The sequence below is a fragment of the Cervus canadensis genome, chromosome 3 (assembly GCF_019320065.1).
Source record: "Cervus canadensis isolate Bull #8, Minnesota chromosome 3, ASM1932006v1, whole genome shotgun sequence".
NCBI lineage: Eukaryota > Metazoa > Chordata > Mammalia > Artiodactyla > Cervidae > Cervus > Cervus canadensis.
The window spans coordinates 45018864-45307221 of NC_057388.1; the positions used below are offsets into that span (position 1 = coordinate 45018864).

At 39.9% G+C, this 288358-nt stretch overlaps 2 protein-coding genes, 1 long non-coding RNA gene, 1 other non-coding gene and 1 pseudogene across 9 annotated transcripts; 3 read left to right on the top strand and 2 right to left on the bottom strand.

The window, feature by feature from the left end:
* Nucleotides 1–28213: 28213 nt before the first annotated feature.
* Nucleotides 28214–28579, top strand: LOC122437767 (annotated as a pseudogene).
* Nucleotides 28580–41755: 13176 nt separating this feature from the next.
* Nucleotides 41756–43623, bottom strand: CCDC71L (coiled-coil domain containing 71 like). Its single transcript, XM_043463030.1, has one exon. The coding sequence runs from the start codon at nucleotides 43353–43355 to the stop codon at nucleotides 42654–42656; it is 702 nt and encodes a 233-aa protein (XP_043318965.1). The 5' UTR covers nucleotides 43356–43623; the 3' UTR covers nucleotides 41756–42653.
* Nucleotides 43624–69069: 25446 nt separating this feature from the next.
* Nucleotides 69070–182825, bottom strand: LOC122437768. The gene is made up of 3 exons (XR_006268398.1): nucleotides 182702–182825; nucleotides 180172–180302; nucleotides 69070–69340 (listed from the first exon to the last, which is right to left on the bottom strand). It is a non-coding gene; the product is annotated as an uncharacterized LOC122437768 (long non-coding RNA).
* On the top strand, nucleotides 133157–133259 carry LOC122438988. Its single transcript, XR_006268731.1, has one exon. It is a non-coding gene; the product is annotated as a U6 spliceosomal RNA (small nuclear RNA).
* A 12235-nt stretch (nucleotides 182826–195060) lies between the features above and the next one.
* Nucleotides 195061–230781, top strand: PIK3CG (phosphatidylinositol-4,5-bisphosphate 3-kinase catalytic subunit gamma). Of its 6 annotated transcripts, none has more exons than XM_043463035.1 (12): nucleotides 195117–195427; nucleotides 195557–195635; nucleotides 197323–199329; nucleotides 202704–202769; nucleotides 202882–203107; nucleotides 204492–204595; nucleotides 207051–207197; nucleotides 208731–208821; nucleotides 209725–209855; nucleotides 210836–210947; nucleotides 212297–212454; nucleotides 227192–230781. In XM_043463035.1, the coding sequence occupies exons 3-12, from the start codon at nucleotides 197335–197337 to the stop codon at nucleotides 227468–227470; spliced, it is 3309 nt and encodes a 1102-aa protein (XP_043318970.1). In that variant the 5' UTR covers nucleotides 195117–195427; nucleotides 195557–195635; nucleotides 197323–197334; the 3' UTR covers nucleotides 227471–230781. The 6 variants fall into 6 exon arrangements, with proteins under 6 accessions (XP_043318968.1, XP_043318971.1, XP_043318970.1 ...); XM_043463034.1 differs by having other exon boundaries at nucleotides 195557–195592; XM_043463033.1 differs by lacking the exon at nucleotides 195557–195635 and having other exon boundaries at nucleotides 195061–195160.
* The last annotated feature ends 57577 nt before the right edge of the window (nucleotides 230782–288358 follow it).

Here is a 288358-nt window from a genome sequence, read left to right on the forward strand (position 1 = left end):
GGAAAATTAAGGATATATTTGCTGTTGTTTAGTCATTAAGTCATGTCTGACTCTTTGTGGCCCATGGACTGTAGCCCACCAGGCTCTTCTGTCCATGGAATTGTCCAGGCAAGAATACTCAGGTAGGTTGCCACTTCCTTCTCCAGGGGATCTTTCCGACACAGGGATTGAACCCGCATCTCCTGCACTGACAGGCAGATTCTTTACCACTTAACCACCAGGGAAGCCCAAGGGTATTATATAGTCCCTCATAAAATAAGAAACATTTTATTTTATAAGAAAACAATAAGAAACATTCCCAGTTTTCACACATTTTTTAATTGACAAAATTCAAAATATAAGTTAGTACCACTATTTTATATTACAGGTCTAATAACAAGAAGAATAAAACTCTTTGGGGAATAATAGCATTTCACTTACTTGGGGTTCAAATGTAATTAGCCTACCACCAACATAGAATGCTAATGCTCATCTATTAATGCTGATCTGTAATGATAATTTTATCTCAATAAGTATTTTAATTCAAGGATGAAAACTGCATCTTTGAAAATGTCTTTTCACACAGAAAAGTACTACAAAAACTGCTATCCATTTATGAGCATTTTAATTGAGTGTATTGATTGCTTGCAAGACATTTATAGAGTTCTAGTAAATTTTTCTATCAATGCTTATCTTTTAGCACATCATTACATTGCAGATTAATCACTTTCAATTGAAAGTTTCGTGGAAGCCCCTCCAAGGCTCAGTTAAATGGATTTTGAAATTTGGAAATTTTCTTTGCACTTGCATTGAGGTCCAAAAACTGCTGCTAGAACTGAAGTTTGAACTCAGAGAATTTATCCACTGCAAATATTCATGGAAGGGAGATTGCACTTTTCTTTGTATCTTTCAACACCCCTAGAGGTGTATAAGGCAGCTTGACATTTAAATAATGTTAGTTGTTGAAATGACTTTACTGCAGTGTTAGTTTCTCATATGGGTGCTGTTTGGCCTTGAGATTTTAGGTTGAATTCATTAAGAAACATCAAGTCTGCAACAAAAACTAATTTTCAAAGCCATTCAGTGTTAACAGCAGTGGTTAAATGCAGTTCTTCTCACTTAAAAGTTTTCAATCTCAATCCTGAGCTCAAACACAGTGATAGAATTTTAGCACTGCCTTTGAACTGCTGTGTTGGCACAAGTCAGGATATTCAGCTTCTCTTTCGACAAAAATTCACAGAACCCACCATGGTCACATCAATGAGAGCAAATGAGTTTTTCAGTGGAACTACTGGCTGAATGGGCTAAGACTCAAATATTTCAGAAAAATACCTGCTGAAGAATAACTCAAGCTTTTAACACTGTACATTTTCTCAACCTTGTAAATTTGTCCAACTAAGCCTCTACTGCTCTATACATATTTTTATGCTATCAACTGCAACATATTTTAGCAAATTCCAGCTCAGGTTGTACAGAATTTGTGTTCTCAAATTCTTTGAATATGTTCTTATCTGTAGGTGTTCCAAGCAATCTATTTATAGGAGGGAATTGTTTAGTTACTTCAAACTGTGCACTGACTCCTTAAATAAATAACAACCTAGCAGTATCAGTAATATCTGTGGGTTCAACAAGAATCAAGGAAACCACTCTAAATTATTTGTCTTGGGTTTTAATCGACTAATGATTTTGCCCCCAATGTCCTCCACTTCAAGCAACTTTACTCATTGAAAGGCTAAACATGTCAAACAAGTTGTTTCCTTGGTCCCATTTCAATGGCTGCTTCAATCAATCACAATTTAGTTAATTCAGTTAATTCATCCTTGGTAAATCGTATCCCTTGGTAAGCTAACAAATGAGCCACTCAAGACACTTTCTCTGGTTGAAGGCTCACTTTTATTTTTATGAAGAAATTCTGCTGTGATGAGAAACTGTTTTAAATTTTTCTAACCATTGCTTCTCTGTGAGCTGGGAATATTGTGATGGTTGTTTAGTTTGGTTTGTTGACATATATTGTATTCTTTTAATACAATGATAGTGTCATTGCATAGTAGGTGAAATGCTTTGACAGCTAATTCTGTAACAAGATAATTGCACTCCACTGTGCCTTAAATAGGGCTTCCCTGGTGGCTCAGACGGTAAAGCGTCTGTCTGCAATACAGGAGACCCGGCTTCGATCCCTGGGTTGGGAAGATCCTCTGGAGAAGGAAATGGCAGCCCACTCCAGTATTCTTGCCTGGAAAATCCCATGGAAGGCAGAGCTTGGTAGGCTACCTTCCACAGGGTTGCAAAGAGTCAGACACAACTGAGCAAGACCTCCAGTGCCTTAAAAACATGATATTCAAAGTTCACTTTTTATTTCTTGTTTGACTTGAGAGAGCTCTACTTTAAATTGAAATAAATAACTGGGGAGTGGGGAGAGAAGGGAAGGGAATGAGGGAGAAAGGAAGGGAGAGAAAGGAAGGGAAGGTAGGAGGGAAGGAAGGGGAGGGAGGGATGGAGAGAGGGAGGGAGAAAGAGGGATGAATGAAATCATATGACATTTTAAATGCTGTTGAATTCTAACTTCAATTGCAGTATGCAAAGTATCAGTTCAAAGTGATGAGAATGCCGTATATAGTCTCCATCGCAACTACTCAATTCTGCCTCTATAGCTTAAAACTATACAAATAAGAAAGTCCAGAGATAAACCCCCGCACCTATGGTCACCTAATCTATGAAAAAGGAGGCAAGAATATACAATAGAGAAAAGACAGTTTCCTCAATAAGTGGCGCAGGGAAAACTGGACAGCTACATATAAAAGAATGAAAATAAAATACTCCCAAACACCGTACACAAAAATAAACACAAAATGAATTAAAGATCTAAACGTAACACAAACACTATAAAACTTTTAGAGGAAAACATGGGCAGAATGCTTTTTGACATAAATCACAGCAAAATCTTTTTTTACCCACCTGGTAGAGTAATGAAAATAAGAACAAAAATCAACAACTGGACTCTAATTAAACTAAAAAGCTTTTGCATAGCAAAAGAAACCATAAGCAAACAAAACAAAAAGACAACCCTCAGAATGGGACAAAATATTTGCAAATGAAGCAACCAACAAGGCATTAATCTCCAAAATTAGCAGACAGTTCATGCAGCTTAATATTAAAAAGAAAGCAAACAACCCAATCAAAAAAATGGGTGGAAAACCTAAGTAGACATTTCTTCAAAGAAGACATATAGATGGCTAAAAAGTACTTGAAAAGAAGCTCAACATCACCGATTATTCAAGAAATACAAATCGTACTACAATGAAGTAGTACAATGAAGTATAACCGTTTCAGTGGTTACACTGACCATCGTTAAAAAGTGTACAAACAATAAATGCTGGGGAGGATGTGGAGCAAAGGGAACCCTTCTACGCTATTGATGGGAATGTAAATTGGTATTGTGGAGAACAGTATGGAGGTTCCTTAGAATCCTAAAGACAGAGGTACCACTTAATCTGGCAATCCTGCTCTGAAGCATATTATCTGCAGAAAACTATAATTGGAAAAGACACGTGCATCCCAACATTCATTGCAGCACTATTTACAACAGCCAAGACATGGAAGCAACCTAAATGTCCATCAACAGAGGAATGGATAAAGAAGATGTGGGACATAAATACAATGGAATATTACTCAGTCATAAAATGAATTGAATAATGCCATTTGCAGCAACATGGATGGACCTAGAGATTGCCATACTGAGTGATTAAGTCAGACAGAGAAAGACAAATATGGTATCACTTATATGTGGAATCAAAAAAAAAAAAAAAAAGGTACAAATGAACTTATTTAACTTATTTTCAAAACAGAAGTGAGAGTCATGATGTAGAAAATGAATAAATTGGGAAATTGGGATTGACATATACACACTATCATACATAAAATAGATAATGAAAACCTACTGTATAGCACAGGGAACTTTACTCAATTTTCTGTAATCGCCTATATGGGAGAAGAATTTATAAAAAAAAAAAAGAATGGATATATGCATATGTACATCTGATCACTTTGTTGTACACCTGAAACTAACACAACTTGTTGAATCCTCCTTCGTCATTAGGCCATCTCTAATGATTCACCCAACTCAATATCATAAGGTGCTGTGAGGGTATAGTCATTGTAGTCACTTCCTGTATATCACTGTTCAAATATTTCAAATGAAAGGTTATGAATTTTTAATACTAAACTTTTAAAAACCATTTCGTCTTTTTTTTAACTTTACCAAATTCGTCTTCTTTTTCTTTGTTTGCTAATTGTTTGCTTTTTTCCTGAAATCTACACAAAGGCAGTCTTTTTAGGCCTATATATCCTATGACCACCTCAGAGGTTTCCAAATCCCACAGGTGACTTCAGAAAAATAGTGCTAAGGGACTTTCCTGATGGTCCAGTGGTTAAAACTCCATGAGTCCACTGAAGGTGGCATGGGTTCAATCCCTGGTCGGGGGTCTATCTTGCATGCTGACCAGCATGGCTAATAAATAAATAATAAATTTAAATTAGGGAAAAAAAAACAATTCTAAGACATTACTAGTTGTCAGGGTTTTGGAGTAGGAGAGAACTGACCACAATGGGGCAACCATAAGGGAATTTTGGAGATATGGGAACAACTCAGTATCTTGATCAAAGTGATGGCTCCATGATGCTGTGAATTTGTCAAAACACAGAACCTTATATCAAAAGAGTAAATTTTACTGTTTGTAAATTTTTTAAATGAGTCATAAAAAAAATACAATATGGCCTTTTAGTTTCAGATCCAACATGTAAGGAACTTAGAAGTCATCACTGCTATCCTCACAATAAGATAAAAACTGAACAAACTAAAAAATCAATGACTTCTTAAGATACAGTAGAAAACTGAGATCACATGGCAAATGGTCACCAAAATTGGAGAGACAGAAATTCAGATCTACATGAAGAAAGGAAGAGCATTACAGAGCATTTTTTTTAGCTTTAATAGATATAATAGATAATCATTTGTTCAAAGTAGTGATACAGAAACATATTGGATGATTATAACATGTGGAAAAGTGGAATAGATGACAAACAGTATTATAACATCCCTTAGGAGAGGAGGGAGGAATTGGGAACACTCTATTATAAAGTACCTGCACTACCTGTGAAGTGTTACAGTGATATTTGAAAGTGGACTTAGATTAGTTATAAATGTATAATGCAAACAATGGGTAAACCATTAAACCTTTTTTACGAAGAAGTATAGTTAATATGCTGAGAGGAAATAAAATGGAATCATATAAACTACTTAATCAAAATCAGAGAAGGAAGAAAAAAGGGAAAATTTTAAAGGAAGCAAAGTAAAAGGGCAATGAATAGAAAATAGTTATAAACATGGTAAATATTATTCCAACCATATCAATAATCACACCAAATGTGAATGACCTATATATAACAATTGAGAGTGAGAGACTGTCAGAGGGCATTAAAAGAAAAAAGACCCAACTACATGTTGTCTACAAGAAACTCACTTTAAATAAAAGACACATCTGGATTACAAGTAAAGGGATGAAGGAAGAAATCCCATGCAAACACTAATCTGAAGAAAGCTGGAGTGATCACGTTAATTTCAGACAAAGCAGGTTTCAGAACAAGGAAAATTCTTCCAGTTTTACAGAGATACTATGACATGCAGCATTGTACAAGTTCAAGGTGTACAACATAACGACTGACTTAAAAATCATGAAATGATTACCAAAAGTTTAGTGAATATCTATCATCGTATAGAGATACAAAAGTAAAGAATTAGAAAAAATATTTTCCTTGCAATGAGAACTCTTAGGATTTACTCAAACTTTCAGTATAACATAAAGTAGTGCTATTTATATTTATCATGCTGTACATCACACCCCTAGTATTTATTTATAACTGAAAATTTGTGCCTTTTGATTGTCTTCATCCAATAACCCCTTTCCCCACCCCGACCTCTGATAACCTTAAATCTGACCTTCTTTTCTCAAAGTTTGGTTTTTTGGTTGGTTAGTTTGTTTTTGAAGTATAAGTGACCGACAACACTATGTTAGTTCCTGTTATACAACATAGTGATTCAATATTTCTATACATTTCAAAACTGATCACTATGATAAGTCTAGCTACAACATGTCATCATACAAAGATATTACATAGTTATAGACTATACTCCTCACACTGTAAATTTCATACTCATGTCATTTATTTTGCAAATGGAAGCTTGTACCCCTTATTCTCCTTCACCTATTTCTTTCCTCCCTGACCCTCTGTCCTCTGCTAACCATCTGTTTGTCCTCTGTATCTATAACTCTTTGTTTTATGTTTGTCTATTTGTTTTTTATTTTTAGATTACATATGTAAGTGAAACCATACAGTATTTGTCTTGCTCTGACTTACTTCACTTAGCATAATACTCCATAGGTCCATCCATGTTGGAACAAAGGGCAAGGTTTCATTCTTTTTATGACCAAGTAATATTCCATTTTATATAATTTTTGTGTGTGTGTGTGTGTGTGAAGTTGCTCACTCATGTTCAACTCTTTGTGATCCCATGGACTGTAGCCTACCAGGCTCCTCCCTCCATGGAATTTTCCAGGCAAGAGTACTGGAGTGGGTTGCCATTTACTTCTCCAGGGGATCTTCCTGATCCAGGGATCGAACTCAGGTCTCCTGCATTGCAGGCAGATGCTTTACCATCTGAGTCATCAGGGAAGCCACAAATAAATATATATACAAATATACACATACCACATCTTCTTTATACATTCATCTTCTAATGGGTATTTAGGTTGCTTCTATATATTAGCTATTGTAAAAAATATAACATCGAACACAAAGGTGCAGGTATCTTTTCTAGTGTTTTTATTTTCTTTGAGAAATATGCAGAGGTGGAGTTGGTAAATCTATTTTTAGTTTTTTGAGGAATCTCAGTAATGTTTTCTATAGTGGCTGCTGCAATTTACATTCCCACCAACAGTGCACAAGGGCTCCCTTTTGTCCACATTACCAGCACTTGTTACTTGTTGTTTTTTTGATAATAACCATTCTGACAGGTGTGAGGTGAAATCTCATTGTGGTTTTGCTTTGCATTTCCCTAAGGATCAGTCATGCTGAGCATCTTTTCACATGCTGGTTGGCCATTCAGGTGTCTTCCTTGGGAAAGTGTCTGTTTAAGTTCTCTGCCCATTTTTTTTTTTAATCAGGTCATTTTTTTTGATGTTGAATTGTATGCATATTTTGGATATTCACCCTTTATTGGATATATTGTTGGCAAATATCTTCTTCCAGTCATTAGGCAGCCTTTTTGTTTTACTGATAATTTCCTTTGCTGTGAAAAAACTTTTTTAGCTTGATGTAATTCCATTTGTTTATTTTTGCTTTTGTTTCCCTTGCTTGAGGACACATATCCAAAAAAATATTACTAAGGACAAGGAAAATTCTGAAGGATAAAGAGGGGCATTATATAATGATAAAGGTGTAAATTCTCCGAGAAGACATAACAATCCATAACTTATATATGCCCCCAAAAAGGAGCATCAAAATGATTGAGGAAAAAACAGAAATGCAAGGAGAAGGGAAAATTCACTATTATAGTTGGAGACTTCAACATCCCTCTTTCGGTAACTGACAAAAGGCAGAAAAGTCAGTAAGGATACAGTTAAACAAACAGCAGCACCAATCAACTGGATCCAACTGATATTTATAGAATAATTTAGCCAAAAACAGTTGAATAAGCCATGCTTCAAGTTCACACAGAACATTCACCAAGACAGACAACATTCTGAGCCATAAAACACATCTTTACACATTTAAAAGAATAGTAATCATACTATGCTCTTAGGCCACATAAGAATTAAACTAGAAATCAGGAAGATAGCTAGAAAAATCTCAAAATATTTGAAGATTAAACATCATACTTCCAAATAACACATGAGTCAAAGAAGAAGTCTTGAGAGAAATTTTAGAAGTATTTAACTAAATGAAAATACAACCTATCAAAATGTGTGAGATGCAGTGAAACCTTTACTTGGAGTAAAATTTATGGCATTGAATGCATATACTAGAAAAGAAAATATAAAATTAGTAGCCTAAATTTCCACCTTAGGAAACTAGAGGAAAATGTACAAATGAAGGCCAATCAAGCAGAGAAAAAGAAATAAAAATCAGAGTAGAAATCAATGAAATTTTTTAAAAACCAGGAAACTAATAGAGAAAAATCAATGGAGAAACTGGTTCTTTGAAAAGATCAATAAAATTGATAAGCTTCTAGCCAGGCTACCTGGGGTGGGGAGGGGCAGGAGGAAGGCACAAATTGCTAATATCACAAATGAAAGGATTGCTACTGAGTCCATGAACATCAACAGGAGAATAGAAGAAGGTTATGAACAACTCTACATGCAAAACTTTGATAGATAAATGAAATGGACCAATCCTTAAAAGACATTTCCTACTAAAACTTACATAAGGGAAAATAGACTACCTGGATAGGCCTGTTCTTATTACATAAATTTAATCAAGAATTAATAACCTTCCAAAAAAGAAAGTAACAGGCCTAGATGATTTCACTGATGAATTTTATGAAATATTTAAAGGGGTTCCTAACTCATTCTATGAAGTTAGCATTAATAAAACCAGCTAATAATAAAATAAGATGCAGACATTATGAAAAAGGAAAGCTACAGAATTATAAGAAAGCTACAGACTAGTATCTTTCATTTACATAGAAACAAAAATTATTAATAAAATGTTAGCAAATCAATCCAACAGCATATAAAAAAATTATACACCATGACAAAGTGCAGTTTATTATAGGTATGTAAGACTGCTTTAAAAGTTGAAAATCAATTAATGTAATCCATCACACCTAAGGGCTAAAGAAGAAAAATCATATGATCTTAACAATAGGTGTAAAAAAAAAAAGCATTTGGCAAAATCCAACACCTATTTATAAAGAAATAAAAAACTACCAGTCAACTAGATATAGAGGCAGACTTAATCAACTTAAAAAAGAATATCTATAAAACAAACCCAAAACCCTACAGTATTGTATGTAATGGTGGAAAACTGGATGTTTTTAAAAATCATTTTGTAGATAACTATGAAGAAGCCAGGTACGTGGAAAACATACAAAGAAGATCACCTTCCCCATAATATTAATATTTTCATGGAAAGTGAAAGGGTTAGTCACTCAGTTGTGTCTGACTCTTTGTGACTCCATGGACTGTAGCCCACCAGATTCTTCTGTCCATGGGATTTCCCAGGCAAGAATACTGGAGTAAGTAGCCATTCCGTACTCCACAGGCTTACTTACAAAAGAACACCTGTTGGTTCTACCTTTAAAATTTTTTTTTTTTAATTCCATCACTTCTTAGAGGAGGATCAAGTGTCCCTCAAATAAATTATTCCCTTCCCTTATTCTCCCTTATTCTTAGTCATTTCTTTGGACCCTCCAAACAGTGATACCTTCTTACATGACCTTTTACCTATCTGCAGTATTATACATTGTTGGGTGGCACCCTGCAGTCTTGCAAGCCTTGAAACTGCCCAGACACAGATGGAAGAGAGAGCCTGGAGACAGCAACAGAGACAGACACCAGTGGTTTAATGGACGGGGAATCGTAGAAGTCTGAAGCAAAGCGCTGGAGCAACATGCCACCATGTACAGCAGACAGTGGGCAAGACTCAGCAGCCATCTTTGCTATTCAGGGGAGAAGGAGGCTACCATTGATAGGGGGGATTGATGTCCAGTTGGCTCACCAGTTACCAGGGAAACCAGAGGCTGGGGGAGGAAGCAAGCTTGTAGGTAGTTATTGACTAAGCCCTAAGAGGATTGGATAGCATGTGAGTACAGTGTAACTGAAGCAGGGACTGGTTGAGCAGAGGATGTACAGAGAGCAAGAGACAGCCATCCTGAGGGACCTGATCATACACACGCCCACTCCTCCCAAATGTTCAGCCTTCAAAGTCCACACCTTCCACACACTTCTTAACAAAATTACCCCATTTAACTTACATTTATTCCCAAGATACAATCAGATTCTGCACTTTCCCTAGATGAAAACATAATCAGCCTGATTTTGAATAAAAAGAACTCATAAATAGGATGTCTGTTTCTCCTTCCCTATCCCTGGCTCACAGTGCAGCATTTTAAAGCCTGTATTAGCTGATGAAACTGATGACAAAACACACTGAGAACAACTCTGTTCTGTTGAAATTTTCCTGGTTCTGCTCTGACGTTCACTGTTGACCAGTTTATAGCTTGTAATCCCACCTTTAACTGGGAGCAAGAAAGTATAACCAGTCAAGTATTCAGAATATAAAAATCTCAACCACTGAATGGTTGTTCACATGATCAAACGTGCCCCCTCGCAGTTTAGTCAGAGCCACTTGGAGTTAGTAATGTATTACTCACAGCCAAAACACTACCTGCAAATTGTGTTTGTTTTTATAGTCTATTGCTTTATATATATATAAAGGCAGGTCCATAGTTGTGTCATAGATGTTGCTACCAATCTTAGGTTTAGGTTTTTAGTCATTTGTTTAGATGTGAGTTTCAAAATCATGGCTGTCTAGACTATGAAAACTGGTTAAGTGCAAGAAGTTTCCAATTTCCATGTGAATTGATGGAGTCAGCTGAGGAAACCATCCTGAAAGGATGATGTTGCCGAAACCCCAAGAACAGGAAGAGTTGGTGTGAACAAGTTAGCTTTAGATGGTTCATATAGAGGAGCTTTTTAAATACAGCTCCAATATGCATTCCACATAACAACAAATACATGATGGAACCACAGCAATGACTATAATCTGTGCAGTAGACAACACGCCAGAGAGATAAATGTATGGCTGTGGAATCTGCTCACTTCACAGCTCTTGGGGTTGCTATGCATTGTGGTCCATAAAAATCATACCCTCTAGAGTTGTGCAGTACACAACCTTTGCAACAATAAACAAGCCTGAAACCACTCTGATGCTAGTATATAATAGCAAATGCATGCCAACAAAGAACACCGATTTTAGGTCTGAAATTATAAGCTTTATCAAAATTGGATTTAGTTGAATAATAATACTGGACTTCAATAAATTGGACTTCACCAAAATTAATACTTTTGTTGCGTCAAGGACACAGAGGGAATAAAAAGACAAGCTACAGACTAGGAGAAAATATTTGCAAATCATATATTCAACAGAGGTCTCATATCCTGAATATCATATATTTAAGTACATAAAGAGATGCTCAACATCATTAGGCTTTAGAGAAATGCAGGTTAACACCACAATGAAGTACCGCACACCTGCTAAAATGATCTTTTTAAAGACAGTGCCAAATACTTGAAAGGAGGCAGAGCAACCACAAAGCTCATGGATTGCTAGTGGAAATGCAAAGATACATCTACTTTGGAGAACAGTTTGGCAGTTTCTCATAAAGCTAGACATACATTTGTCGTATGACCCAATAATCCTACACTGAGATGTTTATTCTAGAGACATGAAAACGTATATTCACATAAAAACCTGTACATAACTGTCTCTAGTAATTCTATTCATTATTGACAAAAACTTGTAATAACACAAATATTCTTCAGAAGATGAATGATTCAACAAACTCTGATGTATCTACACAATGAAATTCTACTTGGAAAAGACAGAAAGAACTGCTGCTGCTGCTGCTAAGTCACTTCAGTCGTGTCTGACTCTGTGCGACCCCATAGACGGCAGCCCACCAGGCTCTGCCGTCCCTGGGATTCTCCAGGCAAGAACACTGGAGTGGGTTGCCATTTCCTCCTCCAATGCATGAAAGTGAAAAGTGAAAGTGAAGTCACTCAGTTGTGTCCGACTCTTTGTGACCCCATGGACTGCAGCCTACCAGGCTCCTCTGCCCATGGGATTTTCCAGGCAAGAGTACTGGAGTGGGTTGCCATTGCTTTCTCTGACAGAAAGAACTACTGATATACAAATAACATGGATATCTCTCACAGGTGTTATGCTGAATGAAAGAAACCAGCCTCAAAAAGTTAAATACACTAAGGTTCCACTTATCTGATACTGTAGAAAAGGCAAAGCTAGTGGGTATGAAGATGAATGATTGTTAGGGCTTAGAGGTGGATGAAGAGTGACTACAATATGAGGGATATCTGGGGGCGAAGGGGTGATAGAACTATTTTACGTTATGATGGGGGGTGTTTACTTGACTCTAGATGTTTGTTTAAACTCAAGTTGTTTAATCGCTCTTGTGTTTGACTCATTTGTGACTACATAGACTATAGTCACCAAGCTCTTCTGTCCAAGGGATTTGCCAGGCAAGAATACTTGAGCAGGTTGCCATTTCCTTTTCCAGGGGAATCTTTCTGATCCAGGGATCAAACCCACGTCCCCTGCATTGCAGGTGAATTCTTTACTACTGAGCCACCTGGAAAGCCCAAAACTCATAGCACTATACACCAAAAGTGTTTATGTTTATAGTCTATGAATTAAAACAACAAAGAGCATTTTTAAAAACACCAAGTCTGTCCTCATCTTTCCATTTCCTGCCTCCACTCTAATCCCTGTACTTTCTCTTCTCCTGGATTACTCTAATGAGTCTTGACTATATCTCCTCCCAATTGCAATCTTTAAATATATTTTCAGATTAATTAACTATGAGATATTTCTATGATGCAAAATAGTATAAAGAAAAAAATCAGATCTAAATAGCTCTCCTCTCTTTACACTGGGTGTGTATACCATCCCCTACGGTATTCCCAACACTGTGATCCAATGTGAAAATTAAAATAAGCCTCCAAAAGAATATGTGTTTGTAGCATGTTACACACTTACACCATGGTTGAGCAAAAATAAGGAAAGTTTGATCATAGGGCTGGAAACAGATTTTTTTTTCTCATATGCAGTTCATTTTCTTGTTTGTGGTTCATTTTCAGGTCTCCTGCTCTAACCACTATGCATACTGCCTCTACCAGGTGCTAATCTAACCTGAGTTGAATTGAATTTCTAGCTGTTGCAACTCAGTAGCTTCTTTGGCCTGCTGCCTCTGTCCTGTGAACCTGGAGGGAAAGTCAGCGAACGAATTCACATGCAAGGCCTGGCATGACAATAATAACGCCTGCCAAAGAGCAACAACCTCCCAGAGATAGCATCTATTAGACAATTAACTGGCCATTTAGGAAACGTGAGCCAGAAAATAGAAGAAATAGAACTTCCCAATGGGATGCTAAAAAAATGCAGTGGAGTTAAAAATTGAAAAAAAAAAAAAAGAACAAAATAATTTTATCCCCAGCGTCACTGCAGTTGTTCCTGGATCAACTAGATAAACCTGAGAAGAATGACCTCAAAACAAAAAACTGCAAAATTGTAAATATGCACTGGGTAAAATTTAGCATTATTTTAGGTATAATCAGAACTGCAGAAAACTACCTTTATGTGGAAATAGTTTATATGCCATAGCTACTCATAGGAGGCACATTTATTGCTAATAACTGATGCTCAGGTGGTGCTGATCATTCTATCACCCATATCTAATAATTAAGCATCTTAAAAATGAGGAGGGAGCCCACACAGGGAGACAGAGATGGTTAAGCAGAAGGGGTGGTTAAGGAGCTCAGGGAAATGGGAAGCTTTCATTGTAAAGTGAACAATTAGCCTGAAAATTCAGTCATGCGCATAAGGCCTCTGGGCGCCTGGCATAGTGCTGGGGATGATTAGGGAGCAAGGAACTGAGTGACACTTCCTCTGTGCCAGGCACACTACCTGATAGATGCCTCCCGATTGCCCCTGTATGCACAAGGAGGAACTGAGGCTTTAGGAAGCTTTGGAACCTGCTCTCAAGGTCACACAGCTAAGAAAGCCGCAGAGATGGCTCTCTGACTAGCCCATGATCTTAACCATGACATGCTATGTCTCAGGTATGCAGACCCTTTTACTGTCTCTTATAACCAATGTCACAAGTACAAGCCTTGGCCAATGTTCAGAAATGTTCTATTAACATTTGCAACTCTCTGTCTTCATCCCCAAGCAGAATTCACTTGTTTCCAGAATTCTGGTCTCTGAGTAGGAACAATATGAAAAATAAATTCTAAAAAATAAGTGGTTAATATAATAACATGTTATCCCTTGATCTCAGGACCATATTGAAAAAGATATATAATGTTATAATAAAAGACAAAGCTCTAATTTCACAATGGAGGCCACACTCCTTCTGTTTGTTTGTTTCTTTCTTTGGGGGGAACACCTGTTTTTCTTTAGTCATTCATCCTCACCCCAGAAAGAGGCGCTGATTTTCTATGTGACTGTGTTGGCTGCTAAGTTTCCTTTAGACTGCCAAAAACAGAGAGCCACTCAAGTTAACTCAGTTCAGTTCAGTTCAATCGATCAGCTGTGTCCGACTCTTTGCGACCCCATAAACAGCAGCACGCCAGGCCTCCCTGTCCATCACCAACTCCTGGAGTCCACCCAAACCCATGTCCATCGAGTTGGTGATGCCATCCAACCATCTCATCCTCTGTCGTCCCCTTCTCCTCCTGCCCCCAATCCCTCCCAGCATCAGGGTCTTTTCCAATGAGTCAGCTAGTCACATGAGCTGGCCAAAGTACTGGAGTTTCAGCTTCAACATCAGTCCTTCCAAAGAACACCCAGGACTGATCTCCTTTAGGATGGACTGGTTGGATCTCCTTACAGTCCAAGGGGACTCCCAACAGTCTTCTCCAACAGCACAGTTAAAAAGCATCAATTCTTCAGTGCTCAGCTTTCTTTATAGTCCAACTCTCACATCCATACATGACTACTGGAAAAACCATAGCCTTGACTAGATGGACCTTTGTTGGCAAAGTAATGTCTCTGCTTTTTAATATGCTATCTAGGTTGGTCATAACTTTCCTTCCAAGGAGTAAGTGTCTTTTAATTTCATGGCTGCAGTCACCATCTGCAGTGATTTTGGAGCCCAGAAAAACAAAGTCAGCCACTGTTTCCACTGTTTCCCCATCTATTTGCTGTGAAGTGATGGGAATGGATGCCATGATCTTAGTTTTCTGAATGTTGAGCTTTAAGGGTATTTATAATAGTGATAATAACTATTATTGTTTACTATTATTATAAATAATAATATTTATAATAATGGTGGCAGTGGAAGTCAAAACTACAGGATTTTCAGCCACTGGACTGACTAGACCACAGAACAAAAGAGGAACCATGGCAGAGGCAGGCCTTGCAGGCTCTGCAGGGTAGTTAAGAAATCAACAAATGGGTGACTGAGTATTCATCACCTTCTCCATGACATGACCTGCTTCCTTCCTTCAGAGGCCAGCTTCTCTCAGTCTCTGCTTCTACTGCTTTTACCTCAACTATCACCCTTCCCCATACTGCGTCTGCTCACTCAAAACTTCTGCTTATCCATGCTAATTGTAGAGACATATAGAAAATAACTGAGGTAAAAAATGAAATGAAACCTATTCTATTCAAGCATATCCTTCAACGATATATATATTACTATGTACATACATATGTATACATATATTTTTATATGCATGTTATATGTTTATTTTTAAGATAAAAATTATATTAAGCAAATAGTTCTTTGACAACTGAATTCCTAATAGAAAAAAAATGAACCTCAATATTACTTCAGGTCATACACAAAAATTAACTCAAAACATATCATAGACCTAAACCAAAACACTAAAACTATAAAATATCCAAATAAAAACCATAGAAAATCATTGTGACTTTGAGACAGGCAAAGACTTCCCAGATGGGTCACAAAAAAACATAAGCCATATTCGTTGGTTGTGACAAATAAGTCATATAAATATTGATAAGAAGGAAAGTTGGGTGTGGGTTTATGGGAGCTCTCTGTGCTATTTTTGCAATTTTTTATGTAAATCTAAAACTATTCTCAACTAAAATTTTACTCTAGCAAAAGATGGAACATAAAGTTGAAAATAGCCAAGTTGATACATTCTAAACTTTGGTTCTTTAAAACACACAATTTTGAAAATGAAAAGATACGCTATAAACTGGTGAAAATATTTTCAAATCACATACCTGACAAAGGAATTAAATACAAATTATATAAAGAACTCTCAAAACTCAATAATAAGCAAACACTAATTTTAAAAGATTTAAATAGATTTCAAAGATTTAAATTTCACTAATGCTGTGAAAGTGCTGCACTCAATATGCCAGCAAATTTGGAAAACTCGGCAGTGGCCACAGGACTGGAAAAGGTACGTTTTCATTCCAATCCCTAAGAAAGGCAATCCCAAAGAATGCTCAAACTACCACACAATTGCACTCATCTCACACGCTAGTAAAGTGATGCTCAAAATTCTCCAAGCCAGGCTTCAGCAATACATGAACCGAGAACTGCCAGATGTTCAAGTTGGTTTTAGAAGAGGCAGAGGAACCAGAGATCAAATTGCCAACATCCACTGGATCATCGAAAAAGCAAGGGAGTTCCAGAAAAACATCTATTTCTGCTTTATTGACTATGCCAAAGCCTTCGACTGTGTGGATCACAATAAACTGTGGAAAATTTTTAAAGAGATGGAAATACCAGACCACCTGACCTGCCTCTTGAGAAACCTGTATGCAGGTCAGGAAGCAACAGTTAGAACTGGACATGGAACAACAGACTGGTTCCAAATAGGAAAAGGAGTACGTCAAGGATGTATATTGTCACCCTGCCTATTTAACTCATGTGCAGAGTACATCATGAGAATATGCTGGGCTGGAGGAAGCACAAGCTGGAATCAAGATTGCCGGGAGAAATATCAATAACCTCAGATATGCAGATGACACCACCCTTATGGCAGAAAGTGAAGAGGAACTAAAAAGCCTCTTGATGAAAGTGAAAGAGGAGAGTGAAAAAGTTGGCTTAAAGCTCAACATTCAGAAAACTAAGATCATGGCATCTGGTCACATCACCTCATGGGAAATAGATGGGGAGACAGTGGAAACAGTGTTAGACCTTATTTTTGGGGGCTCCAAAATCACTGCGGATGGTGACTGCAGCCATGAAATTAAAAGACACTTACTTCTTGGAAGGAAAGTTATGACCAACCTAGATAGCATATTAAAAAGCAGAGACATTACTTTGCCAACAAAGGTCTGTCTGGTCAAGGCTATGGCTTTACCAGTGGTCATGTATGGATGTGAGAGTTGGACTGTGAAGAAAGCTGAGCACTGAAGAATTGATGCTTTTGAACTGTGGTGTTGGAGAAGACTGTTGAGAGTCCCTTGGACTGCAAGGAGATCCAACCAGTCCATCCTAAAGGAGATCAGTCCTGGGTGTTCACTGGAAAGACTCCAGTACTTTGGCCACCTCATGTGAAGAGTTGACTCAATGGAAAAGACCCTGATGCTGGGAGGGATTGGGGGCAGGAGGAGAAGGGGACGACAGAGGATGAGATGGCTGGATGGCATCACTGACTTGATGGGCATGAGTTTGGGTAGACTCCAGGAGTTGGTGATAGACAGGGAGGCCTGGCGTGCTGTGATTCATGGGGTTGCAAAGAGTCAGACACTACTGAGCGACTGAACTGACTGACTGAGCGAAGGTATATGGATGGCTTTATAAGCACATGAAAAGAAATTTGGCATCTGTCACCAAGAAAATGAGTGACCACTGCACACCCATAACAATGGCTGGATTTTTTTAGGAGGGTTTGAAGATGCAAAGCAATCGGAATTCTCATTGCTTGTAGGAATGCAAGATGGTACACTTCGTAAAAGAGATTGGCCATTTCTTAAGCATACACTCATCATATACCTCAGTAATCCTTCTCTGAAAGTGTTTACCCAAGAGAAGTAAAAACATTATGTCCTATAAACAAATGATGCATAATGGAAACTGGAAACAATCCCAATGTCTATGGACTGGTAAATGAAGAAACTGTGAATGAACTGGTAAATGAACCAACTGTCTACACATTGTAATGATGCCCCACAATAAAAAGTGAAAACACTGATGCACAGCACACAATATGAATGAATCTCAGAGGTGAAAGAAGCAGATGCCAAAGGCAACATCCTGTGTGATTCCATTTAGATGTTTCTAGAAAATGCAACGGAGAAGGCAATGGCCCCCCACTCCAGTGCTCTTGCCTGGAAAATCCCATGGCCAGAGCAGCCTGGTAGGCTGCAGTCCATGGGGTCGCTAAGAGTCAGGCAGGACTGAGCAACTTCACTTTCACTTTTCACTTTCATGCATTGGAGAAGGAAATGGCAACCCACTCCAGTGTTCTTGCCTGGAGAATCCCAGGGATGGGGCAGCCTGGTGGGCTGCTGTCTATGGGGTCACACAGAGTCGGACATGACTGAAGCGACTTAGCAGCAGCAGCAGCAGAAAATGCAAAACTGTAGTTTGCAGGGCGGGGAGTAGAGGGAAAGGCTTGACTACAACGTGGCAAGAGACACTTTCATGGGTGGTGGTATATATCTTGATTGTGGTAGTTATCACATGATATGTATATTTGTCAAAATGAATCAAGATATGTACCTGTAAAGGGAAAACCCTCTGTATGTAAATTATACTTCAAAATACTTTGAGGTATTTGATTGATTGAAAAAATTAAATTTCGGAATATGTCTTCCATGTAACTTCACATACTGCTGCTCCTTTTTGGTTAATATCAGAGCACTAAAAATGATATGACAATATGACTTAAATGACTACAAAAAAATTCATTGTGTGTATATATCATAACTCAATTACCATCCCATCATTGAGCATTGCTTATTTCCAATTTTCTTACATATAGTTTTATAAAAGCATCTCTGTATAACAATTTCACCTTTCATTTCTAATTATGGCATTAAGACAAAACTCTAGATATGAAATTACTGAGCCAAAGGGCATAAGCAGCAGCTTAAGGTTCTGGATATTTATTGCCAATTTACTCTTCAGAAAAGGTAAACACAGCTTAACATATCAATCATCGTAACAGTGGGTTTATAATAAAAATCTTAAAAATATCTGTTTTTTGAACATGAAACAATCATACAAGAAAAGACTTTCTCAGAGTATTTTAAGGAGGCAGCAACCTAACTCTCAGATCTAGAACATCAAACTAAAACACGAGAAAAATGTCTACAAGGTAGTGAGAAAATGAACAAATCTACAGAACAGAGGATTTTCTGTGAAATTTCCAGGGACTCTTTATAATCAAAGAGCTCTTGAATAAATTTTTTTCTCAACAAAGAGGATTCATTTTTCCATCTATAATACTTTGCATAATGAAAGACAACTAGCAGAATAATTTGTTAGAATCTGATTTACACTTAAACTTTGAAGAGCAATAATTCATTTCAATTAAGTTATGTCTCCTTTTAACCATCAGGAGTAAGAATGTTGGAATTTTCATAATAATCTTTCAATGTAACAAACCCTGTATTCCAAAACAGAATCCTAGGCTCGATATTCTTTCATGTGTTGGTCACTATAATCAAGGCATATTTTGTATGAATCAATGATTATACTTTACAATGGAAACAGAAAAGCCTTACTAATTTTCTAATGATGTCTTTCTATTCAGACATTAGCTCTACTATAACTAAGATAAACATAACATCACTAAGATAACTAACATTTTAGCTAAAAAAGGACAAAAATAAAAGAACTAAACCTCAGTTCAGTTCAGTCACTCAGTCATGTCTGACTTTTTGCGACCCCATGGACTGCAGCACACCGGGCCTCCCTGTCCATCACCAGCTCCCAGAGTTCACTCAAATTCATGTCCATTGAATTGGTGATGCCATCCAACCATCTCATCATCTATCATCCCCTTCTCCTGCCTACGATCTTTCCCAGCATCAGGGTCTTTTCCAATGAGTCAGTTCTTCGCATCAGGTGGCCAAAGTATTATTAGAATTTCAGCTTCAGCATCAGTCCTTCCAAAGAATATTCAGGACTGATTTCCTTTAGGATGGACTGGTTGGATCTCCTAGCTGTCCAAGGACTTAAACTTGTCCAAGGAACTAAACCTGGACCACATTAAATCCAGTATCAAAATGTCCTCATGAAGAATGAATAAAATTTCTGAACCTCAGCCATATGATTCTGGAGTTCTGATCATTTCCCATCACTGACTTGAAAGATGAACAATGTCTGTCTGAATGGCTCCATCTGAAACCCTCTTTTCTGAATTATTCATGCAGGCATGAATTTTGATTGTACAGAATTCATGTAGAACTTGTATCATGAAACTTCAGAATAGAAAGAACCCTGATTTGCCCAAATCCTCACAGTGGGTTGATAGTTGTGCTGACTGTGAATTTAGCTTCTAAACCTTACACACTCTGTACTCACCCCATCCTGCCTTGCTCTCTGTTCCACATTGGCTGGGATAATTCACTTGACTGTACATTGCAAATGTCTCCTGCCAGAATGTTCGACCTGTGAAATGAATCCCAAGTCATGTCAATAAAGGTTTCATTCCAAAGCATTTTTTTAAACTTACAGGTGAATTTATTAACCTAATAATTATATACAGTTTATATAATATTTTATGAAAATATATATTGTTATTACTTATTCAACATAACCACAGATATTCTATATTTTCAAATATAGTTAGATAATTTTTTTTTTCCGGGTAAACTGAATAAATTAAACTTTCACTATTTCTGATGGATTCCTTTTTTGCCTTTTTTTTTTTTTTAGTTTTTATTGGAGTAGAGTTACTTCACAGTGTTAGTTTCTGCTGTCCAGCTAAGTGAATCATAAATATAAGAATAAATAAATCCCTTCTTTTTGAATCTCCCTGCGATTTAGGTCACCATAGAGCACTGAGTCGGGTGCTCAGTGCTATACTGTGCTACACAATAGGTTCTTGTTAGTTCTCTGTTTTATATATAGCAGTGTATATATGTCAATCCCAATCTCCCATTCCCAACCATCTTTAATATTTCATTATATCATCTAGGATTCAGAGTACACCAAATTCAACTTCTAAAATTAAAAAAATATATATATTTAGAAGAAATTTTTAGTAGAAACGACCATCAATTTCTACAGTTACTTACTATTGTTATTATTTAAAACTTATTTAAAGAAAAATGCTTAAAATTTGAAACATTTGAAAATGACTTGAACAGGCAACCAGAATAAATATTATATCCTTGCACTGTGATTCTCTTCTCTCAGAAACACACACACACACACACACACACACACACACACACACCCTTATTTCCCACACACTGCCAGGAACCTACCCCAGGCCATCACCAATGCATGAAACACCTGCACTCAGGACCAGACTGCCCAGACAGCCTCACTGAGATCAACCTGGCGCAAAATGGAAAGAGGCAGAGGACAGGCCCCCATCCACGCTCCTGATCTTTCAGCATCTTCTCCTTCCAGGTCTCCCTGCCTCTCACCCAACCCGCTGACACAGCTCCTTCCCCCAGCTCCAGCTACCTGAGAAACCTACCTAGTATTTGCTTCCTATAGCAAAACACAATAAAAGTCCAAGAAGGGCTAAGCCAGGCAAATGGACTGGCAGAAAAAGACCCTGGACTGCGAACAGATTATGATGATTCTTATCCCAGCTGTACCCTACTCATTAGCTGAGCAACGCTGGGCAGGCACTATGGCTCTCTGGGCTGAAACAGGAAAATGGATGGGCTAGGCAAGGCTGTTTTCAGAACTTGCTCTGAGTCGCAAGTTTCAAGGTCCAGGGTTCCTGCCCTTTAAGCAGAATAAAGAGCCCTCCAGCACGAGGACTCATCCAACAACTGTGTCCCTTGACCAAATGCTTCCACAAAAAAAGCCACAGAATGTTTGTCATTCCCTTAGGACTTTTGATGAGCTCCTTCTGGTTTGTTTCGCCTTGTTTAAAATATCTAGCCCAACACCAGGGAGTGTGGGGGCGGAGTTAAGTGGGCCCCCGCTCTGACTCCAGCTATCCCCCAGACATTGGCCTGAGTCAGAATGAGTTAATGGGATTGAAAAAAAAAAAAACTTGCTTAAAAGTAAAATAGCTTCTGAAAAAAAAAAATGCTTGCAATTCACCACATTAACAGACACATCCTGGAGTCCCTTCACTCTAATAGTCATATCCCCAAAATGCTAAATTCCACCCTATACATAATGAGAGGAAAAGCAGCAGGCAGACGCCTGCCAGATAACAATGAAAAAGAAAGCTACAGAGGGACCTCACCTATGTAGTAGCTGCAAGCACAGATCAGGAGAATTGCCCACCAGCCTATCAGTGCCTGGGGGGGCAGGGTTTACCTCTAGGACAGATTCTGGCACAAAGAGGTCCTCAATAAATTTTTGTTGAATGTCTGAATAAACCCATGGGTGGATCAATGAACAGAGAAGAAGCAAGCAAGCACAGTTCAGCAGAGGTCCACCCACCTGTTCTAGTATGAGAAAAACAGGTCCTTTTAGCAATAACAGCCAGAGGGTAAGCATTATTTCCAGAGGGCAAGAGAATGAGCTTGTTTTCTTGGGGGTGTTTTCCCGCATGATGCAGGAGCAGCTGATCCATCTTTCAGCTGGGAAGTAGAGAGTGCGTGACTACCAGGAGTCCTGGTATAAAAGAAGCAAGGACCAACTCTCCATCTTTGCTAGAATTTGAACTTCCATTTGAAGACTCTCTAGGTGCCTCCTGGGCCTTTCTTATCTCCTCTCCTTACTCCCATATACCTTGTCCTTATTTCTGTGTATCCAATTCTGTGTCCATTATTCCATTTTGTCTTGTTTTGTCAGCTCTGCAGTGTAAGTAAAACCTCAGGTTTAAACCTCATGAAGGTTTTTAGGAGATAAAAGGGAATTTGAATATACTTGCAATCCCACCCACATTGTCATGTTGTAATAGTCCAACAGAGCTGCTTCCACCATAAATTGGAAGAGGTGTCTGCAATGGGCCTGCAGGATTCCAATACAGAGAGGTGCTAGGATCACAACAACCTGGGGAGGGGTGGAGGAGGAAGGGTTTAAAACTCTATATGATTCCATGTGGTTACATTCATGAAGTCTGTGTTTTTTTGTTTGTTTGTTTGTTTTTTGTTTGTTTTTTCCACTTTGAGATTTCACAGTCCTATAGTTGATTCCTCTAGGGGTGACTAATTTATTTAACTTCTTCCAAATATGTTTATAAAGATGAGTGGAGAAAGCTAAATGCAACAGGTGTAGGTTCAAATCTTGGCTCTGTCACAGTGATGTGTGATATTTAGCAAATTTCTTAACCTTTCTAAACTTTAGTTTATTCGTCTATAATGACAATACCTATCTCATAGGATTGTTACGTTTGCTTGGAAAAAAAAACCAAGCATAAAATGCATAGAACAGTCTTTGCAACAGTTTTTGCAACAGTAAATATTGCAAATTAGTCATTCAATTTGCAAATAATTCCTGGGAGGAATTCAATCAATTTGTTCCTTCTAGTATCCTCTCTTCCTCTGAGCATTTTTCCTAGCTTTGTACTTTTAGTACTGTTAGTGAATCTGACCTCCTTCTCCCAAATAAGTTTGACTCTCATATCCTGTTTTATGTACTGCAGCTGTTCTTTGCTTTCGACACACGCCAATATGAACATTTCAAATGAGCTAACTCAGACTTTGTTTTTTACATTAGTACTAATAAAAGCTAACATTTATTAACTCAAATCTAGCCAAGTTGCAGGCATAATTCACCTCACTTTTACCTGTGTCACCTCACTTAATTCTTTTAAGAGCTCTATGAAGTAGGTACTATATTGCATCTGCTTTTACAGCTGAGGAACAGAGAGATTAAAGAGTTTGCCCAAAGGTATACCCCTGGTCAGAAGGGAAGGTAGGACTCTGGAACCGGCAGCCTGGTTCCAGAGGCCACCCTCTTAACCACTACACTATCTGCCTTCAGCTAAAGGACTGTAACATGGTGATTACTAGGTAGTACTGGGCTGCAAGTAAGATCATAAGAGAAATCAAAGTTTTCAGCCAATTCATTTGATCACAAAATGCTAGGAATTCATCCAAAGTTTATTACATAGATTTCTGTAAAGAAAATACATACACACACATATATATACTTATGCATTTTGTATGTCTACATATATCGTCTCTCTCTATATATGGTATAAACATGTACATATATATTTCCATCACAGATGGCTTCTGTTAAGCATGAACTGAATCAATGCAGCGAGTTTTTCTGTAAAATTTGGTAGCCTGTGATCTCAGTTCATTAAAACTCCATAATCACAATGCATTCGTTCAGTATCTACTGAATACATAACTGGAGCTACTGTAATGATAAAAAGATGAGCCCTGCCAATGAGTAATTCATGGTCCAGAAGTGGAGAGAGAGACCTAGCAAGGAGGTCATTACAACATTATTGGTGTAAACAAGGACTGCGACACACAAAGGTGAAGTAAATATCCCCCAAGACTGTTTACTTAATAATAATAATAATAAAAGAACAAGTCCCTTTTAGACTTCTGGAGACACCCTTCACATGGGTTTTCATGAGTATATTTTTCATTAATTTCACAACCACTGCGGGCCAAGTCCTGCTGATCCAAGCCCTTCCAAGATATTAATAGAACTTCCCTCAGCTCAGCTGGCTTCAAGTAAACCAGGAGAGAGTATTCTGCAAAGACTCAATCTCCTTCCACCAATCCTCCCACCCTCTAAACTCCTAGGTTTCTAGAAAAAGCAATATCTGAGGTCAAATCAGACAGTTCCTTACAGAGACAGGGTCTCCAGTATGTATGGATGGTTTCAATGGAATTTTGCCTAAGGGCTACAAATGGAACTCTAAGAGATGAACTCAAAGTCTCGTCCTTCTATGATGATTTAAGTTCACTGGGCTTAGGTTAACAGTAGTAAACATTATTTCCAATCTTTTTGGTTTTGTACATAGGATGAAAAGAAAAGAATGAATACACAAAAGACTATTTTTTTAAAGCTCAGCTTTAAGATGGCAAGAAGGAAATATAGGGGGGAAATGTCTTTTAATTTCATGTTAAAATCAGAAAAAAGAAATGTCTTCAGCTTTGAAGAACAAAGGAATAACAGTATTACACAAAGCAAAATTTTTAAAGATAACTCATATAATCTTACTAGCAGCAACGTTTTTAGTACAAAATTTACAGATTATGGTATATCTCATAACTCCTGCTGCCCTAGGGGGGAAAATATTTTATTGTTTAACTTTTATTTGATCTTATGTCTGTCTTCCCTTTTATTCTTAAAGCACATCTTATCCTCACTAATCAAGTAAAAATAGTTTATCTTTTTTTTTTGATGACACAGATGGAATATAATTTATATACCTAACCTTCTTGTTCCTCCCTGTAGTATCTAGCATGTTGCATTGCACATTTATTTGCTGATCAATAAAGAAGATATTTTCACTTGGGACCAAAAAAACACATTAGTTTATCTATTCATCTTCCACAGAGAGAACCAACTCCTACCAGAGATCGTAAAATATTTGGATACTGAACGTGTCAGTGCTCTTCCAAATGTTCATATTCAATTTGAGGAAAAGTTTATTTGACAAGTTTGGTCAAATGCCTAATGGAATAATGCAAAAGAAGTAAAGATCTGAAGGGAAAAAACATTGAAAGGTAATGAAAAAGTGGAGACTAAGATTCAGATCTCAAAAAAAGCACTAAATTTATACTTATAAACACTTTCCAGAGCTTTGCTAACCAGGTTGCACACAGTGCTTTGAAAATCTAAAGGGATAAAACTTTCTAAGGCAGAGTTTCTCAGAGTATGATCTGACCCTCCCACTCCCACCCCCATCAGAACCACAAAGTGCTGAGATTCTAAGGTCCAGCTCCTATATTTTTAGGAAGTCCACAAATTATTGGTAAAATACTCAAAACTAGGACAAGAATTCCAATCTGCAAAGGACATCCAAACCCCACTTTCTTTACCATAAAGTTTATGTTAGTTTGGTAAACAGATGAAGATGACCAAAAACACATCAGCCTTCAAGGAGCAGTAAAGCCCCTAAGTGCTTGAAATTTATCCTGCCCCTTTCAAAAGAGGTGCACAGACACTGCTCTATGGCCCCACACACCAGATGCTTCTGTCAGAACTAACCCTCTTATCCTAGCCACGGCACAGCACAAAGGTTATCCAGTGAGATAGTCTATATTCATAGCTGCTAGAGACTTACAGACTAATCAGAGTCTCACTGTTGATGGGGCTGGGAGGTGAGAAAAATGGAGAGAAGCAGACAAAGCCAAGTGTGCCAAGAACATCTCTCTCTCTGTTTAAGTCACTGGTGGCAGGCTTTCTGTTACTTTGTAGCTGAATGCACTTCTGAATGACACTACTTTCATTTTAGTGAATACCACTGAAATATAGTTTCATATTTTATTAGTACAGATAACACTAATGATACAGACCTTATCAAAGACAAAATTATTAAGAACAGAACTGAACAGATGACATTTGAGAAAAGATGCCAGAGAAATCTCCTAAAGGAATTAGAGTCTTAGAGAATCCAAATATTCTGCAATATAAGCATACTTTCATAAAGCAAAGTAAACTGTATGTCACTATATAACTGGTAGTCGAGAAGAATGTTGTTACTCTTGAGTCTTAGCAGAAGCTCAGCATAGAGAAGAGCTTGCTTAAAAGCATGGAGACAGCACAGTGAAAGAGTGCTTTGCAGCCACAAATTACTACAATTAGTAGACTGAGACAACTGTGCAGCTGCAGATATAGGCTATCCTCCATAAAAAAAGGAAAAATGACTCAAAGGATGAAATCAACAGCCCAGAGGGTAGAGCTGGAGCTATGGAAAATGATTCTCAGGCTTTGCATCCCAATGAAGGATGAGTCAACCTGTGTCCAGCTGAATTTCAGATTTGCTATGGATCAGTGACCTTTGAGTACCTCTTCACTTCCTTCTTTTTGAAAAGCAGTGTCTATTCTGATTAGTCTATGCCTGTGTTGGTTGTACCTTTAAGTTACAGTATTTGGATTGAGAGGAAGTGTACTCAAGGACCTATGCTTAAGAAACTGCACCTGAGGGAACGTCTCTGGTGGTCCAGTGGTTAAGACTTGGCCTTTCTAGTGCAGGGAGTGTGGGTTTGATCCCTGGTCTGGGAACTAAGATCCCACATGCACTGCAGCAGGGTAAAAAAAAATTTTTTTTAAGTTAAAAAAAAAATTGCCCCTGATTTCAAGTTAAAAAAATTGCAGCCTCATTCGTACCTGGACCTAATTTAGATGAAACATCCTGGACACTGAGCTGATGTTATAAAGGTCTGGGACTCTGAGGATGCTCATTATGAGCTGAGGATATTTTGCATGTCAGATGAATGTAAATAATTTGGTTCCAGAGGGCAGACCATGTTGGCTTAAAATATGTTCACACATTCTCTTAGGTTCTCCAAGAGTGGGGCCTAGTTCCCCTTGCCTTGAGTGTGAGTTAAACTTAGTGAATCATTTCAAAAGAAAAAAATAAGGTAAAAGTGACAATATGAGTCAGAAATGCTATAGAAAGTAGATATGATAGTTCCAACAGTGTTAAAATCTGGGGTTATGTAGGCAATGAGTCATCACAACCTAGAATTCTAAACTTGTCAAAACTGTCGATTAAGTGTGAGAGCAGAATAAAGATATTTCAGATTCACAAAACCTCAGAATATTTGTATTCACTCATGATTAGGAAGTCAACTGAGTATGTACTCTAGCAAATGATGGAGAAGAGAAAGAAATAAAGCAGATAATTAATAATAGCTAACATTTACTAAGTGCTTATTTTATGCCAGGTACTGTGCTAAGCCTTGTTCATGTATTATTCTGTTTAACCACACGACAATCCTATGAAGAATATACTATTACTACCTTACAGAATAGGAAATTGAGTTATAAAGGAGCCAAATAAGTTACCTATGTTATTGGTAAGTTGTAGAACTAAGATCTAAGCCTGGGCAGTCTCTCTGACTCTAGAGCCCATAATCTTAAACACTCCCTATCTTTCCAGGTAGTCATGTTACCACGAAACATGGGATCAAATCAGGACAGCAGGGAAGGAAAATTTCAGGATGAAAGCTAAGAAGCAGGACTATCATTATCAGTGTAATAAACTGGGGCAGGAGAAGAGAAGAAATGAGACAACTCTAAGAGGAAAAGAAGATGACTTCATAGATAACATGATTTGAGAACATTAAAAGAGTGCAAGGAAACAAACAGCAGTTAGAAAATCAAAGAAAATTTTAAAAAAATATCCATAAGATGGAAAATTGCTGGCCCCAACCAGGGCCCAGCAAGATGGCTCCTGCAAAGGAGAGTGGTGAAAAGAAGCTGGTTCTCCATCAACAAGGTGGTGACCAGAGAATATACAACCAAAATTCACAAGTGCATCCATGAAGTGGGGTTCAAGGCCCCTTGGGCACATAAAGAAACCCAGAAATTTGCCATGAAGGAGATAGGAACTCCAGATGTGCACATTGATACCAAGCTCTACTGGGCCAAAGGAATAAGGAATGTCCCATACTGTAACCATATGTGGTTGTCCAGAAAAAGAAATGAGAATGAGGACTGACTGGCCAGACAAGCTTTATATGTTGGTTACCTACATACCTGTCTGTCACCACTTTTAAAAATCCACAGACAGTTAATGTGGAAAAGAATTAACTGTTGATTGTTGAATAAAGTTATACTTCACGTTCACATGTTGATTTTCCTTTTCAAGTTCCAACATAAAGGCTTGCATATCTTTAAGCGGTTTCCAGTTATAGGATCATCTGGAGAGTGTTTCCTAAGTACTGTACTTGGGCCTCTTCTCCCCAGTCCCTGGAGTTTCTGAATATTTGGACAGGAACCAGGCAGGTGTTCTAAGGTGGTCTTGAAGTGCAACCTGGCTTGAGAATGACTATCCCAACTATAGCTGGGACACTGGGGGGTATTAATGTTAATGCTTTTACATGCATGTCTTGTTGGTTTTAAGATAAACAGTTTTCCAGAAACTGGCATGTAGAAGTTAACTGCTATTTTCTACATTTTAACAAACTAAAATGAAACATTTCATAGTCTTAGATTTAATTAAACATACACAGTTCCTTTTTAGTTCGCTTACTTGTAGTGGCCCCATGAGGTGTTTTTAGTCCTGGTTTACATGAAGCTAAAGCTCAACAATGACTTTTCTTAAAGGTTACTAACAAAATCTGCTAAATTCAACCTGAAAGCAAGGTGTTTATACGACTGACATGAATTAAACGCCATAAAGAGATCCCCTTTTGAAGCCCTATCGATGACAGTAGTGAGGCTGGGGGCCACTTGGAGTGTAATGTACTATTCTTCTATGAAAATAGGGGTTGGGGACATCTCCAGATTATCCATTCACTGGCACAATCCAGACCTTACACACTGAAACAGACCAAGATAATAGAAAAATTTCTTATTAAAAAAGCTTGGAGGCCAAAAAAAGAAAAATATCCACAAGATGGTCTTAGTCTGCCATGAGGTGATGGGACTGGATGCCATGATCTTCAGTTTTTAAATGCTGAGTTTTAAGCCAGATTTTTCACTCTTCTCTTTCACCTTCAAGAGGCTCTTTAGTTCCTCTTTGCTTTCTGCCTTTGGGTGGTATTGCCTGCCAATCTGAGGTTATTGATATTTCTCCTGGCAATCTTGATTCCAGCTTGGGATTCATCCAGCCTGGCATTTCACATGATGTACTCTGCATATAAGTTAAATAACCAGGGTGACAATATACAGCCTTGATGTACTCCTTTCCCAGTTTTGAATCAGCCAATGGTTCCATGTCTGGTCCTAATTATTGCTTCTTGACCTGCATACAGGTTTCTCAGGAGGCAGGTAAGGTGGTCTGATATTCCCATCTCTTTAAGGATTTTGCACAGTTTGTTGTGATCCACACAGTCAAAGGCTTTAGCATAGCTGATAAAACAGAAATAGATGTTTTTCTGGAGTTCCCTTGTTTTTTCTATGATCCAACAGATGTTGGCAAATTGATCTCTGGTTCCTCTGCCCTTTCTAAATCCAGCTTGTATATCTGGAAGTTCTCAATCCTTGGACTGTTGGAGCCTAATTTGAAAGATTTTGAGCATTACCTTGCTAGCATGTGAAATGAGTGCAATTGTGAGGTAGTTTGAACATTCTTTGGCATTTCCCTCCTTTGGGATTGGAATGAAAACTGACCTTTTCCAATCCTCTGGCTACTGCTGAGTATTCCAAATTTGCTTTTATATTGAGTGCAGCACTTTAAGAGCATCATCTTTGAGGATTTAAAATAGCTCAGTGGGCCTCATCTAATCTGTTAAAGAATTCAGTAGAGTAAAAGACTGAGTAAGAAAGAATTCACTGTCTCTGCCTGACTTTCTTCAAAATATTGGTCTTCTCCTACCTTCAGACTTAGATTTGAAATGGAAGTTACACTATCAGTCTCCTGCTTTGGGGGCCTTCAGATTTAGACTAGAACTATACCATTGGCTTCCTGAGTCTCGACTTCTCAGCCTCCATAATTGTGTGAGCTAATTCATATTTATACTGTTTCTTTGTAGAACCCTGACTAATACACATTTGAACTTCATCCATTATGCCTTTTTGCCCTCAGATCCAGTTTCTGCATTTCTCCTACGAACTATATTTCCTAGGTTCTTTGCCAACTGGCTTCCAGTGTAGCTTGTCAAACAGTGGTTTGACTGCAGAAAGGAAGGGAGGAATAAGCCCAGAATCTAGCTCCTTTCTGGGCAGCCCCTTCTCCTGTGATCCCAGTTCCTACTAGGCATAATTCTTTATTTCTCTAGCCCTGGGGTAGGAACACTTTCTGGTGATACTAATTCCTGGTCATCATCATTTTTTGCTCTGGGATCTCCCATCACTTAGTAACTGTTTAAATACCTATAATGAATCATTGTCTGGTTGGACTCTGACTAAAACAGATATAAAGATAGGAATTCAGTAATATAAGTATACCTGGAGAAGAGGAGAGGAGAGAGAAGAAAGATGGTATAAGTGAACTATATCTCATCTTCATCTAGGAAGTCAGTAGATGGTGCACAATTTGATAAATCAACCAACAGCACTACAGTACATTATCTAGAATCATGAAGATAACAAACAAAAGAATAAAAACCTGAAATGGTTCTAAGTGTAGCCTCAAACTATGGAGTCAGTAAAAGGCCCCTATTGCCAAGGACTCAGGGGAGAGAGATTAATAAATGGAACATAGGGGGATGCACTACACTAATGCAAGATGTCAATAATAGGGGAAACTGTGTGAGTGTGTGTGGGGGGTGAGGGGTGGCAGGGATAGAGAGGTACATGGAAACTCTTTGTACTTTTCAGTCAAGTTTTCTGAACCTAATCTGTTTTTTAAAATAAACTCCATCAGTAAAAAAAATACAAGGGAGGGATGATAGGATGAGAGGAGGAAGCTATCTAAAAGACATGAAGGAAACTTAAACGTTAATAGATATTTCTAAGTGAAAGAAGACAATATGACAACTACATACTTTATGATTCTAATTACTTGACATTTTGAAAAAGGCAAAACTATATAAACAGAAAAAAAGCAGTGGTTACCAAGGTTCGGGGGAGAGAGGAAATGATGAATAGCTAGAGCACAGACTTTTTAGGGCAGTGAAACTATTCTATATGATACTATAATGGTGGATACTGACATTATGCATTTGTCAAAACTTATAAACTGTACAACAGAAAAGTGAACCCTAGTGTTAGTTAATAATAATGTGTCAGTAATGGGCCATCTTGTCCTAGCCCCAGCAATCAGATAAGAAAAAGAAATAGAAGGAATCCAAATTGGAAAGAAGTAAAACTGTCACTGTTTGCAGATGACATAATATTAAACATAGAAAATCCTAAAGACACCACCAAGAAACTAATAGAGCTTATCAGTGGATTTGGCAAAGTTGCAGGATAAAATTAATATACATAAATGTGTTGTATTTCTATATACTAAAAACAAACTATCAGAAAAAGAAATTAAGAAAATAATTCCATTTATAATCACATCAAAAAGAATAAATACCTAGGAATAAATCTAATTATGGAGGTAAAACACCTGTACTCAGAAAACTATAAGACATTGGTTAAAGAAACTGAAGATGTACAGATAGAAGGATCTACTGTATTCATGAATTGGAAAAATAATATTGTTAAAATGACCATACTACCCAAAGCAATCTAAAGAGTCAATAAAATCCCTATCAAAATATTAATACCAATGGCATATTTCACAGAGTTTGTATGGAAGCACAAAAGACTCTGAATGATAAAAACAACCTCAAGAAAGAAGAACAAAGCTGAAGGTATCATGCTCCCTGATTGTGAACTATACTACAGAGCTACAGTAATCAAACAATATGGTACTGGCAAAAAAAAAAAAAAACCAAGCAGACACACAGCTCTATGGAACAAAACAAAGAGTGCAGAAATGAACCCACACTTAAATGGGCAATTAATCTATGACAAAGGAGGCAAAAAAATACAATGAGGGAAAGGCAGCTGCTTTAATAAATGCTGTTGGAAAAACTAGACACTTACATGAAAAAGAGTCAAACTAGCCTATTTCGGAGAAGGCAATGGGAACCCACTCCAGTACTCTTGCCTGGAAAATCCCATGGATGGAGGAGCCTGGTAGGCTGCAGTCCATGGAGTCATGAAGAGTTGGACACAACTGAGCGACTTCCCTTTCACTTTTCACTTTCATGCATTGGAGAAGGAAATGGCAACCCACTCCAGTGTTCTTGCCTGGAGAATCCCAGGGACGGGGGAGCCTGGTGGGCTGCAGTCTATGGGGTTGTACAGAGTCGGACACGACTGAAGTGACTTAGCAGCAGCAGCAGCAGCAGCAGCCTATTTCTCACACCATAACAAAAATTAATTCAAATGGTTTAAAGACTTAAATGCAAGACCTGAAGCCATAAAATTTATGGAAAACACAGGTAGTATGCTCTTTGATATCAGTCTTAGTAATATTTTTTGAAAACGTCTCCTAAAGCAAAGGCGATGAAAGCAAAATAACAAATGGGACTACATCAAACTAAAAAGATTTTGCACTGGGAATCAGTCAGTTCAGTTCAGTTGCTCAGTCATGTCTGACTCTTTGTGACCCCATGAACTGCAGCACACCAGGCCTCCCTGTCCACCACCAACTCCTGGAGTTCACCCAAACCCATGTCCATTGAGTCGGTGATGCCATCCAACCATCTCATCCTCTGTCGTCCCCTTCTCCTCCTGCCCTCAATCTTTCCCAGCATCAGGATCTTTTCAAATGAGTCAGCTCTTCGCATCAGGTGGCCAAATTATTGGAGTTTCAGCTTCAGCATCAGTCCTTCCAATGAATATTCAGGACTGATTTCCTTTAGGATGGACTGGTTGGATCTCCTTGCAGTCCAAGGGACTCTCAAAAGTCTTCCCCAACAGCACAGTTCAAAAGCATCAATTCTTCGGCGCTCAGCTTTCTTCACAGTCCAACTCTCACATCCATACATGCCCACTGGAAAAACCATAGCCTTGACTAGATGGACCTTTGTTGATAAAGTAATGTCTCTGCTTTTCAATATGCTGTCTAGGTTGGTCATAACTTTCCTTCCAAGGAGTAAGCATCTTTTAATTTCATGGCTACAATCACCATCTGCAGTGATTTTGGAGCCCAGAAAAATAAAGTCAGCCACTGTTTCCACTGTTTCCCCATCTACTTACCATGAGGTGATCGGACAGGATGCCATGATCTATCAACACAAGGAGAAGGCTGCTTACTGAATGGGAGAAGATATTTGCAAACTATATATAATGAGGAATCAATATACCAAATATATAAATAGTTCATGCAACTCAACATTAAAAAATAATTAAAAATAGGCAGAGAAACTACACATTTTTCCAAAAACACACAGATGGCCAACAGGCACATGAAATGATGCTCAGTATGACTCATCCTCAAAGAAAAGTAAACCAAAACCACAATGAGCTATCACCTTACAGTTGCCAGAATGACTATTATCAAAAAAGATAACAAAGAACAAGTGTTGGTGATGATATGGAGAAAAAGGAATCCTGCTGTACTGTTGCTGGCAATATAATGGTGCAGCTGCTATGGAAAACAATATAGATACTCCTCAAAAAATTAAAACCAGAATTACATGATCCAGCAATTCTACTCTTGAGTATTAATCCAAAGAAAACAAAAACACTAACTGGAAAAGATATATGCATCCCTATGTTCATTGTTGCATTATTTACAATAGTCAAGATATGGCAGTAGCCTAAGTGTCCCTCAATAGATGATCGCATAAAGTAGGTTGTGGTGTATATATGATCAAATATTAGTCAGCTATAAAAAAAGAATCTTTCCTTTTGTGACAACATACCCTAGAGGATATTATGCTAAGTGAAGTGAGTTAAAAAGGACGACAAAAACAATTTTCCTTATCTGTGAAATCTAAAAAGTAAAACAAATAAACCAACATAACAAAGCAGAAAGAGATTTATAGATACAGAGAACAAGCGGCTGCCAGAGGGTGGGAGGTGAAGGAAGGGGAGAAAAAGGTAAGGAAGATTAAGATATACAAATTTCCAGTTGTAAAACAAATGAGTCACAGGTATGAAGTGTACAGTGTGGCAAATAGAGTCAGTAATTATATCATATGTTTGTATGGTGAAAGATGGCAATTAGATTTATCATGGTGAACATTTTGAAGTGTATAGAAATATTAAATCACTGTTGTGTAACAGGAACTAACATAGTATAGGTCAACTATATTGCAAAAATAAACAAAATGATAGAAAAAAAAAAAATCAGGCTTGTGGTTACAGGAGGTAGGCTGGGGCAAGCCAGAATTGGATAAAGGCAGTCAAAAGCTACAAACTTCTAATTATAAGTTATTTGGGATGTAATGTACACTGTGATAAGTATAATTAACACTGCTGTATATTATATATCAAAGTTATTGAGAGAGTAAATTCTAAGAGTTATCATCACAAGGAAAAATAGCTTTTTATAGTCTTAATTTTCTCTATAAGATGATGCATAAACTTATGAAGTTCACTAAGCTTACTGTGATAATCATTTCATGATGTATGTAAGTCAAATAATTCTGCTGTACACTTAAGTCAAATAATTCTTCTGTACACTTTAAGCTTATACAGTGTGAAAGTGAAAGTCACTCAGTCATGTCTGACTCTTTGCGACCCCATGGACTATACGGTCCATGGAATTCTCCAGGCCAGAATACTGGAGTAGGTAGCCTTTCCCTTCTCCAGGGGAATCTTCCCAACCCAGGGATTGAACCCAGGTCTTTTCTGCATTGCGGGCAGATTCTTTACCAGCTGAGCCACAAGGGAAGCCCAAGAATACTTGAGTGGGTAGCCTATCCCTTCTCCAGCGAATCTTCCCGAACCAGGAATTGAACTGGGGTCTCCTGTATTACAGGCAGATTCTTTATCAACTGAGCTATCGGAGAAACCCCCTAAACTTATACAGTGCTGTAGGTCAATTACATCTCAATGAAACTAGAAGAAAATTTTTCATTTAAAAAATGGGTCCTCCATCAATTATAATAAATGTATTCCTATTAATGCAAGATATTAATAACTGGAGAAACTGAGAGTGGCACAAAATTCTGTACTTTCTATGGAATTTGCCTGTAAACCTAAAACTGGCCTAAAAAACAGCCAATTCTACAAAACCTTGACTTAAAAAAAAGTCTAGGAAAGGAGTGTTTGTGGGTAAGGTGGGGCTTTATAATTGTTAGTCCTCATGTGCTTTTTAAGGTTTTTTTCTTTAATTATGTACACATCACTTGGATTAAAATGGTTTTAATTTTTTAAAACATGTGTTTACACACCAGGATGGCTACAATGAAAAAGACTAAAGATACCAAGTGTTGGCAAGGATGTGACGTATCTAGGACACTCACATACTGCTATGAAAGCTTGTGTAAATTGGTATAACCACTTTAGAATACTTTGGCCACCTGATGTGAAGAGGTGACTCATTGGAAAAGGCCCTGATACCGTGAAAGATCGAAGGCGGGAGGAGAAAGGGACGACAGAGAATGAGATGCTTGGATGGCATCACCAACTCAATGGACATGAGTTTGAGCAAGCTCCAGGAGATGGTGAAGGACAGGGAGGCCTGGCGTGCTGCAGTCCATGGGGTCCCAAAGAGCTGGACACAACTGAGTGATGAACAACAACTTTAGAAAACTGGTGGCCTCTAGCAAAGCTGATTATTTGCACAGCATGGGTCACAGCAAATTCACTCCTAGGGCATCCATGTATACTCAGTCGCTGAGTTGTATCCAACTCTTTGCAACCCCAAGGACTGTAGCCCACCAGACTCCTCTGTCCATGGGATTTCCCAGGCAAGAATACTGGAGTGGGTTGCTATTTCCTCCTCCAGGGGATCTTCCCAATGCAGGGTGTGTCTCCTGCATCTCCTGTATTGGCAGGCAGATTCTTTTCCACTGAGCCACCTGGGAAGCCTCACTCCAAGACAAATATTGAAAAAAAAAAAAAAAAATTTCACCAAAGGACATGTTTTCTTACATGCACTGAAGTTTTATTCATAATTGCCCTAAATTGAAATCCACCTAAATGCCCATCAAGAGTTGTAAAATATTCACAGTGTAATTCTATACACCAACGAGAATAAATAATTAATAACTACATGCAATAATATGAAGGAATCTCACAAATAATTTTCAGTGGATGAAGCTTGGCATATGACACATAATTCCATGTATATAAAGTCCAAAAACAGATAAAGTTATCTATGCTGTAAGAAGTCAAAATAAAGATTCTCTTGGAGGGGAGATGGTGAGTGATTAAAAGGGACATAGGAGAATCCTCTGAGGGTACTGGCTAGATTTTGTTTTTTTAATCTGAGTGCTGGTTCCCCCGAGTATACTGAATTTATGAAACTGTATCAAGCTGAGCTCATACTTTTCATACATCCACCTTTTAGTATGTGTATTATGCTTCAATAATTTATTTTAATCTGAGAGTTTTGAACTCTAAGCTGCACTTTTTTTTCTAAATTCTTGCCACTAAACATTTAAACAAATAATATGTACTTTAAAAATCCTGTCAGATATATATATATATATACACATATATATATATATAAGTTACTTTCTGTACTTGTAAGAATCTCAGTGTAACATTTCTAAGACTTTCAGAAGCAGAAGTCCATTTTTGAGTCCAACAAAATATTTATTCAAATTTGCTGGGTCAGCCATAGTGTTTGCTGTTGTTATTATCATTACCTTCCAGTTGTTTCTGGATATGTTTATCATGTTTCAGATCATGGTTTAGCATGACATTTACCAAGACAAGTGAGTATGGACACTGAGAATTCATTGCTCTTTATACCAAATCAGCAATCAGACTCTGTTTTGAGCTTCTCACTACTAGATAACTTCCACCTAACACAATTCTTTGTGTCAGCTTCAGAGACCTCAGCTTTTTCACCAAGTTAAAATATGCTCTGTTATTCTTTGTGCTACGAGGAATTAGGTCTACCCTTGTGGCTCAGTCAGTAAAGAATCCACCCACAGTGCGAGACCTGGGTTTGATTCCTGGGTTGGGACGATCCCTGGGACAAGGAAATGGCAACCCAGTCCAGTATTCTTGCCTGGGAAACCCCTTGAATATAGGAGCCTGGTGGGCTACAGTCCATGGGGTCACAAAAGGTCAGATTGCACTTAGTGACTAAACAACAACAAGAAAAAGAATTACAACTAAACTACAGGCTGTAGACCCCAAATGTGCAAATGAGTGAGTGTTTCAAACATGAAGATTTTTTTTACTTTCAGTAATAATTTTTTGCTGTTCAAACATATCATACTCATTTATTTCCTTGAACAACCGAACTATAAACTTCACAGGAGTTTATTCTAATTTAGTTCTGTACATGCAAAGTAACATGGTTCTTAAGCAACCCTTCCTGAACTTATGCCAAGGGAAAACTTAGAGCGGAAATCTGGCAAGTTCTAAGATCAACAACATTAATCTATTACTTTTATAAATTCTCAGATAGTTTAAAACATGTAACAGTGCCTCTGAATTATCTTTCAGAGATATCATGATGATTAAAGAAGACGCCCCAAATTTTGAGAGAGCCTAGGAAAACTCCAACAGTAAAAACTGTTTTGTATTGGGTTGGCCAAAAATCTCGTTCAGGGTTTTCCACATCTTACAGAAAAAATCCTGAACCAATTTTTTGGTCAACCCAGTAAATCAACTTAATCCATACTCTTGCTTCAGAGTTTGTCAGCAGGCTAAAGATATTTTGAGATTCTTCTGTCTTCAATTTAATTCACCCACAAATTACCATCTCAATCTGTCTTTTAGCTTTCCCAGACCACACTCTACTCTTGGGGTGCTAAATTTCCAGGGGATCAATCACTCTCAGCATTTATATTCTCAGCACAGGTATCTCCAATTAATAGCATTTATTAAGAACTGCCTATGTGCCCACCACTAATATCCCCTATCTTTTTTTTTAACTAACCACATATGATACTTAAGGAAGATAAAGCATGGATAGTTTACATAACTTGAGATCTCAAGTTCTAATTATGAGTGGTGAAACCGTAATTCCACTCCAGGCACTGGGATTCACAGTTTACTACACTGTGCTGCTTCTAATTATTGACAGGAACTTCAGGCCACACGGTAGTACTGTGAATCCTGCCCTTGGTAATACTCTACTCCTACCTTCTAGACTAATGAAAATTCTGGCTTTACTCATTCTGTGGAACAGCATTTACTGCTGCTACTCACAAGGAAGCACTTGGACATTCTTTCCTATCATGAAACAATGTGAGCTTTAGACTTTTTATCATCACCACAGGAGGATTTGGGGCCAGGGTTCAAAACTAAATTTTGATGCATCTTTAAAGTCTTTTTATTTATTTATTTTTTTGCTGGCAAATTTTGGTAATGACGAGATTGGCCATGAAATACTATTCCGGAGATTCACTAGATCATCTAAGATGTCCTTTAAAAGAGCCTCAAGACAGCACAAAACACAGATCTCAAAACTGGTAGGAGTCTCAAGTTCATCAAAAAAAGTCAAAATTGATCCCAAGATGCTTTCCAACTCACATACAAACATAAAATCCCATTTCAAAAACTTTCAACATCATTAGAAAAATCAGTCACTGTGTATTCTCTAAAATTTATTTACAATTAATAAGTTAAAAAGCAGAGTACAACCAGATTGCAAATCTTAATCATATGCACATCAAACTGTCCAAGGAAACAATTTAGTTCCATTAACAAACAATTGTCTTCTAAAGTACTTAAGACATAACAGGCTATCAAAAAATGTTTGAAACACACCAATAAAGTAAATATTATGTATATACGTCCACTAAAAACCACCAATTTAAAGAACGCTGTGGCAACCCTTAAAACAACAAAAGGCTTTGAGTTCAGAATTGCTCAGGTTTTTTGTATTCAAATAATTTTAATGTTTCTTTATTGAAGAATTATATAGTACTATCATTTGCATGGAGCTAATAAATAGGTGTCAGCCTATTGTTTCTTTATTGAAGAATTATATAGTACTATCATTTGCATGGAGCAAATCAATAGGTGTCAGCCACCAGCTTAGTTATACAAGTCCAACAGGGTACTCAAACTTCGACAAAATAAATACACACCACAACAGCGACACTTTGCACTATCAACAACGGAGCTTGCCCTCAACAATCATGACATTACTGGTTTCAGGAAGGAAAATTAAGTTGTTGGTTGACAAGAGAGGATAAAAATGACATCAGAAAGATTCAAAGGTTAGCTGAGGTGACAGTCACCACATTTAGGCACTCAAGAGTTAAAAAGGAAATAAAAGCATAGTGAGGTGATCAACTTCCTCCTAGCTTCTCCCTCTACTTGTGCCATATGAGATATAAGATAATCTTATAAGAGAAAGAATCAAGTCATGAGATTTCTTTAAAAAACTATATACAAGCTAAACTACAGACTCAGAAGACAGAAAATGGATGCCTCACCGTAAAGGCCACCTTGCCAAGTTTCTTTTCACATTCTGCCCAGTGTACCCACAAAATACTTTCACTTTCCTATTAATATACTAGCCAACTATATTAGTTGCTTCTTCACATTTTAGGAGTTGTAACGTAGGCTTTGCTAAAGACCACTTGGCAAAAATAAAGACTTTTTTGACCCCTATTTCACAAACTAGAAATGGTACGATTTTTAAACAGACCAGATAAAGAACAGATTGAATTCAAGATGGGCAATCGATCCAAACTGAAATCAGACAGCCCAGATAATCCGAAGATGCATTCATGCTAGTTCAAGTGCACTGAAGTAACAAGGCATGAGGGGAAAATGTTAAGAACCTCAGTTAAAATAAAACACATGGTGTCAATGGTCGTTTCAGTTTTGTGCTGAGCAGTTATCCTCCCAGCTAAGTTTAATTTCAAAACCCTCCGGGAAACTATCTGGATAAGCTGTATGTTGAAATTACATTCTAATATGGCCATTGAATTTGTTTTTTAATTATTATAAAACTATATACAATAGTAAGTGGTACGTACCAATACATAGTTTTTTCTTAGGGAGGGGCTAGTTAACTGAAAAGAAAAAAAAAAAAATGAACAATTTGGGAGTGGGGGAAGGGAGAAAAACCTATGTATCTGAAATACAACTGCCATTGGAAGCTAATAACCAAAAGAATATATATAAGCTTCCTATCACAGAGATCAAATGTAACACTCTCCATCATCTAAGTAATGATTCATTTTTATTTACTCATGTGACAGTGTTTGTTACAACGCATTATTGAGTAGTGAATAAAAGAATATGAGGCATACTGGGAAACTGGCATCAAGTCATGTATTTATAATATATATATATAATTTTTTTTTTACAAAACAAGAACACTGAAATTAAAGTCACAAAACTCCTACTTATGTACTATTAAACTTGAAAAATTCAATTCAGAAAGCTATGCCATTTGAAATCTAAGAACACAAGAGTCAAAATTGCAACTCTTACTATTCTCCTAAGAAGCTGCCAAGCAGAGACAAATCTTAATATTGAGGACTTCCTATGTTAAGTTCCAGCCAGTGTAAGTAGTTTCATGGCAGAATACTTAAATTTGAAAAACTGTGGTACAAAAACACCACTTGACCCTTTAGATATTGCAGTAAAATCTGGCTGTGGCACCACTGGCTAAAAACCATTATTAAGTCTTGCTGCCACCAATGACCAAAGGCACTTGGATAATCAAGAATTCCACTCTGGGCCATATGGTATAAATGCTATTACAAAAGTGTATAAGAAGGGTCAATACTCAGTGTGAATCGCCCGTTGGCTTCCTGTGGTCTTCAGCTGTCAACAAAGACAGGTAAATGCAAACATAATTATGAATGGAATTAAGATAAAAAAGGATACTCGTGGAAGAAAAAAGACAAATGTCACGATGTCTATAAAGGTGATGGGTATTAGTCGGGGCACTTTCTGCTATTCAACACAAAGTAGAGAAAGATCTATTTTGCCCAGAGTAACTGCAACAAGTTATTTGATAGCAAGAAATGCCCCCACCCCTCTAAAGAGCTACTAGTTCTGAGAACTCTAATGGGTATTCTGTTTACCATTTTAATCACCAGGTTTACACACATTCATTTCTCCTACGTGGCTCCCAATTTAAAATAGGTTACCTTTGAACTTCTCCTGGATTTGTATGTTAGACCAGTACAAAGAGGCCAAACCATTTCCAATAGGATTCCATCCATCTCTTTAACCAACACCAGTTCTTTGTAACTCATTTTTTCTTTATCACAAGCCATGTGGTTTCAACGTACTTTTTTATTTAATCAAAAAGAATTTAACAAATCAACTTTTCCTAAACAGAACTTTATATGAGTTTCTACCATTTTCTTTAGGAGCTCAGTAAATATAAACATTAAATCTCAATATAAAATCTTTAGAAACACCTCAAAAATGTTGAAATAGTTGTACTTTGCATCTCTTTGTTTGTAATCACTGAGCCCATGGCATTCAAATCATACAAATCCTTGCACTCTTAACATTAAGTCATAAGCTTGAAAAATATCCTTGGTCAAAGCTTTGGAATCCGGTTAAAATTAGGAAACGAGTGGGATTCAGAATACCCTGAGCACAAACGGGTGCAACAGCACAAAACAGGTTCGATCTATCGTCCAGACAGGTTCGATCTTTCGTCCAGAAAGAGGGGTGGCAGTTGAAAAGAAAAAAAATGGGGGTAGGGGGTGGGAAGGAGTTCGGGATAGAAGAGCGGGGTGAAAAGCAAGTAGATTCTGGCTTTATTACACAAGCACGAAACCAAATTCCTTTGGAAAAAATAACGACTTCTTCGGAGGACTTCCAGACCAGTGAGGTAGAGTCCAAAGGGAGGAAACGGATCTGCCCCTTCAGTCCTGGAGACGTCTCAGTCCGGGGTACGGAAGCAAAGGGCCCTCCCCCCTCCCCCCGCGGGTCCCGCGGTCTCCTCTGCTGCCCGGCACTGGGAGGGGGTGGAGGGCGCACCTGCCCCGGAGTTCCAGACGGCGGTGCCGCGGGCCCGGGAACACCATCCGGTGACTTCTTCGCCCGTAAAGTGCATGAGGGGACGGGGTCCTGGCCGGATCTGTAAACACTCGACTGACACTTGTCCATCCCTCCGGGCGGGAGCTCCGTCCCCGGCTGGGAGGGTGACGCGGGCTGCGCGTCACGCCCGGGGCACCGGGAAGCGGCGGAGCCTCACCACGGGTTCCAGGTTCACTCGCAGGACTTGGCGCGCTCTACGCCGTGCCGCCGCCAGGCTGCGCTCGCCCCACACGTCGCCGCCGACGCGGATGGTGGGGAAGGTGGTCAGCGTCGGGGTGGCCGCCCTCCAGATCTCCTCCAGGGTGCGGCCCCCGAAGCAGGGCTCCGGGGCCGCGGGCTTGACGGGGCAGCTCTCCTCGGGGACCGGCGGCGGGGGCGGCGGCAGCTTCCTCCGGCGGGCGGCTGGCGCCCGGGCTCCGCGGCGCCTCCTCCTGGCCGCCGCGCTCGGGGCCGGCCTGCGCGTCGGGCCGCGGGCGGCGGGGCCCCTCGGGGGGTCGGGGACGAGGGCCCGGCAAGAGGAGTAGCCGTAGACGTCCTTGCTGCGCAGGATGTGCGGGGAGAACTGGTGCTTGAGGCTGCAGAGGAAGCTCCAGAGCTCCGCGTCCGAGCTCATGAACTCCGTGCTGCGGGGCATGAACAGCTTGAAGGCGTCGCCCAGTGCCTTGGTGCTGTCGGCCAGCGACAGTTGCGACCGCGAGTACACCACCTTCTCCTCCCGCGCCTCCAGACCGGCCCCTCCTCCCGCCCTAAAGCCGCCGCCCCGGGCGGCCGCGGCCGGGGCCGCCGGGGGCCGGCGCCGCCGCCTCTTCACGCTGCGCCGCATCGGAGGCCGCTCGGGGCCGCCCGCGCTCGCCGGGTCCCGCCGCCGCCGTCCCCGCCCGTGTTTGGCTCCGCGGCGGCGGCCGCTGCTGGCACCTCCCGCCCGGCGCGTCTCTCGCTACTTTTCTCGCCTCCGCCGCCCCTCCCCCTCCGAGGGCGGAGGACGCGGGTGAAGATCCTGCTGCCCGGTACAAGATGGCGGCCGGCGCCCACCCCTGGGCTTTGTCATTGGACGGCGCCTCGCCCCCCTGGTTTCTCTTTCTTCTCCTCTCTTGCCTCCTTTCGCCCTCTGCCTTTCTTTAAATGTGCCCGCCTTTGGCCCCTCCTACTGCAGCCCCGACTCCACCCATTGGGTGCTCTCAGAAGAGGGCGGGGACTAATGGGGGAGAGGCCAGTTCCTGGAAGATGGTGCTGGGGTGGGTGATGGTGGCTCTTGAACACGCGTCAACAGTTGGGTGGGTATATGGGGAGGGTGCCTTGTCTAGAGTAAGGGGTGGACATCAGTTCCACTTTGGGGGGAGTCACTCTACTCTCGGAATGAGTGGATGTGCATTTATGGATTGAGCTGGGAGGTCTACCAGCCTGAATAACAAAGGGAGACCTACCCAAAGGCTGTAGTTTGTATCACAGAAAGGGAAATTGGGTGTAAGTCTAGAGGGAATGGGCCTTCCTCAATTCTCTTCTGAACCTCCAGAGGCCTCTTTTGCATCTTCATCCAACTCTTCCCCACTTTGACCCCAATCCATGTCAAGCAACATGGTAGTAATCCAGAATCATTCAGATAATACGGATGCTGTCAGTAGCATGGTCTCCTTCTAGACAATGGAACCATGTTCACATTAGGAGATGCTCTGTTTATCAGGAAAGTAAAGCCTGTTATACCCATAGAACTTTGCTCAAGTTGATCAAAGATCAATTACAACAAAGCCATTCTCCTTACAGAAAATATAATTTTTAAATATACAGTTGATTTTAAATGAGTGCACTTCACCTTTCATTTAGTTTTAGTATGTCCCTTTGCAGTACTATCTCTAGCGCAGAGAAAGGATGCAGTTTCACAATCAAAAGGTTTCTGTTGAAAAGAACAGGTTGTTAAAACCCCATCACCTTTTGTACTTGAGAGGAGGGGATTGAATGTTTATAGAGTAATGCACAATCTTCTGTCATTTTCTATCCTCAGTACTTAGTTCAGCACCTGTCAGACAGTGGGCACTCTATTTCTGTTGAGTGAACCAATGAAAAACATAATGATGTGAGAAGCATATATTCAAATTGCTAAGAACAGGACAATTTCCCATTTTACGTTTCAGGTTTATCTTAACTCCATTAAAGTTTTAAGGTTAAAAAAAAAATCTCCTAATACTTAGAACTGTGAGGTAGACGCAAATTTTACCCCTGAGTGAGCACTTCATCTTGCAGTAGAAAACTGATAGAGCAGAGTTTTGTGATTCACACATAGCTGCTATTGGTTCCCTCAAATATTTGAGCTAAAAGACACCTAGTTCAATATCCTTATTTCATGGATGAGGAAATTTGGATCCACAGAGGTTGGGTAATAAGGCTTCTTGATTGTAGGACTAGGACTATAGTTTAGGTCTTTGGATTCCTAATCTTAGTGTTCTTTATATTTCACTGGAGATTTTACAAATTGTGCTGCTCAGACTCAAAGAGGTTCAGTAGAAAATGCCTTCTGTAAGAGTGGAGTGACCAAGGAAAAGAGCTGTTCACCTGATTCCACTTCCGGCTGCTCCCAGAATTGAGCGTTTTTAACCTGTCCAGTATACTGGACTTATAGATTATATTTTCTTAGAACCAGATTTTGTTTAACTTCAATAAAAAATAAAACAAAAATATTTTGAAAGTTGCTTCTCTGTACCAGAGCATCCTGTCCATGCACTGGGTTTATGTGAAAACCAAGCTTCCTACCAGAGGACCAGTTCTCAGCCTACCTAAATCATGGTAAGTTTCTGAAGAGAAAATCAGTTTCCTAGAAAAGCATATCCTGATCTCAGAACAAGATTATGGAGCCAGTTATCAGCTTCCTAAGTCCTTATAAAGAAATGATATTACAACTCTTTGCATCACAATTAGTTCTGTTGGTAATTTTGGGAACACATACTAATGTGAAATTTGTATAACTTCCAATGGAATGCCCCTGCAAGACAGACATAGAAAATCTCATAGAGTAAGCCAGCAGAATGGTAAAGGGGCTTCATACTGAAAGAAAAATAAGGATTTATATACTCCTAGCTTCTCGTCTTGATATTTCTTCCCTTTCATGTTAATCCTGTTTTAAGTACTTAGGGTTCTTAAGTATGGAAAGGCTTAGGGTCGTTTGCTACATAAATATACCAGACATCTATACAAACTTACAGAATTGATTTCGATTGAAAGGATAAATCTTATGAGACTATTCTCATACTAAGGAAACATAGGTCTCAACAAATTGCAGAGCATTCAAAAGTTCATTTTATAATACATACTCATTTAATTTACTTAAACCAAACAATATCTTTGTGAAATATTTTTAGGAATTAACATCATGTCAAGTGCTTAAATTATTGTATAATTTTAAATTTGGCATTGTTTGATTTCTCTGTTTCTTATTTTTACATTTCTTCCTGCTTCCACCTTTTGATTAGCTTAAATAGTCCTACAAATGGTACTTACCATTCTCCAGAAGTGAGTAACATTTACACATAATTTTTTCTTTTAGTTCCTGAGACTCTCCTAAGACACTACAAAGTTTTTGGAAAGTTAAAATTAAATTTATTTAATCTTATTGCAAATTAAAATCTTGTTCTTGAGGAAACACTGTTTAAAATGCTGAGTTTATTTCTTTACCTCTCAAGGAGAATGATGCGTCCTTCCTATATCTGATAGTGGTGAATAATAAGAACAAACTGAACAAAAAATTAGCTATGTGTGTATATTTCTGAATTTATGCAGTTTAAAATGTAGTTTATAATTTATGTAGTTTAAAAATGAAACTGAAAAGAATAAAGTGATTAGAGAAATTAAAAATAACATATATCTCTTTGCTATCCAGAACTTGTGCTATAAGATTCTACTTCTATAAAATAATTTGCTTCTTACAAAGTGGCCAAAAAATTTAAAAGTATCTGTAAATGGCTGGGAGCATCCACTCTGGAATCAAATAGACTTGGAACCAAACAGATCTTTATAACATAATATCCTTAGATATTTAAAAAATCTTTCTGAGCCTATTTCTTCATTTATAAAATGGGTGTAATCTCTGCTTCAATAGATTATGTTGAGGATTGAAGGAGCAAATATGAGTAAAACTTGTACTAGAGTGTCTGGATCATAGTAGGCATCCGATAAATAATAGTTATCATTATTTGTCTTATCTAATTATGAGGATTTTGTTTGGTTTAGCCTACATATTCCAAATCCTACATTACAGTGGGAGTCTATAGATTTCTTAAGTAATAGATGAGGGGAAAAGAAAAATGTTACAGCAAGAAGGAAATTTAGAGATCATCTAATGGGTCCAACACTCTTAATTCAGATGAGAATATTAAGATGCCAAGAGAGCTGCCAAAGTTTACACAGCCGAATGGTGGAATACTCTGAACTAGAACCTAGGTCTCTAACTGTTAATCCAAAGTTGTTTCTAACAACTCTGGTATTTAATCCAAGGAGATAGCATTAATTTGTAGTCCAAATGAAATTACATAGAACATGATTCATCAATTTCAGCCTTTTCATTAAAATAATTATGAAGTACTGTAGATTTTTCTATAAAAGTTACCTCAAACCTCTGATATGCTCCTGTGTGTGTGTGTGTTAGTCACTCAGTCGTGTCCAACTCCCTGTGACCCCATGGACTGTATTTAGCCTGCCAGGCTCCTCTGTCCATAGGATTCTCCAGGCAAGAATACTGGAGTAGATTGCCATTCCCTTCTCCAGAGGATCTTCCTAATCCAGGGATCGAACCCTGGTCTCCATTGCAGGCAGATTCTTTACCATTTGCTACAGGGAAGTCAAACTGTCTAATTTAAAATACACAAAATACACATATAAACTGAGAGGCCAGGACTTCCACTTCCAAGAAAATAAATTACATGTACTTTCCCTATTCCTCCTGCTACTTTCAGTTTAAAACCCTGGGCATTATATATAAAAGGAACATAAGAAGACTGAAGAATGGAGAGGAGAAAGCCAGTCTAAGGATTTCAGAACCCAAAGAACAACACATTAGTGAGTTCCCTGGGTTTTCTTTTTTCTCTTTTCTGCACATACCTTAGACTGGGTGCTGGAGAAGTCAGCAACCAAGAAACACCAACAGACATAAAAGTGCTGACAAGATCATGTTCTCTCTAACTTTACAACCAAGAAAGGCATAACCTACCAAGACAAAAACTTTCAGAAAATTATCAATCTACCACAGCAAAATAGCACCAAAAAACAAACAAACAACTATGGCTTCTACCCTCTCCAGGCTATAAGTTGGCACTCCACCACCCTCACTGGAGTAGTGTCAGAGAAGGTCAAGTAGAGACTCATCAATCTCATCCCTGCTGGGCAAGAGAGAAGCTATTCTCTTCTAAAATGTCAGTGCAGACCATGTGGGGAGCAATAATAAGACACTCCTAGTCCTCTCAGTAGAGGTCTAGTAACCAGCTAGCATTCCCACCCCCACCAAATAACAATGAGGCAGAGTGGGAAACTTGGACTTATACTCGGCAATAGTGAGGCAGCATCCCTTCCTTTCCTTTCTGTAAAAATGTCAAAGGAAACCGGCTAAAAACAGATGGTTTAAATAATATCCAGAGTCTCATAACATAATAGCCAAAATGTCTAGATTGCAACTGAAAGTCACCTAATGCTGAGAACCAAGAAGATCTCAAATTGAATAAAAAGGGATCATCAATAAATGTCAACACTAAGATGAGAAAGATGTCAGTATTTTATAGCAAATATTTTAAAATAGCCATTATAAAGACATTTTAACAAGTAGTTATGAACACACTTGAAACAAATGAAAAAGAGTTGCTGTGAAGAAATAAAACATCTCAGCAAAGAAACAGGAGATATAAAGAGGAACCAACATGGAAATTTTAGAACTAAAAAATACAATGATTGAAATATAAAAAATTTAGAGAATGGTCTCAACAGCAGAATGGAGAAAAAAATCAGTAAACTTAAAGATAAAACAATAGATTTAATCCCATCTGAAAAAAAGAGAGGAAATATACTAAGAAATCAGAACAGAGCCACAAGGACCTATGGGACTATAAGATCTATTATTAGTGTCATCAGAGGACTGGAAGGAGAGGAGAAAGAAGGCTGAGCTGAAAAAGTACTTGAAATAATGGCTGAAAAATGTTCCAAATTTGGCAACAGACATAAATCTATAGATTTAAGAAGCTGAACACGCCTAAGCAAGATACACCCAAAGAAATCCACATCAAAACAAATCATTGTCAAACATCTGAAAACTAAAACCAAAAAGAAGTCTTGAAAGTAGCAAGATAAAAAGTACACCTTACAGATGAAGGAAAACTATTTGAATAGCAATAGATATTCTCACTAGAAACCATAGGTATCAGAAGTAGCTCAACATTTTTCAAGCCCTAAAAGAAAAGAGCTGTCAGCCCAGATTTCTATATCCAGTGAAAATATCCTTCAATAATGAAGAAGAAATCAAGACATTCACAAATAAAGGAAAACTAAGAGACTCTGTCGCCAGCAGATCTACCTAAAAGAATGGCTAATGGAAGTTCTCTGAACAAAAAGAAAACAATAAAATGAGGAAAGCTGGGACATTGGGAAGGAAGGAAGAACAGAGTAAGCAAAAAATGAGTAAGTATAACTTCCCTTTTCAAAATTATGTTTGATGATTAATATGAACTGAATGTTTGTGTCCTCCTGCCAAATTCATTTGTTGAAGCCCTAAGCCTCATTGTGGAGTTGCTGAAGATTAAATAAAGGTCATAAAGGTGGAGTCCTATTTTGATAGGGCTGGTATCCTTATGAGAAGAGAAAGAGACTCCAGGGTGCTGTCTCTCTCTCTAACATGTGAGAATATAGAGAGAAGGATACTATCTGCAAGCCAGGAAGTGGGCTGTCACCAGGACTAAACCAGCTGGCACCTTGATCTGGGACTTCTCAGCCTCCAGAACCATGAGAAAGTAAATTTCTGTTGTTGAAGCCACACTGTTTGTGGTATTTTGCTATGGCAGCCCAAGCGGACTAACACAATGGTTGAAATAAATATTATAACACTAATGCATGCATTAAGTATATATGTAAAGGAAATATTTAAGACACATATATTAGAAATGGAGAATAAAGGGACATAAGGGAGATAAAATGGAACTCGTACTTCACTGTAACTCATAAAATGACATGAGTTGCCTGGGATAAGTTATGTTTATATAGGATAATACCTAGAGCATTCACTAAAAAATATAAAAAGAGACATACTTAAAAATAATATAGGTAAATAAAAATAGAATTCTAAAAAAATGTTTAAGTGACCCACAGGAAGGCAGGAAAAGAAAATAAATGAAAAATAGAAAACAGAAAATGAAATAAAATGAAAGGCTAAGTCTACAACATAAAATTAATATAATAGTAGTTACTTATAAATGATTAATCAAATCAGCAATTGACCAGATGGGAAACAGACTAAGAAATAGATCAGACTTGAAATTAGCTCAGTTCAGTTCATTTCAGTTCAGTCAGTTGTGTCCGACTCTTTGCAACCCTATGGACTGCAGCACGCCAGGCCTCCCTGTCCATCACCAGCTCCCAGAGCTTACTCAAACTCATGTCCATTGAGTCGGTGATGCCATCCAACAATTTCATCCTCTGTTGTCCCCTTCTCCTCCTGTCTTCAATCTTTCCCAGCATCAGGGTCTTTTCCAGGGAGTCAGTTCTTCACATCAAGTGGCCAAAGTAATGGAGTTTCAGCTTCAGCATCAGTCCTTCCAATGAATATTCAGGACTGATTTCCTTTAGGATGGACTGATTGGATCTCCTTGCAGTCCAAGGGACTCTCTCAAGAGTCTTCTCCAACACCACAGTTCAAAAGCATCAATTCTTCAGCGCTCAGCTTTCTTTATAGTCCAATTCTCACATCCATACATGATACTGGAAAAAACATAGCTTTGACAAGACGGACCTTTGTTAGCAAAGTAATGCCTCTGTTTTTTAATATGCTGCCTAGGTTGGTCATAACTTTTCTTCCAAGGAGCAAGCATCTTTTAATTTCAGGGCTGTGGTCACCATCTGCAGTGATTTTGGAACCCAAAAAATCAATTCTGTCACTGTTTCCATTGCTTCTCCATCTATTTGCCATGAGGTGGTGGGACCAGATGCCATGATTTTAGTTTTCTGAATGTTGAGTTTTAAGCCAATTTTTTCACTCTCGTCTTTCACTTTCATCAAGAGGCTCTTTAGTTCTTCTTTGCTTTCTGCCATAAGGGTGGTGTCACCTGCATATCTGAGGTTATTGATATTTCTCCTGGTTCTTTGTTCCTCAGGTCCAGTTAAAAGATTTTTCTTATATTTAATTAAAATCTCTTCTATCATTTACCCATTGTCTGTATTCATAGAACCCATCTGGAAAACTAAGTTTTTGATGGTCAAAACTGCAAGGTAAGCAACTTCTTCATACTGTTAATTCATATTAAATTTAAAGTCAAATAAAAACCTTAATATTTTCCCCATATGAACTTTTCCAAAATCATGTATGCCTCTACCGTACAGTACTGTACATGGAAGACTTTATATTTATCTTTGTTCAGTTTCCTTTTGTTAATGTCAGTCCAACATTCTTACTTACCTACTGTGATACTTTTGAATCTGGATTCCGTCACGTCTGATTTTGATGAATCCTTTCAGTAAACTAAACAAGCACGCTTCCACGTTAAACCAAGTCATCAATGACATAATCAACTAGCACAGATTTGATGAAAGACCTATGTCACTCTACTGGAAACTTGTTCATGCTGGTACATGTTCACTCTTTGGACATGATTGGTTCATTAGCCTCAAGCCTGCCTTATATTATCATTACCCAGCTCATGCTCTCTTAATGTTATAAAAATATTGTCATGTTTTTGTTGAAATCAAAATATGCTATGTTGAAATCAAAATATACTGTAGGCCTTTCCAAAATCTACTAAAACTGATATCCCTATCAAAAGTGAAATAAAGTCATCACATTTTTTATAATCTCTGTTTGATGTCAACTGAAGATACCCACTTGCCCTATTCATTTTCTTGATAATTTTGGAGCTCAGCTGTAATTATAAGGAAAGATAAGTAGCCAGTTTGAGACTATTAGCATCAGATTGGAAAAATATTAACATATTGAACCAAAAATGGGAAAAAGACAACTAAATAAAATAAATAACTAAATGAGTAAGAGTCAACAAACTAGTACCATAACTTTAAAAACAATATTGCCATTTGGACACAAAAGTAGGATGCATACATAGACATGTAAAATTCTAGAATCACAAAGTAATTTTTATAATCTTCTTAATATCGCTTAGATTAATCTCAACACACAGTTCCAATCCCACTCCTTTAACACTGAGAAATCTTCAGTGAATCTCCATTGCCTACCAAATTAAGAATAAATTCTGTAGCCTGATATTCAAAAAGTTTCAAATTATGACCCTAACCTACATTGAAGCCTTATTTTGCCTAGACAAAAACAAAACGTCCTGCCAAACTTCACCATAATGTATTTCTAGAATGTCTGTTCATTCAACCATTCAAATAATTTCTCTAGAGCCTACTATACACCAAGCCAAGTGCTGGCAATAAACCATAAGCAGTATCCGGAACCTGTCTCTTGATGCTTATAGGTTAGGGTTATTAGTTTCCTATTGCTGCTGTAACAAATTACCACAAACTTGGTGACTTAAGACAACACAAATGTATTATATTACAGTTTTAGAGGTCTGCAGTTTGACACTGGATTAACTAGGCTAAAACCAAGTTGTAAGCAGGACTTCATTCCTTCCTGGAGGTTCTAAGGGCAAATCCATTTCCTTTTCTTTTCCAGCTTCTTGAAGCCATCCATATTCTTTGGTCTTTTCTCTGGTCTTTTCTCCATCTTCAAAGGCAGCAATATTAAACACATGTGACCATTCTTCAAAAGTTATATTTCCTACTGACTCTTGATGCTTCTGCTTACTTTTTGAACTAAGATCCCTTACAATTACACTGGGTTTCCAGGGGTAATCCAGGATAATCTCTATTTTAAAGTCAGCTGATTAACAAACTTAATACCATCTACCGTACAGTTGTGTTTATTTCACCTACTAGTAAGGCTGTGCTCACGAACCTTCAAGTTAAGCTTCAGCAGTATGTGAACTAAGAACTTCCAGATGTACAAGTTGGGTTTAGAAAAGGCAGAGGAACCAGAGATCAAATTGCTGACATTCTTTGGATCATAGAGAAAGCAAGGGAATTTCAGGAAAACATTTACTTCTGCTTCATTGACTATGCTAAAGACGTTAACTGTGTGGATCACAACAAACTGTGGAAAATTCTTAAAGAGATGGGAATACCAGACCACCTTACCTGTCTCCTGAGAAACCTATATGCAAGTCAAGAAGCAATAGCTAGAACCTTACGTGGAACAACTGACCAGTTCAAAATTGGGAAAGGAGTATGACAAGGCTGTATATTGTCATACTGTTTTTTTAATTTACATGCAGAGTACATCATGCAAAATGCTGAGCTGGATGAATCACAGGCTGGAATCAAGATTGCTGGGAAAAATATCAACAACCTCAGATATTCAATTGATACCACTCTAATGATGGAAGGCGAAGATGAACTAAAGAGACTCTTGATATCAGAAGGTGAAAGAGGAGAGTGAAAAAGCTGGCTTAAAACTCACCATTCAAAAATGAAGGTCATAGCATCTGGTCCCATTACTTCATGACAAATAGAAGGGGAAAAAATGGAATCCAGTTACAAATTTTATTTTCCTCAGCTCCAAAATCACTATGGATGATGACTGCAGCCATGACATTAAAAGATGCTTGTTCCTCGGAAAGAAAGCTGTGACAAACCTAAACAGCACATTAAAAAGAAGAAACATCACTTTACTGACAAAAGTCCATGTAGTCAAAGCTATGGTTTTTCCAGTAGTCATGCATGGATGTGAAAATTGGACCATGAAGAAGACTGAGCACCAAAGAATTGATGCTTTTGAACTGTGGTGCTGTGGAAGGCTCTTCAGAGTCCCTTGGACTGCAAGGAGATCAAATTGGTCAATCCTAACGGAAATCAACCCTGAATATTTACTGGAAGGACTGATAATGAAGCTGAAGCTCCAATACTTTGGCTACCAGGTGGGAAGAGCCGACTCACTGGAAAAGACCCTGATGCTGGGAAAGACTGAAGGCAAACGGAGAAGAGGGTAACAGAGAATGGGATGCATAGATAGCATCACTTACTCAATGGACATGAATTTGAGCAAACTCTGGGAGATAATGAAGTACAGGGGAGCCTGGCAGGCTGCAGTCTTTGAGGTTGAAAAGAGTCAGATACAACCTAGTGACTGAACAACAATTCCATCTGCAACCTTAATTCCCCTTTTTCATGTAAACTAACACACCTTCACATTCCAAAGACTAAATGTGAACATCTTTGGGGAACCATTATTTTGCCTGCAGAATTATAGGTTTAACTAGTAATAGCACAATTTTAACATAAACTGGATATTCATATTCTATGCCAGACCCCATGTTAACCATGTCACAGGAATCACTTCATTTAATATTTATAACAGTCCCATGAGGTAAATACTGTTCTATCTGCCCCACTTTACAAATGAGCAAACTGGGACTATTCTTTCCCATCTACTTTTCCACTCATTTCTCCCATCTTCCTCTTTGCAAATCTTATCCATCCTTTGAGGTTCCTAGCAAATGCCATATTATCCCCTATGTTCTCTCTTCCTTCTCTGAAGTCTGTGTCATTTTGCTTTCATCTTCCACACTTTGCCATCCATATCTATATTCCACTTTAAACTTGCCTCCAGGAGAATCATTGTTACTAAGCAGAATGTATTGTCTCTCTCAGTTGTGATGGGACAGAAGAAAAGTTGCAAACCATCTAGATTATAAACTCCTTCACAGCAAGACACATGGAAAGGGAAAAATATTGAAGATGCATCTTACTCATCTTTCTATTTGTCATATTTGTCACATATATAGCAATAACTCCTTAATATTTTGCTCTGCACATAGTACTTTATAGTTTAAAAAAATACTTTATCTGATTGGATCCTCAAAGAGCCAAGTCAGTGAAACAAGAAAAGAATGTTATTATACTCATTTTATGGAGGAGGAAATGAAGCCCAGTAAGGGTCACTGATGTGCTCAAGGTGAAAATGATAAAGCTGGATCCTGAAACAAAGGTTTCTGATTCAAAGACCAGTATTCTTTTCAATACTGTTTCTCCTTACTCATGGTTTTTAAAAAAACACTCAACGATTATTTTTAAACAAATCTTTTTAAATATTATAGAATGATTTATGGCTATCTTTACAACTTCACCCTTTATGTTCTCATTTTGTTCTAATTTTATCATTTGGTGACATGAACCAACTAGATAATCCATTAAGATGACATTAAGTTCTAAAATTCATTGAACAAAAGGGATAGAAAATAAAGGCCTTTTAAAAAATGATTAGACACAGAAAGTTCAACAAGTGGTTCTCAGTCAGTTAGGAAGCCAAGCCCAGGCAGCTGAGGCAGTGACCCAGGTCCTATGTTAAGTGCATCCTGTGTAGGAAGAGCCCCAGCCCAAGTGAACACTGGACAACCCCAAGGCAAGGGTTCCCACAGCAATGATCTCCTTCCGGTAGTTTCCACCACATCCCAGCCTGGGCACACAGTTGGTGGAGAATTCTCAGGGGATAAAATTTGTTATGATTATGAAAAAGAAAGGGAGAAGTTAGCTTAGATCCCAGTTTGTGACCCTTTGTAAGAGCTACCAAGAACCTTAAGGTGGAAGCTGCCTTAGACACTGCATATTTGCCTGCCACTCAATGGTGAATTCCTGCTACCAAAAAAGAAAAAGCACTGACCCCTCTGTTAGTCTCTTCACCATACAAGAACCTGTGCTTCTCAGCCAAATTCGCTTCCTCTGACAGAGGAACTTTTATTGGCCGTTCACCAAGAGGGAGGTCCACAGAAGCCTTCACTAAGAGACTTGTTTTTACTACTTTACCATCATAATAAACACTTTATCCAATCTAACCAACATCTGAGGAATATGACACATTACTTGTCCTTTCTGCTTTGTGCTCTAGAGTGGGAAGCCATGATGCTTCAACTTTTTGTAACCCTCTTGCAACTGGGAGGCAAAAATCCTGGGGATGAAATTTAAGCTGAGAATGGGGGTGAGGGGTGGGGGCTGGGAACAAGAGCCTATATTCTCAACCATATTGTTGAACCATCAAATCAACCCCAACATTGCTCATTTCCAGACATCTAGTTAAGGAATCAGTAAATGTCTGTATAACTTAAGCTATTATTACTTGAAGTCAAACACATCCTAAATGATACAGACACCAGGTGATTGTGAAATGCACTGCACACCCCTTTCACAGATGCTCCCTAATCCCCCTGCCCCCACTGACTACCAATGTTAGGGACTGTGCCAAAGCTCTTTGAGATTTCAAAATATATGGAAATTACCCTCCTGAGACATTCCCCCCACATTCAAGTAGAAATTCATAATAAATAATCACTGTCTCAAGCTAAACACAATTAATTTACAAAAATATGTTGAAGAAGAAAAGACCAAAGACCACAGCATTATGTCATTTGTAAAATATTTCCACTTAAATTATTGAACTCTTAGTTTAAAAGATCTGCAGCTAGATTTGCTGAAACTGCTTTCTCCAAATTGTGGTGAGCAAAACATTTCTACTATCTTGTCAACCCGCCCCCACCCTCTGTCCAGAACCTAGATTATATCTCAATGACTCTTCCCTTCCATACAGACAGAGGATTAAGGATCCTCTCCCAGACGGTTTTTCCAGCTTCTATTGCACTGTTGCACTGTCCTCACCAAGGATTTTTCAAACTAATCAGACTGCAGTATATATTTTTATATGGTATTAGTAGGAAGCTTTAACATAAGATACATTTATTATGGAAACAATATTACATTAACATTGATTTTTAAGATGTAAATTAAAAACTCACTTCATTCTATCCACAATCAAATATCTATTTTCATGTTTCATTAGTCTAATTTTATGTGTCATATGGTTTTTCACTTAACATATAAATATTTCTCTGTAAATAAATAAATATTTCTTTTACCAGGATGTTTGTATATAATATCTGTATAATATTTAGGCCATAAGGACATTGTTTTCACTTTTTTTAGGGTTATAAACAATGTTCTAAAGCACCTCTTCCAGTATTTTTTCTTCTTTTCATTACTTCCGTAGCATAAATTTCCTGGGTCAAGAAGTAAAAAATCTGAGACTTCTTAATACATATTGTTATACTGATTTCTAACAAGATCACAACCATGTTACAATACTTCCAGCAGTATATGACTATGTATTTTATCTTCCCAGAACTAGGTGTTTTACATATTTTAAGCATTTTTGCCTGCCATAATTATTATTTTAACTTGTATTTCTTCTATTACTAGTGAGAGTGAACTTTTTCTCTTATATTTCTTACCTTGCATTTATTGTTATTTTAATTATCCCTTCATGATCTCTCACAACTATTTATTGTGAGCTCTTGGTGGTAAACACTTAAAAGAAAACATATTGGCCTAGTATGTTATTAAAATATTAACTCTTTTATGACATATCTATGTATATATTCACTGAAATTTGGAATTAAGATTTACAGAGGCGGTATTCTCTTTAAAATGTAGCTTCTTTATAATTGCGCTTATGTAGGTATATACCTTGCTTTAAATTATTAGTTTCTGTTTAGGATGTGAAAGAGCAATTTCCTATGCTCTGTCTTTTACCATTTTCAACATTTTGATCAGTGCTTTAGATAAGAGGATGGGTGGTGAACTTATCGAACTTAGAGATTCCATGGAGTCATTTAAGATAGCTAATACCTCCGTCTAAGCCATCTAAAACAATGAACCAATTCTTTTAAAAATGTAATTTCATAGAAACAAGTATAAAGTCTAAACCTGGAGTCTAACAACTCAACTGTAGAAGTATTGATATAACACAAAAGAACTATGCTTAATAGCAACACACACTTATTACTCACCCATTAAAAAGAATGAAATAATGTCATTTGCAGCAACATGGATGGACCTGGAGATGATTATACTGAGTAAAGTAAGTTAGACACAGAAAGAGAAGTATCATATGTTATGGTTTATATGCATAATCTAAAAAAAAAATACAAATGAATTTATTTGCAAAACAGAAACAGATTCACAGTCTTAGAGAATGAATTTATGGTTACTAAGGGGAAAGGGGTCAGGGAGAGGGATAGATTGGGAATTTGAGATTGACATGTACACACTGCAATATTTAAAACAGATAACCAGCAAGGACCTACTGTAAAAAAAAATAAAATAATAAAATATCAAGAAGGGTCAGTTGGTAGCAAGCTTAATACGGTTGAAAATTTGCCCAAGACCTTATGTGATCCTACAACTTTATTAATCATAATCACTATGGCTCTGCACCCTTCAGACCATTCCTGGAGTACTGTATCTAGTCTTGGGACATGGGCACACAGGAGCTTACTCTCTAGAAGAATGAGGTGGAAGACAAAATGACTCAACACTAGGTCATGGAAAGAATGGACAGATAGTTTGGAGTATTTTGTTTGGAGAACAGAAGTCTCAATAGGATATTATTAATGACTCTCAAACATTTTAATATTTGCATATTCTCTCTAAACAGGAAGCAACTTGATTAGAAAAAAGCACCCACCTCTAGGCAAATGAATTAGAGAAAAGTACCCCCGCCTCTGGGCAAGTAGAATGTCATACTTTGGCACAGGATATGGCAAAGGAAATATGGGTACATTTCAGTCCACACTTGTCCCCTTTGTCACTCATTTTTGTGCAAAGATCAGTCAACTTTATGCAGTGGCCCTAGCTCTATGATAGGGTCAGCAATCTATGGTCATGGACCAAATCAAGCCTATGGGTTGTTTTTTTAAATAAAATGTTGTGGATGAGAGCTACATTCATCTATATTGCCTGTGTCTGCTTTCCCACTACAATGGCAGAGATGAGCAATGTAAATAGGGCTGTATGTCCTGCAAAGCCTCAAATATTTACTCCTTGGCTTTTTACAGAAAAAGTTTACTAACTCCTGCAATATAATGCTTTTTTAAAAATTATTAAGTTATGCTTGACATATACTATTAGTTTCAGATGTAAAACATAGTGATTCAATATTTTTATACATCATCACCACAGTAAGTCTAGTTAATTTTCTTCTACTCACAAATACAAGGATTTGGAGAGGTGGGCAATTAGGGATTTAAAGGTAGGTGTTCATTTTTAAGAAACAGATTTGGGGGGAAATTTTCACTCCTTGATTTTCCCAGAAGCAACCATTTTCAATACTAGCATTTTCTCTCCATGTTTTGAAATAACATGTTTATACTGATATTCCTTGCTTCCTTGGTTTTAGATATTATTCATGTAGTTCTTACTATATAAGATGGGGATTCTCCTTTGCTCTACCTCTTAACATATTTCTATCACATATTTTTGCTAAACCTGTATCTGGCATTTACACTGCCATGACTATGTAAATAAAGCAAACTTTCTAACCATTGAAGCCTTCAAAAAATGGAAAAATATCTTGCAAGATTAGCAAGTTCCTGTAAATATCTGGAAGGCAGATATTTCCTTATTTCTCTTTATATCCCCAGTACCTGCTACAGCTGCAGTATATGTGAGGTAATCTTTAAATGGGAATGTTTATTGTGAAAGAGTCTAGCATTTCCTATTTCCCGAGAAAGCATCAGAGTAGCCTCATGGGGGAAGTAAAATCAGAAGTGTGTTAGATTTCCTGACTCTTAGTTGTGATTGGAGATCATAGAGAATGATAGATAAGAAGAAGAGTGCTACAAACTCTCCAGGGCTTCAGGTTTCCAATGGCATCTGGAGGTTGTGAAAGTGTGGATGGATATGGCACCCACATGTCACAACGTGTGGCTGCGGTGGCTTGGATACAAGTGAAGAGAGGATGTCTAGGAATGGAGAGTCCTTTAAAAACTAGGAATAAAACCACCACATGACCCCGCAATCCCACTGTTAGACATATACCCTGAGGAAATCAAACCTGAAAAAGATACGTGTACCACAATGTTCATTGCAGCACTATTTACAATAGCTAGAACATGGAAGCAACCTAGATGTCCATTAACAGATGAATGGATACAGAAGCTGTGGTACACACACACACACACACACACACACACACACACAATGGAATACTACTCAGCCATAAAAAGAAACTCATTTGAGTCAGTTCTAATAAGGTGGACGAATCTAGAGCCTATTATACAGAGTGAAGTAAGTCAGAAAGAGAAACATAAATATCATATACTAATGCATATATATGTAATCTAGAAAGATGGTACTGATGAATTTATTTTCAGGGGGACAATGGAAAATCAGACATAGAAAGCAGACTTAAGGACACTGTGGGAGGGGGAGAGAGAGAGGGTGAGATGTATGGAGAGAGTAACAAGGAAATTTATGACATCATATGTAAAATAGATAGCCAATAGGAATTTTCTGTATGACTCGGGGAACTCAAACATGGACTCTGTGACAGGCTGGAAGGGTAGGATGGGGAGGGAGATGGAAGGGAGTTGTAGTAACGATGAATCCTTCATTCACTCGACTGTACATTTATTGAATCTATCAATTTGTCTCTCAGTATAAAATAGGGGAGGAGAAGAGGGTGTTATTTTTTATTCAACAGTGCCAGCCTGAGTTAGATGCTTTACCACATTTATTTAAGTAATATACCATGAAAACCAAGAAGAAACCAATCTGAAATTTTCTTAACTTTGAGCATTGGTTATAACATTGGTTTTCAGTGACAGGACATAGACTCTCCCAAGATCTTCTATAAGATGAATTCCAATTTTTATATAGGACTATAGCCTTGGCGCGGGGTTGCGACTCTACAAAAATGCTTCATTTGAACCTGCACAGAATTATAGTAACCATGAAACTTTAAAAGAATTACAGTTCTCTGGCTGTTCTTGAAAAACGTTACTCCTGTCACTACTGGGTCCTCTTTCAATATGGTCACAAGGCTGGAGCTGAGGCTTTGTAACCTATATGCCCTCAATAATGTGTGAGTCTACAATCCTTGGACTGTATGAGATTTCAAGATTGTTAGATCAAAGTTTATTGTCTTAATACTGGTGGTACTGCTTGTCCCCACTTCAGTACTGACCAAGTTTTGGCTAGCTTCAGGAACTGAAGTCACATTCTGGTGACTTGAAAAGTAGGGCTTATATTGGGAATAATACTAATAGAGAAGACTTTTAACACATGTGATGGACACAGCTTTGTCGTGGTGATGTCTAGCACTTCACTTTTTTTTGACTCTGCCTTCTTGAAACCAGTCTTCTGTTTTTATTTGCTTATTTGCAAAATGTTTGGACAGTATTTATGAGGCAAAAGCCCTGATAGGCATCAATCCTATTGAAAAGGTAGGGCAGAAAGTCAATGGAAAACATATTCTTTTAACAGGATACCAATGAGGATTACATTAAGTAAATGATTAATTAATGTTAGAAAAACTATTACATAGTACAGTACTAAAACCACTGGACAACATTTCCCTGAATTCTGTAAGGATCTTTGTAAATCACTAAAAATACGCCTCGATGAGAAAACCAGAAACTCCAGTGCAGAATCATGTGGATAACAGTGTGCTGATACCTGGGAACTTGTTTTGTTACAACTATCAGCATTACTCCTTATGTAATATTTTATCCATATCTGCCTTTTAGCACTTAACACAGTATTTTGTAGTTTGTTTCCGTGTTTCTTTCCTAAAAGTCTTTAAGACATGAATCAAGTTCAATTTCCTTTAAATCCTCAGCTCTTAACGGAGTACTTGGTATTTAGGTGTTCAGTAAATATTTGTTGAATGAATGAATATATCAATTCATTAATCATACAACAGGCAACTTTTGAAGTAATTAACTATTACTACTCAAATGTTCACATTTTAAAACTTGTGTCCTAAAATAATCTGAATAATTGGTCTCTTCCTTAGTTTCAAGCCCACGCTCCCGCATGCTTGTGTGCATCTCTGTATGCACGCACATGTGCATGCGCATGCTTTCCCTACCATCTCCTCTCACTTGGCATCCTCTAAAGATGTTTATGCAGCTGACGTCAACCCACAGAAGACTTGACAAAATGCCCAGCCTGGACCATGAAGCTTACAGTAGTTACAGTTCACTGCAGTAAGTATGAAGGGATGATTCTCAGCCAAGAACACGAGGATTTCAGTGTGGTTTCTTGAGTCTTAAAGTGAGAGACTTCAGTTGATGGCAGTAATAATCTGCTTGTCCAAGGTAAGGTCCTACCAGGGGCAGGAAACCCTTGCGCCTAATCAAACCTGTAGTGCCCTCCAACCAGGTCACTCTTAAACTCCAGCATAATTTCCTTAACTGGCCTGTAGAAATAAAAAGCTGCTTCTCACAAGCTAGGTTCCCTGGATCTCCCATTGAGATGGCAGATACTATTACCTACTGTGCCACCAGGACCTTCCTGCTACATCATCTACCTGTTACATAATAGTGACTGGGTGTGAAATATACTAGCTGCATTTGTAACACTGACCTGACTGTGGGCCCTCTGTGGGCACACCCCCATCATCAGAGTGGTTTGTTGACTTAGTGTACATCAGAATCACCCAAGGAACTTGATAAACATACATTCTTGGACGCCTACCCCTAGATATTCTAACTTAATAAGTCCAGGATGGCGCCAGTTCACCATCCAATTTTAGCAAGCACCTCAAGTGATTCTGATCAAAGTAGCCCACAGATAATGCTTTGAGAAACTCTTCATTAGAGACTAAATTACGCTTTATCATTTACCTTTTCTACAGCAGCTATCCACTAGCAATCTTTCACTCCCCTTTCCCTGATCTCCACAAGTTCTTTAGAAAACTTCTTTGGTTGTAACTTAGTTTTCTCTATAATCTAGGCACAGACATAGAGCTATTACCCTTCTGTTTTTAAATAAGTCCCCCATATGCTTTCCTGTAGACCAGCAGTTTTTGTGCTATGCTCCACAGATATTCAGGATTGTATGAAGACCTTCTAAGGGATTTTAAATTTTTCATATGTGAAGAAATGTTTTCCTTTGATGTGTTGCTTTATTTGAGACACACAAAATATGTACAATTTCCACAACCTAAAACAGAAAAGGAAAAACAGCCAATAGAATGGTTGACAACTTCATAATACAATACATATTTATGAATGTTTGCTTAATTTCAAATAAATACTTAAAAACTTGTGTTTCCCTCTACAAAACTTCCAGGAAAATTCACAGTTGACAAAAAGAGTTAAGTCAGATAAGAATATATCCTAGGTTCACTGCACAGCAGACAGGCTTCCCATAAGTCTGATTGCTTTGCAGCTGTATGCTCTCCAATCAAAGACAGGCTTTAATCTTTATAGCATCAGGGGTTCAGCCTTCATCTGTAATATTTGAAGCATAAGAATTAAAGGCAGAGTAGAGTTTCCAGGACCTACATTTTGATTAAACCAAATTCTTCTACGCTCCTATGCTTCCTGTTTTCAAATACTTTTCATTCTTTTGTGAGGATTTGGTCCATTAAGATGTCTGAAATGTTCATCCTTTGGGCGTGCTTAACAAAAAGCCCGGCGTGGTTGGTCTGCCAGAGTCCATCCCCTGTGAATGAAGCTGAATGCACTTGAATAAGCAGTGATGTATGAATACCCTTAAAAAGAAAGGCACTGGTGATGGAGCTTCAGCTCCATTCTAAGTACTGAACCCTTCAAGATGCAATGGAGCAGTCTCTGCCAAGTCAGATGACCACACAAACACAAACCATCAGCTCTATTTACATAGCCAGAGGAAAATGGAGGAGAATGAATGCATGCTCATGATGAGGTTTTAGTGTATCTTTCAGAACAAGTCAAGCTAGCTCAGCAAATATTTATTGAGCACCTTCTATGTGCAAGAGTATCAGTGAAAATATTCGTATTACTGAAGGACCAAGAAATCTTTTCCATTCACTGAGGCACAACCAAAACTCCAAGCTTGTCTCCAGAGAACCTGATGGAGAATTGTCTGGTTCAATGTGAGATGGTCCTATTGGACCCTCCCCAACCCCACACCATGAGAGTGTGATTGAAACAACTGGCCCAGGGATCATATTAGGTGGGAATTTCCTGTGAGGGATGGAGTCCAAAACAGCAAATGGTGGTGTTTTTTAAATTGCTGGTTACAAATCAATTAATGCCACAACCCAACATGTGTTTAAAAAACAGAATAGAACAGAGAAAAGGAGAAAGTGTCAGCATATTACAAATAGTAAAGCTAAGCACTGCTTCATGAAATATGACTTAGTTGTGTGGGAGGAGAGACAGGATGAGTATGCCTGTGTGCATGTGTGTCTGTGTGCCCTGTGTCTCTGTGTGTGTCCTAGGTTATTACATGAATATATTCAGATGGTGAGTAGAGGTCAAGAAAAATTGAAAGCCGTTGAACAAATGATTCACTAAAATCTTTTCCAACACCAAGATTCCACAGTCCCCAAATTTTCTAACTTCCACGTGATTTTTAAATTACCTTGTATCAGTTATACTTGTAAACAGTTTTAAAACTCAAATAATTCTACAATTTAAAAAACAATCAAAATTCTAAATGTTACCTCTTCCCTCCCCAATTTCCATGCCCTAAGGAAAGTAGTAAAAGCTTACATTAATTTAGAGGTGAGACTGTAAATTCTGTTTATAGCTGTTATTCATAGTTAGCTCCATATTTCAAAATATGGATAGTACGCTTATACTATTCTTGACTTGATTTGTTGAATCTTAGAAATTATATATTTTTTTCTATGAAAGATGAATACTGAGCTCTCTTACATCACACACACACACACACACACACACACACACCCTACTCCAACAGCTAATCCCATTTCTATTAAAATTATCTAAATCAATTATCACTATGATTAAACGACTCTATGACTTATTTCCAGCTGAACAAGTAGGATAATATGATTATATATTTTTGCTTATTTTCTGTTATCCTGGAGTTATATATAGCTTTTTTTTTTTCATTTCTTTAGCTTCCACGTATATCTCTTACTCATACATAGACTTTCATAAGAGCTATAAATACTCTCTTAAGACTGTTAAACACATCTGGCAAAACATCAGTTTCATTACTTCTTAGACACCTCCTCTTGACCTCCTCAGCCTTCTTGTGCCAAACTGAATTAGTGTTTCTCTTGACCTGATTCTCTGCTATCATCCTGGGTTCTCTCTCTTCCACCATTGTGAATTCCCTTTATCTTTTTCCTAGGATGGATTTCCTCAGATATCTGGATCTTATGTCATCATCTTCTTTCTTGGTTTACTCCTTTGTTTAGTGGAATACCTCTTCCTATAGTTTCTTTAAAAAGAAGGTGCATGTGAGTTAAATCTTTGGAGAGCTTTGTACCTAACTCTCACAACTGATTAAAAGTTTGACTGGAAATGGAATTCTGAGTTGGCTATCACTTTCCCTCAGCATTTTAAGAAGACTGTTCTATTTTCTTCCAGTTTCCAATTTTTCTGTTGAGAAATATAATGCCATTTTGATTCCTGAACCTTTGTATATGACTTGTTCTTTATTTCTGTAACTGTTAGCATCTTCATTTTGTTCTCGAGAGGCATGAAAATTAATGATTACAATAGTTTGCAGTTTGTTCCCCATGCATCATGCTGGGTGCTTAATGTGAAAAGTCAAACCTTTCCATTCTGGGAATTTTTCATATTATTTCTTCATTTTCTCCCTTCTACTTTCCTATCTTTCTATTTCTAGAACTTATTCCTTCGGATATTTTTCTTACTATTTTCTTCTTTCTTCCTAACTCTATTTCTTTCCTGCCTACTGAAATATTTCCTACCTTTATCTTCTAACCTTCCATTTTTCATTTCTGCTATCATAAACTTAATGTTAAGACACTGTTGTCATTTTCTGAATGTTTCTTTTCATGCAAGTATTATCTTCTCTTACCTTTCAAATTTTCATTGTAATTTTCTAGTGTTTTCTGCTTCCTGCCTTGTCTATGTAGCCTCCAAATTTCTTTTTTTTTTTAAAATTTCCCTTCAGTTCTGTATACTGTTTTTCTTATTGCTATGTAGACGCTAGGTCATGTCACACTCTTTCGACCCCATGGACTGCAGCATGCCAGGCTTCCCTGTCCTTCACCATCTCCTGGAGTTTGCTCAGATTCATGTCCATTGAGTCACTGATGCTATATAACCGTCTCATCCTCTGCCACATGCTTCTCCTTTTGCCTTCAATCTTCCCAGCATCAGCAACTTTTCCAATGAGTCAGCTCTTCTCATAAGGTGGCCAAAGTATTAGAGCTTCAGCATCAGTCCTTCCAGTGATTTCCTTTAGGATTGACTGGTTTGATCTCCTTGCTGTCCAAGGGACTTTCAAGAGACTTCTCCAGCACCACAATTCGAAAGCATCAATTCTTTGGTGCTCACTTTTCTTTATGATCTAACTCTCACATCCAAACATGATTACTGGAAAACCATAGCTTTGACTATATGGACCTTCATTGGCAAAGTGATGTCTCTGTTTTTTAATATGTTGTCTAGGTTTGCCGTGTTTTCCTTCCAAGGAGCAAGCATCTTTTAATTCCATGGCTGCAATTACCATCCACATTGATTTTGGAGCCCAAAAAAATAAAATATGCCACCATTTCCACTTTTTCCCCATCTATTTGCCATGAAATCACAAGTCTGGATGCCATGACCTTAGTTTTCTGAATGCTGAGTTTTGAGCCAGCTTTTTTACTCTCCTCTTTCATCCTCATCAAGAGACTCTTTAGTCCCTCTTCACTTTCTGCCTAGGGTGGTGTCATCTGCATATCTGAGACTGTAGATGTTTCTCCTGGCAATCTTGATTCCAGCTTGTGAGTCAACCAGCCGAGAATTTCATATGATGTACTCTGAACATAGTTAAATAAGCAGGGTGATAATATATAGTCTTGACATACTTCTTTCCCAATTTCAAACTGCTGTTCCATGTTTGGTTCTAACTGTTGTTTCTTGACTGGCATACAGGTTTCTCAGGAGACAGGTAAGATGGTCTGGTATTCCCACCTCTTTAAGTTCTTTAAGAATTTTCTACAATTTGTTGTGATCCATACAATCAAAGGCTTTAACATAGTCAATGAAGCAGAATTAGATGTTTTTCTGGAATTCCCTTGCTTTCTCTGTGATTCAACAAATGTTGGCAATTTGATTTCTGGTTCCACTGCTTCTTCAAAACCCAGCTTATACATTTAGAAGTTCTTTGGTTCAAGTGCTGCTGAAGACTAGCTTGAAGGATTTTGAGCATAATCTTCCTAACATGCAAAATGAACACAATTGTATAGTAGTCTGAACATTCTTTGGCATTGCCCTTCTTTGGGATTGGAATGAAAACTGATCTATTCCAGTCCTGTGGCCACTGCTAACTTTTCCAAATTTGCTGGCATATTGAGTGCAGCACTTTAATAGCATCATCTTTTAGGATCTGAAATAGCTTAGCTGGAATTCCATCACCTCCATTAACTTTGTTTGTGGTAATGCGTCTTAAGGCCCACTTGACTTCACACTCCAGGATGCCTGGCTCTAGATGAGTGACCACACCATCATTGTTCTTTGGATCATTAAGACCTTTTTTTTGGATCGTTCTATGTATTCTTGCCACCTCTTCTTAATTTCTTCTGCTTCTCTTAGGTCCTTACCATTTTTGTCTTTTATCGTGCCCATCCTTGCATGAAATGTTCCCTTGATATCTCCAATTTTCTTGAGGAGATCTCTAATCTTTCCCATTCTATTGTTTTCCTCTACTTCTTTACATTGTTCATTTAAGAAGGTCTTCTTATCTCTCTTTGCTATTCTCTGGAACTCTGTATTAGTTAGATATATCTTTCTCTTTCTCCCTTGCTTTTCACTTTTTTTCCCTCAGCTATTTGTAAAACCTCCTCAGACAACCATGTAGCCTTCTTGCACTTCTTTTCCTTTAGGATGGTTTTGGTCACTGCCTCCTATACAGTGTTACAAATCTCTGTCCATAGTTCTTCAGGCACTTTGTCTACCAGATCAAATCCCTTGAATCTATTCGTCACTTCCACTATATAATTGTAAGTGATTTGTTTAAGGTCATACATGAATAGTCTAGTGGTTTTGCCTACTTTCTTCAATTTAAGCCAGAATTTTGAAATAAGGAACTCATGATCTGAGTCACAGTTAGCTTCAGGTCTTGTTTTTGCTGACTGTATAGAGCTTCTCCATCTTCGGCTGCAAAGAATATAATCAATCTGATTTCAGTAGCACCCATTTGGCAATGTTCACACTCTATCTCATGTTAAATGGGTTTTACCCTCAATTTTCTGGTGACCCTTGATCTTTGATCATATTTAAAGATGGAGCACTGAAACCTGGGTAGTGGGTGGTAAGGATTTTACCTTCACTGATTGGACAGGGATGCAGCTATTTTTTGGGAATTCTAAACCATCAGGATCTGTTGGTTTTTCTCTTGGGTTGACCGTCCCCCAGAGAAGAATTCTGCAAACTCCTGCCTAGGGTGTGTAAGCCTCTTGATCAACATTTTTTAGAGCTGTGTAGGCTATAGGAAGGAATCATTTTACCCATCTAATACATAGATTTACCTTGTTTTCAGGGCAGCCCTCTACCCACAGGTGAGTCTGCTGTCCGTGATGCCAGAGTCCATCTAATTCAAAGACTTCACTTCCATCTCTGGGAGAGTAGTTGCTGCTTGGTATGGAGTATGGGTTGACAAGATCAAATGGAAACCCACTCCAGTATTCCTGCCTGAAAAATCCCATGGGCAGAAGAGCCTGTTGGGCTACAGTCCATGGAGTTGCAAAGAGTTGGATGCAACTGAGCAACTGAACACACACACACTAAATACACATTGAGTATGATAAGAGGACCTGACTAATTCTCATTTGGAGTTTCAATCCAATTCGCATTCAGATTCAATTTCTGGGTGTTTTGGACGTTCACAAGCAAAAGTTTACCTCCTCCTAAGCACTCTTCTGGAGAAGGAAATGGCAACCCACTCCAGTGTTCTTGCCTGGAGAATCCCAGGGACAGAGGAGCCTGGTGGGCTGCCGTCAATGGGGTATCACAGAGTTGGATACGACTGAAGCGACTTAGCAGCAGCAGCAAGCACTTTTCACTGTTGAATTAGCCTCTAGCTTTCTGTGATCTCACTATTTGCATTTTCTCTCCCACAGTGTTGTTGCCATCACTTTCTTTTCCATTCTTCTTGTCTTTTGGGGATATGTGCCTTTATTTTACTTTGGTGGATTTGCCGACGTTAATAGATGCCATGTTTTTTAAGCTTTTAAAAGACTATATTTAATGTCACATTTTATGTATGATTTTCACAAATGAATTTTAAGTCCTGCATTCCAATACTATGCAATAAATTTAGGGTGGGTAGCAGCTTAAATTGGTATGATGTTTTATACAGGTGGTATTTTTAAATGCAGTTTGGTACTGAATTATCAATATGGCATTTTTATCTGATGCATTAGAGAACTGGTTTTAATTCAGTTAAATTATGCTTGATTCTCCACAGTGACAAAGCAGGATTACATCAAAGGGTATATTCCTCCTTTCCTCCCTGCTTTCTCCCCATTGCATTGTATCCCAAATATCTTTACGTCACACGAACATGTTGTTCCCAGGCATAGTTCAGGATCTGAAAGAGAACACAGATGACAGCAAAGTAGAAAACAAGTGATCTAATGCATTGGTTGATCAGTGCCTGCCTTGCAATTAATCTCTATGTCCTTCTTATATCAGGAGTGAACTTGTGGTTGCTTCACTGGCTTCCTTTCCTCGCTGTATTCAGATTAGCTGCCATCAGGTGCCGGATGCTGTGCAAGAAAATGAGGAAGCAGGATGGAAAAGAGGTTTTCTTGACTCAATGCCTGCACTGTCTTACTAGTTGCAACCTTCTGGGGGCAGAGGAAAGATCAAGGCAAAACACTGGTGACAAGTAGAAAAGAGTTTTCCATAAGATGAATGAGATGAGACACATCTCTTTCAAATACTTCCTTCTCTTTTCTTTCCTCTTTTTAGATACAGGTGCACTGATTAGGGATAAAAAAGTTCCTCCTCAGTGCAGTCATGAAACAAGGTCTCCTACCAAGATCTTTAATTCACACTCAGAATCAGCACAGAGCACCAAGGGACCACGAATTTTATGATTCCACTCTTTTTATCAAAACTAATGAAATAATTTGGTCTTCATTTATGAGAGTCCTTTAAGTTTTTCATCATACATCCTTGTTGATGACAAAGTCTGAAACTGACATAACCAGCCTCACTGTCCTGGGAGCAGCCTTGCTCCCCGCATTAGATGCACTGTGACCCGTGCAGACACATCTCCCGCTGTGGGCAGAGGAGGCAGCCTGGAGTGCTGGACGGGACACTGCTCTGGCAGCAGATAAGCTCAAACTCTGGCTCTGCCAGTTATGAGCTGGTTGATTTTCTTTGAGTATGAATTTACACATCCTTTCAACAGAAACTGAAAGTTATTCAACTTCATTTCTTCCTTTTTTCTCCTTAGTTTCCAGAAAATTTAGAGCTAAACCATTACTCTGTTGTACCAGATGACTTACTTCAAGGAGCTGGTAGGGTCTTTTCCCTTTGCTTCTTTAGATGATCTTTACTGTGTTTGATCATTCGTGCCTCATGTTATATTTCAGTCTATTTTAAAACAAATAAAGTCATCAGGTAAGAATCAAAAATACTTTTTAAATATTGATGCTTCTATTGATGTCTCTAATCCAGGCTAACGTTTCTCTACATGGCTCTTGATGCCACTCTACTCTCCCTTTGGCAATTTTGATTGGGTAAGTAGTGTGACATGCTGATTTCAGTTCATTTTATTTACTCCTTTAACAGAAAGGTGAGTTGGTGTTGATATTTTAAAGTCTGATTTTTAAAATTGTAGAGTTTTCTGAAAATTTAATGCAAAAGGTAACATGTTTGGAGCTACAGTTTTCACTTCCTATCAGAAGAAATCAGATAAGTTCATAAAGTAAGGAATTCTCCTTAGAACTGCCAGCAAGCATTAACTTCTATTTCCTTTAAGTATACATGTAACCCATTAAGCAAGCATTTACTGCCAGAACTGTCCCCATCTCTCAGAATACAGACACAAAGAGGCAGAATTTGTTTTTGAAACATCTGGCAGCCCAGTGGGAAAAAAAAACTAATAAAAAATAAACAAGTACAATAGTGTGATAAATGCCATAGTAAAATGCTATGGGATCAAGGAGCTGAAGCCAACTCTTTCTAACAGGAACTGATCCTTGAATGCTTTTGAATATGCTTACCTTTCATAGATATCAGCTTCCCAAAGTGGCTGGGCCAACTTATTCTTTACTAGCCATGTACTTGTCTTTCAGTGGATTCCAAATCTTCACCCACTCTTGCTATTGGAAGTGTCCTCCTTTAGCCATTCTGGTAGATATGTCATATGTTGTGGTATCCATTCTGTTTTTAATTTGCATTTTCTTATGAGTAGATGTTGGTGGAGACAACAGGTAGAGAAGGGTGAGAGGAGGAAAGTGCATTACAGACAGTGAAACGCAAAGAGGACTTGAAGACTAGAGATATGATGGGTATGGGTATGCAGAGTATGGCAAGAGATGAGGCAATAGAGAAGACAAGGAGGAGTGTGAAAGGCTTAGGATAGCACACTAAACTTCCCATAGAATCACTGGAAGGTGAAACCACTAAGATATTTAAGTAGGAGAGAAATATAACCCGATCTGTAGTGAAATGATCCCTCTGACAACAGTGTGGAGGACAGATTGGAAGAAGCACTACCAGAGTAAACAGCTAGGGACGGAGACAAATTGGGCCTGGATACAGGTGATGACACCAAGAACTGTACTAAGAAGGTGGTTTTCAGAGACATTTAGCCAACAGAATTAGCAGATTGCCTGGACAAAGCAGGGGAGGAGGAGTATGGAGCCCAAGATGACACATAGGATTCTGGCCTGGTAACTAAATGCTGCTGTTGCTGCTGCTAAGTCGCTTCAGTCGTGTCGGACTCTGTGCGACCCCATAGACGGCAGCCTACCAGGCTCCCCCGTCCTGGGGATTCTCCAGGCAAGAATGCTGGAGTGGGTTGCCATTTCCTTCTCCAATGCAGGAAGGTGAGAAGTGAAAGTGAAGTCTCTCAGTTGTGTCCGACTCTTAGCGACCCCATGGACTGCAGCCTACCAGGCTCCGCCGTCCATGGGATTTTCCAGGCACGAGGACTGGAGTGGATTGCCATTGCCTTCTCTGGTAGCTAAATAGATGCTGGTAATATTTACCAGTCCAGTGGATAAAGAAAAAGAAGCAGATACAGCGCAAGATAGGATGGGAGAGAGAAGCAAAGTTCATTTTAGTTATGTTATATTTAAAGTGGGGCTTCCCTGGCAGCTCAGTTGATAAAGAATCCACCTGCAAGGCAGGAGACCCCAGTTCAATTCCTGGGTTGGGAAGATCACCCTGAGAAAGGGTAGGCTACCCACTCCAGTATTCTTGGGCTTCTCTGGTGGCTCAGACAGTAAAGGATCCACCTGCAATGTGAGAGACCTGGGATCTATCCCTGGGTTGGGAAGATCCCTTGGTGGAGGGTATGGCAACCAGCTACAGTATTCTTGCCTGGAAAATCCCCATGGACAGAGGATCCTGGTGAGCTGCAGTCTGTGGAGTCACAAAGAGTTGGACATGACTGAGCGACTAAGCAGAGAACATAGTTGAAGTGATGGCAGAACAACCAATTAGGTAGACATTTTCCCAGTACAACCCAGAAATCCTACTACTGGGCATATACCCTGGGGAAAAAGACACATGTGCCCCCATATTCATTGCAGCACTATTTATAATAGCCAGAACATGGAAGCCACCAAAATGTCCATCAACTGATGAATGAATAAAGAAGATATATGTATATATATATATATACAACATCTTCCACACACAATGGAATATTACTCAGCCATAAAAGGGAACAAAATTGGGTCATTTGTAGAGATATGGATGGACCTAGAGTTTGTCATACAGAGTGAAGTAAGTCAGAAAGAGAAAAACAAATATAATATCTTAATGCATATGACTAATCTAGAAAAATGATATAGATGAACCAATTTGTGGGGCAGGAACAGAGATTTGGACATAGAAAACAGACACAGGAGGCAAAAGTGGGGTGGAATGAATTGAGAGATTAGGACTGGCATATATACACCGCCATGTATAAGACAAATAACAGCACAGGGAGCCGACTCAGTGCTCCATGGTGACCTAGACGGGTGGACTTGGGGGCTGCGTGCAGGTGGCTGAAGGGAGGTCCAAGAGGAAAGGGATATATATACATATAGTTGATTCACTTTGTTATACGGCAGAAGCACACTGGGCTAACACATTGTAAAGCAACTATATCACAATAAAAATTAAAAGAAAAGAAAAACCCTATCCCAGAAGCCAAGCAGAGTATCCTTGGGTCTGATATTTCATCGCCTTAGAAAAGAATTAAGAGGATATTGTTTTCAAACCTTAATCCATAGGAATATCACAGCTATATTTCTAAAGGGCCAAAGGGGCCCTGAGGATTGAAAGAGGAAATAAACAAAAAGTGCCATGGCCTTTGAGAGTAGGGAAAGAGCTCCCCGAGGAAAAAACACCCTGCAGAATGAAGAGGGATGCTAGGAGGGGGATTGCTGTATGTCGCTTAGAGCAGCTGGCAGAGTCAAAAGCGAGACTGCATAGCAGAAAACAAAAGTATAAATTGCTGAGTTCTCCAGATTACATGCTGGTCACCATCATGTGTAGGGTGGTTAAAGCCACAGAGAAGGGTGAACTTACTCTAGGGTTGCTTGTAAGGTAAGAGGAGAAAAAGTCCAAGATGATGGGAAACATCAGTGTTCAGAGGTTAACAAGGGAACAAAAGGAGTCTGAAAAAAAAATTGCCCAGAGTGGCAAGAGAACCAGCAAAGTACCATGACTGGAAGCCAAGGAAGAGAGAGCTTCTAGAAGGAAGTCATCAATATGGTCAAGTGCTGGAAAGGAAAAACAAATAAGTTGAGGATTTTCTTTTTGTTTGTTTGTTTTTTAAATTTTATTTATTTATTTATTTTATTAGTTGGAGGCTAATTACTTCACAACATTTCAGTGGGTTTTGTCATACATTGATATGAATCAGCCATAGATTTACACGTATTCCCCATCCCGATCCCCCCTCCCACCTCCCTCTCCACCCGACTCCTCTGGGTCTTCCCAGTGCACCAGGCCCGAGCACTTGTCTCATGCATCCCACCTGGGCTGGTGATCTGTTTCACCATAGATAATATACATGCTATTCTTTTGAAATATCCCACCCTCACCTTCTCCCACAGAGTTCAAAAGTCTGTTCTGTATTTCAGTGTCTCTTTTCCTGTTTTGCATATAGGGTTATCATTATGAGGTACCATTACACGCCAGTCAGGATGGCTGCTATGCAAAAGTCTACAAGCAATAAATGCTGGAGAGGGTGTGGAGAAAAGGGAACCCTCTTACACTGTTGGTGGGAATGCAAACTAGTACAGCCGCGATGGAAAACAGTGTGGAGATTTCTTAAAAAACTGGAAATAGAACTGCCATATGACCCAGCAATCCCACTTCTGGGCATACACACTGAGGAAACCAGATCTGAAAGAGACACGTGCACCCCAATGTTCATCGCAGCACTGTTTATAATAGCCAGGACATGGAAGCAACCTAGATGCCCATCAGCAGATGAATGGATAAGGAAGCTGTGGTACATATACACCATGGAATATTACTCAGCCATTAAAAAGAATTCATTTGAATCAGTCCTAATGAGATGGATGAAACTGGAGCCCATTATACAGAGTGAAGTAAGCCAGAAAGATAAAGAACATTACAGCATACTAAGTTGAGGATTTTCAAGAGTCAGAAAGTCATTAAAGACTTTGCCAGACATTGAAACAAGTATACTATCAAGGGTGAAACAGACCACCAGCCCAGGTTGGATGCATGAGACAAGTGCTTGGGGCTGGTGCACTGGGGAGACCCAGAGGGATGGGATGGGGAGGGAAGTGGGAGGGGTGATCGGGATGGGGAACACATATAAATCCATGGCTGATTCATGTCAATGTATGGCAAAAACCACTACAATATTGTAAAATAATTAGCCTCCCACTAATAAAAATAAATGAAAAAAGAAAAAAAAAAGACGTTGCCAGAGCCATTTCACTAGATTGATGGGTTATAGGCTTGATTATGGGGAGCTGTAAATGAATGAGCAATGAAGAAATGAGGGAATGTTTTATATTCTTTTATGGGGTTAAATAATGAAGTGGATAAAATATAAAGTGATCTCTAAGAGGGATTACAACTTTGGGGGAGAAAATTCTCGTTTAATATGGTAGAAATTTTAGCATAGTAAAAGCCTATGGAGAAAACAGTGACAGAGAAATTGAAAAAAAGGGAAAGAGAAAAGGTTAAGGAGTGACTGAGGCATCAGAAGGAAAACCAACAAAGAGGTCAAAGGGAAGGGAAGGCTATCAACTATACCAACTGCTTTTAAAAACTCATGAAACATAAGGAGAGAAAATAGTCTGCTGTGTTTGACAACTAGGACATCAGGAATGGCTTTTTGGCGAGCGGTACAACTGAGTGTTGAAGGCAGAAGCAAAGGTGCAAGGAGCCAAGATCTGAAGAGAATTTGGGAAACTGAAAACAGAAAGTTTAAAGTTATGCTGTCAAGACGCTAGCCTGTGGTGGAAGAAAACAGGTCAATTCACTAAACCTATCACCTCCACCAGGTCCAAGGTCCCTGGCCATTGTACAGGGACCCTGCCTTGCTTACTGGATAGGGGTGGGCACTAGAAAGGTGAAGTGAACTTTATGGGCACAGGTGTCAATCGAGGTGGGACACCTAAAGTAACAACACTGACTTATTCTTGGTGGAACCTCTTCTTGAGGGAAATAAAAATTTATTCATGGTTCAATGATAGAAGCACAATACATGACTGGAAGAGATTCTTCTGTTTCTGGATAAAGGAAATATTCCCTTTTTCTTGGAGATTAATTGATCTCCCTAACAATTAGCTGTTGAAATAATGTTCAGAGATACACTCTCTGTCAGACTGCTTTCCAGAGACACATTCTCTACTAGATTGCCTTTCAGAAATCACATTTTTCCTTTTCTATATTCCTCAATATTTTGAGCCATGAATAGGAAAGCATAGTGCCAGTATGCAACCTGTGAATCAAATACTTTTGTTTACATACTCATGATCTCAGAATAGCTAAGAAATCAGTCAATACCAAAAAATAATTAGCTAAATAAGTTAATAAGCCAAATGAGTTAATAATCATTGATGAAGTCTGGCTTTTTTTGTATCAACTTACTCATTCTGTAAGTATGGACATTTATAATTATGCCCTTGAAGCTAACCAGGATTTTCAAAAGTCAAGTGTAACCATGGGTTGTGGCTTTTATTAGTCACAGCCTCCAGGAGTGTTGATTCAGCTGAGCAGGAAGCAACAGGAGGACTCACTCTGACTTAGTTGTATTCATGTGTGGGGGAAGGGCGTGGGACTGGGTAGAAGATGAATAAAAAAGAAGCAAGTAATTTTAAAAACACCTTTTACTGTGATTAAGAAAGTAGCATTTATTTTTCATTCCAGACGTGTTCAGTTTCACAATAGCTTATTAAGTTTTCTACATTCCTTTAATGATATCTGAACAGAGTAACAACAGAGAGGAAATTACTAAGCATGACTGGTAATTGGTGATAAATACTTTTGCACTGTTTAAAAATATTTAACATCCTCTGCTTTTGTTGTGCAAAAGGCTACACTGCCATCTTATTATCATTTTTTGAATGTTACAACTCAAGTTGTTGAGTGCCATGTCTAGTCTATCTAAGGTGAATGAAACAAAATCATCACTATTGAAAAAAGTCTCAAACACAAGGATAGGTTCATCAGTTTGTAGGTAACCTGCTTTTCTGAATACTTGACACCATTCTTTAAAACTATGAAGAATATAAAATTAAATTAATTTAAGAATTAAAGAAAAAGTTAAGAATTTAAATTGTAAAAATACAAACAAAAGGCAAAGCTAACTTGAGATAAAACTTTTGATCTTAAGAATCCTTTAAGATCTATCCTTCATGGATAGACAACTTTTCTTAGAGTAAGGGCTTTTGGTCCACTTTTTAAATTCTGCTTCCACCCATCTCACCCACTCTACAATTTCATACAGCACCTGATGCATATTTATTCAAGAAATATTTCTTGAGGTCAAATGTGTGCTAGGCATTTGCTAGAGGATAAGGACACAGAAATGGGTAATAAGGTACCTACTTTCTGTTGGAGGGTATAACGACCAACACCAAAAATATATAAATAAACAATTTAATGACATGTTCTATACATTAAGAGCTAGGGTTTATAGATGTTACATCAGAAATTGGTAAAAGATAGAGTACCAACTATGCAGAAACATCCAATGGGCCCAATGGGTCAGAAAAGACTTTACAAGAAGTGTCATGAGCCATATTTGATTCAAATATTCCTCACTGGGGAAAGGGATCAAACCAAGAGATGAGATGTCTAGACAATGAGATAGTTGAGAGTTCCACAATATAACTGTCTGGGCCCTGCCTTATGGCCTTCCAGCAAAGCCTGCAAACAGAAAGCCCAGCCTCCCCATACAGAGCTTGGCATCAGTATTTAGTGCCTGCTCATAAGCATGGGCACACAATCAAGAATCACCAAATATTTGAGGAAAGCCTCCAGCATGAAAGACACAATCCAAAACAAACAACCAAAAAAGCAATCTGGGGGAAAATCCAATTGAAAGAGAAATAATTTCTAAATATCAAAAGTGACATTCTTAGGAAAAATAAGAAAGGTAGAACACAAATAGGGATGGAATGCTATGAAGAAGGACAGAGACTAAAAGAAATTTAATGATATTAGAAATACAAAACTCAGTAGAAGAGTCAAATGAGAAAAGTGAGGAAGTATCCTAGGATGTAAAACTCAAGATGTTAGACTCTAGATGAGTCTCAAATCACAAGTTGTACAAAAAGAGAACAGAATAAACAAAGAAAGGAAACAATCAGTGGAAAACCTTCCAGAATTTAAAGACAAAAGTTTCAAACTATGATAATCCATGGAGGGGCCTAGCACAGCGTGGCAAAATTTCAGAATCCAGAAGAAAAGAGAAGCTTTAAAGTTTCTGGGGTAGGGGTGGGGGGTGGATTACATTCAAATAATCTAGAATCAAGATGGCATCAGACTTCCATTGCAATGCTGGTAGCAAAAAGACAATGAATGAACACTGCTCCCAAAATCTGGAGGAAAATTTACTTCAACCTAGAATTCTATACTCAGAAAAACTAATCAATCAAGTGGTAGACGGGACTAGAGTCATTTTAAGACAGACAAGGAGTCAAAACATTTACTTTTTCATCATCTTTTTGAGTTTGCTACTAGAACATACACTCCACCAAAACTAAAGAGTAAGGCAAGAAAAAGGAAAGCATGCAATACAAGAATTCTGAGATCTAACAGAAGAGGGATGTGAAGGAAACCACAAAGTGAAAGCTAATGGAAATGTCAGGACGGCAGTTAATACAAGCCTAGAGAGTACCCCGTCCAGAAGGGAGCAAAGCAAATCACACTCAAAGAAATAGTACCCTAGAAATAAAATGAGTGGGATATCTGAGCATTTAAATGTATTTATAAAAGATACAGGTTTTCCCAACAGTTTGGACAAGAAACAGAGAAATGGAAAACTAACCCAACAGATAAGGGAAATTATTAATTAAAGCAAATCAAAAAATTATACAAGAAAGAGAATTAATAGTTCATTACATGGTTCAGGTGGGAATACTGTTAACACAACCACAATAATGTGAACAATGAACACTAATCTAAGAATTATAATTGTATTGGGAAGAGAAAGAAAGGGGAGAATATGTACAATGTCTTGAGGGGTGAGAGGTGGTAAAAGAGCATGAAATATTTATTAAATACTTGTTTGCTATAATGAGAATTCAATAGAGAGGTCTAACTGGAAAAGAAAATCAGAAGAAAGCAGTATAAGGATGATACTTAGAGAAAAAGAAGCAAATACCAGAAGAAACATCTAAAAGACTAGATAGAAAGTAGTTGCCTCCAAGAAGGAGAAACGAAGATATGTGCCTACAAAAAAAAAAAAACCTGAGTTTTATTTAAAATAGAAAACTTGGAGAATTGCTATACTTCACTGAATTTCAAAGTACTAAAATGTAGTAAAATGCTCTTCTACAGTTTAGAAGTTTTTACATTGATTGAAAGAGCTATTTTGGCTTAGATATTTTTCTCATATCTCACTGTTACACATTCATAAAAAAGAAACTGTAAATTAAATAAATGTAGCCATATTATTTGTAAAATGTCCTTACAGAGAACTCTACTGAGTTCTCTCAGACTCAAACTTGTTGATCTCCATATTTTTCCAGACAGTATTTATCTCAGTGCTATTAGAGTATTAGCAATATACCGTATCTATTAAAAGAGTGCTTACTTAGACTTCCTAAGTAAACCACTTAATAATCTAATATTGTGTTTGGGTTTTCTTCCAAGCTGCTGACATCCATTCTGCAGGTTTTCATACTGTCATAACTTAATTTTACCAGGAGTTATCAATAAAAGTTTATTATAAAACAATTAAGACTCACATTCCTTCCTCAGATGGTCCTTCAATGATTACTGAATAAAACATCAGGGAGTTGCAGTTGTCCAATCATATCACCTTAAATAATAATCAAGTTTGTGCAAGAAGATAATAATCACTATGTTAGAATGACTTCTTGGCTGACAGCAAGTGGAAGACCTCATTAATTATAAGTGTATCCCAATTTCAGACATGTTAAAACATTAAAACAAAAAAAGCCTCAAAATTATCTTCAATACAGACTTTAAACTCAAGAAGAAGAGGAGGAGGATGAAGAAAAAGAGAAAGACTATTCTAACAATCCTGACAACTAAGGCAAAAGCAGTAAGAATGTAGAGAAGAATGGACACAGGTATATTTAGAAATTACAACCAACAGGTCTTGTGTGGATAGAAAGTTGAGAATGAGGGCAAAAAGGGAGTAGAGGATAACTTTCAAGACTCTTAGGTTATATATCTGGTTAGGGAGCAAAGAAAGTATTGGGCGAAATTAGTTCAGTTTTTGGATACAACAAATTTGAGGTTTCATTTGATATTCAGATAGAAATGTCCAATAGGCAATTGGACATATAAATCTGGAGCTTAATGGAGTTGCTTAGTCTGCAGATATAAAATTAGGAAACATCAATCTATAGTTTTGTTGTTATTGTTTAGTCACTAAGGCTTGTCTGACTCTTTTGCAACCCCATGGACAGAGGAGCCTGGCAGGCTATAGCTGTCCATGGGATTTCCCAAGAACACTAGAGTAGGTTGCCATTTCCTTCTCCAGGGGATCTTCCCGAACTAGTGATTGAGCCTGCATCTCCCACAATGGCAGGCAGATTCTTTACCATTGAGTAACCACAGAAGCCCTCAATCTGTGGTACTGGATGGCCCATGGACAGCCAGCCTATTAAAACAGAAATAAAATCAAAACAAACCAAAAACACAAAAATCCCCCAACAATCAGTGCTGCATTGGTTAGTATTTATAAAGTATATACAAAGAAGAGAATCTACTGTGATTAGTTTTAAAGGAAAGAGATTTATTACAGAATAATTATAGAATAATTAAGTGGCTTCCTTAGGAAAACTAATGAAAAAGACTCTCCTAAGCTTTCAATATTTGGGAATAACAATTTCCAAAGCTACATTGCTGCCATTAAAATAATCAGACATGTGTAATCAGGAAACTGTCTGCCACACCAGAAGCTATTGTTACAGCCACCTTCTCCGTAACTACCACATCATGCCCCAGAACTTTTCTAAAGGCCCTTTGCCCTGAGTCCCTCCTCTCAAACTAGCCTGAAATCTAAGTCTTATACAAATACATCTACCTGATTGGCAGAATTTAAATTATATCTAGAATTCTAGGATATTTAGAATTAGAAAATGTTTTGCTTTTTTTTTTTTTTTTTGCTGGGCAGTGGGGACTTGGAGGTTTTATTTGACTTTCTAGCTTCCATAATTAGAAGGAAGCTGGCTTGAAATGCATGATGAATGAGCCAAACCATGTTACTTACCAGGAGAATAAAAACAGAACACTGGGGAAAATGAACAATGCAAGTGTGAGAAATGAGTAAGAAAAAAGAGACAGCATGGTCAGAATGGTAAGCACAATGGTGAGCACAATACAAGCAAAGCCAGTAGAAAAAGGAATTTTTAGAAGAAAAAATGATTTAAACAAAACCCTGTCTGGTAGGAAAACATGAAGAAAAGCCAAGAAAAGGATGGAGAGAACAATGGATGTTTCCTATCGGGTCCTTCCTCAAGGACCATAGATACAGGGGAAGTCTCCCTATCTGAGGGTCTTGGGCATCTCTCACTGCCCACAAACAAGATGACATCCACATCATAATCCATGCATGGTAGAAGTGGAGTATGGCCAGGGTGACTATGTCTCTCCTCTAATCTATTTTTCATTTGTTACAAAAGTTCACAAGTAAATGAATTGTTTGGGGCAGGGTCAGCAGGACCCAATAGCCTTCACTATACTGATCATTTAGACCAATAAGTAGGTAGCTTCTGTTCTTCAAATAGGACACAGTTATGATAAAGAGATACGCAGATGCTCAAATTCTCCTTTAAGAAATTATTTGCTGCCCAGCAGCCAGGAGTATAAACAGCAAATGGCCTCCAGCTGACATCCTCTTCAGAGTCTGCGTCAATGTCAGAGCTTCCTCATCTGACCCCACACCACTGCCAAGCAGCCTGCATGCAGTGACTAACTAAAGCAGGGGTATAAAATTCTGGCCATTTTGCTCAGATGCAAGATGTATCTGATGTGCAATATTTGGTCCAGAGCTTACTTGCAAGTTCCCTGAAACTTTCTTGAGCCTGCACTGCAGTTCACTTTTCACTTCCTCTTGCTTAACCTCCTTTCCTTTCGTAGATGTTGATCTCTAATAAATACTCTGCATCCCAAACTCAGATGGGATGTAGGGAATAACAATTCCCAAAGCTACATTGCTGCCATTAAAATAATCAGACATCTGTAAAATCAGGAAACTGTCTGCCACATCAGAAGCAATTGTTACAGCCACCTTCTCCATAACCACCACATCATGCCCCCAAAACTTTTTAAAGCCCCCTTGCCTTTAAAAAGGCACTTACCATCCACATCAGCAGGTAGGGAAAATAAAGATTAAATTAATAGCAAACATGGCTATTTCCTTTAACCTTCTGAAAGAGGAAGACTTCCAGACCAGCTTTCATAAGGATGCCACCTCCCCTCTGCTTGTTAACCTGTACCCCCACCTTTCTGCCTCACTCAATTTCCCATCACCCAACACGCAGTCTCCCTTTCATGATTTCAGTTTGATGACTCAACTCACCTCCCTGAAAAAAATCCATCTCACTCCCTAGGAGACTATGCCCTCCCTAGCCTCCTCCCATATTTGCTAACATGTGTAAAGCCTCGTGACTTCAGCCAGATGCTTATTGCAAGGCTCTCCTCTGTTGGTTACCACAGGCTCCTGAAGGTGCAGATAAGAACGGCTTGGGCTCAAGCTCTGAGTCTGAGTGCATGTGAGTTCTTTAAACCTGGTTTGGAGTTTCTGCTAGGGAGAGCTGTACTTACATACATCTGACAAAGGACTTGTATCTACAATACATAGTGAACTCTTACAACTCAAAAATAAAAAAAAGTAAATAACCCAATTTTTAAAGGGTACAGGATCTTATCAGACATTTCTAAAAAGAAGATATACAAATGGCTAATATATACATGAAAAAAATGCTAGACATCATTAGCCATCAGAGAAAAATCATAATGAGATGCTATTTCATACCCATGATGATGCAATAACCAAAAGGGCAGATAAGTGTTGACCAGGATGTGAAGAAATTGGAACCATCATACACTACTGGTAGAAATGTAAAATGGTACAGCCACTTTGGAAAACATTCTGGTAAGTCCTCAAATGGTGAAACAGAGTTACCATATGACCCTGCAATTTCACATCTAGGCATATACTCAAGAAAAAAGAAAATATATATTTACAGAAAATCTTGTACATGAATGCTCACACTAGCATTATTCAAAAGAGGATTTGTCCAATCCAAATGGCTTGCATCAAGTGATGAATGGATGAAAATATGAGTTATAATCATATATTGGAATACTATTCAATCAGAAAAAGGAATAAAATACTGATACATGCTAAAATATGGATGAACCATGAAGCATTAAGTTAAAGAAACCAGTCATAAAGGGTCACATACTGTATGATTCCAATTATATGAAATTCCTCAAATAGGCAAATCTATAGAAAAAGAAATAGATTAGTGGTTTCCTAGAAATTGGGTTTTGGGAGAACTGATGGAGTGGTGGCCAAGGGGTTTCTTTGTGTGGTGATAAAAATTTTTTCAAAACTGATTGTGGTGATGGCTATGCAACTCTGAATATACTAAAACCCACAAAACCATACTTTAAATGACATGTAAATTATATTTCAATAAGGATTTTTTTAACAGTGAATTTCCAAAACTGAATATAATAAGTGAGAGAGGTTGCCAGTCTAAATAAGTTCACTGGTTGGGGTAAAAAAAGAAAATTGACAAAATTCCCAACTGAAAATCTTTGCTTTCTCACTGAAAGAGAAGGCAAACGCATCTACTAAGGAGTTTTAATACATCCAAGGTAAAGACTACCAAGGTGGTCCAGTTCCTTGAAATCAACTTCCAAGGTCTATCATGAAAGAGGGTAGCTGAGGTGAAGTGGGGAAAGAACTGGTGGAGACTCAGGAAGTCCCTTACTACACATCTACTTATTGGACTGAATCAAAGAATTACTTCCTTGCTAGCACTTTATGAGTCAGCATTAAGGTATCAATATAATCTTTAAAATCTTAGAAATTATCACAGCATTTATTCTAGGCAATTTTCATTTTTATTCTACTCAATTCAGGGATAGTTGTATGAGCTCAAATGGAGACCATACTCAAGTTACCTTTCATCTATGGAAGAGGAAAAAAAAAAAAAGATTTTTCAAGTACATTGTAATTGCATTAATCACATTAAAAGCTACTGAGAAGAAAATGTAACAGAAAACCTGACTCCATATTTGATCTATTCCTTTAGTTCCAACCTTTGTGCTCTGCAACTGTGCTTAGTCATGCTGGCTCTGCATTTTTGAACAGGAATGTTGCCTAGAGCCTGACATATACATAATAGCCCTTTGTCAAGACTCTGTCTCCCAGGCATGATCTTTTAAGGTATAACACTTTTCATTCATATAGAGATTAAAAGTTACAGACTGGTAAGTAACATTTGTCTTATTGGAGGTTTACAAAAACACTGTGACCTGACCCACTTGGACCCCTGTAAGAATAAAGGATTATCACACTCCCTTTGGGGTCTGGCTAGTACTAAGAAGTCTGCAACAACCTGCCATACCTCCTCCCCTTTTAGTATAAAAGAAGCCTGAATTCTAACTCAGGTAAGATGGTTCTTTGGGATGATACTCTGCCATCTTCTTGGTATGCTGACTTTCCAAATAGAGTCACTATTCTTTGCCCCAACACCTCATTTCTCCATTTATAGACCTGTCATGCAATGAGCAGTACAAGCTTGGACTCTGTAACATGAACTTTCAGAAATTTAGAAGAAAACAATGAACATTCAGAATAATTAATAAAATACTAAACGCCTTTATCTACTGATTGAAGAAATTTCCCTAAAGCCCTTTTTCTTTGCAGTTCCAAGGTCAACAGAATCTGGGAACTCTGAAGGCACTCCCTCCTCACCCCACTCTGATGCAGACCTTCTCAGGTCCCAGTCGATCTCCCTATGATCAGACAATTTTCTTTCTATAAAGGTCACCAGTCTCACCTGCGGGGGTCCCTATATATCCCTATCTCTAAATAAAGTTTGGAGTTGATATAATCTCCACACCTACCTTGCCCCGCAAATCAGCCTCCCCTTACTAACACAAACACACAATGACAATCAGCAGTCAAGGCCAGAAATGGAAACCAATCTTGTTGTATTAAGCACTAAGGAATTTAATAAAGGAATTAGGTGTCTGCAAGGTAACTAGAATGGCTGGAGGAGCAGGCTGTAGGGTGGGCCTTCAGAAATAACCCCCAGAACAATGCAAAACTGACAAACCAGGCAACTGGTAGCTTGCAACAATCAGGATGGTGAGCAATCTGTAGGCGGACACTGGATGGAACTACTGAGTTCATAAATCATATGGTTCACAAGCAAAGCTGTGATGCAGGGATCAGACAAGGAGGATGAGGAAGCTATGGCTGCCACACAATTGCCTCTCCACACCCATGAAACTAGTGGCTGGGTACTAGAACCACTTCAGAAAATGCCCCCGAGATCTTGTTCACCAGCAGAAAATCAGCCAAATAGTAGAAGGAAGATGGCTTCTACTTCACTTCTGCTTTCGACATGTAAAGCAATATGTACATAATAAAATCCATCCAGAAGAGTCAAGCAAATGTAGTTTCCTGCTTTCCAGTCTCGGCAGTACAGGAAACCACCTAAACATGATGGAAATAGATACTGAATACCAGTCAGCTATATCCAACACACACACACACACACACAATCCATGATAACAATATTACAACCCCTTTCATTATGTGAATTTTTCAATAACACTTGCAGAAAACAAAACAGGAATAATAAGAAACAAGGAGAATTTCACATAAGCTTCAGTTCTGGCCTCTACAGTTCCTGGTTACTGATTTTCCCTAAGAGATTATATAGATGTCTGATGGGGCAGCTCTGTGCTTTTAATCCTCTTGAGGTCCAGGCTCACCAAGGCTCTCTGATACTCTGTAATAAAGAGTCTTGACTTAATTTTTGATGATTTGAGGTTGACAGCTTTCAAGCCCTGCCATGCCTCCTTCCCCTTATACCTCCCCAATCTGGGCAAGGTGATAAAAACAGACTAGGTGCTCCCACCTTTGGCAGTGTTAGGAAGTTCGAACCTGGTAAATCTTGGCTAGCGTGAGGGAACTCTCACCCCAGGCCCACCTTCTAACAATTATAAAACCCCAAGCCAGCCTCCTTCCCTGTTCTCTCAAACTATTTTCAGACCTATTTGGGAGTATGTTCTACTCTCCCAAGAAAGCCTTACTGTGGGAGTGATAAATCTTTCATATCTCTTGACCCACATGGCATCATCATTCTTGATGTAAGAACCACAAAGCGGAACATCCATCTTGCCCCTGAGGAATGTTCACAAGATACTCCACTCCACAACCTTCCCACAGCATACATTTCTGACTCCCAGCTTTATTCCTGTTAGTCCCTGTTCCCTGTCAACAGAGACAATCAAGGAAAAATGATTATTTCTTTGTCTTGAGTGGGCACTTGGCTTCTCTGGAGAATAAGACTGGGTGAGGTTCAATTAACTAGGGCTCTGCTATGCCCAGGAATGTTCTTCTCAGATCACTTCCTCCCAGGGACCACATTCACCTTTCTCGCCCATTGGCAAATCCAGATTAATGTCTCATACCCACATGAAACCCTTCTACTAGACAATTTCATTCACAGTCACTTGTTGCTGTCATCTGTGTCTATTTTTAACTCTGCTATGTTCTTTGGGAACTTGATGCCTACTTTAGTACCTTGACCTCACCTCAAGACTCTTTTAACCTGGGAGCACAAGTGATGCTATCTTCAAAGTTCAGAGACCTTTAGTTCCAATGATATCTACTGGCAAACAACTAATACCACTACCCTACCTTTCATCATGGTTATCCTTCACTGCCAACTCAAATTCACACCTCTCCAGCCACTTGTCTTCTCCCGTACTTTCTTCTTAAAACTGCTCATTTTGCCTGGAATAAACTACCTTTAACATCTTCATCAGGCTTCCCTGATGGCTCAGTGGTAGAGAATCCTGCTGCAGAAGACATGGGTTCGATCCCTGGGTTGGGAAGATCCCCTGAGAAGGAAATGGCAACCTACTCCAGTATTCTTTCCTGGGAAAACCCATGGACAGAGGAGCCCGATGGGCTATAGTTCATGGGATCACAAAAGAGTTGAACATGACTTAGTGACTAAACAACAGCAAGACCTTCATCTGGAAAATTCCTTCTCATCTAACTAGTTTCTTTTCAGAGCTTTCTGTTCTCCACCGATGCTAAGACTGCCCTTTCATTATCCCCACTATAAAGGTAAATAAATATTAATAAAAGATAATAGGGATTGCAAATTGGCAGCTTGTAGTCTGATTCTGGCTAGAAGCTCTATTTCATTTGGCCTTAAGAGAGATTTTTTTTTTTTATTAAAAAAATTTTTTTTCCCAAAAGAATTTATATTGCAGCATTATTCACAATAGCCAAGAAGTGGAAGCAACCCAAATGTCCATCAACAGATGAACAAGTGAAAAAAAAAAATGTGGTGTACAATAGAATAGGAGCATACAATAGAATGTATTGTACAATAGAATGTATTGTGCAAGAGAATATTCATTCTTTAAAAAAGAAAAAAATCCTGTTACACAGCACAACATGGAGGAGGCTTGAGGATATTTTGCTATACTGAACCATCTCCAAAACATTAGAATAAGACTTATTTGCTTAGGGTGTATGATCTTTTAATATCTTGCTATTATTCTCTTCTCCAATTTTTAAGTTACATATAGAGTTGGCCAAAAGTTCATTTGTGTTTTTCTATTACATCGTATGAAAAAAACCCAAAGTGTACATTTTCAAAGTCCTAATTTGTTAGTGATATATTATGAAGTATTTATAGGTGAAAGGCTATGGTGTATGGATTTTCTTAAAGTACTCCAAGAGAAAAAGAAGTGGGGAATGGAGAGAATACAAAAGAGAGGAATAAATAACAAAAGTGGCAAAATGTTGATAATTGTTGAAGCTGACTGATAGTACTTAGCAAAGTATTGTATTATTGGAAATGTCTAAAATTTTTTCCTTCATCTGTATTAGTTATCCCTTTCATCATTCTGAATGTTATTTATATTTTCTCCCTTTCTTCTAAATTAGTCTTCTGGAGATTCTTTTTGTTTCAGAAAAGAAATGTTTAAATTTATTTACTAATTATTTTGCTTTAAAAGTGAGTAATTTAAGTTTTTATTTTTAAAATAATTCATTCATATGTATTTTTTAGGTCAATTTTGTTGTGCTTCATACAGCTTCTAGAGATGAATAGTTAGTTCATCTATTTTCTTTTCCTGGTTAGCAATTACAGCATGTAAGGCTATGAATTTCCCTTTAGTACAGTGCTGGTGGAACCCTTAAGTTTGCCAAGCTCAATTTTGTTTGCATGAGAGGCTACAGTGTACATGGTAGATCGGCACTCAATATTCATTGCATTGTGCTTCTGTTGTGCCTTCCTGAACATCAGAGCCCAGAAAGCTAAACACTGCATTTCCCAGATTCCCTAGCTGATAGGGTTTTGAAAGATACTTAGATCTGGCCAATCAGATGCAGCCGTGCAGATTTTGGAAAGTAGAAGAAAGGCAGAGGTAGAGACAGAAACAGATCCTCTACTGTTGGGTGTACCTGGAAGTGATTAATTTCTCTGCAGCTGAATTCGCTTTGGTCCAGGTGCCAGTCACTAATTTTAGAGATGCCGTAAGGCAGGCACAGGGCATCATTTCACTGGTGCAGACCACAGCTGAGGCTGTGTGGTTCTGGAGCCTGCGGTAGTAACGATCATTTCCTGTTTGTGGTGGCATCCTCCCTAAGACAGTCTGTTTGGTAGCAGCAGCTTTTATAGGATGGAAGACACAGCAGCTGCTTTGGTGACACCATTTTCAGTGTGGTTTTTCAGAGTCATTTCTGAAAGCTCAGCCTAGCATCTGGTCTTCAGCTCACTCTTAGCATTACTAAAAGTCATTTAATTCCCTATACTAATCTCCCTAAACTTGCCAGAATGAATTCTATTATCTGTAATTGAACCATAACTAATATAATAAATTAAATCAGCAGTGCGGTTCCATACTACTTATGATACAGGCTGGTTGCCCTTGACAGACGCAAATAAGCGGTGGCTTTTAAAAGAGAACTGTGTTTCTAACATAAATTTCTGAGCTAGTATTGCTGTTTCACTCTGCAAAGTTGAGGCCCTTTCTATCTTTTTGTTCTGATATTCCTCAGCTATTGCCCTTACCCACACAGTCAAAAATAGCTCTCCACTATGTCTGCATTCCAGCCAGAGAGAAGAGAAAGAAGGGGATGGAACATCTTCCATTCAAAGGCATAACCCAAAAGTTGCTCACGTGACTGAGGCTCACATCCCATCGGCCAGAACTTGGTTGCTAGGAACGGTGACCTCTTTTTGACTGGTCTCTGCCCCTTGATGTCTTGAATATCTTATTAGGATTATAAAATTCAAAGAGTGGCCTGACCTAGAAAAGGGAAACATCCCTAATTGTTCCATATCCTTACTGCTTATGATGTTCTAAATATGTGGAGGTAGTAGTTTTCTTCACCCAAGAGTTATTTGCTACCCTGGTATTCAAAGTGTGCCCTATGGGAACCAACAGGACAAGCATCACCTGGGAACTTACCGAAATGCAGGATCTCAGGCCCAACCTTAGACACCCACTGAATCAGAATACACATTTTAACAGGAAATACTGGTTCAGAAGTCAGAATTCTACCTCCAGACCTTGAATTATTAATAAATGAAAATGCAGCTCTCTTTTCCTCTTCCCCATTTCAATCCAACCCACTCTCTAAGAGGGATTCAAGGAAGTAGTTTCTCTACAGAGTCAATTTACAGGAAGCCCCATTTGTGATAAAAATAGCAACATACGATAATGAGGTGTCACTGGAATTTGCTAGGGTTCAATTTCAGTCCCCGCTTTCTCTCTTGCTTTCTCCCCCTTTTCTCCTCTCCATTTTTTTTAAAATTTTAGGGGTTGCAACAAGTTGTCCAGGACCTAGGTTTGTATGTTTTGATTGGCTGTCATAGTTAAGAAAATCTGAATTTGAATGGCTTTAGATAAGTGTGTACTCTTGAGACCACCACATTCCCTACTAATTCTTACCCATTTTGCAGCAGCCCAGCCTGACTCACTTGTTTACCCTACTTCCCATTTGAATTAGTGGATCAAGCAATGCTCCTTTTTCTTCTGCCTGCTGGAAGAATACAGAGTTGAAGAGTCCACCAGCCCCCTAGGGATTTAAAGTACTGCTATTGATTGACCAAGACCTTTTTATTCATTTCCCTCATTTTATATTATCGGATTCCTGACATAATTATTTCCTTTCACTCAATCAAACTTTCATATTACATCATCTCCAGCCTAGTCTCTTTACAGTGTGAACCTGAAAAACTGGTACTACTGGATATGAATTTTAAAAGAGTTTGTAACTAATCATTCCTGGCACCTGACTTAAGTTCAGTCATCATTGATACTATGACACCCACAGTTGTATTATTTTCCTCACCATAATTTATCAGGAGATTGTTTTTCATTTTCCTGGAAACCAGTTTTCCTCTCATACTAAAAGTTCACACAAGGAGGAGATCAAGAAGGCAGAAGAGGAAGACTCTGAGCCCACCTCCCTCCATGAACACATCAAAAATACATCTACATATGGTGCAAGTCTCATTGAAAACAAACTGGAGACTGGCAGAAAGATTCTTACACGACCACAATCGTAAGGAAACTTCCACACCAGAGTCATTAGGAAAGAAAAAGAAGTGATCAGGTCAGGACACGGGCAGCTAGAAGACACAGATGAGGAGGGAGAATGCACAGGCTCAGAGATCCTACCTGGGGTATGAGTAATTCAACACATATTGGGCAGAACAGTACTGGGCTCTGACACTAGGAAGATGAGTCCCCTTAGGTGGTTTGAAAACCAGTGGGACCAACGGGAGGGCTGTAGGAAACCTAGACTTTGCTCATGAATAGTATGCACATGCTGCTTAGTCCCAGAAACAAGTCAGAAGAAGCAGATTGAAACAGCCTGGGACTGTGGCTAGTTTTCCACGACTGTCCCAGCCTGTGTCCCAGACCACAGCAAGCACCTGCTCCAGACCACTCCAGATGGGCACAGCTTCCCACCAGGGCAAAGACTGCTGTTGCTGAGGAAAGCGCATGGTTGTGGGGGACAGAGCTGGCTCAGACACGGCTCTGCGCCTAATGAGGCAGTGCAGCCATTGCTGGCCCTCGTGGAGGCGACAGAGAGGGAGCAGTCTGGAGCTAGGACCGTGGGTTTGGACTGCCCCAGCATGCTCCACAGCCCACACCAGGCACCTGCTCTGGTCCCGCTTGCTCCAGCACTGTTCCACTCGGGGGCAAAGGTGCTGATGCTGGGAGGGGTGAGAGAGAACATTGGAAGGATACAGAATCAATCCGGATCTAACCCTCAGAGCTTCTGCTCCAGCACCCTGGACCAACCTTGTCCCTGACAGGGTGCTGTCAGTCGCTGAGCATAGGAGAGACCCCAGCTCACACCTAGCTCTGACTCTAGCCCCTCCATCTCAGGCCCCACCTCCCACCAAAGTATAGCTGCCAGCACAAACTGAGGGAAGACAGGACTGTGCTCACTCTGGATCCAGCCTTCCCACCAAAGCCACTGGTCACACAGAGTGCAGAGGGACACGGCGACACAGAGATACCCCCTCAAGAGTAGGACAGGTAACAGTTTCACCTAATTTTATAGAGATAGAGAAAGTTATGCAAGATGAGAAGGCAGAGGAATTTGATTCAAATGAAAGAGCAAGAAAAAAATAGTTAAAAACAACTAAAGGACAAGAGATAAATAATTGAAAGATAAAGAGGTCAAAGCATTAGTAGTAAGAATGTTAGCTGAAGTAGGGAGAAGAAGAGATGACTACAGGGAGAAGTTTAAGAAGGAACTAAAAAACATAAAAAAGAACCAGTCAGAACTGAAGAATACAATAACTGAAATGAAAAGCACATTAGATGGAATGCACATCAGATTAGGTAGTATAGAGGAATGTATAAGCGATCTGGAAAACAGGATAATGGAAATAAACCAATCAGAAGAGCAAAAAGAAAAACAAATTAAAATGAGAAAGTTGAAGGAATCTCTGAAACAACATCAAGTATACTCACATTCACCTTAAAGGGGTTCCAGGATGAGAAAATAGAGAGAAAGGGGTTGAAAATGTAATTGATGAAATTATGGCTGAAAACTTCCTAAACCTGAAAAATGAAACAGACATCCAGACACAGGGAGCACAGAGTCCCAAACAGGATAAGCCCAAAGAAACCCACACCAAGACTTACCATAATTAAAAAGGCAAAAATTAAAGAGAGAATTCTAAAGGTAGCAAGAGAAAAACAAAAAGTAAGTGTTTGTGTGTGTTAGTCACTTAGTCATGTCCAACTCTTTGTGACCCCATGGACTGTAGCTCACCAGGCTTGTCTGTCCCTGGAATTCTTCAGGCAAAAATACTGGAGTGGGCAGCCATTCCCTTCTCCAGGGGATCATCCCGACCTAGGGTTTGAACCTGGGTCTCCCACATTCCAGGCATATTCTTTACCATCTGAGCCACGAGGGAAGCCCAGTCAGGGAAGCATCCAAATTGAAAGTGAAGAGGTAAAACAGTCATTATTTGCAGATGACATGATACTATATAGAGAAAAACACTAATGTTTCCCCCAAAAGAATTTTAGAACTAGCAGATGAAGTCAGCAAAGTATAAAATTAATAAACAGAAATCTGTTACATTTCTTTACACTAATAATACCACAAAGAAAGCAAGAAAATTATCCCACTTAAACATCACATCAAAAAGAATAAAATAACTAGGAATACAGTTAACCAAGGAGTGAAAGACCTATACTCTGAAAGCTATAAAACACTGATGAAGCAAAATGAAGATGATACCAAAAAAATGGAAGATACACCATCTTGGATTGGAAGATTAATATTGTTAAAATGTCCATTGTGCCCAAAGAAATCTATAGATCTAATGCAATCCTCATCAAAATACTCATAATAATTTTTACAGAACTAGAACAAATAATATAAAAATGTATATAAAACCACAAAAGGCCCCAAATAGCTAAGCAATCTTGAGGTAAAAAACAAAGTTCCCTGACTTCAGACTATACTACAAAGCTACAAAAATCTGACAGTATGGTACTGACACAAAAACAACTGGATGTAGAAAAACTGGACGGCTATATGTAAAAGAATGAAATTAGAACATTTCCTCATGCCACATAAAAAATAAACTCAGAATGGACTAAAGACCTACATGTAAGAGCTGGAAACCAGAAAACACTTAGAAGAAAACATGGGCAGAACATTTTTTGACAAAAATCATAGCAATATTTGTTTGGATCTGTCTCAGGCAAAGATAACAACAACAAAAAAGAACCAAACGGGACCTAACTAAACTTAAAACTTTTTGCACAACAAAGGAAACCATCAACAAAACAAAAAGATAGCCTACTGAATTGGAGAAAATGTTTGCTAATCACATGACCAGTAAGGGTCATATTTATTTAAAATATATTTATTAAAAAATAATTCATATAACTCAATATGAAGAAAAAACAAACTTCACTTAGAAATGGGCAGAAGACCAAAATAGACATTTTTCCAAAGAAAACATACAGATGGCTAACAGGTACATGGCCTATATGTATAGACACACATAAGCATATGCTATAAGAAAGAATTAAATTTTGCCATTTACAACAACATGATTGGATCTGGAGAGTATTATGCTTAGTGAAGTAAATCAGACAAAGACAAACTATATGTTATCACTTATATGTGGAATCTAAAAAATAAAACAAATGAATAAAAATAACAAATCAAAAACAGACTCACAAATATAGAGAATAAAGTAGTGGTTACCAGTGAGGAGAAGTAAGGGGAGAGGGGCAAGATAGGAATAAGGGATGAAGATGTACAGATTACTATGTATAAAATAAATAAGCTATAAGGGTATATTGTACAGCCCAGGGAATAGAGCCAATTTTAATAATAAGTTCAAATGGTGTTGAATCTACAAAAATATTGAATCACTACGCTGAACACTTGAAACTAACATTATAAATCAACTATACTTCAAAACAAAACAATACCTAGCAAATTAACAAGAAAAAAGAAAGAAAAAAAAATGCACACAAGAAACATAGAGTTACCATGAACCAGCAATTCTACTCCTAGGTATATACCCAACATGAATGAAAATATGTCCATGTAAAAACTTGTATACAAATGCTTATAGCAACATTGATTACAATAGCCAAAAGGTGGAAACAACTCAAATGTTCATCAACAGATGAATGGATAAATAGACGTGACATATCCATGCAAAGAAAGGAAAGTGAAGTTGCTCAGCTGTATCTGACTCCTTTGTGACCCCACAGACTGTAGCCTACCAGGTTCCTCTGTCCATGGGATTTTCCAGGCAAGAGTACTGGAGTGGGTTGCCATTTCAGCCATAAAAAGAAATTAAATACTATTATGTATTACAATATGGATGAAAACTGAAAACATTATGCTAAGTTATAGAAGGGAGTTACGAAGGGATACATACTATATGATTTCATTTATAGGAAATGTCCGTAACAGATAAATCTATTAAATTTGTATATTAGTACTTGCCTAGGACTAAAGTGAGGGTCCCTTATGACTATACAGTGGAAGTGAGAAATAGATTTAAGGGACTAGATCTGATAGAGTGCCTGATGAACTATGGGTGGAGGCTCGTGACATTGTACAGGAGACAGGTACATGTACATCTCCATGGAAAAGAAATGCAAAAAGGCAAAATGGTTGTCTGAGGAGGCGTTACAAATAGCTGTGAAAAGAAGAGAAGTGAAAAGCAAAGGAGAAAAGGAAAGATATTCCCATTTGAATGCAGAGTTCCAAAGAATAGCAAGAAGAGATAAGAAAGCCTTCCTCAGCGATCAATGCAAAGAAATAGAGGAAAACAACAAAATGGAAAAGACTAGAGATCTCTTCAAGAAAATTAGAGATACCAAGGGAACATTTCATGCAAAGATGGGTTCAATAAAGGACAGAAATGGTATGAACCTAACAGAAGCAAAAGATATTAAGAAGAGGCGGCAAGAATACACACAACTGTACAAAAAAGATCTTCACGATCCAGATATCACGATGGTATGATCACTCACCTAGAGCCAGACATCCTGGAATGTGAAGTCAAGTGGGCCTTAGAAAGCATGACTGTGAACAAAGCTAGTGGAGGTGATGGAATTCCAGTTGAGCTACTTCAAATCCTAAAGGATGATGCTGTGAAAGTGTTGCATGAAATATGCCAGCAAATTTGGAAAACTCAGCAGTGGCCACAGGACTGGAAAAGGTCCGTTTTCATTCCAATCCCAAAGAAAGGCAATGCCAAAGAATGCTCAAACTACCGCACAATTGCACTCATCTCACATGCTAGTAGAGTAATGCTCAAAATTCTCCAAGCAAGGCTTCAGCAATACGTGAACCGTGAACTTCCAGATGTTCAAGCTGGTTTTAGAAAAGGCAGAGAAACCAGAGATCAAATTGCCAACATCTGCTGGATCATCGAAAAAGCAAGAGAGTTCCAGAAAAATGTATATTTCTGCTTTATTGACTATGCCAAAACCTTTGACTGTGTGGATCACAATAAACTGTGGAAAATTCTGAAAGAGATGGGAATACCAGACCATCTGACCTGCCTCTTGAGAAACCTATATGCAGGTCAGGAAGCAACAGTTAGAACTGGACATGGAACAACAGACTGCTTCCAAATAGGAAAAGGAGTATGTCAAGGCTGTATATTTTCACCCTGCTTATTTAACTTATATGCAGAGTACTTCATGAGAAACACTGGGCTAGATGAAGCACAAGCTGGAATCAAGATTGCCAGGAGAAATATCAATAACCTCAGATATGCAAATGACATCACCCTTATGGCAGAAAGTGAAGAGGAACTAAAAAGCCTCTTGATGAAAGTGAAAGAGGAGAGTGAAAAAGTTGGGTTAAAGCTCAACCTTCAGAAAACTAAGATCATGGCATCTGGTCCCGTCACTTCATGGGAAATAAATGGGGAAACAGTGGAAACAGTGTCAGACTTTACTTTTCTGGGCCCCAAAATCACTGCAGATGGTGATTGCCACCATGAAATTAAAAGACATTTACTCCTTGGAAGGAAAGTTATGACCAACCTAGATAGCATATTAAAAAGCAGAGACATTACTTTGCCAACAAAGGTCCGTCTAGTCAAGGCTATGGTTTTTCCAGTGGTCATGTATGGATGTGAGAGTTGGACTGTGAAGAAAGCTGAGCGCTGAAAAATTGATGCTTTTGAACTGTGGTGTTGGAGAAGACTCTTGAGAGTCCCTTGGACTGCAAGGAGATCCAACCAGTCCATCCTAAAGGAGATCAGTCCTGGGTGTTCATTGGAAGGACTGATGCTGAAGCTGAAACTCCAATACTTTGGCCACCTCATGTGAAGAGTTGACTCATTGGAAAAGACCCTGATGCTGGGAGGGATTGCGGGCAGGAGGAGAAGGGGACAACAGAGGATGAGATGGCTGGATGGCATCACCGACTCGATGGACATGAGTTTGAGTAAACTCCGGGAGTTGGTGATGGACAGAGAGGCTTGGCATGCTGCGATTCATGGGGTCGCAAAGCGTCGGACATGACTGAGCGACTGAACTGAACAGAACTGAACTGAAAGTGAGGGTCATTTGCACGTAGAAGGTAAGAACTAAGGGATCCTGGGTCTTTTTTGGGGTTGATGAGCATATTCTAAAACTCATTGGGATGATGGATACACAACTCCACCCAGTATTTAATTAATATACTAAAAAGTATATTCAAAATAAAATGTACATTGAATTGTACATTTTAAATGGGTGAATTATATCTCAATAAAGCTGTTTTTAAAACCTGTATATGAGCCATTACATATAAAGTCAAATAATTTTCAACAAGAGTGTCAAGCCCATTTAATGAGGGAAAAGAGCATCTTGCTAATAAATTTTGTCAGGGAAGCTATATATGCATATATTAAACAATTAATATGGACCCTTATCTTACACAATATATAAAATTAAATCAAAATATATCAAAGATCTGAAACCTTAAAACTTCTAGAAGAAAACACAGGGATAAGCCTTCAATGCATTGGATTTGGCAATGATTTCTTGGATATGTCACTGAAAAAACAGGCAACAAAAGTGAATATATTAAGATAAATTTTACTACATCTAAATTTAAAAGTCATTTACACCAAAGGACACAAGCAACGTAGTGAAAAAGAAACCTTCAGAACAGGAGAAAAAGATATGTAAATCATATACCTGCTAAGAGGTTAATATCCAGAATATATAAAGAACCCCTAAAACTTAAAAAATAACCCAATTTAAAAGTGGACAAAGGATTTGAATAATCATCTCTCCAAAGAAGATAGGAAAGGACCCACAAACATGTGAAAAGATGCTCAATATCACTAACATTAGGGAAATGCAAATCAAGACCACAATGAGGGACTTCCCTGGTGGTCCAGTGGCTAAGACTCCATACTCCCAATCAATGAAGGAGGCCCGAGTTCAATTCCTAGTCAGGGAACTAGATCCTGCATGGCCACAGTGAAAACTGGACATCCCATGTGCCAAGAATTTAAAGCAAAGTCTCAAAAGAATATTTGTACACCCATGTTCATAGCAGCATTATTCACAACAGCCAAAAGTGGAAGCAACCCAAATCTCCATTAGTAGATGAATGGATAAACAACATGTGGTATCTACATGCAATGGAATATCATTCAGCCTTAAAAAGGAGTGAAATTCTGATATATGCTATAGCATCAGTGAACTTTGAGGACATTACACTAAGTAAAATAAGCCAGTCACAGAATGAAATATACTGCCTTATTCTACTTGATTAAGGTATCTTGAGTCACCAAATTCATAGAGACAGAAAGTAAACCCCTTGCAAGGGGTTGGAAGGAGAAAGAAAAACAGTGTTATTCAGGAAAGGGGGCCATAGAGTTTCAATTTTGCAAGATGAAAAATTCTGGATATTTGCTATACAACAATGTGGACATACCTAACATTACTGAATCATAGACTTAAAAATGGTAAGATGGCAAAGTTTATGTTTATTTTACTACAATTAAAAATAAAATAATTAACAAATCCATATTATTGGGCAGAATGTGGTGATTGATCCCTCGTTCACTGGCATAACTGTTACTTGAAAAAAAAAACAGATGTTAATTGCAGACCCTTGCTTCCCAGGTGGCGCTAGTGGTAAAGATCCACCGGACAATGCAGGAGACACAAGAGACTGGGGTTCGATCCCTGGGTCGAGAAAACTGCCTGGAAAAAGGAATGGCAGCCCACCCCAGTATTCTTGCCCAGAGGATCCCATGGACAGAGGAGCCTGGTGGGATAAAGTCTGTGGGGTCGCAGATTTGGACACGACTGAAGTGACCTCAGAGCAGCATGCACTACTAGTTCAAGGTAGCTTTGTGTTTATTTTTAATCAGAATGGTATGCAGCATATGCTATCTGCTGGACTTAGTGTTTTCTAAGAAGGTTTCTTTTTTAATTCATTTATAATATGACTAGTGTCCAGCAGATATTAACAAAGTTACTCAAAATCAGTGTTTTTTTCTGTTTATGGGGCATGGGCGGAAAGTAGGACATGTCATACATGATTCCCTCATACAGGCATATGGTTTTGTTTTTTTTGTCTTTATTAAATGAAAAATTATTTAAATTCTATAGTGCTTTACAGTTTTCAGAAGGTTTGCATACATGATTTCATATAATTTTATAATAACACTTTTTCCCCTACCCCATCTTGCCCCTCCTCCCTCCCTCCTCCCATTGGTAACTAGTTTGTTCTCTGTATCTGTGAGTCTGCTTCTTCTTTGTTCTATTCATTAGTTTGTTGTATCTTTTATATTCCACATAAAAGTGATCACATATGGTAATTGTCTTTCTCTGTCTGACTTATTTCACTTAGCAGAAGAAGCAACTCCAGAATCCCTACAACCCAAAATGGCTCTTTCCACCTGACAACCTACCCAAATCGAGCTTAGCTTCCCCTCAGTCTACTTCCTTGTCACAAGGGCTCTTTCTCCCTTTTGTCTTGGACTGCACAGCCAGGTATGGGCTAGTATTGTGTTTCAGCAGCCTTATGCCAATGCCCATCAAGAAGTGGGGAGTTGTTGACCTTCTAACATTTTTATTTTGAATTAGCAGAAGAAACATTAGAATCTTCCTCATTGAGGGCAGAAGGTTCAAGAAAACCAGGGTCTCCTTCTTCCAGATTCCTCATCTGCATTCTTTTGCTTGCCGACTTCTCTGCACACTCTCAGTTCTCCTGAGCTTGCTGGCACCTGCTCCCTGCTCTGGCTCATTCCCTGCTTGGTTCCCCTTTGTCTCCTGATCCTCTGCTTGGGCTTACCTGCACACTCGGCCATGAGTGGTGTCAATAGGTGGATCTCCACTCCAGATTACACACAAGATTCTAGACACATCTAGCTCCTCCCCTCTTCGTGATTGGCCTCAAAGCTACAGCTGTTCCCTGGCCTATCGCTTCCAGAGATAGGTATGCATTAGAATCACCAGTGTGAATATCTGGAAGTTTTAAAAATAAATAGATGGCTTCTGAATTAGCAGTTCTAGGAGTGGGTCTCAGCACTGTGTCTTGTTAAAAGGACCCCAGGGATGGGGAGGGGACATATATAAACCTATGGCTGACTCACGTTGTTCGGCAGAAACTAACACAATTCTGTAAATCAACTGTCCTTCAATTGAAAAATAAATTTTAAAAAAAAGGACCCCAGAGAAATCTGATGATGTGAATGGAACACATGTTCCAGCCTTTGCTGATTAGCCTTCAGAATCACTCTGCTCTCTTATCCCCTTGCTGTTGTTATTGTCTAGTCACTAAGTCACATCTAACTCTTTGTGACCCCATGGACTATAGCCTGCCAAGCCCCTCTGTTTATGGGATTTTTCAGGCAAGAATACTGGAGTGGGTTGCCATTTTCTCCTCCAGAGGATCTTCCTGACTCAGGGATTGAACCCAAGTCTCCTACATTGCAGGCAGATTCTTTACTACTGAGCCACTGGGGAAGCCCCTCTCATCCTCTTGGAGTCCCTGAAGTCACAGTTTTTGTTTATAGAGGGGCAAATGTAATAAAATATTTCATTTAAATTGGGAGTAAGTTCTTTCTACCCCATGGCCCTTCTATCATTAAGACTAGACTATGGGACTAAGGACTAGTGACCCTAAGACAGACAGATCATGGCAGACAAAAGACAGATTTGGGGCTCATGTATTTCCAAAAAAAAGATCCTTGAAATTAATACCAAAGAGAATATATTGCAAAACCAAGGAATTCAACAGCAAGAACAAGAGTACATTCTTTGGGTGTCTGTTCATATCCAAAAAGTTAAGAACTTCGTGCATCAACTTTATGCCATAAGCAGAAAAGCTGAGAAGATTCCTTGATTAAGGACTTAAAGTAAGTCCAGCAACAAGAGACAGAGGAGATTTAGTCTCTGACCTTGTGCTTCACCTCCACTCAGCATAGCCACAGGAGAGGACCCAAGTCACATCCCAGGGAAGCCTGGGGAGGCAGGAGACTTTCCAGAGAAGCCTTCAGGGTCAACAACATGCAGCAGCAGCTAAGCAACAGAAATGGCATCATGTTGTGTCGTCCAAGAGGGCACATGCTGGTCTTCTAAGTCCCCTTTAGATCCAGAGGGACAAGTAGACTTCCCAAGGTTTCCCATGCTGCCAGGAGAGTTGCAGCAAGGCAGAAAGAGGGATGATGGATGAGAAGGGGCTCTGTGGCCACAAGGAGAGGATACCATCAGAAGGAGAAGCCTGTATGACACAGGCTGGCGTCTACAGCCAGACCCCTGGTTTCCATAGCACAATGGAGCTGCTGACCAAAGACCAGACCATTACATCTCAGAAGAGGCTGGAGAGGACACAGAACCATCAGGATCTGATGCCCCTTCCTGCAAATGCCTTAAGCTCTTCTCCCCATCTCACCTGTCCATTCCCTTTCCCAACCCCCACCCCACCCCCATAAATAAAACTCCAGGAGATGGGAGAGACAGTTCTCTGAAAGAAATGAGAAATCACTGAAGTGACTGAATCTGATGGGAAATAACTAGGTCACATTTTTGCCATCAGCAGAAATGGGAGCTTGAGGTAAGATTAATAACGGAGGGAGAATGTTGTATGCCTGAGATCAGCAGGGAATAGTCATTCCGAGCTGATACACAAGAAACTAATAACAGTCTGAATCTCATACATTCAGTATAAATATGATGATTCTTAATAGTACATTAGTTGGACACTTTGAAATACTCGGCGTAAATATGCTGACAGAGGTTCTCTGGGCAAGTCTTGATTCCAAAGGGAGGTAAGAGCTGCTGGGAATTTATAAAAGCTGGCTTAGCAGAAGGCTGGTTTAGCAACAGACAGCAGTGTGTTCAGGAATCCTGTGAATCATTTTCATCAGAAGCCCAAATTTGTACAGAGATGTCATTAGTGCTAATAACTTTTGAACTATTATTCTGGGCCATGGTTTATCAGATAGAGTGGCAGCTATTGTCAGATTTTTAAAAATTAGATTTTCAAGTATAGATTTTAAAGCTAATTTGGAAGATCTTACATGGTCTAGAGCTGTGTTCTTCAGACTTCCTTATCAATCCATCAATCTGAGCAAATAGACCCAACAATTGTGTGCATGCAGCCCCAATACTGCTAACTTGGGGAGGGGAGGGGCTTGAGTAAACCCCTGGCAAACTGACTACAGATCCTTGGTTCTTTCACTTTTACCCTCCTATGGATTATTTCATTCCCTCTTCACTCTTCTCAAACCTCTACTTCTCCCCAGGCTTGCTCAGCTAATAATCTTGCCCTTAAATCTCTGATAAAACAGTCATCAAAACAGAAAGTCCACTTCTTCTATCCCCACATCTACTGAGCCACCTACTCTGTGGCCTACACTCCGCTTTCTGTCCAGGTATTAGGGATACTGTCTCTGTCTGAGACCCCAACTTCTTTCCTCTCAACTACCCCATGACATGTCTCAGGTGAGGGCTTTCTTAATTTTTGCACCCCAGATGCCTTGCTGGCCTCATCGAGTCCTGGTTCTGCCTCAAAAGTGTCCACAGCATCCCCAGCATCTCACCATCTCTACCTCTGCTGGTCTCAGCTCCTCCAGAGACATAAACTCACTGGTCTTTTTTGCCATATCACCTGCGCCATCTACTCTCAACACAGCAGTCCTAGTTCTTTCCCAGTGCCAATCAGCTGAGGTCTTTATTCACACAAAATTCTCCAATGACTTCCCCTCTACTCAGAGCAAAATCCAAAGTCCTGGTGGTGGCTGGAAGACATGACATGATCTGGAGGCCAGCAGCCCCTCTGACCGCAGCTCCTGCAACAAGGCCTCCCCACCCCACTGCCGGCCTCCCCTCTGGTCCTTGAACTCATGGAGTCAGGCCCACAGACAGATGCCGCTTTCGCTACCTCCTCTGCCTGAGATGTTCTTCCTCCAGGAATCTGCATGATTCAGCCTCTTTCTTTATATCTCTGCTCAAATTCAATCTTTCATCAAAGAGGCCCTCCCTGACCACTCTGCCAAAAAGAATGGTCCCCTTTATCCTGATATGTTGGTCTTCCACAAGCATGTCATCACCTGGAAGGCTTCATTCTCTCTCTCTTTCCTCCCATCTCCACCCAACTAGAATGTAACATTATGGCACCTCATTTGATTTTTTGCCTGTTAATGTAAAAATGCATCCCCACCACCGGCTACACAGCAGGCCCTCCATAAACGTGTCTTAAATTATTATATGCACACTTATTTATGAGTTATTTTTATGCATGCCAATTGATCCACACATATGGTATTAATAATCTTTATTCCTTAATAAAATTAAGTTCTAATAGTCCTCTTTCTCCTCACCCCTACCTCTGCCTTATTCTATTAAGCTTCCTTAAGCTGGACCATTGTGCCCACCTCACGGACCACCCTTTGTTCCTTGTCACGGTGACCCGCTAGAGGGCCAGTATCATACTGTTCCTTCATGCTCAGGAGGAAAACTGGATGAGAACTATTGGCTCAGAACTTCCTCTGTTATTTTCACCGTAACATTTCAGAAATGGTCTAATGTTCCATCAAAGAAATACAACTATTCTCTAGAATTCTACTTTTAAACCACAAAAATATCTTCCCTCCCCCCCCCAAAACCCCCAATTCCATCACCATTATTCACTAATAATAAATTTATTCAAATCTGAATTAAAAATTAGGGGAAAAATCACTTTTATATATAAGCATGTTCATACTGGTATACAGTATATGTGCAGATAAAAATGTTTCTACTTATATAAATGCATATACATGTCCATCAACCTAGCAACTTTGCATATAGGCTTCCTTTAAAAAAAAAAAAAAGCTGTAAAAATTAACACCAACTGTTAACACAAAAAAAGCACTTTAAAATGTAGCCTGGATGTTTCAGAATACAAAGCTTTAAGGGTGGTGCTCATCTAATGCAACAATTCTCTGAAAGTTAAGCAAAGATACTTTTCTCCCCTGTGGTTTCTTTTTGTGAATATAATGAGTCCTGGCTACCCCTCACCCACTCGTGCTTTGCGACCAGAGGCTTGATCATCTCCCATCTTTAGGCTTCATGCAAAAACAATGGGAGCCATGAGAATGGTGGCCACAGAAGCAAATGCCTGGCATTTTATCAGGGAGTGTATAGAGGTAAATGGCCTGGGGGTAGCGGTGGGGAGAGAGGGTGGGGATCGGAGAAGGCCTGATTTGTCCAGAAGAAAAAGAGATGATGCCTATTTCCTCCACGGAGAGGATGTTATATGAGGTGAGAGTCAGTGCAAATCAAGATTTCCACTGGCGGTGGGAGGTAGTATATAGACGAGCATTCAGGGTGTGGGAAAAGGGAAATCGCACCTAATTTCTTTCCTGCTTTTACAGTTTTGAAGGCACAGTCAACCTAACTTTGTGCCAGCCTCTTTTCCTTTTCTTTCTAATTAAAGGGCAGCACCAAGGGATAAGTGTGGCCAGAACAAAACCATGAGCACTGGGATGCTTATAGGAATGAGGGGGCGACTGAGACATTCTGAACAGCCAGCCTTCACCAGAATTGAACACAGGTGGTCCTCGAATTGGCTTTTATTTGCTTCATCTGTCTGGTCCTCAGGTCCTCACTTCTGCTTTCTAAGTGCGTTTACCCAGCCTGTATCTTCAACAGGCCCTCAAGGTGCCAAAGCTTAGAAGGCCCATGGAGTGGGATGGGGGGTATTATTCTAACTATTCTGTTGAAAAAACAAGATGTAGACTCAAATTTGCACTAGGCCTGTGAACAACACATACCCACACCCACCCCACCCACCCACACACACTACTTACACCACCACCACCCCTCCCTGCCCCATCTCCACCCCCACCTTTCCCACTGCCTAGCCAGACAGTAAGACTAGACTTGACTAAACTAGACTCCTCCACACTTATCTAGCAGCTACCCCCTCCAACTTCCCCTCTTCTTTGGGCCTCTCTCCATGTGCCCAAGGACAGGGGACAAGAAAAGAAAATCAAGCCAAGTCAAGAACCTCCCCACCCCCCACCCACCCCAGACTGTCTCCATCGCTGGTGCTTTGGAGCCGGCTTGTACGGCTGGCTGGAGCATCCCGTCCAAATCCACCAGCATGGTGGTGATCACCAGGGTAGTCAGCAGGCAGCCTGAAGGCAGCTGGAAGGGTGGGCATGTTTACAGAGAAATCAAAACGTTACAAATCAGAGTGCAGGTTCTTTGGGGCAGCCAGTTGTGAAACTTACCAGGACACCATTGCTCTCAACCCAAATATTTGCCTGGGTACTTTAAATGTCTAGGTGTCCTCATAGCTATTTCTGAAAGCACAGGCCCAAATTTAAGTCTGGTGCTCCTGGCAACATGAATGTTTAGTATTTCTGGGTAATGCTGGAAAATCAGTAGCAAGAGGGAAACTCCACTCTAAAAAGTTTTTTTTTTTTTTCATTGAAATGGTTTTTCTGGTTTGATGATAATAGGCTGGGAAAATACAGAAAAGAATAAAGAATGTAAAAATCTGTACTGTAAGTTTACTGTCTTAGAACGGAACAGTGCTGTTGTTTTTATACAGATCTTTCCAGGTGTGTGTATCTGTGTCATGTAACCTCTTTTTTATAGGTTATTATTTTTACAAAATAATACTTATCTGTAAAAAAATTTTTTTGCTTATTTGTAAATATTCATTTTCAAAAACAATGCTTGTTCCTTGACACAAATTTCAAGCAATATCATTGAAATAAAAAGTTAAAGACCCATACTCAACCCTTCTCACTTACGTCAAACTCCTACTACCCCATGTGAACATTGTTCATGGTTTGTGGAATATTCTAGACCCTTCCCAGATGATCAGACCTTTAAAAAAAACAAAGGCTATATCCTATATAAATACTGTCTCACAATCTGATTTTCCCTCAATAAAATAGTACCATATCAATACATATAGATTTGTCTGAGTCTTTTAATTATTGTAGAGTTTTGTAACAGGAGCATACTACATCTTATCTAAGGGTAACTGAGCAGGGCTCTATGGGACTTCCCCAGAACAGGACTCTCCCCAGTGTCCTCTGCCTGCTTTCTGAAAAATTTTGGTCAAAGAATAAATTTAATCAGAGAAATGAGAAAATGCAGAAGGGAAAACAGTCAAGGAAGACAAAATAATAATAGTTATAATTAAACAAACTCAAGGACCTTTGGTTCCTCCTCAAGGGCTATAAATAATATTCTGAGCCATGTCCTTTGAGCTCTTTTGCGGATACTGAGACCACCACCAGGCAGAGAAATTGTATGCTGCCCACAAGCACATGGACCCCCAGATGGATCAGAACTAGATGGTTGATGATGTTAATTCCCATGTGTCTCACCATCAGCCATTCAGGAGAATGTCCACAAGCTGATCATGCACCCCACAACCTCCCTCCCTCACTCTTCTTTAAAAATCTTTCCCTGGAAGCCATCGGGGAGCTCAGACTTTTTGAGCACTAGCTGTCCCCAATTCTTTGTACAGCACATTACAAGAAATGCTGCACTTTCCTTCCCCACAACCCCATGTCAGTAGCTAGACTTTACTGTGCACAGACAAGGGGACTCGAGTTTGGTTCAGCGACAGAAGTATTCCTCTATTGGTGCAGACATTTGTCATCTTCTCCCATTCTTCCTTCATCTATTTATTCCTTTTTGCTATCAAAAATAATGCTGCAGTGAGCATCCACACTTCAAACACCAGTTTGAGAGCTCCCCTTCATCTATTGCTGTTTATAAGTGAAGAGAGGTGAATTTACACAAATGGGTGATCAGGCTCTCCCCGGAGCCGGGGAGTCTTGCTTCTCATGAAGGAGGGTTCATTGCAGGTTCTCTGTTAATGGACAGCGGGCTTCATTAGGCTGCTTCCTCTGAGGTTCATGGTCGGGGAACAGCCAATATTGGAAGAACACTGGGCAAAATTTTCTTGCATGAGTTGTTCTTTCTCTTAGTGCTTGGTGTGGACATCTGGTAGCAGTTCAAGCCCAGTTCTGTTTATTCATCAGAACCAACACCCATCCTAAGAGCCCTCTCCTCTCCGGACAAATCCTTTATTTCCTATTAACCAGATGCAGTCACTTGAGCCACAGAGGGCATGAAAATAAAAATATTAGCATTATTTCTATGTCACTGTTAACCATGATTATGATAGAAATAATCCACATCAGCATGCTATAATATTGGTTTTATTCTTAAATGTTGTAATCTCTGAGAGGAAAATTATCTTTATTTGAAAAAGGTCAAAAATGAAAATACAAGTTACAAGTCTTTGCTAGAAAATCATGGGAAATGGATTAGATAAAACTATATGGAGAAGGTATCAATTAAAAATAGAAATCTAAAAACAGAGAAGGAAAGATAGAAAGAGCCACGGTATAGTAAACTTTACTATAAAAATGAGCTTCAGGGATCTGTATAATAACTGTTCCCTAAAATTCAAGATGCTGTTAAGTCATCAGTTAATTCTGCTTTTAAGCAATGACACATGGTTCTGACCAATTACCTTTAATTTTTCACAGTTTGAATTATTAGTTGCCTTCATGGTATAGCAGTCATAATAATCAAACTGGGGCATTATTGTATATCTTCTCAGTGTGACTTTGAGCCTTAGTTTCCTCATCATTAAAATGAGGAGACACACACAATTTCCAGCTCTCAAATGCTATATATACCCTTCAGAGAGAGGCATTTCATTTATTTCCTTATTATCCCCATTATTTCTGAATACTCATATGCCAAAATGGCCTGTGCATGCCAGAAAAATTACCATGAAGAAAATCACAACCTAAATTGGTAAAACTCAGGTAATGTAAACAAATTCACATGAATTCTTAGGTATTATCTAATTCAACGCTGTATGTATATTCCCTTTTGTCAATATAACTTTAGAAAATTCTCCAACTTTCCCCCAGAAAAGTCCCTTTTGAATCCAGTGACTGAGAAAACACATTATATAAAACCACTAGGATGCATTCTATAATGTTTTTAAATTGAAAATCTATTTCATTTATCATATATAACTGAAAAAATAATAATAATTCACATCACTAATATGAAGACAATGCTTGAGGTGTATATGATCTCACAGACCCAGTAACCAGTGTCTTTGTCCTCTCGCTAACCCCACCTCAGTGGTCTTCAGCCCACATGTCAAGAACTACTCCTCTACAACCTGCCACCACAAGATAACTTTAGAGGTAAAGGGACTTTCAGTTCAGTTCAGTTGCTCAGTCGTGTCCGACTCTTTGTGACCCCATGAATCACAGCACGCCAGGCCTCCCTGTCCATCACCAATTCCCGGAGTTTACTCAAACTCATGCCCATCGAGTCAGTGATGCCATCCAGCCATCTCATCCTCTGTCGTCCCCTTCTCCTCCTGCCCCCAATCCCTCCCAGCATCAGGGTCTTTTCCAATGAGTCAACTCTTCACATGAGGTGGCCAAAGTATTGGAGTTTCAGCTTCAGCATCAGTCCTTCCAATGAACACCCAGGACTGATCTCCTATAGGAAGGACTGGTTGGATCTCCTTGCTGTCCAAGGGACTCTCAAGGGTCTTCTCCAACACCACAGTTCAGAAGCATCAATTATTTGACCCTCAGCTTTCTTTGTAGTCCAACTCTCACATCCATACCTGACCACTGGAAAAACCATAGCCTTGACTAGACGGATTTTTGTTGGCAAAGTAATGTCTCTGCTTTTTAATATGCTATCTAGGTTGGTCACAACTTTCCTTCCAAGGAGGAAGCATCTTTTAATTTCATGGCTGCGATCACCATCTGCAGTGATTTTGGAGCCCCAAAAAATAAAGTCTGACACTGTTTCCAATGTTTCCCCATCTATTTCCCATGAAGTGATGGGATCTGATGCCATGATTTTAGTTTTCTGAATTTGAGCTTTAAGCCAACTTTTTCACTCTCCTCCTTCACTTTCATCACGGGGCTTTTTAGTTCCTCTTCACTTTCTGCCATAAGGGTGTGTCATCTGCGTATCTGAGGTTACTGATATTTCTCCCGGCAATCTTGATTCCAGCTTGTGCTTCTTCCAGCCCAGTGTTTCTCATGATGTACTCTGAATATAAGTTACTTTACTGAATACAATTTCCAGTACTCTCATTTTACCAGATATTAGCTATGGACTATCCAAAAATTATCAATAGCAGAACTAAAGCTAGAACTCACATGTCTGGATTCCTTGTTCCCTTACTATTCTGGAATATGGCCAATCATCCCCTTTGTAGTAGGTTCTATGGGTGCCCTATCCAGACTCCATTTACCTGGCCAACGCCTCCATCCTCCAAAACTGTCGAGTGTTGCTGCTGACAGCTCACAGTTATACCCTTTACCCGGGAATTGCCTTCAGCAGAGCTGAGTTTCCTGGAGATGCTCATGAGGGCAATGCCTCTCCCGTCTCCCCCATGGGCAGTCCACAGGCAATGATGTAATGGCTTCAGAACTTCCTGTGGGGTCAGGTTGAGATTAGACTTTAGTTGAACTTCAAATTTAGTTGAAGCTCAGCTTCTTCTCTGGCCGTATCTTGCTTCCCTATTCTTCTGTAGTTTCCTCCTGAGAGGACATTCTCAATAAATCACTTGCACAAGAATCTCCATTTCAGGCTTTGCTTCTAAAGAACATGACCTAAGACCCTCATTTCCAAAAACAGAGCTGACACCCGTACGAGGCTTGCTATTCTGTCTTGATATAGCTCGAATCTTTAGAAAGGTTTTTTTATTATTATTTTACTAAGGTTACACCTGCCTCTATAATTTCCACCCATGGTTCTATGTAGAATAAATCTCATCCCTGTCCAAATGACAGTCCCTCAGATATTTGAAAGGGGAAGAACACCATGTCTTCCTTAAATCTTTTTTCTGGGATGTGAGGGAAAAAACAAATTTTTAAAAAAATCACAGAATGACATTTTAACTTAAGGTAATGTCTGAAAACAGACATTTCATGAAGCAAAATGATGGAACATCAACCAGAAGAGAATTTTAAGAAGGTTATGTTCAAATCCTCTGGGGAAGTGAAGCTATAATGCAGTATAGAATTGAGGAGGAGACCAACCCTCAGGGGGAAAAAAAAGACAGAAATTACTTAAAAACACACACAATGAATAACCAAAAGAATTCCATGGAAGAGAAATCTCATAATTCTCAGGATAAAATATCATAGAAATAGGTCACAGAGAAACTCTGGAACTCAAATGTCAATGCACAAACATATATATATATGTGTGTGTGTGTGTTTCTATATATATATATATAGAATATATCTTATGTTTCTATATATAAGATACACATATCTTACATATATAAGAAGTATATATATATATATATATAAGATACATATATCTTATATATATATATAAGATTTTTAGATAAGTAATAGTAAACAGTGTCTCAGAAACATCAAGACATTGATAAGATGCATACAATACAATATAGGAATATAACTTGTGCAAAGGGAAAATGTTTCAACGAAGGGATAAGATAGGAAAACTGTGTCAGAATGTCTACATGGGGATACACTGTTCTATTCTAGGCATGCATTTCATAAAAAAAAAAAAAATGTATATGTTCCCATGGAAGTTCAAAATATGAGGGCAGAAGCATTTAAAAGAAAACAAACCCTGAAATAAAACTACTATCTTCATGAGAAAATAATAGAGATACCCAGCCAGATGAAAGTTTTAAAAATGCTGAACAGTATTTTGTGGGGACTTTATAATTTTAAACATGCTTTCTCAAATTTTTATAACTTTTACACCCTCACAGTAACCCTAGCAGATGAGTAATGTGTTATCACCATTTTATGGAAGTTATGTGAGGTTAATTATAATTTGCAAATCACCCAACTCTTAAACGGTAGATCTAAGGCTTGAGCACTAGTCTTCTCACTCTAAAGTCAATGTTCTTGCCACCTCACCACTCTGGCTTCTAACACACAAAGCAAAACTACTGAAGCATTGGCCATCTGGACCCTGGTGGTGGTTTTATGCTATTAACAACATCCTACGGTTGCCATGTATATTACCACAAACTAGGTGGCTTAAAACAACAGAAATGTATTGTCTCACAGTTTGGCAACTAGAAGTCGAAATTTAAGGTGTTGGCAGGGTCATGCCGCCTCTGAAGGCTCTAGGGAAGAATCCTTCTTGTCTCTTTCTAGCTTCTGGCATTGACTTGCAATTCTTGCCATTCTTTGACTTGTAGACACATCACCCCAATCTTGGCCTGCAAGGCCTTCACATGGTGTTCTCCCTGGGTCCAAATTTCCCTCTTCTTATAGGAACACTAATGACACTGAATTTATTCCCCCACCCCCACCCCAGTCCAGTAGGATTTAACTTGATTATATCTGCAAAGACCCTGTTTTTCCATAAGGTCACATCCACAGGTTCCAGGTAGACATAAATTTGAGGGGACATATTCAACCCAGGTAGCACTAGTGCTAAAGAACTCACCTGCCAGTACGAGAGACATAAGAGTCAGGGGTTCGATTCCTGGATTGGAAAGATCCCCTGGGGGAGGGCATGGCAACCCACTCCAGTATTCTTCCCTGGAGAATCCCATGGACAGAGGAGTCTGGCGGGCTGCAGCACATGGGGTTGCAAAGAGTCAGACATGACTGAGCGACTTAGCACACAGCTCAGCTTTCAAGTCCGCACACGGCAGGATGAGTGACCTGTTCTTGGCCTGTGTTGCTGAAAATTTTCCCTCCGAAGGGAAAGAAAGAAATTATTTTTAAACTTTTATTCTGGATTCCAGTTTGACTGACGAGAAGAAAGAGGTTTCAAATGTCAAAACAAGGAAGCCTTGGAAGAAAGTGGCCTTGATATTGCACAACAGTGAAAAAGGTAATGGTCAGGCCTTCAGAAATGGGGCTTCAAAAAAAAATAAATAAATAAAATAACAAGGAGATATATTCAAAAGAGGGATGTGGACTTTAAAAATAGAATTCATTCATTCTATTATTATAAAAAAATAGATAACTGTGGAGGAAGAAAACATGTTGCCTGGAAAGCAAATCTAATAAGTATCAATAGTCTCTCATAATTGACCAAAACTGAAGTCCTGGGGTTGAAACGAAAAAATCAACAGTGTAAATAGAGAGGTGGCCTTAGAATAGATGGCTCTCTGAGAGGAATTGGATGAAACACTGGATCTGGAATCATAAGACGTCAAATTCCTATGGCCCAGAGGGGTCTCTGATGAGTTCAGAAAGATGGGTGGAAGTGGACAGAGTCATGAGTGAGAAGAAAAAGAAGAAAACATAAAAACTAGAGTAAATAATATGAGAAAATAAAGGGCCAAAATAAGTTGGGACTAAGATAAACACTGAAGAAAACAAGAGAGCTGTTGTTCTTTTTAATCTCTGTAGTCAGGAAAAGATCAGAGAAGGAATAGGCATGCTATCTCTCAGGTAGTATAAACTTAACAAATAACAGCACAACAAAAGAACTATTCAATTTTCTGCTTTATCAATTTTCTACTCATGAAGCATCAATCTCTCTCGTGGAGAATGAACATCAGTTACAGAACAAACATTATTAAGAGATAATTAAAATGTACATTAGGAAAAGAGATAGATAGTAAGAGAGCCCTCACCCATTCTAAATGAGTTCAACTTCTATCTCAAAGTATGGAGAAAATTTGCATATGAAATCAGACAATTGCTGCTGAGAATGAAGAATAAGAGAGGTATTGAGTGGCTGGAAAATCTCTCTACTCCCAAAAGGGTGAAAGTGTGAGATTTGTATATAAATTAGTGAGCCTCATGCAGATTCCAAGCAAAATTCTAGAATGTATGATTTGTAAACGATACATGATAAGGAATACTGAACACTGGCAATGAGAATGGATTCACTAAAGGCAAGTTATGTCAACCTCATCTCATTTCCTTTCTTAGATTTGGTTGCCCGTGTTTCAAAGAAACACACATGTGCACAGAAAGTGCTCGTTTTAACATAGCATTTACCAATTCTCACAGTGTGTTACTCTTATTGTTAAAATGGAAACATGTAGGTCAGGGGCTAGGAAGATGGTTGGGTAGTTTGCTTCATAGTTAGGAAACCAACCTCACTCAAAGAGTGTTGGTCAAAGGCTTGGCTTCAACATTGATAGAGAATTCAGGGAACTCCAAGAATTTATGATTTGCTCATTCCCATTCAATATAATAGTCAAAAACATGGAGACCAAACAATGTGTGTATGAGTACTTGGAAGACAAAAAAATTTGTTAGGGAGATCTAAAGCACAAGCTCTTCATGTAGAAATCCCCAAACAAAGAAAATGTAAGTTATTTAGAATAAATGTAGGTCCCTGTGCTTAAGCCAAAAAATAAAGAGAATAATAACAATAGCTAACATGTTGAACACTTGCTATGCATTATATCTTCACATGCATTGTACCTGTTTAACCTTACAATAGCCACATTATAATTAGAATAATAACTACTGTTGTTGTTCAATCACTCAGTCATGTCTGACTCTTTGTGACCCCATGGGCTGCAGCACGCCAGTCTTCCCTGTCCTTCGCCATCTCCCAGAGCTTGCTCAAACTCATGTTCATTGAGTTAGTGATGCCATCCAACCATCTCGTCCTCTGTCATCCCCTTCTCCTCCTGCCTACTTTCCCAGCATCAGGGTCTTTTCTAATGAGTCAGCTCTTCACATCAGGTGGCCAAAGTATTGGAGATTCAGCTTCAGCATCAGTCCTTCTAATGAATATTCAGGATTGATTTCCTGTAGGACTGACTGGTTTGATTTCCTGCTGTCCAAGGGACTCTTAAGAGTCTTCTCCAGCAATGCAGTTCAAAAGCATCAATTCTTCAGCATTTAGCCTTCTTTATGGTCCAACTCTCACATCCATACATGACTACTGGGAAAACCATAGCTTTGACCATACAGACCTTTGTCGGCAAAGTAATATCTCTGTTTTTTAATATGCTGTGTAGGTTTGTCATAATTATTATCCTTCACACAGAGGTCAAGGCTCAGAGAGACTAAATAACTTTTGCAAGTTACATAGCTAGTAAGTGGTGGGTCTCAAATCCAGCTCTGCCTAATTTCCAGAGTCTGTGACCCACTCTGTTATTCTCATCAATGCAGGAATGGAGACATGTGGTATAGCCTTTTTTTGAGTTTTAAGTGAAAACACCTAGACAAAAAGCAGCTAATATTGCATAGTAGCCACTCAATAACATCATCTTCTTTCCTTCCATAATATTGAAAATTTATGAGGAACATGATAGTTGAGTTCAAATATTTTAAGAATTGGTAAAACCCATGTAGCTCAAAATGAAAAACTTGGCCTATTTTTAAAAATTACACAGAGACAGATTTTTGTTCAGTAAGGTGAACTTACTTCTCTTTTGGGTCTACTAAGTCATGGAACAAACACCTTGCCCTGGAGTGAGGCCCTTATCAGCCTTTCTCAGGACTGTCTGAGAAGGGGTGCCTGAGCCATGAGGAGAAATCACTAGATTGACTTCTAGGAGTCTTCTGAAGCTAAGATTCAGTAAATAAACTCCAAGTTAAAGAAGTTGTAGTCTAAAGCCTAATTCTTCTGTTCTAACTCTACTTGGGAAGCATGAAACAGTTGGAGCACTTCACTTAATGTGTCATTCATCCTTAGAGTGTCTCTTGGAGGTAGAGCAGTCATTAGTATCTCTGCTTTATTTGATCAGAAAATGGGAGTAACTCCACAGCTCATGTGTGGTGGGCAGGGTGGAAAGGCAGTTCCTTTAGGCATCTGGTAATCTTTCTATGACCTCATTGCTTTCCCAGCACTAATTATCTCAACAGATCTTGCCAAGATTTTTAAAAACCAAATTTAAAAAAGTTAACTTTGAGTCCTTTCTTTAAAGTATATATGTGATATTTATAAGATAACATTCAAGAAAAAAACCTTGTCATTACAATTTCAAATAGACTGAAAGTCATGTTTATTTAAGGCTTTGGGTCATTTACTACCCCTTTGTCAAACATGTACTCATGTGATTCAGACCTCCATCCAAATGGTTTTGTGCAAATCCATCCACAGCCAGTAAATAAGAGCCACGTTTAAACAGAATTTTGCAAAGGCAGTCCTGGAATGTTGGCATGGGCACGGCATGGCATGCTAAGGAAGCTTAGTACTAGAAATCCAGGGTTGTACCCTAGCCCTTGGCCCTGATGCTGGGCCATGTGACCTTGGGCAAGTCTAGTAACTACTCTTGGTTCAATTTCTTGGTTTCTAAAATTTATAAAGTGCTTGAACTACATTGATCTCTAAAGTAGAGATTCCTCTAACTTGTAACATCTCTCTAAGTCTTGGTCTATTAGGAACACTAGCTTACTTGTGACAGCATTTCGTCTTTCACAGAGGAAATGGTTTAGTTTATAATCCCATTGACTTTTTAAAAATTTTATTGGAGTATAGTTGATTTACAGTGTTATTTTAGTTCCAGGTGTACACAAAGTGAATCAGTTATACATATACATATATCCACACTTTTTTAGATTCTTTCCCCATATAGGTTATTATAGAGTATTGAGTTCCTTGTGCTGTATAGTAGGCCCTTACTAGTTCTCTGTTTTATATATAGTAGTGTATACATGTCAATCCTAATCTCCCAAATTATCCCTTTTGCTCTTTCCCTGCTGGTAACCATAAGTTTGTCTTCTGCATCTGTGACTCTCTGTTTTGTAAATAAGTTCATTTGTACAATTTTTTAGATTTCACATATACGTGATACCATATGATATTTGTCTATCAATTTTTAATATTTCATACCTAGGTCCTATCAACCAAAATTCTGCATGATTATTGAGTCTGATTTCAGCAATATTTTTCTCTAATAATCTTAACCAAGTAATTTTTTGGTTGGAATAAATTTAAAAATAGGAAAATAATTTTGTAACTTTTTAACTGTATTCATGTATGTTGATTTAGCAATATGCCTTTTTCCCCCAATGAATTCAACAATGTTAAAATACACTATTACACAAAAGACTCATGAAGGCAGAGAACTTTCTGACATAAATCGCAGCAAGATCTTCTTTGATCTACCTAGTAGAGTAATGGAAATAAAAACAAACAAATAGGACCTAGTTAAACTTAAAAGCTTTTGCACAGCAACAGAAACCACCAACAAAACAAAACAAAAAATCCCCACAGAATGGGAGAAAGTATTTGCAAATGAAGCAACTGACAAGGGATTAATCTCCAAAGTGTACAAACAGCTCATGCAAATCTAAATCAAAAAACAAACAACCCAATCAAAAAATGGGCAGATCTAAATAGACACTTCTCCAGAGAAGACATACAGATGGCCAAAAAGCATATGAAAAGATGCTCAACATCACTAATTATTAGAGAAATGCAAATTGAAACAATAGTTTTCAGTGGTTTCACTACAGATACAGTGGTATCACCTCGCACCAATCAGAATGGTAATCATCAAAAAGTCTACAAACAAATTCTGGACAAGGTGTGGAAAAAAGGGAGCTCTTCTGAACAGTTGGTGGGAATGTAAATAGGTACAACCACTATAGAGAAGAGTATGGGGTTCCTTAAAAAACTAAAAAGATAATTACCATATGACCCAGCAATCCTACTCCTGGACATATATCCAGAGAAAGCCATAATTTGAAAAGATATTTGCAATCCATTGTTCATTGCAGCATTATTTATAATAGGCAAGACATGGAATGAAACTAAATGTCCATCTAGAGAGAAATGGATAAAGAAAATTGTGGTACGTATGTACAATGGAATATTACTCAGCCATTAAAAAGAATGAAATAATGTTATTTGCAGCAATGATGAACCTGGAGATTATCATACTAAGTGAAGTAAGTCAGACAAAAATGACAAATATCATGATATCACTAATATTTAGAATCTCATTTTTTTTAAAAAGTATATAAATGAACTTATTTATAAAATAGAAACAGACTTACAGATACTGAAAACAAATTTATGGTAACCAAAGGGGAAATGTGGGGGGATGGATAAATCAAGAGCTTTGGGATTAACATACACATACTACTATATATAAAATAGATAACCAACAAGCACAGGTAATTTTATAAAAAAACACCACAAATTCTGTGATAACTTATATAAGAAAAGAATCTGAAAAAGAATCAGTGTATGTTTATGTATAACTGAATGATGTGGATGTACACCTGAAACTAATACAACATTGTTACTCAACTATACACCAATAAATATTTTTAATGAAAAAAAAAAAAGACTCATGGAGGATTAATACCAAGTCTCATATTTTGGCACCCATAAGCAGTCACCCACTGTTCCCATCTGAGAACTATCTACACGGACCTCAAGTCTATATATTTGGTTGGTAGATGTTCGAGTATCTCCATTGTCTTCAGCCCCTTTGCACTCACTACCAGGCACAAGGGTACACTTTGAGTGAGGTTAACTCCTAGGAAATGATTGGATAGTGTATTGCTGAAACAAAATAACCTCCCTCCCTATCACATCTCCCAAGTCCGCCCCACCACAGCCCCCCTGCCTGGCTCAGTAGGCCTGAGCTGATGGCCCTCGCTGGTCTCCCACAGATGAGCCAGGGGAGCTGAGACCCCTGGCTTGGTCTCCTGGGGGCTCCCAAGTTCCTGCTGCCCACCCAGACCCTTCCCCTAACCACCTAGGTCCCAAGAATGGCCAGAGCTGTCCTCACAACTCTGAGCTATCTCTTCAGACCCCCAATGTCCAGACACCCACCTCTAGACAGGTTCTGTTGACAAAAAAATGTGTTGCTTTGCAAAAACAAATAAAAAGAAATTAAGGATATGCTAACATCTTTGAACTTCTAGTTTCTTAAAAACAAACTTTAAAAAATGGCAATTTCATCTCACCTAGTATATTTAATTCTACACTAAAAAGAATTTCACATTTATTATCAGACTGGGGGCTCAAATTAGGACTTTTTTCTAAGGAAAATCTCCAGAATGTCATGACCTAGTAAAGTTCAATTTTTTGCACATCATGATCTGTTACCATAAATACAGATGGAAATGAAGTAGTCAGAAATTTTTGTCACTTTAAAACAAAGAGACCAATTAGTAAATAACTTGCTTAATATACTTGTATTTTCAATATAAAATTTTCTAAATAAATAGTATAAAATATTAGTGTTTCTTTGAATGAATTTTAATAAGTGTCAATGACAAGGGTATTTTGGAGGGATTTTGTTCTCCATGAGGAGTCTAAGAATGTTGATTTTGCTGCCATTCTGTATTCACTGCAAATATTTCAGTTCAAAGAATAGTCATATGAGAGTAAGTGGCTGGATCTTCCTGGGCTTAAAAACAAAAAGAAGTTTTGCTTTCTCCATCATGTACCCTATCAGCAGTGACCTAACCTAGCTTTCTGATGTTATGCAGGAAATGAATGCTTTTAGATAACAAACTCTCACATGCTCACTTTTTTCCTTCTTTGAACCCTGCCTCTCTGCTGCTTTGTGATGTCAAACACCACAAAGCTTTCACTCGAATGGTGTCAAAACATAAAGACACACAGGACTGAATCAGCTCATGAATCCTCAAAATCAAAAGTCATTCTATCTTAGCCACACATCCAACATTTGTGACTTAGCTCAGTGAATCACAGGGCAGCAAAGTGAGAGCCACCCAAAAGTTCTTTTTTTTTATTCTATCACCTGTTTCTGTTTTCTGCAATGAAGAACTAGAATTCTCAATTCAAAGCATATCTACAATGTACTGAAATGGACCTTTTCCTCCCCACAACACATTAGAAATTATAATATCAACCACTTTCACAGCAGTTGTTCATTAAAAAATTAAAGCAAGCATGTTTTGAAAATGTAGTTCCAACAAACAGCCACAGAAAGCACTTTATTAATTTTACCATTATTTTATTAGGGCTTCCCTGGTGGCTCAGATGGTAAAGAATCTGCCCTGCAATGCAGGAGAACTGGTTTTGATCCCTGGGTCAGGAAGATCCCCTGGAGAAGGGAATGGATACACACTCTAACACTCTTGCCTGGAGAACTCCATGGAATTGCATAGATTAACTATATTGTTAATCCAGTACATGTTACCTCAATAACATGAAAAGGTTTTTTCTTCTTCTCTCATCCATTTGTCCCACTAAGTGGACCCCTGCATCCCTTATATAGCTCCCTTATACAACTCCCTCCTCCTCATCACCACTCCTCCTTCTTCCCGTGCCCCCCCACCCACCACCACCCTGCCTCCATCTACCACAAGTCCTTAAGGAGGATTGCCCCAGGGCTGTAATAATCAGAAAAAGTTCCTGGGGTTCCAAATTTAGGGGTGTCAGGAAAGCCTTACACAAAGAACCTGGGAAGACAGAGTGACTCATGTAAATTTACCCATGGATTCCAAGTGGGTAAGGAATTGACTAACAAATATAAATGTAAAGTACTAAAATTTACATCTTTTCCAAGCAACCAATTTTGTAAAAGAATTACTTTATTTTCAACAATTTGTTCACTCCATATTTGTCCCTTCAGTCTTTCCATTGTTCATGATTTCATCTTTGTATTCTTTTCCTGAGCTTTGGGCAAACGACATCACTCAACACGTCCAAAAATTGGAGGAAGTTCAATTGTTCATCTTTGTGTTAGTATTTGCTGAGGATCACCAACATAAAAGAAGATATTCACTAGCACTAGAAGACCAACTTTTGGGACTTCCCTGATGGTCTAGTGGCTAAGACTCCTCAGTCCCAATGCAGGGGGCCTGGGTTCCATCCCTGGTCAAGAAACTAGATCCCACATGCTGCAACCAAGAGTTTGCGTGCTGCAACTAAAGATCTCACCTGCCACAAAGAAGATTCGCCACAGTCAAATAAATAAACCAATAAATAACAGATGTCTTTTTAAAAAAGAAGAAAGAAAAAACTTTCAAAAGATCTACTACTAATCAGAAAACCCATGCAAACTGCCAGAGGGAGATCCCACAATCGGACAATGTGATACAGCTTCACAGTCTTAGGGCCTCGTACTTCTTTGCTGCTGATGAATGTGTCCATATCTTAGATGCCACCTGTTATCAGTATGGACTTTTTTGGAACTTCAAGCAATATGCATAGACCTAATTCATGATTTATAATTGTAAAAAGCATTGAGCAGGCAGAGAGCTTGGCCTCCCCAAGGTGTGGCTTAACCAAGAAAGTTCAACAAAGTAAGAGTTGCCATGGGTGGGCAAGGGAGTGATTCTAATGAGATACTGTAGTGTTGCAGCTGGGTTTGGAGGGAACACACAGGATAAGATTATAGGTCCCAGTAGAGGTGAGGGATTGCTGGAAATGGGGTGTATTATGGGTTACATCTGTATCCTCTCAGATTCTATATGGTAAAGTCCTAGTACCTCAGAATGTGACCTTATTTGGAAATAGAGTCCCTGCCAATGTCATTCATTGCATTAAGGGGAGGTCATATTGGAATAAAGTGAGCCTCTAAATCTGATATGACTGGTGCCTTTTTAGAAATGAAGATTTCCACACACACACACACACACACACAGGGAGAATGCCATTTGAAGACAAAGGCAGAGACTGGAAGCCAATATGTCATGTGTCTGCAAGCCAAGGAAGCCCAAGGACTGCCAGAGAACCACCAGAAGCCAAGGGAGAAGTGTGGAGCAGATGCTCCCCCAACAGCCCTCAGAAGGAATCCACCTGCTGACACCTTGACCCTGGACTTCCAGCCTCTGACCTGTGTGAGAACTGTCTGTTGTTTAACCCACCCTGTCTGTGGTGCCTTGTTATGCAGAAAGGAGGGTGCTGGAGGATGTGTACTGGGAAGAGAAGAGGTGGGGGTCAGAGAAGAAGTGCATATATGGAGATTATGGAGGGCATATAGGGATGGGTAATGACGAGGTCTGGTTTGACCATGGGAGGGACAAAAGGTGAAGGGCTAGGGGGATGGAGAGACGGTCTACGTGTGTATTGAAGTTGCCAAGAGTCAAAACTGGAATAGGACTGTGGCCATAAGGCAGAAGCATAAAGGAATGACCTAGAGACGATGGATATCAGCAAAATGGGAGGAATGGATTACATTATCTGACGACCTGACATGCAATTCAAGATGTATTTAGGGAGGAAAGAGAATGATGATCCAGAAGTAACAATGAGGCTGTTGCTGCTACCAAGTCGCTTCAGTCATGTCCGACTCTGTGCGACCCCATAGACAGCAACCCACCAGGCTCCCCCATCCCTGGGATTCTCTGGGCAAGAACACTGGAGTGGGTTGCCAGCAATAAAGAGTGAAAAGTAAATGCGTCCTACCTCCAGGCCCCATAACATAAGACTGGGGGAGGAAACCATGGTCACCACGCACCAGGGATGCAAGAGAATAGGAAGGGAAAGTTTTCAATAAACAGTCATGTCTCTGTAACGATGACCCTATATGTGAGACAGAAAAAGAGACACAGATGTAAAGAACAGACTTTTGGATTCTGTGGGAGAAGGCGAGGGTGGGATGATTTGAGAGAATAGCATTGAAACATGTATATTAGCATATGTGAACTAGATTGCCAGTCCAGATTCGATGCATGAGACAGGGCACTCAGGGTTGGTGCAGTGGGATGACCCTGAGGGATGGGATGGGAAGGGAGGTGTGAGGGGGGTTCAGGATGAGGGACACATGTACACCCATGGCTTATTCATGTCAGTGTATGGCAAAAAACACTACAACATTGTAAAGTAATTAGCCTCCAATTAAAATAAATAAATTAATTTACCAAAAAAAACAAAGAGTCATGTCTCCATCAGAGCAGGGTGATGGCGGGAACATCCAGGGATGAGAGGTTGAGGATATTGGGATTTGTAAGAACAGACTCTGCGCTCCAGCAGGCCCAAAGAGAGCCGGGTTGAGGAAGAGTAGGAGATGTCCTCCTCTATGTTCATAACCAATGCTGATTCAGCTGGACTAATTTAATGCCTTTGTTCAAAGCCTGTATACTAGCCAATATACTATATATAATAAAAAGTCAATATAATATTCAGTTTCCAACTGTAATTACTCAGACACTTTCTCTTCCAGAATCCTCATCAACTCCATTTTCTGGCTGTTGCTAATTCTGTTCCAGTACCTGATCATTCCATAGTTAAAAGCAGTAGTGAAGCTTGGTTTTCTTCTGGGACTTATAGAAATTATGGCTGCTGTGGATGCCTATTCTTGCCCTGAAAAGCAATCTGTCTCTTTGCTATAATGGAGAAGGGGATCAAAGGGAAAAGAAACCAAATATCCAGCTGAGCATCTCCTAAGACACTCCTATCATTCTCTAACATAAGCATCATCCTGGCACTTTTAATCTGTAGTGACTTTGGGGTCTCCCAGCAGATATATCCTTTTTCACTACAGCCCAGGGTTTATTGATTTCATGATCACTTAGGATGGACCATGAAAGGGAAGTCTTCATTCCTAATTTACAAAACCTCACAGCAACTTTTCCAAAGCTGAGGGTTGTATCTTTGTTGGTCATTCATTTCTTCATTCAACAAGTATTTACTGAGTGCTTCTAAATGTGGCAGGAACTCAGTAAGCAGTGAGTCAAGAAACTAACTGATATATAAGACTCAGCAGTGATAAGGAAGATGAAGAAAAATATAGCAGAGTAAGAGGGTAGAAAATGCATGCAGAGAGTGATAGTTTAGTATCAGTTTTCCTTTCTTCACATCTACAAGGTAAACCCCTATCACACTGCAACGGATTTCAAGTGATTTCAAAAATTTTGTGCCACAGGCTTGTTGTTCTGCCTGGGCCATCTGAGGCTGCAAAAAGTCCTCTCCACAAGTGTACCATCTTTACTTTGTTGAACTAGAAATCCAATTCTATCCATCTACCCAAGGGGGATCAGACTCTGAGGAGCTGTTTTCAGCTAATCATACTAAAGGAGATAATTTTATAAGCCACAGTGTTAACTGCTTGATCTATAATAGGAGCCATATCTGACCAGGGAGCCATATTTCTGCTTTTTGCTCAGGTATGTTTTTCGGACAGGGAAGTCCTCTTAGAGAAACACATTATTTCATATTTAAATATTTGACTATCATGACAACTGATAGGGATCCTCCTGCATGGACCTAGGCCTGGAGGTATGTGATTAGAAGAGTTCAGTTCAGTCACTCAGTTGTGTCCAACTCTTTGTGACCCCATGGACTGCAGCACGCCAGACTTCCCTGTCCATTACCAACTCCCGGAGCTTGCTCATACTCATGTCCTTTGAGTTGGTGATGGCATACAACCATCACATCCTCTGTCATCCCCTTCTCCTCCTGCCTTCAATCTTTCCCAGCATCAGGGTCTTTTCCAATGAGTCAGTTCTTCGCATCAGGTGGCCAAAGTATTGCAGCTTCAGCTCCAGCATCAGTCCTTCCAATGAATATTCAGGGTTGATTTCCTTTAGAATGGACTGGTTGGATCTCCTTGCTGTCCAAGGGACTCTCAAAAGTCTTCTCCAACACCACAGATCAAAAGCATCAATTCTTCAGTGCTCAACTTTCTTTATAGTCCAACTCTCACATCCATACATGACTATTGGAAAAACCATAGCTTTTACTAGATGGACCTTTGTCAGTAACGTAACGTCTCTGCTTTTTAATATGCTGTCTAGGTTTGTCATAACTTCTCTTCCAAGGAGCAAGCATCTTTTAATTTCATGGCTGCAGTCACCATTAGAAGAATAATCAGTGATTTTGTGTGATTAGAAAAGGGCACCCTTTCTTCTGGTGGATGTAGGCTCATGTTAGGGCACTCAACTTGATGAAGAGAAGGTGGACTAGATTTCAACTCCCACTCATTTTTTAGGGTAGGTACTGTTATGCTGTGTACAACCTAGAAAACTGTATATAGAAGACCAAATTGAAGCAGTAAATTAAAAAAAATAGTAATTGGATATTTAAAGGGATATTTCCATTAAAGTATGTGGTATATAGCATCAAGAAGACTGAACATCATGAAATGATGCCTCTTATACCATCCAGTGTGTGTAAAACATGAAAAATCAGAGTTTTTTTTCATTTATCCGCTTATAAAATAATTGATTTAACTCTGAATAGGCCTTTTTTTTTTTTTTTAAACATGCAACTATGGTTGAAGATATTTTAAAGTCATTCTGGAAAGTGTTCACATTTACACACTCTATCTCACTCCAAGAAGTTAGGGACAAATTCACTGCTGGGGGAGAAGCTGAAATCCTGGAATGAAAGAGATTAGATAACCTGGCTTTGCCCCTCCCCAAATCAGATAGAATTACACTGAACCCCTTTCCCCACTTGTTAGAGGACAGGAGAGCAGGCAGGCTTGGAAGGGCTGCACCAAGCTTCATCCTTCCACCTAGTTCTGACCTACTTCCTCACTGGGACCCACAGGGTGGTCAAGCCCCGAGGTAACATTTTCTTTCCTTCCCCTCCATTTGTCCTTCCCTGGCGCTTGGCTTGAAGGACAATTTTTTGAACAGACGAAATCAATTCTAAGATGTTAATCATTTGAAAACATTGATCAGGTCTGCCCTTAGTGTTTGTGGGACCTAAGGCAAGAATCCAATAAAGGCCCACAAACCTAAAACTTCTGCTTATTTAGAAGTTATAATGCATACTAACAAGTTGCTGAATGATACATGTTATGTTCTTCATGATAAATGTACCTTCAAAAGGACCCAGAACACCAGGCACGGGAATGCAGCAGTAAGGGAGAGCCAGATGCAGGCCCACAGCCACACTCCTGTGGACCACAGCCAGCCGTTCATGAGGTGCTTCTTCCCGCCACCGGTGGGTACATCAGCTGACACAGCCGTGCTCCACATCCTCACAAACAGCTGCCCCTTGCCAACACTGAGGCTGAAGGCCGCCTGCAGCAGGATGTGCCCTCTGGAGCTCAGACCAGGGAAGAACTTCATGCAGAACCTGGGAGGCAGCTCAGTGCCAGTTGGGCAGAAAATTTCAGGGGCCCAGTACCCAGATCACGGTCTAGAAAGTTTGCCCTAGACGCTTGGTGGTATATCCCCTTAAGTCGACTGATCCCTCATCACAGGGGCAGAGCAGGATCCTCTAAACCTAAGACCCCAAAGCAGAAGCCCTTTGGTCTGCACCTAAGGGTGATACTGTCACTGATTATTTAATTTTTATTCTAGCCACTTCAATTATGCATCTCATCTTATCAAAATGTAGTCCAGAAGAAGCCTGTTAAAATGTAAATTCCTGAGTCTTGTAAGACCTATGAATTTACATTATCTGGATGTTGTTTCTAGTAATCCACATTTTAAAATGTTTTTTCTAAATGATTCTTAAAAATTGAGAACTGCTATCAAACAGCTAGGGCCCTGTCTTTCACATGGAATTCATCAACTCTACCAAAAGCTGGGCCCCTGAATGATCTAATGAACTGCTCTCCATTCTAGAGACATTACCATCCAGATAATCCTGCTGGTCCTCAGAAGCTAAGGTCAGACTCTTCAGCACAGCATTAGATAAACACTGCCCACACTGTACTCTCCAATTCCAAGAACACCATTACTTAATTCCTGGCAAGTTGCAGTGTAATTGAGTAGGTTGCAATTTCCTTCTAGCCAGTTCCCTGGGAACACCATGATCTCTTAATGAGAATTCTGGAAACACGCATGGTTTCCCAGTAGTAGTGGGGCAATTTTTAAATTATCATTAAACTCTGTGCCTTTTAATTCCTGTCACCCTTTCCTTTCACCCACCATTCAGCAGACAGTGAACACTTTCTGTATATATCACCTTCAAGGTAGGATCAACCAGGCAGAACTAAAATTATGGCTTAAGAGCTACCAGGAAGACTTGGTTAATCTGTAGCAGAGACTGAGGTCTGCGAGGCATAGCTTTCTATTGTAAGTGGCATGAGTTTAAGAGAAGAAAGGAGGCTTTCTCTTTTTTAAAACAATTTAAACACTAAAGGCTTAACTCTAAATATCAAGATCCAGAGCCCATGGATTCAAGAATCTTATACCATAAACCATAGATGAGAAAAGAATGTAATTGCTGACTGAAAGTAGGTTAAAACATAATGAATGGGGCAAGAATCATAGCAGATATGACTAGGATTCAGACACGGGTAAGTCCCTGAGAAAGTACCCAGTTCTCCGTCCCCAACACCAAGTTCTGAAGGGGGTGTGGGAAACAGCAAGTTAGAAATCCAGATGGAAACCCTAAATGAGTCTGTGGAGGGCCGAAAAGGAGCAGGGCCAGAGCCTGGCCTCCGAGTGAGAGGCACAATTCCTGAGAGTCTGCAAACTTCATAGAGAAATCCCATGTCCAACATGGCACCTAAGTGAGAGATGAGCAGTGGCTGAGGCAAATAGCCAAGCAGATGGGCCTCAGAGAGGCCCGCATACCCCAACAGGGCACTAAGAGCTACTATAATCTGGTAAAGGGCACTCAGACCAGAAGAGGTCCCTGACTGGCAGAGAACTCAGAATATATGAATTTGACAACGGAAGGCCATGATGGGGCTAGAGATATCATCATTCATGCAGCAGGAAGAGACAAGAGGCCGAAGACTGGGTGGGACAAACCACACCTCAGCAGAGGCCAGCAGGGACAGAAACTAGCTTAGCCCAAATGTACCTCATCCCACCCCACCCCTTAGATGTATCTGGGAGAAATAAAGAATAAAGATGGAGGGAATCTGAGTTTTAAACTTGAAACAACTGAATCACTTTATTAAGCTGCTATTACTATCATTAGAATTAGAAACATGTTAGTTGCTCAGTCGTGTCTGACTCTTTGAGACCCCACGGACTGTAGCCCACCAGGCTCCTCTGTCCATGGGATTTTCTAGGCTAGAATACTGGAGTGAGTTCTCCAGGGGATCTTCCCGAATCAGGGATCGAACCCCACATCTCTTGCGTTTCCTGCATTGGCAGGCATTCCTTACAATTTGAGCCACCAGGGAAGCCCATAGGCAAAGTTAAATTTCATTACAGAAAAACAGATTTTTCACACCTGGGTTACACAGCCTGATACTGGAAAATAGATAAAATATCCAACCTGCCACATAAGCAAGAAATTCCTAGAACCTAATCTGTTCTATTTCCAGATAAGGGTGTATCAATTTTTACCAGCTTCTTTTCCAGAAGAACTATTTCTGGACTCTCGGGTTCCTGAATTTAGATTCTGGGGCTATACCCCATTTAAAGCCCCGTTTGAGGCTTGTCATACTTTACACATCCTTACACATCATCCTCAAACATCTAACAAGTATGTGTCCTTGCTATGTCATCAGTTCAGTTCAGTTCATTTCAGTCGCTCAGTCGGGTCCGACTCTTTCTGACACCATGAATCGCAGCACACCAGGCCTCCCTGTCCATCACCAACTCCCAGAGTTTACTCAAACTCATGCCCATCGAGTCGGTGATGCCATCCAGCCATCTCATCCTCTGTCGTCCCCTTCTCCTCCTGCCCCCAATCCCTCCCAGCATCAGGGTCTTTTCCAATGAATCAACTCTTCACATGAGGTGGCCAAAGTATTGGAGTTTCAGCTTCAGCATCAGTCCTTCCAATGAACACCCAGGACTGATCTGCTTTAGGATGGACTGGTTGGACCTCCTTGCAGTCCAAGGGACTCTCAAGAGTCTTCTCCAACACCACAGTTCAAAAGCATCAATTTTGGCACTCAGCTTTCTTCACAGTTCAACTCTCACATCCATACATGACTACTGGAAAAACCATAGCCTTGACTAGACGGACCTTTGTTGGCAAAGTAATGTCTCTGCTTTTTAATATGCTATCTAGGTTGGTCATATCTTTCCTTCCAAGGAGTAAGCATCTTTTAATTTCATGGCTGCAGTCACCATCTGCAGTGATTTTGGGGCCCCCAAAAATAAAGTCTGACACTGTTTCCACTGTCTCCCCATCTATTTTCCATGAGATGATGGGACCAGATGCCATGATCTTAGTTTTCTGAATGCTAAGCTTTAAGGAACTTTTTCACTCTCCTCTTCCACTTTCATCAAGAGGCTTTTCAGTTCCTCTTCACTCTCTGCCATAAGGGTGGTGTCATCTGCATATCTGAGGTTATTAATATTTTTCCCAGCAATCTTGATTTCAGCTTGTGCTTCTTCCAGCCCAGCGTTTCTCATGATGTACTCTGCATATAAGTTGAATAAGCAGTGTGACAATATACATCCTTGACATACTCCTTTTCCTATTTGGAACCAGTCTGTTGTTCCATGTCCAGTTCTAACTGTTACTTCCTGACCTACATATAGGTTTCTCAAGGGGCAGGTCAGGTGGTCTGGTATTCCCATCTCTTTCAGAATTTTCCACAGTTTATTGTGATCCACACAGTCAAAGGCTTTGGCATAGTCAATAAAGCAGAAATAGATGTTTTTCTGAAACTCTCTTGCTTTTCGATCATCCAACAGATATTGGCAATTTGATCTCTGGTTCCTCTGCCTTTTCTAAAACCAGCTTGAACATCTGGAAGTTCTCAGTTCATGTATTGCTGAAGCCTGGCTTAGAGAATTTTGAGCATTACTTTACCTGCGTGTGAGATGAGTGCAATTGTGCGGTAGTTTGAGCATTCTTTGGTATTGACTTTCCTAGGGATTGGAATGAAAACTGACCTTTTCCAGTCCTGTGGCCACTGCTGAGTTTTCCAAATTTGCTGGCATATTGCGTGCAGCACTTTCACAACATCATATTTCAGGATTTGAAATAGCTCAACTGGAATTCCATCACATCCACTAGCTTTGTTCATAGTGATGCTTTCTAAGGCCCACTTGACTTCTCATTCCAGGATGTCTGGCTCTAGGTGAGTGATCACACCATTGTGATTATCTGACTTGTGAAGATCTTTTTTGTACAGTTCTTCTGTGTATTCTTGCCTCCTCTTCTTAATATCTTCTGCTTCTGTTAGGTCCATACCATTTCTGTCCTTTATCGAACCCATCTTTGCCTGAAATGTTCCCTCGATATCTCTAATTTTCTTGAAGAGATCTCTAGTCTTTCCCATTCTGTTGTTTTCCTCTATTTCTCTGCATTGATCACTGAGGAAGGCTTTCTTATCTCTCCTGGCTATTCTTTGGAACTCTGCATTCAAATGGGAATATCTTTCATTTTCTCTTTTGCTTTTCGCTTCTCTTCTTTTTTCAGCTATTTGTAAGGCCTCCTAAGACAACCATCTTGCCTTTTTGCATTTTTTTCCATGGGGATGGTCTTGATCCCTGTCTCCTGTACAATGTCACGAACCTCCGTCCATAGTTCATAAGGCTCTCTATCAGATCTAGTTCCTTAAATCTATTTCTCACTTGCACTGTATAGTCATAAGGGATTTGATTTAGGTCATACCTGAATGGTCTAGTGGTTTTCCCTACTATCTTCAGTTTGAGTCTGAATTTGACAATAAGGAGTTCATGATCTAAGCCACAGTCAGCTCCTGGTCTTGTTTTTGCTGACCATATAGAGCTTCTCCATCTTTGGCTGCAAAGAATATAATCAATCTGATTTCGGTGTTGATCATCTGGTGATGTCCATGTGCAGAGTCTTCTCTTGTGTTGTTGGAAGAGGGTGTTTGCTATGACCAGTGCGTTCTCTTGGCAAAACTCTATTAGCCTTTGCCCTTCTTCATTCCATACTCCAAGGCCAAATATGCCTGTTACTCCAGGTGTTTCTTGACTTCCTACTTTTGCATTCCAGTCCCCTATAATGAAAAGGACATCTTTTTTGGGTGTTAGTTCTAAAAGGTCTTGTAGGTCTTCATAGAACCATTCAACTTCAGCTTCTCAGCATTACCAGTTGGGGCATAGGCTTGGATTACCGTGATATTGAATGGTTTGCCTTGGAAACGAACAGAGATCATGCTGTCATTTTTGAGATTGCATCCAAGTACTGCATTTCGGACTCTTTTGTTGACTATGATGGCTACTCCATTTCTTCTAAGGGATTCCTGCCCACAGTAGTAGATATAATGGTCATCTGAGTTAAATTCACCCATTCCAGTCCATTTTAGTTCGCTGATTCCTAGAATGTCAACATTCACTCTTGCCATCTCCTGTTTGACCATAGCTGAGATTTAATTTTACCCTGCCTATGAGGTGAGTTGACCTGTTACTATTTTGTGGATGCTAGAAGAAAACAAGAGGCGTCTGGCCCAAAGACAAAGGTCTTTATTACCCATGACACAATAAAAAGCATGATTATCAGTATACTTGCCTTGGTTTCCGTTGTCCTCAAGATATACAGGAGCAACACGATGGGCCCCAATGGATAATATGCAGTGGGTTTGTGTCACAACTGAGTTTGAATAATGTATATTTTTATAGCAAATAGTAAGCAAGACTTTCTGCTTGGGGCAATTTTTAACTGACCTCTCAAAGTTACTTTCTGCATTAACAACCCTGAGAAATGGTCCAGGTAAGAGTGGTCAGGGTCTTGCAGATTTGGCACACCCAGAATGATGTGGAGGAACAGAAGAGGTCAAGAGAGAGCTGTCTTTCTCAACATACAGGATAGGAGGCAGTGATTCAGGCTACAACATGGGCAAAGTTCCCAACCAGGAGCCTGAGGGACCAGGGTTCCCTGCTGTTCTGCCTTTCAGTGGTCACGTGATGTGCTTCAACCCTAGTCCTTCTAGACCACAGTGTTCTCATCTCTAAGTCAAGAGTAATCACATGTGTCTTGTCTACTACAAATGGCTGTTACTAAGACCAAAAGATCCACTTCATATGAAATCATCTTCAGTCAGTCAGTTCAGTCAGTCATGTCCAGCACTCTGCGACCCTGTGGACTGCAGCATGCCAGGCCTCCCTGTCCATCACCTAACCCAGAGTTTACTCAAACTTATGTCCATTGAATCAGTGATGTCATCCAACCACCTCATCCTCTGTCATCCCCTTCTCCTCCTGCCTTCAATCTTTCCCAGCATCAGAGTCTTTTCAAAAGAGTCAGTTCTTCACATCAGGTGGCCAAAGTATTGGAGTTCCAGCTTCAGCATCAGTCCTTCCAATGAATATTCAGGGTTGATTTCCTTTAGAATGGACTGGTTGGATCTCCTTGCTGTCCAAGGGACTCTCAAAAATCTTCTCCAACACCACAGTTCAAAAGCATCAATTCATTATCCTCAGTGGTGAAAAATTGAAAGCATTTCCCCTAAAGTCAGGAACAAGGCAAGGGTGCCCAGTCTCACCACTACTATTCAACATAGTTTTTGAAGTTTTGGCCACAGCAATCAGAGCAGAAAAAGACATAGAAGGAATCCAGATAGGAAAAGAAGAAGTGAAACTCTCACTGTTTGCATATGACATGATCATCCACATAGAAAACCCTAAAGACTCTACCATAAAATTACTAGACCTAACAATGAATATAGTGAAGTTGCAGGATATAAAATTAACACACAGAAATCCCTTGCATTCCTATACACTAACAATGAGAAAACAGAAAGAGAAATTAATACCATTCACCATTGCTACAAAAAGAATAAAATACTTAGGAGTATACCTACCTAAAGAAACAAAAGACCTATACACATAAAACTATAAAATCCTGATGAAAGAAATCAAAGAGGACACAAATAGATGGAGAAATATACCGTGTTCATGGATTGGAAGAATCAGTATTGTGAAAATGACTATACTACCCAAAGCAATCTATAGATTCAATGCAATCCCTATCAAGCTACCAACGGTATTCTTCACAGAACTAGAACAAATAATTTCACAATTTGTATGGAAATACAAAAAACCTCGAATAGCCAAAGTAATCTTGAGAAAGAAGAATGGAATTGGAGGAATCAACCTGCCTGACTTCAGGCTCTACTACAAAGCCACAGTCATCAAGACAGTATGGTACTGGCACAAAGACAGAAATATAGATCAGTGGAACAGAACAGAAAGCCCAGAGATAAATCCACGTACCTACAGACACCTTATCTTCAACAAAGGAGGCAAGAATATACAATGGAAAAAAGACAACCTCTTTAACAAGTGGTGCTGGGGAAACTGGTCAATGACTTGTAAAAGAATGAAATTAGAACACTCTAACACCATACACTAAAATAAACTCAAAATGGATTAAAGATCTAAATGTAAGACCGGAAACTATAAAACTCCTAGAGGAGAACATAGGCAAAGCAATCTCCGACATAAATCACAGCAGGATCCTCTATAACCCACCTCCCAGAATATTGGAAATAAAAGCAAGAATAAACAAATGGGACCTAATGAAACTTAAAAGCTTTTGCACTACAAAGGAAACTATAAGCAAGGTGAAAAGACAGCCCTCAGATTGGGAGAAAATAATAGCAAATGAAGAAACAGACAAAGGAGTAATCTCAAAAATATACAGGCAGCTCCTGCAGCTCAATTCCAGGAAAATAAATGACCCAATCAAAAAATGGGCCAAAGAACTAAACAGACATTTCTCCAAAGAAGACATACAGATGGCTAACAAACACATGAAAAGATGCTCAACATCACTCATTATCACAGAAATGCAAATCAAAACCTCAATGAGGTACCATTACACGCCAGTCAGAATGGCTGCTATGCAAAAGTATACAAGCAATAAATGCTGGAGAGGGTGTGGAGAAAAGGGAGCCCTCTTACACTGTTGGTGGGAATGCAAACTAGTACAGCCACTATGGAGAACAGTGTGGAGATTCCTTAAAAAACTGGAAATAGAACTGCCATATGACCCAGCAATCCCACTTCTGGGCATACACACCGAGGAAACCAGAACTGAAAGAGACACGTGTACCCCAATGTTCATCACAGTACTGTTTATAATAGCCAGGACATGGAAGCAACCTAGATGCCCATCAGCAGACAAATGGATAAGAAAGCTGTGGTACATATACACAATGGAATATTATTCAGCCATTAAAAAGAATTCATCGGAATTAGTTCTAATGAGATGGATGAAACTGGAGTCCATTATACAGAGTGAAGTAAGCCAGAAAGATAAAGACCAATACAGGATACTAACACATATATATGGAGTTTAAAAAGATGGTAACAATAACCCTATATGCAAAACAGAAAAAGAGACACAGATGTACAGAACAGACTTTTAGACTCTGTGGGAGAAGGCGAGGGTGGGATGTTCTGAGAGAATAGCATTGAAACAAGTATACTATCAAGGGTGAAACAGATCACCAGCCCAGGTTGGATGCATGAGACAAGTGCTCAGGGCTGGTGCACTGGGAAGACCCAGAGGGATGGGATGGAGAGGGAGGCAGGAGGGGGCATCGGGAAGGGGAACACATGTAAAGCCATGGCTGATTCATGTCAATATATGGCAAAAACCACAATCTGTTAAAAAAAAAAGAAAAGAAAAAATGAAAGTTAGGTATTCTATAAAGAATAAATAAACTAAATATTGACCAGATGAAAAATATAGTATGATTTGTTTCAGAGAAAAGAAAAAAACACAAAAGCATCAATTCTTCAGCGCTCAGCTTTCTTTATAGTCCAACTCTCACATCCATACACGACTACTGGAAAAACCATAGCTTTGAGTAGACGGACTTTGTCAACAAAGCAATGTCTCTGCTTTTTAATATGCTGTCTATGTTGGTCATAACTTTTCTTCCAAGGAGCAAGTGTCTTTTAATTTCATGGCTGCAGTCACCATCTGCAGTGATTTTGGAGCCTGAAAAAATAAAGTCTGTCACTGTTTCCACTGTTTCCCCATCTATTTGCCATGAAGTTATGGGACAAGATGCCATGATCTTAGTTTTCTGATGAAATCATCTTATAAACTATAAAATACTACACACATTAAGGAATTGTTAGAATTATCACAAATCCATCACCACCTTTCAGAGAAGATTAGCATGGCACCTGCGCAAGGATGACACGCAAATTCGTGAAGCATTCCATGTTTTTTTCTTTTATTTTCTTTTAAAATCCTCTATTACTCTTCTATTACTCCTTAATTTTCATTTTCATTTCACTATAACCTTGCAAAAAAAAAAAAATAAGACCCTATTTTTAAAGCGAACTTCAAATATATTTCTTAAATTTTTTGTGTTTTTGTTTTTGTTTTTAATATTGTATTTTTAAGAGTCTAACCTCCACTCTAGAATTTTAATCTTTGTTTTTCAGTATTTGATATCAAGTTTGGACATTTAAGAATCCAATATTCAGTACCCATTTTTACTCAGGAGTGTGCTGATTACTCTCTCCCCCTTTTGACTCTCCTTTTTCTCCCCCAGATCACCTCTATTTCCTCCCTCCCCCTTCTCTTCTCAATCCAATTCTGTGAATCTCTGTGGGTGCTCTGGGCTACGGAGAACACTTAGGGAACAGAGTACTGTTTAGATCTGTCTCTCTCCTCTTGAGTCCCCCTTTTTCTCCTCCCGCTCATCTATATCTCCTTCCTCCCTCTCCTCTTCATGTAACTCTGTGAACCTCTCTGGGTGTCCCTCACGGTGGAGAATCTTTTCACCATTAACCTAGTTTTATTATCAGTGCTGTATAGTTGGAGAAGCCTAGAGGCTACTGGAAGAATAAGACTGAAATCCAGGGGCAGGAGACTTAGGCCCAAAACCTGAGAACAACAGAGAACTCCTGACTACAGGGAACATTAAGTAATAAGAGATCACCCAAAAGCCTCCATACCTACACTGAAACCAACCACCACCCAAGAGCCAATAAGTTCCAGAGCAAGACATACCAGGCAAATTCTCCAGCTACGCAGGAACATAGCCCTGAGCATCAACATACAGGCTGTTCAAAGTCACACCAAACACATAGACCCATCTCAAAACTCACTACTGGACACTCCATTGCACTCCAGAGAGAAGAAATCCAGTTCCACGCACCAGAACACCGAAGCAAGCTTCTCTAACCGAGAAACCTTGACAAGCCAATCGTCCAACCCCACCCACTGGGTGAAACCTCCACAATAAAAAGGAACCACAGGCCACCAGAATACAGAAAGGCCACTCCAAACACATCAATCTAAACAAGATGAAAAGGCAGAGAAATACCCAACAGGTAAAGGAACTTTTAAAATAATGCAAATGACATATACTTCTAATTTTTTCACAGAGAATCATGGAATTTGGATGAAAAATACTCAAAAGCACATGATCATTGACTTACAACTTAAGAATATATATACCAATGTCTAGCTTTCTTCTGCAGTGTAAACTCTTTAAGGGACTTTTCTGTGTGTTCATCTTTGCTTCTCATGCACCCAGCCCAGTTTCAGATACCTATTAATCACAGGTATGATAATGGAGTCATTAATCCCTTCAGAGGCGAGAACTGACTTCATAAATCTGCTTGCAAAGTTCATAAATAATGGATGAGGCCATGTCTCAAGGTGCTGGCCAAAAATTGAGAATTTTGAAAACTACAATTCTTTTTGTTACTATTTCTCCAGCTCTATTTTATGATCAGAAGAGCTCAAATAAACAGCATTACTATGTCTGCCCTTTTCTCTGTGCTCTAAAGTTTTCTGTCTACTTTTCCCCCATGAAGTTCATTATCATCAGTGGTTAAAACTGTAAAGATTTGACCCATTAAATTATTCATCTTCAAACTTTTTTCTCTCATACCCTCTAAAAGAATTTTGAAAAACTACATATCCCTTCATTTTTCAAGTAGATACCTAAAATTTTTATGGCAAGTTTGAATAGCTTCAAAATGTATACTTTCTAGCATATTGTAAATATTCACTTAAATAAAATTTGTGTCATAATTTGTGTGCAACAAACCCTAAATGCCAAAGCAATTTGACATCTATTCCCACTCACTAAAAATTTCCCAGACGATCTCTTTTTTAACAACTGGAAAATTTTTCTCTGTGATCTCATATTTTCCCACAGAGAATGTTATTAATGTGATACATTTTTATAATTGAAAGATTTTATCTGATCACCCTTTTAACTTCTCTACAATAGCAAAAATAATTGTTTATGGGTTGAAGTTTAAACTGTGATTTTTTATAACCATAAAGTTCTAAGTAATTTTAAAGTTTTCTAGGTTGAGCTGCCTTTACAATGATTTTAGTACACAATTGGCCAAAGCAATATAAATTTGCAACATATTTTGAGATGCAATTATAAAACATAGCATGTAAAGTCTTATTGGAAAATTAATCTAAGTGAATAGATAGATCTTTTTAATAAGTTCCTCTTATAGCTTTGGCTTTGACTTACTATTTGAATGACCCAGGATTCAGCAAGCGTTCTATTCCTGCTTTTCATTTTTATACACATAAGCCCTTAGAAAACTTAATTAATAAGTAATGAGAATGTTAGGCATTTTCTTATGGAAATATCATTCTGTTACTTGAATGCTTTCTTAAATATAAGCCAAAAAGAGCATAGTGGTCTATTATCAAAGAAATATTTTAATTTTCTGCTTAATGACAACTTGGATAAGTCCTCTTCTTATTTTACTGAAAGCAAAGAATTGGGGAAAAAAAAAAAAAACCCAAGCATTAGAGTTTATAATTTTCTCAATTTCTAGGAAATTTGACCAAAAAAATTTAACCAAGTCTTATCATGTGCTATTGATTATACAACTCAATTTTTTCTAGAGGCATCTTGCTTATGGAGCTAAAATAGATGAAACTGGGGTTAAAAACAAAATTGTAAATTGTGTATTTTAGGACTTTTCCCTTTGTAAAAAAAAGGACATATATGAATATCGCGTTTCGTTTGTAAGGACATCTCAAAATGCATAGCAAAGATATGACAGAAAAACAGACACAGAGAGTAGAGGATATTTATTGGTATATAAGTGATTTCTTCCCAAAGTAGGTTAAAGTCAAATATGTTGATGTAATTACACACTTCACAGAATTGGAATCAGCATATTAACATTTGAAAAGGAGAGATTAATACTAATTAAATCAAGCTGGTTTTCTAAATATGTAACATATTTTGCTTAGGTCATTTTATATGTTTTTAGACAGATTTGCATTTGGGGAAAATTTTGATTTACTTTTGAAGCTAAATAGATGTTCTGCTATTAAGAATATAGTTTAAATATTTTATGTAAATTGGCTACAAGAAAAAGAACTCAGTCATGAATAAGCACAGGCTTAAAAACTGTGCATTAAGGATTGTTGAGCACATTATTTAAAGTATAGTCTGCAACATATTCCTGTTGAGTTACTTAAGCCTAATGCTTTAGACTGAGTTTCATCCCCCTAACACTCCTCAGTTGAGGCCCTAATGCCACCCCACAATGTGGTTTTATTTGGAGAAAAGCACCTGTGAGAAGGTCATTAAGTTTTGCCAGGAAGAGGGACCTCACTAGAACTGGACCATGCTGGCATCCTGATCTCAGACTTTCACCTCTAGAACTACAAGAAAATACATTTCTGTTGTTGAAGCCCCCTAATCTCTGATATTCTGTTACTGTAGTCCAAGCTAAGACATGTAAGACATGTCGTAAGATTTAATAAATGAGCATAAAGGAGACTGATGAGTGACAGAGAGCAGAAAACTTTCACCTTCTTAAAAAATGAGCATTGTGGGTCTTTTCACCTTGAAATCATGCAAATTATACCAGTGAGGCTAGACTAAAATGCAGGTAAATGAGCATATTCACTGAGCTCATCCTCATTACTGAGATGGTGAAATTGCAGAGAAAGGGTGTTTCATAGCAGAGTGGCATTTCCCAGCATGCTTCTTACAAATCTTGAATATTTCAAGAAAGCTAACTAGCTAAGTACAGAAATCCATCATAAGTTTGTCACCTGGGCAAATAAGGTGCTGCCATCTTCAATATTTCCAAGAAATGCTCTTTTTACTCTGTTCTCAAGAGTTTCTTTTCTCAGGAACAATACCTTCTTTGCCAGTTAAGACAAAAAAAAAAAAAAATCAACCCCCCACACTGCATAATTCCATTGTATACTTGAAATAAAAAACACCCAAATATATAATCAGCATATCTGTTTAAGGTATTGTCTCAATCCATGCAGGCTGCTATAACAAATGACCATAGACTATGTCATTTAAACAAGAAACACTTATTTCTCACAGTTCTGGAGCCCATGAAGTCTAAGAACAAGGGCCCAGAAGAGCTGGTATGTGATGAGGGCCGTCTTCTTACTGTAATCCCATATAACAGAGAGAGAAAGTGCAGGCTCCCTTGTGTCTTCTTATAAAGGCATTAATTCTATTCATGAGGGCTCTACCCTCAGGACCTAATTATCTTGCAAAGGCTTTGCCTCCAAATACCATTAGATTGGGAGTGAAGATTTCAACATATGAATTTTGTGGGGATACATTCATTCCATAATAGTTATGCATTGCTCTTAACAGAGATAAGCACAGGACATGATACCCTATTACTTTCGGTTCATGGCGCCATTTCGATTAAAGGGAGCTCTCAAATGCTTGTAGTTTCAGTTGCCTCTGCTTGGTGTCCCAGAGGCTTCCACACCAAAGAGAACATATGGTTTGGGTTGGATGAGACCTCTCCTGTAAAGCAGAAGACGGGTGATTGTGAAACAAAGAAAAGGAGAAGCAGCCTGATATAGGTGCATTTGTAAAGAGGCAGATAAATAGAGAAAAGGAAAGGAAAAATAATATATATAAGGGCTTCCCTGGTGGCTCAGATGGTAAGGAATCCACCTGCAATGCAGGAGACCCAGGTTCAATCCTTGGGTTGGGAAAGTCCCCTGGAGAAGGAAATAGCAACTCACTCCAGTATTCTTGCCTGGAGAATTCCACAGACAGAAGAGCCTGGCGGGCTACAGTCCGTAGAATCAGAGAGTCATTTATGTATGTGTATGTGTGTGTGTGTGTGTGTATAAAATCTGGAAATGGACTCCTTTGAAATTATCTGAATCTGTATACCTCATGAAATTTCTTCATGTACTGCCAAAGCTATGCAGACCCCAATTCAAATGAAACATTCCTACTATTGCTAATGATTTTCATTGCAATGTACTAAGAGCCTACTTTAAGTGTTATACTAGGTTCTTCAAATATATCAGCTCATTTAAATTGTGTCTTTCATGTGGTAGTCATTATTAACCCCATTTGACAGATAAAGAAATTGGGACTCAGAAAAGGTAAGTAATTTGCCCAGAATCTCACAGTTAGTAAGTCCCAAAGCCAAATTCAATCCTTGTTCCCTCTGACTCCAGAGCCTGTGCTTTGTGATAATCTTGTGTGGCCTTGTATACATGTTCTTGATTGACAGCAGCTTAATAGGTATCCCTCCTAGATAATTGGTATTCCAAAAGAAGGATTCTCTAATGGTGGATTTTCAGAATTATGTGGCAGAGCTCTGAGAAATATTTTCATCAAAGTGACCTTCCCAGTCCTTCCTCAAATCATTAAATAAATATATTTCTCTTCTCTTGATACACATATTACCCTATTTTAATGAGGTTGCAGTGGGGAAATCAAATATGAATAGCAAATAAATGTTCAAATTAAGAAAACTTGAAATAATTCCAGAGTCTTTATTTTGCCCACTGTTAACATTTCTCTCCTCATGTTTTCATACTTGATTAAGGGACTTTGTGGTCACTGGATTTTTTTCCCTCAAAATACTCTCCCCAAGAGATTAATTCTTTAACTCTCCATTAAATAGCTAAAAATTGAAGGTAATAATGATCATAACAGCAAACCTGAAAGAATACGGCTTTCTGCAAAAAATAGACAAATTTATGGTACTTTAAAAATAAATAGTGTCTTCTTCAACCTATTCCACACATGTACACACACAAGTTTCACTGTAACTAAGTAAAGTGAATCTACATTTGTACTTCATGATGGAACCTGAGCTAATATTCAGCCACTTATTCTCTTTTCTACTGAAGTGTAATCAACTCACAATCTTGTGTTAAATTTCTACTGTACAACAAAGTGATTCAGTTATACATAAGATACACTCTCATATTCTTTTCCATTATGGTTTATCATAGGCTACTGAACACAGTTCTCTGTGCTGTATAGTTGTTGCTGTTGTTATTCAGTCACTAAGTTGAGCCTGACTCTTTGTGATCCCATGGACTGCAGCACCCCAGACTCCTCTGTCCTCCACTACCTCCCGCAGATTGCTCAAATTCATGTCCATTGAATCGGCCATCTCATTCTTCGTTGCCTCCTTCTTTTGTCTTCAGTCTTTCCCAGCATCAGGGTCTTTTCCAATGAGTCAACTCCTCGCATCAGGTGGTCAAAGTATTGGAGCTTCAGCATCAGTCCTTCCAATGTATATTCAGAGTTGAGTTCCTTTCGGATGACTATTTTGTTCTCCTTGCTGTCCAAGGGACTCTCAAGAGTCTTCTCCAGCACCACAGTTCAAAAGCATCTAATTCTTCGGCACTCAGGCTTCTTTTTGGTCCAACTTTCATATCTGTAAATGACTAGTGGAAAAACCACGGCTTTGACTAGATGGACCTTTGTCAGCAAAGTGATATCTCTGCCTTTTTATACTCTATCTGGTTTGTCATAGTTCTCCTTCCAAGGAGCAAGTATATTTTAATTACATGGCTGTAATCACAATCTGCAGTGATTTTGGAACCCAAAAAAATAAAATCTGTCACTGTTTCCACTTTTTCCCCTTCTATTTGGCATGAAGTGATGGGACCAGATGCCATGATCTTAGTTTTTTTAATGTTGAGTTTTAAGCCAGCTTTTTCAGTCTCCTCTTTCACCCTCATCAAGATGCTCTTTAGTTCCTTTCCACTTCCTGCCATTAGAATGGTATCATCTGCATATCTCAGGTTGTTGATATTTCTCCTGGAAATCTTGATTCCACCTTGTGATTTATCTAGCCTGGCATTTCACATAATGCACTCTGCATAGAAGTTAAATAAATAGGGTGACAATATATAGCCTTGCTGTACTCCTTTCCCAACTTTGAAACAGTCAGCTATTCCATGTATGGTTCTAACTGTTGCTTCTTGACCTGCACACAGGTTTCTCAGGAAGCAGGTAAGGTGGTCTGGTATTCCCATCTTTTTAAGATTCTTCCAATTTGTTGTGATCCTCATAGTCAAAGTCTTCCTAATAGTCAATGAAGCAGAAGTAGACATTTTTCTGAAACTCCTTTGCTTTCTTCATGATCCAACAAATGTTGGCAATTTGATCTCGGTTCCTCTGCCTCTTTGAAACCCAGCTTGTACATCTGGAAGTTCTGGGTTCATATACTGCTGAAGCCTAGCTTAAAGGATTTTAAGCATAACCTGCCAGCATGTGAAATGAGTGCAATTGTGTGGTAGTTTGAACATTCTTTGGCACTGCCCTTCTTTGGGATTGGAATGAAAACTGACCTTTTCCACTCCTATGGCCACTGCTGAGTTTTCCAAATTTGTTCACATATTCAGTGCAACACTTTAACAGCATCATCTTTTAGGATTTTAAACAGCTTAGCTGGAATTCCATCACCTCCACTAGCTCTGTTTGTAGTAATGCTTCCTAAGACCCACTTGACTTCACACTCCAGAATGTCTGGCTCTAAGTGAGTGACCACACCATCATGGTTATCCAGGTCATTAAGATCTTTCTTGTATAGTTCTTCTGTGTATTCTTGCAACCTCTTCTTAATCTCTTCTGCTTCTGTTAGGTCCTTACCATTTCTGTATTTTATTATGCCCAACCTAGATGTCCATTGACAGATGAATGGATAAAGAAGGTGTGGTACATATACACAATGGAATATTATTCAACCATAAAAAGGAATGCATTTGAGTCAGTTCTAATGAGGTGGGTGAACCTAGAACCTATTATATAGAGTGAAGTGAGTCAGAAAGAGAAAGATAAATACCGTACTCTAACACATACATACAGAATCTAGAAAAATGGTACTGAAGAATTTATTTACAGGGCAACAAGGGAGAAATAGACATAGAGAATAGACTTATGGACATGGGGAGAGGGGAGGAGAGGCTGAGAGGTATGGAAAGAGTAACATGGAAACTTACATTACCATATGTAAAATAGATAGCCAACAGGAATTTTCTGTATGGCTCAGGAAACTCAAACAGGGGCTCTGTATCAACCCAGAGGCGTGGGATGAGGAGGGAGATGGGAGGGAGTTTCAAAAGGGAGGGGACATATGCAATTATCCTTCAATAAAAAATAAATTAATTTTTTTAAATGTTCAAATTTCTAATTTTCTTGAAGAGATCTCTAGTCTTTCTCATTCTATTGTTTTCCTCTATTTCTGCAGTAGGGTCTTGTTTATCCATTCTGTTTGTAATAGTTTACTTCTGCTAACCTTGGGTACTTACACTTTTATTAAATGAGTACACTTTATAAATATATTATAAAATATTAAAACAAATTAAAGTCTGTTTTCTGGGGTAGAGTTGCAATCCATATTTTTTCAGGCCTATAAACATTTGAGATGTGGCAAGGCATAGTGTGAAGAAGCCAGTTCAGTTCCAAACATTAGAGATTTAGGAGAGTCAGCATAATTACCCAGACTAGGAACACCAAACAGCAGTTGCTGAGACAAAAGAGTATATCTGGCAAACGCAGTTATACTACACTGCTGAGACATTGCTAAATGAGGTAGAGTAGGGAACCCTCCCTCCCCCAAATCTAAGGAATTTAGTAAGGCACAGAGTGGGAGAAAGAGATTGTGCTAGTTCTTAAGAGCATCTTCCATCTTTAAAAAAAAGTACAAGTGCACTTAACTATAAAACAGAAATAGAGTTACAGATGTAGAAAACAAATGAATAGCTACCAGGGGGTAAGTGGGGTAGGGGGGATAAACTGGGAGACTGGGATCAACATATACACACTGCTGTATATAAACTAGAATACTAACAAGGACTCACTGTATAGCACGAGGAACTCCACTCAATACTCTGTAATGACCTATATTGGAAAAGAAGCTAAAAAAAGATTATGTATGTGTATATCTGATTCACTTCGTTGTATAGCAAAAACTAGCACGATATTATAAATCAACTATATTCCAATAAAAATGTTTGAAAAGAATATATTCCATAAAAAAAAATTACCAAAGATCCATCATGAAACAATAACAAGGTCATATATTCACGTTTTATTTAAGGAAATTTCATGTAAATGTATTCTTCACAACAACCCATGGAGTTTGTGGAGCAGACACTATTTTTATTATGTGGCAGAAAAGGAAACCCAGGCACTGAGAGATTGTGTGGATTGCCCAGTGACCCTCTGCTGCTTCTTGTAATGACCACACATCCAAAGGGGTCCCACTTCTTTCTAGTAATCTGAAGCACTGTCAGTTTGCTCTTCCACACTCTTCTAATATCAAATATTTGTAATAGATTCTTCTTGTCACTTCTGGTAACCCCTTCTCCATCTACTCAATCATCTTATGTCTTCATCTCCCTTATTCCTCATTTTCAGCAAAGGTAGACACCATAATTATGATCCATGCCCCAACATTCTGTTAGTGGTACTGAGGGCTGGGGACCCGGAAGTCCCCACCATGAGAAGTTGAGAATTTCAACTATGTAGTTTGACTTCACATCAGACTATGATAATGAACTCTGCCAATGTCCTTTTAGCCTAAGCTGGATTACTACACTTGCACAGAAATACTGATTGACTGTTTTCTTGTAACTGATAGCCTAAAACAATGACTTTGCTGTGTATTAATATAATCTCAACAAGAATACGGGAAAAAATTGCATTTTGAGTACATGCACAGTCCTAAATGGACTCGGATTTCCACTGAATGGATTTAAATGCCTTGTCATTTTGATCCTGCATACATCTTGCCATTTCTGGATGAAGACATATATTTATAAACATATACAACTGAACAAAAATTAAGCAGACATTCAAGTTAAAATTTTCAATTAAGTCTATCTCTCTACTTCTCTAAATATACTGGATTTTTTCACATAATTCCCTATTTTGTCACATCTCCCCTATAACTGTCCAACATTTAAACCAGTGTCTGGTTTCAATAATAATAATAGGTGTCATTTCTTGGAGTTTGGATCTAAGTGTTCTTCGTTTTCTTGCTAAGCTCTCACAATAACCATATAAGGCAACTACTCTTCACTACTCCCATTTTGCAGATGCAGAAACTAAGACAGAAGAGAGATTATGGAGCTTCCCCCGAAGCCTTCTAGGCAGCTCAGGCATTTGAATCTAAGCAGTGTGGCTCCAGAGCCCACGTTCTTACACCACACTAAACTCTCTCTGATATTGCACGCTTATATACTGTATCTTACTAGTTTCATCACTGTATTCCAACTGCTTGTGTCACCTACATTCCTACCATATATTCAAACTCTTTGACTTTAAAAGTTAAACAAATTAAGTTATAATGAATTGCAGATTTAAAGGTAAAATATTGGGTTGACCAAAAAGTTAATTCAGGTTTTTCCATACATACTTGTGGACATACTCGAATGAACTTTTTGACCAATACACTATAAAAGAATAAAATTTTTAGAAAATAAGCAGAAGAGTACCTTTAGGAGTAGGAGAAGAGTTTTTAGACTTGACAACAAAAACATGATCCCTTAAAGAAAAATTTGATAAACTGGACTTCACCAAAGTGTAAAACTTTTGCTCGGCCAAAGACCCTGTCAATTATCCTCCAATTAAAAATAAATAATTTTTATTAAATTGCATCAAAAAAAGAACCAAAGACTCTGTTAAGAGTATATAAAGATAAATGACAGATCAGGAGAAAGTATTTACAAATCATATATTCAATAAGAGACATGTATCTAGAATATATGAAGAGCTCTCAAAACTCAACAGTAAGAACTAATCCAATTCAATCTGATTAGAAATGCACAAAAGACACAAACATACACGTAATTGAAGAGGATATACAGAGAGCAAATACTCATATGAAAGATGTTCAACACCTTAGCCAATAGAGAAATGCAAATTAAAACCTCAGTGAGGTATTTCTACACACATATGAGAGTGACTGAAATTAGAAATACTGAAAACATCAAATGCTGGCATGGATATAGAGAAACTGAATCACTCACATTGCTAATAGGAATGTAAAATAATACAGCTACTTTGGGTAATAATTTGCCAAAGTGTTGTGAAATTAAACATTTAATTACCATGTAATCCAGCAAATGCACTCTTGGGCATTTATCCTAATGAAATGAAAACTTGTGTTCTAACAAAACCTATATAACAATGCTCATAACAGCTTTATTCATAATAGTCATAAATGAGAAACAACCTAAATATCCTCCAGCAAAAAAACAGTTAAAAAAACTGTACTATTTCCATACAATGGAATAATACTCAGCAACAAAAAGCAACAAGGTATTAATATTCAAGACAACTTGGATGGATCTCAAGGGAATTATGCTGAGTGGGAAAAGCCAATCTCAGAAGATTGCATGCTGTATGATTCCATTTATACAACATTCTTGAAATAACAAAATTTCAGAGATGGAGAACAGATTAGCAGTTTTCAAGTGGTATGTTGATTATGATAGTGTTACATGAATTCACACATTAATAAAGTCACACAGAACTATACAGACAGAGATATAAATACAGATACACACACACATACACACACACACATACACACACAAAACTTGAGGAAATGCAACAATGGTGAAATCTGCTCACTTTTATAAACTCAGTGGATTGTCCCAATACCAATTTTCTGGTTGTGACATCATACTATAGTTACACAAAGTGTTGCCATTGGGTGAAATGGAGTAAAGCATACATACAACCTCCCTATATGTTCTTTGTTACAATTTCCTGTGAATCTATACTTATTTCAAAATGATTTTTTTTTTTAAGTTGGACAGTTAAGACCAAGACCTTAACCTTGAGGCACTCCTTTAGATACCTCATTCCAGGCAGAAAAATGCCATAATCAACACTAATTGGGGCTTCCCTGGTGGCTCAGATGGTAAAGACTCTGCCTGCCACATGAGAGACTTGGGTTCAATCCCTGGGTCAGGAAGATCCCCTGGAGAATTCTTGCCTGGAGAATTCCATGGAGAGAGGAACCTGGCAAGCTACAGTCCACTGGGTCACAAAGAGCTGGACACGACTGAGAGACTAACACACGTACACACAACACTAATTGAATAAAGTTGTTTCTATCAGCTGTAAATTAATCTAACAGTATGATCATCAGGACTTCATTTCACCATCTTAAACAAAAAAAGATCAAGGGGGACTTTAGTTGCTTTTCTGAAATTAAGATAGACTTATGTCCACTGGTTGCCCCCAACCTACAAGTCTAGAGACTAAAAGTGAGATAGCTAGCAAGACCAGTCTTGTTGAGGCCAGGCTGGGTCCCGATGATGATTTCTTTTCTATGTTCTCATAAACCACGTTTAGTAATTCTTAAATTTGATCCAGGATTAATGAAAACCTAGTCATGTGTCCTGATTTCTCCAATTCCCTTTACCTATTAGTTGGTCTACCTTCCTGACATTTTTCCATCTATTCATTCATTCATCACACACTTAAGTAGTGTTCATCTTATATGCAACACTGCTCCTGCATGGGGCCATTTGTCTTTCTCTATCCCATGGTTCTAGCTTGCTCTTTACCTCTCTGTGGAAACAGAGAAGGCAGCACCTAATTTAGCCCAGAGGAAAAAGGCATCTGCACAATGGGGGCATCTAAGTTGGTTTACCAGAATTCATTTCTTCCTCCTCCAGAAGACTGAGACTAAAAAACCCCTCTTGAATGAATCAGCAATTTTCCTGCCAAACAAATTCTTCACAGTCTTTGAAAGATATACTCTGATATGTTAGGCTATTATCCAAGAAATCTAATCTACTTCTCTAAACCAACAACAAAAGCCAACTCTTCTTTCCCTACATCTTTTTCTTCCAAAATCAACTGAAAAGGAAAAATGAAATGAAAACTCAGCCTATGCTCTCAAGTCCTCTATCTTCTGTTCAAAACTCCAACAGAGATAAAATTCTAACTTCTTAAAGTCATGGATTTTATATCAGAAATGGATGTTAGAGATCAGCCTCATCATCAAAGTGAAAAAGAAAGACTTGGAAGGGTGAGTGCAGCAAGCCAAGAGTTGGCCAAATGGAAAAAGCAGACTTTCCTCTCCCAGCCAATGTCCCTTCTGCTCTGTCTCATTTGCTCAACCCTGTCTTAGGGATATTTCCCGGTATCACATCTTACAGTAGCCACTGAAGGAAGAGGGCTGTCCCCTGATGGGCTTTCTCAGGGGATGATTCATGTTCCAAAGGATGTGATGTGCTCCTTGAAGAAGATAACATCTGATTTCCTTCTTCTTTTTCTATGCTTATCAGGGTCTGAGTTTCAAGAAGTCAACATTTATGAAGTCCCCACTTCATAAACCAGGACTTTGTAAATCAAAGAGAAGCCTACTGACTCCTCTTGCAGTTCAAATCAGGGAAGCCCTCCCCACATTGTTCCCTTCCACATCACTTTTCACACGAATGAAGAGGGGATCCATTCATGCTTCTCACAGTCCACGCCGTTATCTTCCCTGAGACCATCAGGATCAACCTCAGCATACTTTTAACCCTATTTATGTCACCACAAGAAGCCTAGGGCTCCCGGGGCAGCACTGTCCCCCCAACAGCCCTAAGAGCAGCAAGGGAACCACCACCCCAGTTACACACACATGTACACACACAGTCCCCATCACCCGTCTTGCCTATTTTTTTTACTTAGCATTTATGATCTATTTTAGCAGATCTGACAAACCATCTACTTTACTTGCTTCTCTATCCTCTTCTCCTGGAATAAAAGCTCTGTGAGGACAGGAATTTTTGTATGTTTTCTTCATTGACCTACCAATGCTGCTACCACTTTACAGGAGCTCAAAAAATACTGGTTAAATAAATAAGCCCCCAGAACCATTTTTAGAAGTCTGAAAGTTCAAGGACAAAGTGATGACTGAGAAGTCTGAGAGGAAAGCAGAGATCCTGGTTTCCTGTGTATGGCAACCAGAAAGCGTGAAGAGAAGGTGGCTTCAGCCCCAAGGATCTCCAGAACTGGCATCGATCACATGAAAGAACTGGTAACAAGGGGGTAATTTAGACAGCACACAGGGCCAGACATAGGTAAACAGCATGGCTTGTGAAACAGGGACCAGAAATACCTTGCACAGAAATAGCTACAATGTGTCAAGCACTATGTCGTTAACTTATCACAAGCACCATTCAGAGTGGTCTTGTTCTCACCCACAGATGAAGAATCTGAGACAAAGAGGAGTCTGAGATCCACAACAGGGAAGCGGCAGAGCACGTTTTCAAACCTAAGTCTTGTGGAGTTCCAAATCCATGCCCTTCCTTCTCCCTGGGCCTACCTGACCTCTTCACTCCAGGTATCAAGGCACCTTCCAAGATTACCTGGTCCCACTACGTCAGAGGCTCCACCTCCAAGCCCCAGATAACCAATAGGATCTATCAGTTCTCCACTTGTGGTAATGAAGATCAGGCTGAGACCATGGGTGCTGTCTTCCTTTCTCTCTTTTCTATTATCAGCTTTATTGAGATGCAATTGATAGATAAAATTACATATACTTAAAGTGTACAACACAATTTATGGTATATGTGTACATTATAAAATGTTTACACAATCAAGCTAACACAACCACCAACTCACATAGTTAACTACATGTGCATATTTGCGTGTGTGTTGTGTGTGTGTATGTGTGTGTGGTGAGAAAGCTTAAGATTTACTCTCAGTAAATTTCAAGTATATAACACAGCATCTTTAAGTACAGTCAGTATGCTGTACATCAGATCCTCAGAACTTATCTCACAACTGCAAGTTTGTACCCTTTGGTCAATATCTACTTCCATTTCCCCCACCCTTAGCTCCTTGCAAACACCATTTTACGCTCTGTTTCTATGAGTTTGACTTTTGTTTTTTTAGATCCCATAGATTCCATATAGCATTTATGTCTCTGTCTGGCATATTTCACTTAGCATCTTGCCCTCCAAGTTAATCCGTGTTGTCATTGTAAACAGTAGGATTTCTTTTTTATGCCTGAATAATATTCAGTAGTATATATCTACCACATGGGGAAAACTATAGAACTCACTAGAAAGTATTATACTTTAAAAGATTAAATTATCAACTAAAGAAAAGTACAGTGAAAAGGAGTGGGAAAGGAGGTGATTAGAATATAATCTACTGGTATATTTTGTGAGTAAGGTCTGATTAATCGTTGCCAGACCTCAGGAGAGCAAACAAAGGAAACTTCAAAAGCAGAAGAGAGGTTCATTAGGACAGTGAAACACTTGAATGAATTTTCTCTGGGGTGGTGATCCCTGGAGAAACCTTCAAGGAAAGAATGTACATCCTTCATCCTGGATGGTTCTTACTACCATTGGAGAGAGGTTTTGATCCAGATCAGATGGCCTCTTGCTGTTCCTTGGCATGCCAGCTTTTCAGAGCTGCAGTGCTTGCAGAATTAAAGTCACAGGTAATGACTATGATTATTGCTCATCATTAAACTTGAAGTAAACCTACAGAAGGACATTGTTTAAAGTTAGTATAGGTTTTTAGCATCTTAACTGGATAGAATCTTCACATCCAAGAAATCTAAAATCTAATATGGGACATTAGGTTTAATTGGAGAAGAGAGAAATAAAAATGTGAAACTAGTATAGTTGTAAGAAAGATGGTCATTAAAAATGAATGAAATGAGGAAGACATAATTTTCTCTGCCTCTGTTCCTAACAAATGGTAGTGTTCTGGCAACCGGTTATTTTTCAAACTGTCCAGTAGGTGTCAGCATAAGACAGTGTTCCTAGAACTGACCAAGCTTTAATCAGATACAAAAAAATAGACTAATAGACTATCAAGTTATAAAATAGAGAAAACATAATAAAGATGGGACTAGAAAAATTCCACAGGAGCTATTTAAAAACAGAGCTGACATAAACAAACTTTCCTTATGGGTAAGATGACAGTTGGATGAGGTGGCTCAGAAGACCCCATCTGGCTCTTATATTCTTTGCCAAGTCAGCATCTTCCAGAGCTCGAGCAATGCTCAGCATTTCTGGAAGAGTGGGTCATTATTAACTAGTACAGGAACCAATAAACATTCCCAGGAAACACAGATAACAATGCTCAGGTAGAGGGACCCTCTTTAAAAAGCAGGTACCCATTTCACGCCAGTCAGGATGGCTGCTATGCAAAAGTCTACAAGCAATAAATGCTGGAGAGGGTGTGGAGAAAAGGGAACCCTCTTACACTGTTGGTGGGAATGCAAACTAGTACAGCCGCTATGGAGAACAGTGTGGAGATTCCTTAAAAAACTGGAAATAGAACTGCCATATGACCCAGCAATCCCACTCCTGGACATACACACCAAGGAAACCAGAACTGAAAGAGACACGTGCACCCCAATGTTCATCACAGCACTGTTTATAATAGCCAGGACATGGAAGCAACCTAGATGCCCATCAGCAGACAAATGGATAAGAAAGCTGTGGTACATATACACAATGGAATATTACTCAGACATTAAAAAAAGAATTCATTTGAATCAGTCCTAATGAGATGGATGAAACTGGAGTGAAGTAAGCCAGAGTGAAGTAAGCCAGAAAGATAAAGACCAATACAGTATACTAATGCATATATATGGAATTTAAAAAGATGGTAACGATAACCCTATATACAAGACAGAAAAAGAGACACAGCTGCATAGAACAGACTTTTGAACTCTGTGAGAGAAGGCGAGGATGGGATGTTCTGAGAGAATAGCATTGAAACAAGTATATTATCAAGGGTGAAACAGACCACCAGCCCAGGTTGGATGCATGAGACAAGTGCTCAGGGCTGGTGCACTGGGAAGACCCAGAGGGATGGGATGGGGAGGGAGGTGGGAGGGGGGTTCAGGATGGGGAACACATGTAAATCCATGGCTGATTCATATCAATGTATGGCAAAAACCACTATAATATTGTAAAGTAATTAGCCTCCAACTAATAAAAAAAAAAAAAAAAAAAGAAGAAGAAAGCTGTGGTACATAAACACAATGGAATATTACTCAGCCATTAAAAAGAATACATTTGAATCAGTTCTAATGAGATGGATGAAACTGGAGCCCATTAGACAGAGTGAAGTAAGCCATAAAGAAAAACACCAATACAGTATACTAACACATATATATGGAATTTAGAAAGATGGTAACGATAACCCTATATGCAAGACAGAAAAAGAGACACAGATGTATACAACAGACCTTTGGACTCTGTGGGAGAAGGCAAGGGTGGGATGATCTGAGAAAATAGCATTGAAACATGTATATTATCAATTGTGAAACAAATCACCAGTCCAGGTTGGATGCATGAGACAAGTGCTCAGGGCTGGTGCACTAGGATGACCCAGAGGGATGGGATGGGGAGGGAGGTGGGAGGGGGGTTCAAGATGGGGAACACATGTAAATCCATGGCTGATTCATATCAATGTATGGCAAAAACCACTATAATATTGTAAAGTAATTAGCCTACAACTAATTATATTAGTTAGTATTATTATTATTTATAATAAATGAAAAAAAAGAAAATTCAGATTTGAAAACCAAGCTTTACTATATGACTCAGAATGTGTACAAAATTTTAAGTTTATTAAAATAGATGGAATATAAATTTCCAAAGACTAGAAAAAATAAAAATAAAAAGCAGATACCTTCCCAGCTTCTCAGAGATTTACAATGTAAAAATAAAAATCCTCTAATTCCCAGAGGATTACAAAAATGAACCAAGGAAAAAGGAGGAAATCAAAGTTCGTATGAGCAGTTTGCTGAATGTGTTGAATCAGTCAAGGTGAGCTTCCTGATGGAGTTCGCCTTTGGCCTATGATTGAAGAGAAGAGAGCCACAAAACCAGGTCTCCAACCTAGCTCCACTCTTCTGCTCTTTAGTCAGTTTTCTTCCTCCAAATTTGAATGTATTCTACTCTGAATGTATTCAGAATAAAGAAAAAGGGCAAAAAATAAAGAACATAAACAGGAATTATGTTTCCAATTCACTACATAAAGGTGGCTTTCCTCCTAGCTCAGTCAGTAAAGAATCTGCCTGCAATGCAGGAGACCCAGGTTTGATGCATGGGTCAGGAAGATCCCCTGGAGAAGGAAATAGCAACCTACTCCAGTATTCTTGCCTGGAGAATCCCATGCACAGAGGAGCCTGGCAGGCTACAGTCCATGGGGTCACAAGAGTCGGACATGACTTAGTGACTAAGCCACCACCACCACATAAAGGTACTATTGATACTTTAAAGGAAAAATAGGGGGAGAGGGTTTATCTATCAACTACCTAACAAACACAGTATGTCTATCATACAATACTTACCGAAATCCTGAGATATACTGAATCACTACACTGTATACTTGAAACTAACACAATATTGTAAATCTATTATATTACTTCAGTTTAAAAAGAAGTCCTAAGATGCAAGAGATACTGTTCTTATTTGTAGATAAAGCATCCAAGGCTCACTGAAGTTACATAACTTGCTCAATATTATGAGATCTAGAGTTTACAAGTTATTACACTGCACCAGCAGTGTGAATGCACTTACAACCACCTTATGAAGAAGTTTCTAGGATTCCCATTTTGTAGATATGGAAGTGAAGTCTTAGAGAAAATAAGGTCTAGCTTCCCCAAGGTCACAGAACTCCTCATTAGTCAATCTCAAACTCAGATTCATGTGCTACAAGCTGCATTCTCTTGAAACTGACTCTGAAACATAATTAAGACTCTGAGTGTTTTGGGGGGAATGTCTGTAGGATTGGCACCTGTGGAAGGAAATGAACGAAAACAGGATTAGGAGGCCCATCTGAGTTGGGCCAAATAGCCAGGCTTTTCTACACCTGCCTTCAGTCATTGGATGTGCACGTGGCCTTGGGGGAGGCAGCCCTCTGAGGCTGAGGCAGACCCCGAAGGGCTGATGGCCTGCACTCCTTCCAGGAGGGGACATCTCCACGTCCCTCACAGGGTGCCTGCATTTAGCAGCTCATCGTGTTCTTCTGCTCCACCATGATAATGGCAGGCAGTCGACTTTGGTGGAGTTGTCATGGTGGGTACAGAGTGGTAAGCCCAGGGCCCAGGCCCCCGGGGGAAATGAGCACCAGACTCTCACCTCTGGTATACCTCAAATAGCATCAGCTAGAAACTGAGAAAGGGGTGGAAGCAGACAGTGCTGACTCAACAGTAGTGTTGGTCATCAAATGCTGGTTGTTGATTGACAACATCCAGGTGGCCTAGGAAGGGAGGTACCAACCCACTTGCAGACCCAACAGTTGTTCTGGGCCCTTGTGCTCTGTGGTAACATCTGATCTCCCTGCTGCTCATCACTCAGTCTCTGCAGGCACCACCAGAGATGGCAAACCTGCCTGGTGTCCCCGGTGCTGGCCTGGCCCCCCGCCGGCCTGCCTGCCCTAGTGAGGCAGGCACTGAGAGGCAACTTTCTATTTGGAAATGCAGCTCAGGGACACAACAGCACAATTCCAGCCCGAGTGGCAAGACATTCTCAAACTTCTACTTGAATTCAGAAAACAGCTGACTTAACAGAAGGCAAAAAGCGAGTGAGCTGAGCTCACTCGGGGACAAGTGGGCACCAAGCCAAGCCAGCTCTCCGAGGTGACATTCTTCTTCATCGTCATGCTAGGTGGGCATGGAAGAGGAGCCCGTGAAATTGCAGAATGGGAAACATGTTGCCTGGCAGGCTTGCAGCCCGTGTCTGCCAGAAACCCCAGCACCGTCATCTCCACCCTGAGCTGCAGTCACTGGTTCCCCATGAGTTTCACTGCCTTGGACCAGCCATTCCTCACCCTGGAACAGCACATCCCCTTGGCCACAGGCAGCAAAACTCAGCCAAAGCCTTGGCTCAAATTCTCCTCTGTGAAACCATCCATCCTCAACCTCCAGTCAAAAGTAATTTCTCTTTGAATTCATTTAGCAGCTACCACAAAGCAGCAGGAGTTCGAACATTTTAAATTGTGCCTAAGAATCACCCCCAAGCGCTTGATTAAAAGCCAAATCCCAAGGAGAGGGTAGGATGTATGGAGATAGTAACACAGAAACATATACATTACTCTGTGTAAAACAGATAGCCAGTGGGAATTTACTGTGCCACTCAGGGCACTCAAACTGGGGCTCCGTGACAATCTAGAGGGGTGGGATGGGGAGGGAGATGTGAGGGAGGGGACATATGGATACCTATGGCTGGTTTGTGTCGACAGAAACCAACACAGTATTATACAGCAATATCCCTTCAATTAAAAATAAATAAATTTAATTATTTTTAAAAAGCCAAATCCCTTGGCTCTAGGCTTCAGACATGCTGATTCATCAAGGATGGAGAGGCCTGGGAATCTGCATTTTCACTATCAGTCCTGATACTCCTGATGTATTTGGTCTGAAAAGGATACTTTGAGAAGAATTAGCATCATAATTTTAAAAGATTTCTCTCCTGCAGAAGAAGAGGAAGATGCACTTGCTATAGAGTTTATTTCCTCCTCTAAAATACAAGTTTATATGGTGATAGAAACCCTGTCGTATTCATTGGAATCTCTCCCATAGTTATCTAGCATAGCAGTTTGCATACAGTAGGTGCTCAGACATTGTTGATTGGTCAGCTAAGAGTCTTTTCCATCTCTTGGTTTTCTTTTTACTCTTCCAAATGATTTGAGGTTTGGAGGAAAGCCTGCATCTAATTCCTGCTTCACCCATATTTCCCTCCTGGGCTCCCTTCTGTTCTGAGATCTACATAAGCCACTAAGCTTGCCCATCACCCCTTCAATCTGCTCCTCTTTTACTCGAACTTTTAGTTGTTTAATGAGAGATTTGGGCAGAATTTTAAAAAATTCACTATTTTATAAAAGATGATATTTTATTCTAAATTTTAAATATATATATATATATTCACTGGGTGTATTTTAGAAAATAAAAGCATTAGAACTGCCATATGACCCAGCAATCCCACTTCTGGGCATACACACTGAGGAAACCAGATCTGAAAGAGACACGTGCACCCCAATGTTCATCGCAGCACTGTTTATAATAGCCAGGACATGGAAGCAACCTAGATGCCCATCAGCAGATGAATGGATAAGGAAGCTGTGGCACATATACACCATGGAATATTACTCAGCTGTTAAAAAGAATTCATTTGAACCAGTCCTAATGAGATGGATGAAACTGGAGCCCATTAGACAGAGTGAAGTAAGCCAGAAAGATAAAGAACATTACAGCATACTAACACATATATATGGAATTTAGAAAGATGGTAACGATAACCCTATATGCAAAACAGAAAAAGAGACACAGAAGTACAGAACAGACTTTTGAACTCTGTGGGAGAAGGTGAGGGTGGGATGTTTCGAAAGAACAGCATGTATATTATCTATGGTGAAACAGATCACCAGCCCAGGTGGGATGCATGAGACAAGTGCTCGGGCCTGGTGCACTGGGAAGACCCAGAGGAATCGGGTGGAGAGGGAGGTGGGAGGGGGGATCGGGATGGGGAATACGTGTAAATCTATGGCTGATTCATATCAATGTATGACAAAACCCACTGAAATGTTGTGAAGTAATTAGCCTCCAACTAATAAAAAAAAAATAAAATAAAATAAATTTTTTAAAAAAAAGCATTAAGAAAACTTAGCTGTAATCCCCATTTCCTGTTTAATGCACTTTTTCACATATCCTGAAAGATCTCACTTTCTGGGGGCTATATCAACAGACTTCATTTTCCTTTGAACCTCCCCTTTTTTTCTGAGAAGTCTGGCATATTATTACAGATTGAGAAGGGGGACTGAAGGGAAGAGGAATCTAAAAGCTGTTTTAAATGAACAAAACTTGTTCTGCAGGTTAGCCTCACCTATCAAAAAGTAAACAAATATGAAATTTATGGCACAAGACTTTCCGGACTTGATTGTTCTCCTGAATTCCTTTAGTCAACAAATTCATTGAGCAATACTATGTGCCAGGCATTATTCTAGGTTCTTGGCCCAAAAGGTCAGTGGTCTGTGTTGTTTACCCACATGGGAAGACTGAGCCTCATGGATTCATGGCCACGGATGGATGGGCGAAGTGGGGATGGGCTGCATATTCATACATGGGAAACTGTTATATAATAAGTGAGCTTGGCTCTAAAACCAGCATACTATGTAACCAAATATGGGATACCTGAAGTATAAGAAACCCAAGTCCTATGTGGGCGGTGAAGCAAGCATTCTTTGTTTCGCTCCTAACAAGAAGAGCCATAAATCTTACCATTGCCAGAGCCAGTTATCCACCCAGCACCCATGTCTGCTGGCGCTTTGAGCTATGCTGGGCCCTAGTCTCACGGTGCTGATTTGCATAACCATCTCCTCCTTCTAGCTTCACTGCCTTCTACAGTGAATAGTTTCTGTAATTTGCCTAAGAGTTCAATACTTTCATGTGTTATCCCTGAAATAGCCAAGTGCAGTAAGTCCCCTACATATGAACTTTCAAGTTGTGAACTTTCAAAGATGCAAACATGAATTCGATCAATGTCATATGTGAGTGAAACTGCAGCTTGCACTCCATCTACTATTGCTCACGATACTTCAGCTCTATGATCTGAAGGTGGGAACCTCCTCTCCCTCCTTCAGTCAGTAACTCTTCTTGACTTTTCTTTCAATCCCAGCTCCTGTATGCCAGCTACTGTACTGTACTACCGTACTTTTCAAGGTACTGTACTGTAAGATCAAAACATATTTTCCTTACTTTTTGTGTTTTTTTATGTATTACTTGTGTGAAATGTATCATAAATCTATTACAATACAGTACTATTATAGTCAATTGTGTTAGTTGGGTACCTAGGTTAACTTTATTGGATGTAGGAAAAAATTGGACTTAACAACACACTCTTGGAAGGGAACTCATTCCTGTAAGTCCATGTAGGTGACTTACTGTAGTCTAATCAGTGAACACAACAAAGATCTGCCATTGTGAAACTTACATTCAAATAAGGGAGACAGGCAAGAAACTGCTGCTGCTGCTGCTGCTGCTAAGTCGCTTCAGTCGTGTCCGACTCTGTGCCACCCCATAGACGGCAGCCCACCAGGCTCCCCCGTCCCGGGGATTCTCCAGGCAAGAACACTGGAGTGGGTTGCCGTTTCCTTCTCCAATCCAGGAAAGTGAAAAGCAAAAGTGAAGTTGCTCAGTCATGTTTGACTCTTAACAACCCCACGGACTGCAGCCTACCAGGTTCCTCTGTCCATGGGATTTTCCAGACAAGAGTACTGGAGCGGGTTGCCATTGCCTTCTCCAAGGCAAGAAACTAGAAATGCTCAATATAATGCAGAAAACAAATGATGTTAAATGGTGACAAGTGCTCTGGGGAACCAGAGCAGAAGGTCAGAGGTGCAGAAGTAACAGAGGAAAGGGGTACGATTATCGATTATAGACAGGAGGTGCATCAAGCAGGCCTCACTGAGAGAGTGGTATTTGAGGAAACTTGTGAGGGAAGCCTTAAGGTGGGAAGTTACTTGCTGAGCTGACAAACAGCAAGGAGACCGGCGAGACTGGATCCCAGGGAGCAAGCAAGGCAGGGAATACAAGGCTAAGGAGGGAGGTAACGGTGCACCAAACCTGCTGGGCTGCTTACCCCTCATGGACTGGCTCTTACTGTAGGTGGGATCAAGAGCCATTACAGAGCTTTTCTTTTTTCCCTCTTTTTCTTTTAATAAAGTCATTTTTAAACTTTTTTTTATCTTTGACTGAACCATGCAGCATGTGGGATCTCAGTTCCCCAACCAGAGACTGAACCCATGCTCCCTGCTTTGGAAGCATGGAGTCTTAACCCCTGGACTACCAGCAAAGTCCCATTACAGAGTTTTGAACAGGGACATGAATAGGGTTTTAACAGGATCTCTCTGGCTGTTTTACTGAGAATTGATCGCAGGAGGCTGAGGAAAGAAGCAGGGAGACCAGTTAAAAGGCCATTGTAGCAATCCAGGCTTGAGATGACCATGGCTTGAGCCAGTGTAGTAGTACAAATGATCAGAGTCTGGATGCTTGTGGAAATGAAACAGGTGGAAAAGGGGCAGGATATAACTTTTAAAAGAATGTCCTAGCCGTAGGATATGATGAAAACTGGTTAGAACCAACTAGGTCCAAGATGGCAGAAGATTCGACTTTCAGTAGACCTTGGGCCTCATTAAACATGCACTGTAATATATTAGCAAAGGCTAAGTGACACACCCACCAGCACCATCACCATTCCGAGGCCAAACATAAAATGTCAAAAAGTGGACAGTGGCCCAATTCCTGGAAATACCCATCTCTTCCCCGAAATAACTAGAATAATCCTCCCACTTATTAGCCTATTAAGTTACTCAGCACATAAAAACTAACCATGCTATATTTTGGGGGCCTCTCACCTTCTAAGATGACCCACACTCTGTCTGTAGAGGGTGTTTCTCTCTAAATCCCCTTCTTACTTGTCACTTTGTCTCTTGCTGAATTCTTTCTGCAAGGAGACATCAAGAACCTCTAATTCACCAGCCATAGAAGGGAGAGCATATTGGTCAAAAGAGACAGTTATGCTGCATTAACAAGACACCCCCAAAGGAGCAGCTTACTGCACTTTACGTCCAGTGTGAGTTGGCTGTGGCTCTGCTCCCTGTGACTTGGCTCTGGCTTCAGGCCGGCAGAGCTACCTCTGTCTGGACCATCATGGACTGGCTTTTAGCGCAGCAAAAATCATATCCATCAGTTCTGTCCACATTTATTCAGTTAAAGTAAGTCGTATGGCTATGCCTAAACTCAACAAAATGGGGATATTTAATCCTGCAAGGAGGTCCACATCAGGAGAGAAACTGGATTAGTGGGTGAAAAGTAATACGATCAGCCACAGAGAGCCAACAGAATCTTCTACTGGATTGGATGTGGGGTATGAGTGAAGGAAAAGTGTCAAGAATAATGTAGAGATGTTGGTCTGAGCAACCACAAAGAAAGATCATCATCAACCCAAATGGCAAAGCTACAGCTAAAGGACAGCAAGGAGATCAAACCAGTCCACCATAAAAGAAATCGACCCTGAATATTCATTGGAAGGACTGAGGCTGAGGCTGAAGCTCCAATACTTTGGCTACCTAATGCTAAGAGCCGACTCATTGGAAAAGATCCTGATGATGCAAAAGATTGAAAGCCAAAGAAGAATAGGGTGACAGAGGATGAGATGGTTGGACGGCATCACTGACTCAATGGACATGAATTTGAGCAAACTCTAGGAGACAGTGAATGACAGGGAAGCCTGGCGTGCTGTAGTCCGTGGAGTCACAGAGTTGGACGCGGCTGAGCAACTGAACTACAACAACAAGTAAAGTGGTTTATAGTAGAGGATTAAGAGTTGAGTCATGGGCATGATTGCGTCAAGTTGTCCATCAGATATACAAGTAGATATGTCAAGTGGGAGGCTGGATAATATAAGTGTGGATTTCAGTTCTGACATTTGGACTAGAGACACAAATCTGGAAAACACAGTCATATGGTGGAACTTAAAGCCATGAGCCCAACTTAATCCCTAAGGGTATGTAGATGTGGCTGAGCCTGAGGCATGATGACATCAAGTTAAGGAAGAAGACAAGAACCAACTGACCAAACTGAGCCTGAGAAGAACTGAGCAGTGAGGAAACCCAAGCAAGTGCTGCAAAGGCCAAATGAAGACATTTTATCAAAGGAGGAAAGAGGGGCAAATCATGTCAAATCCTATCAAAGACCTGAGAAGTTTATTATTGGATTTTACAATGCAGAGGTCCTTTGGTGACCTTGAGAAGAGCAGTCTCCATGGAGTGGCAGGAGTAAAGCCAAATAGAAAGGATTTGAGAGAGAATAGGGAAGAATTAAAGCTAGAGTATAAACTACACTTGAATTTTTGCTACAATGAGGAGCAAAGAAACAGGAGCTGGTTGGGGTGATGGGGTCAAGGAGGCTTGTTTTATTTCCCTTTTAGTGTAGGATATATTAGGTTGGTGCAAATGTAATTGTGGTTTCGGAATAAATTTTACATCATCATAACCAGGCTCAGACAAATCTTTATTAATCAAAATAGGAATCATTACTCTGCCAACAAGGTCCATCTAGTCAAAGCTATGGTTTTTCCAATAGTCATGTACGGATGTGAGAGCTTGACTACAAAGAAAACTGAGCACCGAAGAATTGATGCTTTTGAACTGTGGTGTTGGAGAAGACTCTTGAGAGTCCCTTAGACTGCAAGGAGATCCAACCAGTCCATCCTAAAGGAAATCAGTCCTGAATATTCATTGGAAGGACTGATGCTGAAGCTGAAACTCCAATACTTTGGCCACCTCATGCAAAGAGCTGACTCATTGGAAAAGATCCTGATGCTGGAAAAGATTGAAGGTGGAAGGAGAAGGGGACAACAGAGGATGAGATGGCTGGATGGCATCACCAACTCAATGGTCATGAGTTTGAGTAAACTCCAGGAGTTGGTGATGGACATGGACATGGACTGCAGCCTGGCATGCTGCATGGGGTCACAAAGAGTCAGACAAGACTGAGTGACTGAACTGAACTGACAATCAACATATTTTTGGCAACAAGAAATAAGTTTGCTTATTCCTGTGGCATAAAAATATGTGCTCCAGGATTCAACAAACTCTTGGAAAGCATTTTCTGCCTCCTGCTGGTTGTGGATGTGTTTTTCCTGCAAAAGGTTCTCAAGATGCTTAAAGCGGTGGTATTCAGTTGGCGAGAGGTCAGGTGAATATGGTGGATGAGGCAAAAGTCCGTAGCTCAATTCTTTAAGTTTCTGAAGCACTGGTTGTGTGACATGTGGTCAGGCGCTGTCCTGGAGAAGAACTGGGCCCTTTTTGTTGACCAGTGCAGCTGCAGGTGTTGCAGTTTTCAGTGCGTCTGATTGATCTGCAGAGCATACTTCTCAGATGTAATGGTTTCTCCAGGATTCAGAAAGCTGTAGTGAAGCAGACCACCAAACAGTGACCATGACCTTTTTTGGTGGAAGTTTGGCTTTGGCAAGTGCTTTGGAGCTTCTGGTAGGTCCAACCACTGAGTTGATCATCACCGGTTATTGTACAAAATTCCCTTTTTGTTACATGTCACAATCTGATTGAGAAATGGTTCATTGCCGTTGCATAGAATAAGAGAAGACAACACTTTCAAAATAATGATTTTTTTGATTTTCAGTCAGTTCATGAGACACCTGCTAATGGAGCTTTTCCACCTTTCCAATTCACTTCAAATGCCAAATGACCATAGAATTGTCAGTGTTGAGTTCTTTGACAACTTCTCCTGTAGTTGTAAGAGGATTAGCTTCAATGATTGCTCTCAGTTGGTTGTCGTCAACTCCTGATGGCCAGCCACTGTGCTCCTCATCTTCAAGGCTGTTGTCTCCTTTGCAAACCTTCTTGAACCACCTCTGCACTGTACATTCATTAGCAGTTCCTGGGCCAAATGCATTGTTGATGTTGCAAGTTGTCTCTGCTGTTTTCCAACCTGTTTTGAACTTGAATAAGAAAATCGCTCGAATTTTCTTTTTGTCTAATGTCATTTTCTTAGTCTAAAATAAACGTAAAATAAACAGCAAGTAATAAGTCATTAGCAAAAAAAAAAAAATAAAGTAATAAATGTGCATTAAATTGATGTATAATATAACCACATTTAAGAATGTACTCCAATATCAAACAGCAAAGTTCAACAATGCAAAATTGTACTTACTTTTGCAGCAACCTAATAGCATAGAAATAAATGCTGATGGGAGTGGATCCAGGAGTGTGTGGGAAGTTAAATGAGAGGAAAAGGAAAGAACTGCTACCATGAATGTTCTTGACTACTTAAGAGAGGATGGGAGGGCTCAGCTTTAGACAGGAACAGGGATGGTCCATGAGCTTCCCTGGTAGTTCAGGCAGTAAAGAATCTGCCTGCAATGTAGGAAGCCTGGGTTCAATCCCTGGGTCAGCAAGACCCCTTGGAGAAGGAAGTGGCAACCCACTCCAGTATTCTTGCCTGGAGAATTCCATGGACAGAGCCTGGCGGGCTAGAATCCATGGGGTTGCAAAGAGTCAGACATAACTGAGTGACTAACACACACACACACACACAGATGGTCCATCCAGGCACAGACAGGAAGGATGCAGATGTCATGTAGATTGATGGAAAGAAGAAAAGGTGAGTATATGAAAGTTCTCTTCTTGCTGCTCTCATTTTCTCCGTGAAGTAAGAAACACGATCATCAGCTGAGAGTTTAAAAATGAGGAAGAAGAGTTAGAGATCTGAGGAGAAAGGTAAAGTGTGAGATATTTACTTTAGATAGAAATCAGAACAGTTGTTGTCTCTGGAGGTGGTGGTACAGGAATGGACTGGCAAGAGACTTAAGGGAATTTTCTGGGTGTGATGGTAGTATTCTATATCTTGATGGGGGTGTGGGCTACACAGTGCATGCATTTGTCAAACCATCATACTTATAATCTGCACATTTCACTGAGCATAAGTTACCCCTCAGTTTAACAAGAAGGAAGAGGAGGAAAAGGAGGGGAACAGGGAGAGAATAAAAGTCACCCAGGAGGATGGAAAAATGGATGGAGAAGTGTGGTGTTAAAGGCCCACTTCGGGTTAATGGTCATTAATTCAATCAACATCCAGGTGATGGTGTGTTATTCAGCTCACACATTTAGCTGTACAGGTACAGGGCAGAGTTGGGTTGATACAGGACTGTGGTTTTGCCAAGCAGGTCTTGTGAAGTGAAAGAGCTACGCAAGGGAGTTTTTGTAATGATTGATTGCAGTGATTGTGGCTTTCAAAATAAGGCTGAATACTGTGTGGACTGAATATCAAATCCATTAGCACACTAAAATAGATACCTTGACTGTCAAGGTAGAAACATTCATGTATTTTAGAGAAAACACTTTCTTGTTGATCTGTCTAGTAATCAGCTTCATCGATGCTTCTAATCATCTCTGATTGCATCTTATCCTGTTAAATGTATTCATGTGCTCTTTGAAGGCCCCCCTTTGTGAGCTCAGGAATACATTATTCAACACAAGCACATTCTCTGGCTATCCACCACTTAGCCAGCGACATGTCTATCCTTGCTTTTCTGAGTTTTAGGTAGTAAATTCTGCCACTGTCTTCTGCCAGGACTGACCTCATGGTAAATGCAGTGAACAATGGTCCAGGAGATAAGATTTCAGTAGTGCAGTCAAATTTCTTACCTCTGAATGCAACATTTTTTTGCCTAAGGTCTCTGCTTATATCTGAATGTCACCAGAATTATAATGTTCCAGCTTGAAGTTTTATTCATAAATTAAAATTCAATGAATCTTGTTATCAATAAATTATACCTTACACTTGAAATTTCCCCTCCTACTTTCTGAGCTCCCACATTTGGACAGAAGGATGAAGAGTTGGGAAACTTCCAGGATAAAGAGTTTCATCTTCAGACTGACAGCCTTCGTGCCCCTCTCTTCGCTGAAGACACCACTCATGGTCCCACTGCTCCTTGCTGGGTCTGCAAACACAACAAAGAACCTCCCTTTTGCTCCTTGACCCTGCAATCCTTTATCCTGCTCCCCCCACAATTCATCCACACCAGTTGTTTGGGACAATTTTAGTGGCTTCCCCAGTGGCTCCACGGGCAAAGAATTCGCTGGCCAGTGGAGGAGATACGAGAGATGCGGATTCTATTCCTGGGTCAGCGAGATTCCCTGGAGAAGGAAATGGCTGCCAGCTCCAGTATTCTTGCCTGGAAAATGCCATGGACAGAGGAGTCTGGTGGGCTACAGTCCATGGGGCCGCAAAGAGTCGGACATAACTGAGTGCACACACAAACACACACAAGGTCATTTTGAAGGGAACATAGGCAGGAAAAGGTTAAGATGAGTGTTAGGTTGGACTTCCTTCAGAGTCCAAAGGCAACAGGAACCTAAGATGTTGACTGTTACAGGGTTCTGCTTGGGCTCAGACCCAATCTGATCACATCTTGAATCCAATGCCCTCATATCTAAGCATCTCCCTCGAAGAGATTCTTGCCTTTAGTTTTCAGAATGAAAATCATCTCTTCTGGAAAATTGTGTCCCTCACCTAAAGGAATCCATTTGCATCCCAGAATCTACCCTCCTCCCCCTAACTAGAGAACATCCCTCATCCAGGCCTTTCAGCAGGGTCTTCAGCAAGACAGTCAACAGTTAGACATTGACACCCTCATGGTCCTCTAGATGACCAGGGGTTGGAAGGGGAGGGCTTGTCCAGAGTGAGCATAGCCCTCCCACTCACTCTTCTTTTGCAGATTCCCCACAAGGGTGACCTGAGGGCATTCACCTGTTTCACCATATATTCATATTCACCATATTCACCATATATACATCTTAAAATACTGATAAGATGGTGAATAAAATCGAGAAGTAGTTGGCCAGGGATAAACTGGTTACTAAATATTAGTACAGATAAAATAAGATACCAGTAGTAAAACACGAAGAGCTACTATAAATCATCAGTACTTTAATGCCAAAATCTTAATTCTGTTAAAGTTTATTCACACCTATTTTTATAAATCCCAATTTTTAACACTATTACCTAAATTTGCCCAGAAAATGCTTTCACACACACACATTACTTCATAAAAAGCCTATAAGCAGAGTATTATTATCTTTACTTCTATTCATGAGAAAAGGGCTGGAGGAATTCAGTGGGTTGTTCAAAATCACATAGCAAAAATGAGACAGCCACCCACATCAAGGGGACATGCCTATTTCTGCCACAAATCTTTGATAGATCTCTTCCCTCTGCTTGAAACGCCCCTCCCCCAGGCTTTGCCTGGCTGGATTCTCATCATCCTGCTGTCATCTCAAATGCTTCTCCCCAGAGGACTCTTCCCTAAACACCCTGGTCTAAAGTCACCCTCCCTACCCCAAGTGCCTCTCTACCCCAGGAGGCTTTAAAGTATTAAAGCTTCCCTCAAGCAAAACTGGCCCACCACCTGTTCACCTGCTGTTTTTGTAAATACAATTTTATTGAAACACTGCCGTGTCCATTCATTCACATACTATATGTGGTTGCCTTCCCACCACAACTGCAGAACTGAGTAGTTAAGACAGAGATTGTATAACCACAAATCTAAAATATTTATTATCTGGCCTTTTACAGAAAGTTTGCCAATCCTAGCTCTATCCCATTGCTCCATTCATTTTCTTGATAATACTTTTCATAACGTGTGTGTGTGTCCCCTGCTTTTAGAATGTAAGCTCCATGAGGGCAGGGTTCATCTGTGGTCTTCACCATTATATCTCTAGCACCTAGGTGATCAATGAATACTGTTGAGTGATAAATGGCTCTTGGTTCATCCCAAGATGATTGTCCCAAGATGATCATCCCAGATGATTGTCTTTATAGTTAGGATAAACAAAGGAGGGAAATATGTGATCTCCTTTGCTGTAATGTATTTCATTGGCCATTAACAGTACTTTCTTTGCTTTAAAAATAGGTGTCTAAGAGCATTGTCATACAATTTAAGATTATTACATTAAATTATTTAAATTAATTGATTGTTATTTAACCAATATTAACCAGGATGGTGTGCTGCAGTCCATGGGGTCATAAAGAGTCAGACATGACTTGGCGACTAAATAACATTTAATTTTTAAATTGTAATAAAATGTGGCATTTTGATAATAATATTAATGCTCATTGATGAAACTTCAAAATCCACATTAGTGTAAATTCTTAACATTGTATATGTTTTTTTCTAATAAAACAGAGCTGGGAAGCATTACCTACTAAAAATTACACAGTGTGGCCATTATAATTTATGCCATACCTTATTTCTTCCCAACTAGAAGAACCCTGAAATATTCATCATAGAGAATAAATGAGAAAGAAAACTATTCTGTTTCTTCTAGCAAATTCCTATTTGGCCTCATCTACCACCACCTCTTGCCTATCGCTCTGGCCCAAAAGACCAAAGAAAAATTAGGGCATGGTGAGACAGTAGTTAAATGAGGTTACCAGAAGTTGCCTGAGATGAAATAATCAGGGGAAAGAATTTCTAAAATGGCACTCCCCAGTAAGATCCCCTGCAAACATAACCCCAGGTATTGAGAGATTGGTAGTCACTTGTGAGTTTTAGTTTGAGTCAGTGAGCAAGAGTCCAGTCACCTCTGAAATAGAAGACACAGCATGTGACCTTGATTGTCACCTCTGCAACACTGCGACCTCATCACATATCCTTCTTTCAAAAGTCTACTGTGTCATTTAGATTGTCCAGGGTCTTCCACTTAAAATGTCAGATAGTTTTATGTTCTAAGCCGAATGACCATGTTTTCCTCCTCTTTTACTCATTCTCCCCCCAAAAATTTGGATTTTTTTTTTAAAGCTCTTAATCAGAATTGAGAAGCTTACCAGCAGATATTATAAGAACTCTTAACACACAAAACCAGTTTTCTTTCCCTGCTTTCCCCAATATGTGACTTCAGAATTTTGGAATAAATGCCAAGGGAAAATTTTTAAGGTCTTTTACTTTATGTTTATTGTTCCTATGTCAAGAATACCTATTGTGATAGTTTTATTCAAAGAGGAGGCTTACTTCCCTTCTCTGAGCTCCATGTGAAAGGAGTTCCCATGGCTAGAAAACAACAATACACAATGCCAGTACTTCCCTGAAGGACAGACCCATGGAAACTTAAGTACGTTTTGTATATAGTGTGTTTATTTAATTTACCCTGATTACCATATCGAATCTAGCATCCCTAATCCTTGTCTATTCTCTTGCCCTGCTTTATATTCTTCGTAACATGAGTCATGTTGTTACTGTTATGTTATCCATGTTATATTGCCTTACTTATGGTATTATCTGTCTCCCACATTAGCACAGAAGCCCCACGGTCTTATACTCCGCTGAGTCCTCAGAGCTTTGAACAGGACTAGCACATAGTCCCAGGGACGGGGGAGCCTGGTGGGCTGCCGTCTATGGGGTCACACAGAGTCGGACACGACTAAAGTGACTTAACAGCAGCAGCAGCACATAGTAGGTGCTCAGTAAACATGAGCTGAGTGCATTGGACAGCTCTGGTTGTCCTTGCTGATCATATCCTTGTACTCTCATATTGTTTCTGGGAATCCCTTTATGTGCCTTTGATTGCGGTAGCCCCACCCCTCCAACTCTTCTTCAGAGAACAGCTCTGGGGTTACCCAAGCTGTTTTGCCACCTCATGCAGAGGACCTAAGTGCCTGGGTGCTTACACCTCCCCTGGGCACCCACGGCCAGTGACTGACTGAGGGCCCAGCTTACTTGCCCATAAGTCCTCAGCTCAGCATCTGTTTCTACGGAACCAAACCTAAAACCCTGAGTAATTGAACATGTGCGCGCTATTTCACACAAACTCGAATTATTTCTTAAAATGTTCGCAATAATAACAAAAATGTTGACCACATTTCATTTGATTCCACAGTAAAGGATTGACATTTCCCACATGAATCTATGGTACAATGAATGATGTGGGGCATTTTCTTTTCGGCCATGCTGCATGGCATGTGCGATCTTAGTTTCCTAACCAGGAATCAAACCCGCGCCCCCTGCAATGGAAGCACAGTCTTAACCACTGAACTGCCAGGGAAGTCCAATCTGGGGCATTTTAGAAAGGGTTTGGCTTCAAAAGTAATTTCACAAACAATAACTATAAGCACTGGGAAAAAGAAGTGGCTGAGTCAGCCCCATTAACTATGCAGAATTATACTTCTCTTGATTAATGCTGTGATTTGAAAAGCACTGCTCTTTTAAAAAAAAACAGAATTATAACAACGAAAAATTAAAAATGCATTTGCTCTTAATGTTGCCTGCTTCTCATAACTTCCTGCAAATGTCTTCATTTCTCAGTGAAAATGTGGGTAAAAGAAGTTTACTCTGCATTCTCCAGAATATCATTAGCAAAAATGAGAATATATCTGCAAGACTAATTTTGATCAAATTGTGCTTCATCTAAATATCCAAACACCAGGTTTGCTTCTGCAAATGTCCTTTACTTAGCTTGCCTGTCTCTCAGAATACATTTTCTTCTACTCGTGCGGTAAAAAGGGACACCAGGTCAAAGGTCAAACCCCAAGTATAACTGACAGATTTAGAAATAGATAATGGCCCACATTTTGGAGTAGAGGTCAATACAATTTTCTGAAATCAATTCTAATAAAAAAGACAACCATTTACATTTTCATTTTCCTGCCCTACGAATTTTGCAGTGATGCAGGCAGCAGACAGTTTCCAGTAACGCTTTTAGAAGTATGACTAACACTCAAGGAAATAAAAGATGACAGTTTGTATAAGCAGTAGCTTGAATTAGTAAGAAAATCTGAATGCCTCCATTTTTATACTTTCTGTTTTCAGGTATGTAGTCTCCACAGCTTCAGTCATCTTGTTACTTCAGCAAAATCTTTATGTCATGCCTGACACCAAAAGTGTATTAATCAAGATCATCAAAAAGCTTATGTCTCATTTTACTGGGTATGCATCTCTCAAGGCCTGCATAGTCCTGGCTCTGACAATACTACAACTTCATGGGATTGCTCTCTCTGGGGTTAGTTCTGAGGAACTGATTCTAGAATCTACACCTCAAGAGACTTTGTTCATTTAGTGATCTCTGCTTCCATGGACTTAGTGTGAACTCATGCTCACTCTAGTCATTTTTGGTCCTGACTCTTACTCTTTCAGAAGCCCTGGGCCCACTCATTGGCTTCACCCCAGCTCTTCCCCCACTTTAAACGGCTCCAATAGGACTTCCAGGGCATCACATGTTTGGCCCATAGCGGAGTATCCATTTTCAAACGTCTCATCCAACTTTCTAGGGCAAAACATCTATGAAGATACATAAATGCTAAGAATTTAACATAGTCACAGAGAGTGCAACTTCTATTTATTTTATGCAAAGAATCAGGCGACACATGCAAAAATTTTGATAACTGTGTATTTGTGACTTGAGTTTAGCATTATCAAGACTGTGCAGAAAAGCACATCTGGAATCTTTCTGGGTATGTCTATTTAATATTTTGTTGCATAGTAATTATGTATGAGTTGTAAGCAGTTTTCATAAGTTACTGATTATTTTGACCAAGCCACGTTTTATAGTTTTTGTTGCGTGTTTCTTTGTTTTTTAATGTGTATGTACATGTGATTTAATACAGTTTGTAAATATCAATATGAACATATTTCCCTAACATCATATGTAACCAAACAATAATGATCCTAGCCTAGAGACTGACCCCCAATTGCTGGGGTGACCAGGGAGCTGTCCTCACCCACACCTTCTGTGGTCCTAATTCAGCCATGAACTTCAGTCCTCCATCCAGCCCCCATCCTCAAACAAGGATAAGTTGATCATAAAATTCCTAGGACGTGTGAGGGAATGACATGGAAAGAAGAGCAAGGCTAGATGGGAAGATGGCAGGCAACCCCAAATGAGAGAGCAGGGAGGAGGGTAAATTTCTGCAACAGACCTGGAAATTTCTACAACCACTGGTATAGTCCTGGAAGTCCTAGGTGGGTACAGAACACTCAGAAAGGTCCACATTGATGTGAAAGCTATCATGAACCACTACCAGCAAGACGGTCCTGCAGACCCACAGAACTCCTGGCCAGCTCGCTACTTGGACTCATCCCAGGTGTTTCATTACTCAACCCACACAGTTTAAGTTATCGAATTGTTTAGATTCTGCTTCTCCCAATTCTTTATAGTAGATATTTAGTGTAGATTTTGCTACACATACTTAAATGGGGAAAAGGGAACAGGAAAAATATAGGAGTAAAATAAATACATGTTTTTAACCAAATGATATCCTACTGCAAGAGGATGCAGGAAATCAGGTAGTATTAGGTCATCCAGGCATGACAGTGGGGCTCCCTGGACCAGGGTGTGGCTGCAGGGCAGAAGGAAGTGGAGGTATTCTGAAAGCTATTTTGTAGTTAGAATCAACAGAAAGTGAGGTTGGTCGGGTGCAGAGTGTGAGAAGCAGGAAGGGTCAAAGTAAGCCCCAGATTTCCGACTTATGCCTCTGAGTAGACGTCAGTGTCATTTATTGACATAGGAAACACAGAAAGAAGAAGAGGTTTGAGCAGAAGCAATGAGGTGTTCAGCTTTGGGCCACTGGTTCTGAGCTACCTGTGGGACACTTCAGCAGACTTTGAAGATGCAGTTGTGAATCCAAGCAAGAAGCAGCCACTGATGTCAGCAGTGACAAACAGTGGCCCTCTGTTCTTTGCAGCCAGGGAGGCCTCTTAAAGACAGGCTGATTATCCCACTCCTGGGCATATATTCAGACAGAACTATAATTCAGAAAGATACAATCACACCTATGTTCATAGCGGTAGTGTTCACAATAACCAGGACACGGAAACATCCTAAATGTCCGTTGACAGATGAATGGATAAAGAAGATGTGGTACATATATACAATGGAATACTACTCTTTTTTAGTTCACAAAAAAGAATGAAATACTACCATTTGCAGCAACACGGATGGACCTAGAGATTACCATGCTAAGTGAGGAAAGTCAGATAGAGAAAAACAAATATCATATGATATGACCTATATGTAGAACCTAAAATATAACACAAATGAATTTATCCATAAAACAGACTCACAGACATACAGAACAGACTTGTGGTTGCCAAGGGGGAGGGGTAATAGGGGAGCAAAGAATTGGGAGTTTGGGATTAACAAATGCAACTTATTATATATCCTGTTACATAGCAAAGGGAACTACATTCAATCTCCTGTGATAAACCACAATGGGAAAGAATACAAAAAATAATGTATATATATGACATGTATATGTATATTTAATATATAAAATAATGTATGTTTATAATGTATGACTGAATCACTTCTGTACAGAAGAAATTAACACATTGTAAATCAACCACAGTTTAATAATATAAAATTTTTAAAAGTATGGGCTGACTGACTGGTAATTACATACATTGGAGTGCATCTCCTTTAGGGCCATTAACACACTCTGTAGCCCTCTTTGCTTACACTGCTCTCAAATAAATAGCACATCTGAAAGATCAATGCCAATTCCACATCCATTAGAGTCTGCAAATCAAAATTTGTTGTCGAGTAACATGTGAAGTGAAACAAAATGGCACTCAAAGGTATGTAAGAGATTCTTCTGTGCTAACTGATACTATTCATGAATCTCTCTGTCATCATTCATTAGGCACAATTTTCAACCCTGGGCAAGGTGGTACTGTGTCACCTTCCAGGGGAAGTCACAGACACAATCAGAAATGGTGCTGATTCATAAATGCCTCCTAGTATATTGTCTATCACATCATCAACAGCAATTGTCCCCATTTGATACACTGCCTGACAAAAAAGAACTTTCTTTTCTCCTGAAATTTGAAACCCAATGTAAGCTGGAGTTGAGTTCACCTTTCTAGGACAGGGATATCAACATTTCAGTGTTGCAAACCACCCGAAGCTAATTTAATCAATCAACAACTGTCAGATTAAAAGGAAGACTCTTGCCTCTACAAACTCACTACTGGGCGAATGTTATAGCAGAAATCTCAGACCAAATGTTTCCCTGTATAGAAATAGCTTCATAGTCAGGAGAAAAACCTGGTAATTCTAAGAGAAGTCCTTGTTCTCTGTCCTAAATAACATACAATTAGCATACTGCAAGAAGAGGGCCCTCTAAGTCAGAGGCAATGATAATCCTAGGGTTATCAGGTGGCATCCACTGAGTAGGGAACACAGGACAAATGGTATTCTAGATCTTGGGTCCTAACTCCAAACATGTTTTCCTGCTGTTCCTGTTTATTCTTGTGGTTTATTTAATCAAAGGAGGTAGGACCCATTAAGTCTTTGTAACTAACCACATATCATTTACACTGTGGATTCCACCAGTAAAATATTATTCCTAACATCTCCTATGCTAATCAACAAGTCCTATGGTATAGCTTAGATGCCTAGGAATTTCCCTGGTGGTCCAGGGGTTAAGACTTCACCTTTCAAGGCAGGGGGTGCAGTTTTGATTCCTGGTAGGCGCTGCAGCTGTGACGGACCGCACAGAAGCCTGGCCATGCAGAAACGTGGCTGAGAGGAGCTACACCTCGCCCAAGGTCAGGGGTGGCAACGGAGAGCACCAGGCTGCGACGGCGCAGGAGCGGCCGAGAGGAGCTTCCCCACGCCGGAGGTCACGGGCGGCTGCCGAGAGGAGCAACCCCGCGTCCAAGGAGCTGCAGCTGCACTGGCGCAGGAGGGCCGAGAGGAGCTACTCCACGTTCAAGGTCAGGAGGGGCGGCCGTGAGGAGATACCCCTCGTCCAAGGTAAGGAGCAGCGGCTGCGCTTTGCTGGAGCAGCCCTGAAGAGATACCCCACGTCGGAGGTAAGAGAAACCCAAGGAAGACAATAGGTGTTGCGAGAGGGCATCAGAGGGCAGACACCCTGAAACCATAATCACAGAAAACTAGCCAATCTGATCACAGGACCACAGTCGTGTCTAACTCAATGAAACTAGCCATGCCGTGTGGGGCCACCCAAGACTGACAGGTCATGGTGGATAGGTCTGACAGAATGTGGTCCACTGGGGAAGGGGATGGCAAACCACTTCAGTATTCTTGCCTTGAGAACCCCATGAACAGTATGAGAAGGCAAAATGATAGGATACTGAAAGAGGAACTCCCCAGGTCAGTAGGTGCCCAATATGCTACTGGAGATCAGTGGAGAAATAACTCCAGAAAGAATGAAGGGATGGAGCCAAAGCAAAAACAATACCCAGTTGTGGATGTGACTGGTGATAGAAGCAAGGTCCGAGGCTGTAAAGAGCAATATTGCATAGGAACCTGGAATGTTAGGTCCATGAATCAAGGCATATTGGAAGTGGTGAAACAGGAGATGGCAAGAGTGAACGTCGACATTCTAGGAATCAGCGAACTAAAATGGACTGGAATGGGTGAATTTAACCCAGATGACCATTATATCTACTACTGTGGACAGGAATCCCTTAGAAGAAATGGAGTAGCCATCATGGTCAACAAAAGAGTCCAAAATGCAGTACTTGGATACAATCTCAAAAGCAACAGAATGATTTCTGTTCATTTCCAAGGCAAACCACTCAATATCACAGTAATTCAAGCCTATGCCCCAGCCAGTAACGCCAAAGAAGCTGAAGTTGAACGGTTCTATGAAGACCTACAAGACTTTAAAAATGATTCACATTAAAAAAAAAAAAAAAATAAGAGAGAGAGCAATCCTATTTAAAAAAACAAAAAACAACCAACCACTAGAGGGAAACTCCTTGGAGGCAAATTCCTAGTTAGAAGGCTTACAACCTTGCCTGGAAAATGTATTTTTAGTTTAAGCATCTCCAAATGTTAGTTTTAGGTCCCCAGGATTTACATTAATGTTAACTTAAACCTCTATATATCACAAACAGAAATATTTTAAAGCAAAAATCACACAAAGACAATATGACACTCTGGTGCTTAATTTTGTTATTGCTTTGATGTTAAAAAATAGAACCAAAACTTCAGAGCATGAGTTATATTCCAATTATCTTTTGCTATGTAACAGATCATCTCAAAGCTTAATGGAATCTCACATACAGCATGGTGATTGTAGTTAATAATACTGTGTTGTCTACTTGAAAGTTGCTAAAGGAGTAGATCTTAAACGTCCACATCACAAAAAAAAAAAGAAATGGTAATTATGTGACCTGATTTATAGTCATCAACATTTTGTAATAGATAAGTGTATCAATTCAACATGTTGTACACCTTAAACTTACACAATCTGCCAATTATATCTATTAAAAAATAACTTAGAGTATAAAAGAACAATCATTTATTGCATCACAAATCTACAATTTGGTTATGGCTAGTTGGGGGCCACAATTCCCCTCTGCAACAGGACATCTGGTGCCTCAGCTGAGGAACTGGAAATAATGAAAGTGGGAGGGGCACTTAAATTCCAGGAAGTTCTGGACTCACCTGTCTGGTCTTGAACTTCGAAGACTCAAACAGACTCAGCTGGAACTGCCAAGCTGAACATCCATAGGTGGCCTCTCCGTGTGTTCTGAGCTTCTGACAGAATGGCAGCTGGACTTCCAGGGGGAGATCTCCCAGAGCTAGTGCTATGAGAGGCTCAGAAATTGCACAGCTTCACCTCTGCAATGTTCTGTGGTGACAAGCAAGTCCCAAGACACCCAAGATCCAAGGGAGGGGAATGAGACCTCATCTCTAGAAGGGCAGTGGAAGGTTACATTGCAGAAAAGCAGATGGGAATGGGAGATGTCATGGTAGCCCATCTTTGGGAAACACAAGCTACACAGGCTAGGACACTAAAATGAGTAACACACAGTCTCTGGGTACTTATCCTCAAATAACTCATAATGTAGTTGTGCAAGTAGAAAAATCAACTAATAATTACAATCTAAAACAGATGACAATAGATCAGGGGTCAGCAAACTGAAGCTCACTGCCTGTTTTCGTAAATAAATTTTTCAGTAAATAAATCAGTACACAGCCATGCTCATTCATTTACAATTGTCTACAGCCGCTCTCATGCTACAATGGCAGAGCTGAGTCATTTTGACAGATAACATGTGGCCTGCAAAGCCTAAAATATTTATTTACTTGCCCTTTAGAGAAAAAAAATGTGCTCACCCTTCCAGACAATTCTAGTATAAAATGCTTTGGCAGTACTGAGGAGGGAAAAATTAAAACTTCTGTGGGAATTTCAAAGATGTCACCCAAAAAAGGAAAAAATTTAAGCTAAGTTTTATTCAGTGATTTATTCTTATTTACCTTGCCTGGGGCTTCCTTGGTGGCTCAGACAGTAAAGAATTGGTTTGCAATGCAGGAGACCTGTGTTCAATCCCTGGGTTGGGAAGATCCCCTAGAGGAGGGCATGGCAACCCACTCCAGTATTCTTGCCTGGAGAATCCCCATGGACAGAGGAACCTGGCGGGCTACAGTCCATAGGGTCACAAAGAGGAAGGATTTAAGGATATTTACAAAGATATGCAGTGGATAGCAGAAGTGTTGGGAAGCAGGCATTCCAAGCAAGAGAAAGAACACACAATAAAACAAGTCTAAGCAGGTGAAGAGGGTGGTATGTTCAGAGCATTAGAAAGAGCTCCATGTATTGGACCATGTGGTGGATGTTCCAGGCCCAGGAAGGAATGAGAGTTCACAGGAGAGCCAGAAATATGAAATTTGAAACATGGAACCCAATAACTCTCAGGGGAGCAGTGATGAAGGCTGAACCCCGGCAGGGCCACTAAGAATGCAAAAGCAAGATTATGTCCAGATACCCACAGAGATCATTACCTCTCTTATTCAGATGCCTCTTCCTTTGTGACCTCATCAGAGCAGTCTTCTCTAATCAATGTTTCTAAAATGGCAACTCCCTTCTGTGAGTCTTTGTCTCCTTACCCTGCTTCACTTTTCTTCCTAGAGCTTAATACCAGCTACCATTTTATAGTTATTTGTCCACTGCCTATTTAAGAACTTGGACTTTATCTGCCTTGTTCCTTGCTGCGACCCCAGTACCTGGCACACAATAGATGCATTTGTTGAATGAAAAAATGAATGAATAAATAGAAAAATGTCAAAGGGCAGTGGCCACAATTCAGAGACAAATGGGAGAAATGGGAGGTGGGCAGAGGAAAACACCAGGGATCACTCCAAGTTTCCTAGCTCAAATGGCTGGGTAGATGCTTCAGCCATCAACCATGGGGAGAAGAACAGGTTTGGAGGGGAATGAGGCATTGGGTAAAGAGATGCAAGTTTGATTTTCGATGTACTGAGTTCAAGGTTCCTGGGAAGCCTCTTCAAGGAGTTGTTGAATAGGCAGCTGGGGATATAAAAAGGAAGATTAGGAGAAAGGAACAGATCAGGTAGATTTTAGATCACCTGAGGACAGGAAACAGGTGATGCCATAGGAGGATATGAGATCTTCCAGGAAAAGGCATCGAGAAAGAAGAGAGGTGGTGACTATATCTGGGAGGAGAAAGCACCCTTTATAGAGCTGCCAGAGAAAAAGCAATCCAGGAAACTTGGGGACAGTCAGAGAGGAAGAGACAAGAGCTGGTGTCAGATGAACCAAGGCAGGATATTTTCAAGAGAGAGAATGGCCAACAGATTCAGATACAGCCAAAAGCTTGTGATAGGAGAGGTGGTGAGGGGGTCCCCCAAGGAGTTTCTAAAATGGTCCCATGGTGACTCATACTGTTTAGCATCAGTTACAATTTAGAGAATTTGCTGTAATTTCTATGACTTGATCCCTTGTTTTCTGCCAGGCTTGTTTTCTGCTATGGATCTGCTCTTAGATCCATAGATCTAGAGACCAAAATCTTATTTCTATAGTTGACAGTCTCTGCTGTCTCTGTGAACAGATAAATCTGTGGTAAAGGGGATACTAATCCAAGCCATTTTAATAATACCACAACTGCAAACTGTCTGGGCAGATCATTAGGCTGTCTGTTCCCTGACTAATGAACTCCTGTCTTGGGTATGTAACAACAACAACAACAAAATGTAGTCTTTGTTTTGAGTATGAATAGACACTTAAAAGGTTTATTTCAGTCATTAATTGAGGTAATGAGGCTCTTCAACAGACCCAGCAGAGAATGCTTGGCTAAAGATGCTCAAAACTTTCTTTGAATTTCAACCAATGTCTTTCATCCTCTCCTACCCACTGTCATCTCGATTTGACAACTATCAGCCCATGAAACTGTTCTCTCCACGTCAGGACCAAACACATCCTGACCAAATTCAATGATCCCTTCATTCTCACTGACTGCTTCTCACCTGTTAGCTACCATCTACCTTTACCCTCTCCTGGAAAGCTCTTTTCCTTTGGTTTCTCTGATACCAGGTTCTCCTATTTCACTACATATTTCTTCTTTATTTCTTTTAGTGGCTGGATTTTCCTTTTTATTCTGTTCCTAACTGTAGTCTTCTCCTAAAATCCAGTCTTCAGTCTTCATCCTCTTAAACTCATCCTTGTCTCCTCTGCTTCTCTGTTCTCCTATAGTTTTCTAACTGGTCTTGTGGTTTACATATTCTTTCAAAGATGTCATTACACAGAACATGATCATATATAATATATATGCTATATACAATATGGCATATATACAATGCATTAGTAAGGATGCTGCTTGTTTAAGTGGTCAGTGGTCAACTTAGAGAATTCCTTTGTATTGAATTTAGAGAAGATATTCTGACATAGGATATATATATATATATATATGTATATATATATATATATATATAAACAAAGCACTTTGAAAAAGACTATTTAAGAATTATCTAAGGATCAAATTGGGCAGAGTTTAATCCAGATTGAGCACAAGACCAGTTCAGTTAATAAAATGCATATTCTATTATAATTATATTACATTAAGATTAAATTTCATTAAAATTAAATTGTTAATTGAAGGGCACTGTGGTAGGTGCTGGGGCTTCCCTCGTGGCTCAGATGGTAAAGAATCTGCACGCAATGCAGGAGACCCAGGTTCAATCCCTGACTAGGGAAGATCCCCTGGAGAAGGGAATGGCTACACACTCCAGTATTCTTGCCTGGAGAATTCCATGGACAGAGGAGCCTGGTGGGCTACAATTCATGGGGTTGCAAAGAGTCAGACGTGGCTGAGCAACTAACACTTTCACACTTTCACACATGGTAGGTGCTAATAGACATAACAGCATAAAGGCAGTCACACTGAAGCTAATTAAAGCTATTTCTACAATTCATCACAGAGGTTAAATGTACTTTCTTTAATAAGAATTTAAGTTATTTAATATTACATAGGCTTATCTTCTACATATTTAAAGTTTATCATTTATCTGTAAGCATTAAGACTTTAAAGTCTTTAAATAAATCTTTTAGAATCTAAAAGTGTACATTGCACACTGATAATATTATAAAATTTTCTGTCATTCCCATCAAATACTAGATTTTGCCCGGCACCTGCTGTCAACAGATCCTTAGAGACAAAGACGTTAATTTGTTTCATGGAATGGATGAAGTCAGTTAAGCCCAGTCAAAAATAAACATGCAGCCCAAATACAGTAAGTGATATGAAAAGTTGGCCCTTCAATGGAATCCTTTTCAAGTTTTCCAATTTCTGCCACAAGTGTCATTTTCTTACTGGTCCTCAGGCTTGATATCTTGGAGATTCCTTTGCCTCTGCCCACCCCTGTTTTACTTATCTCTGGCCTGTCTCCAATTACCACTCCTGCTCTTTCTTTATTTTCAGAGCCACTACCTGGTCTGGACTGTGAGTACTCCAACATGGATGAGATGGATGAGATGAGATGAGAGATGGATGAGATGGTGAGTACTCCAACATGGAGAGTGAGATGGTTTCTCAATAGATAGCCCTCCTGCTCCCAATCTCTCGCAGCTTCAGTTATTTCTTGCCAGATCAACCTTACATATGATGGCATGGCTTTCCATGTTTAAGAGTCATCAGAGGTTTTCTTACAATATATTCCAGCAATCCCACTCCTGGGCATATATCCAGAGAAGACTCTAATTCAAAAGGATATATGCACCCCAATGTTCATAGCAGCAGTATTTACAATAGTCAGGACATGGAAGGAATTCAAGTGCCCATCAATAGACAAATAGATAAGGAAGATGTGATGTATATACATATATGTGTGTGTGTTTGTGTGTGTCTGTGTGTGTGTATATATATACAGTAGAATACTATTCAACCATAAAAAGAATGAAACAATGCTACTTGCAGCAACATGAGTGGACCTAGAGATTATCATATTAAATAAAGTAAGTCAGAGAAAGACAAATACCATATGATATCACTTATATATGGAATCTAAAAAATTGATACAAATGGACTTATTTACAAAACAGAAATAGACATTTCTATTCTTATCTCTATAAGATCTTATATTCTTATAAGAATATAATCTTATATTCTTATTTTATTACATTTTCTTATCTTTCTTATTTTCTTATAGTCTTATATTTTAATTTCTATTCTTATCTCTATAGAGATAATAAATTTATGGTTACCAAAGGGGAGAGGGATAAATTAGGAGCTTGGAATTAAAAGATACAAGCTACTGTATACAAAATAGGTAGAGAACAAGGTCCTTCTATATAGCACAGGAAACTATATTCAATACCTTGTAATAATTTAGAAAAGAGTATATGTACATGAATTGTTTTGCTTCATACCTGAAACTAGCACAACATTGTAAATCAAATATACTGCAATTTTTTAAGAAAAAAGCAATCAAAGCTTTCTATCACCTGTCACAAGAAAACCAAACTGAATCTGGACTACAGTTTCTTCAGTTGTAAAATGGCTATGCAGCTCTTGAGGGGTGATTTTCAAACTTTTGAGCAGCCCCAAGCATAAGCCAGATTAAAGGAGAGCTTCTAGATTAAAGCATACAAAGAAACTAGATCCTACCACCCCCACCACTGCCTCTTCCCCTTGCCAAGCAGCCTCCATAGATAAATCACTAATCTGACAGTCTCTAAGCTCCTTTCTTGCTGCTGCAATACCTGGGATTATCTCCTGAATTTAGATCCAGTGTCCCCCATCACAAAGTCTTGTCTTTCTTTACCAAACTTGGGTTTTTCCACCCTGCTCAGGGTTCAGGACACTAGCCCAAATTACCCATGGACAGGATGAAGATTGAGGCAATGCAGAAGTTCAGCCTCATCCAAAGAACTTACAGGCCCAGAGTTGCCAGATCTTTCCAGTTTTCCAAACAAGCTAGAAATCTGACTCCTCCTTATAAAATCAAATCTCTTGATGTTTGTAGCTGTAACGGTTAATTTATGTGTCAGCTTGACTATGCTGTGGTGTTCCATTGTTTAATCAAACAGTGGTCTAGATGTTGCCGTGAAGGGATTTTGTATATGTGGCTAACATTTACAATCACTTGACTTTAAGCAAAGGACACTACTCTCAATAATGTGGGAGGGACTCATACAATCAGTGGAAGGCCTTAAGAGCAAAGAAACTAACATTTCCTGGAAAGGAATGAAGGATTCTGCTTCAAAAATGTGACATGAAAATTTCATGAATTTCCAGTCAGTCAGTCTGCCCTTCAGATTTCAGATACCACCCCCAAGATCACATGAACCAATTCTTAAAAATCAATCAGTCTCTTTATATACACACACACAAACACGCACATATATACATATTCTTAAATAAACAAAATAAATGAAAAAGGAGAAATATCAACTGAAACTGAAGCAATACAAAAAGCCATAAGAGAACACTTTGAACAATTATATGCCAACAAATTCAGCAGCCTAGAAAAAATGGACAACTTTCTCTAAGTATACAGCACCCCCCAAAACTGAATCAAGAAGAAATAATTTGAACAGACCGATCACTAGAAGTGAAGTAGAATCTATATTACATACAAATCCTTGGTTCTGTTTCTCTGTAGAACCTTGACAGATAGAGTAACCAACTCAAATTTTTGTCAAACTCCATAGGCCAAACAGAAATATACCTGAACCCCACTTGCAAGCTATCAGTATGAAACTCAGTTCCCTACAACACGACTCATCTCCTCATGAGCTGCTGCTTCACACATACCAGGTCATTGCTGCCGTTGTGCCCCTTTCCCACTGGGAAAGACTTTTCTTCCCAGTTCATCTTCTCAACAAAATGCAATGCTTCCTAAAGGCACTAGGCTCAGGCTCTTCTCTTTCAGGAAGCTTCTATTATAATTTGATGCCATGATGATCCCCATGCATTACTTTTCATTCTTTCTACATTTAATGTTCACAGATAGGATGTACTATGTTATAGATTTATAGATTTATGATTGCTTCTAGATCTATGATTTCTTAAATTGCTCTCAAAATGTTATCCACCTTATCTTTCAAATAATAATAAAGATCTCACCTTTAGAGCTTATTTGCCATCATTCTACAACTTGTACTGAAAACAAATTGCTCTGGAAATGAGGAGACATGAATTCCAGTCTCAACTCTTTGGGGAGGTCACTAGGCATCTCTGGGCTGGATTTCCTTCATCTGTAAAACAGGATAGAACTAGTTAAAGGCTAAAATTTACTTACTGCTTACCATGTTCCAGGCACTGTTTTATGAGCTTTTACATATATTCATTCACTCACTTAATCCTTAAAATTTTATGAGGTAGGTACTAATATATAGAGGGTTTTCCACGTGGCTCAGTGGTAAAGAATCTGCCTGCCAATGCAGGAGATGCAGGTTTGATCCCCAAGTCAGGAGGATCCCCTGAAAAAGGAAATGGCTACCCACTCCAGTAGTCTTGCCTGGAAGATCTCATGGACAGACAAGCCTGGCAGACTACAGTCCATGGGGTCACAAAAGATTCAGATATAACTTAGCAACTAAACAACAACCATATAGAATAAACTGAGATTCAAAAATATGAGGTAAATTGCCCAAGGCAGGCTTACAAGCATTGGAACTGGGATTTAGATCCAAGCAGTCTGGTTCCTAAGCCCATGTTCCCAGTCCCATATAGGAAACAGACTTCCAGTACATATTGCATAATTCCCAGCAGCTCTAAAATTCTATGATTCTAAAGTCACCTTCAGTGTGCCCTTTATTATAAGCCACAACAAGGACTCATTAAATGCTTACTTAAATGAGTCAACTACCTTTCAGGTCATTTCCGTTTTATTAGCATGATGGCCTGTCACGTTGTATATAAGCGTATGGTGCTAGATTTGACTGGACCACCACTGGTCACTAGTGACAGGTTCCAATCACAAGGTCTGACTTGGCCATCAAATGTCCTGTCTCTGCTTCATCCTATACGTAGACTTTACATCACTCATAGGTCAGATATTTTTGAAACCATTGTTTTCTGAAACATAAGATGAACAGGTGTCTTTACAATTAATTTGTAAGGCAGGGCTTTCAAAATGCATCACAGGCTACCACTGATCATACAGTTGGGATCAAAATAGACAGTTCCAGCTGGTAACATAAGCCCAGAACAAGAGGTAACTTTTTGCCAAAAAAAAAGCAAAAACAGTGACAATAAAAGATGAGATTTAACTTAGATATAGCAGACAATGACCCAGTCATATACTCTTGCCCACCCCCGAGGTCTTCAGGAAATAGTTCCTACACACACACCAACAGCTTCCAACCACAGGCACCTGTGTCTTTCTGCCCCAGAGCATGCTCACCCCAAACATAGCACAGGCCTGAAATGCCAAAGAACTTATGTGGCCAAGAGTAACCCTCAACCAATGAGGGATAAATAATCAACTTTCTCTCCTACCAGCAGGATGGCTCTGGGGCATGTTCTATACATTTTCTTGGAGGAAGGGAAGGGAAGGCTGGTTGCCCCATGTGCTGGCCTCTGGGGGCCTCTATGGCCTTTGCTGAGATGGACACATCTGTTCACTAGCATCAAACTGGAGAGACAGTTTAAAATGCAGATTCCCAGTTTCTTTTTCTGGATGTTTTGATTCAGAGAGACTGGAGTGAAGCTAAAAACCCATATTTTGAACAAGTCTCCCAGAGAGTTCTGATGTTGTCTGACCTTTGGGAAACACTAGCATAGCCCCTCCTGTTTCCTACCAAACACTGAACTTCCTGCTGTCCTGTGAGATAGGAAAGCCTCATGACCTACTGTCTCACACTGAGGTGGATGCACACAGCTTAGTATCGTCATGATCTTTGTTCATCATGAGGCATGTTGGGGCAGAGGATATAAGGCATCCATGGTAAATCTTGGCATTGGTGGCAAATAGACTGATATGGCAACTTAAATATGGAAATCATAGAATTTTCCCATCCAAGTACTAACCAGGCCCGACCCTGCTTAGCTTCTGAGATCACACAAGATCGGGTGCATTCAGGGTGGTATGGCCGTAGACTATAGAATTTTCAAAGTAGAACTGAGGAAGCAAAAGAAGAAAAAGATCTTTTGGTATTAATTCTAGTTATTTCAATACCATTAAAAAGGAGGAGGTTCTAAGAAAAGCCACACAAAATCTCTGAGGGGAAAGAGGAACAGTAGCATGAAAAAAGACAGAAAAAAATTACGTGTGATCTTTTACTAAAATCTACATCTAAACCCTGATAATTATCTTACTTTAAAACAGCTGGAAAAAGAAATTAGCAAGTATCTATCTATAACTGTGTACCTTAAACATTAGGTAAAATGTTTGCTCTTTGATATTTTATATAATAATGAATTTTATAACATCACTTTTGAACATTTTCAAATTGAATATTGTATTTTAATGAATAAATATGATTGATTTATGTCACTTAAAGTTGATATCAGCAAAATCTTCCACCCAAAGCAACTTTAGATTTCCAATCCCATAAAGTAAAGTTTAACTTTTTAAAATCTGATTTGAAATCTTATGTCAGCCTACTTTTTTCAAGAAGAACCTTTACCTGATGTAATAGTTAGAACATACCGGGTTGGACTGCAGTTATAAATCACTTCAAGATTTCAGCAGCTTGACCCACCATATACATGCTCATCACAAGTAACCAGGGGAGTTCTGCTCATCCCAGTCTTTCAGGGGCCGAGCTGACAAGGTTTCATCTCAACATGTCCTTCCAAGTTCTCCACAGCACAGGGAAGGAAATATGGTAACTTATGACACACTCCTGCCCACATTTCATTGGTCAAAGCAAATCAGTGATTATCCTAACTTCAAAGGGGGTGGAGAGTATCATCTTACCATCTGGCTGGAGTGTTTGTCACCAGCCCTAATGACTATCATATCTGATTTTGCATTTTACCTTCTTTGGACTTTTGCACCACATAACAGTTGACTTTATCTATCCCCCTGTTTGGAATTCATAGTATCAATTCAATAAACTTATATTGTCAGTCCAACAACAACAAAGCATTTCGGTCTTTTAGAACCACTGTATTTACGCAAGGTCTCCATTGTTTCTTAAAACCAGCATCCCTAGTACATCTCCTTTTGGCAGACCCAGGGTGCTCTATGCAAGTTTAAAGAGAAGTTGGTAGCCCCAAGTGTGGCAGAGACAACTCGCTCACCAGACTGATGATTCTCCTTACACCACATAGGAGAGAGTTGCTGAGTTCCTACAGAGCCTGTCTTTCTCAGACCCTTGCACTAGGTGTGGTTACATGACTGAGTTCTGATCAAAGAAATGTAGATGGAAATGACCTTTACCACTTTCAGGTCCAACCCACAAATATGTCCTGCACCATCTGATGCGCTCATCTCCTGGCTGGATGTTGATGCCTGAGGCAACCTAAAAGCCCCATGTTGGAGATGGCAGAGCCTTTGTCAGCCTGCTCTTCAAATGACTACATGACCCAGACCTTCCACCGATCCCCTACCCTGTTAATGATACATATACACTTTTATTAAAAAATAATTTTCCTTTTGAAGTTTATACAAATAAACTTTTATTATGAGAAATAAGCTTTAACAGTGATGGGGTAGTAGGATAAATGGACAAAATACTTCAAACGTGAATTTTTTTGGTTGTCCTCAACAATGACAAAGTCAACTAATATAATTCCTTTAGCAATCTATTAATCTCTCTCTGTTCTCTCTGTGTAACTGCTGCCCTGTGTGATTACAAGAGAATTTCCCAGTAAGTAAAGGAGGAACTGAATTATTATAGAGGAATTTGGAGACAGCAAGAGGGAGAACTGCCAGTTTCTGGTTTTGTAAAGGTCTTCAGTTATCGCCAACCACACAACATAGAAAAGAGATGTAATCCCAACATCGATGACTGCCTAAGGCTGATGGGCCATATTCCAAGCATCTCATGATAGAAATAATGTGTAATGCATGAAATTAGACACACGATGGCATTGAAGTTTTTTATCATGCTCATCAAATCCTATCCTCTCTAATATGTCGTTGCAAATGTAATGCTGTTTTGGCCAAACTTATCCCACCCCACCCCCAACCTCCCCAGGCACAAGGATAGGCTGTATTTCCCAGCCACTCTTGGTGTGAGGTGGGTCATGTGACAACGAAATATGGGCATATGAGATGTGAGCCCTTCTCAGACCCAATGGAGGACTCAAGACCCAAGAGGAAAGCAGAAACACTAATTAGGAGTAGCTGTGTCCTAAATGAATGCTTAGAATGTCACCTCCCCCACCCAACCAGCTTGGAGCTATGATGTGAAAAAGAGAGAAATCACTGAGATTTTGTTACAGCAATTAGGACACTTCATTTCAGTTCCGCTGCTCAGTTGTGTCTGACTCTTTGTGAGCCCACGGACTGCAGCACTCCAGGCTTCCCTGTGTTAATTAGGACACAGCATACCTTAATGAATACATCAAGACTGTTGTATTTGCCTTAGAGAACCATGTGAAAGGTTAAAACTGAACAGGGTGGTTTGCAAAGTAACCTTTAATAAAGCTGTCAATCAAAATAAGAAAGCCTAAGGGGCCCTAAAGGTGTACTCTAATCCTCCCCCTACTCCCACCCACCCTGTTCAATTTGGCTCTTCCCAGTGGCTCAACCACTCCTCCAGAATGCTTCTTGCCAGTGTCCCGGCAGGAATACCATGACTTGGTCACCTCCCACCCTCTCTCGGCCTCTTCTCCCTTTCCTGACTACTTAAGGAAATTTCACTCTTCTGGGCTTTAACTGCTATATATTATTCCTTCTGCTAGACTGCTCTTTCCCCCTTCTTTGCCTGTGAGCCCTACCTGTTCTACCTGCCACCCCGATTGAGGCCATCCTTCTGGAAGGCTCAGTTGGAAAAGATTGCCTCCTGCTCTGAACTCCCATTCTTCTTTCCCGGTGTGACTCTGAGGGTCCAACTCATGTTCCTGCTGTGTGATGGTGACAAGTAGACATCTTCTCTGCTTGATAGATTGCAAGCTCCTTGCAGACAAGGATCCACGTGCCAGTACTCAGATGATATTCGGTAATAAATGTTAAATGAACTCATGAATAAATGGTAATGAATGCACAAGTCAATTAATATTTAAGTAGAATTCCACACAGCAGCTTGGATCAGAGATTCAGAGATCCCTTTTCTTCCAAATTAGTCCACATGAAAGTATGTTTCCTTTATGACATTCTGCCCAGCCTCATGGCCCTCCTATATAAAGATGGAGCATTTGGGCAGAGATCACTGCTTGTGAGGAGCAGACATGATGTTCAGCACTGGCCTCCAACTGAAATATCAAGATTCAGCTGGAGACAAGAGTCTCCAAGAATACGGGGGGGGGGGGGGGGGGGGGGGAGGGGAACAAAACAACAAAAAACAAATTTAAGAAAATAGGGGAAGTTGCTTAAATTTGAGACATTTTCAAGTAAAAATAATTTTAGGTAAATATTATTTTTTGAACTTTCATTGGCATACAACACACACACACACAGAAAAGGGACTATTGAGCGGACAGCATGGCAACTGTTCACAAACTGTGCACACCATATAGCCAGCACCTCCTCAAAAAACAGACCATTCCCAGCAGCGCAGAAGCCCCGCCCCCTCGAGTCAGTAAATACTATTTTAAAAGAAAAGGAAGGAAGGAGAGAGGGGAGGGGTGATCAGGAATCTACTTGAAAAGAAAAGGAGAAACCCAGCACTGGCAGGCAGGGAGAGGAGGGGACAGCCCAGGGGAACTCACAGACTCACTGAGATACACCCCTCAGGGCTTCCGATCTGCCAAAAATTCTCATGGTACTGAACAAACCCACATCATGGGTAGCTGCAGCAAAGGCGGCCCAAGCTTTGGAGGTGACAAGGATTCCTACCAGGTACAGAGCAAGGAAATGCATGCGCTGAACCCCAGCCTGGGAAAACCTGGCTCAGGCCAAGTGCCCCCCAACCATTTCCCACTCCTAGCCTGTGCCCCTGGGCCCTTTCTCTACACCTGAAAGGCAGAGCATCCTCTGTGCTTCCTTCCAGTGGGATGTGATTCCTGCCATACTCTAGCCAGAATCCTGGGCTTAGGAAGGAACAACCTCTAAGGTAATGGCCTCAGCAGCAGCTTCTATTGTACTTTGTCACTTCTGGGGTCTCAGGACCAGGGCTCTGAGAGCAGGTTCCATTCAAGCTGGTCCACTAAGTCTTCCTCTCTCCCAGGACACTCTGCTCTGCCCCTGAACAGGGAAAATCTCAGGAGTGCAGGATCTATCTTTGGCTTGGAAACTTCACTCTGTCTTTATTACAAACAACTTTGTTTCCGTCGGGATCATGGGATGTGTGTAAGAGGTAGATGGAGATAGGTAGGTGACTAGACAGAGGTATAGGTAGACAGATGCAAATACTTGACGGTCTTCAGGTAATCTGGAAGGCACAGTCCCAGGGATGGGTCTCATAGCCATTATATGGAAGGATTTCTTGCTCACAAGGATGTACAGGCAGTTTTCGGTCTTATATTTCTGTTCACTGTTAATAAGGGAACAACAAAGAGAACTAATACATTGGATCAGCCAGAGGGGCTATAAAGAGCCTCTTGAGCATTGTTGTTCTTGAAAATAAATGTCAAAATGGGGTCCGTCCCAAGTCCTACACACATCATTATCTCTACATACCACTATCCTCTGAAGATTTCTGTGCTGAGGTTTTAAGAGGTGGTAGACTGCAGGGCTTTGGGTTAGGTGGTTCCATGCAAAGGAGGGAATGCCTGGGATTTGGTTGCTCTGGGAGGCTTTGGGGTAGCATCCAATATTCCTGTTGCTTCCTTTAAATGCAAGGGAATCCACTGACTTTCAAAAAATAGATAGTTCATACAAATGACCCATTCCACACTTAACTGAGGCCCTTGCTTTGCCAAGCACTGTGTTAGGTCCTGAGGAATTCAGAGATAAACAGAGCATTCACTGTCCCTAAGAACTCAGACTCATGGAGGAGACAGCCTAGAGGGGATAGTAGTAATACCCTTCTCCTCAGAGGCATCTCCTTGGGATATTGTGAGAATTAAATAAATGAATATATTAAAGTACTTCTGCTTAGTCACTCAGTCATGTCTGACTCTTTACGACCCTTTGGACTTTAGCCCACCAGGCTGTCCATGGGATTTTTCACAGCAGAATACTGGAGTGGATTGACATTTCCTACTCCAGGGGATCTTCCCAACCCAAGGATCAAACCCACATCTCCTGTGTTTCCTGCATTGACAGGCGACTGAACAATAACAACAATTAAAGTGCTTAGGATAATGTACGACACCTGGAAAGTGACATGGAAGAATTTGTTCTTGGTGGTGGTGATACTACTGTTACTTTTGTGGTGATCCCTAATGGAGGAAAGCTTTCCTCAGTCAGCCTGTCAGTTCAGTCGCTCAGTTGTGTCCCACTCTTTGCGACTCCATGGACTGCAGCATGCCAGGCTTCCCTGTCCATCACCAACTCCTGGAGCCTGCTCAAACTCATGTTAATCGAGTCAGTGATGCCATCCAACCATCTCATCCTCTGTCGTCCCCTTCTCCTCCCCCCTTCAATCTTTCCCAGCATCAGGGTCTTTTCCAAGAAGTCAGTTCTTCACATCAGGTGGCCAAAGTATTGGAGTTTCAGCTTCAGCATCAGTCCTTCCAATGAACACCCAGGACGGATCTCCTATAGGATGGACTGGTTGGATCTCCTTGCAGTCCAAGGGACTCTCAAGAGGGTTGTCCAACTCCACAGTTCAAAAGCATCAATTCTTCCACACTCAGCTTTCTTTATGGCCCAACTCTCACATCCATACATGACTACTGGAAAAACCATAGCCTTGACTAGATGGACCTTTGTTGGCAAAGTAATGTCTCTGCTTTTTAAAATGCTGTCTAGGTTTGTCAGAGGTTTTCTTCCAAGGAGCAGTGTCTTTAAATTTCATGGCTGCAGTCACCATCTGCAGTGATTTTGGAGCCCAAGAAAATAAAGTCCCAAGCTGTTTCCATTGTTTTCCCCATCTATTTGTCATGAAGTGATGGGACTGGATACCATGATCTTAGTTCTTTGAATGTTGAGTTTTACGCCAGCTTTTTCACTCTCCTCTTTCACTTTCATCAAGAGGCTCTTTAGTTCCTCTTTGCTTTCTGCCATAAGGGTGGTGTCATCTGCATATCTGAGGTTATTAATATTTCTCCTGGCAATCTTGATTTCAGCTTGTGCTTTCTCCAGCCTGGTATTTCGCATGATGTACTCTGCATATAAGTTAAATACGCAGGGTGACACTATACAGCCTTGATGTACTCTTGTCCCAATTTGGAACCAGTCTATTGTTCCATGTCCGGTTCTAACTGTTGCTTCTTGACCTGCATACAGATTTCTCAGGAGGCAGGTCAGGTGGTCTGGTATTTCCATCTCTTGAAGAATTTTCCACAGTTTGTTGTGATCCACACAGTCAAAGGCTTTGGCATAGTCAATGAGGCAGCATACCAGTGAAATTGCTTAGTCGTATCTGACTCTTTGCGACCCCATGGACTGTAACCTACCAGGCTCCTCCATCTATGGAATTTTCCAGACAAGAGTACTGGAGTGGTTACCATTTCCTTCTCCAGGAGATCTTCCTGACCCAGGGGTCGAATCCAGGTCTCCTTCATTACAGGCAGACGCTTTACCATCTGAGCCACCAGGGAAGCCCTAGCCAATGAAGCAGTAGACATTTTTATGAAATTCTCTTACTTTTGCTATGATCCAACAGATGTTGGCAATTTGATCTCTGGTTCCTCTTCCTTTCCTAAATCCAGCTTGAACATTTGAAAGTTCTTGGTTCATGTACTATTGAAGCCTTGCTTGGAGAATTATGAGCATTACTTTGCTAGCATGTGAGATGAGTGAAATTGTGTGGTAGTTTGAACTTTCTTTGGTATTGCCTTTCTTTGATATTAGAATGAAACCTGATCTTTTCCAGTCTTGTGACCACTGCTGAGTTTTCAAATTTGCTGGCATATTGAGTGCAGCACTTTAACAGCATCATCTTTTAGGATTTGAATTCCATCACCTGCACTATCTTTGTTCATAGGGATGCTTCCTAAGGCCCACTTGACTTCAGACTCCAGGATGTCTGGCTCTAGGTGAGTGATCACACCATTGTGGTTATCTGGGTCATTAAGATCTTTTTTGTATAGTTCTTCTGTATATTCTTGCCTCCTCTTCTTAATATCTTCTGCTTCTGTTAGGTCCATACCATTTCTGTCCTTTATTGTTCCCATCTTTGCATGAAATGTTCCCTTGGTAGCTCTAATTTTCTTGAAGAGCTCTCTAGTCTCCCATTCTATTGTTTTCATCCATTTCTTTGTATTGATCACTGAGGAAGGCTTTCTTATCTCTCCTTGCTATTCTTTGGAACTCTGCATTCAGATGGGCATATCTCTCCTTTTCACAGCTGTTTGTAAGGCCTCCTCAGACAACCATTTTGCCTTTTTGCATTTCTTTTTCTTGGGGATGGTTTTGATCCCTGCCTGCTTTGCAATATCATGAACCTCTGTCCATAGTTCTTCAGGCACTCTGTTGATCAGATCTAATCCCTTGAATCTATTTGACACTTCCACTGTATAATTGTAAGGGATTTGATTTAGGTCATACCTCAATGGTCTAGTGGTTTTCCCTACTTTCTTCAATTTAAGTCTGAATTTTGCAATAAGGAGTTCTTGATCTGAGCCACAGTCAGCTCCCAGTCTTGTTCTTGCTGACTGTATAAAGCTTCTCCATCCTCGGCTGCAAAGTCTGATTTCGGTATTGACCATCTGGTGATGTTCATGTGCAGAGTCATCTCTTGTGTTGTTGGAAGAGGGTGTTAGCTATGGCCAGTGCCTTCTCTTGGCAAAACTCTGTTAGCCTTTCCCCTGCTTCATTTTGTACTCCAAGGCCAAACTTGCCTGTTACTCCAGGTATCTCTTGACTTCCTACTTTTGCTATCTTGTTCTCTATGATGAAAAGGACTTCTTTTTTGATGTTAGTTCTAGAAGGTCTTGTAGGTTCTCATAGAACTGTTCAGCTTCTTCAGCATTAGTGGTTGGGGCATAGACTTGGATTACTGTGATATTGAAAGGTTTGCCTTGGAGACAAACTTTCCTAACCCTATTCTAGAAAGCCCTCCCAGAGGAGGTTATGCAAACTGCATCCAGTGCTCTGTGGGTATCCTCAGGGGATTGGTTTAGGACCTGAGCAGGTACCAAATTCCAGGGATGCTCAAGTTCCTTACAGAAAATGGTTATTACAATCATAGACCATAAGGGATAGATTATAAAGGGTCTGACATATCACACTAAGGAATCTGGATTTTCAAAACTCAATTTATAGAAAAATCTTTTCTGGAAATTTGCAGAGGGCTGACTAAACTATATCTGCTAAGATGAGCTGAACAAGAAAATTGAGAAAACTGACCTCAATGGTCAATTTCTGATAATAAGAATGGAAGGTCCCCACAGACCCCTGGATCTGGCTGTGGATCCTTGGGGTTGTGTTGGCTGTGACTGATTTCCTGTGGCTTTTTTCCTCAGATCCTGGAATGATTCCCCTCTACCCACATAGCATGCTGACATCCAAGGCTGCTACAAACTCTTCTGTTATCCTCCCCAACACGTCAGAGCCTTCACATCTTGTTCTGGTGTCCACCCTTCTCTACCAGCCAGGAATCCAGCAGGATTACCTTATCACGCATGCAATTCTATCCCCTTTCCCTGTGATTGCCTGAGGGAGAGATGGGCCAACAGACAGGAAGGAAGGCTTCTGGGAAAGTTTTCCTCTCTGCAAAAGACACACACAAGCCCACTGTCTTCTCTTCCTTTGTACGTTGTATTGGTGTGTGACACCTAGAATTGCCTGTCCTCTATAGCATCCAACACAATGTCTTGCATATCTTGCATAGTGTAGTTATATAAGTGTATGTTTCATTGAAAACGTATAAAGACTTCCCATCAGTAGAATGGCTGCTATCTCTTTAGTAGATTAGGAAACTGAGAGAGCTGTATTAGCATAGATCAGGCCTAGAGAATAAGTGGGAATAAACCCAGGTCTCATGATTGCTAGTGCTTCGACATTACCAGGCTGCTTCTCTTTTAGCAGATTCAGACCAAAAAGCTTCATAAAGATTGGCATTTATTAATTCAGACAGAGAAAGACAAATACTGTATAGTATCATTTATATGTGGAATCTAAAAATACAATAAGCTAGTACATATAACAAAAAAGAAGCAAATTTACAGATATAGAGAACAACTACTGGTTACCAGTGGGGGTGGGTAGGGGTACAGAGGTGGGGGAGTGGGTGATACAAACTATTGCGTGCAAGACAGGATACAAGGATATATTGTACAATATGGGGAATTTAGCCAATATTTTATAATAACTGCAAATAGAGTATAACCTTTAAAAACTGTATGCTGCTGCCGCTGCCGCTAAATCACTTCAGTCGTGTCCGACTCTGTGCGACCCCATAGACGGCAGCCCACCAGGCTCCCCCATCCCTGGGATTCTCCAGGCAAGAACACTGGAGTGGGTTGCCATTTCCTTCTCCAATGCATGAAAGTAAAAAGTGAAAGTGAAGTTGCTCAGTCGTGTCTGACTCTTAGCGACCCCATGGACCACAGCCTACCAGGCTCCTCCACCCATGGGATTTTCCAGGCAAGAGTACTAAAGTGGGGTACCATTACCTTCTCTGTTAAAAACTGTATAACAGTTTTTAAAATAAATTTTTTAAAAGATTAGCATTTGTACCTAGACAACAAAGCTAAGTATGAAGGTGAAGTAAATTATTAGATGAGATTTAAATGACTTTAAATTGATTATATCATTATATAAACCATCTGAGGCTGATCTACAAAAATATGAAAAGATGGATTCCAGTGCTTTGTCAGGTTGAGAGATATGCACACATCTGAGTCAGAGAGCTATCCTATCCAGGAACAATAACCAATAACAGCTTCCCAATCAGTGTGCCTCAAAGGTCCCTGGGGAATACAGACAATGTCTCATGAATTGAAGAACCTCTTCCCTTATCCCCATGTCACAGTCAGTTCTGGCTGCTACAACAAAATATCATAGATGGGGCAGCCATAAACAGCAAATTTATTTCTCATAGTTCTGAAGGTTAGGTGCTTGAGATGAGGGTAGTTGCATGGTCAGGGTCTAATGAGGGTCCTCTTCTGGTCTGCAGACTGCTATCTTCTCATTGTGTCCTCACAGGGCAGAAAAATAGCAAGAGAATTCTTTGGAGTCCCCTTTATAAGGGCACGAATTCCATTCATAAGGGTACCACCCTCATGACCTAATTATCCCCCAAAGGCCCCACCTCCTGATACTATCATACTGGGGGTTAGGATTTCAGTAGATGAATTAGCAGTGGAGGGGAACACAAACATTTAGTCCACTATACCCAATGTACCATACAAATACCATTACAATGTACATGTGCTGAGACGTGAAAGAAGTTTGGGAACCACAGGCCTATCTTCCCATGTCTTTTCCATATCTCCCATTGCTGTCTTTCACAAATTCTCCAGGTCGGAGAACTGATCAGTTCACTGTTTCCCAAATACTTTTTGGCTTAAAGACTTCCCCCTCTGATTCCTCTTGCCTTACATCCTGCACCTCCCCTTGCATATTTGAAATGTTTGAAATCCCACTCATAGTGACCTCCTCCAGTAAACTTTTGTATTATGGAAGGAACATAAAATATAAACCACTTGGCCTACACTATAACATTACAGTTTTTTCATCTGCATATCTTTTCTCTCCAGGATACAAATGATATCTCTAAAGCCTGTCTTAAAGAACCTTCCTCAAAGCAAATAATTCATTCGTCATCTACTTATTGACCATTGGCACATCTTACTGTGTTCTTACTTTCTAATCTGCTTGATTTTGTGGTTCCCATAATGTTGAATGATAATAAGGTCAGACTATTTGATTATATTTTTTCAATAACAATATAGTGTGTGTCTACTCTATGGAAAACATAGTGCTGGATGTATGGAGATTCACAGAAGGGCAAAAAAGAAGAAAATAGAAAAACATATTAATAAAATAGGATAGTGATAAGACCAAGGGGGGTTCTACCCTAAAAAATCTGGGGATACAACTAGTAAAGAATTCCTCTGTGTGGAGGAAGTAGACACTGGCCATTATTTCTCCCCTGAAACAATGACTACATATAGTCAAATTTTAGGGGCTATATTAGGACTTGGGGAAGAGCGGGGTTCTTAATCTCAAACCACTAAAAAAGTCTGAAGTATCTGCAAGTTTAGTCATAGAACAGACAATATTTGCATAATTGGACTTAGCTGAGTAGTTCCTACAGAAGCAAGAAGATTCAAGAGGTAGAGTCTAGCATTTCTGAAATAATGTGTGTGTGTGTGTGTGTGTGTGTGTGTGTGTGTGTGTGTGTTGTGTTGTGTGTGTGTGTGTGTGTGTGTGTGTGTGTGTGTGTGTGTGTGTGTGTGTGTGTGTGTGTGTGTGTGTGTGTGTGTGTGTGTGTGTGTGTGTGTGTGTGTGTGTGTGTGTGTGGTGTCAGCTTGTCAGGACTTAGTCTCCTCTGTCTGTTGAATGATCTGGGGAACAGAGTTGGCCAGGCTTATGGTCCCTCTGTGGTCAGCCCTACCAGCCCCAAACTGCCACTCCTACTCCCCCCACCTACCTCTCCACACATTCTAGGTAAATCACAGCTTGGCCAGCTCCTGTGGGGTGGCTTCTTGGTGTCTCCCTCAAACCAACCAAGAAGACTAATTTAGAAGCTTCAAAAGCCACCAGGCTCCTATAGGAGTATTCCTTTATAGGAATACACTTTGGAAAGCTGATAAGATCCCTCTGAATATTTGAGAGGTGGCCCTTGAGTTAATGGCTTAGCTGTTGATGTCAACTATTACAGCACTGTTTATAGAAAGCTAAGATCCAAGAGGCCTGTGGTGAAAGGAGACAGATTAGACAATCATTTATCTCTCAGAGTAATTGAAAGAAACTCTTAATTATCCATCTCTAAGGAACCTGTGAGGCCAAGGCTATGTTTACCTGTTGTCCCTGGGCCTCTGTGGATTCCATGAGAGCCTAGGTTGAAGGATGAACTCTGGTACAGGAAACCCTTAATGGAGGAGAAGGGCCACTGTTTTAGGATCTAGAAGGAACTGAGGTTCCTGGAATATACAGAGCTTCTGTAGAAGTGACTAAGGATGGCCTTTCCATGGATTCTCCACTCCCCTGGGAATCAGGAGCCCCCTCCCAGAGACCCTCTCGCTGTTGGGGCAGTACTCAGCTCCCAATCCGGTGGCACCAAGAAGCCTATTTTGTCTGCAGTCAATCACTGCTCTCAAGAAGTCTCCACCCCCAAAACACACACACACATGCACACATACACATTGTACTTTCAGTCTGAGCCAGTGATATTTTGGAGCCTAAATGTTTTGAAAAATTGAAAACTGTCTCACCAACCTAAGGAAATGAACTTCCAGACCTTGTCTTTGAAAATGTTTAGCTTGATAACCAGTCCTCTGGATCACTAGGTTTCTCTTCCCTCATCCCTCAGTTACAGGGTACGAACAAGGGGTCATTTGCATTTCCATGAGGGAAAATTCATTGAACGGGCTTTGCAGGACTAATGGGTTTCCTTTGGCTCTTTAAAATCTTCCCACCAGGCTGGCTGTCTGCTACTGTAGCTAGGAGGCCTTTCTCTCCACTGAGAACTAACTAGAAAAATAGTTCACATGTGTGTGTCTCATGAATGCATATTTGGTTTGAATCTATGTCATTTTATAATAATTGGTTTGCACTCTCGAAATTTAAAAAAAAAAAACAGTAGAGTAAAAATACATATACTTTCATGCTTAGTTCTCTGTGTGTGCTTTAACAGGAAATGCATTTCTTACACTTTTAAAATGAGCAATCACACGTATAATCAACTTGGTTAAAACTTCCTTCCTGGTAACTGCAACACTTCCTCTGCATCTGGATGTGAAGGGAGACCCAGAAAAGCGGAAGAGTTTAGAAGCACACTGGGTACGTTTGAATTTGTTTTGTTTTTAGAAATTAAACAAATGATCCTTCAACATCGTCGCCTCTGCTGCTTTATCAGGTATTGCTTCCTTCTATTTTTTGCCCTTTGTTGGGTCTGACACGGAATAGTGACACTTCCTTCTCGGCCAGAATATTTTTATATGGAACTGCTGTCGTTCTTCTGATGATGCTGCCACTGACTGTCCGTTTCAACGTCTAGTCCAACCCGTGTGTGTGGATATCCACAAGGTTCCGGCAATAGCTTTGCAGGTGCATCAGTCCTTTTTTGTTTTTGTTTGGGAGGAAGAGGGAGGGCCAGCCAGCCTTCAAGTTCTTACAAATGCATGATTCGCGATTAGCGTGCTAAACAGTGTTTTTAACGTCTCTCTCTCATAAAAGGAGAAAGCTTCACAGCCTCAACCATGAAGGAAAGCAGTGAGTATTTAGTCAGCCAGTTTTCTTCTGCATCTCATATCTTGTAAGTCTGTTTGATGTCATGAAGGGAGAAGTGATTGCTGTGTATTTGCATGTTGCCTAAATTTGGATCTATTTTATTTCAATTTAGTGCCAGTATTCGCAGCTTACAGTTCTCTTCTTTGTCATTCTGTAAAGTAGCAAAAGACCAAATAGTGAAGGGCTTAAGCTGCAAGAGACAGTTCTTTGGGACAGTTTGTTTCATGTATTTTGTAAGTGTAACTTCATAATATGTTGAGAGAGGGACTGTTGTCTTTAAAAGTAAATTTAAGTCAAGATTTGAACAGAAGTTTGGATCTAATGAAACTTGCCTTTCTTGCCTTTTAATCAAACTCTTCTTTTTGGTGTATATCAAATGCTTCACTGTTTCTTAAGGAAATAAATAATTACTTATATATTTCACTAACATTAGTCCTTTAAGAATAATATTATCTTAAACATTAATTTTTGTTTCACTAATTGATTTTTAGAATAAGAATCAAAATATTAAAGGGTACTACTAAATAGTAAAATCAAAATACCTTATTCATATTTCAATTTTAATATTTTAAGCATTTCGATTGTTATTTGAAGAGTTTCACACTGCAATAAGTAACATTTATACTTAAATACTTTGTGAAAGTAGGTCCTTATTAACTATTTGTGGAAATAGTGGGTAAATTATTGAGAATATATTGATGAATTCTAGTTATAGAGATGAAAATATTAGAGCAAAAAGAAGTTAAATAGTCAATAGGGGTCCCACAGCAGGTCCTTCTGTCTAGCCTATAGGTTCTCCAGAAGCAGATGAGATGAAATGGTACAAAGGTAACACTATTTGAAAGTTCATATTTGGAGAGGACAGCCCTGGGGCCTCCCCTGAGATACTGCCCTAATGGAGCAATGACAGCCAAGATACTTACACACATGATTCACAGCTACAAATGTCTGCAAGTGTTCTTGAGAGGAGCTTGACCAATTCTGATCTTTTCGAGTTTTATCAATGAAATGACTACCTCTCCTCACTAGAAAGGAAAAAAATGAAGAGAAAAAAAAAAATGGACAGGAAGTTGATGAGGGCGTAGATACCCGATCCAGACAGTTTGAAAAGGGATCATAAGGCAACTTGGATAAGGTGTCTGAGTCCCCCAGGAGACACGTGAGACAGAACACAGAGGAAATAAACCAAAGGCCTGCTTTCAAAGGGAGTTGTTTCAGCATCTCACATGGCACCTTGTAAACTAGGACTTGAGGCTCTAGTTGGATTATTTGACTCATCCATGCATTTCAATATGCTTAAAACAATTACCACTTAGAGCCATTACAGTTCATCAGACAGCATGCTAGACCAGTGCTTTACCTCTCTCTTTTTTTAAATTAAAATTTCAAACATAACAGAAGTAGAATAATCAGTGAGTCCCCATCTACCCATGGCCCACATTCATCAAGTTATTACCTTATTTAATGCTCCTGTCTACCCTCTGAAGTATTGCTAACCCCAGTTGATGGATAGGAAGCAGGCTCAGAGATTGTTTAAGCAGCTCCTCCCCCAGTTTCTAAGTGGTGGGGCCCGGATTCCTGGGCCCCTACTCCAAACTTCCTGCACACATCCCTGTTATTCGTCTACACCTTCTCCTTGCCAGCTCACGGGCCACCATAAAAGGCAAGCGCCTTCCCTCTGAAGAGTCTTCTGTTCCTCTCTCTGCTCCCAGGTCACATAGGGCATGGAGCTGGAGAACCATGAACAGCCTGTGGTGCTGAGAGAGGACACCTGCCGCAGGCGCCGGAGGATGAAGCCGCGCAGCACGGCGGCCAGCCTGTCCTCCATGGAGCTCATCCCCATTGAGTTCGTGCTGCCCACCAGCCAGCGCAACACCAAGACCCCCGAAACGGCGCTGCTGCATGTGGCCGGCCACGGCAACGTGGAGCAGATGAAGGCCCAGGTGTGGCTGCGCGTGCTGGAGACCAGCGTGGCCGCCGACTTCTACCACCGGCTGGGCCCCGACCACTTCCTCCTGCTCTACCAGAAGAAGGGGCAGTGGTACGAGATCTACGACAAGCACCAGGTGGTGCAGACCCTGGACTGCCTGCACTACTGGAAGGTGCTGCACCGGAGCCCCGGGCAGATCCACCTGGTGCAGCGGCGCGCGCCCTCGGAGGAGACGCTGGCCTTCCAGCGCCAGCTCACCGCCCTCATTGGCTACGACGTCACAGATGTCAGCAATGTGCACGACGACGAGCTGGAGTTCACACGCCGCCGCCTGGTCACCCCGCGCATGGCCGAGGTGGCTGGCCGCGACCCCAAGCTCTACGCCATGCACCCCTGGGTGACGTCCAAGCCGCTCCCTGAGTACCTGCTGAAGAAGATCACCAACAACTGCATCTTCATCATCATTCACCGTAGCACCACCAGCCAGACCATCAAGGTCTCGGCTGATGACACCCCGGGCACCATCCTCCAGAGCTTCTTTACCAAAATGGCCAAGAAAAAGTCCCTGATGGATATCCCCGAGAGCCAGAATGAAGAGGACTTCGTGCTGCGTGTCTGCGGCCGTGATGAGTACCTAGTGGGCGAGACGCCCATCAAAAACTTCCAATGGGTGCGGCAGTGCCTTAAGAACGGTGAAGAGATTCACCTGGTGCTTGACACTCCGCCGGACCCAGCCCTGGACGAGGTGAGGAAGGAAGAGTGGCCGCTGGTGGATGACTGCACTGGAGTCACCGGCTACCATGAGCAGCTGACCATCCATGGGAAGGACCACGAGAGCGTGTTCACTGTGTCCCTGTGGGACTGTGACCGCAAGTTCAGGGTCAAGATCAGGGGCATCGATATCCCCGTCCTGCCCCGGAATGCAGATCTCACGGTTTTTGTGGAGGCGAACATCCAGTATGGGCAGCAAGTCCTTTGTCAAAGAAGAACCAGCCCCAAACCCTTCACGGAGGAGGTGCTCTGGAATGTGTGGCTTGAGTTCAGTATCAAGATCAAAGACTTACCCAAAGGGGCTCTGCTCAACCTCCAGATCTACTGTTGCAAAGCGCCGGTTCTGTCTGGTAAGGCCTCTGCAGAGACTCCCAGTCCCGAGTCCAGAGGCAAAGCTCAGCTTCTCTACTACGTGAACTTGCTGCTCATCGACCACCGATTCCTCCTGCGCCACGGTGAGTACGTGCTCCACATGTGGCAGTTATCTGGGAAGGGGGAAGACCAAGGGAGCTTCAATGCAGACAAGCTCACATCTGCCACCAACCCCGACAAGGAAAACTCAATGTCCATCTCCATTCTCCTGGACAATTACTGTCACCCCATTGCCTTGCCTAAGCATCAGCCTACCCCTGACCCGGAAGGGGACCGGGTACGAGCAGAAATGCCCAACCAACTTCGGAAGCAACTGGAGGCCATCATAGCCACTGATCCACTTAACCCTCTCACTGCAGAAGACAAAGAATTGCTTTGGCATTTCAGATATGAAAGCCTTAAGGATCCCAAAGCATACCCTAAGCTCTTTAGCTCAGTGAAATGGGGACAGCAAGAAATTGTGGCCAAAACATATCAATTGTTAGCCAGAAGGGAGGTCTGGGATCAAAGTGCTTTGGATGTTGGATTAACGATGCAACTCCTAGACTGCAACTTTTCGGATGAAAATGTAAGAGCCATTGCCGTTCAGAAACTGGAGAGCTTGGAAGATGATGACGTTCTGCATTACCTGCTCCAACTGGTCCAGGTAGGGGAGGCACTCATCTCAAGGAATTTATCTGCATGTGCAGACAGGCGCCATATTAAGCCATCTTCCAGTGCACATTGTCCAAAGAGTCAATTATCAGTCAAAGTAGATCTACTTTAGTAGTCAATGTTCCCTTTTACTTTTTTCTGTCTTTGAGGGCTTTCTGACCAGCATTTTGATGACATGAATAATTCCACATTTTTAGGAGAACTGGCCCAGTGGGAATGAGAGTTTACTCTGTTGATGATAGACTTGACTTATTGAATGCTCCGTTATGCCAAGGTTCCAAGTGATCTACGTATTTTTCATGTATTATCACACTTAACTCTCCCAACAATGTTGATAGCAGTCCAGTTAATATTTGCATTTTATATATAAGGAAACTGAGACACTGAGAGGTTAAGTAATGTGCCCAAGGTCACATATTTTGAAAGACAAATTCAAACCCAGAGGTCCGACAATAAGTCTGCTCTTTTCATTGCTTCCCAATATCTGCATGTATGCAGGATAGTATGTCCTAGAGAGAAAAGGTCATACCCTCTGATCATGTTTGTCACAATTCATAGAGTAACATTTCAATTCTGGATGGGACCTTGAAAGCCCCTCTCTTTAGACAGGTCTGGTACTCTGTTTCTACTCTTCTTCATATGCCTTTCCCTGTGTCCAGAGAGACTAAATCATTTGTCAAAGGTTTCCTTAGGAAGTTAAATAAAGGAGGACCGGTTCTCTTGCTCACTATAGACATTCTCATAGTATATTGTGCTGCTTGACAAGGAAGAGGGAAGACAGGAATTGGAAGAGAATTCTATTTTACAGAGCAGATGTGTTCATTCATTAATTCAACAACTCAGACCGAGTGCTTCCCCTTTTCTGGTTGCTGGATATAGAGCAGTGATCAAAACACAGCTGGACTCTGCCCTAGTGTAGCCTGTAGTTCATGGAGACAGACATCAAATGAGTGTACATACAGGCAGATACTGAATAACATATTGTGACAAACGCTTTGAGGAGAAGCTATAGAATGTTATGAGAAAATAGTCAGGGATCCTGAGGACACTTAATTTAGATTGAAGAAGCCAAGGACAGTTCTGAGTAGGTGATGTTTGTCAGGCTAACTGTTGGACACCAAACTGTCTAATCATTATCTATATTTATAGGCAGTTTCTGGAGTTTTCTGATACAAATTTTGGATAGTCCAAACTTTGAATCTTCACCTTCCCATTACTCAGATACTTGAAATAAAGTTGGCCTTTGTCTTTATCTAATCAAATATAACCAAAGTTTTTCTCTGCCCATGAGTTCAGAGGCTAGCCTAAACATTAATGAGAATTTAATAAAAATTGAAGTATCCTCAGTCTTCTAGCTCGCCATAACAAAAAGAATATGAGGCAAATTTGCAAGGGATCTGTTTCAAGTCCCAAGTCCATCATTGGGACTTGAATTATTTTACATTGTCATTTTCACAAGTGAACTTTGTAGGCTCGGAAAATGAATAGTATTCTTCTTAGAAACGTGTAAATAAAAGAGGTCAGTGATATTAACATTGAGTTTGTGGTCCTAAATTTGAAGAAGAGTAGTCATTTGCAGATGTGGCCAAATGACTCATTCATTCCTGATTAAAATGGTCTCCTGGTTGAGACCTGCATCATCTTTACAGAAGTGAAACACGAAGAAGGTCAAAAAGACTCACGTTTGGGTTAAAAACTTAGTAACATTTCTGAAGTGACTACTGGTGGCTAAATAACCACATTCTCAGAATTAAGATCTTAACTACAGTTACAGTGGCACCAATTTGAGCGTATGTCATCTTTGAAAGCATGGGGATAATTGAAATATTATCAAGTCAGTATTGATCATTTCCAAACTGGAAAACCAAAGTAAGGATTAGAAATCATACCCAAAAGTTCCCAGACCCTAAAACATAAAGTGAATGGAAATTTCTCCTGTTTCTTAGGGAAAAGGATAGACCATGTCTATTTATAAAGGAAATACTCCTGAGATATTTAATTTTAAACTTCTCTTTATACTTATATATCCCATCTATCCTGTAACTTTATATATGCACCTCTAATAATCAAACAGTATTTGTTAGTCTTACTGCATTTTTTTTTCATTTATTTTTATTAGTTGGAAGCTAATTACTTTACAATATTGTAGTGGTTTTTGTCATATATTGACATGAATCAGCCATGGATTTACATGTATTCCCCATCCCGATCCCCCCTCCCACCTCCCTCTCTACCCGATCCCTCTGGGTCTTCCCAGTGCACCAGGCCCAAGCACTTGTCTCATGCACCCAACCTGGGCTGGTGATCTGTTTCACCATAGATAATATACATGTTTCGATAATTATGATCCATTGCAGACATGCAGAAAAGTACAGAAAATGATGTAATAAATATCCATGCACCCATTAGAATTTAATTATTTTTCAGGGTTTTTTTTTTTTTTTTTTGCCAAGTAGCATGTAGGAGCTTAGTTCCCCCACTAAGGATGAACCCATGACCTCTGAATTGGAAGCACAGAGTCTTAACCACTAGACCATCAGGGAAGCCCCTACATATTTATTTTTAATTGCCCAGGTTGCCCTGGGGAAGCAGATGAGGTAGGGGGTAGGGGCAGAGTTTGGGGCAATCACCCACCTGGGCCCTATTTTGTTTTTTTTTTTACTTTTAATTTGTTGTTTTCTTTTTTCAGCCATAGGGCTGCCACCTATGTAAATATCTCTGTATTAGCCAAGTGATATGAAAACTACTAAACACTGCTAAACTTGAGGAAGCAGATAAAATGAGAGATTTTCAGGCAAAAAACCTGTATACTCTGAATTATAGAAGGGAGTAATGATTACTCTGTTGCTTTAAGAACCTGGGAGGCCATTCAGTGACTTGCTAGTGAGATGCCAAGCATATATCTTGAGCAGAAGAGGAGCTACACAATTTTTAGGATCTTCATATCTAACAGATATTTTTCTCCCCAAGTGTACAGTATCCCCACTGTCTATTTTCTTCCCAACAGCCTATCTTTCCTTACACTTATATAGTTTTGTCTCCATCTTTCTCTTCTATCCTTCCAGTAAAAATCAGGCAAGCCCTTTATGGGAACAAAAGCCCTCACCTCTTCATTTTTAAAGTTATCAAGAGCACATTATTGTGAGTCAAGAGTTCTGGCTTCTAATCCTGGTCCTTAAGCAAGTGGTTCACTCTGGCCCAAAATGTCCTTGAAGAGAAAGGGCTGAACTTAAGTGACTGGTCAGATTCTCATCCTCCTATCCACACAAACCCACTAAGACAGAGACCAATTTTTCTCCATTTCCTGTTTCCTGATTAACCAATGGGGAATGCAGTCCCACAAATGCCAATGTGTTCTTTCCTTAGGCTGTGAAATTTGAACCATACCATGACAGTGCCCTTGCCAGATTTCTGCTGAAGCGTGGTTTAAGAGTAAGTACTTCCATTTTGATAAGAGCATGGCATTTAAAAGGTTATCGAGAATTGACTGATAGATCTGGAGCATTAGTCATAATAATTTTAACCTTCTTGTTTCCACCCTCAGAACAAAAGAATTGGTCACTTCTTGTTTTGGTTCTTGAGAAGTGAGATTGCCCAGTCAAGACACTATCAGCAGAGGTTTGCAGTGATCCTGGAGGCCTACCTGAGGGGCTGTGGCACGGCCATGCTACGGGACTTCACTCAACAAGTCCAAGTAATTGACATGTTACAAAAAGTCACCATTGATATTAAATCACTCTCTGCCGAAAAGTATGACGTCAGCTCCCAAGGTACGGGTGGCTCAATTTTCTTGGTGCTCTTTCCAAATGCCTTTCTCTCCATATACCATCCCTGGATCCTTCTTCCTTCTGGAAGGCAAGTCACACCTTCCTCACAGTAGCCAAGAGTACATTTTTTAATTTTCCATCTTTCTTCAGTAAGCAACTTTCAAGTTCTCCCTTTACAAGTTAATAAGTTTTGAAATTACATTTACATTCTAATGATGAATGTCTGATAATAGATGTTAAACTCTTTGAAAAATTAAAACTGCATTATGTAGATGTAAGATGTATTTTTAAAGAGCAACTGTGCATGTACACACAAAGATTAATTATTTCCAAATAGTTACCCTTTCTGCCCCATCTTTCAAAACATGCGTATAATTTTCAAATCTTCACTCTTTCAAAGTAATGAATTATTGAGAATTTTTTCAATTTTTTAATATATATGTATATATATACATCATACATTGCAAGATGTATATTTATTTATATATGTACTTCTTATAAAATATATATATCACCCCCTTTGTGTTCCAGTGTTGTCTTATCTCTAAGAAATTCTAAATGACTCACTCTTTATCTATATTCCCATTGGTTTTAGTTGATACTATGTTAAATTAAAGCTATTAACACATTTTTCTGGTCTATTGAGCTGTATGAGCCTTGAGCTAGGAATTATCTCTTATGCTTGTATACCTAGATTCAGCATTATAGCTCGTAATGGACCCTCACTAACATACTCAACCAATTTTAAGCTTTTGAATATTTTGATTTTCCATTTTTCCCTTTGATTCTTTTTCAATATACCTATAATGCTGTCTCCTAAAAATAATGGTGATAATAATTGTACCTTTTTTGTAAGAGAGAAAGGGGAAAATTTGTACCAACCTCCAGTCTGTTACCCAGGCAGTAATTTTCCATTTATATATTTGCCTTTAGAATTTTGAGGCTGTCATGTTATTTCCATACAACCTAACTTCCTCTTTTGAAAGGAATTTACCAAACCCTAACCAAATTCCATTTATTATGGTCTTCAGATATGTTTCCTAAATCAGATGGCAGTTTAAAGTTTCACATGTTGGAAAGAAAACTACAGTAATTCCCTAGCATTATTCATAAAGCATCCTTCTGTACCTGTCTGGGTATGCATATTTACATATTCAGATATTTCTGTCGCCTGTTGTAATGTGTGTGCATAGTTTGTTGCTCTCAGTAAGCCTGTCACCGTGAAAGGTTAGTTCCTCAAGGACAGAGACCTACTCCCTTTTCTCCTATTCTTCACCTTACCAAATGTATAGAATGTTGTGAATATGTGTGACTTCAGGAAATGTTATAGGTGACATTGGTAATTTCTTAAACTCATATAACTCTTGTGTGCTTTTGACAATTACAGTTATTTTCCAACTAAAGCAAAAGCTTGAAATCCTGCAGAATTTGAATCTCCCCCAAAGCTTTAGAGTTCCATATGACCCTGGACTGAAGGCAGGCGCACTGGTGGTAGGTATCGTCTTGATGTCTCCCTGTGGTCTTCATGTCTTGACAATGTCTCTGCCTGCTTCACCAGGCCTTAGTGGAGAAAAGCTGACATTTACAGAGAGACAGGGAAGCTGGAAAGTCCCTGGATGGGCTTCTGTCAAGCCGTTCCTCAACTGCTGTGTACTAAAAACCTCAGCACTGGGCAATCTCCCATCCATTTTAAGTCAGCTTTGTTGAGGAACCATTTATATACAATAAAATGTATCTGTTGCAAGTTTAACAGTTCAGTGAGCTTTGCCAAATGTACACAACCACAGAACCATCACCACCACTTCCAATTATTTGGCCACCTGATGTGAAGGGCTGAGTCATTAGAAGAGACCCTCATGCTGGGAAAGATTGAAGGCAGGAGGAGAAGGGGACGACAGAGGACGAGATGATTGGATGGCATCACCGACTCAATGGACATGAGTTTGAGCAAGCTCTGGACATTGGTGAAGGACAGTGAAGCTTGGAATGCTGCAGTCCATGGGGTCGCAAAGAGTCAGACATGACTAAGCGATTGAACCGAACTGAACCATCACAAAATCAAGACAGAATATTTTAATAGAAATTTGTAGAAAAAATTCTTTCATACCGCTCTGTGATTAGTCCTTTCCTCCTTCCGTACTCCATCCTGGATAACAGATCTCTTTTCCATCATGAAATTTTGCCCCTTCTAGAATGTCACAAAGTGGAATCATACAATATGTAGTTTTTGTTATAATCAATCTTTTTAATTTTAGCCATTCAAATGGGTATGAAGTAGTACTTCAATGTTATTTTTATTTTCATTTCCCTAATGATGTTGAGCATCTTATGTGTTTGTTCTCCATTTTTTTTTTTTTTGAGAAGCTTCTTTTCATATCTTCCATTCATTTTTAATTTGGGCTACCTTTTTACTCTTATTTACGAGTTACTTATATATTCTGGATACAAATCCTTTATCAGGTATATAGCTTACAAATATTTTCTCCCAGTCTATGGATTACTTTTTCATTTTCTTATTAATGTATTTCAAAGAGCAGAAGATTTTAATTCTTATTAAGTTCAACTTATCATTTTTTCTTTTATGGTTCACACATTTTGTATCCTAAGAAATATTTGCTTCATCCAGTGATTTTCACCCAGGGTTGAACCCCCACCTCCTCCACCAAGGGATGTTTGGTAATGTCTGGAGACATTTTCGATTGTTCCAATTGGGACAATGCTACCATCATCCAGTGGGCAGAGACCAGAGATGCTGCTAAATATCCTACAATACACAGGACAGCCTCCCCCCACCCCCACAAACAAAAAATTATCCAGTCCAAAATGTTAGTAGTGCCAAAGTGGAGAAACACCTCCTAATTCAATGTGACAAATTTTTTTCCTAAAGTTTTAATTCTCATATTTAAGTCTTTAATCCATGTTTAATTTTATATACAATCAGCAGTAATCTGGCTCTTTAGCAAAAGCACACACTACCTACTCTCCTTTTGAAGTTAGAAATTGGTGCATGCTCAGTCACTTCAGTCCTATCTGACTCTTTGCCAGGCTCCTCTGCCCATGGGTTTTTTCTGGCAAGAATAGGGGAGTGGGTTTCTGTGCCCTCCTCCAAGGGAGCTTCCCCACCCAGGGATCAAATCTGCATCTCTTGTATTGCAGGTGGATTCTTTACTGCTGAGCCACTGGGGAAGCCCTAGAACTTGGTAGGAATAATGATATAGTAATACAGCTTCATATCATTTGCTTTTTTTTTTTAAGATCACACTTTTTATTTTATTTTTTTTTTTTAAGATCACATTTTTGATCCATAATGAATTCACTCTTGGCTATAACTCCTAAGATTTTCTATTTGGGAAGAGTGGCTGCTAAATCACCTTTCTCCCACCTTGAATTCATTTTGATGTTATGCAGGTTTTTTGGAGGGGAAAGGCATTGTATAATATCTGAGTGCAAGGGTTTCATTTATTGCTGTTAAATTTCATCTTCTGAGATTTGGCCTAGAATTAGATTGCATCTAATTTTGCAACAACCACGTTTAGACACTATGGTAGCAACAGAACTCTTTTTTTCAAATTAATTCTTAGAATGAGGCCAAATATATAAACAAATAACAGCAAAATTGCTCTGTGTTAGAGGGGACATAAAAGTAGAAGAATCCTTTGAGTAGAATATCAGAAGATGGGATATGCCATGCCTCTTAGGCACTCCACAGATGCTTGGGTTTCCTTGGAACACACTTTGAGAGCCACTGGTTTAAGTGTTGTGAATTGGTTTCACTAGCATTTTGCATTTGGTGAAAATGCCATGTGCATTATACCCAAATCACTGAAATCCTTCTCCAACTGAAAACTTTTTCCTAGGTGTTTATGGTGATGCTTTGCAGGAAGAGGTATGTCTCCACAATGTGTTTTCAATTGTGTGTAGGAAACATGTGGCTGTTTTCTTACAGATTGAAAAATGTAAAGTGATGGCCTCTAAGAAAAAGCCCCTGTGGCTTGAGTTTAAATGTGCCGACCCTACAGCTCTATCAAATGAAACAATTGGAATTATCTTTAAACACGGCGATGATCTACGCCAAGACATGCTTATTTTACAGGTATACTGCTGTTAAGGATTTTTTTTTTTTCAGTTGTTCAAAAAAAGAAGTCTATACTAGTTGTAAAAAAAATACCTTCTACTGACCCTGTTCCATTCTCCTATTTTGTATAATGAACAGTGATCAAAAATAACATATGAGTTTTCACTGGGGGAGTATGGCCACAGACCATTAGATATGAATCTAGTGAGCCTCATGGTTCTGTCCACTCCTGAAGAGATACATATCCAGCATTCCCAAATAACCTGAAACACATCCCTCACCTAACTTCTTTTCTATACACCCCATTCCTAGTGTGGTAACATGGAATAGAGATACATTGACCCCCAAGCATCCACTTTATTCACATTCATTGACATTCATTGATTCATTCACATTCATTCATTACACATTCAATGGACACGAATTTGAGCAAGCTCCAGGAGACAGTGAAGAACAGAAAGACTAGCTGCAGTCCATGGGGTCACAAAGAGTTGGACATGATTTAGCGACTGAACAACGAACAACATACACTCACAGATGTTCTCTTTACATACGTCACCTTTGGTATATATCCACATACACAAATTCAAGTAAATGATCTGATAGGATGGCGGGAGAAGATGAATAGGGAGATGATTGGAGAATTCATGCAGTTTACATAATAAGAGTGAACAGATTTGTAGAACAGAAGGTGGATGATGAAGGTATCAATGTCGATCATTTTCATACTTTTAAACATAAATTTTAGCTTTGCAGATTTGTAAAGTAATATTTGCTGAACCCTAGTTGTTCAATACTGTAGAAGTAACATAATTTCTAATATGTCATGTGGTTTATTTAAAATAGGCAAGCCATGGAATCAAAAATATGGTACAAATGAACTTATTTACAAAACAGAAATAGACTCACAGATATAGAAAGCAAAACTATGGTTACCAAAGGGGAAAGTGTGATGGGATAAGGTAGGAGTTTGGAATTAACAGATACACACTGCTATATATAAAATAGATAAACAAGGACCTACTCTATAGCACAGGGAACTCTACTCAGTATCTGCAATAACCTATAGTGGAAAAGAATCTGAAAAAGAATGGGAATAATATTCATACCCACACTAGAGGGTTAATGCAAAGGATCAACATAAAACAGCCTCAGTGAATGTCAGTTATCATTATTGTCATTGTTACTGCTGCCCTGGCTGGAGCCCAAGAGGGCCTTATGGATAAAAATGTGTAAAGATGTTAGAACGGAACTTATATTTATTATGGCAAAATATACGTAACTAGGAATAATAGATGAATCATGGCTAAAACCTACCCCCAAAGAAATCCAACTTTCCTCTTCTCCAAAGTACCACTCAGGAGCCAAAACTGAGGCTCCCAAGGAAGGGAAACATTAGAGTACCAGGTTGACAAATAAAAGTACATTCACTACTTATATATTTTACATTCACTTCACTATTTTGTGTTACCAAAAAAGATTGTTGTCATTTTTAATGGAGAAGAGAAATATATATTTGTAAGAGAAACGGTTTTGTGTTTTGATGCCCAGATTCTACGAATCATGGAGTCCATTTGGGAGACTGAATCTTTGGATCTGTGCCTCCTGCCATATGGTTGCATTTCAACTGGTGACAAAATAGGTATGTGGGGACCTCGGGAGATGAATATACTGCTCAGCTCATTTGAAAGGCCATCATCCCATGGGACATCCCTGCTGGTCCAGTGGTTAAGACTCCCATTTCAGGGCGCACGAGTTCAATCTCTGACTGGGGAACTAAGATTCTGCAGACCACATGGTCCCGCCCAAATTTTTTTAAGACCGTGTAGGCCTTTAATAAATGAAAAATTACAATCATAATCCACATAAAAGGAAGATGTTCCAAGGCTAGTGAATGTTACTCTCAGTTTAATATGCACATGTTGAAAATACATGAATGCATGATTTAATTCCTTGTAACTACATATGGAAATGATTTTAACAAGAACTTGTTCCCTCCTCTAAACTTTCACTCTTTTCATTGCATAGTAAACTTCTCTCTCACAAAAAAACATTCAAAAGTAAATGGAAAGATCTACCACTTGTTTTATGAGCCTGACTTCACATTATCAAAGCTATTATGTACTCTCCTCTTAGGTGCTTTTGTAGACATTTCACATTTTAATTTCAATTAAACAAAGTTTTATTCCAGTTTCCAATTTGAGAAGTAGAGAACAGCCTTCCCATTTGACTCTGGAATTTAAAAAAGAAAAAGGAACAGGTTGCCAAGTGAAGAAAGATGTGCTTGGCATATTAATGGTTTTGCTTATCAAAAACCAGCCCTTTCCTCTTTTCATTCATGGATACTGAAAGCAGGTCCCACACAACTTCCCTATCTGCCTCCTTTTCTTTCTCTTCCTCATAAGGAAACCACCAGCATGAACCTGGAAAATAACCTTCTGGTTAAGAAAGCTCTCTGCCCTCCTCTGAACAAAGACACAGCCTTTCTTCCTCTGGGTCAGGTGCTTGGCTCCAGTTCACATCAGATCTGTTCATCTTCCCACAGGAATGATTGAGATTGTAAAAGATGCCACAACGATCGCCAAAATTCAGCAAAGCACAGTGGGCAACACGGGAGCCTTTAAAGATGAAGTGCTGAGTCACTGGCTCAAAGAAAAATGCCCTATTGAAGAAAAGGTAAGCTCCTGCTTCTCTCCACTCCCAAGGCTCCTGAGAAATTGTGAGATACAGCAGTCTAATGACATGTTTTCACAGGGTCTGCATTGCCATGCCTCCTAACACACTGTGGAACACTTTCTTCCTGAGCTCATGCGGGTTTAAATGCTGGTGACATAGTAGATCAGTGCAAAACAGAGGCGCTCATTCAGATCTCACTAAGCATTTGCTTCTCTTTTGATTATCAGACCTGCTTTGCATAAAATTTGGTTCTGGGACGTAATTTGTTAGCACTTTTTCGGACCATCTATTTTTTGTCGTTAAGCAGAAAAATTTAGTTACCGCAGACAAACTCCTTCTGATCTGGAAACACTCCAGATCATAAAAAGTAATTTGCAATTTACCCCTGCACCCTAATCTAAATGGTAAATTAAGGATGTTGAAAATGCTACTTCCATTCCTCGGAAATACATGTGCAAGTCCTTCACAAGCTGTGTGGTTAGGCTGCTTGGCTGCTGGTTAAAATTCTGCTATACAGGATTAGCACTTCTCGTTTGCATGGGTAGCAGTTTTTTGGGGGAGGGAATATAATTAGTAGCATTTATTAGTCTGCTATACGTGTGGATTTGTGAACCCATGCATACTTTAAGTGGTCACAAGCAAACATATGTTCACCAACAAAGGAGGAATCATTATGGGGTCTGGATTGTTGTTGGCAAGCGATGCGTGGAGAGGCAGTGAACCCTTTGATTACATTACTGTTGTCCTTTGACTATCGTTTCCTTCTCATGCTGTGAGTCACTGTATCTTCACCTAGAATGTAAGGAGAGCAATGGAGAAAGTTGGCACCTCAAAGACAAAACTTTAATGAAACCAGGTACCACTGACTTGCTCCCTGAAAATGATTCCCATAATAGCATCTTTTGGGGAGTCCTTTGTAATAGATTCATGCCGCTCTTTGTAGTTAGAACACAACTAATATTCAGATGCATTTTAATTAGTTTCAGGCAGCGGTGGAGAGATTTGTTTATTCCTGTGCTGGCTACTGTGTGGCAACCTTTGTTCTTGGGATAGGCGACAGACACAATGACAATATTATGATCTCAGAGACAGGTGAGTTTTATTTTAGAGTAATGTTTTCTGATTATGGTAAAATATGCCTAACATAAAATTTGCCATTTTAACCAGTTTTAAGCGTCTGTTTTGGTGGCATTCACTGCACTCACATTGCTGTACAACCATCACCACCTTCCATCTCCAAAACTTTTTCATCTTACCTAATGGGAACTCATTGAATACTAACTACGCAGCCTGACCCTACCCACCTCCCCTCCCCTACCCAGCACAGAGTCACTTTTAAATGGAAGTCAAGGTTGGAGCACAGATCTAGAAGTCATTATTGTATAGAGACACAGAGGCTGTGATCACCCTAGGGGGGACCCAGGAGTGAGTAATGGAAAAAGATGCAGGAAAGGGGACTTCAGAAGGACAAGCTGGACAGTAGCTGGAAAGCTAGGAAGGTGGCTGTGATCAGCAACGTCAGATGGTACAGAGAAGCAACGAAAAAGTCACCAGTAAGGGAATTTGCTGGGGGTCCGGTGGTTGGACTCCATTCTTCCAATGCAGAGAGCACAGGTTTGATCCCAAGTAGGGGAACTAAGATCCCACATGCTGCTCAACCAAATAAATAAGATGTTTTTAAAGTCACCAGTGCCCTTAAATCTAAAATGCTGCGCCTTCCTAACTTACCCATCCTTTCTGGTTCACTGTCTAACAGTGGTCAGTATTGGCAGCATGCCATGACATTTTTCTCTAAGAAATTTGATTCTTTACCATCTGAGCCACCAGGGAAGCCCCAATGTAAGAGTGAAGCCTGGGGAAAAAGAAAAAAACAAAACAAAACACCATATTGGGGTAAATTGCTGATTACCTTCGGGAATCAAGAGATAATGCACTTATGGACCGTTCAGATGACAGAGGGCTGAATAAATGAAAAGAGATGAAGGGAGGTGTGATGGTGACAGGGACAGTGGTAGAAACTGACCCAAAGGAAATTCAAATGTTTTATTTGTAAGAGTGAGACATCTCTGTCCCTCCTGAGTTCCATAAAGGGTGTAAGAGAGTCTTAGGCATAATGGTGACATATATACACCAGAGCGTTTGGATTTATATTTGTAAGAATAGTTCTGAGACAAGAGTTTTTGTAATGGTATTTGGCTGTCATTTAAAGAGCATCAGAAGGATATCAAAACTATGCATGTTTCGAAGAGTGCTTTGTGGCTACTTACGGCACGCACCTGCTAAGACAAAATATATCACAAGCAGAGAGTAAAAATAGCTCTCACACTCAAGATAGCTCATTTTCAGTCAACTGCAAAATATGTCAAGAAATGAACAGACCAGGGTGTTGTTTGCAAGTGCCGTTGCCAGTATAATGACGTCAGACTTTTTTTTTTCTTAAGGAAATCTATTTCATATTGACTTTGGGCACATTCTTGGAAATTATAAAAGTTTCCTGGGCATTAATAAAGAGAGAGTGCCATTCGTGCTAACTCCAGACTTCCTGTTTGTGATGGGGACTTCTGGAAAGAAGACAAGTCTACACTTCCAGAAATTTCAGGTAATTGCTTCCCTCTTGACCGCCTTCTGGGAACACCAACCAGATGGTACCGCAGTCTCACCTCTCACTTCGCTCTGCGTCTCCTCTTGCCTCTGCCCACCCGCTGCTCGCATGACTCCCCCCGCCCCCCACACCCCACCTCCTCCCAGTCTCGTCTGTTCCTGCCCCAAGTGGAAAATGCTGCTTCCCACTCATCCCCTCCTAAAACCAAACAGCAAGTAGGGGTATTCCATCATCAATGGGACTGGTTAATATAGTCCCATTGATATATAGCAGGATGATGTGGCCCTGAAGAGAGGGCTTTTAGGAAGAACTCCTGGCAGGCAGGTTTAGCCTTTGAATATTTACCTAATCAAGATGCTGCCTAGAAGATCCAGATTTTACATGTCTTTTTAGGACTCACCAATGATGGTGAGCTTCTCTTGATTTTTGCTCCAGGTGTGTATTTATCAGTTACTATTAATAACACAAGGAATTCTTGCTTGTCTCTTTCTGTAAAGGAAGGTCCCTTCTCTCATTGGAAACCTTGTCAGCTCTATTACAGGTTGTCCCAAGAGCTTCAGGTTGTCCCGCTCACCTGTCCACCCGCTCCTCCGTGGGTCTCCCATCTCTCTAAGGGTGTCCGCATTTGACTTTCTCTTTTATTCCTTCCTGGTCTACATCCACTTTTGACTATCAAATAGTATTTCAAATACCCAAGGAGTAAAATGTTTGCTCCTTCAAATTTAATAACTGTGAATGAACTCAGAAAAGTTGTCATGACTATTGCAATACACCTATTTTAAAGCCATCAAAACACAAACCAGACCAGCAGAGGCAATGAGTGATTACTTTATATGCATGTTGGTCTCAAGCTCCCTTTAAATAGCCTCCCCCTTAACACCTTTGAAACATGGTTTGATTGGCATCCAGCATTTCAGAACTCACTCTCTTTTCTGAGTGTCATCTTGAGGCTCATATTAACCTTGGGAGATGCCGTGGGCCTTGACATTCAGGGGAATAGGAACTGGGATGTATTGTTTTGAAACCTGTCTGTGCTTGTTTGTTCTCCTGGCTGATTTTCGATGTGGTGGTTACCGGACTTCCCCTTCCACAGCACCAGGGGTGTTGTCAGAGAAACTGCGATCTCTGTGGCCAGATGGTCTTAGGACTTACAGTGTTTTTCTGTGTAAACTCAACTGGGCTGCAGACTATTTCCAGGGATTTGACACATTTCAGTCCTGTTTTTCTTTAAGGTTAAAAAGATCACATATTGTGACAGCTTTCTGGAAGAGAAAAATGGTTACACATACACACACACAACCTGGAAGAGTTTTACCATTTAAAGGGGGAGCAGGGAAATACTCATTAGGGCTTCCCAGGTGGCTCAGTGGTAAAGAACTCACCTGCAATGCAGGAGCTGCTGGTTTGATCCCTGGGTTGGGAGGATCCCCTAGAGAAGGAAATGGCAACCCATTCTAGCTTTCTTGCCTGGAGAATTCCATGCACAGAGGAACCTGGCAGGCTAGAGTCCGTGGGGTAGCAAAAGAGTCGGACATGACTTAGAAACTAAACAACAGCAGCAAATAATAAATAGTCATTTCTCGTCTCCTGGAGATGAGGTTCATCCGCTTTGAACAAACACAGCAGCAATGGTGCCATTTAAACACCTAGACAGAAACGAGGGTCTTGACAACAGTCTCTCCATGTGTCTCTATATATGTTCTGGCCAGGGGTTGTCCCTAAAATGACTGCTCATCTGAACTATTGTTGACAAAATTCCCATCCTACAGTGCCCGTATCACCCCACAAATCCCAGCAATACTTCCCCTTTAGTCTTCCTTGTTGTCATTTTTAAGTTTCAAAATATTCTTTAATGAAAAGACTTGGGGTTTGGGGAGGCCACAGACAGGCTCACTCCCTGTCCGGACAGCTTCCTCCCAAAGCAACAATTCTTTGCAGGGAGCCTGTCCCTCCAGTCTGGAAGCGTTTCTACATCCTCTGTGACTGAAAGCTTGTTTTTTGAGCCATTAGAACTGCTTTCATTAAAGCAACATTCTAGGTGCATGTGTACTACCAAAAACATACTTTGTCAATTTTATTGTATTTATCTATGACTGTTTTACAGGACTGGCATACTCTATAAGTGCCTGTAAATGAACCTTAAACAAATCAGCATGGCATTGTAGTTGAAAGGATGGGCTTTGGAGCAGACCAACTTTAGTGTGCATCTTGGCTCTGCGTCTTAAAACCTACGAATATAATACAAATTACGTACCCTTTCAGAACCTCAGTTTCCTCCTCTGTGGGGTGGGAATTCTAAGACCCACCTCAAATAGGGTTTTTAGGGATTATTTACATGAAATATGTAGAATGCTTGGCTCAGGACCCGGACTAGAGCAGGAACTGTCAATGAGGTGTCCATGTCACATGTATAACAGCAGCTCTTCCAACTTTGAACACTTTTAGGATGAGAAGCCCTCTCTGAAATGAGATCTCAAGCAGCACTACAATATAGAAAACATGAAAAATAGCATCGTTCCTATTAAGGAGCAAGTAGGGGTCTGAGCTCTGCTTGTTCTGCCTGCCCTCTTCTCTGCTGGTCTCCCTGCCTTTCCCCCTCCTCACTCTCAAGAGGAAAAAGGCTAAACACTTATATTATACATGTATGTATACAATGTTACATATGCAGAATTGCTAAAATTTCCAGCTTGACAAAGATGAGCAGCAAGTTTTTTCATCATTTGACTCAGACCTGCTGACAGTTGTGTTTGTGTGTGTGTTGTTGTTTTTTTTAAACATACTACTAAGCCTTCTAGAATATTTTCTGTTTCTCATCTTGTGCTCCTTTTTGAGATGAAGTCCTGCAAAGTCAGGGGAGGGGAGCATCTTCCAACTCTCTAAAGAGCATCCAAGGATCATGTATGACAAAGCTGCCATTTCTAGGTTGAGTAGGAAGCGTCATATATATTTATTCTTTGAAGGAAAGGTGTCCTTGGTTCCAGCGAACCACTAAATTTGAGTTGATAAGGTTCATGAATGCACGCAGCACATTTAAATCACCGTAAAGAGTTGACCCACTTTTGTCAAGGGTGAGGGGAGCCTGCTCCACAAAGACAGAAAAGCCTACTGAGTCCGTAATGAGAGGACTGGGGTCAGGGGAACTGAAAGAGGAAAGTGTGGCTCTGTCCCACCCCCTCTCCTTTCCGAAGTAGCTGGTTGAACCTAGGACCAGATTCCTGAGTCATTTCTAGAATAGGGCCGAGTTCAGGAGCACGCTGTAATAAGACACAGCAAGGCCCACTCCTCGAACCCAAGATCATCTGGTTTGCTTTCAGCAGCGCCCTGTTTAGGGTGCTAAACAGATATGTTGCAATGATGATGATTTTGATCAATAAATTTCTGCGGGGGGGGGGTAAATAACTCTCCTTTACTAAAGAGATTTTTAAAAAAAACAATGATTTTCCCACTGGTGGTGTATTTGAGGATCATTTTGTTTGAAATGTCCCTGAACAATTATACAACATACTCCCAAACAAATACACCGATAACCCTGGAAAATGAAACTTGGCTTCCCATTTACTTTATCTAAGAATGTGGGGTTTTTTCCTAAATTTTAATTTTGTTTTTTGGTCCCATCACGTAGCATGTGAGATCTTAGTTCCCCAACCCAGGATGGAACCCACGCCCCCTGCATTGGAAGTGTGGAGTCTTAACCAGTGGACCACCAAGGAAGTCCCCTAAGTTTTAAAAGTAGTAAATGTTTCCTTAAAAAAAAAAAAAAGCCAATTAAATATTTAAAATATCAGGATATAAAATGCTTCCCACTATACCACCTTCCAAAAACAACAGTGTCAGCATTTTAGCTGATGTTGTTCAGTCACTCGGTCATGTCCTACTCTTTGCGACCCCATGGACTGCAGCACGCCAGGCTTCCCTGTCCACCACCATCTCCTGAAGCTTGCTCAAACTCATGTCCATTGCATCAGTGATGCCATCCAACTACCTCATCCTCTGTCATCCCCTTCTCCTCCTGCCTTCAATCTTTCCCAGCATCAGAGTTTTTTGCAGTGAGTCAGTTCTTCGCATCAGTTGGCCAAAGTATTGGAGCTTCAGCTTCAGCATCAGTTCTTCCAATGAATATTCAGGATTGATCTCCCTTAGGATTGACTGATTTGAACTCCTTGCAGTCCAAGAGACTCTCAAGAGTCTTCTCCAACACCACAGTTCAAAAGCATCAATTCTTCGGTGCTCAACCTTCTTTATGGTCCAACTCTTACATCCATACATGACTACCGGGAAAACCCTAGCTTTGACTAGACAGACCTTTGTTGGCAAAGTAACGTCCCTGCTTTTTAATATGCTGTCTAGGTTAGCCATAGCTTTTCTTCCAAGCAGCAAGTGTCTTTTAATTTCATGGCTGCGGTCACCATCTACAGTGATTTTGGAGCCCAAGAAAATAAAGACTCTCACTGTTTCCATTGGTTGCCCATCTATTTGTCATGAAGTGATGGGACCAGATGCCATGATCTTAGTTTTTAGAATGTTGAGTTTTAAGCCAGCTTTTTCACTCTCCTCTTTCACTTTCATCAAGAGGCTCTTTAGTTCCTCTTCACTTTCTGCCATAATGGTGGTGTCATCTGCATATCTGAGGTTATTAATATTTCTCCCGGCATTCTTGATTCTAGCCTGTACTTCTTCTAGCCTGGCATTTCAACTTTCTACTGTTTCCTTTATTCTATTATGCATTTTGTCTTTTACCTAAATAAGTTCTTTCATCAATGATATCATTGCAGCTTTAAATATTTCAAACTTTTTACTTCTCTTTTGTCATTTGGATTAGGAAAAGAATGAGGAGAGAACATTGTAGTTGGAAAAATGCTGAATTTGAGTTTGGATCTGACTTCTAGTCCCATTTCAACCACTATCACCTTCAAGACCAAATGAATCAGAATTTGGTTAAAAACTGAACCTAAGAACCAGACACAGTGTTACTCCCTCTCCTTAAACTGTTTAGTGGCTTCTCATCTCCTTTTGAATTAAATCTGAACATCTAAGCTTGCCCTGCCAGACACTGTTCCTCAGAGACCCTGCCCCCCTCCAGCCTTACCCTATGACTCTCACCTGCCTTCTCTCACTGGGTCAAGAAGGCCTACCTCTGCTCTTCCCCCCAGTTCAGCTGCCCCATGCTCAGGCCTCCTCCCCAGAACATCCTCCACTGCCCTTCTAGATGAGGTCCCTGGTGTTATCCCAGCCACAGCCCCCTGCCTGTTGCCTTCGGAGGATCCATCATAGCAGGACCACGTCTGACCTGCATCCTGCACGTGGTTCCAGTTGGTAGAGGAGCAATTTCTGCCCCAGGAGGAGTTAGATGAGACTAGGGAACCCCTCAGGTTTCTTCCTTTCCCACAGTTCATTGTATTTAGTGAGTTTATGAAATGGTGACAGGCACAGATTCACAGGCTGCCATTGCCTGGATGTTAGTTAATAAGCCTTTACAATGCATTTTAAATACCATACCTCCAGAGAGGAAGTAAGCCTAATTATGAAACCTAATGCTTTGGTAAATAATACAGACATGTTAATGTCATCTGATGCCTAATCACATTTGTAGAGATTTCCTCACTGACATAAACATGACTTCCCCCCCACCTCCATCAGAGCAGAAGTCACACCAATAGGACATGCAGTATAGACCTAGAGTGTACATTCAGTATCGTTTGCAAGGAGAATGAAACTTGGCCTTGTGGAGGCAAGCATTTTGAAGATGTTCTTTGCACACAATAGGCACTTAGCAAATGTGTGTCAGATGGAGCTGAAGAAGTCAGGGGAGTCAGATAACCTCTTCACATGCACAGTTCACACACGGGTGGTGATGAGCATACTTAAGAGGCACTTGCCCCTAGGTGTCACTCTTCAAAAGGGTTTGATAAGAGAGCGGTCTGGAGTCTTCATGGTGTGGCTTTAATCTAGGAGGTTCTGCTGTGTCACCTCCACAGGCAGTGTTGTCCCCAAGCCAGGGCATCCCCAGGCCCCTCAACCATCAGGCTCAGCCCTGCAACAAGTCACTACACAGAGTCCTAGCTCCAATGCCCAGGAACTTTTATTCAAAATCCATTTCTGCTGGTCTCGCTCTCATCTCAGATCCCAGGCTACTATAGGAAAAGCCTTAGCTTTTCCTACTAACCTGTCAGTCCTGCCTGTTTACTTGCCTCTAGAACTGGGACCGTGCTCCCTCCTGCTGCTGCCTTGATGGAGAGTCACGTGCTCTCTCTGACTCCAGCCACAGAGACCCCAGCATCCGACACTCCTCTGAGGACTGAGGCCACCCCACCATCACTCCCCAGTCCTAGGCTCCCATTCCCTTCCTTGTGTGATGACCCCTGCATTTGTCTACACCTCTGACTGTCTATACCTGTTGCCTGCCAGGCTGGGCTTTCTCAGCCTCCTGCTCCATCCTGCTGGATTCACCAGGCCCTGTTTCTCCCAGTCCACAAGAATACACCCATTCAACACATGACTACCTTTTGGGACCTGTACCAGATCCAGGGAGGGCTTGCACCTTTAGTTTAACCCTCTTTATATATGACTGGTCCCTGATTCACCCTCATTCTTTTATTTTTTAAGATTATTATTATTATTTTTTTTTAATGTGGACTGTTTTTTTTTAAATCTTCACCGAATTTGTTACAATATTGTTTCTGTTTTATGTTTTGGCTTTTTGGCCACGTGACATGTGGGATTGGCTTCCCGAACAGGGACTGAACCCACACCCCCTGCCCTGGAAAGTGAAGTCCTAACCACTGGACCACCAGGGAAGTCTCCACCCTAATTTTGAAGCAGTGAGTCTTGCCCCACACTGAACTTGGCTTTGGCACAGAAAGCATTCATCCATCATGCACTGGCAGATTATTAGCGGTGTGGCGGCCGCACTGCTGGGCACAGCTGGCATGAGCAGAAGTTCGGCCCAGCGCACGGAAGAAGAGACACGCACACAGCTCTGAGGTTGAGGGTTTTACCCGTGGTTTGCAGAGGGAGCAATGACTCCCGCCCTGGGGGGTAGAAGAGGGGTGTGGCAATGAAGGGAGAGTTTTATCTGAGGCCTTATCTGAGTTCAGTTGTATTTTGCCAAGCAGATGCAGGGAGGGGAAGAAACAGTCAGGCAGAAAGAAGAACATGAGAAAGGGCATGGAGTTATTATTTAGTATCAATATTTTATGAACGAAAAGTATAGTTGTCTGGAATGGGTTGAACCTAGGTATATGTGGGAGAGTATAGCAGAATTTGAGTCAAGAAGGGAACTTTGTGTCCAATTTGAAGCAGTGAATTGGCTGGATTGGAAGGTAGAGAGACAAGCAAAGAAACCACTTGGAGCTCAATTGATTTATCACAAATTAATGTGATCAAGGCCTATTATAGCTCAACAGGGAGATGAGTTTATCTATTGAATTGCTATACCGAGTTGATAAACGATCTGCATCCTCTCAGGATTTGCACCCTGGCCCACTAATGACATGGAGCTCAGCCTCCTCCACCCAGGTCTGAAGCCTGAAGTTTCACCCTTTCTTCACGCTCCCCATGGGAATATGCCCTCAGAGAAGGGTTTGCATCAGCCATGGGTAGGAGCTGGAATATGTTGGTGTGACTTCTCTGCCAGATACAGGCTTGCACGGGCTTGTAGAATTGCTGGAACTTAAGATAAGCTTTGCTGAATTTTATCACTTTTCTGGAAAAGATAGGAATACAAGACTGGAGAGATGGCCTTGGTTTGGATTTGTGCATTAATCCACCAGCATGCGATGTCACTCCGTTCCTAAGATCAGACCCCTGTTACTTCTAAACATTTATCAAGAGTAACCTTCCAACTGGCATCCTTCTCTGTGTTTAGTTTCTCTTAGAGAACTGTTTTGTCTACCATCAGAATATTATCAAGAACATTATTCACCATGTTACAAAGTAAACTCCTTATAAAGATCCTCTTGCAAAAGTTCTATTAGGTCTTGGTCTCCAGAAAAGCTGTGTTTCTCCTAAACAAATAGATTTTTTTTTAATATTCTGAACATTGGATGAAGTAACAGATTCACCTTTCCTTTTGACTGAAGATTTATTTGAAGGCTGCCCTTAGCAAGTCTGTAGGATCTGTGATATATAGTTTTAAATTCATCTCTTTTCCAAACCCATTGTGGATCATTTCCCGTGTTATCCCCTTTGCTTTTACTACCCACTTCTAATTAATGTTATTGTGACTCTTATGTATCTAAATAATCCACCTTCAACCCTCTTTTCGTACAAAGCTAAAAGACAAATACACACACGCACACACCCCTACATACAGTCTATTTAGAATATTTAAAGTAGAACAGTTTAATTGTAACCTTTAGATTTCTAATGAGTGCCTAGCCAAGTACTTGAGAAGAAGGCAGTACAGCCCTTCCCCTGGTAGACAGAGCTAATCTGGGAATCATTTCTATTTCCTTACAACAATCCTAAGTCAAACTCCGCAAATGCACAGCAAAGAGTTGGACACACTCTTCTTTCAGATTTACCAGATTCCTACATTGTTAGGTCTGCTAATTAGTGACCCTCTCTGTTTTGCCAAAATAACTTCTAAAGGCATTGCTGAGTCAGGTGAATTATTTTTATTTAAAGAAATGAAATCCTCTTCAAATGAAATATCATTTTCCCTGTTGTCTCCTTCCTCTAATAAAACAGAGGCCACATTACTAATTAGGAAAAGTAGGTGGGTGAGAGCATTTCTGTCTCATTGATGAGTATTTGTGAGTGTTATTTTTCCCTCTCCTCTCAGCACTAAATTCTTTTTCTGGAGTTTCTGTTTTATGGCCCTGAGGTTACTTCCTCATTCCTATGGCTGTGTACAGTAGTATTTTACTTCCTCTTTGTTTCTAGTTGAGAATGGAGGCATTTGGTTTTAAGAAAAAGTGGAACTATTTCACATGACTTTGGACCATTTAAGCAGCCATAGCTCACTGGTGGTTAAAAAATTAATAGATTATGCATAGAAAGGACTTTGTTTTCAGCAGAGTGAACTGATAAGTTGATGCTGAATCAAGTCAAAGTGTTGACCCTGAAATGGTTATGAATTCCTTTGTTCCTAAGACTTACAAGAAGGGTAGCTCTGTAAAGGAATCTTTCTTTTGGTTCTTGATATTGTCAGTGAAGGTATTTGAATCAACTCTGAAATAAAGAGCAGGTATACTATGTAGGCTCAATCTACTTATTCATGAGTAGTGGTCCAGCCAATGACAGTAATAATGTTACACTGTTCCCTGGGCTCACACTTGTTAACAAGTGCCTTAAACCAAGTCCTCCAAATCAGGGTCTTCCCTTCCCCCTTCTCCTCCGCTCAGTAGTACAAAGCCTCAACCGACGGCTGAGAAGGATAGAATGAGGATGCCTGAGGCCAGTGCCCCACAGTCCTGGCACAAGGGAAAATTCTGTTGCTACAGCCAGCAATTTCTGCATTCTGTGCTTCCTCCTGAGTTCCCCCAAGCCACATCCTCACAGCTGCTCAAACCAGAGGCCTGTGCTGAGACAGCATGGTCAGGACGCTGGGAAAGACCCTTCATCTGAGTCTAAAATCAAACCCCTGGGGTTTGGGTGGAAGGAACGAGTGTCCATCGGAGCCCCTGCTGGCTAGAGAACCTCCTATAGATGTAGCTGGGTGCCATAGGCTTCCATTGTCCTGCCCACCTCGGGGGCCAGGACCAAGACACCCCCTCCATCAACACTGGTGGGAGTGGGGCTTATCTCCCCAGCTCACCACACCCTTAGGTCTCTGCTGTCAGAGGGATACTTTGGACAGGTCTAGATGGCAAGGTGAACTCCTCAGCACTGAGAAGTGTGTGCTCAGTCAGGCAACACCTCATCCTGTCAGTAATAGCCTACCGCTTACAACAGCACTTGAATCTCACCACAGCTGCATGGCATGGGGTTATTGTTACTGTTATTCAGATTCTGAGATGAGGAAACTGAGCTCCAGAGAGGTTAAATAACCTCTCTGATGACAAACAGCTTGTCAGTAATAAAGTCAAGAGTTCAATCCAAGCACTGAAGTGTGACTCTGTGTTTTTAACCACTGCCCTGCACACCTTTAAGCAAAGGATAATTAAATCTGTACCACATCTCTAAGTCTGCACCACCAGTCAGAACTTAGACATTGTGTCTTACCAATATGGGGTGTGTGGTCGTTCTTACAGAAGTGGCCCTTGCCTGTGAAAATTAGAATTAACTAAATAAATTCAAGCCAGCAGAAAGTCCTCATATAGAAGAGATGACTCTGGAGAGCAACGGAACAGTTTTTTCCTTTATGTGTGTCTCTGTGGCTACAATGATTAGTGGATAGGTGCATAGCCACTTAAATATTTTCTGAGCACCTGTGGATTGGTGTTATAATAACCCGATTCTAGATTTATTTTTCGCCTCAAAATTATTCTGTTAAAGAGCTTGACCACACAGTGGGTTCAGACAGCAGAGGGTTTGCCCAGAGCCCTCCATGTACAGACAGCTAGAAGATGATTAAAAATCAGAACGTCACCTAATTCAAAATCAGAAGGTATCCTCATCTCCACCCTTGTGAAGACTGTGCAAGTTGGCACATTAACAAAACTGTTGCCCGGGGTAAAGTCTGCTTCTAGCCTGTATCATTACCAAGAGATGAGAGAGATGTCAGTGGGTCCTGCTGCTGCTGCTGCTAAGTCGCTTCAGTCGGGTCCGACTGTGCAACCCCATAGACGGCTCCTCCGTCCCTGGGATTCTCCAGTAAAGAACATTGGAGTGGGTTGCCATTTCCTTCTCCAATGCATGAAAGGAAAAGTGAAAGTGAAATCGCTCAGTCGTGTCCGACTCTTAGGGATCCCATGGACTGCAGCCTACCAGGCTCTTCCGTCCATGGGATTTTCCAGGCAAGAGTCCTGGAGTGGGTTGCCATTGCCTTCTCCACAGTGGGTCCTAGGGATGAGCAAAAGACAATGATTTCCAGCCATAAGTGGAGTCATTAAGAATGCAAGAGTGCTAATGCACCAGGGCCACTTCCAGGGCAAGGTGATGGCTGGGCCACGCCAGGAACAGCCCCAACAGTGCTGTGGGTCTGTGGGCCTCCTGCTTTGTGGTGGCTAATCAGAGAGGAGATGCAGAGTTGCTCTCCCCTCCAGGTAGGGAAGGGAGAGAACGAACATTTATTGAATCCTCCCAATAGGCCAGCCTCTATGCTGGGCATTTGATACATATTGTCTGACTTCAAAAATGCCAGAAGAGTCCATGGGATTTTGTATCTAGACAGGGTGATATATACACAATCCAGCCTTGACATACAGAATGACAGAGGCCTGACCCCCACTATCATTGCAGTTACATTGCCCTATTCAGGCGACACAGACAAGACCATCTCTAAAGACAAAAGGAAAAATCACTACTAACATTTTGGCCTGTAAACTTACATTTTTTTTTCCTATGTATATATTTTGTGTCCACTTACCAAAATGGGATTATACTATATGTGTTGCTCTGTACCTGCTTTTTAACTCATTTTTACACGCTTATTATATACCCTTCTACAGAGTCATTTAGTAGTTTCAGAGCATGAAGCCACAGAAACTTTCATAAACCCTTCTTATCAACCTCCAAGTGTAGGATATTTAGGTTGCTTTCAAGTTTCTACAATATTAAATAATGTTCTAATGAAAATCCTTATAGATAAATCCCTGCAATATTAACAAAAACATTTCAGGGTAAATTCCTAGCCTGGAATTGCTAAGTAAAAAGATGCTGACATTTTTTAAGTCAAGTTTTTACTGGAACATAGTTGAGAGAACAGAATTCAGTCTTTTTAGGTGTACAATTCTATGAATTTTGACAAATGTATCAGTTACGTAACCATCACAATTAAGTTTTATAACATTTATAAGTATTTTAAAGCTTTTGATACATGTTAGCAAGTTGTCTGCTAGTGAAAGTATAACCATTCCCATCTACCATCAGCTTATGAAAGAGAACATTGAATATTATCCTTAAAAATTTTAAAAAAAGACTTTTCAGTTTGGTAGGTGAATGTTTCCACCTCATCTTAAGTTATATTTATTTGATGGACTAATGAAGTTGCATGTTTTTTTCAAATGTTTATTATCTGGCTTTACATCTTGTAGTATGATATACTGTGGTCATCCAGGGTGGCACTAGTGATAAAGATCCCTCATGTAGGAGACATAAGAGATGCAGGTTCAATCCTTGGGTTGGGAAGCTCCCCTGGAGGAGGGCATGGCAACCCCCTCCAGTATTCTTGCCTGGAGAATTCCATGAACAAAGGATCCTGGCGGGCTGCAGATCATGTTGTGAAGAGTCAGACATGATAGAAATAACTTAGCATGCATGCATGATCTACTGTAACCTTGGCCTACATTTCTAGCCAACTTTTTGCCTCTTTCTTACTGCTTTGTAAGAATTATGGGGGTGGGGGGGAGGCTAGGAGTAAAGAAGTGATCTATCATTTGCAAATATGTTTTTTGTTTTTTGCCTCTTTTGTTTATAGCTTTTTTTCCTCAAAAATTTGAAGTTTCCATAATTTCTCCATCTTCCATTTGGATTCCACCTTGGAAATCATCTTCTTGAAGTCCTTCCTTTCTCATTTCCTGATTATTTAAAAAATCTTTTCCCTTCTTACATTTTTTTCAAACTTTACTTTTTTAAAAAATATTTTTTTATTTGACTGCACTGGGTCTTAGTTGTGGCATGCAGGATCTTCAATCTTCACTGTAGATTGTGGCATCTTGTAGTTGTGGCATTCAAACTCTAGCTGCAGCATGTGGACCTACTTCCCTGACCAGGGATCGAAACCAGCCCCCCCACATTGAGAGCATGGTGTTTTAGCCACTGGACCACCAAAGAAGTCTCCCCTTCTCATATTTAAATGTTTAAATCTTTTGGAATTTGTTTTGGTATATCATATGGAATCAACTTTATTTCTCCCCCACTCCAAATTATAAGGCAATTGTACCAGACCCACTGATAAATAATAGATATTTCCCCTACTAATCTGAGAAGTAGCGTTTATTTTATGTTTATTAAGTAATATATAATATTTAAAGTTAGATATCTCTGAACTTTCCCCACTGTTTCACAAAATTTGTTATCTCTTTTAGAACAGAACAGTTACAAATATCATAACCTTATAATGTGCTTTAACAGCAAGCAATGTTTTTTGTTACTATAGTTTTTCAAAATGTTGTCTCAGGCCCTAATTATTCCAGAAAAACTTAAAAGCTTATCTGAGTTTAAATATCTAATAAGAATTTTTATTCAATTTCATTATATTTATATATTAATCTGAGAACATTTATCTTTATAATAAGCACTTTTATCAGTGAGGAACATGCCTTAGCACTTCACATGTTCAAGTTTTCTTTTACATGCTTCAGTGAATTTCTACAGTTTTAAAAAATGAGTTCTGCATGTTTTTTGTATAGGTGTTTACCTCAGAAATCATGGGGGGTTTGTTACCATTATTCACAAAATGTCTTTTCTCTTTACTTTCTAGCTGGTAGCTCCTACTTATAGCATTCTATTTATTAATTTCATAAAAAGTTAGTTTAATAAAAACTAATTTCAATAGTATTTTAGTTCTTTCCTCTGTCAATGTTCCAAGAAGACAATTGTTATTTGTAATTACTAATGATTTTACCTTCAACTTTCTAATTTTATGCATTTCTTTTCCCCCAACTCATTATTCAAAATGGTCTTGACTGGTAATTTCATATAATTCTTCACATTATTACATGTTCATTATATATTAAGTTACATGTTACTTTTATAAAACTCAAAAGTGGATTTTATCCCAGTACCTTATGATGAACTACCTTGCAATTTTGTGATAAACCCTAGTTGGCTATGGAGTGTTATTCTCTCAACACTTTACCCAGTATTTTATTTAAAATTTTTAAGCCCATAATCATTCCTTTCAGTTTTCTTTAACACACCATCTTTGTCAAATTATGATATAAAGATTGGGCTATCCTCATGTTGTAAAGTTGGGAACCTTGTAGCTTTTCCTCACATTGGAACAATTTGACATGCGCATGCCTGCTGCTTCAGAAGTGAGTTTAAATCACCTGTGTCACCCACTCTAAGGCTTTTAGAGCAGGCAGCAGCTGTGTCATTGTCGTAAACTCTCTCTCAGTATTCAGAGTTTATATTAAATTTCCAAATGTCATTCAACAATTTTGAGAGTCAGACAATGAAAAGCTAATTCATCTGTTTTCTTAAAATAGGACACATTGGGAAATAAAGAAGAAAACTAGCTAAATCTCAAAAACCACGTTTCCATCTCTTCTTTGGATTCTGTTAGCTCTTAGCAAACATTATTTACGCTTACAAAAACTTAATTGATTCCAGTATGGTGTTCAAACACTGACTCATTCCTCTTCAGAGACTACAGAAATGTCCACCCTCAATTCCTTAGGAAAGAAATCGAAGAGATAGAATAAGAAGTAAGATGAAACTTTCTGTATCAGTTTTCTTTGAGCATACCCTGGGTGTTTGTAAACATTCTACAGTGCTTCAGAGACTGTAAAAGCAATCTATATTCTTGTCAAGTGTTTTTCATCTGAGGCAAGGGACTGCCTTGCTTGTGATGATTTTCTCACCGGGACAGGATAATGCCATGTAAATTCCAAAAGAGTCTGCTGGTCCTTATCCTACTTTGTTACTGTAACAACAGTTTAACAGCTTTTTCTTTTCCTTTATCCAGGATGTGTGTGTCAAGGCTTACCTAGCCCTTCGTCATCACACAAATCTACTGATCATTCTGTTCTCCATGATGTTGATGACAGGAATGCCCCAGTTAACCAGCAAAGAAGATATCGAATACATTCGGGATGCCCTAACAGTAGGGAAGAGCGAGGAGGATGCTAAAAAGTATTTTCTGGATCAGATTGAAGTTTGCAGGGACAAAGGATGGACTGTGCAGTTTAACTGGTTCCTACATCTTGTTCTTGGCATCAAACAAGGAGAGAAACATTCAGCCTAATACTTTGGGCTAGAATTAAAAGGCTTTAAGTAAGCACAACAGTCATTGAACTTGATTTAAAATGCCCTACAACATTATGAAAGCTGCCGCTTGAGAAACATAGTTCTTTTTCTAGCTGAACTCTTCACTGGAGAAATATCGGCCTGATTGTTTAAGTGCTGTTCAGTTTTAGGTTTATTTGCAGGTTTGTTTGTTTCTCATTTGTCTCAGTGATATTGGAGACCATTCTAAGTTTAAACAGCCTAATTACGCCTTCACTGTGACTGATGTTTTGACTATCACATTATTGGGTGCTTCCCGAAATTCTTCAGAATCATTGGTAACATCTCTTCATCTGGGTTTCCTCTCACTTTTAGTTATCCTTGACTTTCTCAAATTCTTTATAGGAAAAAAAATGCTCATTGTAACCTTTGTCTCATTTCTCTAATGCTTCTAAACTTTCCCTCTGTGTCTGCAGATGTTACTAATGTGCTAAAAGCAAGGAAAGCGAGCCCCTCTTTTCAGGGTCTTTTGTCATCAGATTTTATTACCACTGAGACTCACAAACACCAAATGGAAAATGGGAACCTTTGTGCCCTGGCCCTCATCTGCTGCTCTGGTTCCACAATTATGAATTGCAAAATTTGTCTCAACTCTGCCCACAGAGTAAACTCTCAAGTACAACTATGATAACCTGCTTCCCTGCAAAAGCAGGAAATAACCAAAGGGACGCATCTGGGACTTTTATATTCCTCCCCCTGAGCCCTCCCCACCTTCCTCCCTGTCTCTCTTCTTCCTCACTTCCAACCTTCTCAAAGTTCTTCATGCAGAGTTGTGAAATTTTCAAAAACACTTTTACCCTAGAATTCAACAATTAGTTGAAAAACAATTTTTCCTCTAGGGATACTAGAATTGTAGGTACTTGCAGAGATGTTTGTTGGGGTTTTTGAAAGGTACATTATTAAAGGAGATAGTCTAGAAAATATGCATGAATTTCCAAATGCCTTAATTTTAAATTTTGACCTGAGAAATTTTTTTCTTTCTTTTTTAATGGAAGAAGATATTTAATATCTAAAAAGATCTCCAGGTTAGGAAGAACACTACTTGCTCTATGCATCTCACAACTTAAAGGACCTTTACACTCTGATGATACAGTCTTCAAATTTCCTACAAATAATTAAAATGTCTTCTTTAAAAACTATTTTCATCTCTTAAACATTTTACTATTTATTGGAAGTGTTAACAGAGAAAGATGATTATTTATAAAATATTTTAGAATTATCTATAGTTAATACTTGACATAGAAATAACTGTTAATGGTGTCTGTGTTTAAATATGCATGCATGCTAAGTCACTTCAGTCATGTCCAACTCTTTGTGACCCCATGGACTATAGTCCACCAGGCTCCTCTGTCCATAGGATTCTCCAGGCAAAAATACTGGAGTGAGTTGCCATGCCCTCCTCCAGGGAGTCTTCCTGACCTAGGGATCAAACCTGCATCTTACATGTCCTGCATTAGCAGGTGGGTTCTTTACCACTAGCACCACCTGGGAAGCCCTATGTTTAAGTATACTGGGATATAAATAAATACTTAATTTTTAAATGTTCTAAATAGATACATGTTGGACTTTGGTGTAGACCAAACTTTTCTTTATGAGTACACAAAAGTCCAGTAGGTCTTAACTCTAGCTGCAAATCAGAATCACCAGGGATACTTTAAAAACACCCTGCCTGAGCGCCCATCTTGGGTTGTAATTAGTTTGGGATGAGGCCCAGACATCAGTGTTTTTCTAAGTACCTCCAGGAGATTCTAACAAGCAACCAGTGTTCAAAAACCCTGCATGACCTTTAAAGGTGCAGATAACACTGCTTTCTTGCCACTGAGCCTTTCCTTGACTCCTAAGGTATCTATCTAGAAAAGGCTCCTCTTCCTTGACAACTCACCCTTTTAAAATCACACTTATCACCTTGTACATAAGACCATACCTGTAATCAAATGTTTATTCCTCTGTGTTAATGGAGGATAGACATTTTATAGTATTTTTAAATCATCTATTCCCCACCATTCTTTGTCAATAACAGGAAGATTGATGCTTTCTCATTCAGAAGAGGATGTTTCGTTAATTTCATAAAGCATAGTCAAGCCCAGACCTTGCACAGATTCCACTTATTTGCTTTGCTGAAGCAATCATCTTGATAGAAGAATTACAGAGGAGTGTATTTATATTTAGCCCATTGGTGCAGGTGTGTACAAATTTGCTCAAGTGAACAAGTTCTTTAGTTATGCTGATTCTGTACCTATGCATATCACATTGAGCTTAATTTTTCCAGATTCCAATGAAGGTACAAGTTTAATTCTATAGACTGGCAAATAAACAAAAATCACCTTTGTGTGCTTCCTTCATTGTCCCTAATGAATCACATGACCCAGAACTTTTATACCTTTGAAAATGTGCTAGAACCTGAGTCATCTTTCTATGGAGCTGGCATCAGGCATATCTGAATAATGGCTTTGGTGCTCAGCTTACATTTAGACCACATCTGTGTGAGTACAGATAACAATGTACCCGATAAAAATGTTGCTTCTGCTCTAATTGAAATACTTCATCTCTGTGGCTGTACATTAGGTCTTTAAACACTGATCCATGGCTTTGGAACTGGGACTATGGCCACTAAAGTAAAGTAAAACTAGAGAATATTCTAGACCTTGTCCTGGCATTTGCCTGGCTTTGGTGATACTGGTGAGAGAAGGCAGACATTGTAATAAAATATATAAACTCCTAGAGGAATCTCTTGATTTAAAAAAAATTAACTTTGTTAAATAAATCCTTCACAAGAGATGAATTAGTTAGAAAAGTTTAGATGTTGGAATTCTGCAGCATAATTTAGAGGCTGTTAGCTCTGTATAAATGGAAATTATTTTTTGAAATGAGTCTGAAAAGTAATTTAGAAAGTTAGTTTCTGGAGCAAATTCTGGCCTTTATTTGCTAAGTGAGGCTCCTTTGCCCTGTGAAATAAATTTTCAATTATACTTTACTATATAAAGAAAAAAGAAATTTGGAATTTTAACGGTCCTGGTGTATTATTTTCTGTTTAATCCAACCAAATAACTCTGGTCACAAAATCAAATGGTTTTATTCTTGGTGCTTGTCTGCATTTTCTCAAAGATTCATTTTCAGGGCAGATGCTACAGAACTAAAGCACATACTTTGGCTTAAGTGAATCCAGAGCTGGTCCACTCCCTCTCCAGACAGCCCCATCCTCTCCACTTGAGTTTGCATTTACAGTGTGAATTGTTACATGAAAATTTAAATAAAAGAAGGAATCTTGTATCTTGTGTTCTCTGCACACATTTTTTTAATGTCTGAAAGTTAAGATAGTCCTAAAACTCAAATTCTTTCTTTCAAGAAATCTTTGCTGAGTGCCCACTACCTATGAGACACTGTCCACCCAGGAAAGACACAAAGACACAACAAAGCTGACTGACTCCCAGTCCTTAAAACATTTATAATTTGTTGGTGACAGCAGACACTTCATGATGGCGGTTGTGGTGGGTTGCATGTCCCACCAAAACACATGCTGAAGTCCTAACCCCTGATATCTGTGAATGTGATCTTATTTGGAAATAGGGTCTACACATGTAATCAAGTTAAGATGAGGAGGCCCCTACATTTACCTGGACAAACCTATAATTCAAAAAGACACATATACTTCTATGTTCACTGCAGCACTATTCACAACATCCAAGACACGGAAGCAACATAAACATCTACAGACAGATTAGTGGATAAAAAAGATATAGTATATATATGTGATATAGGACTATCCTAACTTTCAGTTTAGGACTATCTTAACTTTCAGGAATACTATACAGTCATAAAAAGAGTGAAATAATGCCATTTGCAGCAATATGGAAGGAACTAGAGATTACCATCTAAGTAAAGTAAGTCAGAAAGAGAAAGATATCATATGATATCACTTATATGTGGAATCTAAAATATGGCTTAAATGAATCTATCTACAAAACAGACGAACAGACATAGAGAACAGACTTACCATTGCCAAGGAGGAACGGGGAGGGAGAGGGATGGACTGGAAGTTTGGGGTTAGTAGATGTAAACTATTGCATTTACAATGTGTAAACAAGGTCAGGCTTCAACAATACATGAACCGTGAACTTCCAGATATTCAAGCTGGATTTAGAAAAGGCAGAGGAACCAGAGATCAAATTGCCAACATCCATTGGATCATCAAAAAAGCAAGAGAGTCCAGAAAAACATCTATTTCTGCTTTATTGACTATGCCAAAGCCTTTGGCTGAGTGGATCACAACAAACTGTGGAAAATTCTGAAAGAGATGGGAATACCAGACCACCTGACCTGCCTCTTGAGGAATCTGTATGCAGGTCAGGAAGCAACAGTTAGAACTGGACATGGAACAACAGACTGGTTCCAAATAGGGAAAGGAGGACATCAAGTCTGTATATTGTCACCCTGCTTATTTAACTTATATGCAGAGTACATCATGAGAAACGCTGGGCTGGATGAAGGACAAGCTGGAATCAAGATTGCCGGGAGAATATCAACAACCTCAGATATGCAGATGACACCACCCTTATGGCAGAAAGCAAAGAGCTAAAGAGCCTCTTGATGAAAGTGAAATAGGAGAGTGAAAAAGTTGACTTAAAATTCAACAGTCAGAAAACTAAGATCACGGCATCTGGTCCCATCACTTCATGGCAAATAGATGGGGAAACACTGGAAACAGTGGCAGGCTTTATTTTGGGGGGCTCCAAAATCACTGCAGATGGTGATTGCAGCCATGAAATTAAAAGACGCTTACTCCTTGGAAGAGAGGCTATGGCTAACCTAGACAGCATAATAAAAAGCAGAGATATTACTTTGTCAACAAAGGTCCATCTAGTCAAGGCTATGGTTTTTCCAGTAGTCATGAATGGATGTGAGAGTTGGACTATAAAGAAAGCTGAGTGCCGAAGAATTGATGCTTTTGAACTGTGATGTTGGAGAAGACTCTTTGAGAGTCCCTTGGACAGCAAGGAGATCCAACCAGTCCATTCTAAAGGAAATCAGTCCTGAATATTCATTGGAAGGACTGATGTTGAAGCTGAAACTCCAAAACTTTGGCCACCTCATGTGAAGAGTTGACTCATTTGAAAAGACCCTGATGCTGGGAGAGATTGAAGGCAGTAGGAGAAGGGGATGACAGAGGATGAGATGGTTGGATGGCATCACCGACTCAATGGACATGAGTTTGAGTGAACTCTGGAGTTGGTGATGGATAGGGAGGCCTAGCGTGCTGCAGTCCAAGGGGTTGCAAAGAGTCAGATATGTCTGAGTGACTGAACTGAACTGAAACAATGTCCTAAAGTATAGCACAGGTAACGATATTCAACATCCTGAGATAAACCATAATGGAAAGGAATATACAAAAGAATGTAAAATTTTTTAAAAAGATGAAGTGGGTCCTTATCCACCATCTACTTAACAGAAGAGGAGGAAGAATGCCTTGTGAAGGAATTAGAGATTATAATGATGTATCTACAAGCCAAGGAACTCCTGGGGCTACCAGAAAAAAGAACAGGAAAGGAAGGATTCTCCCCCGGAAGCTTCCAACTTCAGTACTGCCATACTGGCAGTATGGCCCTGCCAACACCTTGGTTTCAGCTTTATAGGCTCCAGAACTGAGAGAGAATACATTCTTATTGCTTTATGCCATCCAGTTTGTAATATTCTGTTATGGCATCCCTAGGAAACTAATATAGTATCAATAATGAAAAATTCTGTGGGGTTTGGGGGGCTAAGAGGATCACAGAATTTAGGTAACTAAATCTATTTATATTTTCTGCTATTCCAAAGAGATTGAATTGTGAGCAAAATATATGACAATGTGCTTATATTATTAATGCATTTTAAAATCTCTAATAATTCACCAAGTGAAAGACAAGTATCTCATTAGAAAATATTTAATTGACACACACACAAAAAAAAATGCATTGTGGCTATTAAGCACATCACAGCAGAGTCCAAATTACTACTGATTAAACAAACGCAAATTAAAACCTAAGTTCCTTTTCACCATCCAATAAACAAATACTAGTAATGCCCAGAATTCGTGGTAATTTGACAGAAAGAGCACTCTATTACAGTGTTGCAAGCAGAGCAACTTGGTAAATTCATATATGGCATTTTGTCAAAATTAAGAACATGAAGAAGGAATCTATTCTCTAGCCCAGCAAGTCCACATCCAAGAATTTATCTTTCAAAAATTCTTGGACAAGTACACAATGACTTTGGATAAAAACAGTTACCAGCATTCTTTGTAATAACCAAAAATTGGAAACAACTGAAAATTCCCTCTCAGTAGCAGACTGGTAAAATCACATCCTTACAATGGACTATTATGAACCCTTAAAAAGGTAGCTCAAAGTCTATTGATAACCAGGTAGTATGACCTGCTGAGGAATGAAACAACGTGGTAATAAGACAGTGTTGCTTTAGTTATATTCAAGCTAAAATGTAGGTTTGTATATGCCTTGAAGACTGGGGGATATACTCATACCAAACCATTAGTAGTGACTTAATTTTTTACCTTGCAGTCATTTTTTTCTCTTGGATCTTGGGGATTTGAGTTTCTATTAGTTGGATTTCTTAACTAGGGAAAAAAATTAAGTCATTCACTTTGTGAGGGAAAATGCAGTCTGCATGATAATCTTATCCTATAACTTACCGTAGAGCCTCATTAAAAGCTAAGAAAATTCTGTTTTTCAGAGGGAAAATGATCATGTGAAGTCAATAATTATCAAGCACTGGCATGAAAGCTGTTGTTGAAACTTCTTGGCATGAAGAAGACAGTGTCAAAGCCTTCTGCCTTACCTGACTCTGCCTGACTGTTATCTGCTTTATGCTAAGACAGCCCCATCCATCTCCTAAAATGTCAGTGCTTTGGGAGGGAGGCCTCCAGGGATGCTTTCTTCAGTCATTAACTGATTGCTCTCAGCTCTGCAAACCTGTACAGCCAGTGCAGCCACGCTGAACTCTCCAGCTCACAGTTAAGGCTCCCCTCGGAGGTGCAAACTGCCTCATTTTCACTTCTCACGAATGTCAGCTTTTTTTCTACACATTTGCTTATTAGTGTGGCTTAAATCTCACTGCCTACTGCTTTGGTAAGAATTTTCCTGTCTGGGAGCTGAGCTTTGAGTCTGGGTTCATCATGCACATGTTTTTCTGACTTGGAGGATGTGATGGAGACCTACTAAGGAACATAAAATCCCTTTGCAGCATCTCAGCAGCACTTCTCTCTGTCCTCACAGCAAATGGCCGGTCATCAAAGTTTTATACTCAGAGAATCAAACTAAGAATTCTTTTGATGACAGAGAGTTAAAATGGGTGCCTAGTGTCTGCAAATGCACCCACCACTACCCCTAAAATTTCCAGCCACAAGCAAGGTTTGTGGCTGAGCAGCATCTCCCACCATCAGTCATATGACTCCAGCTATTAGGGACCAGTCTGGCCTCCGACCCAGCAGCTTGCCTTTGCATCATCACCAAGCACCTGTGCTACAAAACAACTGGTCTGTGACTACAGACGCCTTCCATCGGAGAAATCTCATGCCCACAAACCACTGCCAAACCCCTGACCTGTCTCCAACTCACGGTTCTGGAAACCAGAGACCATTATTCATTTTGGAAGCACCTCCTTGCCAAGGTAATCACTGTTCATGGTGACAGAGCACAATATGCAGGTTTCACTGGGTAGATGGTTTTGACTCCTTTAATCTATGCAGATTGAGAGGAGTTTGAGATATGAGAGATCCTGGTAGAAGTGCTGGACCATAAGCCAGCATTTTGGCAATAATCTATGTGAGAGTCTGAACCAGATGCTGCAGCAGCAGGTGGATTAGGTGGGGCAATAAAGAGAGCAATTAAGTGACTTTGGTATTAAATCATTCCATATTCAAGCAATGATTGTCTCTTGAAAAAACTATCTAATCTCTAAATTTCAACCCTCTCCTCTGGAAACTGAGAGGACAGTAATCCCTCATTTGCAGATTTGACTGTGCAGATTAAATGAAATAATGAAAATGAAGCATTAAGTGGAATGTCTGGCTCTATATTACTGCTATTGTTCAATAAACAGAAGCTGTCATTTCTCTGTTCCTTTTCAATGAAGGCTGAAGAATCTTGAGAAATAAAAATGAAAAGTTCAATGGCATCATCCTTGGAGTGTGACCCTTCAGAGTATTTTCAATGATGGAAATCTTAACAACTTTCTAAGTATGGTGTCTTCCAGAAAGGATTTCAAAGGAGAAATCATTTCTATTTTATGCCAACATCAGATACCAAAGAAATCTAAATAGCTTCTTCCTCTGATGAGTTATTCCAATCAATAAAAATTAGTCCCTGGGTTTTTCTGGGCTTAAGGCAAGTCAAATAAACTAGAATCAATTGACAAGGCTACTAATTTCTATTTACTTTTTTCCATCAGCTTTATTAAAAATCAATTTACATAAAATAAAATTCATCAATTTAAATGTGCAAATTGATGAGTTTTGACAAATGTATGTATCCATGTATCAACTACCACAATCAAAATATCAAACAGTTTCATCATTCAAAAATTACCTCTGATGCTTCTTTGTAGTCAATACCCTCCCACAGAGATGCTTCCTATGACTACAGTTTTGTCTTTTCTAGAAATTCATATAAATGGAAACATAATATGTGATCTTTTGTGCCTGGCTTCTTTCACATGGCATAATACTTTTGAGATTCATCTATATTGACTAGTAAAACATAATTTCGGAAGGCTCACTTTCTGGACAGATTTGCTGCAGTTCACTCTAGAGCCAAAAAAATCTCTCCCTGCAAACCAGCTTTTCTCCTGTTAGTTGAGCAGGTAACTAAGCAGGGCTACTTCTCAGCTCTCCTCTGGTATGACTGTCTAGTTAAGCCTCTATCATATTTGAGAACCAATCGAATTGCACTTAAGGTTGTGATTGACTCAGCTTTGGTTAGGTGTCCACCACTAGGCCAAGCAGTTATGATCAGGGAGACACAGTCACATGGTGAAAACATGGCTACAAGGATTTACCACTACTACACTGGAAACAAGGGCAGGGTAACAGGCTAAGTTTCTGAAAGAGTTTGACCTTGAATGAAGATATGTAGTATAGAAACATTTTGGTCAAGTTTTCTGATTTTCTTGAATATTTCTTTGAATATTAAAAAAAAATACATAAAGAGATGCTATTGTATTCAAATGTTGTACATAGCCTAATATAGAATCTAACTTGTAGGACACAACTGCTGAATGCAAACATCACTGTGTATCATTCATTAGTAACTATCACAATAACATGGAACAGAGGCAATTCAACCAAGCCAAGCTAGTCTTCTTTACCTTTCACCCCACAAATGAACCCAGGTCATTTATTTCTCACCAGCAAAGTATGCGCTGACATTTAGTGCAGGAAACATAAAATGATTTCTGGCTATGTGGGTGTGTTTCATGCAAACACTTTTTTTCAGCAGTTTCTGACTTCAAATAAGAACTCCAGACACTAGAAGGCACATTTAGTTCTTAATGTATTAAAGAAAAAAGGATAGAAGTTATATCATTAACCTAAAAACCTTTTCTAAAGAGACTTGCACCTGCACATTCTCAAGAAACAGGTGTCACAGCCTGAGAATTCTCCCCTGTCCCCCACCCCACTGAGGCCATATATTAAAGAGTCAAGTCCAGGCTTCTCAGCTGTAGTTCCAGGAACAGTGATTGGTCTTGCTTATTTTGCTTAAGGTTACTGTAGTATCAAGGGGCTTCCCAGGTGACCCAGACAGGAAAGAATCTTCCTGAAATGCAGGAGACCCAGTTTTGATCCCTGGGTCAGGAAGATCCCCTGCAGAAGGAAATGGCTACCCACTCCAGTATTCTTGCCTGGAGAGTTCCATGAACAGAGGAGCCTGGAGGGCTACAGTCCATGGGGTCACAAAAAGTCGGACATGACTCAGTGACTAACACTCACTCGCTGTAGCATTAAGTCTTTGTTTACCAGTTGGTTCTATAAGAAAAGTTTTCCCAGGTAGCTTTTGGCATCTTCTGAAGCATTTGCAGTTTCTGACTTACTGAAGGGAAGCAGAAGTCCTGTCGTATGTACCAGAATGGGTGGTGGGGATTCTTCCTCTTCTTCAAGCTAGCTCATGGATTATTATTAGCTATTTGAATCTGAATTCTCAATCCTCTCATGTTCAGATTAGAATAAAAATGACTTGGAACAGAGCCATGCATATTTGGTATCAGTTCTATAACTTTTTCTAATAGCTATGACCTTACAGAGTTCTTGGGTAAACTTAGAAAAACAAACCTAACCCATCAGATTTTACACAATTTTAGGAAATTACTGAGACCTTGATTCCCAAAGTGCCACAGGATCAAGGTTGAGAACGAGTCTCACTTGGCTCAAAGGAATATATTACAAATAATGAGGTTTCTATAAGTAACTCCTCCTGCTACAACACTTCACAATTCTCTTCCTGTTTCCTCCCCTTCCCATGTTCATAATAATCAGGGTTTTTATCTAGGAGAAATTAGCCTGCCTCTCCAAACTTTGCCTCCAATTTAGGGATGTTTATCTTGAGAGGTCCATATTATTTCTTCCTCGGGAACTCTTGACATTTTAAGGCCTCAGCTCAATATCTTGGTTTTAAGGTCCTCTCCCATGTTTAAAGCAAGAGAAAAAAAATGAAAATCAAGCAAATCACGTAGGAAAAGAGAGTATCATTCTAAGATATGGAAGAGACTGCTTGATACTATTTAATAGATCAGGAGCAAAAGTTTAACACTGATTAGTCTTGGATGGACAAAAGAAAGAAATATTAGGACAGCACTTACAACAGATCCCTTACTAAGCAAAGCCTCCAAGACAATAGCCCTGTTTCCACTTGAAGTCATTCTTACCACTTAGGATGCCATGAAGCCAAGGCTGAAAGCATCCAACTTACTTTCAAGATAATGTCCTTGTTCTTTCAATGTGATTACCAAACATGTATGTGTCAGGAACCATGGGTAATCTTTGGAACTCAGAATTGACAAGAGACAATTGCTTCAAAGACAGAGTAATTAAGTCTCCTGTCTAAAACTTTTAGGAAAAAAAAATCACATTGCCTAATTAATCCTGATAAAACAGTATTCAGGAAAAACTTTCATGTATCAACTTGGCTTTTTAAATTTTCTAAAACCCAGGAGTTCAAGTTCTTCAAATGTTTATTACTGATGAATGACTGTTATCTTTCCTGTCCCTTGCTCTTCTTAGAAAGAAAATGAAGCAAGTAACCCAAATTAACATAGGATTTGTATAAGCAAAAACTACCACTACTCTCCTGCAAAATTCAGTAAAGGCTCATCATTTTTCTAGTGGCTCTGCCCTTTAAATTCAATCCTCTGTTTCTGCAAATCACAAGTGAAATATGCTGTTGATTCAAAACTAAAAGCTGTGCTCCCTTTTCCTCAAATTTCCTGGAACTCTCTTAAAATTTTATGTTTATCTTGGTCAAATATGTAGGGCATGTTTTGAATTCTTGGAATATTTTGTCTTCACCAAGTATGTCAATTGACTTAAGTCAATAGTTTGAAGTTACACAGTGGAATATAGAAACTGCAGAACAGAACAAAGATTTCAGAATAATTGGACTAAATAATCAAAGGACTGATATTGTGACAACTAGAATTACTAGGATCTAAATGTATTCAGATTTTCAAAAAACTCATTTCAAACTTTCATGAGACAAGTGCAAAATACACCATGAATACCTGCAGATCTAACATCCAGGAGTTCAACTACTGATGGGCAAATGTCAAGGTCCATCCATGGTATGCATTAACTGATTATTTTCCAGGAAACCAAGTTTGAACCCAAGCTTTGAGGCTCATGTAGAGTTGAGGCATTTAGCTCGTCTAAATTAGCATTTAGTGAGCTGTTAGGACCCATCACATCCATATCTCTATAATCCTTTTAGGTACCCATCAAAAGCCTATACAAATAATGTAGCATCACATGCCTTGCATGTTTGGTAGTGGTCTGTGTTATGCTTTTACAGTTGGAAAGTCCACTTATTCACTTGTGCATCAAAAATTAGTATGAGTTAGTCACTGGGAATTCTGTAGTGAATAAATACAGGGAAAGTCCCTGTTCTCATGGACTTAAATCATATGGTAAAGATAGAAAGCAAACAAATGAGATAATTACAGACTGTAATCTGTGATTTAAAAAATAATAGGTGATGTGTTACTAAGTAAATGCAGGAGGACAACCATGCATAAATGGGTCAGGAAGGGCCTTCTCAGAAATTAACATCTGAGCCAAGACTTGAAGGAAGAGAATTAGGGTACCAGCCCCTAATTAATTATTAGCTTTTGCTAGAGAAAACTAAGTACCTATAGAAATAGATGATGCTATTCACCCATCCAGGGGTATTTTAGTATCAAAAGCCATCTCGTGGAGAGAACAAGATGGCAAAGGAGTAGGTGGATGTGGAGTACATCTCTCTCCACGGATACATCAGGAATACACCTTCAGATACAGAAGTGCGTGCAGAATACCAGCTGAGAGTGGACAGGAATACCTAACTAGTGGAAAAGAATATAAAGACCCATGCAAAACTTGGTAGGATGAACGAACTAGGAGGGACAACAGTAGTGTTAGTAGGACTGGACCTGCCCTCAGTGGGTGGGGGAAGTGAAGCAGGGGTCCGATCGCCACATCAGGGCAATTGTCTGAGTCAGAGGAGAAACATTTAAGATTGAGAGGGAAACAGCTGATCTGTGACAGCCTAAATGGAATGAGAATCAGACAGTCCTTGCCGCAGCCATACATACCCCGGACGGATACATAGATCCCCTGGAAGATGCAGCGGCTGGGAACTGGAGTTTAGGAATTGTGGAGCAATCCCAGGGCGAGGGCTGCTGTTGACTGCAGAGAGACAGATCCAGGGGATGTGAGGGAGGAGATCGTGGTGGGAAATGCCTGTGGAAGAAAGCCGGGCAGCCATGGAAGCAAGACGATACCGTTGAGTCATGCGTAGGTGATGGAGCCATCACCATAGCCTCTCTTCCCCAACACGCCAGCATTGGCAGCTGAACAATAGAGAGGCTGGCCCATCAAATGCCTGATGCACTGAACTACAGAGTAGGACCCCACCCAGGGTGCCCCTTTAAGTGCCTGACCTGCCAATCTACAGAGTAGGACCCCAGCCAGGGGGGCCCCCTCTATGTGCCTGACACAGGGAACAACAGAAAGGACCCCAGGCAAGGGAGCCCTCTGAGTGCCTGAACCGGTGGAGTTACAGAGAAAGACTGGCCAAAGAGGCCTTCTGATCACCAACTACAAGAGGCTTGAAAAAAAGACTCTGATAGGGCCAGAACTCCTGCGGCAGAGGCAGTCCTGTCCCTGCACACTTGGCACTGCCAGGGTCCCCGCAAGCCAAGCAGCTGCACACCTCCACACCTGGCCCTCACAGGGGCAGACCCAAGCCCTCCAGGGCAGCCTCAGGAACAAACCCCAGTGGATGACCTACATGCAGAGGTGGACATAAAACCACAGTTGAAACCCAGGGGCAGTTGACTAAGGAAGAAGACCCAAAACCTTCCCACCAGCTGTACAAGCTGCAGACTAAATCCACACGATCAAGTAGGCAGACTCTGTGTCTCTGGAATATATAAAAGGTCATTGAGAGCTGCCGCAAAAGCAAACGTGCTAGTTCTGATAGCTGTGGACATTGGAGGCAAGAACACATAGGAGTAGGACCAGATTAGAATCTGGGCTGCCCCCACAGCAGGTCCAGAGATCAGCTCAGTGTTGGAGGGCATCCTAGGGAAGTGAGGTGGACTGTGACTCCCAGCGAGGGAAAAGACTGACAGTGGTGACTCAAGAAAAACATTTATTATTCTTATGTTTTGACTTGTTCTGTAGATTGTTAGATTTCTTTTTCTTTTTTCCCTTTTCCTCCCCTCTCTGTTGTAGTTGTTGATTTTATTGGCACTATGAAATCCAATTAAGCTTTTGAGCTTTTTTTTTTCCCTCAGTCACATTTTTTTTGTTGTTGTTATAAACCTCTGCCTCTATGTTGGGCTTTTGCAGTTCTGGGGAGTTTTCCTTTTTTTTTTTTTTTTCTCTTTTATAATTTTAATTTTTAATTTTTTAAACCTATTATTATTTTTTCTAATTTATTCCTTTGTTTTCTTTTCCTACTGTTCTTTTCCCCTTGCAGTTAATCTTTAATGTATACAAATCTTTTTATCTACCTCTATTAAACTTTGCATATCCATTCTTTCTTTTTTCTTTCCTTTCCTCTCAACATATTTGTTTTATTTTCATAGCTTTATTCCCCACTTGGCACCTTGCTTTAGTTTTGTTTTCCAGTTTGTGCTTTAGTTAGTTTTGTTCTTAACTGGTAAATATAATTATGATTTCTTTGTTCTCCAGATCTGTTGTACTTTATTTCTGTTTGTTTTGACTTTGCTCATGAATGTATATGTGTATATTCCATTATTTTAATTATTATTTTCCTGATTTTGCAACTGCCATTTGTCTGAGATTCATTTTTGGTTTCTTGTTTTGGGATATTTCTTTTAATCTCACTTAATGCCATAACAAACCACTTGTGGAATCTTTGTTCCTGACTCGAGATCAAGCCCTGAGCCTTTGGAGTAGGAACACTGACTCCAAGACCCTAGACTACCACAGAACTAACCCTAGGGAGTATGAAATAGTGAGAACTCACACAGAGGTAACCACTGGAATATAAGATCTGGCATCACCCAACCACCACTAGCACCCTGTGCAGGATACCTCATCCAAACAACAAACAAAACAAAAATACAAGCCCAATCGTCAGCAGACGGAATTACCACTTCACTCAGCCTTGCCCATCAGAGGAGAAACAAACAAACAAACAAAAACTCAGGACAAATCTCACCCTATACTAAGCTTACACAAATCACTGGACCAACCTTAGTAGGGCAGAAACCAGGAGGAAGAAAGAATTCAACCTTGAAGCCTGGGAAAAGGAGACCTCAAACACAATAAGCTAAAAAAAAAAAAAAAAAATGAAAAGGCAGAAAAATACTACACAAATGAAGGAACAAACTAGAAACACATAAGTCCAAATAAATGAAGAGGAAACAGGCAAACTATCTGAAGAAGAATTCAGAATAATGATAGCAAAAATGATCAAAAACCTTGAAAACAAAATGAAGAAAATGCAAGAATCAATTACAAAGACCTAGAAGAATTAAAGAATAAACATACAGAGACAAACAACACAATTACTGAAGTTAAACATACTCTAGAAGGAATCAATAGCAGAATATCTGAAACAGAAGAACGAATCAGTGAGCTGGAAGATAAAATGGTGCAAATAATTTCTGAAGAGCAGAATAAAGTAAAAAGAATGAACAGAGCTGAGGATAACCTCAGAGACCCCGGGACAATATAAAACACACCAACATTCTAATTATAGGTGTCCCAGAAGAAGAAGAGAAAAAGAAAGGTTATAAGAAAATTTTTGAAGAGGTTATACTTGATAATTTCCCCAAAATGGAAAAGGAAATAGTCAATCAAGTCCAACAGGCATGAAGAGTCCCATACAGGATAAACCCAAGGAGAAACACCCCAAGACACATACTAATCAAACTAACAAAGACTAAACACAAAGAAAGAATATTAAAAACAGCAAGGGAGAAGCAACAAGCAACATACAAGGGAAACCCCATACACTTAACAGCTGATGTTTCAGCAGAAACTCTGCAGGCCAGAGGGAATCGCAGGATATGTTTAAAGTATTGAAAGGGAAAAATCTACAACCAAGATTACTGCACCCAGCAAAGATCTCATTCAAAATTGATGGAGAGATCAAAAGCTTTTCAGAAAAGGTAAAGTTAAGAGAATTCAGTACCACCAAACCAGCTTTACAACAAACGTTAAAGGGACTTACATAGTCAAAATACACAACAGAAGAAAAAAGATCTACAAAATCAACCACAAACAATTAAGAAAATGGCAATAGGAACATATATATTAATAACTGTTTTAAATGTAAACGGATTAAATGCTCCAACCAAAAGATACAGACTGGCTGAATAGATCAAAAAACAAGACCCATATATATGCTATGTACAAGAAACCCACTTCAAACCTCAAGATACCCATAGATGGAAAGTGAGAGGATGGAAAAATATATTCCATGCAAATGGGAAGCAAAAGAGAGCTGGTGTCACAATCCTCATATCAGACAAAATAGACCTTAAAATAAAGATTGCAAGAGGTAAATAGAGAAAGGAGTATGTCAAGGCTGTATACTGTCACCCTGCTTATTTAACTTATATGCAGAGTACACCATGAGAAACTCTGGGCTGGATGAAGCACAAGCTGGAATCAAGATTTCCAGGGGAAATATCAATAACCTCAGATATGCAGATGACACCCTTATGGCAGAAAGCAAAGAACTAATGAACTTCTTGATGAAAGTGAAAGAGGAGAGTGAAAAAGTTGGCTTAAAACTCAACATTCAGAAAACTAAGATCATGGCATCTGGTTCCATCACTTCATGGTAAATAGATGGGGAAACAGGGGAAACAGTGGATACAGTGACAGACTTTATATTTTGGGGCTCCAAAATCACTGTACATGGTGACTGCAGCCATGAAATTAAAAGACACTTCCTCTTTGGAAGAAGAGTTATGACCAACCTAGACAGCATATTAAAAAGCAGATTCATTACTTTGCCAACTAAGGTCTGTCTAGTAAAAGCTATGGTTTTTCCAGTAGTCATGTAAGGACGTGAGAGTCACACTATAAAGAAAGCAGAGCACCGAAGAATTGATGCTTTTGAACTGTGGCATTGGAGAAGACTCTTGAGAGTCCCTTGGACTGCAAGGAGATCCAACCAGTTCATCCTAAAGGAAATCAGTCCTGAATATTCATTGGAAGGACTGATGCTGAAGTTGAAACTCCAATACTTTGGCCAACTGATGCCAAGAACTGACTCACTGGAAAAGACCCTGATGCTGGGAAAGATTGAAGGCAGGAGGAGAAGAGGACGACAAAGGATGAAATGGTGGATGGAATCACCGATTCGATGGACATGAGTTTGAATGAACCCTGGAGTTAGTGATGGACAGGGAGGCCTGGCATGCTGCAGTCCATGGGGTCACAAAGAGTCAGAGACAACTGAGAGGCTGAATTGACTGACTGACTTACTCTGCGTATAAGTTAAATAAGCAGGGTGACAAGATACAGCCTTGACATATTCCTTTCCCTATTTGGAACCAGTCTGTTGTTCCAAGTCCAGTTCTAACTGTTGCTTCCTGACCTGCATACAGATTTCTCAGGAGGCAGGTCAGGTGGTCTGGTATTCCCATCTCTTCAAGAATTCTCCACAGTTTGTTGTGATCCACACAATCAAAGGCTTTGGTGTAGTCAATAAAGCAGAAATAGATGTTTTTCTGGAACTCTCTTGCCCTTTCAATGATCCAATGGATGTTGGCAATTTGATCTTTGGTTCCTCTTCCTTTTCTAAATCCAGTTTGAACATCTAGAAGTGCATGGTTCATGTACTGTTGAAGCCTGGCATGGAGAATTTTGAGCATTACTTTGCTAGCGCGTGAGATGAGTGCAATAGTGAGGTTCAGTTCAGTTCAGTTCAGTTGCTCAGTCATATCTGACTCTTTGTGACTCCATGAACCACAGCACACCAGGCCTCCCTGTCCATCACCAACTCCCAGAGTTTACCCAAACTCATGTCCATTGAGTCGGTGATGCCATCTAACCATCTCATCCTCGGTCATCCCTTTCTCCTCCTGTCCTCAATCTTTCCCAGCATCAGGGTCTTTTCAAATGAGTCAGCTCTTCACATCAGGTGGCCAAAATATTGGAGTTTCAGCTGCAACATCAGTCCTTCCTAGTTTGAGCATTCTTTGGCATTGCCTTTCTTTGGGATTGGAATGAAAACTGACCTTTTCCAGTCCTGTGGCCACTGCTGAGGTTTCTAAATTTGCTGGCATATTGAGGGCAGCACTTTCACAGCATCATCTTTTAGGATTTGAAATAGCTCAACTGGAATTCCATCTCCTCCACTAGCTTTGTTCATCATGATGCTTCCTAAGGCCTACTTGACTTTGCATCCCAGGATGTCTGGCTCTAGGTGAGTGATCATACCATCATGGTTATCTGGGTCATGAAGATCTTTTTTGAACAATTCTTCTGTGTATTGTTGCCACCTCTTCTTTATATCTTCTGCTTCTGTTAGGTCCATTCCATTTCTGTCCTTTATTGAGCCCATCTTTTCATGAACTATTCCTTTAGTATCTCTAATTTTCTTGAAGAGACCTCTAGTCTTTCCCATTCTATGGTTTTCCTCCATTTCTTCGCATTGGTCACTGAGGAAGGCTTTCTTATCTCTTCTTGCTATTCTTTGGAACTCTGTGTTCAGATGGGTTTATCTTTCCTTTTCTCCTTTACCTTTCAATTCTCGTCTTTTCACAGCTATTTGTAAGGCCTCCTCAGACAACCATTTTGCCTTTTTGCATTTCTTTTTCTTGGGGATAGTCTTGCTCCCTGTCTCCTGTACAGTGTCACAAACCTCCATCCATAGTTCTTCAGGCACTCTGTCTATCAGATCTAATCCCTTGCATCTATTTGTCACTTCCACTGTATATGGGATTTGATTTAGGTCATACTTGAATGGTCTAGTGGTTTACCCTACTTTCTTCAATTTAAGTCTGAATTTGGCAAAGGAGTTCATGATCTAAGCCACAGTCAGCTTTCGCTTATTTTTGCTGACTGTATAGAGCTTCTCCATCTTTGGCTGCAAAGAATATAATCAATATAATTTTGGTATTGACCATCTGGTGATGTCCATGTGTAGAGTCTTCTCTTGTGTTGTTGGAAGAGGGTGTTTGCTATGACCAGTGCATTCTCTTGCCAAAACTCTATTGGTCTTTGCCCTGCTTCATTCTGTACTCCAAGGCCAAATTTGACTGTTACTCCAAGTATTTCTTGACTTCCTACTTTTGCATTCCAGTCCCCTATAATGAAAAGGATATCTTTTGGGGGTGTCAGTTCTAGAAGGTCTTGTAGGTCTCACAGACCTATTCAACTTCAGCTTCTTCAGCATTACTGGTCAGGGCATAGACTTGGATTACTGTGATATTGAATGGTTAGCCTTGAAAATAAAGAGATATCATTCTGTTGTTTTGAGACCACATCCAAGTACTACATTTGAGAACTTTTTGTTGACTATGATGGCTATTCCATTTCTTCTAAGGGCTTCTTGACCACAGTAGTAGATATAATGGTCATTTGAGTTAAATTCACCCATTCCAGTCCATTTTAGTTCGATGATTCCTAAAATATCAATGTTCACTGATACCATCTCCTGTTTGACCACTTCCAATTTGCTTTGATTCATGGACCTAACATTCCAGGTTCTGATGCAATATTGCTCTTTATGGCATCAGACTTACTACCATCCCCCATCACATCCACAACTGGGTGGTGGTGTTGCTTTGGCTCCATCTCTTCATTCTTTATGCAGTTATTTCTTCACTGATCTCCAGTAGCATATTGGGCACCTACTGACCCGGAGAGTTCATCTTTCAGTGTCCTAATCTTTTTGCCTTTTCATACTGTTCATGGGGTTCTCAAGGCAAGAATACTGAAGTGGTTTGCCATTCCCTTCTCCAGTGGACCACATTTTGTCAGCATCTCTACATGACCCGTCCATCTTGGGTGACCCTACATGGCATGGCTCATAGTTTCATTGAGTTAGACAAGGCTGTGGTCCATGTGATCAGATTGGTTAGTGTCCTATGATTGTGGTTTTCAGTCTGTCTGCTTGCTGATAGAGAAGGATAAGAGGCTTATGGAAGCTTCCTGATGGGACAGACTGACTGAGGGGGAAACTGGGTCTTTTTCTGATAGGCAAGTCCATGTTCAGTAAATCTTTAATCCAATTTTCTTTTGATGGGGTGGGGCTGTGTTCCCTCCTTGTTATTTACCTGGGGCCAAACTATGGCAAAGGTAATGAAAACAAAGGCAACCTCCCTCAAAATGTCCCAAGCATACACTGCTACACTCACTGCTACTGGAGTGGCTGTGAGGAGATACCTCATGTTCAAGGGCAGAGAAGCCCCACCAAGATGGTAGGTGCTGGAGCAACAGCTGTGCGGTGCTGCAGCAACTTTGAGGAGATACCCCACACCCAAGGGCAAAGGAGAAGCCCCAGCAAGATGGTAGGAGGGGCAAAATCATGTTTGTAATCAAACTTCATACCTGCCAGAGACACTTGAAGGGCTCAAACAAACCTTGTGCACACCAGGGCCCAGAGACCCCACAGAGACTGAGACAGAACTGTGTTTGAGTGTCTCCTGCAGAGTTATGGGTCAGCAGTGGACTGCCACAGGGGCAGGGGCTCTGGGTGCAGCAGACCTGGGTATGGAATAAGCCCTCTTGGAGGAGGTCGTGTGAGAATTTACACAGGACTGGGGAAACAGCCTCTTGGAGGACACAGACAGAACCTTATGCACCAGGACCCAGGAGAAAGGAGCAGTGACCCCACAAGAAACTGACTCAGACTTGCCCATTAGTGTCCAGAGTCTCCAGTGGAGGCGTGGGTGGGCAGTGGGCTACTGCAGGGTTGGGGGCACTGAGTGTAGCAGTGCGTGCATGGTATGTTTTGAAGGAAGTCGCCATTATCTTCATTACCTCCACCATGGTTTGGCCCCAGGTAAATAAAAGAAATCAAAGGGTATCTAAATAAATGGAGAAGCATCCATGTTTGTGGATCAGAAAATAACATTGTTAACTTGGTAATACTCCCCAAACTGATCTACAAAATCAAGACAACGTTCAGGAAAATCCCAACTGGCTCTGTTGTAGTAGTTGATGCGCTGATTCTAATATGGAAAGGCAAAGCTCCATAATAACTGAAGCAATTTCAAAAAAGAAAAACAAAGTTGGAGCACTCAACATTTCTCAATTTCAAAACTTAACTACAGAGCAGAAATAAATGAAAAAGAAATGAAGGAGACAATAGTAAAGGTCAATAAAACTAAAAGTTGGTTCTTTGAGAAGATAAACAAAATTGACAACCAATAGCCAGATTCATTAAGAAAAAAGAGAGGAGACTCAAATCAATAAAATTAGAAATTAAAATGGAAAAGTTAAAACAGAGAACACAGTAATACAAAGGTTCATAAGAGACTACTACAAGCAATGATATGCTGACAAAATGAAAAACGTGGAAGAAATGAACCAATTCTTAGAAAAGTATAACTTTCCAAAACTGAACCAGGAATAGAAAATATGAACAGACCAATCACAAGCACAGAAATCAAAACTGTAATAAAAAATCTTCCAATAAACAAAAGTCCAGGGACAGATGGCTTCACAGATGAATTCTACAAAAAATTAGGGAAGAGCTAACACCTATACTGCTCAAACTCTCCCAGAAAATATTAATAGCAGAGGAAGGAAAACTCCTGAACTCATTCTACAAGGCTACCATTACCCTGATACCAAAACCAGACAAAGATGCCACAAAAAAAGAAAATTACAGGCCAATATCACTGATGAACTTATATGCAAAAATACTCAACAAAATTCTGGCAAACAGAATCCAACAACACATAAAAAGAATCACACATCATGATCAAGTGAGCTTTATCCCAAAGATGGAAGGATTCTTCAATATAAACAAATAAATCAATGTGATACACCATATTAACGAATTAAAAGATAAAATCTATATGATCATCTCAGTAGATGCAGAGGAAGCTTTCAACAGAATTCAGCACTCATTTATGATAAAAATTTTCCAAAAAGTAGGTATGGAAGGAGCATAACCTGACATAATAAAGGCCATATATGACAATTTCACAGCAAACACTACTGTCAATGGAGAAAAACATGAACAAACCTACCTAAATAGACAAAAGACCTGTATGCTGAAAACTATAAGACACTGATGAAAAAAATCAAAAATGACACAGACAGATGGAGAAATATTCCATGTTCTTGAATTGGAATAATTAATATTGTGAAAATAACTATACTATCCAAAGCAATCTACAGATTCAATGCAATCCCTATCAAAATACCAATGGCAATTTTCATAGAACAAGAACAAACAATTTCACAATTTGTATGGAAACACAAAAGACCTCAAATAGCCAAAGCAGTCTTGAGAAAGGATAATGGAGCTGGAGGACTCAACCTTCCTGACTTCACACTATACTACAAAGCCACAGTCAACAAGACAGTATGGTACTAGCACAAAAACAGAAACATAGACCAATGGAACAAAATAGAAAGCCCAGGGATAAACAGATGCATCTATGGGCATTTTATCTTTTACAAAGGAACCAAGAACATACAGTGGAGAAAAGACAGCCTCTTCAACTAGTGGTGCTGGGAAAACTGGACAACTACATGTAAAAGAATGAAACTAGAATACCTCCTAACACCATACACAAAAATGAACTCAAAATGGATTAAAGACTTAAATATAAGGCCAGAAACTATAAAGCTCCTAGAGGACAACATAGGCAGGACACTCACTGACACAAATCACAGCAAGATCCTCTATGACACACCTCCTAGAGTAATGGAAATAAAAACAAAAGTAAACATGTGGGACCTAATTAAACTTAAAAGTTTTAACACGGCAAAGGAAACTATAAACAAGGTCAAAAGACAATCCTCAGAATGGGAGAAAATAATAGCAAATGAGACAACTGACAAAGAATTAATCTCCAAAATATACAAGCAGTTCATACAGTTCAATACCAGCAAAACAAACAACCCAATCAAAAAGTGGCAGAAGACCTAAACAGATATTTCTCCAAAGAATACATATGGATGGCTAATAAACACATGAATGATGCTCAATGCCATACATTTTTAGAGAAATGCAAATCAAAACTACAGTGAGATATCATCTTATGCATGTCAGAATGGCCATCATCAATAATACAAGCAATAAATTCTAGAGAGGGTGTGGAGAAAAGGGAACCTTCTTGCACTGTTGGTGGGAATGTAAACTGATACAGTTGCTATGGAGAACAGTATGCAGATTCCTTAAAAATCTAGGAATAAAACTAGCACGTGACCCAACAATCCCACTACTGGGCATATACCCTGAGGAAACCATAATTGAAAAAGACAGATGTACCCCCAGTGTTCATTGCAGCACTATTTACAATAGCCAAGACATGGAAGCAACATAAATGTGCATCAACAGATGAATGAATAAAAAAGTTGTGGTACATATATACAATGGAATATTCAGTTCAGTCACTCAGTCCTGTCTGACTCTTTGTGACCCCATGAATCACAGCATGCCAGGCCTCCCTGTCCATCACCAACTTCCGGGGTTTACTCAAACTCATGTCCATCGAGTCGGTGATGCCATCTAGCCATCTCATCCTCTGTCATCCCCTTCTCCTCCTGCCCCCAATCCCTCCCAGCATCAGGGTCTTTTCCATGAGTCAACTCTTCGCATGAGGTGGCCAAAGTATTGGAGTTTCAGCTTCAGTGTCAGTCCTTCCAATGAACACCCAGGACTGATCTCCTTTAGGATGGACTGGTTGGATCTCCTTGCAGTCCAAGGGACTCTCAAGAGTCTTCTCCAACACCACAGTTAAAAGCATCAATTCTTCAGCACTCAGCTTTCTTCACAGTCCAAATCTCACATCCATGCATGACCACTGGAAAAACCATAGCCTTGACTAGACGGACCTTTGTTGGCAAAGTAATGTCTCTGCTTTTTAATATACTATCCAAGTTGGTCATAAGTTTCCTTCCAAGGAGGAAACATCTTTTAATTTCATGGCTGCACTCACCATCTGCAGTGATTTTGGAGCCCCAAAAAATAAAGTCTGATGTAAGGCAAATGCTAACAACAATGAAGGGGGAAATTAACAATAACACAATAATAGTGGGAGACTTTAATACCCCACTCACACCTATGGACAGATCAACTAAACAGAAAATTAACAAGGAAACACAAACTTTAAATGACACAATGGTCCAGCTAGACCTAATTGATATCTATAGGACATTTCACCCCAAAACAATCAATTTCACCTTTTTCTCAAGTGCACACAGAACCTTCTCCAGAATAGATCACATCCTAGGCCATAAATCTAGCCTTGGTAAATTCAAAAAAACTGAAATCATTCCAGTCATCTTTTCTGACCACAATGCAGTAAGATTAGATCTCAATTACAAGAAAAAAAACTATTAAAAATTCCAACAAATGGAGGCTAAATAACACGCTTCTGAATAACCAACAAATCATAGAAGAAATCAAAAAAGAAATCAAAATATGCATAGAAATGAATGAAAATGAAAACACAACAACTCAAAACCTCTGGGACACTGTAAAAGCAGTGCTAAGGGGAAGGTTCATATCAATACAGGCTTACCTCAAGAAACAAGAAAAAAGTCAAATAAATAACCTAACTCTACACCTAAAGCAACTAGAGAAGGAAGAAATGAAGAACCCCAGGGTTAGTAGAAGGAAAGAAATCTTAAAAATTAGGGCAGAAATAAATGCAAAAGAAACAAAAGAGACCATAGCAAAAATCAACAAAGCTAAAAGTTGGTTTTTTGAAAAGGTAAATAAAATTGACAAACGGTTAGCCAGACTCATCAATAAACAAAGGGAGAAGAACCAAATCAACAAAATTAGAAATTAAAATGGAGAGATCACAACAGACAACACTGAAATACAAAGGATCATAAGAGACTACTACCAGCAGCTCTATGCCAATAAAATGGACAACTTGGAAGAAATGGACAAATTCTTAGAAAAGTATAACTTTCCAAAACTGAACCAGGAAGAAATAGAAGATCTTAACAGACCCATCACAAGCACGGAAATCGAAACTGTAATCAGAAATTTTCCAGCAAACAAAAGCCCAGGACCAGACTGCTTCACAGCTGAATTCTACCAAAAATTTAGAGAAGAGCTAACGCCTATCTTATTCAAACTCTTCCAGAAAATTGCAGAAGAAGGCAAACTTCCAAACTCATTCTATGAGGCCACCATCACCCTAATACCAAAACCAGACAAGAATGCCACAAAAAAAGAAAACTATAGGCCAATATCACTGATGAACATAGATGCAAAAATCCTTAACAAAATTCTAGCAAACAGAATCCAACAACATATTAAAAAGATCATACATTATGACCAAGTGGGCTTTATCCCAGGAATGCAAGGATTCTTTAATATCTGCAACTCAATCAATGTAATACACCACATTAACAAATTGAAAGATAAAAACCATATGATTATCTCAATAAATGCAGAAAAAGCCTTTGACAAAATTCAACATCCATTTATGGTAAAAACTCTCCAGAAAGCAGGAATAGAAGGAACATACCTCAACATAATAAAAGCTATAAAAGACAAACCCACGGCAAATGGTGAAAAATTGAAAGCATTTCCCTTAAAGTCAGGAACAAGACAAGGGTGTCCACTCTCACCACTACTAGTCAACATAGTTTTGGAAGTGTTGGCCACAGCAATCAGAGCAGAAAAAGAGATAAAAGGAATCCAGATAGGAAAAGAAGAAGTAAAACTCTCACTGTTTGCAGACGACATGATCCTCTACATAGGAAACCCTAAAGACTCTACCAGAAAATTACTACAGCTAATCAATGAATACAGTAATGTCACAGGATATAAAATTAACACAAAGAAATCCCTTGCATTCCTATACACTAACAATGAGAAAACAGAAAGAGAAATTAAGGAAACAATACCATTCACCATTGCAACAAAAAGAATAAAATACTTAGGAGTATACCTACCTAAAGAACCAAAAGACCTATATGTAGAAAACTATAAAACACTGATGAAAGAAATCAAAGAGGACACAAACAGATGGAGAAATATACAGTGTTCATGGATTGGTGGACTCAATATTGTGAAAATGGCTATACTACCCAAAGCAATCTATAGATTCAATGCAATCCCTATCAAGCTACCAACGGTATTTTTCACAGAACTAGAACAAATAATTTCACAATTTGTATGGAAATACAAAAAAACCTCAAATAGCCAAAGCAATCTTGAGAAAGAAGAATGGAACTGGAGGAATCAACCTGCCTGACTTCAGGCTCTACTACAAAGCCACAGTCATCAAGATAGTATGGTACTGGCACAAAGACAGAAATATAGATCAATGGAACAGAATAGAAAGCCCAGAGATAAATCCACGAACCTATGGACACCTTATCTTTGACAAAGGAGGCAAGGATATACAATGGAAAAAAGACAACCTCTTTAACAAGTGGTGCTGGGAAAACTGGTCAACCACTTGTAAAAGAATGAAACTAGAACACTTTCTATCACCATACACAAAAATAAACTCAAAATGGATTAAAGATCTAAATGTAAGACCAGAAACTATAAAACTCCTAGAGGAGAACATAGGCAAAACACTCTCCGACATAAATCACAGCAAGATCCTCTATGACCCACCTCCCAGAATATTGGAAATTAAAGCAAAACTAAACAAATGGGACCTAATGAAACTTAAAAGCTTTTGCACTACAAAGGAAACTATAAGCAAGGTGAAAAGACAGCCCTCAGATTGGGAGAAAATAATAGCAAATGAAGAAACAGACAAAGGATTAATCTCAAAAATATACAAGCAACACCTGAAGCTCAATTCCAGAAAAGTAAATGACCCAATCAAAAAATGGGCCAAAGAACTAAACAGACATTTCTCCAAAGAAGACATACAGATGGCTAACAAACACATGAAAAAATGCTCAACATCACTCATTATCAGAGAAATGCAAATCAAAACCACAATGAGGTACCATTACACGCCAGTCAGGATGGCTGCTATCCAAAAGGCTACAAGCAATAAATGCTGGAGAGGGTGTGGAGAAAAGGGAGCCCTCTTACACTGTTGGTGGGAATGCAAACTAGTATGGCCACTATGGAAAACAGTGTGGAGATTCCTTAAAAAAAATGGAAATAGAACTGCCATATGACCCAGCAATCCCACTTCTGGGCATACACACCAGATCTGAAAGAGACACATGTACCCCAATGTTCATCACAGCACTGTTTACAATAGCCAGGACATGGAAGCAACCTAGATGCCCATCAGCAGATGAAGGATAAGGAAGCTATGGTACATATACACAATGGAATATTACTCAGCCATTAAAAAGAATTCATTTGAATCACTTCTAATGAGATGGATGAAACTGGAGCCCATTATACAGAGTGAAGCCAGAAAGATAAAGACCAATACAGTATACTAACGCATATATATGGAATTTAGAAAGATGGTAACGATAACCCTATATGCAAAACAGAAAAAGAGACACAGAAGTACAGAACAGACTTTGGGACTCTGTGGGAGAAGGTAAGGGTGGGATGTTCTGAGAGAATACCATTGAAGCAAGTATACTATCAAGGGTGAAACAGATCACCAACCCAGGTTGGATGCATGAGACAAGTGCTCAGGGCTGGTGCACTGGGAAGACCCAGAGGGATGGGATGGGGAGGGAGGCGGGAGGCGGGGTAGGGATGGGGAACACATGTAAATCCATGGCTGATTCATGTCAATGTATGGCAAAAACCACTACAACATTGTAAAGTAATTAGCTTTCAACTAATAAAAATAAATGGAAAAAAAAAAAGTCTGACACTATCTCCACTGTTTCCCCATCTCTTTTCCATGATGTGATGGGACCAAATGCCATGATCTTAGTTTTCTGAATGTTGAGCTTTAAGCCAAGTTTTTCACTCTCCTCTTTCACTTTCATCAAGAGGCTTTTTAGTTCCTCTTCACTTTCTGCCATAAGGGTGGTGCCATCTGCATATGTGAGGTTATTGATATTTCTCCTGGAAATCTTGATTCCAGCTTGTGCTTCTTCCTTCCCAGTGTTTCTCATGATGTACTCTGCATATAAGTTAAATAAGCAGGGTGACAATATACAGCCTTGACGTACTTCTTTTCCTATTTTGAACCAGTCTGTTGTTCCATATCCAATTCTAACTGTTGCTTCTTGGCCTGCATATAGGTTTCTCAAGAGGCAGGTCAGGTGGTCTGGTATGCTTAGCCATAAAAAGGAATGCATTTAAGTCAGTTCTAATGAGGTAGATGAACCTAGAGCCTATTATAAAGAATGAAGTAAGCCAGAAAGAGAAAAATAAATATTGTATATTAACACATACATATGGAATCTAGAAAGATGGTACTGATGAACCTATTTGCAGGGCAGTAATGGAGATGGCATACATAGAGAACAGACTTGCAGACACAGTGGAGGAAGGAGTGGGAGGGACAAATTGAAAGAGTAACACTGAAACATATGTCTTACCATATATAAAATAGATAGCCAGTGGGAATTTGCTGTATGATTCAGGGAGCTCAAACCCAGTGCTCTGTAACAACCTAGAGGGCTGGGATGGGGTGGGAGGTGGGAGGGAGATTTAAGAGGGAGGGAATATATGTATTCCTATGAGTGATTTATACTGATGTTTGTTGGAAACTAATACAATATTGTAAAGCAATTATCTTCCGATTAAAAATACAATAAAAAATAAAAATTTAGTAGAATTCACATGTAAAAAAAACTTAACTACAAAGGTACAGTAATCAATACCATGTGATACTGACATAAGAATAGACATATAGATCAACAGGCTAGAATTGAGTCCAATTTAAAAATGAGTAAAGGATCGGAATAGACATTTCTCTAGAGAAAATATGAAATAATGCACATGAAATAAGCAATGAAATAAGCTTATCAATAAGCACATGAAAAGATCCTCAGCATTTTTAGCCCTCCAGGAAATGTAAATCAAACTTCCTACCCACTGGGACAGTTATAATAAAAAAGAGAATAATGAACATTGGTGAGGATGTGGAGAAACTGAAACCCTCATACACTACCAGTGGAAATGTAAAATGACACAGCTGCTTTGGAAAACAGTCTGGTGATTCCTCAAAAAATCAAACATCGAATTACTATAGTGTGTGTCAGTCACTCAGTTGGGTCCGACTCTTTGTGACCCCATGGACAGAAGCCTGCCAGGCTCCTCTGTCCATGAAATTCTGATCCAGCAATTCCATTCTTAGATAGATATAAGAGAAATAAAAACTATGTCCAGATAAAAACTAGTATGAAATAGTCATAGAAGCATTAGTTACAATAGGCAAAAATTAGAAACAACACAAAGTTCACCAGTTGATGAATGGATTAAAATGTAGTTTACAATTGAATATTATTCAGCAATAGAAAGAATAAAGTGAAAACATTGTGCAAAGTTTATGTGAAAGAAGCCAGTCACAAGGGTCACAAAGGGCATGTATTATATGATTTCATTGATATTTAATGTCCAGATTTGGAAAATCTATAGAGACAGAAAGTAGGTAAGTAGTTACCCAGGCCAAGGGCAGGGTGTGGTAGGGAGGAAATGAGGAGTGACTGTTCATGGTTGTGGGGTTTCTTTTTGACGTGATGAAAATGAACTAAAATTGATTGTGATGATGGTTACATAATTCTGTCACTATACTAATAAAACATACACTTTAAATGGGTGAATTGTATAGCATGTGAATTATATCTCAATGAAACTTTTACATTAAAAAAAAAGTAAATAAAAAAGAATGTGTGGTGGCTCAGTGGTAAAGGGTCTGCCTGCCAATACAGGAGACACAAGTTTCATCCCTAACTCAGGAGGACACCACTGCTGCAAACAAGTAAGCCAGTGCACCACAACTGTTGAGCCTGTGCTCTGGAGCCTGGGGGCCACAACTACTGAGCCCAAGTGCCACGCTACTGAAGCCTGGACCCCCTAGAGCCCACACTCTGTAACAAGTGTAGTCACCACCGTGAAAAGCCCATGCACCGCCCCTAGAGAGCAGAGCTTGCTCTTTGCAACTAGAGAAAATGCCCACACAGCAATGAAGACACAGCACAGCCAAAAATAAAATTATATATAAAAAAAGAATCTCTATGTGTGTATAACTGAGTCACTTTGCTGTAGAGATTGGCACAACATTGTAAATCATCTATACTTCAATGAAAAACAAAAATTTTTAAATAAATAAATAAATGTAAATCGGAGATAATATAAGGAAATATCAATGTTCCTATCATTTTCTGAACTTTAAGATCAGAAGAGTTAACAACAATTTATTATTTTCAACTTTCCTATTTTGCTTTCATATGTGACCTCTTTGGAATGACACTAGATGAAAATCTGTTGTGTTCACTGGCTTTAAGAAAAGGATCATCCATCATGACCTCAGTAAACCACTCCAGTTCTGACAACAATTCCATGAACCAACAGTCTTCCCTAAGACCAACCTCATCTTAGATTTTTGGCTAAGATTAATTTCCCTTAGGGAGAAATATTAATACAGTAATTACAGTGTTTCCTTTTTCTTTTCTTTTTTTCTGGTGTTTCTCTTTCTAATCTAGAACCATGACTGTGGTCATATCATGCCTCTGCTCTATTGGTCTCATCTTGGACTTGATTCTTTATTACAAACAATGAGTAAAAGTCCCTCATCTTAACTTAGGACAAAAGTGATGCTGTACAGATAAGTGACTTGCTCCCTGCTTTCATTTGTCTCTGATATTATTCCTTTTTTCCTTATAATATTTATTTATTTGGCTATGACGTGTCTTTGTTGCAGCATGTAGGATATTTAGTTGTGGAATACAAACTCTTAGTTGCAGTGCGTGGCATCTAGTTCCCTGACCAGGAATTGAATCCAGGCCTCCTGCATTGGGAGTACAGAGTCTTAGCCACTGGACCACCAGGGAAGACCCCCTGTCATTATAAAATGAGACTATCTGATCATGTCAATTTCAAGGAATACTATGATAAATGAATCACATATAAAAAGAAAATGATTACCTAGTAGCAACAGCATCATTTTAAAAAATAATATGATACTGACATGGAACAACAGACTGGTTCCAAATAGGAAAAGGAGTATGTCAAGGTTGTATATTGTCACCCTGCTTATTTAACTTATATGCAGAGTACATCATGAGAAACACTGGGCTGGAAGAAGCACAAACTGGAATCAAGATTGCCAGGAGAAATATCAATAACCTCAGATATGCAGATGACACCACCTTTATGGCAGAAAGTGAAGAGGAACGAACTAAAAAGCCTCTTGATGAAAGTCAAAGAGGAGAGTGAAAAACTTGGCTTAAAGCTCAACATTCAGAAAACTAAGATCATGGCATTTGGTCCCATCACTTCATGGGAAATAGAAGGGGAAACAATGGAAACAGTATCAGACTTTATTTTTGGGGGCTCCAAAATCACTGCAGATGGTGACTGCAGCCATGAAATTAAAAGACGCTTACTCCTTGGAAAGAAACTTATGACCAACCTAGATAGAATATTAAAAAGCAGAGACATTACTTTGCCAACAAAGGTCCATCTAGTCAAGGCTACGGTTTTTCCAGTGGTCATGTATGGATGTGAGAATTGGACTGTGAAGAAGGCTGAGTGCCGAAGAATTGATGCTTTTGAACTGTGATGTTGGAGAAGACTCTTGAGAGTCCCTTGGACTGCAAGGAGATCCAACCAGTCCATCCTAAAGGAGATCAGTCCTGGGTGTTCATTGGAAGGACTGACACCGAAGCTGAAACTCCAATACTTTGGCCACCTCATGCGAAGAGTTGACTCATTGGAAAAGACCCTGATGCTGGGAGGAATTGGGGGCAGGAGGAAAAGGGGATGACAGAGGATGAGATGGTTGGATGGCATCACCGACTCGATGGACATGAGTTTGAGTAAACTCCGGAAGTTGGTGATGGACAGGGAGGCCTGGCATGCTGTGATTCATGGGGTCGCAAAGAGTCGGACATAACTGAGTGACTGAACTGAACTGATGATACTGATTACTATTTTACAGCTTTGCCAAACCCAAAAGATCTTGTCTTGTTTCCGTGATTGCTTTTAAGTGCCTTAATTTAAGGTTATTAACTTTTTTACTATACCACAGCCTCTGAAAATCTGAAACTAGTATAGTCAAAGCTATGGTTTTTCCAGTAGTCATGTACGGATGTGAGAGTTGGACCATAAAGAAGGCTAAGTGTCAAAGAATTGACGCTTTTGAACTGTGGTGCTGGAAAAGACTCTTGAGAGTCACTAAGACAGCAAGGAGATCAAACCAGTCAATCCTAAAGGAAATTAACCCTAAATATTCATTGGAAGGACTGATGATGAAGCTGATGCTCCAGCTAATTACTTTGGCCACCTAACACAAAGAGCCAACTCATTGGAAAAGCCCCTGATGCTGGGAAAGATTGAGGGCAGGAGGAGAAGGGGGTGACAGAGGATGAGACGGTTGGATGGCATTGCTGACCCAATGGACATGATTTTGAGCAAACTCCAGAGGATAATGAAGAACAGGGAAGTTTGGTGTGCTGCAGTCCTAGGGGTTGCAAAGAGTCAGTCATGACATAGCAACTGAACAACAACAGTGACTGGAGACTGTGAAAAAAGGTTTGAAAAAGTAACCTTTCCTGGGGGAGGAGAGTTCTCTAAGAAGACAGAAAGGAGGAAGAGAAGAGTGACAGGTAAAAGCTAATATGAAGCTTTTAATTTGGCATTCTATCAATTTTCCTTCTACCCAGCATATTTAGATGGGAGTCTGTCCTCAGTTTATACTTTATATTCATTGCCTCTGAAGTTGTCCTAGAGAGTTCTGGCTGAGGTATTTCCCATCTAGAAAACTTTAATAATGGATCAGGGAATAACTACATCTTAATGCAATAAGAGCTTGCCACACTAAGATAGCCTTTTCTCCAGATTATGTTGTGCTTAATTTATGCTTTTTTCAGATTTTTACCCTAATGGAATCCTTGTTTCCTTAAAACTATGAAGTTTTTGTCTTTAAGTGAAATTCCATTTTGGCACAATGCTTATTGAAAGCTTTGTTGCTGTGAGGGTAAAGAAGATGACTTGGCTACAACACTCTAGGATCTTAGAGTGTAAGGAGGGGATAAAGGGACAAACAATGTGGACACAAGCCAGAGCATGACAAGGGTCAGCCATCAGTGTTGGTATTCAGTTGATGATTTTCCCCAAACTTTCCTTTCGTGTTTAATTCCCAGTGGCAAGTAAGAATCTGAATAAAATGCAAACATTGAGTTGGCCAAAAGTTTGTTCGGTTTTTTTCTTTTCTTTTTTTTTTTTTTTTTGATATGGACCAGTTTTATTGATTGTGGACAGGCTTTACTGAATTTGCTACAATATTGCTTCTGTTTCGGGTGCATGCTCACTCATGTCCGACTGTTTGTGACCCTATGAACTGGGGACCAGCAGGCTCCTCTGTCTATGGGATTCTCCAGGTAAGAATACTGGAGTGGGTTGCCATGCCCTCCTCCAGTGGATCTTCTGACTCAGGTATCAAACAGGAGTCTTTACCACTGAGCCATTGGGGAAGTCCTTGCTTCTGTTCTATGTTTTGTTTTTTTTAGCTCCAAGGATCTTAGCTCCCTCACCAGAACAAACTAACAACCCTGCATTGGAAGGCAAAGTCTTAACCACTGGACTGCCAGGACAGTCCCACATTATGGAAAAACCCAAACGAACTTTTTGGCTAACAATTATCCCAATATAAGGCCTTCAACACACTATTATATATTATTTTTTCCAGTTTACAGTCCCGCTCAATAACAATACTCAAGCCCTCTAATACTCTAGCACTTTGATCTCTTTTCAGTAGATTTACTCCCTCTAAAAGAACAAATCATGATAAGACAGAAAAGCAGAGGAAGTCTCAAAAGTAAGCCAGAGACTCCAGTAGAAAACTATTTAATTCTCTATAATCTTAGAAGATTCAGCTGTTTTTAAATTGCCTTACCAGTTGGATCCTTCTTTAGATAGCTCTCACAAAAACACAGGTAATACTAACATCTTAAAATCCACCAATATGATGCATAAATATTAGAAACTTTCACAAATGCAAAACTCCAACTCCCTTTATACACCAAAGAATTAATGGAGTGTTCTCACAAAGCAGACGATGAGGTCTCTCTGGCAGAGATACAGAAAAACATTTTCATTTAGAAGATGGTTGTAAAGGCTCTTAATCCTCTAGGTGTGCATGCCATCTATTTGAAGCATGTGTCACATCCATTATATTTTCTCATTTTCCTCTAATGCTTCAACTACTAATGCTGCAATCTAATATGCTACTCACTATTAAACCTGAGAGTTTAGTCTTGGAAAGGCCAACCAGATAAAGCTCACTGATAAGTGTGACTGCCCAGCAGATCTAGTGAACCTGTTCAACATTTCTTAGTTGCACTGCTATGGCAAAAATCCCTGATCCCATATGAATTCACCTGTCTCCTAAGGCAGGTTGTTTCTGCCCTCCAGAAGTTTTACTGAAGTTCATTTGCTCGTGTTCAAAATCCCTACATGGACCTGGGTTTCTTTTCTAGGAGGAGACAATAAAAAACAAACAAAACAAGCAAGCAAACAAGAAGAGTAAGCACTATCCACATGAGGTAATTCAGAGGATGTACCAAATATATGAGCCATGATGCCTGTCCCGCCACAGTCCAAGCTAGGGAGCTCTGCTCTGCTCCAAGAACTGTGACTTCACCTGGAGACAGTTGAACATGAGCCAATCCATAGCTTGGCTAATGACTTGTGAGCTATCCTAGCACGGGAAGTTGATCAATCCTTGTCTTGAAAGTTTTTAACTAAAAAATATTGAGAAGATAAGGGCATAACGATCTCACACTCTCAGTTTCTCATGTTCATAATGGAAATGGTAATATAAGCATTCACAACATAGCAGGGATTAATCAACAATAGTAAAGCATTTTGAATAAGATCTGGCACTTAATAAACATACAGTAAATGCATTGTCATCATCATTATCGTGAGTGATTGTCTATTCAAAAAATCTTGCATGAGAATGCATATGTATATATATGCAATGAGGTGAAAATGAAAGGAATGAGAGATGATTAGCCCTACCAGATATGAAAATAAAAGAAAAATAAAGCTACTTTAAGTAAAATGACACACAATTCATTAGAAAGAGGCAGATATAAATTGTTCTTGAAATTGACCCAAATATATATGGAAATTTAGTATATAAAGGTGGTATTTCAAATTAGTGAAGAAAAAGTACATTAATAAATTATTTTTAGAACAACTTGGCAGTTATTTGGAAAATAAATCTCTAACTCACCTCTGATATAAAAAAAAATTCTAGATGGGTCAAAGATTTAAACATAAAAAATGAAAATAATAGAAGGAAATGTGGATGCATATTTTATAATATTAGCAGATGCTTTTCTAGGATGAAAAAATTCTGAAGGTATTAAAAAAAAACTGTAATTAAAGCAAGCGTTGGAAGAAAAGTTAGAAGCAAACATTTGGGGGCAGAAATAATGACGTGAAAGACAAATAGCAAATAGAAATATCTGCAACACAAATGAAACTCTGAGGACTAATTCCTATAAAATATAGAGAAGTCTGACTTTCCAGGTGGTACAGTGGATAGGAATACGCCTGCCAACGCAGGGCACATGGGTCCAATCCCTGATCTGGGAAGATTTTACAGGCCTTGTAGCAACTAAGCCCATGCATCCCAACTACTGAAGTCTGTGTGCTCTAGGGCCCAGGAGCAGCAATTACTGAGCCTGTATGCTGTAGCTGCTGAAGCTAGTGCACCCTAGAGCCCACAGGCCACAACTACTGAGTCTCTGAGCTGCAGCTACTGAGGCCCACACGCCTAGAGCCTGTGCTCTGCGTCAGCAGAAGCAACCACAGTGGAAAGCCTGTGCACCACAATGGAGAGTAACCCCTGCTCATTGTAGCTAGAGAAAGCCCGAGTGCAGCAATGAAGACTAGGCACCACCAAAAATAACGTGAATAAATAAAATCAAGCATCTCTTTAAAAAATACAAAGAACTCTTAAAAATCCGTAAGAATGATTTTTCTTTCTCTGTCTTTCAAAAGAAAAGGCACAAAGAGTGTAAAAATAACTAACAAATACAGGGAAAATATTTAATCTCTTTATAATTCAATACATGTAAATTTTAAACAAAATTCAGTATCATTGCAAAATTATCAGATTAGCTAAGACTTCATTTATAACCATCTGTGTTGTTGAGAATGTGGGAGAAGCTATTTGATTCACTGCTAGTGGGACAGTTTGATCATATATTTTCAATTTTCCTTTTCCTAGCAATTCTCTTTCTACATACTTGGACAAAAATACAAGAGTATGTATAAAGATGTTCACTGCAACATTGTTCTTAACAACAAAATACTGGAAACAGTCTAAATGCCTGTTAATAAATGCTAGGTCATTCAGTAGTGTCTAACTCTTTGCAGCCCTATGGACTGGGGACCAGCAAGCTCCTCTGTCCTTGAGATTCTCCAGGCAAGAATACTGGAATGGGTTGCCATGCTCTCCTCCAGGGGATCTTCCCGACCCAAGGATCGAAACTTCATGTCTTATGTATGTTATGTAGGTGGATTCTTTACCACTAGTGCCACCTGGGAAGCCTGCTAATAAGGCACTAGTTTAAAAAATTCCATACTCTAGAATACTGTATAGTCATTAATAAAACCATGGGTAGATGTATATATTGCATGTACTGATATGATGGCGCTAGTGATAAAGAATTCACCTGCCAATGCAGCAGACTCAAGGGAGGTGGGTTTGATCCCTGGGTCGGGAAGATCCACTGGAGTAAGAAGTGGCAGTCCACTCCAGTATTCTTGCCTGGAAAATTCTGTGGGTAGAGGAGTCTGGTGGGCTATAGTTTATGGGGCTACAAAGAGTAAGACATGACTAAGCAACTGAACATACACTGACATGGAAAATACCCATGATATATTTTCGCTGGAAAAAACAAAATGACAGAAGAGAATTTTTAATAACCCATTGAAATATTTCAATATCAATATAAATAAGCATGATATTTCCCATCTATATATTCATACATACATAAAGTATATTCATACTAAAATATATGCATGAGGCATATAATGCATGTATCTTAAGTAGTAGTAGTGGTGGTAGTTTTGTACCTGTGGTGATCATGTTTGTATATACTTTGAAAGTGTCTAAGTGGTATCCCTAACTCCTAACCTCTGGGGAATGGGGTGGTAGGTAGGAAACAAGATAGTCAGGAAGGAAATCAAAAACCTTTACTTTTCAATCTTATACATTTTTGCAGTTAGAATATTTTCATAATGAATGTGTATTATTTTTATGATTTTAAAAACTCAAAGAAATTATTAATCCTGTAATGGCTCATTGTGGCAAAAAAAAAAAAATCTCAAACTCCTTAGGGTCTCACAAAATTGGACACAACTGAAGCAACTTAGCACGCAAGCCATGGGACATGGTCTTTCATGGACCTAGTGCCCGTAAGCAGGTCTACATTCACTGCTGCTCCCTCAAGATGGTCCCAGATCCCAAGGTCTGGTAACATCTCTCTTCATCTCTCCAGCCCAACTGGAGGCAGCAGCTTCCAAGCTGTTGCTAAACTTGGAGCTGCCTCGCCACCTCTGTTGGAATTATTAGCTCTTCCATTGGCCATGTAACCACTTCTCTACATTCAGTTTTCTCCTTTTGAGATAACTGAAGTGCTATGTGTTTTCTGGACTGAGAATGATGTCCTATTCCTTCTTCATATGGTAATTAAAAAACTAACAGTCTGTTCTACCTTGTTATAAATAAGCCCAGCAAGTACTCCAGTACCTTTGGGCTTTTGTTCAAGTTATTCCCTCAGACTGGAATGTAATTCTTTCGTCTTTCAGTCAAAAACTTACTCATTCCCTAAAGCTCAGCTCAAAGCCTATCTTCTCCAGGAATCCTCATCTATGTCTTACACATATTCACTGGCAGCCTGCATTCCAACCACATGTAGAAGCCAGTGGATTATCCCAATGCACTTTGTGTAAAGTGTTGAAAAAGACACTCCAGTGGCAGGGGACATTGTAGGCCAATCACCTAACACCTTATTGGTTACTGAATTATCAATTTTTTTTTTTTCTATTTTGAAAAGCTGAGAAGTAGTCACCTCATCATAGAGCCTTCTGTAACCACCCTATAAATAATGCATCCTTTTCTGGGGAAATGTAATTGCCAGTAAATTCCAAAGTCCTTTGTTTTATTTTTTAATGAGCTCACTTTTGCATTTAGGTGCCTTTTAATACCACTTTTCTCTTTGGTTTGGTCATAAATGGCTCCACATTCTTGCTCCAGTTCAGTGAAAGTTCTTTTTAAAGACAGTGCCAGCTGAAGTGTAGACATGTGTGTCCTATCCCAGTGTGTAGACGCATTTGTGGAAGCCAACCCCCAGGGGTCAGAATTAACAAACTAGAAGTAGACGCAGGGATTTGGTCATTAGCTCAAGAACACTCAGCTCTGTTTCTCTGGAGAGTAACCTCTTATCTGTTGTGAGAATTGGGGTTTTCCCCAAGAAATTTTTGACTCCCCATCACCCGGTGATATAGGAGTAGGTCTGAATGACAGAGAAGACGATGAGTAAGCTAATGAACCTTTTGTATATTGCACTGACAATTTTGATGACTATTTTAGGTCTTTTTTAATCCTTTAACAAGGAAGAAGCTGTTAAAGCTGTTGAAGCTGAAACTCCAATACTTTGGCCACCAGATGCAAAGAGCTGACTCATTTGAAAAGACCCTGATGCTGGGAAGGGTTGAAGGCAGGAGGAGAAGGGAACGACAGAGGATGAGATGGTTGGATGGCATCACCGACTCAATGGACATGAGTTTGAGCAAACTCTGGGAGTTGGTGACGGACAGGGAGGCCTGGTGTGCTGCCATCCGTGGGGTCGCAAAGAGTCGGATGCAACTGAGCGACTGAACTGAACAAGGAAGAAAGTTCTTTTCTGACTTGCCAACTTAGACCAAATAGGCCCTATATTTACCCTGAAAAATTCTTCCTTCTTGTTACAAAACCACAATATGTATCTTTTTAGGAAAAAATTACATTATGTAATACATACATATAATTAATGAATGCTCTTCAGAAAATCATTTCATAGATGCACACTTGTATCTGACCTCAGTTTGTAGAGTATGGCAAAGGCAAATGGTTGAGAAATGTTTAATGTTTAAAATATTTACAGTATTAAAATTTCAGATTAACACTTAATACCTCTTAGTGGATATTCCTATTAGGAGAGTTGCTTCTTAGGAGAGTTCCTCCCTAGGGAAAATTACTCACTAGGGAGGAAACAAAAGTCCCAGAGTTCCCTGCATCCCAGCTGATGCTACTTTTGCCCCCCAAGGAAGCACAAAGAATAGCATAGGGCACTGGGCATGGTGAACAACCAGGCCTGTGGCACCTGCATTAACCCAACTTTCATCCAAGTTCCAGCAACCCCACTATCATCCTTGGCCATTATCAACATTGCAAACTCCCTTCCCCATTCTGCTCCTCAAATCCAATTTTCTACTATTCACCTACCTGTCAGCTGTCATTCCTCATGTGATGGTAAACAAACCCTTTTATTATTAATCTAATTAAAGAAGTTCCCCACCCTCTGTGTCCTCTGCTTTCCTTGTGTAGAAGGAAACTCCAAAAAAAAAAGGAAACTCCACTCTCAGAGTCCCACCCTTTTCTGCAGTCATCTGCTATAGAAGCTGTGCTGCAGTTTCAAGCTCTACTTGAGTCCAGACTCTGGCCATTTCCACTCCCAAGTCATTTATATCACCGTTAGTCCCTCACTGTTATTTTCATCTCTGACCTCACCACACATTCACCTTAAACTCAGTGACTTATGTTACCACTTCTTTCCAGAGCACATTGTAAAATACCATTCATAGATCACCTTAGTCTCCTAATACCTTGGGCTTTCAAGACCACACCTTGAGTCTAATTGCTCCCTAGAATTTCTGCTGTTATACCCAGTCAATGCTACTTTAATATGGTAGCCCAAGCAAATTGAGACAACATCCAGTATCAACCTGGGTTCTCTATATGAACTTCTATACTGTACTCTGAAACAATGAGTTTTCTTATGCAAAATTTAGATGCACAGTTTTAAGATCAAAGCATGAAGTCATCCTCTGTAATCCTGTCTCCTCCTCTGTAAAACAGATATGACATTTCCTGCTCTGCCACTCTCACATCATTGCTGTGACAATCAAACACACACGGATACACTCTGCAAACCTGTAAGTGCTAGGAAATGCAAGCATCACGTGATCAGGCTCCTGGCCACCTTTTGAGCCCAGAAGGCAGCTGCACATTATGAATGTCAGCTCCTTGCTTCCTTTTTCACCCAGAACAAGCAGTTACTATAATTCTTAGTTGAAATAATTACATGGGGAAGCATCCAGAAGCAGCAGGAAAATTTCAGGCAGCCCATTCCAGGGAGTCAGCCCAGGAGGAAACCTTGGAAAACCTTAGCCAGAGAAAGGAAGAGTAAAACAAATGTGCAGTTTAAAGAAGTAATAGAGCCAAAAAGCGGAGAGAACTATGGCTTTTGTTTCCAAGGAAACAGTCTGTGTCCCGCAAGCAAAGGCCCTTCCAAGGGAAAGAGAGAGAGAATCTTCTCTGGCTGTGGGGTTTGGAGAGGGTGTAATAGGGAAGAACAAACCTGACTCCATGTTGGATCTGTTTCTTTAACTTTGGTATTCCATTCCATTTGCTACAAGTCACTCACCACAGCTGTTGCCTACAACTTAAAGTATACATAATAATGCATCTCTGGGGGAACTCTGCCTCGCATGCCTGAATGTAAAGCTAAAATACCTTTGTTTAGCACAGGGCAGACATCCTGACTAGGCCCACCTGTGAATGGCTGCAGGAAAGGAGAATTTAGTACGTCTCTTCTGGAGTCTGCTGCTGCTAAGTCGCTTCAGTCGTGTCTGACTCTGTGCAACCCCATAGATGGCAGCCCACCAGGCTCTCCCATCCCTGGGATTCTCCAGGCAAGAACACTGGAGTGGGTTGCCATTTCCTTCTCCAGTGCATGAAAGTGAAAAGTGAAAGTGAAAGGAAAGAGAAGTCACTCAGTCATGTCTGACTCTTCACAACCCCATGGACTATAGCCTACCAGGCTCCTCTGTCCATGGGATTTTCCAGTCAAGAGTAGTGGAGTGGGTTGCCATTGCCTTCTCCGTTCTGGAGTCTAGCCAGAATCAAAAAAATATTTATAAAAACTTACTGCCTTTTTTTCTTTACCTCCCCACCTCCCCCTCTTCATTCTATAAAAGAAACTAGCATCCAAACTCAGGCAAGGTGGTTCTTCGGGACACTAGACCCTCATTTTCTCCAGCTGCTGGCTTTCCGGATAAAGACTCTATCCCTTGCTCCAGTGACTTGTCTTTCAATTTATTGGCTAGTGGTGCAGAGATCAGTACAGTTCGGATTGGATAACAAGGGGAGGAAAATGTATATTTAAGGCCTAAGAGAAAACAAATCCTTTGCTCTGAGCATGGATAAAATTGAAAGCAACAAGGAGAGGAAGAAGGTAAACAGCCTGAACCTGGACTAAAGTAAATTCCATCAAACATGGTTAAATACACACAATGCCTAGAGCAAAAGCAGGAACTCAAGTTCACACATCAGCAAAACCACAGTCTCTCACCAGAGAAGCCAAGACATAAAAGTGTTTGGTTGGAGTGCTTGCTCTGTGGGATGGGATGAAGGGATGCTGCACTGAAGGGCCTGGCAGCATCACAGGCCCAAATACTGGAGACGCAAAACCAAAAAGTGCACCAGACAGCTACAGGTCAGCTGCAGGCACACTCCACCCCAGCTCTCCGCTCCCAAGTCAAGACTTGGAGATAAGTCATTGTGTTTCAGGACCCCAGTTTTCCCCTCTATAAAATGAGTTGATTCAGCTTGCCTTCTAGGGTTGTTGTGAGACTCAGATGTGTTCTAAGAGAAACCATTTCATAAATGGAAAGGAATCACACACGAGTGGATACAGGTATTTCCACAGAGCCTCATTCCGGGGACTTGAGCACACTCGAGCTTAGATCCGAGCTCTCTGGGGGCCTCAAGGATGTTCATTCTAACCAGGACCACTTGTTTTCTGGTGCACCTAAGCCATGGCACAGAGGCGGCTGTGGTGCCTGTCACCTGAGGCTCTATTTTTTCTCCCTCCTCTCATTCCTCAGGCTCCTGCTCAGAGCAACAAACTATAAATCCTCCAGACCCCCACAACTCCCCACCCACCTCCTCCAGCTCAGATTCCTCATCTCCTGCTTCCCCATCAGGGGAGCCAGAATTCACTAGAACCTGGCCTAGAACCTACAAGAACCTGTAGACCCTGACCTACAGGGTCGGCTGCACCCTCCATTCTCCTCTACCTTTGTTGCCTCTTTCTCTTGCCAGAGGGGGACATGTGTTTGTCCTGGCCAGAAGGGGTCAGAGAGAGCAGTGAGGATATCCTGTGATGGGCTACACCAGCACCACAGGCCTGGCACCCCAAGCCCTCTCGGAGCTCTCTGAGGGGCACAGAGGCAGCTGGGGTGTCATGGGGGCCCCAGAGGAGGCTGCAGGGCTGGCATTGTGTCCTGTCCATGCACTCAGGCTCCAGCCTCTTGGCACCACGCTGGGAGGGTTCTCCCCAGCCCCTGGCCTCCGTGGACTCCAGAGCACTGGCTCATTCCCCTGCAGGCTTCACCTTTTGAACCTAAATTGGAGCCAAGGACTCCAGCAAATTCAGTCACACAGGACTCATGTTTTCTTTCCTTTTTTGCTCTTTGCTAGAAAACAAAAAACTAACTCAAACCAGGATTCCGCAACAACCTAGAGGGATGGCAAAGGGTGGGATGTGGGAAGGAAGTTCAAGAGTAAGGGGCCATATGTATGCTGCTGTTTCTGCTAAGTCGCTTCAGTCGTGTCCGACTCTGTGCGACCCCATAGACAGCAGCCCACCAGGCTCCCCCATCCCTGGGATTCTCCAAGCAAGAACACTGGAGTGGGTTGTCATTTCCTTCTCCTGTGCATGAAAGTGAAAAGTGAAAGTGAAGTCGCTCAGTCGTGTCCGACTCTTCGCGACCCCATAGACTGCAGCCCACCAGGCTCCTCTGTCCATGGGATTTTCCAGGCAAGAGTACTGGAGTGGGGTGCCATTGCCTTCTCCGGTACATATGTATACCTATGGCTAATTCATGTTGATGTATGGCAGAAACCAAAGCAATATTGTAAAGCAATTATCCTTCAACTAAAACAAACAGCAACAACAACAACAAAAACTGTGCCTACCATCCAGTTTGGCAGTACTGTGGTTACCAAGGTTTACTCACCTGACAGGTTTGCTCCTAACTCCTTGGTATTGAGCCCCCAACTCCAGAGCAGAGACAAGTTCCCATCCTGTGACAAGATGTTTAAGCCCTTTGGAGGGAAAGAGGGCATGGAGGCTGCTCCACGATAATAGAATGTTTTATTGTACTTCACAATGTCCTTTGCTCACCAAATTATTTTGCTGGAGCCTCGCAATCGCCATATAAGGGAGGTTGTTCAGATTAGAAATGGACCTCACAAAGGTCAGACAGCCTGCCCATCAGACACCCAAGCTGACTAGAGATGATCCTGGAGCCTAAGTTGTCTTCTGATCACTTCCCCTCCACAAGTTCTGGAACTGAGGAGGGCTCTGGGGAAGAGACTTTTCTGCTCCAGGAGAGAGGATGCCCGGAGCCACAGAGCCAGGGGAGCTATCACTGGGGCCAAAGGAGTGAGAATGAAGTCCCACCACCTCTGAAGATGGCTCCGTGGGTCAGAAATCCTCTCTGCTCCTAGAGTTGGCTTTCCCCAAATGTACAGAAGACTGCATCTTACTGCTTGTTCGATGGCAACCTGTAGGAGGTTTCCTAGGGGGTACATGAGGAGTAACGCCAAAGGCATGCCCCTCCCTCCACGTGGTGCCCATTAGAACCACCTGTAGACCTCATTGGCCACACTGACCACCTGGCCCCAGGTGATTTAAATCTCTGCAGATGGTCTGCTGCACAGGGACGATTTAGAACCACTGCCCCAGGTGATGCGAATGAGTGAGGCCAATCTGGGATGATAAGGGTGGGTCATAGAATAGGGGCACTCCGAAACTGGACCAATGTGCTGTCACTTCTCTTCTCTACTCTTTCCCCAAACCGTTCCCCTTTAACTTGAATTTCTGTAATCCTTCAATTCTGGTTTGTTTAGGCTCTCACTTTCTGCCAAATCCCACTGCCCAGCCCGAAGTCCCACTGCCCAAGAAGTGTCCCCCGTCTATTCTAGAGCCCCCCCCCCCAATTCCATAGCATCACTCCCTGATGGAGAGGAGAAGCAAGGAGAAGAGTGACTGGCCAACCGAAGACCCGCAGCATAAGATGAGGAACTGTCTGCCCAGAGATACCAGCTACCACTCAGCACTTTGAGCAGAGACTGAGGGGCCTCACAGAGCCACTTACACTCATTAGCTTTCCTTCCAGGCACTTATTTAACAAACTCTGAGCCAAGCTTCTCCAAAACACCTACTGCTTACTGCCTCCCTGGAGCTAAAGCAAGAGCAAAGTAACACCAGATATATATATATCTCCAGCACCACAGTCAGAATCAACCCTAGAACCTAACAAGCAGTTTTGTCATAACTCCCACACGTCAGAGAGCTGCATGCCCAGACCAGGTCACAGGAGCAGGGAGACAAAATATGGTCTTTTTTTTTTTTTTAAACCTTTTGGGTTTGGTGGCATGTGGGATTTTAGTTACCAGACCAGGGATCCAACCCATATCCCTGCACAGAGTCTTAACCACTGGACTGCCAGGAAAGTCCCTAGATGTGGTCTTCTTTAATGTGGTAACAGAGCAGTCTCTGCAGCATAGGCAATACAAAGAGAGAGGGTAGGTGGTCCTATAACCTGTTTCAATTATCCTCACAACAACCTGTGAGATAACAACTGTGGTCTCTATTTTACATCTCAACAGAAGGCCAAGAAAGACATATACCCAGAACCTGAGAGTCAATAAAGGCAAAAGTGTTTGTACACATACCTCAAGTTCAGGGGAAGGTGGGTATTGATTGCTCATCAACAGCAAAATATCTTAGGGGAGCCTGAGAATAACTTCAACAAGGTCTCAACTAACAAGTAACAAAGGCAAAATGTAAGCCACAGGTTGTCTGAATCTGAGTAACCCGCGTTTCTTCTACCCAAGGTCAAGTTCATTCAGTTCCCTAACTCATCAGCAATGCTGCTTGACTCAGGCTGCCTGCTGCCCTCCTGACATGTCACACAAGCCCTCTGCCCTGAGGAGTCAGGGTCTGGGTTAGGACAAGGAGAGGATGGGTACTGGGGGCCCTAGCAGCCCTGTTGGGGAGATTAGGGGAGCCCGGTGGTGTCACCGTGGAGGGTGCAGGAGAACTCAGAGCCTCAGGGGAAACAAGGTCTCTGCCTGATCCCAATACCTGGCCCAGCATCCCACTGTCACATCCTGAGCCTCAGCCCATAAACGCTGTGACCTCAATGACAGCTGCCACTCAGCACCAGTACCATGTGCCCCTGCGGATGCAGCCCCACCCTCATCCCAGACACCATCAGTTCTCACCTCCCCATTCAGCTCAGTCACCAGAGGTCCAGGGACCCTGACACTCAGCGTCACCCAGAGTCTCAGGCTTCCACCTCTGGGCCTTCGTGCTGGCTGCTCAGTCTGCTTGGGCCCCTCTTCCCTGGCCATCTGTACAGTGAAACCTTTCACATCCTTCAGCCTTACCTCCAACTGAGGCCTATGCCGACCACTCCATATTAGATCACACACACGTGCACGCACGCACATGCCTCTGCCTGCATGCTCCTCACTCCTTTATCCTGCTCTCCCGAGTTTGTCTCCTTTTCCATAACACGTAACACCTCCTAACCTAGGACATCATTTCCTTGGGCATTACTTTTGTTATTTTCTTTCTTACCCAGTTGGAATAGAAGCTCCACTGAGTGGAAATCTTTCTTTTGTTTGTGGATGCAGCCCAAAGACCCAGAAGAGTTCCTAATAAGTTGTAATGCTCTATTAACACATGTGGAGTGACAGATGAATGAATTTGCATTTTGTTCACTGTGTCCTTAATCTATTAAACACTTGGGGATCCACCACATAAACTTCCCTGAGCCCTCTGGGAACCCTGAACCAGCTCTGAGTTCAGTGTCAGTACCAGAACCTCAGCTTTTTTCAGTCGTTTTTTACCTTTTCACTTCAAGCCAAGCCTGGCTTTTCACTGAGAACCTCTTTAAAAGAGGCAACTTTTTCTCAGCTTAGATTCACCACCCACAGATTCACCTTCTGTGTCTAAAGTAGCCCTGACTCTCTTTCATGACCCTCTTCTTTGAGCTCTTCTTTCTTTCCTTTGAAGCCCTTGTTATAACATGAAATTATTATTTTTTAACTAAAATATGTTAGTGAAATATTTTCATCTTATAATAATTTTAAAATTACCCTATATTCTCTAGCTTTTACAATTAATTTTAAATATATATTCATATTTTGTTGCAATAATTATTTTAATTGATAATTATTATATTATTGTTTAGCATTGTAGCATTTTTCTACAACATAAACATTATCAATGAGATAAAATACTTTATCCTTCCTGCTGATGATCAGTGTAGCAAATGTTAACAACCAGTACGATGATTCCACTTGTCCATTTAAAAGGTTAAAATTATGGTTACATCTGTATCTTTAATTATCACCTATGCTAAATACATAATGTATATCTGTTATTGAATAATATAACTTTCCTTTGCCATTGTGATACACATTTTAAGCTTTTGTCAATGTTGAGAATTTTTTTAAATCTTTGACATTTGTTTGTGGTAGCTCAAAGTTTTCAAGATGGTAGAGAAATAAAGATAGAATATATATAAAGGAAATGATAATGTTCTATTTTAAAATTGTTCATATTAATTCTGTAGTCCAGAAAGCAACTAGAGCCATAAGCAATTCTAGAATCGTAATGTAACTGTGTGTTTCAAGAGACTGTTTGCAACAACATGAAGTTACTTCTTTGTCCTTTACCTGTCTGTGATTGTTCTCCCTCTAGATTGTAAGCTCCACGAGAACAGGGACTGCACCTGTTTTCCTCACCACCATATTGCCCTGAGCATTCACGACTCCACTCAAGGAATATGAGGCAGCGGAGAAGAGATGAAGAGCTGAAGGGATGGGAGGCGTCAAGGAGAGCTGGATCTGTCCTTGTTTATTCAGATCTCTCCACCTCATTCAGCTGCAAAGGAGGAAATGATTCCATTGAGGCATAGTGTCCCCTCGTTCTACATTAGACAGTGAGTAGATCTTGAGAAGAAATAGGCCTTTTGGATATTAAAGGGATGAGGCACAAGATCTGCTAAAGAGGATCTGGTAATGGAAGTTGGATGTAGAGGAAAGGGAGGTCCTAGTTCACAGGAAACAGGAATGACTAGAGCCAAGTCCAAGGCTATTGACATGTTCTCTCCCATTTGCTTGATTAAGGGATTCATGGTGGCTAATTCCAGGCTCCATCCATAGACACAGATGGTGACCAGAGAGCTAATTCTTCCAGTCTATGTGTTGACAGCTCTGTCTCCTTGATCTTCCAAATAAATTCAAGCATTCCATGAAGTGATATCAAATCACACATTTGATTCTCCACATTTAGAATAGCAAACTTGGTTACATGCCCACCCTCTGCTAGAAGATTAACACGCATCTCCTTGCCTGATACTCACCATAATCACAGGATGTAGCTCTCATGGTTCCCATTTTATGAACAAGGAGTCTCTGAGTATGTGAGGAGCATGGATTGGTATTCAGGCAGCCCAGTGCCAAAGCTTGCAAGCTTAACTACCACATTTTACTGCTTCTTTTTACTGTCACCTTTTTAGTAGAACTCCATGGAGTTCCTTTGACAAGGATAATAGTCCAGCACCCCTGTGCTCTTGCCCTCAACTATGACTTGTTTACAAAGCTGGCCCTATGGTTGTCAGCAAGACAGGTGCCAGTTCACAAGAGTTAGTAGATTAAAAAATAAAGCAGTTGACAATTGCCTATGTGTTATTTTATTTTGAATTTTCATTGCTCTGGAAACCACGCCTGTTGTTCCCATTCTGTGAAAATGAGAAAAGCCATGAAGTGTCAGTGACACAGCGGTCGCCAAGTCCTCTCTGTGATGTGGGCTCCTCCTGCTGTAAGAAAAGCTAAGTCGCTGAGGATAAAGTCTGAGGAAAGCGTTTTCACATTGCAAATATCTATCAGTGCATCACTTACTTTTCCAAAAATAGGACTTTTATTCAGATCTACTTTGTTCTCCTTCAAAGAGAAACTACGTTTGAACAAAAGCATCAGTACCACCTGCAGCGCTTTGGCACGTGCACATGAAGTTCTTTCTGAAACCGAGGACTGTGGGCTTGGGGCAAGGGGAGCATCTTCCTGCAAAGTTTCACTTAGGATATTCCGAATTTCAACCTGAGCCACTGTCTGTGATTCTGTCTGCCTTCCATGCCGGCTTTGCACAGAAAGGCTTCCTATCTTTGCCAGACCCTTTTCCGGAGGGTCCCTGGAGGCAGGGGCTTGTGGGGATTCTGTATCTACTTAACAAACAGAATATGGCTAAAAGAAGCATCTAGGGCAACCTAGAAACTGAATAAAAGCAATGGAGAAAGGCTGTCTTTGCACATCTAAAGCTGAGAGGCTAGAAAAATAGAAGGATGAAGGAAAAGGTTGCTACAAGAAGACGTGTCCAAGGAGTGGGGACCTCACATTAGTGAGAACAGGTATTCAAATGGACACTTTCTCCCTTCACAGCTACAGCTGTGAATCTGTAGTCTTCCTAAAGCTGCAGCCCACACTAACTGTTATGAGGAGGGCGGAACACGGTAAGAACTTCATCTCTTTGTCTTGACTTGGAAGTAACAGCACCGCTGCCTTTCCTCTGAAGCCAGCTGGCCAGGTGCTGCACAAGAGTGTTCCTTGCCTCTTCTCTAGATGAAAACAGCAGGCATGGGGTGCCCTTTGTGGCGGGGAGGGGGGGTGGTGTACTGCCACTTAATTATAATGAACAAAGCCCCTCAGCAAACAGTGTAAAGCTCAGGACTACTCTAAAACCACTTTGCTGCCTGACTAAAGCTTACATGGCCTGAATACATTCAAAGTAGACTCCGCATGGAAGAAAACCCTTGAGATTCAATTCATAATTTTCCAGTAAGAGAACAATATCCTGAAACAGGGCTTCTTAGAACTCTAGTCTGAACCATCTGTATCGGAATTAGCTAGGGTACCTATTAAGAATTCAGAGTCCTGGGCCTCATCTCAGGCTTACTAAATCAGATTTTCTGGGCGGTGGCACCTGGGAGTTTGCATTTTGCAGAGTTAGGGGCTTCTGAGGCATGGGACAGTTTGGGAATTGTTGGATTTGAGAATTAAAGACAAAGTCTTTCTCAGAAAAATTCGGCCCAGGTGAGACTGCAAACATTTTCAGAGCAGAATTTTTTTTTTTTCAAGCTCTCTGTTATGTTAACAACAAAAGGACTTAGGGAGCTGCAGATTCATTACAGACAAAAGATCTATACACAGAGAGGTGGCATCCAGTTCGTTTCAGTGTGTGTTTCGCTACCAGTGCTGTCTGCTACTTAATGGTAGTTCACCCGAACAAAGGAGCCGAGATGCCAGTGTTGCAGGTGAATATGACTTCTGCTTGCAATTGCCATGGAAACGGCAGCCATTATCACCAGATAGAATCCCCTCCCAGCAATCCTGCTGTTCTATTTTAAAAGCTACTGCTTCTGCTTGCTTCAAATTGGAAATCCTACTTTCTTGGGGCATGGTTCTGAGGGTTTATAAATGTGTATCCAAAAGAGAAATAAACAGGGAATTGTGCTTTCCTGCCACTGTGCTTTCTTCTCTTACATGTCTTCCAAAAGCATCTCAGCATAATCCAAACAGGATGGAAATTCCTCTCATCTTTTGGCACAAATCTCATCTTGCCTCTGGCTTGGAGAGGAATAGGAGAGGGTGAGTTTAGGATTAAAATCATTCATTTTCCCTCCTCCTCTCCCTTCTTAAAATCAATAGGCTGAATTATAAATTCACCTGCACCAGGATATTAAGTTGAAATTTTAAAATGTTTATTTTACATGAGTTAACAGGAATGTTTTAAAGGATGAATATCAGGGGAAATAGTGCCACGCTTTTGTTCTAGAAACCCAGAAGTTAATGTTGGGCATGCCATGCACAGTAAGCGCTGTATCTTACATTATGTATTGAACATTTTATCTTTGTCTAAAAATGGTAAAGCAGCAGCAGCTAGAAGCATATGTGTTTATCACATAGGAAACAAGCCTCCGTGGGCTGTGTCCTCACCAAGGGAACTTTCCTCATTCCAGAATCAGGCCTTCCCCCTTCCAGGTTCTGAGACCCAAGTGCTCCCTGAGTATATTCATCTCCTCAGGTGCAGACTCACATCCACAAAACCCCCAACATAGAATGCCAGATCATTCACTGATAATGAGAAGTACAACTCAGAGAGACAGGAACATGCATATTATATAACCAGCCCTTTCTTCCCTGGTTGGTCAACCTAGAGGGGAAGCCAAATAATCTAGTGGTCAAAATTCCATGTTGTTCATTTACAATAAAAAAAAAAAAAAAAGAAATAACATTATAAGGAACAGGATGCTAAAATCCCTTGTAACAGATTCATTTCTGTAGGCAGAACCAAAGAGGAAGTCGGATAATGATCAGAGATCGCCTAGAGAGCAGGAAATCAGAACAAAGAGTTCTGCAGACACATCCAGTGCTTAATAGCATCAGGCTGAGATAGCCTGATGCTTCTACCTACAAAATGGGATTGGTCTGGCCAGTGGGAGGGGATTGTTCCCTCTTCCCAGGACAATGCTTTGGAGGCCCTTGCTAACTGTTCCTGATGACTCAATTTCCTATGCTCCCAAGCTGATCACCATGCTCCTGATTTGCACATTATTTCTTTAGTTCTGCTTAACATCAGTCAGGTTACTGTAGTCTTGTTTTGTGAACTGGGGCTGGGAGTGGGGGAGGAAACATCTTTTAAACAGCTTTGTATTCTGTGCTATGTTGATTTTATAGTTTAATAACTCTTTGCCAGATACCCTAATTCAGTTTCTTAAGAGCTATCTCTCTGAAGCTCCCAATAGGTGGGCAACGTATCTGAGTACAGTGTTACATTTCTTCAGATTTGCAAGTGATTCCAGCTTATATTTGAGACAGTAATAAATTCACAAACCGTCTCTTAGCAGGGTTCTGAGAGTTAGCTGGGCCAAGCCACCATCTAATGTCATTGTAGGGGCATCGTTGGTTGCTTAAGAGTAGCCACCTTCCTTATTGTCCTTGTCTGTCTCCTGCCCTAGTTACCACATGTCCATCACCCACCACGTGAATGCTTGTCTCCTGAACTGAGAGGAAGGACAAGAGGCAGCTGAGGGGTTAGGAGAATCAAGCAGAGGCTGAGCAAGAGGGTGCAGAGGGGAACATAGGTCCACTGGGTCCGTCTATGGAGGCAGCAAACAGACCAGTTAGAGAATTTATTTCAATTTATTCTATTAAAATGCTTTTATTTGTTGAACTGAACATCTTTTGCATGAATGTACCTGATTTGACACCTAACTTACTCATTTTCGGATAAATTCTACTAAATTCAAGGAAAGAGGGAACATGCATTTTATATAACCCGGTTGGATAGCATGACCGACTCAATGGACATTGAGTTTGAGTAAGCTCTGGGAGTTGGTAATGGACAGGGGACCTGGCGTACTGCTGTCCATGGGGTCGCAAAGAGTCAGACACAAATGAGTGACTGAACTGAACTGAACTGAGAGGCAGTCTGCTCTCTTTAGGTTACTAGGGGAAGAGCTAGGGACTGAAGTTCTTCTAAAGGTTTTAGCCTGGAATAAAACTACCATCCAGAAACAAAGGATCAGTTTAGGGAAATGAAACAGAATGTAAAAAAAAAAAACAAAAAAAACAGATAAACTGGGACACTCAGCCTGTTACCTTCCTTTCCTAATCTATGCCCTACAAGGGTCCTTCTGCCCCCAGACAGGCTGAGGGTGGGGCTGCTTTTTCAGAGAGCTGGAGGGGACGGAGCTCTGGGTCTGGCACAGGAGCCGTGCTCACAGCTCCAGACTGAAATACCTGGCATAGCATCTCCGCACACAGCCTGCTGCCACCAGCATCCTGAATTGCCATGTCTCTGGCTGTGTTTCTCCACAAGGCCCACCCACCCAGCTGAAGTGTCAGGCGCAGCAGTTCCATGCTGGGAACTCTAATGCAATATGTTAGATGCAAGGCCTCTGCACATTAACCTCTACAGGCAACTGAAACTAGACTAAGAAGAGGTTAGACCTTGTCGCCCAGGTTCCACTGTATTTTCCCCAGGGATTCCAGAGGGCTTTGCCAGTAACAAATCCATAGGTTCCAAGAGAGATGTGTGGGGTGGGCACATCAAGGAGTGGGAACATATTTGAGGGGTCTGGGCTCCACCTTCCCAGGCCCTTGGACCCTTAACTCTGCTTCCAGCCTGTGCATCTCCTGGGGTGAAGCAGAGCCTGCTAGTTCTTGGCTGCAGGGGCACCATTAAGATTTCTGGGTGGAAAGTGTGAGTTCAGCATTCAGCCTCCACCCTCAAGAGACAGTAGACTGGAGTGGCCTGCATGGGGCATTTGGGGGGTCCTGCAGCCATTGGAAGGTTTGGAGAACTCCAGGGTGGGCTTTTGCCATCTCCAGGAAACTGGGGATCCCATCTAAAGGAGTGTTGTAGCCACATGTTCCAGGAAACAAACTCACTCAGAAGGACAATGCAGATATTGGAGTGCAGTTTATTACACCAGCGGGCTGAATGTAGTCTTCTCTTAGCCAAGGACCCCGACTGGTTTTTGTGAAAACCTTATATACCCTAAGTGTATGTGCCCAAACCCACTTCCCCAAATTCCCTGAAACTAGTCTGAACAGAGGAAAAGAAACATACAAAGTTAACCTGTGATTCATTTGCCTTAAGCCTAGGTAGTCAACAGTGGACAATTATCAGTAGAACAGTGGTCATACCCCACTAAGCATAATAGAATGTATGATTCTATTCTGTTACACAGGTAATTAGGGTATTCCTTTAGGCAATGGAGAGCCCTGAGGCCCTTCCTTCTGGGGACCTGGCTTTCCAGTTGGTATGTCGTTTCCATAGGTACTGGGCATATAAAGTCCACAGTCCAGCTCGAGCTGGAGTCCTGCTTTCAAGATAGAGCCTGTTCTGTTTCCTCCTTCAAGAGGAGTCTTAATATTCTGCTGAATGAGGCTGGGGTTGTTGAACCTGACTCACCATATTGAGAGTCATGCTGATCACAAAGGAGAAAACGCCAGTATCCTCTGTGAAGTTAGCAGGGTCTTCTCTTCAGTTTACAGAGTAACCCCAGGAAGGAAAAGATATGACATGCCCCAGGATCTACCCAAAGTTAAAGTCTAGGACTTAAGTAGAGGCAATCCAGATAAGTAAAAGAACAATATACCGATTTGGGGCCACAAAGACCCTACTGCCTTAAATTTTGCAATGTAGAAACAAGATAAAGTTCAGTAGGAGTCAGGACTCCCATAATGGATTCTGAAAAGAATTGATTGAATAGACATTTTCTGAACAGTTATTAAACTTCCATGTAGGAAGAAAGAAGAAACTAAGGAAAAGCTGAAAGGCTGGGAAATGTTTTTTTCTTTTGGATGTAATAGAGTTTTACTTCATTTTTAAGTGGAACCATTGAAGCCACTCAACTCTCCTTGGACTAGTTGGTGAAAATATAAAAGCATAGTTTATATATAGTATAAATATATATGTATATATATGCACACACAAATAAAATGTTTAATTTGGGGGCAGAAAAAATCTTGGCACAGGGGATTCCCTGGTGGTCCATCCACTTGGTGCTTTCACTGGTTTGATCCCTGGCCAGGGAATTAAGATCCCGCAAGCTCTGAGGTGCAGCCAAAAAATTAAATAAAGCTAGGTATATAGCCTAAAGCAACATTCAAATAAAAAGGGAAGGGGGTAAGAACTCCAGAATTTGAGTTTAATTACTACAAAAATGTCTACCTGAACAGCTGTAGAAGCCCAATATGAATTGGTGAATAATCTTTTAAAGAAACCAATTATGGCATTAAATACAGTCTTTCATCTACACACTCTAATTTTGTAGGTTTTTGATTGCAAGTAAATTCATATTCAAAATTTAAAAACTATTTTGAATCCTATTTTAAAAAGCTAGTTTGCTGCTGCTGCTGCTAAGTCACTTCAGTCATGTCCGACTCTGTTGCCATAGACGGCAACCCACCAGGCTCCCCCATCCCTGTGATTCTCCAGGCAAGAACACTGGAGTGGGTTGCCATTTCCTTCTCCAATGCATGAAAGTGAAAAGTAAAAGGGAAGTCACTCAGTCATGTCCGACTCTTAGCGACCCCATGGACTGCAGCCTACCAGGCTCCTCCGTCCATGGGATTTTCCAGGCAAGAGTACTGGAGTGGGGTGCCATTGCTTTCTCTGAAAAAAGATAGTTTAAAGCTAATTTAAAACAAAGCATTCACACTGGAAAAACTTCATTGGTATATACAGACAGTCCCTGACTTAGGATTTTTTGACTTTAAAATGGCGTGAAAGTGATACACATTCAGTTGGAACCATTATTTGAATTTTGAACTGTGATCTTTTCCAGGCACGATATGCCAAGCAAAACTCTCTCTCTCTGTCTTGATGCTGGTCAGATCAGAAGCATAGCTCGCAGTCATGAGGGTAAACAACTGATACACTTACAACCACTCTATCTGGACAACTCTCCTTCTTTTCTTATTTTGTACAATATTCAATAAACGACATGGGATGTTAAACACTTTATTATAAAATAGGCTTTGTGTTAGATGATTTTGTCAAACTGTAGGCTAACGTAACTGTTCTGGGGTCTTCCCAGGTGGCACTAGTGGTAAAGAACCCACCTGCCAATTCAGGCAACGTAAGAGACACAGGTTTGATCCCTGGGTCCTGAAGATTCCCTGGGGGAGGGCATGGTAATCCACTCCAGCATTCTACCTGGAGAATCCCATGGACAGAAGAGACTGGTGGGCTACAGTCCACAGGGTTGCAAAGAGTTGGACGCGACTGAAGTGACTTAGCATGTACAAGTGCACAAGTGCTCTGAGCATGCTATGCTATGTTATGATATTCAGTTGGTTAGGGCTATTAAATGCACTTTTGACTTATGATAGTTTCAACTTACTTTGGATTTATCAGTATGTAACCCCTCTTCGTAAGTCCAGGAAGATCTGTACTATATTTTCAAACTTGAACCATTTTACCTACCTAACTCCACAAGAACTAATTGACAGAAGCTAAGGTTTCTAGTGTGGATGATGGTGTCTGTGAGTGAAACCATTTACATTCAACTGCTTGGAAGGATCCATAGACTGAGGACCCTACTCTGCTCATCTGGGAGCAAGACTATGAGCCACAGCCCTGCCTTCTCAATGTTACCCCATGTAGTGTGTCACCTTGAAGAGTCCTTACATTACTGCACAAGAAAGCCACACTGGGTATTTAGTCTCTCCTTCTTCTATAGACAATTTAGGATTGCCAGGCATAGGAAGAAAACCAGCAACAAGAAAGCAAGATCAAGATAAGTAATTGGAAAACAGAAACAATTCAGGAAACAAAGCTATTATAGTTAAAATCTTCAGAGAGATGATCTATCTGTAAACCAAGGTGAAGGTACTATCAATAAGGAGCAATCAAAAAACAGAATTAACCATTAGAAATTATTAATTACTAGTATTTTTTAAAACACAATAAAAGAATGGAAAAGTCAAGGTGTTGCCCAGGCCTTAGAATAAATAGAGATTTTGTTTTGTTTTGTTTTGTTTTTGTTTTCAATTTCTCCTTTATTTTTTTTTCCAGTGGGTTTTGTCATACATTGATATGAATCAGCCATAGATTTACATGTATTCCCCACCCCGATCCCCCCTCCCACCTCCCTCTCCACCCAATTCCTCTGGGTCTTCCCAGTGCACCAGGCCCGAGCACTTGTCTCATGCATCCCACCTGGGCTGGTGATCTGTTTCACCCTTGATAGTATACATGCTGTTCTTTCGAAACATCCCACCCTCACCTTCTCCCACAGAGTTCAAAAGTCTGTTCTGTACTTCTGTGTCTCTTTTTCTGTTTTGCATATAGGGTTATCATTACCATCTTTCTAAATTCCATATATATGTGTTAGTATGCTGTAATGTTCTTTATCTTTCTGGCTTACTTCACTCTGTATAATGGGCTCCAGCTTCATCCATCTCATTAGGACTGGTTCAAATGAATTCTTTTTAATGGCTGAGTAATATTCCATGGTGTATATGTACCACCGCTTCCTTATCCATTCATCTGCTGATGGGCATCTAGGTTGCTTCCATGTCCTGGCTATTATAAACAGTGCTGCGATGAACATTGGGGTGCACGTGTCTCTTTCAGATCTGGTTTCCTCAGTGTGTATGCCCAGAAGTGGGATTGCTGGGTCATATGGCAGTTCTATTTCCAGTTTTTTAAGAAATCTCCACACTGTTTTCCATAGCGGCTGTACTAGTTTGCATTCCCACCAACAGTGTAAGAGGGTTCCCTTTTCTCCACACCCTCTCCAGCATTTATTGCTTGTAGACTTTTGGATAGCAGCCATCCTGACTGGCGTGTAATGGTACCTCATTGTGGTTTTGATTTGCATTTCTCTGATAATGAGTGATGTTGAGCATCTTTTCATGTGTTTGTTAGCCATCTGTATGTCTTCTTTGGAGAAATGTCTGTTTAGTTCTTTGGCCCATTTTTTGATTGGGTCATTTATTTTTCTGGAATTGAGCTTCAGAGTTGCTTGTATATTTTTGAGATTAATCCTTTGTCTGTTGCTTCATTTGCTATTTTTTTCTCCCAATCTGAGGGCTGTCTTTTCACCTTTTATAGTTTCCTTTGTTGTGCAAAAGCTTTTAAGTTTCATTAGGTCCCATTTGTTTATTTTTGCTTTTATTTCCAATATTCTGGAAGGTGGGTCATAGAGGATCCTGCTGTGATTTATGTCGGAGAGTGTTTTGCCTATGTTCTCCTCTAGGAGTTTTATAGTTTCTGGTCTTACATTTAGATCTTTAATCCATTTTGAGTTTATTTTTGTGTATGGTGTTAGAAAGTGTTCTAGTTTCATTCTTTTACAAGTGGTTGACCAGTTTTCCCAGCACCACTTGTTAAAGAGGTTGTCTTTTTTCCATTGTATATCCTTACCTCCTTTGTCAAAGATAAGGTGTCCATAGGTTCGTGGATTTATCTCTGGGCTTTCTATTCTGTTCCATTGATCTATATTTCTGTCTTTGTGCCAGTACCATACTGTCTTGATGACTGTGGCTTTGTAGTATAGTCTGAAGTCAGGCAGGTTGATTCCTCCAGTTCCATTCTTCTTTCTCAAGATTACTTTGGCTATTTGAGGTTTTTTGTATTTCCATACAAATTGTGAAATTTAAATAGAGATTTTAAAAGTGAGATAAAAGCTGAGACAAGTTTATGTTTTTGTGTATTTTACCACAATAAAAAAATTTTTTTAAGTTGAGAGAAGACTAATTCAGCAAGTCTTGCATTCAACAAATCAACTTTCAAGAGAGCACAGAGACCATGATAAAGAGGAAATTAGCAAAGAAATAATGAAAATCTTTTAAAGCCAAGGGGTCACAAACCTTCCAGTTGAGAGGATCTATTAAATACCTAATTCAAGAATTTAAAACTACTCTTTCCTAAACATGTTACTATAAAATTTCAGAACATTAAGCATAAAAAGAACATCTTCAAATCTTCCAAAACAAGTCAGCCATAAAAGAACACACCAAACTGGCATCTAATTTCTCATTAGTACAGTGGCTGCTGAAAAGCAATAGAGTTATGCTTTCAAAAGTTTGAGGGCAAATAATTTCTAATCTGTTGTGCTAAGATTATATCTTGAAGTATTAATCTGGATATTTCCTCTGCATTTCTTTAACTTCTTTACTTAACATGAACCCCAAGGGTCTATATTTTTTCACATATTTCTACTCAGATAAGCATGGGTCACCCACTTTGGAAGTAGCAACAAAGACTCTAAAATTAAAAATAAAAAGCCTTTAGACAAAGAATCAGATGGAAAGATATATCTTCATGTTTGCAGAGCTAGTTTTTCCACTCAAAAGCCTAGATAAAAGACGGAACCAGGAAAGGGGAAAAAAGAGGCAAAGGGACCACTTCAGAAAGGAATGACAAAAACTCTGAGAGGAATTGGGTTGGAGTAAGTTTGGTTGCCTGGAAACTGATTTGTTCCTGAGTTGTGCACACTGGTTGCAGTCTCCAGTGAGAAAGTCTACCCTTGTGATATGATGGCTGGTCACCATCTATTGAGTGTCTAATGTGATGGGACACTCATTAGTATGAATGGCTTATCCACACTCTGATGGTACACACTTAAGACATTTTGTGGGATGTTGGCAACATGAATATATGAAAACAGGGCTGGACAAAACCAACTGAAAATTTCAGTGGTTTGGTTATCCTTGAATACTATACCCAATCAAACTATCAAATGCATTAATAAAACATAATTTGAGACACTTACATCTTAGTTTTATGCCATTCTTAAGATGTTTCTTGATCTATTTTATCAAAATGAGGAATAGAATCAAGAAAGAAAATATGGAATTAGGAAACAGTAGATGTACAACAAAGGAGCAGTAAAGGAAAGAAGTTCACGTATTCCTAGAATGATAGCTGCACTGCAGGCCTAGAAAATAAGCATCTCCTGTAGGAGCAGGAGGATGGGGTTCTCTGGAAGAAAGAAAGGTCTATAGAAGGGTGATCCTGATGGTAAAGATGGTGTATGGACAGAATGTTTGCGCCTCCAAAATTCACATGTTGAAATCCCATCCCTTAATATGATGGTATTCAGAGTTGGAATCTTTGGGAGGTAATTAGGATTAGATGAGATCATGCAGGTAGAGCCTTCATGAATGGGATTAGTGTTCTTACAAGAGCCATGACATCTTGCTTCCTCTCTCTGCTCTCTACCATGTAAGGACACAATAAGAAGTTGTACTCTGCAACACAGAAGAGGACCCTCATCAGAACTCAGTGGTACTGGCACTCTGATTTTGGGCTTCTAACCTCCAGCACTGCGAGAAATAAGTTTTTGTTGTTTAAGCCACCCAGTCTATGATATGCTGATGTAACAGCCTGGCCTAAGACAGATGGTAAAATGGAATAGAATTTGTCCAAGCCAATGTTTTAAGGAAAAACAGAGAAAGAGAGAGACATTTAGAAACTTAAAAATAAAACTCCACAAGAAAAATATATCTAAATATGTAGCAAACTCAAGTATATAATGGTTTTTAAATTTTTCTAAATTGTAAGAAAAGAGAACTCCATTTGACTTTGAGGAAAAGATATCCTCCTACTGGTGCTGAGTTTCTATCATTTGGCTCAGTAAAGAAGTGAAAGTATTTCAAGCATGTAAGTTAGACTAGCATTTGCACAGCCCTAATAACACAAAAGCTGCTTTTTTGATTTGTAAGGAAAACTTGACTGTAGTAGCAGAACAGAAAATAAAGTGGTAATCTTGATAATGTAAAAGGTTAAAATAAAAGAAGGTGGGTCATGGCAGGAGGAAGAAAGCTAGAGAAAAGAATGGAACATGACTCTCTCTTTATAAAGTTGGGAGTCGATAGATAACACGGAAAAATGATAACAAAACAAACAGGTGCAAGTAAATCATTTACAGTCAAAAAGATAACGAATAGAAGAACTAGGGGGAAAACAACAAGATAGGCATCTAGCATTGGAAGGAGTAGAGAAGAATGTCAAATATGAGAACTAAAACAGAAACATTTTAAAATATTGTGTTTAGTTCAGGCTGTTACGACAGAATATCATACATTGGCATTGGTAGGTTTAAACAAAAGAAATTATTTTTCTCATTTCTGAAAGTTGGGAAATCTAAGATCAAGGCACCTGCAGATCCAGTGTCTGGTGAGAGTATTCTTCCTGGTTTGTTGAGGGCTGTATCCTCATAGGCCAGGGGGAGGGGAAGGGAGGGACAGCAGGGGGAGAGGGAAGAGGAAGAGTGAGGGAGAGAGAAAGTTCTCTCCTCTTTTTTCTCTTCTTATAAGGGCACTAAGCCCATCTTAACAGCTCCACCCTCATGACCTAATTAACCCCCAAGTGCTCCACTTTCAAATACCATCACACTGAGGATTAGGGTTACAATATTTGAATTTTGAGGGGACACAAACATTCACTCCCTAGCATCAACTATGGAAAGTGAACCTGAGCCTGAAGAGAGGTGGGTAGATTACTGTTTTTTATTATATACTCCTCTCTGCTCCTTGATTTATTTTGAGCATATACTTCTTTGATTAAAACAGTTTATATACATTTCAGGAATCACCTCCTCTGTGATGTCTCTTCTGACCTCCCTCTAATAGTAGACCTGGTCATTTATCTATGCCCTGGTTGTACTTAAACCAGATGTTATGGCCTAAATTGTATCTCCCCCCAAAAAATGCATGTGGGGGACTCTAACCCCCATGTGACTACATTTTGGAGCTAGAGCCTTTAAGGATGAAGATTAAATGAAAAACAATACAGTTCTACTGTATAGCACAGGGAACTAGATTCAATATCCTATAATAAACCATAATGGAAAAGAATATTAAGAAGAATATATATGTGTATTTATATATGTATAACTAATCACTTTTCTGTACAGAAGAAATTGACACAACATAGTAAATCAACTATACCTCAATAAATTTTAAAAAAAGAAGT

What these genes read in the sequence shown, in the direction of transcription:
- CCDC71L (XM_043463030.1), bottom strand. Translation starts at nt 43,355, where the DNA reads ATGCGGCGCAGCGTGAAGAGGCGGCGGCGCCGGCCCCCGGCGGCCCCG.
- PIK3CG (XM_043463033.1), top strand. Translation starts at nt 197,335, where the DNA reads ATGGAGCTGGAGAACCATGAACAGCCTGTGGTGCTGAGAGAGGACACC. An exon ending in TGCTGAAGCGTGGTTTAAGA is followed by an intron (nt 202,770 to 202,881) that starts GTAAGTACTTCC and finishes TTCCACCCTCAG; the next exon opens with AACAAAAGAATTGGTCACTT. An exon ending in TACACTTCCAGAAATTTCAG is followed by an intron (nt 212,455 to 227,191) that starts GTAATTGCTTCC and finishes TCCTTTATCCAG; the next exon opens with GATGTGTGTGTCAAGGCTTA.